This window comes from Macaca fascicularis, chromosome 3 (genome assembly GCF_037993035.2).
Source record: "Macaca fascicularis isolate 582-1 chromosome 3, T2T-MFA8v1.1".
NCBI classification, from domain to species: domain Eukaryota; kingdom Metazoa; phylum Chordata; class Mammalia; order Primates; family Cercopithecidae; genus Macaca; species Macaca fascicularis.
In genome coordinates this window covers 171,962,942-172,238,775 of record NC_088377.1, presented here as the reverse complement: position 1 = coordinate 172,238,775, position 275,834 = coordinate 171,962,942, and the positions used below count along the sequence as shown (strand labels likewise).

At 40.9% G+C, this 275,834-nt stretch overlaps 3 protein-coding genes and 2 long non-coding RNA genes across 23 annotated transcripts; 2 read left to right on the top strand and 3 right to left on the bottom strand.

Moving 5' to 3' along the window:
• The first annotated feature begins 37,199 nt into the window (after positions 1-37,199).
• Positions 37,200-53,115, top strand: TSGA13 (testis specific 13). Its single transcript, XM_074035996.1, has 7 exons — positions 37,200-37,374; positions 38,915-38,993; positions 41,580-41,651; positions 42,917-43,129; positions 49,079-49,221; positions 50,232-50,344; positions 52,857-53,115. Exons 1-7 carry the CDS (start codon positions 37,352-37,354, stop codon positions 53,024-53,026), a joined length of 813 nt encoding a protein of 270 aa, XP_073892097.1. The 5' UTR covers positions 37,200-37,351; the 3' UTR covers positions 53,027-53,115.
• Positions 53,116-53,316: 201 nt separating this feature from the next.
• COPG2 (COPI coat complex subunit gamma 2) lies at positions 53,317-214,431 on the top strand. Of its 4 annotated transcripts, none has more exons than XM_005550785.4 (25): positions 53,317-53,408; positions 54,492-54,544; positions 55,102-55,182; positions 59,893-59,964; positions 71,534-71,613; positions 107,974-108,049; positions 111,411-111,503; positions 112,838-112,924; positions 113,958-114,115; positions 152,726-152,758; positions 155,754-155,887; positions 156,790-156,857; positions 158,878-159,066; positions 166,675-166,770; positions 167,083-167,326; positions 169,366-169,441; positions 170,443-170,546; positions 171,138-171,263; positions 172,425-172,487; positions 173,247-173,386; positions 173,945-174,116; positions 212,028-212,125; positions 212,862-213,000; positions 213,295-213,393; positions 213,864-214,431. In XM_005550785.4, the coding sequence occupies exons 1-25, from the start codon at positions 53,372-53,374 to the stop codon at positions 213,992-213,994; spliced, it is 2,649 nt and encodes an 882-aa protein (XP_005550842.2). In that variant the 5' UTR covers positions 53,317-53,371; the 3' UTR covers positions 213,995-214,431. The 4 variants fall into 4 exon arrangements, with proteins under 4 accessions (XP_005550842.2, XP_005550843.2, XP_045244274.1 ...); XM_045388339.2 differs by lacking the exon at positions 53,317-53,408 and adding an exon at positions 53,632-53,833; XM_005550786.4 differs by lacking the exon at positions 152,726-152,758.
• On the bottom strand, positions 189,887-190,251 carry LOC141409930 (uncharacterized). The gene is made up of 2 exons (XR_012432856.1): positions 190,072-190,251; positions 189,887-190,041 (listed from the first exon to the last, which is right to left on the bottom strand). It is a non-coding gene; the product is annotated as an uncharacterized lncRNA (long non-coding RNA).
• On the bottom strand, positions 194,347-194,657 carry LOC141409929 (uncharacterized). Of its 2 annotated transcripts, none has more exons than XR_012432854.1 (2): positions 194,478-194,657; positions 194,347-194,432 (listed from the first exon to the last, which is right to left on the bottom strand). It is a non-coding gene; the product is annotated as an uncharacterized lncRNA (long non-coding RNA). The 2 variants fall into 2 exon arrangements; XR_012432855.1 differs by having other exon boundaries at positions 194,347-194,417.
• On the bottom strand, positions 214,377-235,035 carry MEST (mesoderm specific transcript). 15 transcript variants are annotated; one of them, XR_012432851.1, is made up of 13 exons: positions 226,310-226,450; positions 226,110-226,207; positions 225,856-226,032; positions 224,142-224,221; positions 223,283-223,360; positions 223,023-223,159; positions 222,812-222,870; positions 221,394-221,434; positions 220,154-220,277; positions 219,788-219,889; positions 217,937-218,013; positions 216,656-216,719; positions 214,377-215,717 (listed from the first exon to the last, which is right to left on the bottom strand). XR_012432851.1 is itself a non-coding variant. In XM_065542559.2 (13 exons), exons 3-13 carry the CDS (start codon positions 226,007-226,009, stop codon positions 215,600-215,602), a joined length of 981 nt encoding a protein of 326 aa, XP_065398631.1. In that variant the 5' UTR covers position 226,010; positions 226,110-226,207; positions 227,523-229,367; the 3' UTR covers positions 214,377-215,599. The 15 variants fall into 15 exon arrangements, 12 of the variants coding, with proteins under 12 accessions (XP_065398631.1, XP_073892095.1, XP_065398630.1 ...); XM_065542559.2 differs by lacking the exon at positions 226,310-226,450 and adding an exon at positions 227,523-229,367 and having other exon boundaries at positions 220,154-220,224; positions 225,856-226,010; XM_074035994.1 differs by lacking the exon at positions 226,310-226,450 and adding an exon at positions 228,870-229,093 and having other exon boundaries at positions 220,154-220,224; positions 225,856-226,010.
• Positions 235,036-275,834: the final 40,799 nt, after the last annotated feature.

Genomic DNA, 275,834 nt, shown 5'->3' with positions numbered 1-275,834 from the left:
ATTGGAGGGATAGAGTTAGGGGAGTGTCAACACAAACCACACCAGAAATGAGCCCAATCTGAATTCTCAAAGGAAAATCTCCCACACTCCACTCCAGAGTACTCTTTTTCTCTCTTATTTTTCCACCATAGCTCTTGATGATCCAGAGCTTGACCCAGAACCCTAGTTCCCCTATCAAAATATTCCAGTTTAGTAAAAGGGAAGAAAAGCAAACAGTCAAAACATACAAACATTTACGATTCAACTTGAAAGAAAAAAATGTAGCATTTTTTATTGTCTATAGCTACTTGTGTCTTATTAAGAAGCTCCCCCTCCTGTTAATGACAGGTGAAAAATTTAAACTTGTCAATTAAGGTAATTTAGTTATATTTCAGTTAGTCTTTTTCAGTTTAAAATATTCCCATTCAATTTAATTCAGTGTTTTGGGTATAAATATTCAGTCAATTCAAAGCTCAAACTCTCCCCTTCTTCCCACCGTGGTCCCTGAATACTGGGAGCTTACATATACTCAGAACAGCAGAAAGGGAAGCAGTCTCATGGCTGTGTCCTCTGCTGTTCTCTGGATCCTCACTCATTTTCTATGCTGTGTGACTGTCTTAGGGGTCTCTGGGAATATTGTGTTTGTGCCCAGTGAATTGCAACAGGTCCTGTCTGGTGTTTTTGGTGGCTTTCTGACACTCACTGCTGGAGTCTGGAGTCTGGAATCCTGCTATATCTCTTACTGGAGGTCTCTGCTGGATGTGGCTTCCTCGTCCCCAATGCAGACTTCTCCTGGACCTTGGGTTTTCTCAGCACTCCTGCATGCTCTTTCCAAGGCATAAAAAATATTCTGGTCATCCTCCATTCCACACCAAGGCCACAGGGAACTGGGGTGCAAACCCAGGTTCATCTGCCTAGATACCTCTCAACCATGTAAGGACTACCTCTTGAATGGCACTGTATTGCCCCAGTGTCACACTGAACATGGAGTAAAAGTGAAGGACAGGCCAGACGTTCCAGATTCTACCTCAACTTCTCTGGGGTTCCTGATGTCATGCCCATCTTCCCATTCTGGGCCAAGGTCCAAGGTCTGAAGGGACTGAGGGGTTCCTTCCCAGGGATCCAAGGATTGGTTAGTCTCAACCCCTCAAACCTGCCCCCTGCCCTTGGCTCTTACAACTGGAAGAGCACTTTACTTTCTCCCTCAGCAGATGGCAACTTCCCACCATCATAACTGAAGTGTGCTGTACTTTCAGATTAGAGTAAAACCTTATGTCCAAGCTACGCTCTTTGCTCTTAATATTTAAGAGGTTTTGGAATTTTGAGCTTATTTTCTCGAAAAAGCTTTCAAGACTGTTATTTAATTTTGGGCTTCGAAAGCTGAACTCAAGTCCCGTGTACCCTTGCATTCTTGCTGTAACAACCATAATGCTCTCTGGTGAAAAAGGATGCCTCTGGTTGAGAAGGGAGTCATTATACGGAAGAGAATAAGAAAAGAAATCCCATTAATATTAATATTTTCAAAACAGATTCTCTACTTCATGTCAAGTTTTAGTCTGGTTAAAGATTAAGTTCTTAGTTCTGAAAGTGGAACCCAGAGCAGAATTTTTTATTTTATTCCCCCCCCCCCTTATTGGGTCTTTATAAGAGAAGACAGTTACCAAGTATAAGTAAAACAAAAGAAAGCTTTGATCTGTCTTCTGCAGACCCCTAGAATTAGGAAAATCCCCAGGGAGATGTGGGACTACAGATACGACTCTTACAAACAGGGTATGGAACAAGTAGGTGGCAAAGAGGAGATCAGCAGCCTCTTGTCAACCCTGCTGGTCCCCAAGGAGTTCCCGGTCCACTCATCCAGTCAAGGGACAGACAGCAACTTGGTTGCTGAGTTCCAGCAGGGGTCAGCAATGGACTGGACTGAAGTGCATCCAGAGGCGGTGCTAGCTAGAGGCTTTCCTTCTGGGGTCGTGTGTAGTCATGGCTTTTATCTTTAATGAAACAAAACAAAAACAACAAAAAACACCAGGCTTTCATGGGCTAAGAAATACAATTCACAAGGATTGATTGAGCACTTAAAATATGGTAGACACTGTTGTAGGCACTTGGGACATTGAAGTGAATAAAACAAAGATCCTTGCCCTTATGATTTTATATTCCAGTAGAAAGAATATAGAAAATTAAAAAATAAATCAGCGTTGGGTAATAGAAGATATGGAATTAATGAAAAGTAGAGCAGACTGAGTGGGATCAACAGTGCTAGGTGAGAATAGAGGTTAGGGTGAGGTCATAAACAGTGTGATCTGAATAGGCTTCATTATGCAAATGAGATGTGAGCAAAGACTTGAAGAAGTTGAGGAAGTTAGCCCGCAGCTATCTGGAGGAAAAGTATTCCAGGCAGAGGGCACAGCTAAAGAAGCAACCCTAGGTGATGAGGTCAAGAAACAGTAAACGAACTAGCAGTACTGGAGCAGAGTTATGGTCAGAAGGAGGGGAGGGTGCCAGACCATGTGGGCCTCATAGGTCATTGTAATAACTTTTCCTATGGGTAAACTAGAAAGTCATTGAGGATCTTGAACAGAAACATAGTATGCTCTACCTGGCATTTCAAAAGATCATTCTGACTGCTATGTTTAATGCATTTAAGCTGGGAGATCTGTTAGGAGGTAATTTCACTATTCTAGATTAGAGATGATGGTGGCTTGGACCAGAGTGATGGTAGATTCTGATATATTTTAGAGGAAAAGCCAATAGACTTTCCTAAAGGATTGACAATGGGGAGTGAGAGAAAGAGAAGAGTCACAGTGACTCAAAAGTCTTGCCTGAGCAGCTGGGAGGATGGAGTTTCCATCAACTAAGATGAGGAAGGCTAGAAGTGGGGCAGATTTGTAGTGGAAGAAAAAGTATTCTGTTTTGGACATGTTGAGTTTGAAATAAAAATTAGACATCCCGTGGAAATTTTGATTAGGCAGTAAAATAGATACATCTGGTGTTTGGGAAAGAAGTCTGGGCTAGAGAGAAAAATTTGGGAGTTATCAGCATGTAGATGTTATTTAAAGCTGTAAGTCCAAATGAGATCAGCAAGAGGGTGTAGAGGGTGAAGGGATAAAAAGGCTAAGACTGATCCCTGGGGCACTCCAAGGGAAGCAGGAGGAACAAGCCAAGGAGGCGAAGAAGGCATAACCAGTGAGGTAGGAAGAAAGTCAACAGTGTGGTGTCTTCGAAGCCTAGAAAAGAAAGTTCACCCAAAAATGGAGTGGTCCACTTTGTGAAATGCTCGTGCTATGTCAAGTAGGATGAAGGCTGGGAATCTGACTATTGACTCTAGCCAGGAGGCAGTCATCGGCAGCCTTGATCACAGTAATTGTGGTGGAGTGGCAGGAGCTAAAACCCCAGCTGCAGTGGGTTTAAGAAATCATTAGAGGATCGGGCGCGGTGGCTCACACCTGTAATCCCAGCACTTTGGGAGGCTGAGGAGGGCAGATTACCTGAGGTCAAGAGTTCAAGACCAGCCTGGCCAACATGGTGAAACCCATTCTCTACTAAAAACACGAAGCTAGATGTGGTGGCAGGCACCTGTAATCCCAGCTATTTGGGAGGCTGAGGCAGGAGAATTGCTTGAACCCAGGAGGTGGAGGTTGCAGTGAGCTGAGATTGTGCCACTGCACTCTAGCCTAGGTGACAAGAGCGAAACTCTGGCAAAAAAAAAAAAAAAAAAAAAGCGTAAGAGGAAACAAACTGTAGACCATGAGTACAGGGCACTATTCTGAGACATTTTCCTGCAAATGGGAGCAAAGAAATAGAGAAGTTGGCAGGGAAAAACAGGGTCAAGAGAAATGATTGCTTTTATTCTCTCTTTTTTTTTTTTTTTTAAGATGGGAAGGAAAGCAGCCTGTTTATATGCTAGTAAAAATGATCCAAGAGGGAGTAAAAATTATTAATGCAAGACAAAGAGGGGGAGAATTGCAGGAACAATATCCTTAAGGCAGCAAGCGCAATGGATCTAATGCACAAGCAGAGGGATTGATTTTAGCTAGGAGCATGGACATTTCATCTGTGAAGCAGTCGGAGAGGCATAATATGAGGGTAAAGACACAGGTAAGTGAGTGGATGCAGTGATAGGAGACTGTGGAAGTTCTTTCTTGATTGCGTAATATTTCTCAGTGAATTAGAAAATAAGGTCATCAACTGAGCTTCTGAATGAGACATGACCTAATTGGGGGTTTGAGGAGAAAGGAAAATGTGTGAGTCATTTAGGAGAAGGGGAGAGTAATGAACTAGGCTATGTGTGATTCCCAGGCAGCATTAAGAACTCACTTGACGCTAGCAATTGTGAATTTAATGTGAGATTAGCCAGTCTGTGTCTGTGCCCGCTTATCAGCCTCATTTAGCTGTGTGGGTTTAGACATGCATTGGGCAGAGAAGTTGAGTTACCCAAAGTTTTAGTTTGACCAAAAAGAAGTGAGGGGGACAAGGGTATCAAAGTTATATGAATGGGAGTACTTACGCTAAGAGACCATGGGCTTTAAGCTGGATATGGAGAGGAATGAGAACAGCAAGGTTGGGAAGAATAACAGCAAATAAATTGGTACAAATGGAAGGGTCTGTGTGTTTTTTATGAAAGCCAGTTTATTGCTTAAGGAAATGGCTTAAAATGTTCTTTTTACGGCTCTAAAAAATGTTCTTTTTGTCTTTGGCACATATTTGCCCCTGTATTACGGGACGTAATTTTTGTAAATAAATATTGTATGTATTTTGAGTATAGGATGCAAAGGTTTGTTGGGTTTAGACAGTAAACTGGAAAGATAGGAGAAAGTGATCAGACAATGGGAATCATAGCACTGAGATTATGCAGGGGTTACACCTGTAAGTAATGATAAAATCTAAGCAATGGCCATGGAAGTGAATAGTTAAGGAGAAGATCCTTGTGGGAGAGGTCAAGAATTAAGAGGTCGGTCTGGCGCGGTGGCTCATGCCTGTAATCCCAGCACTTTGGGAGGCTGAGGTGGACAGATTGTGAGGTCAGGAGATTGAGACCATCCTGGCTAACATGGTGAAACCCCGTCTCTACTAAAAATACAAAAAATTAGTCAGGCGTGGTGGCATGCACCTGTAATCCCAGCTACTCGGGAGGCTGAGGCAGGAGAATCACTTGAACTTGGGAGGCGGAGGTTGCAGTGGACTGAGATCACGCTGCTGCACTCCAGCCTGGGTGACAGATCAAGACTCTGTCTCAAAAAAAAAAAAAAAAAAAAATAGAATTGAGATGTCAGGGTCATCTACGTGTATGTGACATTCACCAAGCTTAAGGCAGGGGTAGTAATGTCAAGAGTAAAAGTAAGCCAGGAGATAAAATTTTTAAGAAATATGGGGGAAGGCAGACATGGTGGCTCATGCCTATAATCCCAGAACTCTGGGAGGCTGAGGTGGCTGGATCATTGAGGTCAGGAGTTTGAGACCAGCCTGGCCAATATGGTGAAACCCCAACTCTACTAAAAACATAAAAATTAAGCTGCGTGTCATGGCACGTACCTGTAATCCCAGCTACTTAGGAGGCTGAAGCAGGAGAATCTCTTGAACCCGGGAAGTGGAGGTTGCAGTGAGCCGAGATCATGCCACTGCACTCCAGCCTGGTGAGAGCGAGACTTCATCTCAAAAAAGAAAAAAAAAAAAAAAAAAAACAAGAAAAGAAAAAGGAAAAGAAATATGGTGGAATGACCCACTGACACTCTTAAAGTAAATCACTAATTGAATCTTACAATTGAAACATACCATTTCTACCTCAGCTGTTTAACTATTGCACTGTAACAAAATAAAATATTCTTTTTTTTTTTTTTTTTGAGACAGAGTCTCGCTCTGCCGCCCAGGCTGGAGTGCAGTGGCGTGATCTTGGCTCACTGCAAGCTCCGCCTCCCGGGTTCACGCCATTCTCCTGCCTCAGCCTCCCGAGTAGCTGGGACTACAGGCGCCCGCCACCTCGCCCGGCTAGTTTTTTTGTATTTTTTAGTAGAGACGGGGTTTCACCGTGTCAGCCAGGATGGTCTCGATCTCCTGACCTCGTGATCCGCCCGTCTCGGCCTCCCAAAGTGCTGGGATTACAGGCTTGAGCCACCGCGCCCGGCCACCAAAATAAAATATTCTTACAAGATAATAGTTGCCTAAAGGGTTAGAAGCACAACAAAGAGGGATTTTCCTAGGGATCCCTATCCATTTCTCAAGGGTCTCTTCCTAAGAGGTAGACTTCTGAGAGTGGGGTTACTGCTTTATCCAGCAATGTCAAAAAGAGACACATCCTTCACCTTAATGGTATTGCTTCTTTTCCGTTTTGTTTTTTCTTCCACTAACACAATAATTCACACATTACATATATTATTCCTATAATTGCAACCACATATTATATTTATTGGCAAAAAGTCCTGTCAGGTAATATAGAAGACAAGAATTGTGCGAAAAGCAAAAAAGTAACCTTGTACTATTTCTTTGAGCAATAAATCGGCTGCCCCCAACACAACAAACATCCCATTTGCTCCAATGATTTATTTATGCCTCCGTTTACTGGAGGGAGATTCAGATTTCTTCTCTATAAAGGCCTGCTGTGTGTTACAGTGGCCCCTAAGTCACTCAGTTTCTAGTCTCAAACCCTTGATGGGCCATTCATCTTTCCCGAGAAATTTCCAGGTTGGACAGTACAAAGAAAACATCTACCAAGAATTCTGAGGTGTTAAGTTCTGATTTCCAGATCATATACACCATTCTCTTTAGATTGCTAATATCTCGTGATTTCTTTTCCCAGCACCATTTTAAAGTGTGATTGGAGCATTTTGATCTCCTTTATAACTGGAGTGACTGAGACAGGCTGGCTCTTTTACTCCATTGCGGTGACATTAATGTCCTGCCACAGGCGACCTTGACTTATTGCTTAGGATGCCCAGGACATGTATTCAACCCTGGTCACAGGCCCACTGTGATTGTGCTCACACAGCAGCCTATCCTGATGTAGTTCCTGTGGTACAAAGATGATTTTTGCTCTAAAGTCCCAGAAAATCTACCCTCCCATCTTCCCAGGTATTTGTATAGATAGAGCAAAACACTTTTCACAGATTATAGTTAGCTTAATGGGTTTTTGATCATTGACACAAGGGCATAGTGGTAATCCCAAGGCATATATATCTATTCAGATATCTCTCTCTGTCTCTCTCAATAGATAGATAGATAGATAGATAGATAGATAGATAGATAGATGATAGATAGATAGATAAATAGATAGATAGAGAGAGAGAGAGAGAGAGAGAGAGAGAGAGAGAGATAGGAAAAAATATATATATAGAGAGAGAGAGGGACAGAAAGACAGAGAGAGAGAGAGACAGAGACAGAGAGAGAAGAGAGAGTATCGCTCTGTCACCCAGGCTGGAGTGCACTGGTATAATCATGGATTCCTGCACCCTCAACCTCCTGGGCTCAAGCAGTCCTCCCGCCTCAGCCTCCAAGGGCTATTTATGAGATACCTCCTTAGTCCTCACTGTGGGTTGTGTAGATGTGCAGGATTAAAGGGCCTCAGCATCTCTCTTTATACTTTGCTGGAGACACAAGGTACAAGACACTTACTGACCTGGGAGTGGTAGGTCAACCCTCCTGATATTGCCCAGAATACTGGACTCATCGTCCTCAGTCATTCAGATTTCTGTCTCAGATCTTAATTTTATGCAGGTCCCTTTAATCCCTTGAGTATACTTAGGAAAATATGCTACATGAGAGTAAAGGAAAATCATGCCTTAGTTCCATTTAGTACCATTGGTTGGGCAGTTTGGCTCCAAGAAGCCCAGAAAACCTTATTGAAGACTTTCTCTACCTTCCTTAGTTTTGTTAAACAAATAACTGCAGGATGAGGTTGCAGTTACTATGGTCACCCAGGACAAAAGTCGTTCTCTTCTCTCTGGACCACCAAGCTACTGAGTATGTGCCCAGACTATGCTGCCCAGACTAACTGCCTCTCTGAGAGGCACCACCCTAATGCACCTCTCCCCAGGGCACTCTTAGCACAGATCACAGATCAAATTTTACTAGGAGTGGTTGCTGTAGGGGAAGGGAGAATCCAGCATCTTAGTCCCATACAGATTTTCCATGGTCCGCAACTTGGAACTTCAGGCAAATTTAAATTGGGTACTAAGGGCCAAGCATGGTGGCTCATGTCTGTAATTCCAGCACTTTGGGAGGCCAAGGTGGGTAGATCACCTGAAGTCAGGAGTTCGAGACCAGCCTGGCCAACACGGTGAAACTCTGTCTCTACTAAAAATACAAAAAAAATTAGCTGGGCACGGTAGGGCACATCAGTAGTTGCAGCTACTCAGGAGGCTGAGGCAGGAGAATCACTTGAACCTAGGAGGCAGAGGTTGCAGTGAGCCAAGATCACACCACTGCACTCCAGCCTGGGTGACAGAGAAAGACTTTGTCTCAAAAAACTTAAATTAAATTAAATTAAATTTAAAAATAAATTGGGTTCTAAGGGTAGAGACCAGCCTTGTTATCTCCCAGTTGGAAAACTGGAGTGTGATTGTTATTGTGTGCCAGCATTTTATACTTAAAACTGTTTGACCTTCATAAAAGAGAGAATGCAGTTCCCTGTCTAGGTCCTATCAGTATTTAGAGTATCCTTGGCCATCTCACACAGCCAACTTAGGATCTGGATCCTGGGTGGGGGAAGATATGAGAAGCTTCTGTCCCCCTAGTGAGAAAGATACATATATTTAAATTCTTTAATTCTGCTAAAGCACCTGTATAAGGTAAAATTGCTTTGGCGGGAAGCAACAGAAAACCGTACAGTAACTTAACAAATAGAGTTTTATTTTTATTATATAACAAGAAATTTGGAGGAAAGTGCTGCTATGATTTGTTCAGTTCACTCTACACAGACAGGGTCAGCATCTCTTAGTCTGCCATATCGCGGCCACAGAACAATAGGGCCAGCTCTAGGCATTTTACGCATGTTTAAAGCAGGAAGAAAGGTAAGATATAAGTTGAGCCACAGTGCACAAGTAATCCCAGCTACTTGGGAAGCTGGGGCGGGAGGGTCACTTGGGCCCAGGAGTTTGAGACCAGCCTGGGCAACATAGCAAGACCCCATCTCAAAAAAAAAAAAAAAAAAAGGAAAGAAAGCTGGAACCACTGGCATTCTCTCCCTTTTACTCAGAATACGAAAGCTTTCCAGAATTGTTGCCACCCATTCCAAGTGATGAGTGGCATTTTCTTTCACTTCTCAAGGGCCAGTATATGTGCCATCTCTAGCTGCAAGAAAATATGGGAAAATGCTTCAAGGACTGTTGTAATGAACTTAATCTCATTGTGGTCCATATCCTGATGCCTCCCTGTAGAAAACTGAGGTTTGCTTTGCAGAGAATAAAGGGAGGATATATATTTTGGTAGAAAATTGAGAGCATCTGCCATAGCATCCTACTGACCTTTCAGTGTCATGTGCCATCCTGAAATAGTCCTTTACTTTTAAAGCTTGGGGAGTAGACTAGTGAGTACCGGTTGGAAAACTTGAGTGTCTACCCCCCAAGCTTTAGGCTTCCATATACCACAGTAAACTACTGACCCACTGAAAAAATATGAATATATCATAAATAAGTAGGGGCAGAGATTCAGCCATTTGATTCCCCAGAATGTTTAATGAATCTATTTTTACATATTTATAATTACTCCAATTACCCTTACAAATTGAAGCCCAGGACTTACTAGAACTGGCAAATCAAACAGGTGATATGCCTGCTATTCGATTATTACAAACATTAGCATCTGGCCTCTCTTTGAAATTGCACATACCAATCATTGCTACAAATATCAAACAACATTGTCTTTTCCCTGCCCACACTCTCCTAAACAAATAAGGAACAGGAGGACAGGAAGGAAGAGAAAATACTTTCCTTATTTTTAGGGGCTTGTGAGTCTTAAATTGTAAGTAGCTGTCCCTGCTTCTGACAGCCTGTCAGTGCTGCCTTGACCTTTAGTAAGAACCTCCTGCTTTGGGGGGCCATATTTTAGACTCTTAGAGCTGAGATTTATTACTTTCTAATTGCTGATTGACACAGGATGATCTTTGACTCATTAAGGTTTGTAAGAAACATTATTTCTCTTGAAGATACTTTCTCTGTCAGAATGTGGCCAGGCGCGGTGGCTCATGCCTGTAATCCCAGCACTTTGGGAGGCCAAGACGGGTAGATCACCTGAGGTCGGGAGTTCGAGACCAGCCCGACCACCATGGAGAAACCTCGTCTCTACTAAAAATACAAAATTAGCTGGGCATAGTGGCACATGCCTGTAATCCCAGCTACTTGGGAGGGTGAGGCAGGAGAATCGCTTGAACCTGGGAGGAGGAGGTTGCGGTGAGCCGAGATCACGCCACTGCACTCCAGCCTGGGCAACAGAGCGAGACTCCATCTCAAAAAAAAGATAAATAAATAAAAACAAGGGGAAAAAGTAAAATTCTTCAGGCCAATCAATGCACCCAAAAGGTGACTAGGCATGGTGTTTTTGACAGTGACAGTTATGAACGCTCTTACCAGCAAGGTTTGGAGGTTACTTAGCTTCAGAATCTGAGGGAGCACAGTGACAGGCAGGAGTCACAAAAACATAGAGCTCAAATTCCCCCTTTGACATAGATTGATGTGCAGAAGAATGCTGGAAGAAACCAAGCCAAAAAGCGGGTAGCCAAATGGGTCTCCACTGTGTGGACAAGAGGCACCACCCAGTGGGCCAGGAAGCTGGTGTGACTGAACAAACCCTTTGACCATGAACAATGCTGAATGCTAGAGGGGTCAACAGGAAGTTCACTGGATACCCTTGCCTCTGGCCCAACGCTGAATAGAGGCAGCAGTGAAATGAAATCCTCGTTACTAGAGGGAAGGTACAGACAGCATGGCACGTAATGAAATGAGATTGCACAACTCTGATGGTATGAAGGGCAGGCACTGTCTGAGAGGGAAAATCAGTATTGAACCCAGAGAAAGAGTCTTCCAGGGACAGTATATTAGTCCCTGTTCTCCAGAGAAAAAGGAACTAATAGGAACAAATAGGGCACGTGTGTGTGTGTGTGTATGTGTGCGCGCAGAAAGAGATTTATCATAAGGAATTGGTTTACCATTATAGAAACTGACAAGCCCTAAGATCTGTGGTTGCAAGCTGAAAACCCAGGAGAGCCAATGGTGTAGTTCCAGTCTGAAGGCTGGCAGTCTTGAAACCCAAAGTCTGAGGGCTGGAACAACATGGACGTCCCAGCTTGAAAGCAGCCAGGCTGCAGGAGTTCCTTGCACTTGTAGGAGAGTCAGTTTCTTTATTCTATTCAGGCCTTCAGCTGATTGGATGAGGCCCACCCACATTGCAGAGGGCAACCTGCTTTATTCCATCTACTATTTCAAACGTTAATCACATCCAGAAACACCTTCCCATTCAAACTGAGTCAATGGAGGAGAGTTTAATAGAGGCACTATCTTCAAAGATGTGAGCAGAGATTAAGCAAGGGACAGTTCTGTATCCTAGAGAAGCTAGTAACTTGGAGTGTCATTACCATTCTTAACTTGAAGGAGAGACCTTTGTGGAGAGGGTGGCCTGACAGGTGCAATATTCCTCAGTTAAGGGATAAAGCCAACTATAGGAAGACTGCAAGGGTGGAATCAAGAAAAAAGTTACCCAGATCTCAGTCTCCTCCCTCCCACGGATCTTTTACTCTTGTTCACCATTGGCCGAACCCAATGAAAGCCAGAGAACAAGAGAGCGTTTGCTAGGTCAGACTTCAGAGGAAGAAGAGAGGAGGAGAGGAAGGTGGTAAGTGGATCTGGAGAAGTATAAGAAGACATCCAGCAAAATGTCAATAATTGTGGAAGGCTGGAGGTGAAGGAATCACAGTGGTCTTTTTTTTTTTTTTTTTAACTTGCTTTGATCACAGAACAAAACGTTTTCTATTCACTCAAAACAGGAGATGTAGACCACACGTTACAGAACCGTATGTCTAAGTTACATTCCCAAGAAGAGCAGTAACTATCATGTGGTTAGCATGCCAACAAGATCAACTTTGAAAAATATTGCCTTTTACAAATTGTAGTGCAATTGTAATGCTCCTTTGTCCTTAGTACTGAGCAAAAGCAATACATTTCCATTGTAGAACATTTATAAATATAGATAAACCAAAAGGAGAAAATAATGTGAACCCATATTCTAGCAATAATCACTGCTAATACTAGGGATGTGTTTTTAAAGTTTCTTGATCATACATTGTGTATTTGTATATTTTTGAACTTTTTATTTTGACATAATTTTAGACTGACACAGACATTGCAATAATAATACACAGGATTCCCACATACCTTTAACAGTGATTCCCAAATTTTAAGCATTTGCTGTATTTGCTTTATCCATCTCTTTCTTTCTGTATGTATGCATGTGTGTATATGTGTATATGCACAAACACAAATATAATTTATATACATAAGCATACACTTTTATTCCTGAATCATTTGAGAGTAATCAACTTTAAAATTTTAACAGAGCCAAAAAAAAGTTTTTAACAGAGGCAAGTTACAACAATATCTGTATACCATCACTATCTCCAATTGTACTGGGCAATCTTCAAAGTTAAGAGTAAGAGATTAATAGTAATAACAGAACCCTTATTAAAACATTTCTGGCTGGGTGTGGTGGCTCATGCCTATAATCCATACACTTTGGGAGGCTGAGGTAGACTGATCACTTGAGTCTAGGAGTTTAAGACCAGCCAGGGCAACACGGCAAAGCCCCATCTCTACAAAAAACTAGCCAGGCATGGTGGTGCATGCCTATATTCCCAGCTACTAGCGGGGCTGAGGTGGGACGGTCGCTTGAGCCCGGGAAGTTGAGGCTGCAGTAAGGCATGAATGTGCCACTTCCCACTGTACTCCAGCCCAGGCGACAGAGCAAGACCCTGTCTAAATAAATAAATAAATAAATAAATAAATAAATAAATAACATAAAAGAGACTTTCATCAGATCAAAATAGACTTAGCCAGAAAGAGAGCACTCACCCACAGACTTTTGTAAGTTCCCCAGAGTCTTACTGCAATCCTGAGACAGACTGATGGGTCCTGGTTGACAAATATCCAGCAATGCTCTTATTTGTGGGGATGAGATTTTCTAAACTAGGCTAGCCTGAAAGATATTGGGTAACCCTTAGTGGGCTCAGAGAGAGACCTCAGAAAGTTACCTGCAAGGCAGTGTCTGGAGGCATTGCACCAGGTCATGAACAGCAGGTTAAGGGATGCTGGATTTCAAAGATATTGTTGCTTGGCATCCCATCTAATTTAGAATGCAGGAAATCATTTTGGAGAAGTCAGTTCCAGGTGTCCAATTGTAAATGCTTGGTATAGAAGATAGAAGGAACAGGTTTGAAATTAGTCATTCTGGCCAGGGCATAAGCAACCTCCCTACAGTGAAATCACCAGGGAAAGAATAGAAATGAAGGCCTTCTGTTACCTGTCAGGTGTTGATTTAAGCAGAATAATGTGTTGGGATTGGGTTAAATAATTTTTCAGGCATTGCACATCACCTTGAGTCTTGGCATAAAATAAAGCCAGATGCTAAAGTGCCTTCCTGGATTGTTTTCCAGAGTTGGGTTTGTTCCCCAGAGGTGTGCAGTTGAGATTTTCAAGTTGTCTATGCTTCCAAAAACCAAACAGGAAAAACCCTTGACAATAAGGCTAAAGCACAACAGAATGACATTGAGCTGTGTGTCAGTAGACAGTGAGCTAAGAGATTGCAACTCAGGCTCATCAAGGAGGAGCACATGCCTATATGATCCCTGACGTGGCCATTTGGCCCTATTTATTTATTTATTTATTTATTTATTTATTTATTTAAGACAGAGTCTTGCTCTGTCACCAGGCTGGAGTGCAGTGGCACAATCTCAGTTCACTGCAACCTCCACCTCCCCGGTTCAAGTGATTCTCCTGCCTCAACCTCCCAAGTAGCTGGGACTACAGGCACTCACCATCATGCCCAGCTAGTTTTTGTATTTTTAGTAGAGGCGGGGTTTCACCGTGTTAGCCAGGATGGTCTCGAACTCCTGACTTTGTGATCCACCCGCCTCAGCCCCCCAAAATGCTGGGATTACAGGTGTAAGCCACCACACCTGGCTGGCCCTGTTTTTAAAGAGAGATTGCTTTTATTATTTTCTTATAAACTGCGACTTAACAGGTTTCAATTAATTTGGGAGACTGCCTCTTGACCAAAAAGAGAAAGACTCATTGTTAACATCGTAATTCCTGACAGAGTGATTTTCCTGAAGATTCCTACCAATGCCCTGTAAGGGATGCTGGCAGTTGGCACTCCAAGGGAAGGTCTTCTTAGCCAAAGGACAATTGGGGGACCTGCCCCTGTGCTTTGAGATCAGGAGAAAATTATGGAGAAGAAATTATGTGGCAAGGCTAACGAAGAAGAGAGACAGCCGAGATGACTCCCTCACCAAGTTCCCAGTTTCTGGGAGAAATTGTATGTGGGTTCTCCAAATGCCTGGGTACCCAAGAGTTAGCTGCAGAGGGTGAATGGCATTGGGGGCCACAGGATCTCTCTCTGTCACCCAGGATAGCTCACTGCAGCCTCAAATTCATGGGCTTAGCGATCCTCCCACCTCAGGCTCCCAAGTAGCTGGGAGTATAGGCACGCACCACCGTGCTCAGCTCATTTTTAAATTTTTTTGTAGATATGGGGTCTCACTATGTTGCCAAGACTGGTCTTGAACTCCTGGCTCAAGCTATTCCTCCAGTATGGCTTCCTAACGTGTTGGGATTACAGTTGTGAGCCATCATGCCCAGCCAGGAGTCACAGTCTTGCTGAGACTGCCATAGTGGGGCAAAGATGTATACACATAAGGGGAATGGAACATGAGGCCCTGAAATGAAAGTTAGCCAAAAGGGAGAATTGCTTGTGAGTGAGTCTACTGCAGAGCCTGTTGAAACTAGCACTTTGTCCACACCGTACCCATAGACAACGAGCCAAAGAGATGACCTTAATATCTCCATGGGCAATCCCAGAAGAAGCATTTTACCTTTGCTGTCCCTCTTCTCCACTCCATCATCAGAAGGGTATGTGCCAGAGGAGAAGAGTGAGAGCCAGACTGTAAGCCAATAAAAACTAGGGTGAATAAGGGGCTTACTGGGAGAGACTTCGAAATTACATATGAGAGGGCTGGGCACGGTTGCTCACACCTGTAATCCCAGCACTTTGGGAGGCTGGGGCGGGCGGATCACAAGGTCATGAGATCGAGACCATCCTGGCCAACATGGTGAAACCTCGTCTCTATTTTAAAACAAAAAACAAAAAACAAAAAATTAGCCGGGCATGGTGGTGGGCACCTGTAGTCCCAGCTACTTGGGAGGCTGAGACAGGAGAATGGCATGAACCCGGGAGGCAGAGCTTGCAGTGAGCCAAAATCATGCCATTGCACTGCATTCCAACCTAGGCGACAGAGCAAGACTCCATCTCGAAAAAATTTTAAAAAATTACATATGATATTTAAGTTGTGAAATTAACAGCAAGAAGTTGTAAAAACTGAAAATGACCATTCTAATAGTTGAAAGTTACTGAAAATTATTGAATTGCTAGAAAAGGGAGTTTCAAAAGAAAACAGATAATAGCAGTCACTGGGAAAAATATTTCATTTTATACCTAAGAGTTGAGATTTTTCTCTAAGATAATTACATTAGACATTTCGAAATTTATCTCTTCTCCCTCCTAAGACCCTTGGATTACGTTCATACCCCTCCCTACATTCTTGCCCAGTTAGTGCAGTAGCAACCTTACCAAGAATCAAAGGCACACCAGCCAATGTCATAAACTTGTTTCTAGCCTGTTTTCCTAGTGGCATGCAGAGCAGTGTCCAAAATGTCCAGGAGGTGGATCAGCTTCCAGTTCAATGGCACCATTGTAGACTTCCTGGTGGAGGCATTCCTTCCTTTGGTATTAAGAGCTTTAAACAGGCCAGGCATGGTGGCTCACGCCCATAATCCCAGCAGCCAAGGTGGGAGGATCACTTGAGCCCAGAAGTTTGAGAACAGACTGGGCAACATAATGAGACTCCATATCTCCAAAAATTTAAAAATTGGTTGGGCATGGTGATGCACACCTGTAGTAGTCGTAGCTACTTGGGAAGCTGAGATGGGAGGACTGCTTGAGCCCAGGAGTCTGAGGCTGCAGTGAGCTATCATTATGCCACTGCACTCTAGCCTGGGTAACAGAAGGAGACCCTATCTCTTAAATTTTTTTTTTTTAAGCTTTAAATAGGAGTGATCTGAGAATAGCACTCCAACATTTATCCTGACCCATGCCTTCTGGTTTTGTGAAAAACAGCACCATATGTAAGTTCTGCTTCAGACCACATGCCCTGCTCATCAGGATTACAATCTTGCAATCTTGCAAGTGTTGTCAGTCAGCTGTCATCAAAACTGAGTCTTCAGAAGGCCTTTTCACCCCTCTACTTCTGGATAACAGAATACATGGTAAAACCAGTAGAAGTTAAACAAGACTTTAATCCAAAATTACCATTGGAAGAAGCAATGAAAGCAACATTTGTAAGAACAGTTTTAGTTGAGTGTTAAGGATGTCAGATGGCTTGAAGTGGGCCTAAAACATGGAAGGAGAAATATTGGAGATAGCAAGTGCAGACAAACCTTTCAAGGAAGGTTGTTATAAAGGAAAGGAGAGAAAATGGTGTGCAGCTAGAAGGGGAAGTGGGTTCAAGAAAAGGCTTTTAAAGAAAGGAGAAATTTTCAAAATCTGTTTCCTAAATCTCATTGTCACCTGTCCTCTAATCTGATGCCTTGTCAGTCCCTGGTTATGTGGCCAAACCATTAGGCTCTACCTATAAATCAGTATGAATCTTCCCCTCACGTATTGTTCATAAATCAGCAAGGAGTCTTATGCCAGATCATCTCACCTTCATCAAACAGTAGACAATAAGACAACAGGCCATAATGCTTCAAGTCCTACGCCATGGGAGTATTTTCCTACTCCATTTTCTTTCATGATTATCTCTGATAGGGGTTACAATGCCACTACATTCTGTTTCTGGCCATTATGAAGAGCCATCTATAAACAAGGGTCAATTTTCCCTTCTTAGTCAACTGTTCATTGGGAATTCCTCAAGAAGAAGCAGGTGTGAGCTGAGGTAGTTTCATCAATGTGGTCAAGAAACAAACAAACAAAAAAAGTTGGTCGATTTCCTTAGTCATCAAGGAAATGCCAATAAACACAACCAGACGCTACTGCAAACTCACCAGAATAACTAACATGAATCAAGCAGAAAACACCACAATGTGGAGCAACTGGAACTCTCGTCCACAATGATGAGAGTATAAATGGTACAACCACTATGGAAGATTGTTTGGCAATATTCACTAAAGCCTAACATATACATTACCAGGAATTTCCACTCTTGGATATGTAGGCAATAGAAATGAATACATGTGTTCCCCCAAAAAAATTGAATTAGAATGTTCATAGCAACACATTCTGTAATTGTTCCAGACTAGAAACTATCTAAATGCCTAATCAACAGTAGACTGGATAAATAAGTTGTGCTATATTCTCGCAATAGAATACTCTAAAGCAATGTCAATGGAGAGCATACAACTACATACAAAATATGAATGACTTTCCCCAACATATGGTTGAGCAAAACAAACCAGACACAAATGGATACATACTTCATGACACTGTTTATATAAAATACAAAACCAGACAAAGCTAATCTATGCTGTTTTAAGTCAGGAATAGTGATTTCTCTTGGAGGTGGATAGTAGGGAAAAAAAATACATGAGCTAAGTAGAAAATTCAAGAAGTTGACAGAAGAGTGATAGAGTAAACCCAAAAAATAAGAAGGGAGAAAATAGTAAAGACAGGGTCAGAAATCAATGAGTTAGAGGACAAAACCAAAAGCTGCTTATTCAAAAGCATTAATTACATAAATCTGTGGCAAGAACAATGCAGATAAAAAGACTTGAAAGAGTCCAGTCGCGGTGGCTCACACCTGTAATCTCAGCACTTTGGGAAGCTAAGGTGGGTGGATCACCTGAGGTCAGGAGTTCGAGACCAGCCTGGCCAACATGATGAAACCCCATCTCTACTAAAAATACAAAAACTTAGCGAGGTGTGGTGGTGCACGCCTGTAATCCCAGCTACTTGGGAGACTGAGGTTGCAGTGAGCCAAGACCATGCCACTGCACTCCAGCTTGGGCAACAAAAGTGAAACTCTGCCTCAAAAAAAAAAAAAAAAAAAGACATAAAAGATACAGAACAAAAAAAGGGGAAAATGACTAGAGACATAAAAGATTTTTGATGTATTATAAATGGTTTGTGCATTTATTAATTCCTAGAAATATATAAAAGTCAATATTAGCAGCAGAAAAAATAGAAACCTTGAAGAGATGAGTAAATATTAAACACTTGAAAATGACCCTGCTTTCCCCTCTCCTCCTAAACCCACAAATCCACATGTTATTCATGGCTTATTTCTACCAAAATTTCAAAGAACAGTTAATTTCTGTCCTGCATATGAAACCTAATTTTATGAGGTCATTTTTATAAAAGGATGGGTAAAGTATAGGCTCATTTCATTTATAAACATAAATGTAAATAAAATTAAAAATAGTTCCTTGAATCTAACAGAGAAATTTAAAATAATACATCACAATCAATTAAAATTTTTCTCAGAAATTGAGATATTGAGGTATAATACAAAATCTGATATGTTGAAGTATATACAAGAAAATCCATCAACAAAATTTACCTCATGGATTGATTAAAGAAAAAAATGCAGAAAAAGAATTTACAGTAGTAGTAAGTAGTAGTAGGCAGCAAAAATATTACGCTTCAAGACTTATTTATAATTTAAAAAACCTTTCAGAAAACTAAGAATAGAAGAAAATTCTTCGACTTGATAAAGTTTTACATCAAAAACCAATGACAAACATAATTAATGGAAAAACTGTAAATCAGGAGCAAGGCAAGGATGCCCCCATCTCTGCTATTGTTTATACTCAAGGTCCTAGACAGACTTATAAGAAAAGAAAATAGATAGAAGTGGCCGAAGGGAGTGGAAGGGAAGAGATAAAAACTGTCTTTTTCTGTAGATGATATGACCATTGAACTAGAAAAACCAACAGATTCAACAAACTGTTAGAACTAAACCAATAACAACCACGTAGAAGATGTAATAAACATAAAATACTATTCACATTAGCAACAAAAACCATAAAATAGCTAGAAATAAATTTGATCCCAAATGCATACGATGTCTATGAAGAAAAATTTAAAACTTCGATAAAGGATATAAATCTAAAAAAATTTTATGCTCTTAAATGGTGCAACTTGATGGTACAAACTTATTTTGAAGAAAACTTTAATAAAGATATGAAAAAGATCTAAATAGAAAAAAATTATGCTTTTGTATGGTACAATTTTATAATAATATTTTTTCTAAATTAATGTATAATTTTAATGTAATCCAACTCAAAATTAATTACAGCTGGACCTTCAAGGAAGATGATAAACTTACTCTTTTTGGTTTGTTTTTTTCATTTTTATTAGATATTCTTGTATTTTCAATTTTTTTCCACATGTTCTAAAAACTGATGCTTAAATATGAATAAAAGTCAACTTTAAAAACATTAAACCTTAAAAAAAAAGAAGAGTATAGTGAAATTTGCCCTGCCTGATATTAACAGAATTAACATGTGATTTTAGCAGGTTTGGGCTCAAGAACTAACAGACCAGTGGAATAGAATCACTTAGAAACAACCATTTATGTATCAGAATTTAACATATGTTAAAGAAGACACGAAAAATCCACTGAGAAATTAAATATTTTTTCAGTACATAGTGTTGATGAAATTGGCTATGTGGAGCAATATTAACCAGATTATTACCTAATATCATCATTTTGTTGAGAAATGCAAACTAGATCCTTAACTAATATCAAATACAAACGGGGATTCTAGACAAGTTAAAGACTTAAATGTGAAAAAATATGTCAGTAGAAGCAAAAAACAGAGAATACTTTTATATCCTAGGAGCACAGAGAGACTTTTAAACAAGACATAAAAAACACAACCATAAGTCAAAACATTAATTAACCTATTTACATCAAAAAACTTTCCAACACCAAGGTACTACTTCACACCCATTAGGATGACTACAAGTGAAAAAAAAAAAACAAAAAACACCAGAAAATAAATGTTTGCAAGGATGTGGAGAAATTGGAACCTCATACATTGCTAGTGGGAATGTAAAATGGTTAGCCATATGATCAAGCATTTACACTCCTAGGTAAATGCTAGCAGTGTATGCCCCAAATAATAAGAACAGGCACTCAAGTAAGTACATATACACACATGTTCATAGAAGGACTATTGATAATAGTCAAAAGGTGGAAACAGTCCAAATGCCTATCAATGGAAGAGTAGATAAACAAATTGCGTTATATTCATAAACATATTTTTCAGTGATAAAAAAAAAGGATGAAGTACCGTATCTAATACATGCTATAACATGGATGAACCTCAAAAACATTATGTTGAGTGAAAGAAGCCAGACACCAAAGATCACATATTGTGTGATTCCATTTGTATGAAATATCCAGAATAGATAAATTCATAAAGATAGAACACAGATTGGTGGCTGCCTGGTACTGGGGGGTTAGAGAGAAAGGGGAGAAACTAATGCGCAAAAGGTTTTACTTTAGAGTGATGAAAATGTTTTGAAACTAGATAGAGCTGGTGGTTGCACAACGCTGCAAATGAACTAAATGTCACTGAATTTAAAATAGTTAATTTAAAAAATCTTGGTGGAGGCACACACACACACAAAAAGCTTTCTATACAGGGAAAAAATTAATGGACAGCTAATAGAATTAAAGAAAATTATTCATGCCATTTAAAGCTGACTATGAGTTGATATCTAGCACATGCAACAAAATCTTGCAAATTCACAAGAAAATGTCAGCAACTTCATTAAAATAATAAGCAAAAGATATGAACCAGCATTTAAAGAAGTAAGGAACCAAAAGTTGATAAATATGAAGAAATGTTTAAACTCATTAATAATCAAAGGAATGCAAATTGAAACAACAGTGAAATAGGAAAAAATTGGAAAATTGAATGATACTAAGTGTGGGTGGGGCAATGTGACTTAGCTCATGTTCGCCAGAAGCCAATCTTGAGACATAGATTTAATTTCAAATAAGTTATTAAGAAAGTTATCCCAGCATAAACTGGTAAGTAAGTTGGGAATGAAGGACAGAAAAATAGAAGAAACTAAAGAAAGATGTACTGTATTTCTTTTTTTGTTTTGTTTTGTTTTGTTTTTTTGAGACCGAGTCTCGCTCTGTTGCCCAGGCTGGAGTGTAGCAGCACGATCTCGGCTGACTGCAAGCTCTGCCTCCCGGGTTCATGCCATTCTCCTGCCTCAGCCTCCCGAGTAGCTGGGACTACAGGCACCCGCCACCACGCCCAGCTAATTTTTTGTATTTTTAGTAGAGACGGGGTTTCACCATGTTAGTCAGGATGATCTCGATCTCCTGACCTCATGCTCCACCCGTCTCAGCCTCCCAAAGTGCTGGAATTAAAGGCGTGAGCCACTGTGCCCAACCGATGTACTGTATTTCAGACAGTCCTAGCCTTAATCTGATCCTGTAAGGGAGTTCTGGAGAGGAAATTATGCTTCAGCCTGAACGAGTCTAAGGCAAAGGAGCTGGGCTTTCATCTTTATACTGCAGTGGCCCATTGACTAGGGATGTACTGGGGATACCTAATCTCCCAGACACTTCCTATTCTCTGGGCTAGGTGGCTCCAATAGCCCAAGAGCAATCCTTTAAAGCAGATATTTAAAAGAGGCAGCGATTGTGGAGTGCAAAATTTGGCATTTCTCAGACAAATTATATGAAACAAATATATCTTATGACCCAGCATTTTTATTTTTTGGACATATATCCCCCCAAAATATAACACGAGGTTCATAAGGAGAATATTTAGCTGTCCATAGGGCATGGCTTTTTCCACAGAACGCTGCAGGTCACTAACGTGATCCTACCTACTGAGGAGTCACATGGGCTGCTTTCATCATCTTGATCTTTTTGTGTCATTTGATCTACTGAATCATAAGAGCCAAGTGACAGAGCTGCTTGCTTACAGCCTGAACCAGCTGAAGGAACTTTTCTTGCTCTAAGTCCCACTAAATTTGTCGGGTTTTCAAAGTCACCTATTGGATTTGTCAGTGTAACACACCCAAATGTGCCATTGGTTGCCACCAAAAATTGTACATTTTTCTTACTGTTAGGCAGGCCAGTCCACTCAGGAGGAGATAACCTGTATACTCCTAAACGGGGCCCTTTAGAAGACACATTAATGTAAAAGCCCTCGTATTTTCTTCTTCCTGACATTTTGAGTTTTTTTTTTTTTTTTTTTTTTTTTTTTTTTTTTTTTTTTTTTTGAGAGGGAGTCTGGCTCTGTCGCCCAGGCTGGAGTGCAGTGGCCGGATCTCAGCTCACTGCAAGCTCCGCCTCCCGGGTTCACGCCATTCTCCTGCCTCAGCCTCCCGAGTAGCTGGGACTACAGGCGCCCGCCACCTCGCCCGGCTTTTTTTGTTGTTGTTGTTGTTGTATTTTTTAGTAGAGATGGGGTTTCACCGTGTTAGCCAGGATGGTCTTGATCTCCTGACCTTGTGATCCGCCCGTCTCGGCCTCCCAAAGTGCTGGGATTACAGGCTTGAGCCACCGCGCCCGGCCGACATTTTGAGTTTTACCAAAGTTTTTAGGCTATTCCCTGCTTTCTTAGCCCTCTCTGTAGTGGACCAGCATAATTTTCTTCGGAATGGTGAAAGAATCAAGGTTCTTGTTTCAGTCAGAGTCTAATCATAAGGGTGTAAACCACACTAGATATTTTGAAAAAAAAGGGTATTTAATAAAGGGAATTGATTATGCAGATATTGGAACACTGAACAAGCAAAAATGAGAGGTTGAGGCAACCCACAGATTAATCTCTTTAGAAGGTACCACGTTAGACCTGGGGGAACAAAATGGAAGAAGTTATTATTACCAGAACATACAGAAGAGGATACTTTACTTCTAGTGCTCAGACTGCTGAGGGACTGTAGGCTGCATCACTCAAGGGGCTATGGCCAAATGGATAAAAGTGAATGATGGACTTGGCTGCTACTAGTATCTTGATGGGGCATAGTGAGATTACTGCTGGGAATAACAAGCTGAAGGCTGGAATCAAATCATAGCTGTCTGCTGTAGCTGGAGAGTATGCAAACTCAAACTGGAAACTGAAAGACACTACTTCTTACCTCCTCCACTTTATGGTTTTTGGAAGTGCCTCCAATTGGCAGAAGCTAGCTAGCAAGGGACTCTGGAACATGAAGTTTGCAGTGTCTAGTCACAGTATCATAGTGCAGAGTATAGAAAGATAATGGGCAAATATCTGACACACTTTCAGAAAAATGATAAAGGTGTATTGTTGTCCCTGCCAGATGAAAGTGAATAGTTTCTGGTATTTTTTAATCCCAGCCAAAGTAACCCAATACCTCCTAGATTTACTTGGACATCTCCAAGCTGCTATTATTGGCCCTCTTGTTTGGTAGGAGGCTCTTGGATGTCACCTGTAACATAGAGATATGGTAGCCCAGGAGGCAAAGTAGATGGGGGTGAAGAAATTTTTTAAAGAGGAGATAAAGAATGAGAAAAACTCCTAGGGCTATCTTTTTCAGCCATTATGTGTTACTATATTTTTGATGTATCTAGGCAAATAGTACATGGCCATATTTTTAAAATCCACCCTGAGAATGTCTTTCTCATAGGTGAATTTAATCCATTTATGTTTAATGTGATTATTAATTTATTTGAACTTTTCTTTTTTACCATCTTATTTTGTGTCTTCAATTTAACATGATTTTGTTTTTGTTTTTATTCTTATTATTTTTTAACTTGTGCTATATCAGTTTTTAACATTCATTTCTATTTGTTTGAAAATTATAAATATATGTTCAGGCATCTCCCATTTAAGTCAATAATACTTTACTGAAAACCAGATGTTACATATAAAAATGCTAACTAAGGGTGCACTTCCTATAATTTTAAATGGAAATCATTATAATGGGCTACATATCAACAAAAGTCCCCCAATCAAGTTCCTAAAACATAACTTAAATGTCCATATATCATTAACAAATTTTCATGTTAGAAAGGAAAATGCTTTAGAGTTGCTTTCTGATGAAAAACAATGAATATAAATGTTAACAAACAGTTGATTTGATGCAATACTTTGGCTTCTCAATACCAGCAACATCTGAAACTCATATGACCCTTTGTCAATACTTGTGCTTTATAAAATGATTACATATGATTTCCATACTCTGCTAATTGTATTTGGAATGTAAATCAAATGATTACTTGCACATCTTTAAAATGCACATTTTTAAAGTGGTATTGAGTTTTAAGGACATGAACATAAACTCTTCTTAGACAAATAGTGGATGAAAAATATTGTATTGAGAAATATATATCTATAAAATTATTATTTTTTAAGATGGAGTCTCACTATGTCACCCAGGATGGAGTGAAGTGGCGTGATCTTGGCTCACTGCAACCTCCGTGTCCGAGGTTCAACTGATTCTCCTGCCTCACCCTCCCAAGTAGCAGGGACTACAGGCACACGCCACCGTGCCTGGCAAATTTATTTATTTATTTATTTATTTATTTATTTATTTATTTATTTATTAGTAGAGACGGGGTTTCACCATGCTGGCCAGGCTGGTCTTTAATTCCTGGCTTTAAGTAATCCACCCACCTCAGCCTTCTAACGTGCTGGGAATACAGGCATAAGCCACCACACTCAGCCTATAAAATTAGTATTTAAAGCAAGAAAGGCTGGGTGCGGTGGCTCATGCCTGTAATCCCAGCACTTTGGGAGGCCCAGGTGGTGGATCACGAGGTCAGGAGTTTGAGACCAGCCTGACCAATGTGGTGAAACCCTGTCTCTACTAAAAATACAAAAAAATTAGCTGGGTGTGGTGGCAGGCGCCTGTAATCCCAGCTACTCAGGAGACTGAGGCAAGAGAATCGCTTGAACCTGGGAAGGGGAAGTTGCAGTGAGCTGAGATCACACCACTGCACTCCAGCCTGGGCAACAGTGCAAGAATCTGTCAAAAAAAAAAAAAAGCAAGAAAACATTCACAATACTGCTTTTTTTTGAGATGGAGACTAGCTCTTGTCACTTAGGCTAGAGTGCAGTGGCACCATCTTGGCTCACTGCAACCTCCGCCTCCCAGGTTCAAGCGATTCTCCTGCCTCAGCCTTCCGAGTAGCTGAGATCACAGGTGCACGCCATCACGCCCAGCTAATTTTTGTATGTTTAGTAGAGATGGGGTTTCTCCATGTTGACCAGGCTGGTCTCAAACTCCTGATCTCAAGTGATTCACCCGCCTCAGCCTCCCAAAGTGCTGGGATTACAGGTGTGAGCCACCACATCCAGCCCAAAATGCAATTTTTATAAAGTTAATTTCGGGTGAAAATGGGAGACCTGGGTCAGAGTTTGCCTATAATGGCTTACACCTATTCTGTTGTGTTTCTGTCTGGCTCATGTTGGTGTATCGCATGTCCTTAGAGACCTAACCTTGTACATTACCTTAATGTTCTCCTCGTGGCATGTGCTAGTCATGCTTTCCCACCTACAAAAACCACATCACCTTGAAACCCACAAGAGAATACCTAGGGCCAGGCGCAGTGGCTCACGCCTGTAATCCCAGCACTTTGGGAGGCCGAGGCAGGTGGATCATGAGGTCAGGAGATGGAGGCCATCCTGGCCAACATGGTGAAACTCCATTTCTACTAAAAATACAAAAATTAGCCAGTCGTGGTGGTGTGCACCTGTAGTCCCAGCTACTCGGGAGGCTGAGGCAGGAGAATCACTTGAACCCAGGAGACAGAGGTTAAGGTGAGCCGAGATTGTACCACTGCACTCTAGCCTGGGTGACAGAGCGAGGCTCCATCTAAAAAAAAAAAAAAGAAAGAAAGAAAGAAAGAAAGAAAGAAAGAAAGAAAGAAAGAAAGAAAGAAAGAAAGAAAGAAGAAAAGAATACCTAAAGTACTCCCAAATCATGTTTCTGGCCTTCTTGTCTTAAACCTAAGTTTTCTGTAACCATCTTGGGGAGTTGTCCCTATCATCAAAGGAATGTCCCCCAATTGTTCTTGTTAAGGAATTTCTATCTGTCACCATCAGAGGGCGACTTTCAATAATTTCCTGGATCTAGGCTCCCTCTTGGGGTATAATTCCAAATTGCTCCTAATATCATTTCATTCCTCTTCCATTAAATCTCTTGGGACCCAGGAATTTTCCCAGGTCCTCCATCATTAAAAGCATGTCCCCAACCCATTTCTAGCCTCGTCCCCAAATGGCAGTTAGGTCCAGATTTAAATTAAAGGGACACCCATATTTTTCTCTTCTATGACTAGCTTTAATGTTTCATATCTCATGTCTTCCCCAATTATCAGTCTCTCTTCATTCATCTGATGATATATCCCCAGTTTGCTTTCTGTCATCTCTAAAGCTATCCTTCTCAAGTCATTGTTTTCTGTTTGTCTGAAAGATAGGTTGGCCTTGACTGCTGATCAAAGCCCTTCCACTGTTTCTGGGCCAGCCTGACTCCATAAGCAAAGGCACGGCAGATGCAGGCTCCCTAAAGTGATTTTTCAATCTTTGGGATGGGGCTGTTTTTTGTTTTGTTTTGTTTCCAGAAGAATCTTCTTTCTCTTCATCTAGGCATTGTTACATTGCTATGGTGGTAACAAGTGTGATTGGGTCATCAATAATGGACATGTCAGGGCCACATTGAGAGCACAGAGCAGAGGGTGAGCAGGTAGGGAAATGCCTCAGAGAGGCTGTGGATACACCATATAAATGATATTGGTTCAATCTGATTTTTCCTTGGATCTAGTATGTCTTCTTTCAGAACAGGATAACAAGAAAGAAAATTTGGGATGAAAATCAAGTCCCACCAACAATGACCAGAACTAATAAATCAAAACCAAAAATCTCACATACTGTACATGGAACCTTTCAGATGAATTTTCAATCACTCATTCAATCAGCAGATATTTGCTGAGTGTCTACCTTGCTTCAGTCACTGGGGGTATAGTAAGCAACCAAGGTCCTTGCCTCATGAGAGGGTACATCTCATGATGGAGATGAATAATAAATAAATATATGAGGGGTAAGTCTAAGGGCTTTAAAAACAATAAAACACAATAGGCTGGGCCTGGTGGCTCATGCCTGTAACCCCAGCACTCTGGGTGACTGAGGCAGGCAAATCACCTGAGATCAGGAGTTCAAAACCAGCCTGGCTAACATGGTGAAGCCCCATCTCTACTACAAAGACAAAAGTTAGTAGGGCATGGTGGTACACACCTGTAGTAGTCCCAGCTACTCGGGAGGCTGAGGCAGGAGGATAGCTTGAACCCAGGAGATGGAGGTTGCAGTGAGCCAAGATTAAGCCACTGCAGTCCAGCCTGGGTGACAGAGCAAGACTCCATCTCAAAAAAAAAAAAAAAAAAGCAAACTGAAAACAAAGACCATGAGGAATACTACAGATGGGCCAACTGCCTTTGTCACAGAAATGCTGACAAGAACTAGAAAACCCTAGAAAACCAGGAGGATTTTTTTATTCCTTTTACCCTCAAATCTCCCACTAGCCGTTCCTTTTGCCAGAACCTAACAGGAAGTGCATTGGCCAGAGGATGTGGGGAATGTAGTTTGCATCTCAGAGTGGAGATTAGAATGAGGGGCTTAAAGCTGAGAGACAGTAGGTGAATATCTGTCAGAGGAGGCTACTCGCAAGAAGTACAGAGTCCAACGGGCTCATCTCCACTCTGAATTCAAACCTGAATTTCTCGATTGGGCTGACATACGCAAGAAAGGAGAATGAAGAGAGTGGAGGGTGAGAGCCTGAGCAGAGGAGCAAGTCAGATCCATTTATATGAACTTTTAATATATAGAGACTTCCCCCAAAGAACCAAAGCCCAAATAGTGATAAGAATTTCCCTCTTGAGAGAAAGCAAAGAGGGAGAGTGAGACAGAAGAGATTCCTGAAGAGCTTCCTTCTCACCCCTAATCCCCACCACCCTAACTCTACTGATATGGATGTTTTTAAAGCTTTGGCCAGTATTATAATTCAGTGTATAGTCTGCTGTGGAATTTTAATATATGGGAAGATATACAGGGTAGTACAATTATGTATGATCCTGTATTGCTGTTGCTGGCTATCACACCATGTAGAGTCTGGAGTTATTTGGAAAAACTAAAAGGACCAAGAAAATTTAAAAAATGTGAGGATGATGGGTACAAAAACAATAGTTAGAAAGAATGAATAAGATCTTCTGTTTGCTAGCACAACAGGGTGACTATAGTCACTAATAATTTAAATTGTACATTTTTAAATAACTAATAATATAATTAGATTGTAACACAAAGGATAAGTGCTTGAGGGGATGGATACCCCATTCCCCGTTATGTGATTACTTACTATGCTTTGCATACCTGTATCAAAACATTTCATGTACCTGTAAATATATATGCCTACTATGTACCCACAAGAATTAAAAATAAAAAATTTAAAGAAAAAATATGCCAGGCGCGGTGGCTCATACCTGTAATCCCAGCACTTTGGGAGGCCAAGGCAGGTGGATCACGAGGTCAGGAGATTGAGACCATCCTGGCTAACACAGTGAAACCCCATCTCTACTAAAAATACAAAAAATTAGCCAGGTGTGGTGGCAGGCACCTGTAGTCCCAGCTACTCAGGAGGCTGAGGCAGGAGAATGGCGTGAACCTGGGAGGTGGAGCTTGCAGTGAGCCGAGATCGCGCCACTGCACTCCAGCCTGTGCGACAGAGTGAGACTCCGTCACACAAAAAAAATAAAAGTATGAGGCTGGGGAGAAGCTTCAAGATGCCAATAAATTAGTGCTAGATGCTGGGCTCCACCTTTTGTGGGTAGACTCAATTATGGCATTTCAATTGTGACTCAGTTGTCACATCACATGTCCCCTATCAGGGTAGAAACTTGTAATATTAGCAAAGTGCCTTCTTTGTTAGACAGAGGCATCTGAATTGATCATATCTATTTTCCTAAATCAGTCTGTCTTACAATTGAGTCCTTGATACTTGAACTTAAAAGCTAAGAATTTGCTACTTTTTTTCCATATGATTGTTGGCCGGATGAATGTTTTCTTTTGCAAAGTGTCTGTTCATGTCCTTTGTCCACCTTTTTTTTTTTTTTTTTTGAGACGGAATCTCCCTCTGTTGCTCTGTTGCCAGGCTGGAGTGCAGTGGCACCATCTCGGCTCACAACCTCCGATTCCCTGGTTCAAGAGATTCTCCTGCCTCAGCCTCCCGAGTAGCTGAGATTACAGGCACGCGCCGCATGCCCAGCTAATGGGATTGTTTGTTTATTTTCTTGTATATTTAAGTTCCTTATAGATGCTGGGTATTACACCTTTGTCAGATGCATAGTTTGCAAAAATATCTCCCATTCTGTAGGTTGTCTGTTTACTAAACTCAAAATCACTTAGCGTTAGAGAAATGCAAATTAAAACCACAATGAGATATCATCTCACACCAGTCAGAATGGTTATTACTAAAAAATCACAAAATAACAGATTCTGGCAAGAGTGTGGAGTAAAAGGAATGCTTATACACTGTTGGTGAAAGTGTAAATTAGTTCAACCATTGTGGAAGACAGTGTGGTGATTCGACAGAAATACCATCTGACCCAGCAATCCCATTACCAGGTATATACCCAAAGGAATATAAATTGTTCTATTATAAAGACACATGCACATACATGTTCATTGCAACACTATTCATAATAGCAAAGACATGGAATCAACCTAAATGCCCATCAATGATAGATTGGATAAAGAAAATGTGGTACATATACACCATGGAATATTATGTAGCCATAAAAAAGAATGGGATCATGTCCTTTGCAGGGAAATGGATGAGGCTGGAGGCCATTATCCTTAGGAAACTAACACAGAAACAGGAAACCAAAAACAGCATGTTCTCACTTATGAGTGGGAGCTAAATGATGAAAACACATGGACACACAGAGGGAAACAACACACACTGGGGCCTATCAGAGGGTGGAAGGTGGGAGAAAGGGGAAGATCAGGAAAAATAACTAATGGATACTAGGCTCAATATCTGGGTGATGAATAATCGGTACAACAAACCCCCATGACACATGTTTACCTATGTAACAAGCCTGCACATCCTGCACATGTATCCCTGAACTTAAAATAAAAGTTGAAAAAAAAAAAAAGAGGAGGAGAAGACATGGGATTTCTCTCTGCTGTCTGCAGAGAATGTCTGAATGGGGATGCTTATCCACTGCTCCTTCATATATCATCCCGCCATGTTGGAAACGTTCAGAAATTTGCCATGGTGGGCATCTTCAGTCCCAGAGTTTTTCCTGAGACAACCTTCTATCCCTTACTGTCCATCTCATATATTTAAAACCTCATTTCCCCCCCATTTTTGTTTCTCCTTTGGTCCCCATTCTCCTGACACTCCAGTGCTAAACTGAATGGAAGTACTGAGTGGAGAGACAGCCTCCAGTTTTGTAAGCAGATTTCCCCAAATTTTTAATAGGCAGATCTACAAAAAAATTTCATGGCCTTGATTCCTAATTCCCAGATTCCCAGTCTCCTGCTCTTCTCTGTATTCCTCCACTTCTGGCAGTTTCTTAGCTCCCTATTCTTGCCAGAGAAGCTATTGCTGCTGCTATGTTCTACTCCTCAAAAAATGCATTAGCTCTAAAAATCATTTTCCATTCATTCATCTCTGAATAATGCTAGCTTTGTTGAGTCTCGGTGTTGGTCAATACACGAGATGAATGAATTTATAAACTCTGGTCCTGCTTTCTGGACCAGAGTTGGAGGGCAGGTTGCTAGGCAAACCTCCATGCCCAGTGCCCAGTTTCTATCTGGATTTCACTTTTTGCTTTGCTGGGGAGATAACTTTCTCAATTCCTACTTACATATTCTCTGGTATCTGAGTCTATGTAGAACATTAAAATTACAGTTGTAACATTCACTGTGGCCAGGATGTTGATTTAGGTTGGTGCAAAAGTAATATTTGAGGTGCAAATTACGTCTCTTTCCCTTACTGGTTCTGAAGCAGTCAGTAAACACATGCAAAAATCTGGTAAGTTCAAAATGTCAGCTTTTTGCTAGAAGTTGGTTTGGAGACTGGCTGGGGCCTGAACATAAATTGGGCTTCCTAACACATCCCCCTGAACTGGAAAGATTTACCCAGCCACTGATAAATGATAGGCCTCTCCCTAAGAAAGCAAGAGCTTCATGTGTCGCCAGCAGGCTGTTTAAGAAAGAAAGAGTGGGCCAGGCCCGTAGCTCACGCCTGTAATCCCAGCACTTTGGGAGGCTGAGGCGGGCAGGTCACGAGGTCAGGAGATCGAGACCATCCTAGCTAACATGGTGAAACCCTGTATCTACTAAAAAAAAAAATACAAAAAATTAGCCAGGCATGGTAGCAGGTGCCTGTAGTCCCAGCTACTTGGGGGACTGATGCAGGAGAATGGTGTGAACCTGGGAGGCGGAGCTTGCAGTAAGCTGAGATCGCACCACTGCACTCCAGCCTGGGCGACAGAGCGAGACTTCATCAAAAAAAAAAAGAAGGAAGAAAGGAGAGAAAGAAAGAAAAAAAGAAAGGAAGGAAGGAAGGAAGGAAGGAAGGAAGGAAGGAAGGAAGGAAGGAAGGAAGGGACGAAAGAAAGAAGGAAGGAAAGGTGGCTAGGCATAGTAGCTCATGCCTATAATCCCAGCACTTTGGGAGGCTGAGAGAGGAAGATTATTTGAGGCCAGGATTTCAAGACCAGCCTGGGCAACACAGTGAGACCATGTCTCTTTTAAAAAAAAAAAACAAAAAACTGGGCACAGTGGTGCATACCTTTAGTCCCAGCTACTCAGGAGGCTGAGGTGGATGGGTTGCCTGAGTCCAGGAGTTTGAAGCTGCAGTGACCTATGATGACGCCACTGCACTTCAGCCTGGGTAACAGAATGAGATGCCGTCTCAAAATGCAAGAAAGAAAGACAGAAAGAGAGAGAGAGAGAAGAAAGAAGAAGAAAGAAGAAAGAAAGAGGAAAGAAAAGAAAGAAGGAAATAAGCAAGCTAAAAATGGGGCAAACTACCCTTGCTCAGCATTCTGTGCCCCTACCTTTTTTCATACCAATACTTCCATAAAATAGCCATTTTTATTTTATAAACAGTTAGAAATGAGAAAAGAGGACAAAACTGTTCAAAAAAACAGCTCCTCCCATCTTGTGCCCTTCCTCCTGCTCTTTGCTCCTGAGGTCACATCTCTCAGAATGCACTGTGCCACCCTAGCACCCTGTCCTCCCTGCCCAGCTGTCACTGGGGTGTGAAGTCTCCATCTGAATGTGGAAAGTTATGTAGGTGAAGGGATAAGAAGGAGCTGTTCTTAGGCTCTGTCATAGATCAACACCCAAGGAGTAGGAAGGGAGATCACCCTGAGTTTTGATCAATGCAACCCCTGTATCTCTGAAAAAAGAAGACAACCAGTGGGGATTCACATTCTCTTTTACAAGATGGTCTGTTTCTTCAAGCAAATCCTGGCATTTCTATGAACTCAAGTCTTGTGGGTTTTCTTCAGTCTAGATTTATCTGCCTTATAAATGGCAGCATTGTATTGTTTATTAAGCTTTTGGTCATTTTTACAAGTTTTAATCTTTTTCTATACCTTCACAAGTTGCTGCTTGAAGCTAAAGAGTTTGTTTCCTTTTTCATAATAGCATCCCTTCCAATGATATCATCCCACCTGTGGCCACTTCCTCCTAGTTCTCTTTCAATCTCTGGCCACTCCTTTGCCGTGTTCTTTACAAAATTCATTTATGATGCTTTTTTTCGGATGTTTGCATAGTCTGGGGCATGGTTCTATGCTTTAGTCTCTTGTTAGTCCACCATTTTTCCTACTTGATCTCATCTAGTTCAATGGCTTCAATTATCACATAATACTTGAGGCTGACTTCCAAATATATAATTCTACCCAAATGGCTTACTCTGTTCAGGCTGCTATAACAAAATACCATAAACTGGGTGGCTCATAAACAACAGGAATTTATTTCTCAAAGTTCCAGAGGCTGGGAAGTCCAAAATCAAGGTGCTGGCACATTCAGTATCTGGTGAGGGCCTGCTTTTTGCTGTGTCCTCACATGGTAGAAGGGGCAAAGATGTGCTTTTGAAACCTCTTTTATAAGTGCACTAACTGCCCCCACAAAGGCTCCACATCCTAATACTCTCATAATTAGGGACTCAGTATCAACATATGAATTTAGGGAGGCAGGGGACATAAACATTCAATCTATAGTACCAAACCTGTCTCTCCTGAGCTCCAGACCCATATTTTAAACCACTTACTAGACAATATCCTCACCTCTGCCTCATTATCAACTGACCAAAAACAAAATCATCATTTATCTCCCAAACTTGCTCCATTTCCTTTGTTCTCTAATTTAGTAACTTGCCCCTCCATTAACTCAGCTAACCAAGCTAAAAATGTGATTATATTCCTTTTCTCATATATTCAACTAGTTACCAAGTTCTGTTAATTCTACTCTCCTAACATCTTTCAGGTATCCTTTTTAAACCCTCTTCACTGCCACTACCTCGCTTTAGAGCAAGCTTGTCCAATCCATGACCCACGAGCCACATGTGGCCCAGGATGGTTTTGAATGCAGCCCAATACAAATTCAAAAACTTTCTTAAAACATTATGAGTTTTTTTTGTGATTTGTTTTAGCTCATCAGCTATTGTTTGTGTTAGAGTATTTTGTGTGTGGTCCAACATAATTCTTCCAACGTGGCCCAGGGAAGCCAAAAGATTGGATACCCTGCTTCAGAGCCCATATTAGTTTAAGTGTTTTTTTTTTTTTTTTGTCATAAACTGCAGAAATGAACCCTAAGAAAATAAAGGATTTATTTGAAAGAATATTAGGAAAGCTCACAGAACTGAAGGGAAAATTTTATAGTCATGTTTTAGGAAGGACTAGATCAGGGGCAGCTCTGGGGCCCTTAGCAGGTAGAGCTCAGAGCTCAGAGTCTTCTAGCCTGGGACACCACATGAGGTGGCTCAGGTGCAATCATCTTTCAGCTCTGTGTGTCTTTATCAAACTTTCAAATTCTTAGTATAACCTGGTTGGTCACCTTTGAATCTGTCATCCAGGGCTGGGAGATAGGAGTGAATGGCACTAATTTGTGATGGCTATGGACCCTTATAATTTCTCAACCCCTCCTCAGTACTGTCATAGACTTCTCAAGGACCTCTTTTCATCTTTCCAATGTCTAGTTCTTGTGTCTTTCCAATCTATAGTTCACATGCCACTATTTTTGTATTTCTAAAATATATATTGTTCAATAAGGAGATTATATCTCATTTAAAATCTCCTGATAGCTCTTCATTACTCAGAATAATCCACAAACTTCCTATCAGATAGTTCATTTTAGGATTTGGATCCTGTCTACCTCTCTAGTCTCACCTCTTACTACCCTTCCCCTAAATCTTATGTTCCTGGCGTACTGCAATTACAGTATTTTCAATTCCCCTAAATAAGCCAGGCTTTGTTGTATTCTTATGTTTTTGCCTGTGCTTCTCCCTCTTTCTCAAATGTCTGTTCTCTCACCACCTGGTTAATTCACACTCAATCTTCCCCAGCTCAGTTTAGGCAGTAGTTCCAAATCTCTCCCAGTCTCTTCTCAGTCTGGGTTAAGTCCCCTTCCTCATTCCTTCCATAGTACCCTAAACTTAGATCTAATTTGGCATTCCACTCTGTTGCAATCAATCGTTTCTTTTTTCTTTTTTTTTTTGAGACGGAGTCTCGCTCTGTTGCCCAGGCTGGAGTGCAGTGGCCAGATCTCAGCTCACTGCAAGCTCCGCCTCCCCGGTTTATGCCATTCTCCTGTCTCAGCCTCCCGAGTAGCTGGGACTACAGGCGCCTGCCACCTTGCTCGGCTAGTTTTTTGTATTTTTTAGTAGAGATGGGGTTTCACCATATTAGCAAGGATGGTCTCGATCTCCTGACCTCGTGATCCGCCCATTTTGGCCTCCCAAAGTGCTGGGATTACAGGCTTGAGCCACCGCGCCTGGCCTCAACCGTTTCTTTATCTCTCTTTCTGGCTAAACTGTGAGCTCCTAAAAGAGCTCAAGAATTACATCTGATTTATGTTTTGTTCTCATCACCTAGGAGAGTGTCTAATATGTCATAAATGTTCAGCAAATATATTTAAATAAGCAAATACTAGTTTTCAATGCATAAGATACAAAGCACTTGGTGGGGGGGCAAAAATATGTTTAAATTTTACATTTCCACTTTTAAGGGACTCACAGCTTAAGAGGCAGACCAGACCCACACAAAAGAAAAGTGCAAGTAGAGCTACAAGATACTATACAATGACATGCACAAAACCCAATGACTATAGTCTAGAGTTTGGGATTGCATTAATCTAGAAAATCTTCTGTTTAAAGGAGCGACCTGAGTAGTAACATAAAGAAAGAAGATGCAGGGCTTGGCGTGGTGGTTCGCACTCCAACCTGGTGACAGTGCGAGACTCCATCTCAGAAAAAAAAAAAAAAAAAAAGAAGAAGAAGAAAATTCAAATGGCTGAAGAGATTGGGGACAGCATTTTGAGTATGGGGAATAAGAAAAAATGCTCACTGTTTTTGAAGAATGCAGTGAAAACATTGGCTTAGGTAGAGGTAGATTAAGAGATGGTGAAGGGGTGTGTGTGTGTAGGGAAGTCATAAGCTGGAAAAATAAGAAATTGACAGATTTTGTTTAAGTATGCCTTTAAGTTTTGGCCTTTTCATTCTCTGTCTCCAACACAGAACACCTCAGTATTCTAGATTGCCTATTCATCACAAATTCTCTCTGTCTCCTCCAGAATCCAGAAAAGAATAATTAAGATATTTTCAAAATGGAAAGTTCCCATGCCAAAGATTTTTGCCTTCTTCACCAAACTATGATTTCCTGATGTTCTTAAAGGTAGTGTTCACCAGGTTTTTCCATTCTTATTTTGAATGTAGTTTTTGTGTTTGTGTGACTTGTTTTTCAGCCTGAGCTGCAGACTAACAACCCAGGACTTATACTGCCCAATTTGACAGCTCATTTTTATTTTAGTTTCAACATATACCTGAACTGGACTTACAATTCCAGAAAAATTAAAGGTGAGAAAAGGGTGAAAAGCTTATTAGTCTATTTCCCTAGAAGGGAACTTTAAGTGTTTAGCCCAGTCTTGTCATAAACTCTAGAAATCATCTTTAGGGTTTGTCTAGACAATCAAGTTAGACATAAACCCCTCTCTATGGGCTTTCCACTAAACCTGTGGGCTTCGTAGGAACTTGGGCTGATGTAGGTCTTTTCAAAGTTCTACTTAATTGTCAAGGCCCCTATAATGTGATTCCATTCTACCTACCTGCTTTTATTTCTTCCTACTTAACAACAACAAATAACCTTCCAATTAGACTACTTCATATACCATCCTGCGAGGTTCTGCTCAAGCTCCACATCCTTTAGGAAACATCTCCAAGGCTCATTGACCTTTCTTTTCTCTAAATGGTAGGTTCTACATTATCAGCTTGTATCTTCCATTTCTAATGGTCTATATCAAAAAGCATAGCAATCCTCCCACCCCCAATATATACACACACTTTTCCCAGGTTCTCAGGCCTAATCTATGGATGAGCATGCCTTTGTTGAGAGGAGAAGAAAATTGAAAGATGGCTGCTTCTCCACCTTTAGCCTTCTACAGACACATGTGAATTAATTTTATTCAGATCTTTTTATATTTAAATCTCATCACTATCATGGAATTAGAATGTCACCTTTAAATCATTTAGTTAATACTTTCCGTTCTGCAGATAAGGAAATTGAGACTCCAAGAGATAAAGTGACTTACCTAATATATGAGCATGTATTTGTCATTATTGCTTTACATTAGATAATCGCTTTCTCCCACCTCCCCCCATTTGTCAAATAAACTTAACTTCTAAGAGCAAGCATCACATGTCTTGTGAATTTTCTACATCTACAATAGCACATATTAGTCTTTTCTTGTTTCCCATACAGGCTCAAGAATGGGGCTGAGTACACACTGTGTGCTAAGCAAAGAATATTTGGATTGAATTGAACCCCTGCAGAACGTGGACTATTCAGAGACACTGAATTTGGCCTTGGGTGAATACCTGCCTTGGGTTGGCCAACTCGCAGTCAACAGCAATGAGCCAAAAGAGACAAACCAAGTATGTAGTCTTGTTTGCCCAACTAAGTTATAAACACCACTTTATATTAACTTATTGCATAGCCCACAGCACTTTGAATGGGGCTGGTCACAGAGTAGACTATCATTAAACATATTTTAATTGACTGGTTGTTCCTGGATCAAAAACCAGATCTTGGTCTGTACTTCATGCAACAACTAAAGGAGCTTTTATCAAAAAGAAAGCACCAGCTTGTTCCAGATGGACGCTGTTGGGCTAAAGAAGCGCTTTTCATATAGTTCTATGCCTTAAATTGGCCCTGAAGAAAAGTGTCCAAGATTCTGTGCTTCCTTTTAGGTATCAAAGAATCATTTTGAAAAGTGCTACAATAAATATTATATTGTATTACTAATTATTAGATAACAATGCAATAAGACCATTTAAAAGGGCACAAACTTTAAGATGTTAAGTTGGGATAAATTTTGGTCTCTCCATCATGGGTCACCTACTCCACTTGCGACCATTTTTAAGACCTCTGACCTGAGTTAATAGTACAACTGGTGGCCAGCAACAGATGGAAGATAGCCATCCTTGAATGGGATTTAATCATGGATTTGGGGATTATTTGTAGCATGCTATAGCCAGTTGACCTACAAACTACATAGTTTGGCTATTTCTACCTTTATTTTGGTCCTTATTCTGCTATCCTCATTTTTAAAGGAGAGAGGTCTAGTTGAGATAGTTGCATAATTCTTACTTTGAGCTAATTTAACCCCCCAATGGAACTATCTCCAAGGAAGAAGCAGGCCATTCATCTTAATCATTAACCAAATCTTACTGAGGAGTATTTTACATTATGTTCTGGCAGCAAATGGGTTTAAAAAGAATAGCGAAGAATAGAATCTGTTTCACCCTATTTTCTGCAAAGAGAATTGGTATTAGGGTGAGGGTAAAAGAGCAGAGTACAGAAATATTTGCCATTGTTGATTAGTTTTACTACTCTAGTTCTAAGAAGAGAAGTCTTCAGAGATGTGGTTAGGAAGACACGAGAGCCAGTAATCCAAGCAAGGTCAACAAGAATTGGAAACTTAGTTGTGTGATTCTATTAACTATATTCCTTCTCACAGATTCATTGGCTAATCATTGGCCAATCACTGGCAAAAATAGGGCAATTTCCATGTGGAAGAAGAATAGGCAGGTAAATATTCAAAACAGTAGGTGGTTTTTAAGGGTATTGTGAGGATCTAACTGCCCAAAATAATTTCCTTAAGCAGTCTGTTAGAGCACTTCTGTGAAAGGTCTAAAATCCTTATTTTTAGAAGAAACCAACTCAATGGATGTCATTGAGTCATCCAAAAGGTGCCACTTGTTTAACTCTCTAAACTGAAGTCTTGCTTTTCCCTAGCATGCAGGCTGGATAATGAGTCCAGTTTTTTTACTACTTAGTCAATTAGTGATGTGATCACCTAAATTGGACTTGCCTGAGTCAGGCCTCCAAACTTCGTTGAGGGAGACTGACAAGATGCAGAAGGCCAGGCCTCTGAGCCAGAAAGTGCAACCGGATGTTCTGCCTCTTTTTCAGGTTTCAAAACGGCAAATCAAAGACATCAGAAAATAGCTCAGCTAAACGTGAGAAAGGAATGGTTGTCAGTGGCAAAGAGGTAAGGAGCGTTATTAAGTGTTCAATTTTAATTTTTCTTTGGAGTTGCTTAGTGTACTTAGTAAGCTGGGTGTCACAGACTTTCCTATTGAAAAGCAAAAAGGAGTAAAAATGTATGTAGAAAACAAGGTTAACTTGTCAAATGTTATTAAAGACAAATAGAGCACAGAAAAAGAAGGAACAGGACACATCGGCAACAAATTAGGACATAAAACCCAGGAAGCAGAAACCTATCTTAGGGAGTAAGAGCGTGTCAAATCCTAACTTATGCAGACTTTAAACTACCTCTTGTAGCAAAACTCCAATGCATATCTTGGTTGTTTTCCTATGTTTACCACATTCAAGTGAATTTTCCAGGCCAACTTTTATTTAATCAGCCACAGATAGTGAAATTCAACATAACAAAACTAAAAACACATTCCAATTTGGACAATCTTGTGGGTTTAGTCAACTGCTAGAGGCTAATTTGGAACAGACATGCAATACTTCAGAAAACTTCAGGAGTAAAAACATTTTCACCAGGGACTTTCCCCCTAAAATTATTTTTAAAAACAAAACAAAAAACAAAACAAAACAAAAAAGCTATAAAGGAAAAGGTCTTCATACCTTTCTCCCAAATAAGTTTTTGCTAATTTCTATGACTCTAAATATGTCATACATTTCATAGTTGTAAAGCAGGTTTTTCATAATATATTTCTGTTTTCAACAAATGAATTTCAGTTTTCCATAAGGTGGTAAAAATTAAATAATTGAGTCTTTGGATCCATCCCACCATCTCATAGTTCATCCCACCCTCTCTAAAGGAATTTGTGGAGTGGCTTTGCTATGCTTTTTCCTGCTCCTTTTCCAACTGCCAAGAATTGCCAACTTCTGGCCTTTTCTTCCTGGAGCATAGCAGGATCTCCTCTTACCTCACAGTTCTGTCCCATTCTGACTGCTTCCCACTTCTCCATTAGCCCTCTTGCTTTATTCACTTTTCAGTGCATGTTCCCTTTCCTCTGTACACACCTTACCATACTGCCTCCTGATGGGGGAGGTATGACAATCTTTAGAAATGCTGAGCCAGGCTGGGCGTGGTGGCTCACACCTGTAATCCCAGCACTTTGGGAGGTCAAGGTAGGAGGATCACTTGAGCCCAAGAGTTAGTCAACACAGTGAGACCCCCATCTCTACAAAAAATTAAAAAATAGGCCAGGCATGGTGGCTCACGCCTGTAATCTCAGCACTTTGGGAGGCCAAGGCAGGTGGATCACTGGAGGTCAGGAGTTCGAAACCAACCTGGCCAATACAGTGAAACCCCGTCTCTACTAAAAATACAAAAATTAGCCGGGTGTGGTGGTGGGAGCCTGTAATCCCAGGTACTCAGGAGGCTGAGGCAGGAGAATTGCTTGAACCCAGGAGGCAGAGGTTGCAGTGAGCCAAGATCATGCCATTGCACTCCAGCCTGGGCAACAGAGCGAGACTCGGTCTCAAAAAAAGAAAAATAAATAAGCAAATAATAATAATAGCTAGGCATGGTGGCACGTGCCTGTAGACCCATCTATTTGGGAGGCTGAGGCGGGAGGATCACTTAAGCCCAGGCATTCAAAATTACAGTGACCTATGATTGCACCAATGCACTCCAGCCTGGGGGACAGAGTGAGACCCTGTCTTTAAAAGAAAAAACAAACAAAAAAAGAAAAGAAAAGAAAACAGAAATGCTGATCCAAACACAGGATTATGAGGCACTCTTCTTTTTTTCTGATTTCTGATTATGCCAAACCAGAAGAAGATAATTCAGAGCTTTTATCTCCTTGTATTCCTATCTCCTTGATTCATCCTTAGACAGGGCTATGCAAGAGGAGAAGCAAGAACGCTAGGTCAGCAGAAAGGGAATGGAAAAGGCTCAGCTCCTCTACTACCAGATATGACACTCAGATAATCCACTAACATCCAGGACTACCACTAGTAAAAAAAAAAAAAAAAAAAAAGCAAAGTGCTAGACAGAAGTGTTACCAAAATTCAATTACTTTTTGCAACATTTCTGAAAGAATTTCATACTGCAGAGATGTTCAAAATTGCAACATGCACTGCTCTTCCTTTTTCTGTGAGTAGGCTGGCTGCCAGCTCAGTTGGCAGAGTTGACCCAATGGCCCCCTTGCACCCATAACTTTTAAGTTAATGCCCCTTTGAAACTTGCTTTTCTCCTTAAAGATTTGTCCTCCGTGTTGATTTTCACCTCATTTCACTCCTATAGCTATGGAAAAGGCAAAAAAAAAAAAAAGAGGTGACTCCTTAGAAAGATTTGTCCCAGTCTGAACTGATGCTGCCCTACTCTACTTCCCCTCCTAACGGCTTTCCCTGACATTTCATAAGGCTGGCCCCATTTCCGCTGACAAACGTCACGGTCAGGAGGTCTTAGAATCCAGGTCTCCTTGCTGGGGCCCTTGTTCTGGAAACCTAGAGTACAAAACCTGAAGCACACTGTACTTCTCACTTAGTGTAAGTTAGAGACCAGTTCTCTAGTGAGACTAAGGTGAGGTAAGGAATGGAATACTGTTTAGGATACATGCAACTTCAAACCACTAACTTTGATTATCCTCTTTAGATTTATGATGCAGTCGGGCGATCAAAATTTGTTCTAGAAAACCTTCGGCATTACACAGTCCATCCAAATTTGGTAGGTAGGAAAAGCATTCCTCCAAGATCTCTAAGGGGAAGTTTCAGCAGTAGTGCAGATGCCCACTGCGAGTGTCCCTAATGCCTCCAAGTGTCCCCGGCTTCTGTGAGTGGGCATACTCTCAGGACAGGCAGGCAGAGCTTCATTTAGGTTACGATGCCAGAGGCAGGGCTGAGGATTGGGGTGGCAAAGTGGGAGACAAGAACTGGGAAGAAAGTAGGTCCCCACCGCTAATTTGTTTTAAGTTGAGAAAACCTATTTATGACTAGGAAAAAAAGTATTTATAATCCATTTTCTCCCTTTCACTTCCTTCCCCCCTAACCCTCTGCCTTTCTCCTATTGAGAGAAAGGCAAATTTAGTGGGAATGCCCCTTCTTCACCCATACCTTAAGTGACATGCTATCTTTTGTGGCTGCTTTTCCTTTAACATTGTGCTTGTGAGTACATGTCAATGTGGTTGGGCCTGAGAAATGTTGATGTGTGGAAGATGTAAATATGGGAAGGTGTTGCACTTGGCTGTGCCTACTCCTGAGGAATTCCTTGAGCAAGATTTGGTCCTTGGTAGCTTTCCCCCTGTACCCTAGAGAGAGTTGTAGAGACAAGGCCAATTCGGTTTAGCCATGTAGAAACTTCTCTGCTTGTCCCATTATATTGGAAGAATTAAGTTACCTGACTCCTTTTACCATGGAAACCTTTCCATCGCATTGCCCCAGCCCCTTAGTGTATTTTCAGGGGAATGCCCCAAGGAAAGAGAGGGACTGAGAACTTCAGATAGTTTCTGATAAACACATTTTAGGGCTGCGTGTGATGACTCACTCTTGTAATCTCCATACTTTGGGAGGCTGAGATGGGTGCATTGCTTGAGCCCAGGAGTTTGAAACCAGCCTGGGAAACATGGCAAAACTCCATCTCTACAAAACGAAAACAAAAACAAAAACAAACCCACAAAAATCAGCTGGACAGGGTGGCATGTGCTTGTGATCCCAGCTACTTAGGAGGCGGAGGTGGAAGAATCACTTGAGCCTGGGAGGTCTAGGTTGCAGTGAGTCATGATCATGCCACTGTGCTCCAGCCTAGGCACCAGAGTGAGACTCCGTCTCAAACAAAACAAAACAAAAACAAAAACAAAAAACCCCACAAATTTTGCAGCAAGTTTGTCCAACTTCTGTTCTTACCTCACAGAAGCTAAGTATTAGCCAACCGATTTGTTAACCTGCTCTTGGCCTAATCTCTTTTTCTTTCTGGAAACCCTTCTGTCTGTTCAGGCCCAGTACTATAAGCCTCTGAAGGCCACTGCACTGCAGAAATTCCTGGCTCAAAACAGGAAAACCACCAGCTTCATGTTAAAAGTAACAGAGTATGACCAGGATAAGACCTTACTGATTATGACCAACAACCCACCTCCCTGCTCAATCACCCATCAGGACAAGGAGAGTGCACCAAAATACTTTTCCAAGGACTTACTGCTCAAGGTCATGGTAAGCAGAAGCCTCCTGGAACCCGAAATGTGAACCCTGAAGAATTAGGAGTTAGCATTGAGAAGGAAGCTAACTTAACATGAAGAATAGTACTCAGAAAACCAACTCTTAATTTGTTTGTTTGTTTGTTTGAGATAGGGTCTCACTCTGTCACCCAGGCCGGACTGCAGTGGCAAAATCATGGCTCACTGAAACCTCGACCTCTTGGGCTCAAACAATCTTCCCATCTCAGCCTCTTGAGTAGCTGGGGCTACAGGTGTGCACCACCATGCCTGACTACATTTTTTAAAAATTGTTTTTGTAGAGATGGGGGTCTCACTATGTTGCCCAGGCTAGTCTCAAACTCATGGCCTCAAGTGATTCTCCAGCCTCGGCTTCCCAAAGTGCTGGGATTATAGGTGTGAGCCACTGCACTTGGTCTATCTCTTCCTTCTTATTCCTGATCCTATGCTTCACAAAACAGCATCTGGAGAACCTGGGATTCAGAATTCAACAAGCTTGGGTACTGAAACTTCATTGCAGGGAGAAAATGGGGTCTTCATTGGAAAGTGTTCCTCTTTGGTCAAAGATATTTAATTTGTAACTAACAAAGGGTAGACTAGCCACTGACTTTCTAGTTGAGAATAAAGTAGTAAAAGATGAGTCAGGAAATGAGGAATAAAAACGGTGATGAATATGTAAATGGGAAAGGAGTAAAGAATGATGCTTTGGTACACATTACTTTCGGGTTTCAGAGAAGGGAGTTTACCATCACAGTAGTCAAACCTTTGAAACTCCTTTATAGACTAAAGAAGCTCAAATTCCATTCAACAAGCAATTGCTAAGGATACAGTAAGCTAAAAACCAGAATATAAAGATGATTACAGGACAGTTTCTATCTTAAAGGAACTTGGAGTCTAATAGGAGAGAGATCAATAAATGAGATATGTAAAAGTAATAGAAGAATATACAAAATATGGAAGTAATGTAGAATACAGTATTTCTGTTGGGAAAAAGGGAGTGAGTAGGGAAGTGACCCATGACAAAAGAACAGGAAAATATCAAATCAGAGGAAAGTGCAAAGGCATGAAGACATGGGAAAATGAGGTGTATTCAGGAAGATGTAAGAGAGTAAATGGCAGGGCCATGTGCGGTGGCTCACACCTGTAATCCTAGCACTTTGGGAGGCCGAGGTGGGCAGATCACTTGAGATCAGGAGTTTAAGACCAGCTTGGCCAACATGGTGAAACCCCATCTCTCCTAAAAATCCAAAAATTAGCCATGTGTGGTGGTGCATGCCTGTAGTCCCAGCTGCTCAGGAGGCTGAGGGAGGAGAATCGCTTGAACCTGGGAGGTGGAGGTTGCAGTGAGCCGAGATAATGCTATTGCATTCCAGCGTGGGCGACAGGGCGAGACTCCATCTCAAACAAAAAAAAAGTAATAAAATAAAAAATTTTTAAAAACAGAGAGTAAATAGCAGGAGACAAAAAGATGTAATCAAACAAATTTGCATTTTAGGAAGACTGTTTTGGAGGTTGAAGAAAGGTGCATTAGTAATTGTGGAGGAGACAAAACCCAGAAAGATAAGTTATGATGTTACTAAAATAGTCAAAGTGAGAGATACTGAAGACTTGAACTACATCATTAGCGAGGAAGTAGAGAAAATTGAATTAAGAAATATTTAAGAATCAAAACCTGGCTGGGCACAGTGGCTCACGCCTGTAATCCCACCACTTTGGGAGGCCGAGGCGGGTGGATCACGAGGTCGGGAGATCCAGACCATCCTGGCTAACATGGTGAAACCCCGTCTCTACTAAAAATACAAAAAATTAGCTGGGCGTGGTGGCGGGCGCCTGTAGTCCCAGCTACTCGGGAGGCTGAGGCAGGAGAATCACTTGAACCCAGGAGACGGAGGTTGAGGTGAGCCGAGGTTGCACCACTGCACCCTAACCTGGGTGACAGAGCGAGGCTCCATCTCAAAAAAAAAAAAAAAAAAAAAATCAAAATCTAAAAAAGGTCTTGACGGCCTCAAGAGCGGGTCTAATCTAACAAGAATAAATTAAATAAATGAGTTAAGTGAAAGTGCAAACAAAGGATTCTAGCAGAAATTTTATGCTGGGCATAGGATTACCCAAGTGAGACCCTTATAATAAAATGTGGTGAATTTGGGGTTAGTGTTTCCATAGTTGCTAGACGGATGACAGTGAGAGATTCTCCTTCAAGTGGAAGATAAAATGCTAATATCCAATGGCACATACTAACAAAGGAGTTAATGAATTTACTGCATGTGGTCTCTTAGGTCTCAGAATTTGTGCCCTTTTAAGGTAAGCTCAGTGGTAGTTTCTCATGGCAGTGGGCGAACCATACATTGAGAAAGGGATAAATGCCAGGCCAGGATTGCCCTGCTTAATGTGCAGAAGGAAATACAAAGCTATCATGTAAACTGGGTGCAGGAAGAGCTTTCTTCCAATAGCCTGTGTACTCTGTGAACCCTCCAGCTCAGATGCGGAACCTAATCATATTGATGAGGAAATTGTGGTACCAGTTAAATTGTACTAATGGATAGAGTTAAGGCTCAAAGACCAGCACCATGGTACTTTTATGGGGCTATCTGACTGGAACAAGCCCAAGAAGATTGAAACGTCTGATATCTACCATGCCTCTTTAATATTCCTGCAGCATCCTTTCCTTCCCTTGATGGACAAATGTGATAATCTTTTGTAAACCTAGAATCATATACAAGAAAAGCATTCTTTGCTATGCCCAGGTATGCATCCAAAAAGAGAGTGAGTTCTAGTAGGCAAGTTGTGGAATGTACTAGATAGATCTATTACAGTGATTGTTATACTAACAGCCCCTTCTAAGTGAAACTGACCCTACCACAGTCTCCTGAGTAAGGGAACGTCCTAAGAAGTTCTAGTTGGTACAGTATAACCCTGTCCCCACTCCTAGCTGAGACCAGAGGAGGATATGAGACTGAGCAAAGCAAACTTCATAGGCTGGATAGTGACCTGTGATGTGGATTGGTACCCTAAAACCAAAACAAACAAAAAACACATCAAAACAAAAACCAACCAACCTACCAACACCCAGAATCCCCGAGCTAATCAGAGTCTTGTTTCCAGGCCTCTGAATTAAGAAATGAAAAGATTGAAGCAGTAGCAATGAAAGCTGAAAGGACACACAGAGTGGGACTAGAAAAGCCTCAAACTGGCCTGGCGCGGTGGCTCATACCTGTAAGCCCAGCACTTTGGGAGGCCGAGGCGGGCAGATCACGAGGTCAGGAGATTGAGACCATCCTGGCTAACATGGTGAAACACTGTCTCTACTAAAAATACAAAAAATTAGCCGGGCGTGGTGGCACATGCCTGTAGTCCTAGCTACTCGGGAGGCTAAGGCAGCGGAATTGCTTGAACCTGGGAGGTGGAGGTTGCAGTGAGCTGAGATTGCGCCACTGCAGTCCAGCCTGGGCAACAGATTCTGTCTCAAAAAAAAAAAATAGACTCAAACCATGAGGAAGAAAGGTAGTGAAAAAACCATGAAGTAGAGTATGGGAAGGCTGAAGTTATAGGGAAGTAGGAAATAGAAGTAAACAAGCAGAAGCTATAGATAGAAAAAAACCACACACACATATATATATTTATTTATGGAGTAAAGGTGAGGAGTGAACAAGGTAGAGGGAGGAGAAGGAAGAAGATGGGAAGAAAGTAGGAGAAACATGTGAGTGATGTTTGCATTAAGACAGTGGTCCTTCGCTAGTGTTATCTTGGATTCCAAATAACTTTTCAGTTACTGTTTTTCTGATATGAGGTCCAGCTCTCCTAGAGTTTTGCTCTTCTTCTGGCTGGATAGTTATCTATATCTTAGTTATTAGGCACATGTGCTCTTACGGTAAAACACCTGTTATTTAAGATAACTCAAACGGATTTCTTTCCCTTAAAATCATTAGGTTGGTGCAAAAGTAACTGCAGCTTTTGCTGTTATAATTGCAAAATTGCAATTACTTTTGCACCAACCTAATACAAGAGCTTAAAGAGAGTAAGTTCAGAATTGAAAAGACATGGTTCAGAAGCAGCAAGTGTTAAAGACAAAAAGGCTTTAAGATTCTGATAGCAAAAGCTCAATATGTTAATCAATTAGTTTGGTCATTTATTCATTCAACAAACATCTATTGAATATCTACTATGTGCCAGGTACTATTAGGGGTGCTAGGGATATATTAACGGCTAAGACTCAGTCTTTGCTCTAATGAAGCTTAATTCCAGTGACTTAGACCATAAACAAATGATCACACAGATAATGTATAATGTGCTGAATGCCATGACAAAGCAGGATAAGGAGATGGAATGTGACGGATGTGAGTGGCAATGTTAGATAGTGCAGTTAAGAAGGCTCAGCTGGGCATGGTGGCTCACCACCGCCTGTAATCCTAGCGCTTTGGGAGGCCAACGTGGGGAGATCACGAGGTCAGGAGTTCGAGACCAGCCTGGGCAACATGGTTAAACCCTGTCTCTACTAAAAATACAAAAATTAGCTGGGCGTGGTGGCATGCACCTGTAATCCTAGCTATTCGGGAGGCTGAGGCAGGAGAACCGCTAGAACCCAGGAGGCAGGGGTTGTAGTGAGCTGAGATCACGCCATTGCACTCCAGCTCTGGGTGACAGAGCAAGAGTCTGTCTCAAGAAAAAAAAAAAAAAAAAAAAGAAGGCTCTCAGAATTGATGACTTTTGGTTGTTGTTGTTGTTTTATTGAGACAGACTCTCACTCTGTTGCCCAAGCTGGAGTGCAGTGGCGTGATCTTGGCTCACTGCAACCTCCGCCTCCTGGGTTCAAGCAATTCTCTTGCCTCAGCCTCCCGAATAGCTGGGAAAACAGGCACGCGCCACCACGCCCGGCTAATTTTTTTTGTATTTTTAGTAGAGACAGTGTTTCACCATGTTGGTCAGGCTGATCTTGAACTCCTGACCTCAAATGATCCATCGCTTTGGTCTCCCAAAGTGCTGGGATTACACGTGTGAGCCACCATTCCCAGTCGACTTTTGAATAGACACTTCCACGGGGTCAGGGGATATGCCATGCAATTACTACACCTGGCATATTGTTTTCATTTCAGATTGCCGCACATCAGTTAGAATATGAATTGTAGCTTTCTCAAATGGGATTAAAAAAGAAAAAGGAACCCAACGCCATGTCATATGAAAAAAAGTTCAAGACATTGGCAATGTTTAGCCTGGAAGAGACAGAGCTTAGGAGGAATGTGATGGATTTCTTCAAAATGTTTAAGGACTCTGTGGAAGAAGGACTAGATTTGCTCCTTCTGGACTATAGGGTAAAAGTTACGGGGAGATATCAATTGGCTGATCAAAGGTGAAATCTTTTTCTTTTTTTAGGTATAGAAAGATTGATCACTTGATAGTGAGATTATGGAGGGGCTAGGAGGGTCAGGCAAACAGACTGGATGACATAAGATTCTTTCTGAAAGACTGATTCTATGACCTTTAGTAATGATATAATTATTACTTCACAACATCCCATTCCATGGCCTTCTCATTAAGGAGAATGGAATGTGGATGAGGTAGCCATCTCCAAGAAAGGAAGGTAAAGTCCCATGGATCTATTTCCCAATTTATTGCCAAATGTTTAGTTTCCCAAGGACTTCACTGGTTGAATCCTTCCCCAAAGCGGGTCACTTTCTCTGCCATTCACTTCCAAGGGCCAGCAGGCAAATTTAATCAATTACTTAGGAAACTGAACAGGCTTTGGACAAGTAATCTGTCCATGAAAAGAGTGTTTTCCCTCCCAGGGAATGGCTTCCTCTGATTCTGGTTTCTGAGTTCCCACTTGCCCCTCTGATAGGTTTTGTTCCATCATTGTAGGGGAATTGGAACTTAGTCCAGGAACTCGGTCCAAACTTAAAATCCCAAGAGACTCAGCTTACTCCCTTACTCTTCTTCCCTCGTTTCCCTACAGGAGAGTCATCATCAGCACAAACCCACTGAAGACCTCTGGCTGCCCCGCATGCCTCAGAAAAAAAAGTTAAGATCTAAGTTGAAACCAATCTTCCCTTTGACACTGTCGGACGATCCTACATCCAAGAGAGAACAATGGTTTAGGTGAAATCTTGCTTCTTCTTGTACTCACTTTCTTTCCTATCTTTTCCCTATTCCTGTTTCTGCTCTAAAAGGGAAGTCTGTGTGTCTTAGAGGTATAAAAGTCTCTGGGATTGGGGTAGGGAATGGGGTAGAAGGGGGTAGGGAATGGGGTAGAAGGGGCTTGGAATAAATTTAATGACATACTCTTTGGTTGTACAACTGCATGATAAGATACAACTTCCCCTACGTGACCCTAACCTCACTTACACTCGAATCAAAGAGAAACAGTCATGCAAAACCAAGGTTTTGCATTAGCAATGGTTTCGAGATTGAGGGGAAATATTCCAAGGTCTGTGCTTTGAAGAAACAGGAAAAAAAAAAAAAGTACCCTCAGTACAAGTTAGGCGCTATATCACAGGAACAATGTGCTATGAGAACACATTAGACAAAAGAGGTTTTATTTGAAACTACTTACAAGAGCAGCCTATGTGTAGTTTAGAGAGGAGAGAAGAGATTCTGGAGTTCCTCCAAAGGTTTATTTACAGTGCTAAGTTCAGAAGCACCCCTTGCCATGGAACAATACTCCTACTTGGCACCAATCAACAGCCTCCTATCATTGTCTTGTCTTCTCCGAGAATATAGCCAACTTTAAAGTGAAGGCCGGGCACAGTGGCTCATGCCTATAATCTCAGCACTTTGGGAGGCCAAGGTGGGCAGATCACTTGAGCTCAGAAGTTCAAGATCAGCCTGGTCAACATGGTGAAAACCGTCTCTACTAAAAATACAAAAATTAGCCAGGCGTGGTGGCAAGTGCCTGTAATCCCAGCTACTTGGGAGGCTGAGGCAGGAGAATTGCTTGAACCTGGGAGGCAGAGGTTGCAGTGAGCCAAGATCATGCCACTGCACTCCAGCTTGGGTGACAGAACAAGACTCGTGTCTCAAAGTAAATACATAAAATAAAATATAAAGTGAATGGTTCCATGAATCCGCCCGCCCTAGGATCTACTAAACAAATAACTTTCTTTGTTAAGGTTTTCCACCGACAATGATTTCAAGAGCGAAGGGAAGTATTCAAAAGTCTACGCTTTGAGGATGCAGAAAAAAACGTACCCTCAGCTCACCTTTGCTCCAGTCCATGAGAGAGGTATGAGGAAAGATGGTAAGCTTCTCTCTTCCAAAGCAAACGCTTACTGGACTGAGATGTGGGCTGGAGATACAATCCATGAGGATTATAGATGCGGCAAACTGGCTTCTCTCGTGGTAGTCCTGGAGACTATTTTTCCCTATAGCATGGAAGCTAATAACAAATAGAGGCTCAAGAGGTGCAAAGCTTCTGACCCTGTTTAAATCCTCAAATTACAAGAAAACTCTAGCAGTGTTTACTAAGCTATATCACCCAGCACTTTAAGAGTTTTTGCCACATTGATGTATTATTTGCTCTGTTAATTTACTTAGCATTTTTCTTCAAAAGGATTTTAAAAAATTCTTGTCCTAATTAATACTGTATCATTGACATCATGGTTTTGATGTACAAATTATATGTTTTTCTGAAACACTTAAGTCAAATTTATAATAATGAAATTTTAGAATGTTTATCTGTGTATCACCTAGAACCACCCAGTGGTATGCATATTATACTTTGAAGAAGAAACTGCTCTAAAAGGGCCAAAGGATAAGTCTGTGCGTCTTAGAGGTATAAAAGTCTCTGGGATTGGGGTAGGGAATGGGGTAGAAGGGGCCTGGAATAAAGTTGTATGGCAGAGGGTACAATGAGAATCCTCCTCATGTATTATCATTTATTTAACAGTATTTCTAGGGTTCCTACTAAGTGTTAGACATTTATCAAGCACCAACAATAGCACTTTCAATATGTGAAAGAGATGAAACAGATTATAAAAGGCCTTGAGAGGCTGGGGGTGTCTGTAATCCCAGCAGTTTGTGAGGCTGGGGCAGGAGGACTGCTGGAGGCCAGGGGCTTGACACTAGCCTGAGCAACATAGTGAGATCCTGTCTCTACAAAAATTAATTTTAAAAAATTAACAGGGTGTGGTGGCATGCACCTGTAGTCTGAGCTACTTGGGGGGCTGGAGGAAGGAGGATCGCTTGAGCCAAGGAGTTTAAGGTTGCAGTTAGCTGTGATTGTACCATTGCACTCCAGCCTGGGTAACAGAGTAGACCCTGTCTGAAAAACGAACAACAATAACAAAACATAAATAACAAAAATAACAATAACAAAATATCAAAAATACCACAATGCCTTAAATTTATTATTTAAATAAGGGTTTGGATTTTATTCAGTAGGCAGTTTGGACCCAATGAAGAATTTCAGGGCACTGAGTACACATTTGTGATTAGATACATAATTGGTGGGTCCTCAGACTTCACCAGCTCATGGTTTTAAGACAAGGTTCATTTCTCCTACTAGCTTTCTCTCCTCAAGCAATTTCGGAGACTCCCTAAAGTATCCTTGCCTTTCCCACAAAGCCATTGTAGTGATTGCTCAACCCCTTTGCCAGCCATCCTCAGTCCAAATAGTCCTGATACCAGAGACCTGGAGTCATATTATACCATCCCTTAACTGGCTTCTTCAGGCTTCTCTGCTCCTGCTATACCTATTTGCCACCACACCCCACCCCATTTTCACCTACTGCTGCTCTTAATTCCGTAAACACTGCACAGCTAAAACCAACCTGTGGTATTAAACAAAACTTCATAGATACACAGAAAAGCTGAAGAACAGCAGAGAATGATTTATCTTGCTTTACAAGGGGCTAGTCTTAGGGTCAGCTTCAAATGTGAACTCAGGTCCTTCTACTTCCCAGCAGGTCTCCGGGGCATTACCCATTCTTGGGAACCTCTGGGCCTATTATCTACACTGTGTCTGCCTAGGTTCCCAATACTCTTGGGCCAAGGAAGAGGAAGAGGATGTTTCCTTCCCCAAAGCCTATTTATTTTCACCTCCAGAATAAATGCGTGCAGACTTCTATTTCCTTCAAGGAAAACTCCACCTACAAAGTATAACTTGAACTTTACAAGCCATATAAAGCAAACATAGTAGTTAATAATAGTACATTTAGCCAAGCCGGAGGTAAATCTTAAATGATACCATATGTAGGATATCAACAGTTCATCTTAAATCTATATTTAAGGGAAAGAATTTCCCTAGGATGTAGAATGTAATCTAGGTTAGAATTTCTCTAATTTTGCAGGGGCACGATCCTGTTGAGTATAGACTCAATTTACATTTCTAAACAGTAATGCCACTGAAGCCAAAGGCAAAGTTTCTTAGCCACGCTCTTAGACAAGAGAACAGAAAGCCAGCATACACTCAGAAAGAGGAACATGAGTTAGGAATGAATGCACGTTAATTTAGAGAGTTTCTTAAGTGTCAATATGGTGTCAGACGGAATCACTGGAAGAAGTAGGCTTGAACAAAGAAGGCTCTAAACAGGCAGTGTGTTTTACACTGGGTTTTGATGAAATGAAGGAATCCAAAAACTATAAAATAGGTTGGGAATGGTATTACACGGTCCGAAATCTTTAAAGACCAGCCTTTAAAGGTCCCTTCAAGTGGGTCTCCTTCATATCTCACATTAAGCATCCTTCGAGTACTTCTGAAAAGCCACGTTCACCAGGGTGCCTGTGCTTTGTCGTAGCTTCCAAGAAGTCAGCGAGTGAAAGGCCGATTTCCAAGGTGATTCGGGAACCACTGACACTCGCATCGCTCCTGGAAGAGATGCCCACCAGAACCGCGCCCGGGGAGAGCGCCTTCCGCAACGGGAGGGCCCCGCAGTGGATTATCAAAAAGGCCACGGTCATCGGGTGAACACAGAACCCTCAGTCCTCCCGCCTCGCTCTCCTGAGACTGAGGGGTCCGCAGAGGTCGCCAACCAAATAAAACCACATTCCTGCTGCTGCGGGCGTGGGCTCCCGGGTCACGGGCCGGGAGGGTCTGGCCCAAGCCTCCGGCGGCTGCGGAAGCAGGAGAGGGCGTGGTTGCGTCCCCGGGGGACGAGGGAGGCCGGGGAGGGCGGGCCTTGGCCCCGAGTGACGGCGCGGCGGCCCAACCGGCGTGAGAGCGCGGGGCCGGCCTTCCTGCAGCCTCTTCCGCTCTCCGGCTGCGGCGCCTGGGACGGTTGCGGTGGGTCTGGGCGTTGGGAAGTCGTCCAAGATGATTAAAAAATTCGACAAGAAGGACGAGGAGTCTGGTACGCGCGGGGCTTCCGAGGCCCACCCTCAGCCGCGGGACGCCCCTTCCCCCGCCCGCCGCCACCTGCTTTCGGGCCGGCGGGGCTGGGGGCGTGGGCGCCGGCGTGCCAGGGGGCCGGAGCTGGAGCCGGCCCCTCCCCTCCCCTCGCGGCCGCCGGGGGCCTGCCCGTAGCCCCTCCCCCAGGCGCCGGAGCCTCCCTTCGGGCCGCGCGCTCCCGCCCCGGCGCCCGCGCGCGCCCCGCTCCTGCTGCGGCGCATCCGCTCCGAGCCGCCTCCGCCCCTTCGCGCGGGCCCCCGGCGGGGGCGAGAGCGTGCGCGCGTCTCCGCGGCCAGGGGTACTGGTAGGGTCGGACCCCGAGTGGGAGCACCCTGTTCCCGGGGCTGGGGTCGACGGCACAGGGTGTGTGTGTGGAGGAACATTCAGGTGCCTGGTACCTTATCGTTTTCCTGGGACCCCAGGCTCTGTCCGGTTCCCCGGGGGTAAGACTGTGCCTTGGGACACAGCTCGTTGAATGCTCAGGCGTCCAGAAGTGACCTGCGTTTTGATACCCGTCTTTGGTCCAGAGCAAATGGGGAAGATGCCAAGCATCCTCAAAAAGAAAAAAATCCCAGTGTTTGGTAGCATCTCCCACGGTGTGAGAGGGGGTTGGGTTAATCAACCTCCACGACCTCTTGAAGGTTTACGTCTGCGTGATTCTCTGGGAAACTTCGTTTCTGCCTCTCCTTAAGTGTTAGAAACACACAAACTAGTGCTTACCTAAGGAAATCAGAAGCACCCTACCACAATCTCATTAATCTTCGTTGTGGAAATGACACATTTGTAACATTCATGGAAAAAGAGGGCAGGGAAAGAAGACACTCATTTTGGAGAGGGTTGCTGCAAAAGAGAAGTCTCAGCTCTTCGAGTGTGGCAGTGACGGAGCCAGGATCAGAATGATTTCATTTAGTTTGTATGCATATTAGCAATGATTATCACTGTGCCATCCAAGTGTTCACTTACCAAGCATTCAGTACCCTTCTCTGGAAAATACATAAGTTTGTGTAAAACAGCTATTCAGGACATTTTTTTGTTTTATACATAGGTAGTGGCTCAAATCCTTTCCAGCATCTGGAGAAGAGTGCTGTTTTACAGGAGGTATGACTGGGAAGCATTTTGTGCCTTTTCTTTTCTATTCTGTTTTAGAGTGGTGGGCAGCGAATTCCTGGGCTACTGTGATCACAACACCCAAAATAAGGAACGTAACAGAGTTTAGGGAATATAGATTTAAGGGAAAAGGAAGAGGGGTTACTTGTCACACGAGAATTTAGAGCTTATAGAAATGCAAAGACATGAAGACTGTTACAGGTTGGGAATTTTAAATATAAGAAGGGGTGTTTAGTGCAAGGTTATTGAAATCAGTTATCTGTATTAATGTCATTGTATTAGTATGATACAGATCAGTATTGTGATCCTTATTTAACTGGTATAGCCCGTAAAGTTGAAGTAGTCAACCTAAGGGAATGAGTTAGAAATAAATAGGATGGAAAATCAGGGCCACATGTAATAATTTATCAGATGCTTTAGTAAATTGAGAACTATAGACCATGTTCTTTGGATACTGTGATTAAAAATAGTCTGTATTAAAGTTGATTTGCTATAATCTATGATAGAAAAGGTAGAAAAATAACAGTGTTTTTTATGTTTTTTCATAGGCTCGTATATTCAATGAAACTCCAATCAATCCAAGAAGATGTTTGCATATTCTTACGAAAATTCTTTACTTACTAAACCAGGTAAATTACTTTTATTTTCCTCAGATAAGTGTGTCCTGGAATACAAATACTGAAGATTCAATGAAATACTTTCTGGAAAGTGTAAATATTTATTTATTTTAAATTCACTTAATTTTAACATATATAACGTTTGGTTAACAAAATAATATGTAAGACTTGAGTATGAGGACTATGACATATATAGGTTGAGTATACCTTATTTGCAATGCTCGGAACCAGAAGTGTTTTAGATTTCAGATTTTTTTGGATTTTGGAACATTTGCAGAATACATACTGGCTGTTCCTGCTCTGAGTATCCGAAATCCAAAATGCTCCAATGAGTGTCTCCACTGAGTGTTATACTGGCACTCAAAAAGTTTCTGATTTTGGAGCATTTCAGATTTTGGATTTTGAGATTAGAGATGTTTAACCTGTACTTCTTCTTCATTCTTGAGATCCTAAGCTAGTGATGCACGTAGTAGATTCTCAATAAATCCTTTGGTTTCAGTTTAATGAGTACTAGTTAGAACATATTGTTTACATGTGTTTGGAGATCTTCATGTTTTTCTGAAAATATAGTGCAAGATCAGGCAAATTCCAGGTATTTTCTTTCTTTTGTGTGTAATCATGATGTTTTAAAGCTTTGATTTTTAATATTCAGATTTTATATTTATTATCCCTACCTCACCATTGCTATTAAAATAATTCAGGGCAGTAGCTTAACCATTTTATGTGCCTTGATGTCCTTTTCTCTACATGGGGATTATGATAATACCTGTTACAGAGTTGTAATGACTAAATGAGATCATTAGTGTAAAGCACTGAGAATAGTACTGAACACATAGTAAGCATTCAGGAATAGTTTTCCTTCCATCATTCAGCAAATATTTATTGCATAGCTGCTGTGTCCTGTGCACTGTTTTAGGTGTTGGGGATATAGCAGACAAAACCAGCAAAAAATACTTGCACTCATGAAATACAGATTCTGCCTGCTACTATTGTTATTAATTTTCTTTTTTTTTTTTTGCCCCAGACTTTAAAAAAAAAAACTCATGTAATGTCTAGGGCCTTAGAAAATATGATTTTGTTTCATGGATTCATATTCCCTCAATAACAGTGGGGAATTGGTTCCAGGACCTCCATTGGATACTAAAGTCCATAGATGCTCAAGTCCCTCATACAAATGGTGTAGTATTTGCATATAACCTACACATATCCTCCCATATATTTTAAGTCATCTCTGTGATTATAATACCTAGGTTATAATCTCTAGATTATAATACCTGGTACAATGTTAGTGCTGTGTAAATAGTTGTTGTGCTGTATTGTTTAGGGAATAATGACAAGAAGAAGACATCTGTACATGTTCAGTACAAACCCAGTTTTTTTTTTCCTTGAATTTTTTTTTTTCAGGTCTGTTATAACTTTATTGATTTTATTTTTGCTTATCTTTTTTTTATTATTATTATACTTTAAGTTCTAGGGTACATGTGCACAATGTGCAGGTTTGTTACGTATGTATACATGTGCCATGCAGGTGTACTGCACCCATTAACTCATCATTTACATTAGGTATATCTCCTAATGCTATCCCTCCCCACAATAGGACCCAGTGTGTGATATTCCCCTTCCTGTGTCCAAGTGATCTCATTGTTCAGTTCCCACCTATGAGTGAGAACATGCAGTGTTTGGTTTTCTGATCTTGCGATAGTTTGCTGAGAATGATGGTTTCCAGCTGCATCCATGTCCCTACAAAGGACAGGAACTCATCCTTTTTTATGGCTGCATAGTATTCCATGGTGTATATGTGCCACATTTTCTTAATCCAGTCTGTCACTGATGGACATTTGGGTTGATTCCAAGTCTTTGCTATTGTGAATAGTGCTGCAATAAACATACGTGTGCATGTGTCTTTGTAGTAGCATGATTTATAATCCTTTGGGTATATGCCCAGTAATGGGATAGCTGGGTCAAATGGTATTTCTAGTTCTAGACCCTTGAGGAATCGCCACACTGTTTTCCACAATGGTTCAACTAGTTTACAGTCCCACCAACAGTGTAAAAGTGTTCCCATTTCTCCACATCCTCTCCAGCACCTGTTTCCTGATTTTTTAATGATTGCCATTCTAACTGGTGTTAGATGGTATCTCATTGTGGTTTTGATTTGCATTTCTCTGATGGCGAGTGATGATGAGCATTTTTTCATGTGTCTGTTGGCTGCATAAATGTCTTCTTTTGAGAAGTGTCTGTTCATATCCTTTGCCCACTTTTTTCCTTTTCAATCTGAGGCTGGTTGAATCCACGGATTCAGAACTCATGGTTATGGAGGGCTGACTGGAGGGCTGACTATATGTGTCTATACACATATAGAGGGACACATAAAACATACATATATGCCATATACCTCAGGTGGTTTACATATGGTGCTAGGATAACCATGGTTTCCAATTTGAATTCTAAGAGAATATTTTATCTTTACTTTGTTTTGTGACTGAAGACCTCATTCAGAGATTTAATAAAGTTTTCTTGTTTACAAATGAGGACTAAACAATGAGCACATAGTTTTTTATTTTTTTTTATTTTTTTGAGATGGAGTCTCGCTCTGTCCCTGGGCTGGAGTGCAGTGGCATGATCTCAGCTCACTACAAGCTCCACCTCCCTGGTTCAAGCGATTCTCCTACTTTAGCCTCCGGAGTAGCTGGGATTACAGGCATGTGCCACCATGCCTGGCTAATTTTTGTATTTTTAGTAGAGACGGGGTTTCACCATATTGGCCAGGTGGGTCTCCAGCTCCTGACCTCAGGGGATCTGCCCACCGCAGCCTCCCAAAGTGCTGGGATTACAGATGTGAGCTACTGTGCCGGATCATCAAGCACATAGTTTTAAATAAAATGTATCTGTTCACAAACAACATAATCCCTCTGTGTTGGCATATAAGAAACATTTAAAGCATAGTCAATTGGGTTTAACTTTTCGTAGCACACATTGTGTCCAAGTTGGCTAAATCCATTGTATAAACAAAAGTTCTGAATGGTCAAAGTTGATTGAGAGTAACATATATTTTTATGTTGGCCATTACCTTTTGGATGAAGCAACTCATGTTGAAACATTTAATTATCTTGATAAGGAAATTACCAAGCACAGCATAAACACAATTAACTATATAAACAAGTTTGGGAACATACATTTTATCTTTGCCTAGTCCTTGGTAGAGCTTTATAGAAAGATACTTTTGAATTTCTGTGAGAGTTGACATATCTATGTGTTTTCTGAGTTTCACGTAAAAAAGTAGGATGTAAGGTTTTCCTATATAACTAAAAAACACACAGACTTCTGGGTATTCAGTAAATAGTTATGAAAGAGAGATAAATCTCTTGCTGATGAGCAGGCTGGATACACTAATTTTTTAAGTAAGTATAAACTTACTGTACTTTATCTTTCATCCTAAACTGTCAGTATTTTTCACCAAAATTTATTCTTATACCTATGGCAAATAGATTGAAGACTAGTTATATTTTATGTGGAATCTGAAGCTCTGAAAAGTGATTGAGTGTAACATATTATTATATAGGATTGTTTTTATTGAAGACATTAAATATTGAAATGGTAATATTTGAGGTAATCTATGATCTGAGATGTTTTGAAATACGTTATCTAACACTTTTTCATTGCTCAGAAAATGTAGTTCCCAGATCAGCAGCATTTGCATCACTTGTTAGAATCACTTGTTAGAAATGTCAAATCTCAGGCCAGGCGTGGTGGCTCACGCCTGTAATCCCAGCACTTTGGGAGGTCAAGGCGGGTGGATCACGAGGTCAGGAGTTCAAGACGAGCCTGGCCAACATGGTGAAACCCCGTCTTTACTAAAGACACAAAAAATTAATCAGGCGTGGTGGTGCACGCCTGTAATCCCAGCTAGTTGAGAGGCTGAGGCAGGAGAATCACTTGAACCGGGGAGGCAGATGTTGCAGTGAGCCAAGATTGCGCCACTGTACTCCAACCTGGGCGACAGGGTGAGACTCCATCTCAAAAAAAAAAAGAAATGCAAAATCTCAGGCTTTACCACAGAGCCACTGAATCAGAATCTGCATTTTGGCAAGATCCCAGGATGAATTGTCGTGCACATTAAAGCATTTGAAGCTCTGATCCAAAGCATGTTTTTAGGGGCTTGAGCCAATATTGAGCTACATAGCAGCCCCTTAAGCCTAGTTTTTTTATACGATGAATCTGGTTCCTGCCCTTTTGGTTGGTCCCCTTCTTGCCACTTTGCTGAGATTCCTAATAGATGGTTCCTTACATTTTAATATTTATTATGCCCCTATGACATGTTAGGCATTGTGCTGGGCATTAGATTATAGACGTGATCTCTGCTCTTAGGCAGTGTAATAATAACGTCCTATTGTGAGTGCTGTAATTTTCTGCCTCCTTGTAAACTACAGTACTTCAGGGAGATTTAAAATAGTTTCTACTAAAAGGTTAGAGACTACTATGCTAGAACTTTTAAGCGTGGTATGTGATACTGAATTATTTTAAACAAGGGGGGATAAATGACCATGTGGGTTTATAGATTGAAAGCCAGAAAAATTGCAGAGGCAAAATGTTTACAAAGAGATTCTTTTTTCTTGAGTTCTAAAGGATTTTTGCAGAAATAGAAAATCCTGTGTGTGGATGTGTACATATATATGAATACATATATTTTAAAGTTTAAAAATTGTTTTAAATTTTACTTAGGGTGAACACTTTGGAACAACGGAAGCTACTGAAGCCTTCTTTGCAATGACGCGATTGTTTCAATCTAATGATGTAAGTCTTTTTTATTTTTTTTACGATGAGAAAACTCCTTTTATTTATTTTTCCCAGGGAACTAAGAGTGTTCTAAATTAGGGAGTGTTGCTTGAAATGTTTTAAATTATTTGACTGCTTATAAAACTTATAAATGTTCATTATAAGACATGAAAATGGAAGAATTAAAGTATGCAGTTGTAAAACTCTCCCTCTCCAGATCTACTGTGAAGTCATAAAGACTGTTAATACCTAGCTTCTGGCATGACACTGTAAAGGTGGACTGATAAAGAAGTCAGTGCACATAGCTACCACATTTGTCAGTTCTTAGTCAAGTTTCTGGTGGGCCTGGGATTGCTGTTAGTCAGTGGGGCTGGCAGTTGAGAAGAAGAGATGGATGTGGAGTGGGGAAGGGGAATAAGGAATGGAATAAGGAAAAAGAAAAATGAGTGCAAACTAAACCTGCCTCTCATTACCTTAGACCACCCTGACCTTCAGAACATATGTCTGCTGCTTTTTGTCTGTCTTCTAAGTGTGGTGTACATTTTTCTTTTGCCTAGCCCTAAGGTAGAACCATACAGGAAGGTAATTCTGGAATATCTATTTTCCAGCTTTCCATTAACATAAATTGGCCAAATCTTGCAGTTTTTTGGTATGTATTGCATATCATCACACGTCACATTTTGCGTCAACCCCCAGAACCTCCTGAGATTTGAGTCTTGTTACAGATCTAAATAATGAGAGGTTTTAGGAGTAGATCTTCAGGAAGATCAGTAGTCCCCTGTAATGCAGCTGTGTCAGGGGAGGCCATTATATACTCTGTAGGCAAAGGGAGACTAATTTCCTCACATATGGGATAAAGGACTGACGCTTCTACTGGCAAAAGATGTGGCAGAATTTAGGAGTTTGGGGTACTTGGCTTCATCAGAGTCTGCCTGTGTATCCTCATTCCACTTTTCAGGGCCCCATTCCTTGCCAGTCAAGGTCCTAACTTTAACATAAGATGTCCTGCAACAGTGTGAATTGAATTTGCATTGTAACTGAGCCACTGCAGGACATGCTTTGTAGAAATCTCAGCCCTGTGGCCACATGATATAAGGCTTTCTTATGAAGGCAGTTAATAGATTTCTGGTCCCTTACCCAGATTTGAGTGGTGCATTTAAAACTCTGAGCTCATCATTTTCTTTTCTTGAGAAAAGAATTCTCCAGTGTACCTAGAAACAACTAATTAACCCATTATACAACTTATTTTTACTAAAATCTTCTATGGCATCATCTACTTAGTTACTCAAAGTTTTGTCTTCTATAGGTCCTTGTCTACAGATGATAATTTTAAATATTTTGCCACTGCATGCCATGGACTACTAGTAGCCCCTTTATCATTGGAAACTGGTCATTAATACCTTCAGTCAACTCAGAGAAGCAACTTCAGGTTCATATCTTTAAGGTCTTCTTTCCCTTTAACCACTTCCTGTACCAGAAATTCAGGGTTCAAACAGGGAAACAGAACTACTATGAGTATTGTGGAATTAGGTGTTTATTAGAGGAATTAGACTAGAAAACTAGGCAGGTTGAGCTGCTGGAGTGGGGTTCAGAGGGAGGCTGTTATACAAGTCATGGAAGGCTATTGCCTCTTTTGTGGCTCTGCTTTTGCTGCCAGGTGTCTTCCCAAGGCTGCTGTTACTCAGAGGGCTGGCAGTTGGGAAGAGAAGCTGGACATGTAGTGGAGAAAAGGAAGCAGAGTAAGAAAGAAACAGAACGAGGACAAACTTTTGAAGCCTGTAGCCCAGAGGTTTATATTAAGAAGATGTGAAATTTTTTTTGTAGGAAATGGATTAGGGAAATGTAGGATTGTTCGAAGGGACTAATAGCCTGTTGAAGTTAGTGCTCATGAATTTAAAGTATTACCAGGTAGCATGGTGAATGTTTTTCTCCAACTACAGCCTGCAGGTTAAAGTGTTGAAGGCTTAGATATAGGATTTAATCAGGATTGAAGTTTTGCCAAGTTAGTAAACAGAGGGAGAAGCAAAGAAGTTGAGTGGTTGAAACATCGACTGTGAAATCTTTGGTTAGGAGGGAAGCAAGAACGGGGCTGACAGGGACAGCAAAAAGTTGATAGGATCAGTAGATTGTAGGTCAAGAGAGAGTGAAAAAATTTTGGAGTCAGGAGTGTGAGTGCTTGGAAATGAAATTAGAAAAGGAAGCTGTTACTGTTAGAGGCTGTGGCAGTGGAATTGGGTGATCATTGTAGGGAGGATGGCATCATTGGAGAAGAGGAGGTCAAGGAATGAAGAGGTCAGAGGTTTAGAGATACCATCTGTATGGATATTAAAATCACCAATACTTATTACTGGGATTGTATTGGAGAGACAGTGAAGAAGGTACTGGTATTTTTTAAAAATAGGGGAAGTAACCTGGGTTTAATAGACAACCAGCAATGGTAGCAGGTGACATAATATAAAGGCATAAGCTTCCCCACCTGTAGGCCTCGTGGTATGAGGGTTATGGGAGAGAAAACAGCCGCTGTTTCAGAGGGTTGCCGGAGGATCCCTGGGAGAGAGCCAGATTTCAGTTAGAGAAAAAGATGGGAACATTCAGAGAAGAGTTTGAGAATATAGGGGATTTTGCTGATGAAAGTGTCAGAGAATATAATGGCGCTGATTAGAAGGATGGAAAATGGAGTGAGACGAGGTGCTATACCCGGATGCAAGGAATAAGTCTGCAGGTTATGAATAATGACCAGAATATTTTAGGCTTTTTGAAGTGACTGAGGTAAGTAGCCATGTACAGCATGATGTGATTAGTTTTAATGGTTCCTTAGGCAAAATACGGAATTGAGGGAGTGATTGTTTTGGGGCAAAGAGAGGTAGAGATTTTGCCAGAAGCATGTGGAGCTCCTTCCATTACCAGCATTCCTTTACCAGAAGGTTGGTATTCTTCTATCGTTGTTTATATTAATACATGAGGATTATGTATGTTTTTTTCTATAATCAATACTTTGCATTTTTGTGTGTCTTTAAGTATAAAAATAACATCTTCATATTATTTTGCAATGTTGTTGTTGTTGTTTTTGAGTTGTCGCCCAGGCTGAAGTGCAGTGGTGTGATTTTGGCTCACTGCAGCCTCCACCTCCTGGGTTCAAGCGATTCTCCTGCCTCAGCCTCCTGAGTAGCTGGGACTACGGGTGCGCGCCATCATGCCTGGCTAATTTTTGTATTTTTAGTAGAGACGGAGTTTCACCATGTTGGCCAGGATGGTCTCAATCTCCTGACCTCGTGATCTGCCCACCTTGGCCTCGCAAAGTACTGGGATTACGGGTGTGAGCCACCACGCCTGGCCTGCAGTGTTTATAATTAATACATTTTTAAGATTTACCTGCTTGTTACATGTAGTTCTACTTTATTTACTTTCACTACTGTATGGAATTCCAATATGTGAATATACAGTAATTCTATTCATCCATTCTCCCATTGGTAGATATAAGTTGTTCCCACATTTTACCTATTACACATGATACTGCACATAATGTTTATGTACAGAGTGAGGCTTTTTCTGGAGTAGATATCTACAAGTGGAATTTCTAGATAATGCTTGTTTTTTGACAGTCATGTCAAATTGATCTGTTAGATTAGAGGTTGTATTAAATTATACAGACACTGCTCCAAATCCTCACCATTTCTTACTGCCAGGCCCAAGTACATGCCATTTGGAAAATATGATATGGCATCTTTTTGTGGTTTTAATTTGCATTTTCATGATCATCGCTGAGGTTGAAACTCTTTTCATATGTTTAATAGTCATTTTGCTTTTGTCTCTGAATTGCCTGTTGATATTCTTTGTTTATTAAATTCTTCCCACTGACCTATAGGTTAAAGTTTTTAAAACCTTTATAGTCTTTTTAAAAATAAAATAAGCTCTATTGAATATAACTTATATACAATAAAATTCACCAATTTTAAGTGTACAGTTTAGTGAGTTTTGACCATGTATAGAGTCATGGAACCACTACTACAGTCATGATATAGAAACTTTTCACCATTCCAGAATATGTCCTTATATCCATTAGTTACTTGTTCCCTCACCCGAACTCTAGCACCTGTTCTACTTTCTGACTATGTAGTTTTGCATTTTCTAGAATTTCATTTAAATCTAATCATATAGTATATAGTCTTGTGTGATTTTTATGTCTTGTTTCTTTCACTTAGCTTATGGCTTTTGTGATCCAATTTTTTTTTTTTTTTTTTCTTTTGAGACGGAGTCTCGCTCTGTCGCCCAGGCTGGAGTGCAGTGGCGCGATCTCGGCTCACTGCAAGCTCTACCTTCCGGGTTCACGCCATTCTCCCGCCTCAGCCTCCGAGTAGCTGGGACTACAGGCGCCCGCCACCACGCCCGGCTAGTTTTTTGTATTTTTAGTAGAGACGGGGTTTCACCATGTTAGCCAGGATGGTCTCGATCTCCTGACCTCGTGATCCACCCGCCTCGGCCTCCCAAAGTGCTGGGATTACAGGCTTGAGCCACCGCGCCCGGCCTTGTGATCCAATTTCTTATATGTATCAGTACTTAGTTCCTTATTATCACTGAATAGTATTCCATTTTATGGAGATCATCTGAGTGATTTATCTGTTTGAAGTATATGGATTTTGGTTTGTTTCCAGTTTATGGCTATTGTGAATAAAGCTGCTAAAAGTATTCCAGTACAAGTCTTTGTGTGAACCTGTTTCCATTTCTCTTTGATGAATATCTAGGAGTGGCATTGTCGGATTTGCATTTCCCTAATGATGAGTATCTGAAGCATATTTTCTTTTTTTTTTTTTTTTTTTTTTGAGACAGAGTCTGGCTCTCTCAGCAGGCTGGAGTGCAGTGGCGCGATCTCGGCTCACCGCAAGCTCCGCTTCTCGGGTTCATGCCACTCTTGAGTAGCTGGGACTACGGGCGCACGCCACCACACCCAGCTAATTTTTGTATTTTTAGTAGAGACGGGGTTTCACCGTGTTGGCCAGGATGGTCTCAATATCTTGACCTCGTGATCTGCCCACCTTGGCCTCCCAAAGTGCTGGGATTGCAGATGTTAAGTCTCAGTGCCCAGCCTAAGCATATTTTCATTTACTTATTTGTCATCTGTATATCTGCTTTGATGAAGTGTCTGTTAAAATTTGGTACCATTAAAAAAATCAAGTTGTCAGCTGGGCGCGGTAGCTCACGCCTGTAATCTTAGCACTTCGGGAGGCCGAGGCGGGCAGATCATGAGGTCAGGAGTTTGAGACTAGCCTGGCCAACATAGTGAAACCTGTCTCTACTAAAAATACAAAAAATTAGCTGGGCGTGCTGGCAGCCACCTGTAATCCCAGCTCCTTGGGAGGCTGGGGCGGGAGAATCCCTTGAACACAGGAGGTAGAGGTTGCAGTGAGCTGAAATCATGCCACTGCACTCCAGTCCAGGTGACAGTGCAAGCCTCTGTCTCAAAAAAAAAAAAAAAAAAAAATCTTGTCATCTTATTGAGTTATAAGTTTCTTTATATATTCTGGATAGAAGTCCTTTATCAGATAGGTGTTTTGTAAGTATTTCCTCCCACTCTGTGGCTTGCCTTTTCATTTACTGGACTGTTATTTTTTTTTTTTAAGTATAGTTTTACATGCAGTAATATTCATCCTTTTGAGGGTATTGTTCTATGAGCTTTGACAAACACATACAGTGGTGGTATCACCACCACAATTGAGATTTAGAGCATTTCCATCTCCTTAAAAAGTTCCCTCATGTTCCCTCTTTATCATCTATTCCTCGTTGCCTCCCTCAGCCCCTGGCAATCCGTTATCTCCTTTCCGTCCTTGTAAATTTGCCTTTTCCAGGAAGTCATATGAATGATATCATATTGTATGAAGCCTTTTGTGAGTTTCTTTTCAGTTACTTAGATGATGCATATGAGATTCATCCATATTATTGTTTGTATCCGTAGTTTATTTTTATTTTGTCATCCTATTCCATTGAATGGATGTACCTGTCTTTATCTGTTTGCCAGTTGAAGGATATTTGGCTTGTTACCAGTTTTTGGAGATTATAAAGAACATTGCTATAAACATTCATGTTTTGATTTTTGTATGAACATACATTTTTATTTCTTTTGGATAAATGCCTGGGAGTGGGATTGCTGGGCCATATGTAGGTGTGGTACATTTAACTTTGTAATAAACTACCAACTCATTTTTCTAAAATGTTTGTAATCATTCCCACAGTCACTGTATGAGAGCTGCAGTTTGCTCTGCGTTCTGGCCAGCACTTTGTATTGTTGTTTTTATTTTTGTTTTTAATTTTAGCCATTCTGATAGGTGTGTAATGGTATCCCTTTGTGTCTTAAATTTGCATTTTTCTAATGGCTGATGATCTCAAACATCTTTTCATTTGTATTTTTACCTTCCGTATGTCTTCTGTTGGTGAAGGATTTGTTAATGTCTTTTGCCCATTAAAAAAACTGGATTGTTTATTTTCTTATTGAGTTTTAAGAGGTCTTTATGCATTCTGGATACAAATCCTTTATCAGATGTGTTTCACAAATATTGTCTCTCAGTATGTGGCTTATGTTTTTATTTTCTTAAAGTCTTTCAAAGGGCAGAAGTTTTAAATTTTGATAAAGTCCACTTTATCAAATTTTTTTCTGTTACGGATTGTGCTTTTTATGTCATATCATAGAAATCTTTGCTTAACCGAAGGTGACAACGATTTTCTCCTGTGCTTTTTTTCTGGATGTTTGTGGTTTTATATCAATTATCTTATGATCCATTTCATATTAATTTTTTTATATAGTATAAAGTAAAGGTTGATTTATTTTCACCTCTTTCCTCTTCCTCCATCCACTCCCTCTTCCTTTCTTCTTTCTTCATTTTCTCAACACATGGTTCTGGAACATTGCATATTCATATGGAAGGAGAAAGGGGAGGAGGGGGAGGATATGATGAAGGTGATTTTGTTTCATTGACCTATATGTCTATTCTTACTTTAGCTCTATGCTGTCTTGATTAACTATAGGTTTAAAATCTACTATAGTAAGTTTTATAGTGCATATCTTTCTATTTTTCAAAATTGTTTTGGCTCTTTTGGGCCCTTTGCATTTCCATATGGATTTTAAATATAATATCTATGTTATGTATAGATAATATAGAAATATGTAGATATATAAAAATAGACAAATTATATTATATATAATATAATCTTTTTTTTTTTTTTTTTTTTGAGACGGAGTCTCGCTCTGTCCCCAGGCTGGACTGCAGTGGCACTATCTCGGCTCACTGCAAGCTTCGCCTCCCGGGTTCATGCCATTCTCCAGCCTCAGCCTCTCGAGTAGCTGGGACTACAGGCACCCGCCAACACGCCCAGCTAATTTTTTGTATTTTTAGTAGAGACAGGGTTTCACCGTGTTAGCCAGGATGGTCTTGATCTCCTGACCTCGTAATCCACCCATATCAGCCTCCCAAAGTGCTGGGATTACAGGCGTGAGCCACTGTGCCCGGCCTAATATAATCTTTTTATATAGATATAAAAAGCCTGCTGGAACTTTGATGGGGCTTGCATTAGATCTCAAGAGCAATTTTAGGAGAATGGACATTGTAGCACTATTGAGTTTTCTTCTTCACAAACATGGTGTATATCCCTTTTTTCAAGTCTCTCTAACTTCTGCCAGCAGCATTTTACAGTTTTCAGTGTACAAGTCTTGCACATATTTTGTGAAATTTGTCCCTAAAGTAGATAGTATGTTTTGATGCTCTTGTATTTGTATTGTTTATTGGTAGTCTCTAGAAATTAAATGAACTTTTATATATTGACCTTTTTCTTGTGATCTCCTTAAATGTTTGTTAGAGTTCACTATTGAAGCTGTCTTCTTAGTGGGAAGGCTTTTCGGGGTTAATTAACTTCATTAAAAAAATGTATATATGATGCCATTCAGGTTATTTGTCTTCTGGAGTGTGCTCTGGTAGTTTGTATCTTTCAAGGAATTTCAGCTAAATTGTTGTTTGCATAAAGCTCTTCATAATATTCCTCCATTCTTTTAATGTCTTCAGAATCCTTAGTGATGTCTCTTCCTTCATTCCGATATTGGTAAATTGTATCTTCTCTCTTTTATTCCTAGGAAGCTTGTCTAGGGATTTATAAACTTTATTGATCTTGTCATAGAACCAGCTTTCTGTTTCATTGATGTTTTAAAATTATTTTTCTCTTCCAAACTAATTGTGCAAAAAGAAAAAAAAAAAAAAGCTAAAAAACCAAACCAAAAGAAGGGGAAAAAGAGAGGAAGAGAAACATAGATCAAACAGGACAAACAAATCATATAATGACCTGGTAGATATAGACCCAAATATATCATTATCCACATTAAATGTAAATGAAGAGCACAAAGATCATTTATGAAAAGTTGACTGTATATTGAGCCATAAAGCGAGACAACAAATTTCAAAAGATTGAAATCATGTAGACTGTGTTCTTTATTTACAATGGGATAGTGTTAGAAATTAATAATAAAAGAATAAATCAATCGCCGTTTATTTTGATAGTAAGAACATTTTTTTCTGTTTTGTTTATAGCCATGGTAAAGTAAATGGGCTGGATTTACCCTGCTACTATAAATACCTAGAAAATCAAACAAAATTTATGATGTAACATTTTCAGACATTGGATAATAGATATCCCAGGACTGTGATCTGAAGAAGGGAAACTAGGTCAGTCCTAGGATTGTGCTAGATCATGGCCCGGAAACAGATTACAGGCCTAGCTCTCTCTCAGAGCTGAGAAAACGAATGTAGGTTAGGAGCCAAGAAAGCTCGAGTTTGTGAAGCAGAATACCAAAGAAGCCAAAGAAGAAGGAGCAGGAGAGAAAAAGAGGGCCGGGGAGAGAAGGAAGGAGGAGAGGGAGGGATTCCATGATCTGCTGAGGACTGTCCCTTGAGTCTTTGGTTAAGTAAAAACTGATCTGTGTATGTAAAAAAGGAAACTACTGAAAGCTAAAGAAAGAATCTGAAAAACAGGGCTCCGAATAGTTTGTATTCCCACCAGTGAAAGTGGAAAGACCTTATATTGCGTAAGACATCTGGTATAGTTCTCAAAAGGAAACCATACATAAGTAATTATTACCTAAGTAATGGGAATATATTATAACCTTACACTAAAACTTTAAAAAGCCCATAAGTAAGCCTCAAAGTCGGGGGGTGGGGGGAAACAAACCACTAGTCCTGGGTAACCTTCTCTCACGACAGAATAGAGTTCAATACTATGTAAGATCATGCAACAAAATAATAAACTTCACAATGTGCAGCATCTAATAAATTATCAGATATGCAAATAAACAGGAAATATTATCTATAAACAGGTGAAAAATGGATCAGCATACACAAACCCAAAATGATAAAGGTGATGGAATGAGCAGATGATGTCATTAGAACAACTATTAACATGGTCTATATGCTTAAGAGTGTATAGAGAGGCATAACAAAAATAAAGCATAAAATAGGAGAGATACAAAGAGATCCAAATACACTTCCCAAAAATTAAAAAAAAGAAAAGAAATATATAAAATGAAAACTACACTACATGGGGTTAATAGCAAATTAGAGATGTAGGACAAACAAACAAACACACAAACAAAACCCAGGGTTATTGAAGACAGCAGTAGAAGTGGTCCAGAATAAAGCAGAGAGGAAAAAAAGACAGACTAGAAATAAGCAGAGCGTCAGCAACCTGTGAGATAATACTTTGGAAGTTTATTTTATTGTTTATACTCAAAATTGCAGTGGGTTTTTGACTTATCAAAATCGAATACTCATCTCTGTGTTTTCCCTACTCATGGGAAATTCGAGAGTCTTAGGATACTCTGATTCCTTATACATATATATCAACATATGTATGTGTGTATATGCATACACACATGCACATTTACATTCATATATTCTATGCTATCATTTTCTTATGAGTCTTGTTTGTTCATTGTGACTTACTCATGTCTTTAGCACTTTTTAAAAACTCTTCATTCCTTGCTCTATTTCTGAGTTATCTGGGATGATTTTCCTTGTAGAATGCTTGAAGAATATAACTTTGAGAATCTTATTTTCCTAGACGTTAGATACTATATCCCACAGAAGTAAGATCCTTCTGTGGCTATGAATGTTTGGTTGTGTTCATTTCTAGCATCTGTGAATTTGTCTTAATTTTATCCTTGGCTACACGTTTAAAATTTTTGTTTCTATTTTATTCAGCATTTCTGTGTATTTGTTTATGCAGTATGTTTTAGTGATTAAGAACACATTTTTTGCCAACATTTTGTATTGTTTGTCTTTTGAATTTTCACCATTTTGGTGGGTGTGAGGTAATTTCTGAAATGTGGTTTTAATTTTTCATTGGATAAGTAATTTTCATTTCCCTGATGACTAATAATGTTCAGCCCCCATTTTTTTGTGTTTTAATGAATTTTTTTTTTGTATCTCTTGTTTTCTTCTGCTTCTCACAGAACTTTTTTTTTCTTTTTTTTTTTTAATTGGGGTGGGATGTTCTTGAAACTTTGATTCTTATTTTTTGTTTTCTTCTCATAGTAGCTTTGATCTGCCCCATGTGTGTGCCCATACTGACTTTCTGTGTGTGTGTGTGTGTGTGTGTGTGTGTGTGTGTTTTGTTTGTTTGTTTGTTTTTCTGTGTTTAATCACCGCGAGGATCCTTGCTCTCCTCTCTTTCCTTAATGGGTTCAGTAGTATCAAGGTTTTCTCCATAGCTTGGCCTCTGGAGCTGCGTCTGATGTATTTGGGTTTCTCTGCTTAAAATAAATTTGAGGTTACTCAGTAAGGACAGACTAGAGGAACCTGGCGTCTGACCGCTGCCCATTTATCCGTAGTGTGTGAATAAATCAGAGATCCAGTTGTGTCGGGGAGAGTAGATGGAGCATTGTTAGCTTAGTACTTACTTGGATCCAGGTATTCATCTAGAAATCTCATTTAGGGTTCAGGAGAAAACATTGGTATACACTGAACTGAGGAAAGTGTAGAGTTTGCCCATTTAGCCCTACATATTTTTTAAAAACTTAAAAAATATGTTTTCCAGGAATAAGCCTTTAATTAACACTGTACACTGTCTCTACTGAAAATACAAAAATTAGCCAGGCGTGGTGGCAAGCACGTGTAATCCTGGCTACCTGGGAGGCTGAGGCAGGAGAATTGCTTGAACCCAGGAGGCGGAGGTTGTGGTGAGCCGAGATCGCGCCATTGCACTCCAACCTAGGCAACAGAGCGTAACTCCATCTCAAAAAAGCAAAACAAGACAAAACAAAAAACCTATGTCTTTGGACTCAAGCTATCAGAGTCTAAGTTTGTATCTCTCTGTGGAAAGATCCATATAATTGAATTTTTAAGTTTTTACCTTTTGTGTCAGTGCATCCGTTGTGTTTAGGAAATACTAGTATTCTGAATATTTTCTCACCCAGATATTAATTTTTTTTTTGGTAGATGAGACTCTTTTAAGAATATCTTTCTAAATATATATCTACTTGGGTTCCTCACTTCAAATAATTTTAAAAACCATTTCCTTATGAATAATCTGTTACCTTTTATAAATAATTTTTCAGCAAACATTGAGGAGAATGTGCTACCTTACCATCAAAGAAATGGCTACCATCTCTGAGGATGTGATAATTGTCACAAGCAGGTATGTGAATGGTCAAAATCTAGGATGAGATACTTATATATTTAGTGAAATATTTGCTGTTTGCTCTCTGTTGATTTTATTTTTTGACCATAAGCCAATAGGAATTTAAAAGAACATAATATCTTAAAGCATTCTTTTCTAAAATGAAGTTTTCATCATGTGAAAGCCATCCTTATCTGATAAAGCAAAGGAAGAAGTTACAAAAGATAATATTGATAGATTTGAGTGCATAAAAATGTTCATAAAAATAGATAAAACTGGCTGGGCGCGGTGGCTCAAGCCTGTAATCCCAGCACTTTGGGAGGCCGAGACGGGCGGATCGTGAGGTCAGGAGATCGAGACCATCCTGGCTAACACGGTGAAACCCCGTCTCTACTAAAAAATACAAAAAACTAGCCAGGCGAGGTGGCGGGCGCCTGTAGTCCCAGCTACTCAGGAGGCTGAGGCAGGAGAATGGCGTAAACCCGGAAGGCGGAGCTTGCAGTGAGCTGAGATCTGGCCATTGCACTCCAGCCTGGGCAACAGAGTGAGACTCCGTCTCAAAAAAAAAAAAAAAAAATTGATAAAACTAAAAAGTAAGTGATAACATGTACACTGAAATAAAATATTTACAACAGATACATCAAAGGCTAGCATCTGTAATATATAAAGAACTTTTAAAAAGAAACAAGTGATAATTCATCAAATAACCAATAAATATTTGATGATAATTCATCAAAAAGGATCTAAACGTCTTTAGATAGTCTCACTAGTAACCAAAAAACATAAATTAAAAATTCAAGAATGAGGTATAATAGTTTTTATTCATCAAACTGGCAAAGAAGCAAAAAGGCAGTATTCAGTACTTGTAAGGGAGACATACTCTTGTACAAAGGAGACGGAGTAATAAATTGATTCAGTTTTTCTAGAAAGCAGTTTAGCAACATTTGTTGAATAATTGAAAGGTTTTATCCCTTTGACCTAGTAAGGCCATATCTGTGGAACTATCCTTGGAAAATAATCAGACATAACACAGAAAAACTTACATATATTGATGTTTGTTGCAACACCATTTACAGTAGCAAAAAGAACAAAACAACTTATGTGTCTACCATTGATAAAATTATTTAACCATATTGTCATGTTATAAAATATTTTAAATTTTGGAGATATTTTTGAAACATCTGATATTAATAAGTTTTCATAAACTGCTAAATGGAGATTGGAGTCAATCTACGTATTCCATATAGTCTCATATTAAAGAACATTTTATGTGCCAGATGTGGTGGCTCACGCCTGTAATCCCAGCACTTTGGGAGGCTGACGCAAGTGGATCATCTGAGGTCAGGAGTTCAAGACCAACCTGGCCAACATGGTGAAACCCTATCTCTACTAAAAATACAAAAAAATTAGCCAGGCGTTGGTGGCGTGCTCCTGTAATTCTAGCTACTTGGGAGGCTGAGGCGGGAGAATCGCTGCAGCCTGAGAGGCGGAGGTTGTGATAAGCCGAGATTGTGCCACTGCACTTCAGCCTGGGTGATAGAGTGAGACTCAGTCTCAGAAAAAAAAAAAAGAACATTGTGTGTGTGTGTGTGTGTATATATATATATATATATATACACACACATAAAGTATGGATAGAAGTTACACAGACTTTGGATGGTTGGGATTGTGGCTGATATTTGTTTTCTTTAAACTTTTTATAATTTGCAAATGCCCTAGAATAAGTATATATAGTTTATAGTTCTAAGTGTATAATAAACATTATTTTTAAAGTAGTTGCCTTCTTAATTACTATAACTCATTGAAGTGAATCTGGTTTTATATAACAGAATAAATGTTTAGAGGAGGGTGCTTGTGTTTAACCTGTAGTGGTGTGGAATGTAGTTTCAATTAGGAAAACTTTCAGCTGAAAATAACAGAAAAGCAGATGTAAACAGTGACATAAACAGGATGGGAGTTTGTTTTTTCTCATATAACCGTAGGTCTAGAGGCATAGAGTGGCTGGTGTTGGCTCAGTCATTCAGCAATGTCAGGGGTAGTGTCTCTTGAATTCTTTGGACATTCTCCATTATTGCAAAATAGATGCCCAAATTACTGGCAGTATACCACATTCAAGGCTAGAGGGGTACTGGGAAGGAAGCCAGGGAAGGCCACGCCATCTGCCTCTTTTATCAGGAACGCAGTATTTTTTCCCAAGGCAATTTTTAGATTTCACTGGGCACAACTGTGTTATATGACTATCCTTAGGAAGCCAGGAAAGTATTTAGTATTTTATAGCCCAAGTATTAGGGACAGAAAAGGGAGAAGGGGTTGAAAATGGGTGTTATCTAATGGTATCTACCACAAGTAAAACAAACAAACAAACAAAAAAAACAGAAAACCTTCAGTTAGATTGCTAGATTCACGAATATTTTGAAAAATTTTAAATAAATTAGTCATTGAGAGTTTTTTGTTTGTTTCTTTTAGCTGTCAATACTTCGCTCTGAGTTTTGCTAGGCTACCTTGAATTATGGTGTATTTCTATTAATAGTTCATTTTAAGTGATCAGTAGATGTGGTAGGCAGGATAATAGTGACCCAAAGATGTCCATGTTCCAATTCCTAGGACCTGTGAATATGTACATTACATGGCAAAAGAGAATTATGATTGCTAAACAGCAGATAGGGAAATTATTCTGGATCATTCAGGTGGTCACTTTAAGGACTACACTTCTTGAAAATGAAAGTGGGATGCAGAAGAGGTGTCAGTAAGAGATGTGATGATGGAAACAAGGTCAGAGATGCAGTGTTGCTGTATTTGGAGATGGGGGAAGAGGGCCATGAGTCAAGGAATGTGGTAACTTCTAGAAACTGGAAAAAGCAAGGATTCACCCTTCTAGCCTCCGGAAAGGACTGTAGCCCTACTGATATCTTGATTTTAGCCCAGTGAGACCAGTTTTGGATTTCTAACTTACATAACTGTAAGATAAAGAAATGAATGTTGTATTTTCCTCTAAGTTTGTGGTACTTTGTTACAGCAGCAATAGACGACTAATGCAGATTTTGGTACTGGAAGTGGGGTGCTGCTGTAACAAATACCTGAAAATGTGGAAGTAGTTTTGGAACTATGCAGTGAGCACATCTGGAAGAATTTTGAGGTGCATGATAGAAAAAGCCTAGATTGCCATGACAATAAAAATATGGATGTTAATGACTCTATTAGACTTAGAAAAAAGTGAAGAGCAGGATAGAGAAAACATTTATCATCTTAGAGAATATCTAAATCATTGTGAACAGATGGTGAAAATGCATTAAAGGTGCTGGCTCAGAGGAAAATGTTGGGAATTGAAGGAAAAGGGATCCCTATTATAGTGGCAGAAAGGTCGGTAGGCTTGTGTACTGCAATTAGGTGGAAAGGAGGACTTACAAACAGTGAACTTGGATGTTTAACTGAAGAGATTTCCAAGCAAAGTGTTGAAGGTATGGCCTAGTTTCTTTTTGCCACTAATAGCAAAATTAGAAAGTAGAGACATAAATCAAGAGGAGACCTGTTAAACAAAAAGGAACCAGGACTTGATGATTTTGGAAATTCTTAGTCTACCCAAGTGGCAAAGGGTGCTAAAGTCAGGAGTTTCACTGTCAGGAAAATGTGCTCTAGAGAAAAAGCCAAAGGAGTCACTGCACAACCTTTTGCTGAAACCTCAGAAAGATCAAAAGGTCAGAGCATTCACTCACACGAAAGGCTGAAGAGATCAAGAGGTGTGACTTGTAGATTCCCTTAGCATCTAAGTAGAAGCCAGAAATAGAGATGGGATGATCTAGGCAAGATCTGTGGAGGAGCCTCTTGTCTAATGGAGTGAGTCTCTGTACTTATATAGTAGACCCACAAGGTTTTTGAGAATTCTACGTCAGCAGCAACTCAAAGGGAGAGAGAGAGAGGATGAAGTGAAAGACTCAAAGAGGAGGCAAAATTCGTCTTCATTTGTGGATGTATGGAATTAGAAAAGAAATGAGAGGATGAAGTGAAAGAAGGCTATCAGAGCCCCAAAATTCTACAGGCAGGAAACAAGCCAGTGGAACTACTCAGCTTCAAATACATGCTGGTTACTCTTTTTGAAAAAGGAAGGATGACTCTGAGGGCAAAGGGGCAGTCCTGTAGGGTGGAACTGAGAACTTTACAGAATTCTGCCCATGCGGAGACGTATTCCAGGTTGCCTAACTGGATTTCAAAATTGCTTGGGACCAATGACGTCTTCCCTTTCACTTTCTTTCATTTTGAATGGGAATATCTGTAACTATATTCTACGGCAGTCCCGTCCTTGTATGTTGGGAGCAGGGGATTTCTTTTCTAATTCCATAGGTCCAAAGATGGAGAGGAATTTTGCCTCAGGATGGATTATACCAAGAGTCTCACCCATACCAAATTTAGATTTTGATAATAAGATTGAGGTTTTTGAATCCATGAGATTTAGATGAGACTTTGGACTTTGAATTGATGCTGCAGTGTGTTGAGACTTTGGGAGGATCTTAGAAGGGGGTGAATGAATGTATTTTGCTTGTGAAATGGACACAGCCCTAATGACGCAGTGATTTTAACCCAGTGAGACTTATGTTGGACTTCTGATCTACAGAACTGAAAATAATAAATTCATGTTGTTTTAAGCTACTAATTGTGGTAATTAGTTACAGCAGGAATAGGAAACTAATGTTATAGATGACCTTTCTGTATGCATAGAAAATTTGTTGGCTTGGCAAGAAACCATGGAGATTAAAAAAACCTGAAGGCACATACTTCACAAATGAATATATGCAAATGGCCAATAAGCACAATGTTCTCAATATTATTAGTCATCAAGAACATGCAAATTAAAAATCTTAATGAGATAGGCTGGGCGCAGTGGCTCATGCGTGTAATCCCAGCACTTTGGGAGGCCAAGGTGGGCGGATCACAAGGTCAGGAGAACAAGACTATCCTGGCTAACACGGTGATACCCCATCTTACTAAAAATACAAAAAATTAACCGGGCGTGGTGGCAGGCGCCTGTAATCCCAGCTACTTGGGAGGCTGAGGCAGGAGAATCGCTTGAACCCGGGAGGCAGAGGTTGCAGGGAGCTGAGATCATACCACTGCACTCCAGCCTGGGCGACAGAGCGAGACTTCGTCTCAAAAAAAAAAAAAAAAAAAAAAAAAAATCTAATGATAGCATACCCACTAGAATGGTTAAAACAAAAAAGCTTGACAATACCAACATAAAAAAAGCCTATTCCAGTACTGAACATCTGGAACAACTGAAACTCCTATACACTGTAGATAGGAATGTAGAATGATACAACCACCTTGGAAAAGTTTTGGCAGTTTCTTATAAAGCTAATTATATACCTGCCCTGTGACCAGTAATACCCCTTCTAGGTATTTACTCAAGGAAAATGAACACATATATGGCCACAAAAAAGACTGTACAAGAATGTTGTAACAGCCTTATGAGGGTTCTTCAAAAAGTTTACGGGAAATGTGTGTTATGAAAAAATAGCCATGGAGTTTATATTAGTCCATTTTCATACTGCTATAAAGATACTACCTGAGGCCGGGCACAGTGCCTCCCACCTGTAACCCCAGCACTTTGGGAGTCCGAGGTGGGGCAGATCACTTTAGGTCAGGAGTTTGAGACTAGCCTGGCCAACATGGGGAAACCCTGTATAAAAATACAAAAATTAGCTCGGTGTGGTGGTGCACGCCTGTAGTGTCAGTTACTCAGGAGGCTGTGACAGGAGAATCGCTTGAACCTGGGAGGCAGAGATTGCAGTGAGCCAAGATCACACCACTGCACACCAGCCTGGGCGACAGAGTGATACTCCATCTTAAAAAAAAAAAAAAAAAAATATATATATATATATATAAAAAATACACACACACACACACACACACACACATATATATATAATCCGAGACTGGGTAATTTATAAAGGAAAGGAGTTTAGTTGACTCATAGTTCCCCGTGGCTGGGAAGGCCTCAGGAAACTTACAATCATGGCAGAAGGGAAAGCAGGCACATCTTACATGGCGACAAGAGAGAAGAGAGTGAAAGCACAGTGAAACTGCCATTTATAAAACTATCAGATCTCATGAGAACTCACTATTACGAAAACAGCATGGGAGAAACTGCCCCCATGATCCGATTATCTACCTCCCTCAACACGTGAGGATTACAATTCGAGATGAGATTTGGGTGGAGACAACAGAGCCAAACCATATCAGAGTTCAAAATTTTTTTGCACTAAAGTATAAACTCATGACTAACTTCTTAATAACATGTCCGAACAGTATCTAGCTTGAGACACTAATACATCTGTTTGAAAAGAATCCATTTCAGAGCAGCATCAATTCTGCTAAAATTGAAGCAAGAACAAACATTACATTTATGGTGAACTTTGGGTAGAAGAATGGTGAAATTATTGACGTGTTACAAAAAGCATGGCAATAGTGACCCAAAGAACTCAGCAGTTTACAAACGGATAAGTTGTATTGAGAAGGGATGAGACAGTGTTGACCACGAAGCCCTTCATCTTCAGCAGCAGACCATCTACATCAATTTTTGAAACTGATGATTAACAGCAGCAATAGCCAATGTATAGACACCTCATTTGGTTCAGCCTTACCAAATTCTGACTGATAAAATTAAAGTTGACAAACTATTTAATGGATGTCAAGACTATTGCATCTAGATTGGCTACAGGCAAGAGCAGAGCTTTAAGTGGAAGTTTTAAATAAGTGAGATCAAGATGATGAGGCATTTCCTTGAGGAACTGTAATAGGAGAAGAAATGTGACTAGCAGTCCAATCCTGAAGACAAAGTGTGATCAAAGCAATAGCTACCAAGAGGTGGAAGTGGTGCAGTCAAAGCAAAAGTGGACCTGTCAAAAGCAGAAGCCATGGCAATAGTTTTTGGGGATGCTTGAGGGATTTTGCTTGTTGACTTTCTGGAGGGCCAAAGAATGATAATAGCTTATTATGAGAGTATTTAGAGAAAGTCGGCCAAAGCTTTAGTAGGAAAACACTTGGGAAAGCTTCACCAGAGAGTCCTTCTCCACCACAACAATGTGTCTGTTCATTCCTCTCATCGCACAAGGGCAATTTTGCAAGAGTGTCCATAGGCATCCACCTTAGAGTTCTTATCTGGCTTCTTCTGACTTTCTTTTGCTTCCTAATCTTGAAAAAAATCTCTAAAGGTCACCCATTGTTCTTTAGTTAATAATGGAAAAAGGGTGAGTGTGGGTGTTTGTGCCTGGATGGGTGCCGGGGCTTCGCCTCCAAGGCAGATCCTCAGGGCAGTGGCTGGATCATGGCTGAGGTGATTGAGCCCCTGGAGCCTCTAGTGCCTGTGGACTTGGGAAGTCACGAGGCAGTGGTGCAGCTGGAGAAAGCCATCATCTTCGCCCATGGGCTCCACGCTGTGGACACTGACAGGTGGAGCCCATGGAGTCGGTCCTGGAGGGCAGATGTCTGTACCTGAGATCCGACAATGTAGTAGAAGGCAACTGTGCTGAAGAATTACTACAAAACTCCCATTGCGTCGTGAAGGAGTATTTTGTGGCTCCCCAGGTAATATCTCTTTGCCAAAGCTGGATGAACAAGAGGCTTTCTCACACAGCCGAGTAGCTCATTCTGGAAAGGGGGTACTCTGAATACGTGGAAGCATAATGACAACATTTTCTTACCATGAACACTAAATTTTCCTGCTTTTTCCAGTCACTTGAAAAAATGGGTGCTTAAGCATTTCTTTTTTTTTTTTTTTTTGAGATGAAGTCTCTCTTGTCCCCCAGGCTGGAGTACGATGGTGCGGTCTCGGCTCACCGCAATCTCTGCCTCCTAGGTTCAAGCGATTCTCCTGCCTCAGCCTCCCTAGTAGCTGGGATTACAGGCACCTGCCACCATGCCCGGCTAATTTTTGTATTTTTAGTAGAGAAGGGGTTTCACCATGTTGACCAGGTTGGTCTTGAACTCCCAACCTCAGGTGATCCGCCCACGTCGGCCTCCCAGAGTGCTGGGATTACAGGTGTGAGCCACTGCGCCTGGCCAGCATTTCTTAATAACAGACTCTTCTGAAGACAGAATTGGGATATATCTGGCGCCAACAAGGCAATGAGTTCCTGATGCTAACTGAAGTAAAAGGAAAGCAAAAGTCAGCTTCCAAGGAAATAGCTTCCAGGGTATTCAGTTAACAGGCCTGTTCAGTATGGAAGATACTATTTATCCCCCTTTAACTCTCACCAAAGGACTATACCAACTGCATGAAAGTGAACTTTTACATCTATGTAAATGGTAGGCAGAGCATCTTGATCACTATGTGACAACCTTGGCTATCATTTTCAGTTGCTATTTGAATTGATTTGAGTAGCCCTATCTTCACTGAACATACCTGAATTTGTTCCTAGGTACCCACTTTGTTTCTAGAAAAGGGCTAACTTTCTAGTATGGTTTGAAGAGTGTTCAAAGTAGACTAGAGCTTGGAAACTCCTAACCTAGAACCATCTGCCATCCCACAAAGTGATTATATGCAAAAGGGATACTAGTCATACCTAGTGTTTCTCTTTCTGAAAAGAGAACTTATCCTAAAAGTAGCCCTGGGCCTGGGACAGAGTAGCCCTTTCCACCCCTAAAATGATTATTAAATTGACATGAATCCAAGATCGTGGAGTTTTTTTGCTTTTTGTTTTAAAACTCAGATACCAAGGATAAATGAAACCTATTTCGGGATTCATTCTCTAATAGATTCTAAGTAATAGAATCAGAGAGAGACTTTTCCTCTAACCAGACTGCCAAAGTTGGTTTTGGCTAAGAATTTCCCAATGATCTTTGTGCTGCTGCTCGTTTCTTTTGTTTTTCTGAGACAAGGTCTCTCTCTGTCACCCAGGCTGGAGTGTAGTGCTGTGATCATAGATCACTGCAACCTCCAAACTCCTGGGCTCAAGTGATCCTCCCACCTCAGCCTCCTAAGTACCTGGGACTACAGGTGTGTGTCACCATGTCCAGTTATTTTGTGTGTGTGTGTGTGTGTGTTTAAGTAGAGGTGGGGTCTTGTTATGTTGCCTATCTGGTCTTGAACTCCTGGCCTCAAAGAATCCTCTGACATGCCTTGGCCTCCCAAAGTGCTGGGATCACAGGCGTAAGCCACGATGCCTATCTTGTTGCTCATTCTTAAAAGTCTGTGTTTGTTTTTCCTATACCCTTCTTTCATCTGCAGTGCTTCTTTTTTCTTTAAGGCAGCTTAATTTACAAGCCTGGTCTTGAATTAAAAGAGAATCCCGAACCTGCTCTTGGAGTTGAAGTTCTCAAACCAACAGCAGAGCAACTATCTTGATCCCCATACAAACAAAGTTATCTACTCCTGCTCCTTAAAAAAAAAAAAAAAAAATGTAAAAATGACTGCATTGACATGCTTACATTCCCAGCAACTTCAGTTGTTTCGGGATGGACTAAATGACTGGTATCATCACTTTAAAATGTGTCTTGAACTTGATGGAGCTATGTCGATAAATAAAATTTATAGTTTTTAAATTTTTTTATTTTATTTTTATTTTTTTTAGACGGAGTCTCACTCTGTCGTCCAGGCTGGAGTGTGGTGGTGTGATCTCACTGCAAGCTCCACCTCCTGGGTTCACGAAATCCTCCTGCCTTAGCCTCCTGAGTAGCTGGGACTACAGGCACCCGCCACTACGCCCGGTTAATTTTTTAAATTTTTTTTAGTAGAGATGGGGTTTCACCGTGTTAGCCAGGATGGTCTCGATGTCCTGACATTGTGATCCGCCCGCCTCAGCCTCCCAAAGTGCTGGGATTACAGGCGAAAGCCACCGCGCCTGGCCTATGGTTTGTTTTTGTTTTGAGATGGAGTCTCGTTCTGTCACCCAGGCTGGAGTGGAATGGTGTGCTCTTGGCTCACTGCAGCCTCCGCCTCCCAGGCTTAAGCCTCCCAAGTAGCTGGGATTGCAGCTGTGTGCCACTACGCTCAGCTAATTTTTGTATGTTTAGTAAAGATGCATTTCACCGTGTTGGCCAGGCTGGTCTCAAACTCCTGACCTCAAGTGATCTACCCACCTCAGACTCCCAAAGTGCTGGGATTACAGGCGTGAGCTACTGTGCCCAGCCATTAGGTTTATTTTTTAATTCCATTTTTCCACAAACTTTTTGAAGTCCCCTCATATTTGTGATAGCCCTAAACTGGCAACAACCCAAATGCTCATTAAAGAAGAATGAACACATTGTGGCATATTCATGCAATAAACTATTACTCAGCAATAAAGGGAAAAAATTGCTGATTCAGGCAACAACATGGATAAACTCCTAAAACATTTATGTTGGAAAGAAAACAGATACAAAAGAATATATATGCTGGATGATTCTCTTGGTGTAAACTCCAAGAACAGCCCAAACTCATCTGTGGTGATAGAAATCAGAAGTCTGTTGGGTTAGAGGAAATTGATTGGAAATGGGCATGAGGGAACTTTCTGGGGTAATGGAAATATTCAGTATTTTTGTTTTGGATGGAGGTTACATAGATGATCACAATTGCCAAAACTGATTTAACTTAATATTTAAATTGTACATTTTATTGTATAAATTACAACTCGGTTAAAAAAAAAAAGAGATTTAGTGTCTTAACTAACTAAACGTATATTGACAACCTGATTATACTGTTCTACTCATTACAAGAAGGCAAACCCTTATGTGATGGGACCCATCCAGTGAAAGTCTGTCTCTGAAGCTAGCATAGAATTCTGGAATTGAGTCCTGAGGAATGATCCATCACTCACATGAGGGAGTACTCGGGGGAGTGGGCATCAGTATGTGATAAGTTACGTCCTAGTTTCAGAAAATCAAATGAAAAATTCAAAGACCATGGTTTAGAAAGAAAGAAATGGGTTGTAGAAGCTGTTATCAGCTAGGCAGTTTTAAAATCAATTGTGGGGATAATGTGTGGATTTGGGTAGAGGGAGAAAAATACTTTGCGCCTTCTAAGGAAAGTAAATGTTAAAAGTTCATCCACTTAGTAAGAAATATACAAGCCTGAAACAGCTTTTCTATTTGAATGGTGCAGCTGTTCCTGAATAATTACTTCTGAAGATTTACTGCCAGGAGGTGGTTTAGAACAAGAGGGGAAATGAGATACTATTATGACTTAACCACCACTGTAGTGAAACTCCTCTCAAAGATTTCCAGTAAATTCTTACTTAGTTAATTTTAAAAGTTAATTTTCTGTCCACATTTTACCTGACCTCTCTCCCAGTTTTAACATGGTTAAATACTTCCTGGAGTTCTGCCATCTCTGGCTTTCAGAAACCATAGTCCTGGATTTCCTCTCCTCTTTGATTTTTCCATTTTATTCTATGATACCTCAGAAGTAAATGGCTGGTTTTCTTCTGCCTGTCATCTAAATGTTGGTATTCCCTGGGGTTCATATCAGTGCTGTAGCTCTTTCCCAGACTCATCATGCTCTTTGATACCCTTTATATTTGTACATGCTTCTCCCCGTGCCTGGAATTATTCTGTTTCCTTTTCCACATAGCTCAAATACATGTCATTATAGGTACTGACTTCCTCCTCCTTTCTTTCTTTTTTTTTTTTTTTTTTTTGAGACGGAGTCTCACTCTGTCGCCCAGGCTGGGGTGCAGTGGTGTGATCTCCACTCACTGCAAGCTCCGCCTCCTGGGTTCACGCCATTCTCCTGCCTCAGCCTCCCGTGTAGCTGGGACTACAGGCGCCCACCACCTCGCCCAGCTAATTTTTGTATTTTTAGTAGAGACGGGGTTTCACCGCATTAGTCAGGATGGTCTCGATCTCCTGACCTCGTGATCCGCCCGTCTCGGCCTCCCAAAGTGCTGGGATTACAGGTGTGAGCCACCGCGCCTGGCCTCCTCCTTCTTTCTTAACAGATTAGTCATTGTCTTCTCTGTTGTTCCTTTTTTTTTTTTTTTTAAGAGATGGGGTCTTGCTGTGTTGATTAGGTTGGTCTTGAACTCCTGACCTCAAACAGTCCTCTCATCTCAGCTCCCAAAGTGCTGAGATTATAGGGGGGAGCCACTACACCCAGCCTCACTTGTTCTTATAACACTTCTTTTTTTTTTTTTTTAACCTCTTTTCTGTTATTTTAATATATTGTACTATAATTATTTGCATAGTTTTTCTGCCCTGTGAATTATTCATTCCTTGAGAGAAAGAACCACATATAACTTTTTTCATCAATACCTGGAAAAGTGCTTTGTGTTATTAGACATGCAATAAAAGTTTGTTGCATGAGTTAAACAAAGGATAATCCATTTTCTGTCTTCAAGCAAGGGAGCTGAAATCAAAAGGTTTATTTATTTCCCTCTCTGCCTTACGAAAGCAGTCACACAGGCAGAAGTGGAGAAAGGTGGGTTAATGCGTGTTGAGAAACCTTTCAGTCTCCTACTTCCCTTCTCTTTTTCCTGCCCAGTTTGCAAGCCAACTTTCCTGATTTATTTGGATTAACACTTATTTTATTTTAAAATGAAATTGTGGCAGACTTTTCAGGAAAGATGATGAAGTGATGCCAAATCATAAAATTTCCTTCTCCAAAGCCTAATGAAATGAACAACAGTGAATAAAAGTGAAAGCCAGGAGACTTCTAATTCTAGCAGAGATAAAATAAGGCTACTGGAGCCCATCTTTCCCAGTGGTTACAAATAATAATAATGATAATAATAAATAACCCCAAACAAAAAAACAAAAACAATTACCTGAGGCCTCCAAACAGTAAATATAGTAGGTGAAATAGGGAGATAAAACAATACCTAATGAGCGACCAGTATAACAACAGTGAGTTTCATGGTTAATTTTCATCTTTATACCTTGAGTTTGACCCAAGGGCAGTCTCAATCAGGGAACTATATAGTAGGTGTGGTCAACAGAGACTCAGAAAGAAGCGCATCTCTCTGGCCTGAGCACAGTTTCCAAATAAAAAAGGTTGGTGGTGACTGCAAGCTGGAGAGCTGGGGGAAAATCCTTGTTTGTTTGTGTTTTTCTCATTTTCTTTCCTAGTCCTGTCCTGAGGTCAGCCCTAGTTGTGGGACAACTTTACTAGGATACAACAGCAATATTGTGGGCACTTAAAACCCTGAGAAGAAACTGACCACTGAGAAAAGGGACGGCTGTTAGGTGAAGAGTGGGGGAAAAGCCACATTATTTTTTTCTTTCTATCTTTTCTTGCCTCTTCATCATGAGGGTGGGCCCACTTGCATAGTACAGGGAGCTGAAACTCTGAGAGAACCCCATATTTCTGGCTGACGAGCTGGGAAAGGTGTCTTTGACAGCCAGAGGGTATGGGAGAAATGACATGAGGAGAGACATGGAGGAATGGATACCTTACCAGAGCACTACATGTATGGAATATTCCTAAAGAAGCATAGCAAAAGCTTTGAAGTATGAACTGACATTGGAACCAATATGCACAGAAGGCCAAGCAGAACTTGTAATCTGAAACTAACTGGGTTGATTCCTTGCTAAAACAAAAAAGTCAATAGTCCCCGGAGGCTTTTAATAGGATCCAGAGTCTCATGACCTAATATTCAAAATGTCCAGGATGCAATCCAAAATCAGTCAACCAGGAAAGGAAATTGGTTCCCTTGAACCAGTGTTAATCCCTACAACTACGTCATTTTGGGGTTGGTATCTATTGATTGGAAAAAACTTGGAAATTTGCAAGGGAAAAGATAATGATACCCCCAAAATGACCCAGTTGTAGGGATTCTTAAATACTTTAAAGTAGCTAGTGCAACCATGTACCATAAAGGTGGACACTCTTGAAATGAATGGGAAGAGGAATTCTCAGCAGTGAGCTATATATAAAAAACTAAATGAAAATTCTAGAAATGACAGACTATAATATGTAAAGTAAAAAAATTCATTGGCTCAGATGTGGAGGTGTGGCTAGCAAGATGGCCGAATAGGAACAGCTCTGGTCTGCAGCTCCCAGCGAGATCAATGTGGAAGGTGAGTCATTTCTGCGTTTCCAACTGAGGTACCCGGCTCATCTCACTGGGACTGGTTAGACAGCAGGTGCAGCCCCTGGAGGGCAAGTTGAAGCAGGGTGGGGCGTTGCCTCACCCGGGAAGTGCAAGGGGTTGGGGAACTCCCTCCCCTAGCCAAGGGAAGCCATAAGGGACTGTACCTTGAGGAATGGTGCACGCTAGCCCAGATACTATGCTTTGCCCATGGTCTTCAAACCTGCAGACCAGGAGATTCCCTCAGGTGCCTATGCCACCAGGGCCCTGGGTTTCAAGCACAAGACTGGGAAGCCATTTGGGCAGACACTGAGCTAGTTGCAGTTTTTTTTTTTTTCATACCTCAGTGACACCTGGAATGCCAGTGAGACAGAACTGTTGACTCTTCTGGAAAGTGGGGTGAAGCCAGGGAGCCAAGTGGTCTAGCTCAGTGGATCCCACCCCCACGGACCCCAGCAAGCTAAGATCCACTAGCTTGAAATTCTTGCTGCCAGCACAGCAGACTGAAGTCAACCTGGTACACTTGAACTTGGTGCAGGGGGAGGGACGTCTGCCATTACTGAGGCTTGAGTAGGTGGTTTGCCCCTCACAGTATAAACAAAGGCACCCAGAAGTTCAAACTGGGCAGAACCCACTGCAGCTTGGCAAAGCCTCTGTAGCCAGACTGCCTCTCTAGATTCCTTGTCTCTGGGCAGGGCATCTCTGAAAGAAAGGCAGCAGCCCCAGTTAGGGGCTTGTGGATAAAACTCCTATCTCCCTGGGACAGAGCACCTTGGGGAAGGGGCGACTGTGGACGCAGCTTCAGCACACTTGAATGTTCTTGCCTGCCAGCTCTGAAGAGAGCAGCAGATCTCCCCGAACAGCACTCAAGCTCTGCTAAGGGTCAGACTACCTCTTCAAGTGGGTCCCTGACCCTTGTGCCTCCTGACTGGGAGACATCTCTCAGCAGGGGTCAACAGACACCTCATACAGGAGAGCTCCAGCTGGCATCTGGTGGGAGCCGCTCTGGGACAAAGCTTCCAGAGGAAGGAACAGGCAGCAATCTTTGCTGTTCTCTGCAGCCTCCACTGGTGATACCCAGGCAAACAGGGTCTGGAGTGGACCTCCAGCAAACTCCAGCAGACCTGCAACAGAAGGGCCTGACTGTTAGAAGGAAAACTGACAAACAGAAAGGAATAGCATCAGCATCAACAAAAAGGATGTCTACACAGAAACCCCATCTGAAGGTCACCAGCGTCAAAGACCAAAGATAGATAAATCCACGAAGATGAGGAAAAACCAGTGCAAAAAGGCTGAAAATTCCAAAAACCAGAATGCCTCTTCTACTCCAAAGGATCATAACTCCTTGCCAGCAAGGGAACAAAACTGGACAGAGAATGAGTTTGAATTGACAGAAGTAGGCTTCACAGGGTGGGTAATAACAAACTCCTCGGAGCTAGAGGAGCATGTTCTAACCCAATGCAAGGAAGCTAAGAACATTGAGAAAAGGTTAGAGGAATTGCTAACTAGAGTAACCAGCTTAGAAAGAAAATAAATGACTTGATGGAGCTGAAAAACACAGCACAAGAACATCGTGAAGCATACACGAGTATCAATAACCAAATTGATCAAGCAGAAGAAAAGATATCAGAGATTGAATATAAATGTAATGAAATAAAGCGTGAAGATAAGATTAGAGAAAAGGAATGAAAAGGAATGAACAAAGCCTCCAAGAAATACGGGACTATGTGAAAAGACCAAACCTATGTTTGATTGGTATACCTGAAAGTAATGGGGAGAATGGAACCAAGTTGGAAAACACTCTTTAGGGTATTATCCAGGATAACTTCCCCAACCTAGCAAGGCAGGCCAACATTCAAATTCAGGAAATACAGAGGACTCCACAAAGATACTCCTTGAGAAGAGCAACGCCACAACACATAATCATCAGATTCACCAAGGTTGAAATGAAGGAAAAAATGTTAAGGGCAGCCAGAGAGAAAGGTTGGGTTACTCACAAAGGGAAGCCCATCAGACTAATAGCAGATCTCTCTGCAGAAACCCTACAAGCCAGAAGAGAGTGGGGGCCAATATTCAACATTCTTAAAAAAAAGAATTTTCAACCCAGAATTTTATTTACAGACAAACTAAGCTCCATAAGTGAAGGAGAAATAAAATCGTTTACAGAGAGGCAAATCCTGAGAGATTTTGTCATGACCAGGCCTGCCTTTCAAGAGCTCCTGAAGGGAGCACTAAGTATGGAAAGGAAAAACAAGTATCAGCCACTGCAAAAACATACCAAATGGTAACGATCATTGACAGTATGAAGAAACTGCATCAACTAATGGACAAAATAGCCAGCTAGCATCATAATGAAAGGATCAAATTCACACATAACAGTATCAACCTTAAGTGTAAACTGGCTAAATGCCCCAATTAAAAGACACAGACTGGCAAATTGGTTAAAGAGTCAAGACCCATTAGTGTACTGTATTCAGGAGACTGATCTCACATGCAGAGACACACATAGGCTCAAAATAAAGGGATGGAAGAATATTTACCAAACAAATGAAAGCAAAAAAAAAAAAAAAAAAAGCAGGGGTTGCAATCTTAGTCTCTGATAAAACAGACTTTAAACCAACAAAGATCAAAAGAGACGAAAAAGGGCATTACATAATGGTAAAGGGATCAATGCAACAAGAGCTAACTATCCTAAATATATGAAATATATATGCACCCAATGCAGGAGCACCCAGATTCATAAAGCAAGTCCTTAGAGATCTACAAAGAGACCTAGACTCTCAATAATGACTCCCACACAATAATAGTGGGAAACTTTAACACCCCACTGTCAGTATTAGATCAATGAGACAGAAAATTACCAAGGATATTCAGGACTTGAACTCAGCTCTGGACCAAGCGGACCTAATAGAAATCTACAGAACTCTCCTCCCCAAATCAACAGAATATACATTCTTCTCCACACCACATTGGACTTATTCTAAAATTGACCACATAATTGGAAGTAAAACACTCCTCAGCAAATGCAGAAGAACAGAAATCATAAGAAACAGTTGCTCAGACCACAGTGTAGTCCTGTTAGAATTCAGGATTAAGAAACTCACTCAAACCACGCAACTACATGGAAACTGACCAACCTGCCCCTGAATGACTACTGGGTAAATAAAGAAATTAAGGCAGAAATAAATAAGTTCTTTGAAACCAATCAGAACAAAGACACAGCATACCATAATCTCTGGGACACAGCTAAAGCAGTGTTTATGGGGAAATTTATAGCACTAAATGCCCATAGGAGAAAGCAGGAAAGATGTAAAATCGACACCCTACCATAACAAAAGAACTGGAGAAGCTAGAGCAAACAAATTCAAAAGCTAGCAGAAGACAAGAAATAACTGAGATCAGAGAAGAAATGAAGGCGATAGAGGCACAAAAGACTCTTCAAAAAATCAATGAATCCAGAGCTGTTTTTTTGAAAAGATTAACAAAATAGATAGACCGCTAGTCAGACTAATAAAGAAGAAAAGAGAGAAGAATCAAATAGACACAATAACAAATGATAAAAGGGATCTGACCACTGATGCCACAGAAATACAAACTACCATAACAGAATACTATGAACATCTCTATGCAAATAAACTAGAAAACCTAGAAGAAATGGTTAAATTCCTGGACACATACACCCTCCCGAAACTAAATCAGGAAGAAGTCAAATCCTGGAATAGACCAAAAACAAGTTCTGAAATTGTGGCAGTAATTAATAGCCTACCAACCAAAAAAAGCCCAGGTCCAGACGGATTCACAGCCGAATTCTACCAGAGGTACGAAAAGGAGCTGGTACCATTCCTTCTGAAACAATTCCAAACAATACAAAAAGAGAGACTCCTCCCTAGCTCATTTTATGAGGCCAACATCATCCTGATACCAAAACCTGGCAGAGACACACCAAAAAAAGAAAATTTCAGGCCAATAACTCTGATGAACATGAATGTAAAAATCCTCAATAAAATACTGGCAAACCGAATCCAGCAGCACATCAAAAAGCTTATCTACCACGATCAAGTTGGCTTCATCCCTGGAATGCAAGGCTGGTTCAGCATACACAAGTCAATAAACGTAATCTATCACATAAACAGAGCCAGTGACAAAAACCACATGATTATCTCAATAGATGCAGAAAAGGCCTTTGATAAAATTCAACACCCTTCATGCTAAAACTTTCAAAAAGCAGGTGTTGATGGAACGTATCTCAAAATAATAAGAGCTATTTATTACAAACCCACAGCCAATATCATACTGAATGGACAAAAGCTGGCAGCATTGTCTTTGAAAACAGGCACAAGAGAAGGATGCCCTCTCTCACCACTCCTATTTAACATATTATTGGAAATTCTGGCCAGGACTATCAGGCAAGAGAAAGCAATAAAGGGTATTCAGATAGGAAGAGAGGAAGTCAAATTGTCTCTGTTTGCAGATGGCATGATTGTGTATTTAGAAAACCCCATCATCTCAGCCCAAAATCTCCTTAAGCTGATAAGCAACCTCAGCAAAGTCTCAGGATGCAAAATCAGTGTGCAAAAAATCACAGGCATTCCTATATACCAATAATAGACAGAGAGCCAAATAATGAGTGAACTCGCATTCACAATTGCTGCAATTGCTACAAAGAGAATAAAATACCTAGGAATTCAACCTACAAGGGATGGGAAGGACCTCTTCAAGCAGAACTACAAACCACTACGAACCACTTCTCAAGGAAATAAGAGAGGTCACAAACAAATGGAAAAACATTCCATGTTCATGGATAAGAAGAATCAATATTGTGAAAATGGCCATACTGCCCAAAGTAATTTATAGAATCTATAGATGCTATCCCCATCAAGCTCCCATTGCCTTTCTTCACAGAATTAGAAGAAAACTACTTTAAATTTCATATGGAACCAAAAAAGATCCCACATAGCCAAGACAATCCTAAGCAAAATGAACAAAGCTGGAGGCATCACACTACCTGACTTCAAACTATACTACAAGGATACAGTAACCAAAACAGCATGGTACTGGTACCAAAAGAGATATGTAGACCAGTGGAACAGAACGGAGGCCTCAGAAATAACACTGCACATCTACAACCATCTGATCTTTGACAAACCTGACAAAAACAAGCAATAGGGAAAGGATTCCCTATTTAATAAATGATGTTGGGAAAAGTGGCTAGCTGTATGCAGAAAACTCAAACTGGACCCCTTCCTTACACCTTATACAAAAATTAACTCAAGATGGATTAAAGACTTAAACGTAAGACCGAAAACCATAAAAACCCTAGAAGAAAATCTAGGTAATACCATTCAGGACATAGGCCCGGGCAAAGACTTCATGACTAAAATACCAAAAGCAATGGCAGCAAAAGACAAAATTGACAAATAGGATCTAATTAAACTAAAGAACTTCTGCACAGCAAAAGAAACTATCATCAGAGTGAACAGGCAACCTCCAGAATGGGAGAAAAATTTTGCAGTCTATCCATCTGACAAAGGGCTAATATCTAGAATCTACAAACAACTTAAACAAATTTTCAAGGAAAAAAACCACCCCATCAAAAAGTGGGCGAAGGATATGAACAGACACTTCTCAAAAGAAGAGATTATGAAATAAAGCTCATCATCACTGGTCATTAGAGAAATGCAAATCAAAACCACAATGAGATACCATCTCACACCAGTTAGAATGGTGATCATTAAAGTCAGGAAACAACAGATGCTGGAGAGGTTGTGGAGAAATAGGAATGCTTTTACACTGTTGGTGGGAGTGTAAATTACTTCAAACATTGTGGAAGATAGTGTGGTGATTCCTCAAGGATCTAGAACCAGAAATACCATTAGACCCAGTAGTCCCACTACTGGGTATATACCCAAAGGATTGTAAATCATTCTACTATAAAGACGCATGCACACGTATGTTTATTGCAGCACTGTTCACAATAGCAAACACTTGGAACCAGCCCAAATGCCTGTAAATGATAGACTGGATACAGAGAATGTGGCACATATACACCATGGAATACTAGGCAGCCATAAAAAAGGATTAGTTCATGTCCTTTGCAGGGACATGGATGAAGCAAGTAAAGACTTGCTCTGTTGTCCAGGCTGGAGTGCAGTGGCATGACTCCTCGTGCTCAAGCAATCTTCCTACCTCAGCCTCCTGAGTAGCTACGACTACCGGCGCACACTACTATGCCTGACTAATTTTTTATTTTTGTTTTTGTAGAGAGAGGTCTCATTATGATGCTCAGGCTGGTCTTGAACTTCTGGCATCAAGTGATCCTCCTACCTTGGCCTCCCAAAGTGCTGGGATTGCTGGGATGAGCCACTGTGCCCAGCCTAAAGACTTTCTTACACAATAAAATCTGATAATTTATTGGTAGCTGTCTTACTCTGCAAGAAATGTTAAAGGATATTCTTCAGATAGAATATGATACCAAGCAGAAACTTGGAGCTACACAAAAAGAACATTGGAAACAAGCCAAGGCAAAATCACATTCACTTTTTTCTTTTTGAAAAATTATTCTGGACAATATATGTCTAAAACAAAAAATAGTAGTGTAATGTGTTTAAAGCATATGTAAAAGTAAAATATATTAGAACAATTGCACAAAGAATAGAAGGAAAGTATTGTGAATGTACCCTTGTGAGGTTCTTATTCTAGCCACGAAGTGATACTCCGTTAGTTGAAAGTAGACTGATTAAGTAAAGATATAAATTATAAACCCTGGGGCAACAACTAAAAAATAAAGAGGTATTAACAATAAGCTAGTAAAGGAAGTAAAATGGAATAATAAAAATAGTTCGTACCAAAGTTATTAAAAGAAAAAAGTGTTCAGTTAACCGAAACTCAGGCAGAAAGGGGGCGGGGGTAGAGGAGGTGGGCAGAGAAACAAAGACCAGATGGAACAAATATAAAACTAGCAAGACAACAGACTGATTTAGTAATAATAAAACTCTAGTCTCCTGCAGAACAACAACAACAAAAACAAAAAACAAACTAGCAAGACCACAGGTTTCAATCCAGTCATAATCAGTAATTAATAATGAGTTGTCTAAACACACCAGCTAAATGACAGATACTGACTTCTAGTTAGTTGAAGACGATGAAGGCTGTATACTAATCAATGACTCAAAATCTCCCTAAATGATAAGGAACAATTTTATAACTACAGTTGTTTTTAGTAAAACTACACCCTCAGAGTTATTTCAATTCAGAGAATACTCAAAAGTACAAAACCTTTTTGAGTAAAAAGAAAAACTGACAAATACCAGTGTGGTAATTCCTCATCCCTCCCCTGAACCGCACCCCCCTGCACCCCCAAAGTCTTTGGGGCAAGCATTGGCCAACCACTAAAGTTGTAGATAGGTAGAAGAGGGAGGTTAGCAACCACCAAGCGGGAACAACAACTAGAAAGATTAAAGTTGTTGCTGTGAGTAGTAACTATCTGAGGCTGGTATCATGAAGACGGTAAAAAAAATTGACCAAGGCAGGTGTAGGTAAAGAAAGACAGATTCTTTAAAAAAGTGAAAACCTGTTGCTAGGGTGCAGTGGCCCAGTCAGCAAGAGCAGAGCTGACTTCAGGGAGACAAAGGCTTGCTGGGGATTTTATAGGATGGTGCTCGTGCTGTGCTGAAGAGGGCTTTGTGCAGTACTGATAACACCAAGGTTGCAGTTAGCTAACTTGCATTTTTCTGTTAGCTGATGGTCTAGTGATAAGTTGGGCACAGGAAGATTGTGAGTTATTTGTGCAGGAGGGCTGTGTGTCCTGGACCATGAAGAAAGGCCAACTTACAGCTTATCTGCGTTCTCTTTGCTTTTCCTTGGTCCTGGCAGCCTGACTTTTCCCTGATTAGGACTCCACGGTTGTAATTCAGAAAATACTAAAAAGTTAGTGGGGAAGATAAGATCATTTACTATAAGAAACAGATTTCAAAGTATGCTTGATTTAAAGATTTAAGCACAATAGAAAAGCTTGGGCAACATGGTGAAACCCCATCTCTATTAAATAGGGAAAGTACATAAATTACATGGGCATGGTGGGTGTGCTTGTGGTCCCAGCTACTCAGGAGGTTGAGATGAGAGAATCACTTGAGCCTGGGAGGTGGAGGTTGCCGTGAGCCAGTATCATGCTACTTTACTGCACTCCAGCCTTGGCAACAGAGCGACTCTGTCTCAAAGGCTATACACACAATTTGAAGAGAAATATTCAACATAAAAGAGCAAGTATAATTTAAAAAGGCCAGCACAACATAAAGGGACAGTGTTCCAAACATACACTTCTCCAGGAGAAAAAAGGCAAAAAGGAAAAAAGTAGTGCCTTTTGGCAATCAGGTGGTCAACGGGAAAGAGGAGGAAAGGTAGACAGTCAGGGTTCTTCAAGGTCTTAAGTGTAAGAGTTAAAGAAAGAGGAAAGAAACATGAAAAGCAGCTCAACAGTCAAAGACAGGTTTATTTTGGAGAATAAACATGAGAGGGGCTTCTGGCTGATTTTGGTCAGGAGTGCTCTCTCTTACAGACTAAGTATTTATTAGCCAGGCATGGTGGCTCATGCCTGTAATCCCAGCACTTTGGGAGGCCGAGGTGGGTGGATCATGAGGTCAGGTATTCGAGACCATCCTGGCTAACAAAGTAAAACCCCGTCTCCACTAAAAATACAAAAAAAAAAAAACAAAAAAAAAAAACCAGGTGTGGTGGCAGGCGCCTGTAATCCCAGCTACTCGGGAGGCTGAGGCAGGAGAAACGGTTGAACCTGAGAGGCAGAGGTTGCAGTGAGCCAAGATTACGCCACCGCACTTCATCCAGGCTGGGTGACAGTGCGAGACTCAGTCTCAAAAAAAAAAAAAAATGAGTATTGATTTTTTTTTTTTTTTTTAGGGTGAGAGAGCTTATCACAAGCTCTGAGTTTCTTATCATAATTCTTAACACAATGTTTCTGTGTGGGGGAGAAGTTTATGGTAGAGTTGGAATGTCTCTGGTCAGAGGGGAGGTTATCTTGGGGCTGACATCTCTCAGATTAGAGGGGAGGATGTCTCGGGGCTGGCGTGTCTCTGGTCAGGGAGGGGTTTATTTTATGGTTGGAATGTTTCTGGTTGGAGGTGTCATTTGTGATTTTTGGACATGCTGACCTTAGCCGTTAGGCTGATGCCCTTTGGATTTAGGCAGTTTTTGATCAAAGTGAACTTTAAAATGGCAGTGCTTGTCCAAGATGGCGATGCTCCTGCTCTGTCACTGAGAACCACAAAATCAGAGGTTCTTGTAACCCCTTTGCTGTCAATAAAACACATACAAATCCCTCCAAAGGCCTGGATTTCCCTAGGCAAAGAAAAGTGTGCCATTAAACTAAGAAACTTGAAAATATCCAAGTATTGTAAAAGTGAACCAAAAGAAAAGTCTATAACGATTGCAGAAAACAGGGAAACAAAATTTCACAGAGGTCAGTCCTCCAACCTCCCAAACAAACATGAAGCAGAAAAAAACAGTAAGTTTTCACTCAAAACGGAAATGAATGTGCTCAAATTAGCATTTGAAGATATGAAAAGCAATCTTGAATTTCACACACACAAAAACGGAAAAATGAAAAAGAGTTCATTGAATTCAGGGAGGAAATGGAAGAAAAATAAAAAATTACCTCAGAAATGAAACATAATATGAGATGCACAAGAGAGAATAGATTCAAATGAAAATTTAATAAAGGCCACCAAAGAAAAAACAACCAAAGAGAATGAAAAGGTCCCAAAGAAAGAAGTGATGAGAGGCAGAGAGAAGTAGTGGAAGTGGAAGACGGGAAACAAAGGACTCAGAGTCTCTGAAGAAGAAAAGCAAGAGCTAATATTTAAAGCCATTATCCAGGAAAACTTTCCAGAACTAATGAGAGACCTGCTTCTATACACTGAAAGATTTCATTAGGTAACTGAGAATATTAACCTAGAATGATCAACTCTGAGACATACTGTAGTAAAACTATCAGAATTTAAAGATAAAATTATTAAGACTTTCAGGCAAAAAAAAAAAAAAAAAAAAAAAAGATCAAACAACTTACAAAGGCAGAGGATTCAAACCAGCATCAGACTTTTGAAAAATCAACATACAAAATACGGCAACAATGCAGCAGTATTTTAAAAGTAACCAGTGAGGCTGGGTGCGGTGGCTCATGCCTGTAATCCCAGCCCTTTAGGAGGCTGAGGTGGGCGGATCACAAGGTCAGGAGTTCAAGAATAGCCTGGGCAAGATGGTGAAACCCCATCTCTACTAAAAATACAAAAATTAGCCAAGCATGGTGGCAGGTGCCTATAATCCAGCTACTCAGGAGGCTGAGTCAGAGAACTGCTTGAACCCAAGAGGCAGAGGTTGCATGAGCTGAGATCACACCACTGCACTCCAGCCTGGGCGATAGAATGAGACTCCATCTCAAAAAAAAAAAAAAAAAGTACCCAATGGAAGTGTGAGTGGCTGATTTTTATCTAAGGAAGCTGTCTTTCAAATATAGGGAATTCTGCACCCATTAGCTCTTTCTGAGGAACTTTCTAGAGGATTAGCTTTATCCAGTGAAATGACATCTGGGAAAACTTTATTGAAAAGACTGATGGTAAGTATTGTAAAATATAAAAATGTTTATGTAAGAGCAAAACAGTGGAAATGTTTCTACAGTGGAGTGTGGAAGACTAATGTAAAAATGTTATACACTGACAAATAATATGATGAAAAAATGGGAGGAGAAGGGATAGGAAAAAAGTAAAATGGGAAAACCTTTTATAGTCAACAGGTGGGTGCTACAAAATACTGGGGGAAAAATCCTATTAATCCAGACGTAGTAAAATAAGTGAGAAAATGGGGGAACTAAGGTCATCAAAAAAGATTTAATCACAAAGGAATTCACTAGAAAAACACATAAATCTTCCTAACTACCAAAATTTAAAATATAAAGGCAAATAGCATGTATCTTTTGGAGACAGAAGCTGCAAATATAATATAATACATATCTTTATAGATTATTGTGATAGAGCCAAAATCAAGCATATCAGTTATAACAATAACCATGAATAGGCTTAATCCATATATTAAAAGAAAAAGTTTCAGTTTGGCTTACAAACAAAACAATACTGTATGCAAGAGACACACTTAAAGTGATACAGAGAGGCAGAAAATAAAGGGATAGACAAAATTATAACAGGAAAATGGAAACAAAAAGAAAGTAAAGTAGATGCCAGGCAAAGTGGAACTCAAGGCTAAAAGCATTAAATGTGACAAAGAAGGATACTTTGTAATGATTAAAGCCACAATCCACAGTGAAAATATATTATTCAGTATATGTGTAAGAGATAACACCACAACAACCTTTATGAAGCAAAAACCATGGAGATGTAGAGAGATATAGCTAGAAACATATGAATAATACATTTTATTAGCTCACTTTTGGTACAAGAGAGATAAAGTAGATAAATAAGTAGGGAATATGCAATCTAAATCACCTATTAATAGAGTAGATCTTTTATATATATGTCAAGTTCTTCACCTTTATAGTAGAGAATACATATTCTGAAGTACCCTGAGCACATTCAGAAAAAATCATTATTAGATGACAAAGTATCAATAACTCCCTTAAAGTAGAAATGTTACAAACCACATCTCTGATCACAGTACAATAAAACTAGAATTTGTTAACAGAAAGAAAAAGACCCTTCCATCAGAAGACTTTAAAATCTTTATTTCTGGGTGAAAGAGGAGATGCAAACTTAAATAACAGAATTTTGGGGAAAAAAGGCAAATCACTTCATAAACTACATATCAATCTATAGACTATATAGCACTGTAAGACGACTGTAGTTAACAATTATTTATTATGTATTTTCAAGTCGCTCAGAGAGGATTTTGAATGTTCCCAGTAAAAGAAATGTTAGATGTTTGAGGAGATGGATATGCTAATTACCCTGATTTGATAACTATGCATTGTATGTATCAAGACATCACTGTGTACCCCGTCAGTATATACAATTATGTGTCAATTAAAAATAAATCTATGTGGTGAATTAAAGCAGTGATCAAAGTAAAGCTCATTGCAGTGAATACCTTTTATCAATGAAAAGGAAGGAATAAAAAATGAATTAAATTCTTAGCTCAAAAAAACTAAAGAACAACAAAGTAATTCAAAAGAAAGCACATGATAGAAATTAGTATAGATAAAAACAGAAAATAATGAGGAAAAAATAGAAAAACATCTAATTATTAAATCAAAATCCTAGTTTTGAAAAAATTAACAATATAAATAAACCGTAAGCTAAGTTGATGAAAAAAAGGAGAAAGCATAAATATGCAAAATAAATGACAAGGGGGAAACAGAAGAAATGTAAAAATCAAAAAACAAATTTTTAGTCTTTGAAATAAATTTGAAACCTAGATGTAATGGATAATTTCTTAGGCAAATACAGGTTGTCAAAAATGACCCTATTTTTTTTTTTTAATGGGGAAACACTAGAGGCATTTCCACTAAGATCAGGAACCAAGGCAAGGATGTTCATTATCTTCACTGCTATTCAACGTTGTACTAGAGGTATTTAGCAATGCAGTTAGACAAGAGAAACCAAGTTGAGACATAAGAATGAGTTAACAAAGAAGTAAAGCTGTCTGTTTTTAGATGATGTGATCGAATACCTAGGAACCCCAGATAATCAGTGATAAAATGAGCTCAATAATTTAGTGGGATAGCAGGATATAAAATTCATATATAATAATCAATAGTCTTATTTCTCAAAAGAAGATATACAGATAGCCAACAAACATATGAAAAAATGCCCAACATCACTAATCATCTGGGAAAAGCAAATTAAAACCGCAATGAGATACCGCTTTATTTCTGCCAGAATGGCTGTAATTAAAAAGTCAAAAAACAATAAATGTTGGCATGAATGTGATAAAAGGGGAACACTGTTACACAGCTGATGGAAATGTAAATTAGTACAACCACTATGGAAAACAGTATTGAGATTCTTTAAAGAATTAAAAGTAGAACTGCCATTTGACCCAGCAGTCCCACTGCTGAGTATCTACCCGAAGGAAAAGAAGTCATTATATGAAAAAGACACATGCACATGCATGTTTATAGCAGCACAATTCACAGTTGCAAAGACATGGAACCAACCTAAGTGCCCATTAGTCAACAAGTGGATAAAGAAAATGTGGTGTGTATATACACCATGGAATACAGCCATAAGAAGGAACAAAAGAATGTCTTTCGCAGCAACTTGGGTGGAACTGGAGGCCATTATTCTAAGTCAAGTAACTTGAATGGAAAACCAAGTATCATATGTTTTAACTTATAAGTGGGAGTTAAGCTACATGGACACAAAGGCATAAGAATGACATAATGGACTTTGGGGACTTGGAAGAGGGGAAGGTCGGGAGTGGGTGAGGGATAAAATACTACATATTGAGTACAGTGTATACTGCTTGGGTGATGGGTGCACTTAAATCTCAGAAATCACCACTACAGTACTTATCTATGTAACCAAAAACCACTTGTACCCCAAAAACTATTGAAATAAAAAAGTTAAAAAAAATCATTAGTCTTCATAGAAACAGCACATAGAGAACATAATAGTAGATAGACAGAACCCCATTTACAACAACAAAAAGGATTAAACACTAGGAATAGATTTGACAATAAATGTACAAAACTTAGAAAAAATGTTAAGCCCCTTACTCTTGTCTGAATGTTTGTGTCCCCGCCACCCAAGTATATTTTAAATTTCTAACCCCCAAGTTCATGGTGTTGGGAAGTGGGGCCTTTGCGGGGTAATTAGATTATGAGGATGGAGCCCTTGGGATCGGGATTAGTGCCCTTATGAAAAGACTGCAGAGCACTAGCTAGTCTCTTCTACCATGTGAAGACACAGCTAGAAGAGATGCCATCTGAACCAGGAGACAGGACATTGCCAGTCACCAGATTTACCAGTATCTTGATCTGAGACTTCCTAGACTCCAGAATTGTGGAAAATAAATGTTTATAAGAAACCTAGTCTGTAATATTTTGTTATAGCAGGCCAAATAGACTAAGATACTCCTGAAAGACTCAAAGTATACTTAAACAAATGTAAAGATACCTTGTTTTTTGGAAAAAAAAATTGTTTTATTTTTCAGTTTTTTTCCTTGAAACAAGGTCTCATTATGTTGCCCAGTCTGTCCTCAAACTCCTGGGCTCAGGCAAACCTCCCATTTCAGCCTTCTGAGTAGCTGGGACTGTAAGCGTGTACCACCATGCCCAGAGTTGTTGCCTGTTTTTTAATAGACCAACTCAACGTTATAAAAATTTTACTCTTCCCTAAACTAATTTATAAATACAGTGGAATCCAATGAAAATACCAACAAATCATATTATGGAGTTAGGCAAGTTGGTACTAAAGTTCACGTGGAAAATATAATGTGAGAATAGCTGGGAAGTCACTGAGAAAGGAAAAAGCATGAGGGATGGGGATAGAGGGGAGAGGAAGCTAGCTCTACTAGTCAGTAAATCTAAGGCCTATACAATTAAAACAGTGTGGTACTGGCACATAAACAGACTAATAGACTGTGGAATAAAATTGTGTGGTGACTTTGTAATGTGGTGACCTTGGTCAGGCTGATCTACGTTTTTCAGATACATTCTGATACAGATGGAAAGTACAGAATTAGACCCAAATACATACGGAATTTAGTGTAGTGACATACTGTTTAACAAGGTGGCATTTCTAATCATTGGGGTAAACGTGTACCTTTTAATACATGATGCTGGAACAGTTAACCATTTGGAAAAAGATAAAATTAGACTCATATTTCCTGTCATACCCATGAGTAAACTCCAAATGGATAAGGCATATAAATTTTTAAAAAATAAAACCATGCATGTAATAGAAGAAAAGATGGATGTATTCCCCTTTAACCTTGGTGTAGAGAAAAGCTTTGTTAATTACGACTACAGTTTTAGAGGCAATCAAAGAAAAGGTTGATACATTTGACTCCATGAAAAAATTTTTTTAATTACCTGTCAAAATCAACATAAAATGTAAAATGAGCCAGGGGTTTGCAGTAGGTCCAGGTTGTGGTACAAACAGCTATTTTTGATTATTGTAATGGAATCCCACGTGACCTTGCCACCTATTTTATTGCAAAAGCAGTGTGGTAGTGAGCTCAGGACTACAAGATCCAACAGTTTTACTATACTATGTTCCACCTAGGAAACATATTGAGTGCTCAGCTGAGGTACTGGGTTGAGGATGGGACCCTGTGAGGTTAGGGAATTTTCCTCTGGAATGCAGCATATGCATTAGATTGATAGCCTGTGTATGGTGCTATCACCAATAAATACAATATGTAGGTCCAGAATTCAAGAGATGGAAGTAGGACTGGCCCCCTTCACTGTCACTCACAGTGACCCACTTGTAGAAACTGTGCATCTGCTATGGTTTGAATGTTTCTGTTCTGTCAAAATTCATGTTGAAACTTAATTCCTAATGCAGTAGTATTAAGAGGTAAGGCCCTCAGGAGGTGAGTATGTCATAAAGGCTCTGCCCTCATGAATGAGATTAATGCCCTTATAAGAGACTTCAGAGAGCTCCCTTCCTCCTGCCACCGGAGGATACCTAGATGGCACCATCTGTGAGGAATGGGACCTGCACCAGATACTAAATTTGCTGGCTCCTTGATCTTGAACTTCCCAGCCTCCAGAACTGTGAGCAAATACATTTCTGTTCTTTATAAATTACCCAGTTTAAGGTATTTTGTGATAACAGCTGGAATAGACTTAAGACAACATCCCATCTGTACCCCAAATGTGAATTAGAGACCCTGGTTCCAGGGGCCAGTGTTTTTCAGGGGTGAAAGGACAGAAGCATTTAACTCATTGGCTCTTGATTCCTGTTGGTTGAGGATTATCTTTAGCACAGAAACACCCACACTTCAGGATTATACATGTCTGAGTGACACGTTGGCAACCACAGGCAGCTGATACTCCCATGTCAGAGAAGTCAGGGCCACAAACTGAGCCAGTCTGCATATTTGGAATGATGATCACTGTTAGGTCACTTTGGGTTCTTCGTTCTAGTGAAGGTAAGGAAAGTGCTACTATACTTACAGAGGTCATTGACCTTGATTCTTATCAGGAGCTAGGATCATTTCTGTATAATGGTGGCAGAAAGGACTCTGTCTAGAATTCATGGTATTCACTTGAGTGTATTTTGGTGCTTGCTTGCTTGCCTCTGGGAGTGTTGGTAGGGATAGAGAACAACCAGTGGTTCAATCAGGGTACACCCAACACAGGGCTCACATCCTTTGGGATAAAGGTTTGAGTCAACTGTTGGACACGTAGCCAAAACTAGATGAAGTGCGGGCCAGTGGGGAGGGAAATGTAGAATGGGTGGTTTTAGGAAGGAGATGATGAATATCAATTATGGCCTTGGCATTAGTTGTAGCAGCAAGGATTGAACCATGTTCCACTCACCTTCCTTTATTTAGTCTTTTGTAGAAATAGTGATTGCTACCGTGTTGAAGCCTCCATGATAGATTAGACTTAATGGAGGACATGAACAAATTTGAGGGATGGAATGGGTAGCCTGTATTGGATGTCTCTTTTGAGCCACTTTGCATGGTCCCAGGCCTTATCTTTGATTCCAGCTGTGGCATGATGAGCAGTTCTTTAGGGGCTCAGCTCACTGGCATTGTTATTGCCTTACTTCAGGTATGCACTGAGTGTTTTTTTGCCTACTCGGATTCACTTCAGCTCACATGTATACTCCCCAGAAGTATGGGGGAGTTAGTACTCTGGGGTTAACATTCAGCCAGGGGCTAACAGTTAGTGGTTCTGAGATGTATTTCATAAGGCTCCTCAGAAGATTGCTCATTAAATAACCAGTTGCCAGCATCAGTGACCCACTCAAGGAAAGGTCTTTATATTGCTTTTACCTCCTTCCCTGTTCATTTCCCTGTCATTCACTTCTCCCTCTGAACACCTTCCTAAATAAACTACCTTTATGCAAGCCTTTGCTGTCAGGACAGCCAAAGCTATGACAGAGGTATAGAACATGGATTGGCAAGCTATGGTACATGGCCAAAACCATGTAAATAAAGTTATTTATTTATTTATTTTTGAGATGGAGTCTCGCTCTGTCTCCCAGGCTGGAGTGCAGTGGCATGATCTTGGCTTACTGCAACCTCCACCTCCCGGGTTCCAGTGATTCTCCTGTTTCAGCCTCCTGAGTAGACATGTGCCACCACACCCAGCTAATTTTTTGTATTTTTAGTAGAGATGTGGTTTCATTATGTTGGCCGGGCTGGTCTCGAGCTCCTGACCTTGTGATCCACCCACTTTGGCCTCCTAAAGTGCTGGGATTACAGGTGTGAGCCACCGCACCTGGCCAGTTTTTTATATTTTTAGTAGAGACGAGGTTTCACCATGTTGGCCAGGCTGGTCTTGAACTCCTGACCTCAAGTGATCCGCCTGCCTTGGCCTCCCAAAATGCTGGGATTACAGGTGTGAGCCACCATGCCCAGCTGTAAATAAAGTTTTGCTGGAACACAGCCACACTATTTCTTAATGTATTGTATATAACCGCCTTTGTGCTGCAGCTACAGAATTGAGTAGTTGTGAGGAGATCATATAACCTGTAAAGTCTAAAATATTTACAGAATAAGTGTGCCATTCCTGTGCATTGATTTCCCAGTGCTGCTAGAACAAGTTACCACAAACTTAGTAACTTAACAAATCTGGTGACTTAAAACAACACAAATTATTTTACAGTTCTGGAGACTAGAAGTCTAAAATCAGTTTTACTCGGCTGATGTCAGAGGTATAGGCAGAGCAGGTTCCTTCTGCAGGCCCTAGGGGAAAATCTGTTTTCTTGCCTTTTCTAGCTTCTGAGGCTACCTGTGTATTCCTCAAATCCTAACTCCCCCTTCCCATCATTCCAGTCTCTTGATTCATTGTGACATATGCTTCCTGTGTCAAATCTCCCTCTGCCTTGTTCTTATGGGGACACTTGTGATTACATTTAGGGCTAACCCAAATAATTCAATATAATCTCCCCATCTCAGTGTCTTTAACTTAATCACGTCTGCAAAGGACCTTTTGCCATATGAGGTACATTTACAGGTTCTAGGGAGTAGGACTTTGATGTCTTTAGGGGCCATTATTTAGCTTACCACAGGCTTCCATCTGGTCCCTAAAGATTTACATTCATCCTACATGCAAAGTGCATTCACTGTATTGCAATAATCTTCCAAAATCTAAACCCCATTGCATTAACTCTGGTCCAAGATGTCATTAAATATTATAACTCCAGAGTCCCAAATCTCATCATCTAATCATCTAACTCCAGTATAGGTGAGTTTCTGGGTATGATTCATCCCAAGACAGAATTCCTCTTTATCTATGGACCTGTGAAACTAGAAAACAAGTTATGTGCTGTGGAAATACTGTGGTGCGACAGGCCTAGAATAACAATTATATACATTCCGATTCAGAAAGGGAGACAATGGGAGGAAGGAAAGGAGTCACTAGCACCAGACAATTTTTAAATTTAATCAGGCAAACTTTTAGGTTTCAAGGGTTGGGAATAATCCCTGTGGCACCTAGCTCTACTCTGTGGGCCAGAGGGTTGTGTATGTATTGTGTATGGCTACTTTCATGTTACAGCAACCAAATCGAGTGGTTGTGGGGTGGTTATATAGCCTGCAGAGCCTGAAATATTTACTAGATTGTTCCCTGTCAGAATGTATGCTTGTTGAGGGCAGGAATCTTTGTCTCTTTTGCTTACTAAAGTATCCTAAGTGTCTGGAGCAGTGTCTGACACTTACTAGACACTCACTGAAACGCTGAACTAAAAGAAAAAAATTTAAGCAATTTAATAGAGATGAGAGGGCAAAACTTTTGACATTGCTGAAGTAGTAACCCTATTTATAGATAAATAAAACATTAAAAAAGAACTCTTAAAAACATAGCTACATATTAAAATAAATCTACATTTTAAAATAACATACTGTATTCCAACAAAAATAGTAGCAGAATGACTAACACCAGCATGCATCTTGGTTAACTTGTACTGTGGAGAGAAATAATTTTTAAGACTTCTGGCAGAAGAAGCTAGCCATTTAAAAGTGAGAAAAACTAAGTCCGACTTCAGCCATTCATGGCAGTTTTCAGTGTCAGAAAAGAATGAGGACAGTGTCTGCAAAGTTTTAAGAAACAGAACATGTGATACAAGAATAATACAGCAAAGCGAATTGTCATTCAAGTACAGGGATAACAAGCAGACTTCCACACTGTAAAGAATTCAGGGGCCATAACACCTGTGAGCTTTTCTTGAAAAATAAAATTAAGCATTAAAGTTATGTTAATCAAAGCATTAAATCAAAAGAGTGAATTCTGTAAGAGGGGCTACAGGAAATGAATTACCAGTGAGCATTGAATTTATTCAATTATAGAAGTAAGGTTAAACTACTATAGAAATTATGATTAAAGATAAAATATAAATGTTATAATCCATGATAATACAAAAAGAATAATACTAACAAAAATTTGGAGATACACGGGAGGGCAGATGAGAGAGGAGAAAGCTCATGAAAGCTTAATTTTTTTGCTTTCATAGCTTAAGTCTTTTATCTAAAGTTTTATGGCAGCAACAAAAAGAACTAGAGTGTAAGTCTTCCATATTTCAGAAAGAAAACACATTCACTTAGAAAACAAAACACACTCCTACATCTGTATTGTCTAATAAGATAGCTATTAGATACATATGGCTGTTATAGTGAACATTAATTGAACTTTTGTAAAATTAAAAATTCAGTTCACTAGCTATATTTCAAGTGCTCATTAGCCGCATGTAGCTTGTGGCTACTATATTGAATGATGTTAGAACATTTTCCATCATTGCATAAAGTTCTATTGGATAACACTGCCTTATAGGAAACAAAGAAAGTGTTAAAAATAGAGATGTAACACAAAACAAATTGACAGAATTAACACCAGACATTGACTATTAAAAGAAATACAGATTAGTTTAAAAATGAAATACAACTAACTATATGCTATATATTGTGATGTATATAAAACAAGGCAAAGCAAAATTTGAATATAAAAGGAGGGGTGAAAGCATATAAGGCAAACACTACTGAAAGGAAGCTTGAGAGAAGGTGTTAATAGTTAGAAAATGGAATTAAATACAGAAAGTTTTGAATGAGACAAGAATGAGGCACTTTATCCAAAATGAGGAGAAAGTGTCATGAATTATTTATTAATATATCACCAAAGTACATAAGCCAAAAATCACAAAAAAATGTAAATAGAAACAAAATAGTATCAGCCCTTGTTTTAAAAAGAAGGAAAAACCTAAGGGTATAAAGGATATGAATAATAAACTTGATACAGATTAATTAATACTTATGAAAACCTTATCTTTATAATAGAAAAGTCACCTTTACAGGTATTCATGGAACACTTACAAATTATTCAACATTCAACCCCTGAAAACCCGTTAATTCTAGAATGTGGAAATGTAGTCGAGACTTACTCTGTCATTACAGTGCAATCAAAAAATACATTTATTTTGAGAAGAAAATGAACAGATAGTACCCAGATATGTTAAAAATAAAAAGAAAGCCTCAACGTTTGGGCCAGTATATAAGTAAAAATTGAAATTAAAGAATATTTTTAAAATCTAATGATTAAAATCTATGATTTCAACTAAAGCTATGCTCAGAGGAAAATTCATAGCCCTTGGCACTTAAATTACTGGATGAGTGTATTGTTCAGGGCTCCCTGTTGCTAGCAATAGAATCTAGTTCATAGATACTCTTGGAAATCCGGAAAACCAAGCTTGCATCTGATAGAGCCAGAAAGAGTGCGTCAGAGAAAAATGCCCATGCTGCAAAATTTTTTTAAGTACAGGACACTTCCAAAAAAAATGTCTTTTTTTTTTTTTTTTGAGACAGGGTCTCACTCTGTTACCCAGGTTGGAGTGCAGTGGCGCCATCTCAGCTCACTGCAACATCTGCCTCCTGGGTTCAAGCAGTCCTCCCACCTCAGCCTCCCAAGTAGCTGAGACTTCAGGCACGTGCCACCATGCCAGGCGAATTTTTGTATTATTTGTAGAGACGGGGTTTTGCTATGTTTCCCAGGCTGGTCTTGCATTCCTGAGCTCAAGTGATCCTCCCTCCTTGACCTCCCAAAGTGCTGGGATTACAGACGTGAGCCACTGCACCTGGCCAAATTACTTTTCTAATTGAAAAAGAAATGAAGGACTATCAGTCAAAACTTTTTCCTCTTGGTGTGCTAATGGAGGGAGTCAGAGTTGTAGGTCATTTTGGATTATTTGAGAGGAGTTGAGGTAGTGGGGAGATTGATAGCAGTAGGATAAATGCATGGGGAATTAAAGAAGGGAGGGTAAAAGGTTAAAAACCTCTTTAAAGCATGGGCGTGGAATTTTGTAGCTCATTTCACACTTCTGCATGTTTTTGAAGCTCAGCAGAAAGGTCTGAAGCCATTGATAATTTTAGAAAGCCATGCCAAAGAGTGATACCTCTTGAGTTAATTATTTTTGTTAATTTATTTTAAAAAGTTATGTCTAGTCTGATGGGATTTTAGGATTTGGGGATATGTCAGACTAGGACTCTTTATACCATTGTCCTTTGTTTGTTTGTTTGTTTGTTTATTTATTTGAGACGGAGTCTTGCTCTGTCACCCAGGCTGGAGTGCAGTGGTGCGACCTCGGCTCACTGCAAGCTCTGCCTCCCGGGTTCACACCATTCTCCTGCCTCAGCCTCCTGAGTAGCTGGGACTGCAGGTGCCCACCACCCCGCCTGGCTAATTTTTTGTATTTTTAGTAGAGACGGGGTTTCACTGTGTTAGCCAGGATGGTCTCGATCTCCTGACCTCGTGATCCGCCTTCCTCGGCCTCCCAAAGTGCTGGGATTACAGGTGTGAGCCACTGTGCCTGGCCTGTCCTTAGTTTATTTTTTATGCCAATTACCAGTATCTAAAATTATGGGGAAGGGGTTGTTTTGTTTATGTGATTATCTTTCTTCCTCCTAGAATGTAAGTTCCATGAAGGTGAAGGACTTTTTGCCTTTTACTAATTTTGCTCATTGCTTTATTCTTGAATTAGAACAGTTTTCTATGCAGTAGTCTTAGCATATATACAAAGAATATTTATATTACATAAATATTTGTTTATGGAATATAAAATAAGTATAAATATTCCTCCATAAATTTGTTGAATCAGTAGCTGCATTAAGATAATTATGGGACAATTGGAAATTGACTAGGGGTGAACTCCACGGGAGAGATTATAATTGATCTTATGTTAACCAATTTGATTTTTCTTAGTCTGACTAAAGACATGACTGGAAAAGAAGATGTATACCGAGGCCCGGCCATCAGGGCTCTCTGCAGAATCACTGATGTAAGTTCTCTGTTTTACTGAGTTATCAAATGGAACACTATGTTTATCTGCGGGTAGCCATGTAGATTTCGTAGGATTTCCTAGGCTAACTTTGTGAATCTTCAGTATAAGAGAAACATGATCACCAGAAACACTTTTGTGACTCCAGTCTTTCTTTTTTCTTCAAATTTCTTTCCTTTAATTTATTTATGTTAGTCCATTTTCTCTCTTTATTTGCCCTCTTGAACTGTTGTAGTGAGGGTACATTGCTTGCAGGAAACAAAAACCCATTCAAATTTATCTTAAAAAGCTTTATTATAGGACACAAATCTCTCAGAAATTGAGGTGAAGCTTACAGGTAGACACCAGGGCAAGAAATTGGGCAGCTTTAAGAATTCAACAGAAGATTTTTTTTTCTTTTTCTTTTTTTGAGTTGGAGCCTCACTCTTTCACCCAGGCCAGAGTGCAGTGGCACGGTCTCGGGTCACTGCAACCTCCGCCTCCCGGGTTCAAGTGATTCTCCTGCCTCAGCCTCCTGAGTAGCTAGGATTTCAGGCACCCACCACCACACCCGACTAATTTTTTTTTTTTTTGTAGCAGTTTGAACAAACTGAAAACTGTATTCTTCTGTGTGAGCTGAACTCAAGTTTCAGAATAATCATCGCCATGTGGGAGGCTTTTTGTTAAAATGCAGAAGAAATCTCAAAATACTGTATTTATATCCACCTTCCACTGCTGCCAGTATAGTAAGCATCTCCTACACAATCAACAGTAAACAGCAAATGATGCAGTTCATAGAGTATTTTGCACTTGGGAAAAAATATGTATCTGAATTTTAAAAAGAAATGTTTAGATTTTGTATGTCTTTTTTATTATTATTAAAATACTAAGTGAAACTCCTCAGCCTGGCATCTTTTCCTCTATCTCAATAGCTTATCCCAGAGCCAGAAAAAGCCTTGAGGAGACGATGTCTTCTGGCTTCCAGATAAAACTTACCCAAATTTTTTGGCAACTCATCCCTAATGATTTTAAAATTCGAAAAGGCTTGTCTTTTTGTCTGTCCTTAAAAGCAGTATCAAGTATTATCTCCTAAGGGGGATCTAAGGAGTGGGGAAAATTTATAGTTCCTCCTCACCGCAGTACAGTTCACAACCGCTGGCCAACCCATAGGTGGCTCAGCACCTCCCTAGTCAAGATGTCCCAACTCCAGGAAAGTGCCAGCACTGGGGGTCAGCCAGTGTCATTCTTTGTATACACTCTTGGCCACCAAATAGTATTGTGAAATGCAGATCATTCAGCCGCTACCATCATCACTACTCCTACAGAGCACGAGAAAGCAATCTCCAATCTCTTTTATAAATGAACAGTCCTAACTTCTAGGCTCAGAGATGATAGATAAAACTTAGCTGTTGCAATTGTATAATTCCCTGACATGAAATTTTGTTGGATTTAATATCTACATGATATAGCCATTTAAGAGTATAACTTGAGAAAAAAGGAAAAAATCTACCTGATCAAAAAACATGTTGGGGTGACCTATAAGAATCGTAAACTTCCCCTTTAGCATCTGTATTGAAGATATAGATGAAGTACATTCATTCCATAATTACTAAGCTCCTATTATGTGCCAGGCAGTGAGCACCTGCTCATCAGCTCATTGGCAATAGCCATGCTCAAGATCCATGCTCCTCATGTAACTTTCTGATTATAATTGATCTTCCCAGATAAGATTTCCCCAACAGGAGCGATAATCCAGTTCACTTGGTGGGTATAAGTGTAAAAGAATGCACTGGCATTCTATTATGTACATAACTTCCTATGAGTTTGATTTAATGTGACAAAACGTGAATACCTTTGTGTGGAGTGACAAAATCACACTTCTAGAACTGCAAAGCCAAGAACCGTATCCATGACCTTCACGCTACACCAACTTGGAGCCATCCTCTTTGACTTCTCTCATAACTCACTTCTATTCCAAGAACAAGTCTTCCTCCTTACTTCTGGGACATTTGCTTTGGTGTTTCAAAATAATGGATAGTCAGGGACATTGGAGTTTGGATATGCCTTTATTAAGAAGTCTTCCAAGTGGGGTAAATGAAGATTTTCGTAGGGTATGGGAAGACTGCAAGGAATACTTAGGCAATATCCTCAAATCAGTCTGAGAAGAGTTTTAAAGGAATACATTTCCAGATCTCCAACTTCCCTATGAAATATTTTCTAAAACCAGGCCGACGCCAGGCTGATTTTTATATTTTTAGTAGAGACAGGGTTTCACCATGTTGGCCAGGCTATTTACTGTGGTGATCCGTCATGTACTAGACACAGGCCCTCTTGTTCCAATATTTAAGAGAGAGAATCTGATTAGCCAGCAGTAGGCCAGTAGCTTATATCTACCTGTGTCTGAGTCAGGTGTTTAATTTTGATCCAGTTCATTATATCTGGAGGGATGAGATCATGTGGTATATTTGGCTCTCTCTTTCTGGGAACTCTGAGTAGGAAGGGCAGGCCAGGCATTGCCAAGCAAATTGAATAATAGCTATATACTCATGCTTGGGTATATTTTAGGTGTGTGTTTGTAACCTTCTCAAGTTGTAAAGGTTGAGTAGGACCAAATTATATATTTGATAACTCTAGATCCTAGAAGGAGTAATAGAAATGCTGTAATATTTTTTGGTGCACTGTTGTTTTGTTGTGATTGTTTTAATTCATTTTTAGCATTAAATTGGTAGCAGCATGAGCCTTGACCATGCTAGTGCTAGCAATAAAACTCTTTTTTTCATCTGAATATTGTTCTCAGTCTTTTTACTCATCTTTATCTGCCACCATCTTCCCAGTGCTTTTTCCCAGTTAAAGTTGAAAAGAACTGTATTTCCAGAGGATGTTATATTGAGGGCTCATTATAGTAATATGCTACACATTTAGTTCTTTATGTATCTCAGATAATCAGGGATTACATTTGATTTCTAGGACTTTCTGGGATCTGTATGTAATATGTACCCTTCACATAGAGGAATCTTCATAACTTCAAAAGCAGGCTCCATCTCCATATAGGAATTTCTTTATAACTTTCCTGATGGATTCAGCGTCTACTTCTGTATTTCTTCCAAACTATGATTCTCCATTTTGGGACAGTTTATTTCATTGTTGAACAGTTATTCTTCTTTATATGTAATCTAAAATGTTCTTTCTTAAAGCTTCAACTTCGTTGTTGGGGTTCTGCGCTTTGGGATATTATTACTATATTATCATCCTTTCAGTGCATTCTAAATATTTGCACAGAAACAAATACAAGATTGGTTTTTGAAAATTATTTTGAAGCATAAGAGTGATTTTGCATAAAAATGTTTTTCCTTAACAATTTTTTCTTTTTGAATGTTATTAGGGAACAATGTTGCAAGCCATTGAAAGATACATGAAGCAGGCCATTGTGGATAAAGTTTCCAGTGTATCCAGTTCAGCACTGGTGTCTTCCTTGGTAAGTGAACAAGCAGCTTCCTAGTTCTTACGCATGGTGCAGTTTGGAGTTGCAAAAACAAGGTATCACTAGGATTCTCTCACAAATGAAACAGTTAAAAATATGTATATACCTCTATTACTTTATCCAAGTGTGTTTTATCTAGAGCAGGGGTCCCCACCCCAGGGCTTCAGACCAGTACTGGTCCGTGGCCTGTTAGAAACTGGGCTACACAGCAGGCAGTGAGTGGCAGGCAAGCGAGTATGACGGCCTGAGCTCCGCCTCCTGCCAGATCAGCAGCAGCATTAGATTCTCATAGGAGCTCGAACCCTATTGTGAGCTGCCCATGCAGAGATCTAGGTTGCTGGCCTCATATGAGAATCTAACTAATGCCTGATGATCTGAGGTGGAACAGTTTCATCCAAAAACTATCCCCCTGCCCACTATCCATGGGAAAATTGTCTTCTATAAAACCAATTCCTGGTGCCAAAAAGATTGGAGATTGATGATCTATAGGATCATTGAGCAATTAAAAACACAACATTTTCATATGTTTGAAAGGTTTTGGAAATCTAAAAGTTATGTTGTACACATAATAAAAGAGGGGTAAGTGTGGGGTATGGGACAGGGAAGAAACCTAGGGCCCTTTTCTTTCATTTAAAATCTTCTTTATGACCTGCCTTTATGACTTCTACTACTTTTCTGTTTGTCCTCTGCTTTTTCTGGTGCCCTTTGTCTACGTGTATCCTTCAATCCAAAGTTTCCTGTCCCACTTCTGAATTTCCTCCCAGGAAGTGGTCTTTTTTTAAGTAATATATTTTTCTTTCTGGTTTTCAGCAGAACACAATTTATACATTAAAACCTATCACATTGCATTTGATTAACATCACTTACATAGTGTGAATGTATAAGACATCTAAATACAAGAGTTCCTGATTCTGGAATATAATTGGCTGAGTTTTATAGCAGAGAATAATACACAAGCAGAGAACTTGTGTACTGTCTGTCTTCCAGGGGAGTTTCCCGGAAATAAAGCTTATAATGATGATGTTATTTAAGCACCTTTCTGTTGACTGTCCATCCCCATCCTGTTCTTCCTCTTTCATTACTTCCTTTTACATACCTCTCCCAGCTCACAAACATATACTCACCTTTGTAACAGGTGTGGGAAAAAATACTTCCCGTTTATCAGTTGCTCCAGGAGTAGAGACACAAAATAGACTTAGAAGAGCTACATAGTTTTCTTCCTCTTGGGAAATGTCTGTTAGTGATTTTCCAAGAAAACTAACTCATGTTTCTAAGCTTCTAGTGACATGCATTATTTATTCTCATTTTTTTTTTTTTTCTGTATTTAGCACATGATGAAGATAAGCTATGATGTGGTTAAGCGCTGGATCAATGAAGCCCAAGAAGCTGCATCAAGTGATAATATTATGGTCCAGGTACTGTCAGTGAATCACATTAGCTTATGTCTCAGGATCAGCATTCTTTAAACCTGTATTGTAGGGGCAGTTTATTCATTCCCTAGATAAACATTAACTAAAGGTAAATTAAGCAGCTACTAGTATATATTCTGAAGTAGGAGTCTCACTAATTATGATTACTGCCATTTGAATACTGCCCTTCAAGTGTTTCGTAGAAGCTCGATGACCCTGTGTAGGGATATTTGGGAAAGATTATAGATTGAGATGCTCATTTCAGTCTTTGAAAAATAATTTGTGTAAAAAGATATTCAGTTCCAAGTTCTGAGGCCTTGATTATAGACGTTAAAAAAATCATAAGGAGCAGCTTTTACTTTATGAAACTTTGAAACCATTTTGTCAAAAAGAGCTTCTTTTCATATTTATCAGGTTATTCTTTATTAAGAGGAACAAGATTAAATTCTTAACTGGAAATTGTATGTAAAGTACCCCATTTTGTTTGAGAGGGTGTTTAGGCCCTCTTGGTGTTTATAACTTCTATGGTAGCACATTTAGTTATTAGGAAACAAGAGTAGCCATTTTTCCCTTGGGAAACACTCTCGTTCTGGTGACTCTGATCATGTGGTTTTATACAAAGTGTCAAGATAATGACATTCTTGTAGCATGCTTTAGATTAATCCTTTAATTACTAAGGTGGCCACACATGATGTAAAGCCACTCGTAGAGACAGATAGCACCAGTAAAGCCCTGGGCCTGAGCACGTGTGTACTGAGGATGTGTGAGCCAGTGTTGAGCCTGCTAGAGCCATCTTCAGATTGTATGTCACCTCCTTTATACCTGCCAGTCTGAATTGACAACTTCTGGGGGGTAAATTAGAAACTCTTAATCTTTTTAGTCTTGCCTGTGTTTAGTTCAGTGTGAAAAAGATATTCGTGTACATGTGACCTGGGTATTTAAAAGAAATCTTTAATCTAGTTCCATGTGATTCTATTTTTGTGTAAATATTTTGATGTCTTTCTAATCCATGTGCTGCCTTCTTTTTCGTTTTCTTTAGTACCATGCATTGGGAGTCCTGTATCACCTTAGAAAGAATGATCGACTTGCTGTTTCCAAGATGTTGAATAAGTTTACTAAATCTGGTCTCAAGTCACAGTTTGCTTACTGCATGCTGATCCGAATTGCCAGTCGTTTACTGAAAGAAACTGAGGATGGGTAAGTGTCTTCACCTAAACCTGGGTTATTTTCCATTTGCAAAGTTAATATACCTTAGAGTTTATTTCCTTTATGAATTTTTTTTGGGCAGTGCTGACTTTACAGATGAGTTTGACGTTTTTCAATTTTTTAAAAAAATTATGGAATTTCAGATCACACTTTTTGTTTTTACCTTAATGTATACTCTTGTGTATGTACTTAATTATTAATAGCACATTAACAAACTGATATTGAACAAAAAATATATGCATTGATCCTAAGATATATAGATAATTAAATATGAAAGTTGGAAGGGACATTAAGAATTATCCTATCTATCCCTTTTATTTTTATAAAAGAGAATGTTGAAGTACTGCATGTAGTGATTTGCCCAAGATCATTCCGCAAGTCTGAGGCACATATGTTACCAAAAAAACTTTGAAGGCTAGGGAAGGGCAGGAAAGAGATCTTTTGAGGTATAGTAAGCTGGGGATGGATCTAGGGAGCAAAGAAGACCCCTTCCCCAGCCTGAAAGGCTTATGGCTGAACTCCAAAGATTTCTTATGTGGCCTGGGAAACTGAGTTGTAACACAGAGAAAGATCTCTAGAATCTGCCACTACTACTAATGTCCCGCTGAAAGGGGAAGCCTGATTTGTTCCTCAGGTCATTTGTCAATAGCAGATAACTGAACTTAATTAAAGCTGCAGCAAAGTCCTGACCCAGATCAACTATTAGCTACTAAAAATGAAAAAGGACCTGCACTTTTTGTAATGATAAGTATTATTTACATCAGTCTCTACTGCACCTTTATAAGTAGTGTCTAGCAAACAATCAAAAAACACAAAGGCAGGGACATGTAACCCATAAACAAGAGGGAAAAAAGCAGTCAGTAGAAGCTGATTTACAGATGACCCAAATACAGAAATTAGGAGGCAGTGACTTTAGAAATTATTAGGCAGTGACTTTTAAACAACTTTTGTAAAGTGAACACCAAAGGAGTTCTGTAAAGTGAACTTTTTTAACTTTAGTAAGTTATATCTTTTCGATAAAGAGTGGAAAAGATGGACAAAATGTGTAAATGGGTAAGGAATTTAATAGATAAATAGAAACTAGAAAAAAAAATCTTGAACCAAAAACTGCAATATCAAAAATAAAAATTTATTTGAAGTATAAATTTTTCAAATTTATTTGAAGTACTTGGACACAAGCAGATTGGACACAGTAGAAAAAAAATTGGAGAACTTAAAGACAAGTCAATAGAAATTGTCCAAACTGAAGCATAGGGAGAAAAATAAGAAAAGAAAATAAAAGAATAGAACATCTGAAGCCTAGGGAATATATCAAAAAGTCTAATACTTGTGTAATAAGTCTCAGAAGGAAAGGAAACAGAATGGAGCAGAATAAATCTTTGAAGAGATAATGGATGTATTAGTCCATTTTCATGCTGCTGATAAAGACATACCTGAGACTGGGCAATTTACAAAAGGAAGAAGTTTAATGGACTTACAATTCCACGTGGCTGGGGAAGCCTAACAATCATGGTGGAAGGCAAGGAGGAACAAGTCACATCTTACATGGATGGCAGCAGGCAAAGAGAGAGAGCGCTTGTGCAGGGAAACTCCCGTTTTTAAAACCATCAGATCTTATGAGACTTACTATCATGAGAACAGCACAGGAAAGACTTGCCCCTATGATTCAGTTACCTCCCACTGGGTCCCTCCCATAACACGTGGAAATTCAAGATGAGATTTGGGTGGGGACACAGCCAACCCATACCAATGGATGAGAATTTTCCAAAATGAATGAAAGGGGCTGGGTGCGGTGGCTCACAGCTGTAATCCTAGCACTTTGGGAGGCTGAGGCAGGTGGATCACTTGAGCTCAGGAGTTCGAGACAAGCCTGGGCAACATAGTGAAACCCCATCTCTACCAGAAGAAAATACAAAAATTAGCCAGGCATACTGACACAGGCCTGTGGTCTCAGCTACTCAGGAGGCTGAGGTGGGAGGATCAGTTGAGCCTGGGAGGCAGGGAGGCGGAGATTACAGTGACCTGAGATGACACCACTGCACTCCAGCCTGGATGACAGAGTGAGACGCCCATCTCAAAAAATAACAACAAACCCAAAATGAATCCAGGATGGCCAGTGACACTCAAGTAGGATAAATAAAAGCCACACCTAATCATAACCTAGTCATATACATCACAAGTAAAAAGTTGAAAACTAAAAGAGAAAGAATGAAAGAAAAGCTTGAAAGTTGCTTTTTTAAAAAAAGGCACATTAGATTCATTAGATTCAAGGAAACAAAAAATAAGAATGGTTGACTTTTCAGAAAAATAGATACCAGAGGATAATGGACATCTTAAAATTGTTGAAACAAATAACTGTCAATCTAAAGTTCTATACTCTAAAAGTATTCTTCCAAATGAAGGTGAAATTAAAACATTTTCAACCAGGAAAAAACAAAAACCTGAAAAGATTCGTGTCCACATATCTGCATCATGAAGGATGCTAAAAGAAATTTTTCCAGCTAAAAAGAAATGATAGTAGATGGATGCCTGGATCTTCAGGAGGAATGAAGAACAGGAAAAAGGGTAAATATGTAGGTAAATTAAAAGGTAAATATGTAGGTAAATTATAAATATATACAATTTTTACTAAAACCAGCAGCAAATTGTGGGCTTTATATATGTAGAAGTGAAATATATGAAAATAGTAGTATAAAGGGCATGAAGGAGAAAAATGGACATTTGTAAAGTTTTTGTATCATTCATGTAGTAGTATATTATTTGATGATACACTATGATAAGGATGAATATTATAATCTCTTGATGAATATTGTAACTAACAAAAAATCTTTGTGAAACATATGGATCTTAAATGTCAACAGGGAAGATAAAATGGAGTATTTAAAAATATTCAGTTGAGCTTCCTCCTTCCAATAATGGTGTAGCTTGGCCAGCTTAATCCTCCTGCAAATAATGATTGTCATTAGTACAAAGATATTCCTTCCCCAAACTTCTGGACAGAGTGGTCAAAACAGTTTGAGGTTGGAAGAGTAACTGAAAACTTAGAGTAGAAATCATGGAAAGGAGGGAGCCATAAAGGGAATAAGTCTCAAAATGAATTTTAAACTCTGCAAAAATCACTGGCTGACCACTGAACTACATATATACAGGAGAATACTCTAGGAGACCTGCCGGAAGCAGTAGTTGTAAGATGAAAGAACTGAATGGGGAATCCAGCTGCAACTCACTATGGAGGAAATAAAGTTTGGAGTTTGATCCCAGCCAAGCTTCTTGCTAAAGAAACTCCATAAGTTCTAGAGTCTTTACAGTATATCATTACAATGTTTAACAGATGGTAAAAGTTATCAGTACAAAGAATTTAGAAATGTGACTAGTGGCCAAGAGAAAAAGCAATCAATAGAAACTGACCCTGATGTGATCTAGACATTGGAATTAGCAGACAAAAACTTTGAAGCATCTATTATAAATTTGTCCATGACTTACTTTATTTATTTATTTATTTATTTCAAACAGAGTCTCTCACTCTGTCACGAAGCATGGAGTGCAGTGGCGTGATCCTGGCTCACTGCAACCTCTGCCTTCCACATTGAGGCAATTCTCTCACCTCAGCCTCCCAAGTAGCTAGGACTACAGGGATGCACCACCACACCTGGCTAATTTTTGTACTTTTTGTAGAGATGGGGTTTTGCTGTGTTGCCCAGGCTGATCTCAAACTCCTGAGCTCAAGCAATCCATCTGCTTCAGCCTCCCAAAGTGCTGGTATTATAGGTGTGCACCACCGCACCCAGCCTTGTCCATGACTTTAACGGAAAATAGTTATCATGATTGAACAGGGGAAATGGAAACTACAAAAAGAGCTAAGTAGAAATTCTGGAGCTTAAAAGTACTCTGTCAGGATTCAACCAGAGAAATAGAACCTGGAGGATATAAATATGTAGAGATTTATTTATTATGTAATTTGGGGACTAGCTAAGCAAATCTAAAATTCATAGGACAGGCTGTCAGAAAGGGAAGATTGCGGGGAGGCTGGAACTCAGGGGCCCAGGCTGAAGTTGCTCTCCATAGGTGAAATTTATCATTTCACATTTTACTGTAAACAGCAAGATAAAACTGGGTCATATCTTCATTTTTGGAATTTTCTTCAAGTAAATATCCAACTTCATTGTTTACAAGTTCTGCTTCACAAATAACTACAGGGCACAATTTCACTAAGCTGTCTGCCAATACATAACAACAAGGATCTACCTTACTTAAGTTTACATTAATATGTTTTTCACTTCCTTCTGAGCCCTCACTACAGCATCTTTTAAGTCCAGATTTCTGTAGGCAGTTCATAAGCCCTGACCAGCAGTGTCCTTAAAAACCAGATCTTTCTTTTCTTTTTTCTTTTCTTTTCTTTTCCTTTCTTCCTTTCTTTCTTTTCTTTCTTTCTCTTTCTTTCTTTCTTTCTTTCTTTCTTTCTTTCTTTCTTTCTTTCTTTCTTTCCTTTCTTCCTTTCCTTTCCTTTTTCCTTTCATTTCCTTTCCTTTCCTTTTTCCTTCCCTTTCCTTTCCTTTTTCTTTCCCTTCCCTTCCCTTTTTCCTTTCCTTCCCTTCCCTTCCCTTTTCCTTTCCCCTTTCCCTTCCCTTTTCTTTTCCCCTTTCCCTTCCCTTTCCTTTTCCCTTCCCTTCCCTTCCTTTTTCCCTTCCCTTTCCTTCCCTTTTTCCTTCCCTTTTCCCTTCCCTTCCCTTCCTTTTTCCCTTCCCTTTTCCCTTCCCTTCCCTTCCCTTTCTTAGATATAGTCTTGCTCTGCTGCCCAGATTGGAGTACAGTGGCACAGTCTCAGCTCACTACAACCTCTGCTTCCTGGGTTCAAGCCATTCGTATGCCTCAGCCTCCTGAATAGCTGGGACTATACACATCCCAGCACTTTGGGATGCTGAGGTGGGTGGATCACTTAAGATCAGATTTCTTATAAGTTTCTTCAAAACTAGGCTTCATCCATCATGCTCCTCAAAAATTCTTCCCAGCTTCCACCCAGTGCCTGATTCCAATCAGTTCTATGATTTGAGGTATTTGTTGCAGTAACACTTCACTTACAGGTGCCAAAATCTGTTAGTTTTTTTTATTGCTGCCATAACTAATTACCATTAAATATAATGGCTTACAACAAGATCCATTTATTATCTCATAGATCTATAGATTAGAAGTCTGATACAGGCCTCATGGGGCTAAAGTGAAGATGTTGGTGGAGTGCTGTTGCTTACTGGAGGCTTTGGGGAAGAATCCACTTCCAGTCTCATTTAAGTCGTTGGCCAAATTCATTTACTTGAGATTGTAGGTTGTAGGTCTCTGTTTCCTTGTTAGCTTTCAGCTGGAGGTTAGTCTGTGCCTCTGGAGGTTGCCTGTATTCCTTCTCATGCTTTCAGTGAGCAACTGAAGGCCTCTGTTGAGTCCCTTGCTTATTGATTCATACGTGTCAGAACCAGTAATGGTGTGTTGAGCTGCACTTTGAATCTCTCTGACTTGCCCTTCTGCCACGTTTCTTCTGCCTCCTCTTTCAGCACATCTGTTTTAAAGTGCTCATGTGATTAGATCGCACCTACCTGGGTAATTTAGGTGACAATCTTAATCGTATCAGCACAGTTCCTTTGCCATGTTGTAATGTAACATACTTATCAGTTCTAGGAATGAAGACATAAACATCTTTGGGGAGCCATGCTTCCCCAGCACGTACAATAACTGAATCGGATAATTTGCTGAATGGACTTAACAGCAGATTAGAGATGGCTGATAAGAGAGTCAAAGAGAGTGAATTTGAAGATAGAGCAATAGAAAGTAGCTAATTTGAAGAACAGAGAGAAAACTTATTAAAGAAAGTAAAGAGCCTCAAAGAACTATGGGATAAGATCAAGTGTCCTAACACATATGTAATTGGAATCCAGAAGGAAAGGTGATAGAATGGAGCAAAAAAGATATATGGAGAAATAATGTCAAAATATTTCTCATTATGGGTTTACTCTAGTAGTATAAGGTTGATCTAACAGTAAAACATAGCATAATATACCTCATTTTAAAAATACAAGAGAAGAGTCTTAATGTCTTAATGGGTGCAGAAAAAAGCAGTTGATACAATTTAATGGCAATTCATGATTGAAATCTCTGCAAACCAGCACTGGAAGGGAACATGATTATTCTGACAACAGTACAAAAAAATTCCACTAAACTTTGTACTTATTGGTGGACTATTAAAAGCTTTCCCCTTGAGAGTGTGAATGAGAGAGATAAAAATGCCTGCTATTTTTATTTTTTAAACAGTATTTTGCTAGAAGGCCTACTTTGTACAGTAAGTGAAGAAAATAAAATATCTAAAAATTTGAAAGGAGGACATAACACTATATGTGGAGACAATATGGCTGTATATTACAGGAAATGCAAAATAATCTGTACATTATCTATTAAAGTTCGTATGTAAATTTACCAGTGTTGCTGGATAAAGGGTCAATATCCAAAGTTGTTTTATTTCTTATTCCAGCAACCCATCAAAAAGATAAAATTTTGAAAAGATGGTATAATTTATAATTATATTGAAATCAAATCCTTGGGAATGTATCTACTAAAATTTGTATATATCTCTACACAGAAAATTATACAATATTATTTAAAGTATGACCTAAGTAAATGAGGTATATACCATTTATGGAATATTCAGTATTGTAAAGATACAATCTTAAATTGACCTATGGATTCCACAAACCCCTAATTACAATCCTAACTGACTTCAAATAAGTCACCAAACAGAAATGCATACATTTGTGTGTTAAAAGACATACAGCTGATCCTTGAACAACATGGGTTTGAACTGTGTAGGTCCACTTACACATGGATTTTCTTCCGCTTCTGCCACCCTTGAGACATCAAGACCCCCTCTTCCACCCCAGCCTACTCAATGTAAGATGATGAGGATGAAGACCTTTATGATGATCCACTTTCACTTAATGAGTAGTTAATATATCTTCCCTTCCTTAAGATTTTCTTAATATCTTCTTTTCAGTAGCTTACTTTATTGTGAAAATACAATATATATTACATATAACATAAAACGTGTTAATGACCTATTTTTGTTAACAAGATGATCAATAGTAGGTTATTAGTAGTGATGTTTTGGGGGAGTCAAAAGTTACATGTGAATTTGCAACTACATGGGGGTTGGCACTGTTAATCCCATGTTGTTTGAGGATCACCTGTACAAGATGCCTATAGTACTATTATTCATAATTGTCACACACACAAAATTTTTTTTTTTTTGAGACTGAGTTTTGCTCCTGTTGCCCAGGCCAGAGTGTAATGGTGCCATCTCGGCTCACTACAACTTCTGCTTCCCAGGTTCAAGTGATTCTCCGGCCTCAGCCTCCCCAGTAGCTGGGATTGCAGGCACACGCCACCACGCCCTGCTAATTTTTTGTATTTTAAGTAGAGACGGGGTGTCACCATGTTGGCCAGGCTGGTTTTGAACTCCTGACCTCAGGTGATCCACCCGCCTCAGCCTCCCAAAGTGCTGCCATTACAGGTGTGAGCCACCATGCCCAAATTGCCGCAAAATGGAAGTAGTCCAAATGTCTGTCAGTGCTAGAATCAAAAAATAAATTGTGGTATATTCATATAGTCAAATAGTATACAATAATGGAAATGAACAATTACTGTTAAATGCAATCACATAGATAAATCTCACCAAGAAGTCATACACAAATGAATACATTTTATATAGTTCCATTTATGTTAATTTTAGACTTAACTAACATAGGTACAACTAACGTATAGTATTGAAAGTTAGTATAGTGATTATCTCTGAGGTAGGAGCACATTAATTTTGTAGTAATTCATTTAACGACTTTCATACTGTCACGTCTAACACCAGATTAAAGGGATAGTAAATATTTATTATATAATTTTTGCAGATCAGGGGTTTGAGAGTGTCTTAGTTGGATGGTTCTTATTTGGGATATAAAAGTTGATAATTCTGAATTGATGTTTAAAAAAAATTTTTTTTTAATTAGTAACAAGCTCTGAAATTCCAGAGGATGACAACATGATAAATAATGGTGTAGAAGGTGGATTAGTTTATGACCATACCTCCCTAACCAACCCTGATCTCATCTGATCTTGGAAGCTAAGCAAGGTTGGGCCTGGTTAGTACTTGGGTGCGAGGCTATCTGGTAATACCGGATGCTGTAGGCTTTTTTAAAAAAAAGGGAAGTGGTTCGCTGGGTGCAGTGGCTCATGCCTGTAATCCCAGCACTTTGGGAGGCTGAGGCAGGAGGACCACTTGAGGTCAGGAGTTTGAGGCCAGCCTGGCCAACATGGTGAAACCCCTGTCTCTACTAAAAATACAAAACTTAGTTGGGTGTGATGGTGCATGCCTTTAGGCCCAGCTATTCCAGAGGCTGAGCAGGAGAACTGCTTGAACCCAGGAGGCAGAGGTTGCAGTCAGCTGAGATTGTGCCACTGCACTCCAACCTGGGCAACAGAGTGATACTCTGTTTCAGAAAAAGTGAAAAAAGGAAAATGATATTAGATGGAAGTAAAAGTATGCTGTGTGTATGTGTTGTCATCTTGTTTAGGAGGAAAATATGGTAATAATATAAAACTTTATTGTAATATTATAAATATAGCTAATATAATATTTAATTATATGAACAATGTAAATTGAATGTAAAGCTTTCAAAAATGGAGTGAGGAAAAGTTGATTGAAAATTGTTAAGGAAAAAATTGATTGAGGTAAAACCTTCAAATAGACAACAGAAAAGAAATCGGATAGAAGTAAGTGTTAATTGTATGTGTTATCTCTTGCTATGTGGTATATTGGACCCAAAATTCACAGCTTATAAGAAATATTTATTATTTCCCAGTTGCTGTGGTCAGGGATCTGAGAAAATCTGTCCAGTTTGGTTCAAGTTCCCTCCTTCATATAAGTTTATAATCAAGTTGTTGGCCAAGCCTGCAGTCACCTGGGCCTGGAAGATCCACTTAGAATTTTACTCATATAGTTGTTGACAAGCCTCAGTTTCTCCCTGGCTGTTGGCCAGATGCTTTAGTTTTTCACTTTGAGAGCCTTTCTTTCTTTCCCTTCTCTTCTCTTCTCTTCTCTTCTCTTCTCTTCTCTTCTCTTCTCTTCACTTCTATTCCCTTTTCTTTCTTTCTTTCTTTCTTTCTTTCTTTCTTTCTTTCTTTCTTTCTTTCTTTCTTTCTTTCTTTCTTTCTTTCTTTCTTTCTTTCTTTCTTTCTATTATTATACTTTAAGTTCTGGGGTACATGTGCAGAATGTGTAGAACGTGCAGTTTTGTTACATAGGTATACATGTGCCATAGTGGTTTGCTGCACCCATCAACCTGTCATCTACATTAGGTATTGCTCCTAGTGCTGTCCCTCCCCTAGCTTCCCACCCACTGACAGGCCCTGGTGTATGATGTTCCTCTCCCTGTGTCCATGGGTTCTCATTGTTCAACTCCCACTTATGAGTGAGAATGTGTGCGGTGTTTGGTTTTCTGTTCTTGCATTAGTTTGCTGAGAATGATGGTTTCCAGTTTCATCCATGTCCCTGCAAAGGACATGAACTCATCCTTTTTCATGGCTGCATGGTATTCCATGGTGTATATGTGCCACATTTTCTTTACCCAGTCTATCATTGATGGGCATTTGGGTTGGTTCCAAGTCTTTGCTATTGTGAATAGTGCCACAGTAAACATATGTGTGCATGTGTCTTTATGGTAGAATGATTTGGGTATATACCCAGTAATGGGATTGCTTGGTGAAATGGTATTTCTGGTTCTAGATTTTTGAGGAATTGTCACACTGTTTTCCACAATGGTTGAACTAATTCATACTCCCACCAACAGTGTAAAAGCATTCCTGTTTCTCCACATCCTCTCCAGCATCTGTTGTTTCCCGACTTTTTAATGATCGCCATTCTGAGTGGCGTGAGATGGTATCTCATTGTGATTTTGATTTGCATTTGTCTAATGACCAGTGATGATGAGCTTTTTTTCTGCCTGAATGTTCTCACAGCATGGCAGCTGGCTTCTCCCAAAGCGAGGGAATTGAGAGAGAGAGCAAGCCTGATATGGAAGTTGCAGTGTTTTATAACTGAATCTCAAAAGTGACAGGCCATCACCTCTCGTGTATCCTTTGGTCACACAAACTCTGGTATATATAATGTCTACACAAGGATGTGGAATTTTAGAAGTGGATATTTTGGGGGGCCATCTTGGAGGCTGGCTAGAACACAAAATATAACAGTTATCATAATGAATTAATTTATATATTAAAAGAGGCTCAGATTGGGTAAATAAAAGGAAACAAGAGACCTTTATGCCTTTACAAAAGACACTTATAAACAAAATGACAGGAAACATTTAAAATAAATACATAAAAGATATATACTAGCTATATGCTCACACACATAAAAAATGCCATGTAACAATATTAATGTAAGCCAGAATAGGAATTTTAGTGTGTAGAGCACTAAAAATGACAAAATGAGCCAGGCGTGGTGGCTCACGCCTGTAATCCTAGAACTTTGGGAGGCAAAGGTGGGTGGATTTCCTGAGTGCAGGGGTTTGAGAGCAGCCTGGGCAACATGGAAAAACTCTGTCTCTACTGAAAATACAAAAAATTAGCCAGGCGCGTGGTGGCATGTGCCTGTAGTCCCAACTACTTGGGAGGCTAAGGCACGAGAATCTCTTGAACCTGGGAGGCGGAGGTTGCAGTGAGCCAAGATTGTGCCACAACACTCCAGCCTGGGCGACAAGAGTCTCTGTCTCAAAAAATAAATAAATAAGTAAAAATGACAAAATGGAATTTTGTATTTTGACAAAAGTAATAGTCTAAAAAAAATAACAGGAATGAACTTATATACACTTAATATTAACAATATATAGTTTCAAAATATGCAAAGCAAAATCTTAATATAGGAAACTAAGTCCCCTTGATCTCTTCATGGAGACTTCAGCACAACTATCTCAGAAACTGAGAAATCAAGTATAAAAATGTAAGACTGCAACTGATTTGTATGTTACTGATAACAAAATTGACCTCCTATTTAGAACCCTGCATCTGAGAGAGAATATACAGTATTAATTCTTTCTAAAATTTTAAATTGAAAACTGTACTTAGAGAAAACTGCATAAAACATAATAGTTGTGTGACCATTATATACAGTTGCTATGAAACGCCCTTATAATGACCACATGCATTAGGAAGTAGCACATTTCTTTGTACCCCAGAAATGCTTTATGTATCCTCCTTGATCATGATTATTTACCCCCAGAGAAAATTACTATCCTAATTTCATGTCAAATTTTTACCTGGGTATGCATCCCTAAATAGTAAAGTTTAGTTTTGCCTTGTTTTGAACGTTCTGTCAATAGAATCATGTTACATTTTGTGTCTTCTTTTCTTTTTCTAGTGAAAGTATAGAGAATGTACAAACTCAAGAAAGGGGAGTATGGGCATACTCAAGAAAGAGTTCCATACAAGGGGGGTTTGGGGCTGCTGCCTTTGTGGGTTGCTTTAACTGGTTAGGGGGTAGAATATTTACGAAAATCTCTAGGAAAGGTGGAGATATCTCTGAACTGTAGTGCCACCCACTCATACCCAATGCGGGTGTTCTTGGAACTGTTATGGTGCCAGTGGGTGTGTGACTCAATATGCTAATGAGCATATAATGAGGTCCTAGGTGAAAACTAGGTCAAATCCAGTGCCATATTGGGTCTGGTTGGTCTTAGCCAGCATGGTTCACATGCTGTTTTTCAGAAACTTACCAGCCCATAGCCTCTAGCATGTGAAACTGCTGCCTGGAGTTTTCTATTCTCAGGTGACCACCCAGTATTATTCCTGTCTCATTTTATCCCTGTCAGACTTCCATCCCTTATTCTTAAGGGTTGGTTGATGAGGGAGGAGGACAGTTTTCTATATCTGCTTCCTGCTGATTTAGGGGCGTTGGCCCTGCCTGACACCAGCATGGAAACCTCTGGCTGCCTGCTCTAAGGGTCCCAAGGGTGGGTCATCAGAAGAGTCTGCATCTGAGGCAGGGATTGCTTGGAATCCTTGCATGTTATTGAAAACCCTAAATGCGACATCACACATTTGATTAATAGGCATTTGGGATCCCATAGCTAATTTCTGCGCTTTCCTCCTCATGTTCCTCCTGATGTCAGATGCTGATAGACTAATAAAGTATGTCCTTAGAAAAATTTGGCCAGCATCAATACTGGGGTCAGTGTTAGTATATATTCTTTTAGGGCCTTCACAAGCCTCCCCTGGAACACAGCAGGGTTTTCATCTTTTCTTTGAGTTCTTTGCCTTATTTTATCATAGCTCACAGGCTTAGTGGTACATTTTTTTCATTCCTTTCACTAAACAAGTCACCATGTGATTTTTTTTTTTTCTTAGATAAGTCTGGCCCTGTTGATAGTTCCAGTTAGGGCCACTGTTAGGCACAGACGTGGCCTCCATAGTATATTGTTCGGGGTCCCAAGCCGACAAGTTGTCAGTATAAGCCTGGACCTGTGCCCAAATACACTGCTTTTCCTCAGGGGTACAACACATGGACAAGGTAATATGAATATGTCCCCAAGTTAACTCAAATGAGAGTGAGAGAGGCCAAAACCCCTCCATAACTTTAGTTAGGTCCTCTGAAAATTGGCCCAACCTCTGTCTGCAGTAGGCTAGATCAGACATCGAAAAAGGTATACGTACCCAGATAGTCCCAGCACCCCCACTGGCCACCTCCCTAAGTGGACATAACTTAGAATGATCAAGAAGGTAGGAAATGTACTGTGGGCAACCCCAGCCGGGCTCTGCTCCTTCTGGAGAGAAGGGTATGAAGGTTGGTAAGGAGATGGACTAGCAGGAGTCTGAGGGTAACTGAGGGTACGTTTCCCAGAAGGGGGATCATGCAGGGTATCTGGTGTCCCGTTTGGTTCCCCTAAAGGGGTGTGAGCATAACGAAGGCAGCAATTCCTGCAAGGTTCAAGATTCTGATAAAGAGCCGTAAAGGCTTGTATTAATACTTATGCTATTTCAGTCCACTTCTGATGTTTACAAAAAAGATTTAATTCCAAGATGGTATTGCCCAGTCTCTAGCCATTGCACCCCATTTTCTAAAAGAGAGTTACCCATAGCCTTGACTGGTTCTCGGCACAACCTGAAAGAGAAAAGAACAGTATAGTTCCCTCACAGAGGGACTAGTTCCAGCATTTACAAAATGCCAGGTGAATGAGCTGGTGGTTCTAACATGGCTGCCGATGCTCTGGGCTAAGTGGTCATAAAGATGATACTGGTGGGCTGCAGGGGAGTCCCCAAATGCCAGTGGGACCTCATCCCCAGCCAGTGTCCAACTTGACACCACCTCCATTGCCAGGCGAGGGAGACAGTCATCCCTATTCCTTTGGCTGGCTGCCTTGGTGTCCAGGTGTCCCTGGAGCCCTACTGTTGCCCAGGCATCCATGCCCCCTGGGGCTTTGCTTTCAAGGTTGAGTAGGATAAGTGTGGACTTAATTTGAAAGCAGCGAGCCTGCCAAAATCCATCTGAATATTTATTACCAAGTAAAACTTGGGAGTAGAGATAATTCAGCATAGCCAATTAATAGCGACCTTGAAGGGCCCCCTTAAGAACAATAGGCCTAGAGTTGGCATTCCAGCAGACCTATTTGGCTGTGTCCAGAGTTCACTAAACTTTTGTGTGAAGTATGAGGAAGAAGCATGAGAAGAGAAAACCGCAAAAGCAGGGTTTAAAGAAAGATGGGAAAGGGAAAACAGTTCCCAACCAAGGTCAGTGTCTTAGCGCAACTGGTCCCTTGGGAGAACGGAAGACTTCCCAGGAAAAAGTCATCATGCTCCTTGGCAGCTGTCCAGCACTGGGACATGGGATTTTACCCACCCACTCTCATTAGCCTCTTGTCCAGGAGGACTGTGGCACCTCAGAGCTCAGGTGTAGGTCAGAGCCTTCCCACCTCCGTTTGTCACTGTCAGGGTGAACTGCGTTTTCCAGCGGCTGCGGCAGAGTCAGGCTGTGGGAACAAGGAAGAAAGTAGCAGTAACTCCAGAGAACAAGAAGACTCCAGTTAAGGCCCCAGTGGGTCTTACCAACTGCTGGTGGTTCTAATGTGGTTGATGATGCTCTGGGCTGGATGGCCATAAAGATGATACGGGTAGGCTGGAGGGGGGTCCCCAGATGCTGATGGGACCTCAGCCCCAGCCGGTGTCCAGACTCTTGACACCATCATGAGAAGGAATTCAAGGATGAGTCAGAAAATAGTGAAAATACAGAGATTTTATTCAAAGCAAAAAGTACACACTCAAGAAAGGGAGTGTGGGCGTACTCAAGAGAATTGCATCTTGTTTTGTTCATTTAGTATTTTCTTGTAAGATTTCACCCTTGTTTTTGCTTATAGCTTTTGTTCACTTAAATTCTATTTTATATTCCCTTGATAATTTCCCAGTTTATAACTTTTGAGATGTAACTCATAAACCATAAAACTCACCTTTTAAATGTATACAGTTAATTTTTAGTATATTCACAAAACTATGTAACCACCAGACATTTTCATCACCTCACAGAGAAAGCCCCCAATCCATTAACAGTCACTCTGCATTCTCCTTTTCCCTCTCCCGCTGGAAAATACAAATCCATTTTTTGTCTTGGATTTGCCTGTTCTGGACATCTCATATAAATGGAATCACATAATATGTGGCCTTTTGTTTCTGGCTTCTTTTATTTAGTATAATGTTTTCAAGATTCATTTATATTGTAGAAGTATCAGTACTTCTCTTTACGGTTGAATAATATTACATTGTATCAATATACCATATTTTATTTATCCATTTATCTATTGAGGGACATTTGGCTCATATCCATTTTTTCCATTTTTTGGCTATTAATGAATAATGCTGCTATAAATGGTCGTGTGATTTTTTATGTGACAATACATTTCAGTTCTTTTGGGTACATACCTAGGAGTAGAACTGCTAGATCATAATATAACTCTGTGTTTAGCTTTTTGAAGGCCTACCAAACTGTTTTTGGGCTGCACCATTTTACATTTTTATCAGCAGTGTTTGAGAGTCCAGTTTCTCCACATCCTCACCAACACTTGTCATTGTCTGTCTTTTTTATTATACCCACCCTAGTAGGTGTAAAGAGGTTGTGTGAATCTAATTGTGGGTTTTGATTTGCATTTCCCTAGTGACCAGTGATGTTGAACATCTTTTCATGTGTTTATTGCCAATCTCCGTATCTTCTTTGGAGAGATGCCTATTTAAAATCTTTGCCCATTTAAAAAATTAGGTTGTCTCATGCACACGTTATGTTTATTGTGGCACTATTCACAAGAGCAAAGACTTGGAACCAACTCAAATGTCCATCAATGATAGACTGGATTAAGAAAATGTGGCACATATATACCATGGAATACTATGCAGCCATAAAAAAGGATGAGTTCATGTCCTTTGTAGGGACATGGATGAAGCTGGAAACCATCATTCTCAGCAAACTATCACTAGGACAAAAAAACAAACACCGCATATTCCCACTCGTAGGTAGGAATTGAACACTGAGAACACTTGGACACAGGAAGGGGAACATCACACACTGGGGCCTGTCGTGGGGTGGGGGAAGGGGGAAGGGATAGCATTAGGAGACATATCTAATGTAAATGACGAGTTAATGGGTGCAGCACACCAGCATGGCACATGTATACATATGTAACAAACCTGCACATTGTGCACATGTGCCCTAGAACTTAAAGTATAATAATAAAAAAAGTGAGGAAAAAAAATTAAAAAATAAAAAATTAGGTTATCTTTTATTGTTGAGTTGTATTCTTTGTATATGTTGGATACTAAACCCTTATCAGATACATAATTTACAAATGTTTCCTCCAATTCTTTGGGTCGTCTTTTCACTTTCTTGATACAGTGTTCTTTCAAACACAGAAATTTTACATTTTGATAAAGTCTAATTTATCTATTTTTTTTTTTTTGCTTGTGCTTTTGGTATTACACCTAAGAAACCATTGCCTAATTCAAGGTCACAAAGATTTACACCTGTTTTCTTCAAAGAGTTTTGTAGTTTTACATTTTACATTTGGGTCTTTGATCCATTTTGAGATCGTTTTTGTGTATGCCGTGGGATAGGGGTTCAACTTAATTCTTTGCCGTGGCTGTCCAGTTGTCTCAGCACCATTTCATGAAAAACGATTTGTTCTCCATTGAATTGTCTTGGTGTGCTTGTCAAAGAATTGTGATTTTAATTTGCAATTTCCTAATTACTAATGAGTTTGACAACTTTTTTCTATGTTTACTATCCATTTGGATATCCTTTCTAATGAAATATCTATTTGAGTTTTACCTAGTTTTTAACTCAGTTTTCTGCTTTATTCCCACTGATTTTCTAGTTCTTTATATTTTCTAAACATGAGTCCGACGTTGATTGTATGTGTTGCAAATAGCTTTTCCTGCGCTCTAGCTTGTTTCTTCCCTTTCTTGGTGTCTTTTAATGAACAGAGCTTCGTAAGTGTAAGGTAGTCACATTTATCAGTCTTTTACTTTAGAAATAATGTGTTTGGTGTCTTGCTCAAGAAACATTTTCTTACCTCAAGTTCACAAGTATATCCTCTGTACTATTTTCCATAAGCATTATAGCTTCAACTTTCATATTTTAGGTTTGTAATCTACCTGGAATTGTTTCATTTTGTTTTTCTTTTTTGGATTTGGTATAAGGTAGCAATTTAATTTCTTTCTTTTCCATATGAATACCCAGTCATCTCAGCACCATTTGTTGAAATATGTGTCTTTACCCACTACTGTGCAATATTAGCTTTGTTATAAATCAGGTGTCTTTATATGGATTGGTCTATTTCTGGACTCATATTCACCACTGCTTTTTATTTCCATTTATGTGCCAGCAATACTCCGCCTTATTGTAATAGCTTTCTTTATGTTAGTGTAGATGTACGCTAGAGGAAATCTTCCTCTCTTACTTTTCTGTAAGAGTATTTTCCAGCTCTTGTTTTACATCATTACTTCTCTGTGTGTGTCTATATAATTTCATCAGGGATTACTTAACTTTCCCTTCAGTGAAGTTTACCTCTTCCTAGTGGATTCTCACCAAGGTCATTAATAGCAACCAAGGAGTTCCAACCTGGCCAGTCTTATTTTCCAGATATTTTATTCACTGGGACTTTAGGGCTATTTCCCAATACAGTTAGTGATCAGCCATCCTGATGACTGGGCATGCTGCCAAAATGCCAGAATGAGTCTTTCACCTCTGGTCCTTTGCTTTACAGAAAACTGCAGTAGAAACCTGACCTCATGTCCAATTTTCTGTGACAGTTATTATGTAATCAAGCACAAATGGCCAAGCGGAATTCATTCAAAGCCTACTAGAGTAATATTCAGTGGGAAAAACTTATAGAGCCTGGAGTAATACCAGATGCACTTGTCTCCCCATTGCCCATTCTTTCTGTGTTAGTGTATAGAAGTCTAATGGCATTTTCATACTGAGACAGGGCTTACATCCTTGGGCTTTATAGTTTTTAAGCTGCATTAAGTACAGAAGCTCCAGCTACTCACTGTTGTGATCAGGTGGGATACAAGAGCAGCATAATGTGGCATAGTTTTGGTGTAAGCCCAATTTTGACAACCTAGCATAAATTTTGAGGGGAAGTAGCCCTTCCCTGGTATAATCAGAGGCTGTGACCCAGATCTTACAGGTATATGACATGGCATGCCAGTAGCAGGAATCTCTGTCACCTTTCACGGTTAAGGAAGTATTTAATATCAGCCCTTCCCTTGGCATGATGAAAAGTCTGGTGTATTTGCTGTATTTTTTTAAAAAGATATCCCTTATCAAATTGTTATTTTTAATCCTAGTTTATTGATTTTTTTATGATGAATAGATTTTTTTAAATTTTATCATGCTTTTCCTGCCATTATGGAATCATAAGATTTTTCTTCTTTATTATTATAATATTGTTTAATTTTAATCTGTTGATATTATTTTCTAGTTTTGTAGTACCTTGAGAAATTTGGATTCTTACATTCATAAAAATAGGTTATAGATGGGGTAAAGGCTTAAATAAACAGAACCTCAAATTTTCATCTAGTTAAAACTAAACATAAGAAAAAAACAATATTTTGATAGGAAAAATAATAGAAAATATTGATAGTTTTTGCAACAAAAATTTAACATCTTTTATGATTAAAAAACACATACAGTTAGACAAAAATAGACTGAGAGAAAAATATTTGCAACACATATATTTACTACTCAGGGAGGACTAGTATCCAAATATATAAAGAACTGCTACAAATCAGGAGGAAAGATATCCTGATGGAAAAAATTGGGATTAACAGACAGCTCCAGATGAGGAAATGAACCTGCCAATAAACAAAAAGAAGCACCACCTCACTATTGATTAGAGAAATACAGACTAAAACAAGATGACATGATTTTTTCATCTATCAGGTTGGCAAAATTTTAAATATTTTGTAGTGTCTAATGTTGTCTAGAACATGGGTATTCTCATACCACATTGCTGAGAGTATAAATTGGTAGAAATACTTTGTAAGGTAATTTGGTAGGGTCTATTAAAAAGTAAACATGGCCAGGTGCAGTGGCACACACCTGTAGTTCCAGCTACTGGAGAGGCTGAAGTGGAAGGATTGCATGAGGCCAGGAGTTCAAAACTAGCCTGGTCAACATAGCAAGACCCTGTCTCTAAATTTTTTTTTTTTAAGTTAGCCAGGTGTGGTGGTGAGCACCTATAGTCCCAGCTACTTGGGAGTCTGAGGTGGGGTATCACTGAAGGCCTTCGAGGTTGCAGTGAGCTGTGATCACGCCTGTAAACTGCTACTGCACTCCAGCCTGGGTGACATAGTGAGACCTGACTCTTACAAAAAAGGGGGTAAACCTGTATAGTGTGTGGGATCCAGCAGTTTCTCCCCTGTGTATCTGCTGCAGAGAAGCACTTGTATACTTTCACAAGGAAATGTATACCAAGATTTCAATTCCAGTATTACTTATAATACCAAAATATTGAGAGATGTCTTTAACATCCACTGAATTAACGATTGGACAAAATAGTTGTATTATGGGATGTTATAAAATATTTAATCAGGAATTATTGTTTCATGAAAAAAATGTGAATATACAGCCAATGCCATTTCTATAAAAGAAAAAAACTGCACACTGAATATAGTTTCTCCCTGTTTGTATATGTGTGTGGCGGGGGGTAATTATTTTTTTAAAGATCGGTAAAGATAAATAACAAATTCTCATTATAGTGATTGTCTTTAGGGAGCACGGAGGAGAGGACTGCATTGGGGAGGATTGTCAAAGAGGACTGTCCCCATGTTCTAAATTTTAAAAGAGGAATTTAAATTTAAAAATGTAAAGGTGATTATTGTGCAATTAAAATTTTTATTCAAAAGCGAGTATTATGTTTTCATTTGCATTTAATGTTAACAGAATGATTTTTGTAATAACAATATCCAGTTGGATATTGGAAAGCATTTTAGGACTATAGAGAATAGAGCCGTCTGTTACTTTCTTGAATAGTGTTTTTCTTTTTTTCTTTTTTTTTTTTTTGAGATGGAGTCTCACTCTGTCGCCCAGGCTGGAGTGCAGTGGCGCTATCTTGGCCCACTGCAGCCTCTACCTCCCGGGTTCCAGCAATTCTCCTTCCTCAGCCTCCCGGAAAGCTGGGATTACAGGCATGCACCACCATGCCTGGCTAATTTTTGTATTTTCAGTAGAGACGGAGTTTCAATCGTGTTGGTTAGGCTGTCTCAAACTCCTGACCTCAGGCGATCTGCCTGCCTTGGACTCCCAAAGTGCTAGGTTTACACGCATGAGCCACCACGCCCAGCCAAATCGTATTTTTTAATATAGTAGAATTTATGGTGGGTTAATATTAAAGTATAGGAATTATATGTAATTTATAAACTGTTAAAATGCAAGAGTTTCGTGGTACTGTTAGAGTGTTGGCTAATAACTATGGTTCTAATCAATCATAGTGTGTTGATTGGAATTGAAAGAAGTTACTTTTGGTGCCACTTACAGATAGGAAGGAAAAGTTTCATATTTAGGATGCTGTAAATACTTATTTTAAAAAAAAATTTTCCATAAGTTAGCCAGGTGTGGTGGCTCACGCCTGTAATCCCAGCACTTTGGGAGGGTGAGGCGGGCAGATCACGAGGTCAGATCGAGACCATCCTGCCTTACATGGTGAAACCCAGTCTCTACTAAAAATACGAAAAATTAGCCGGGTGTGGTGGCAGGCACCTGTAGTCCCAGCTGCTCGGGAGGCTGAGGCAGGAGAATGGCATGAACCCGGGAGGCAGAGCTTGCAGTGAGCCAAGATAGCGCCACTGTACTCCAGCCTGGGTGACACAGTGAGACTCTGTCTCCAAAAAAGGGTTTTTTCCCCATAAGTTGTTGCGGTACAGGTGGTATTTGGTTACATGAATAAGTTCTTTAGTGGTGATTTGTGAGATGTTGGTGCACCCATCACCCGAGCAGTATACACTCCACCATATTTGAAGCCTTTTATCTCTTGCCCCCATCCCACCCTTCCCCCAAGTCCCCAAAGTCCATTGTATCATTCTTATGCCTTTGAGTCCTCATAGCTTAGCTCCTAATTTAAGTGAGAACATACAATGTTTGGTTTTCAATTCCTGAATTACTTCACTTAGAATAATAGTCTCCAGTCTCATCCAGGTCACTGTGAATGCTATTAATTCATTACTTTTTTATGGTTGAGTAGTATCCCATCATATAAATATACCACAGTTCCCTTACCCACTTGTTGATTGATGGGCATTTGGGTTGGTTCCATGGTTTTGCAATTGCAAATTGTGCTGCTATAAACATGCATGTGAGGCATCTTTTTCATATAATGACATATTTTCCTCTGGATAGATACTGCGTAGTGGGATTGCTGGATCAAATGGTAGTTCTACTTTTAGTTCTTTAAGGAATCTCCACATTGTTTTCTATAGTGGTTGTACCAATTTACATTCCCACCAACAGTGTAGCAGTATTCCCTGTTCACTGCATCCATGCCAACATCTACTGTTTTTTGATGTTTTTGATTATGGCCATTCTTGCAGGAGTAAGGTGGTATCACATTGTGATTTTGATTTGCATTTCCCTGATCATTAGTGATGTTGAGCATTTTTTAAATGTTTGTTGTCCATTTGTATATCTTCTTTTGAGAATTGTCTATTCAGTTCCTTAGCCCACTTTTTGATGGAATTGGTTTTTTTTTTTTTCTTACTGATTTGTTAGTTTGTTGTAGATTCTGGATATTAGTCCTTTGTCAGATGTATAGATTATGAAGATTTTCTCCCACTCTGCGGGGTTGTCTGTTTACTCTGCTGTTCCTTTTGCCATGCAAAAGCTCTTTAGTTTAAAAGTCCCAAGTATTTAATCTCTGTTTTTATTGCATTTGCTTTTAGGTTCTTGGGCATTAAATCCTTGCCTAAGCCAGTGTGTAGAAGGGTTTTTCCAATGTTATCTTCTAGAATTTTTATAGTTTCAGGTCTTAGATTTAAGTCCTTATCCATCTTGAGTTGATTTTTGTATAAGGTGAGAGATAAGGATCCAGTTTTATTCTCCTACATGTGGCTAGCCAGTTATCCCAGCAACATTAGTTGAAATGGGTGTCCTTTCTCAACTTTGTATTTTTGTTTGCTTTGTCAAAGATCAGTTGACTGTAAGTATTTGAGTGTATTTCTGGGTTCTGTATTCTGTTCCATTGGTCTATGCACCTGTTTTTATACCAGTACCATGCTGTTTGGTGACTGTGACCTTATAGTATAATTTGAAATCAGGTAATGTGATGCCTCCGGATTTGTTCTTTTTGCTTAGTCTTGCTTTGGCTATGGGCTCTTTTTTGGTTCCATATGAATTTTAGACTTGTTTTTTCTAGTTCTGTGAAGAATGATGGTGGTATTTTGATGGTTTTGATGGGGATTGCATTGAATTTGTAGATTGCTTTTGACAATATGGTCATTTTCACAGTATTGATTCTACCCATCCATGAGCATGGGATGTGTTTCCATTTGTTTGTGTCATGTGTGATTTCTTTCAGCAGTGTTTTGTAGTTTTCCATGTAGAGGTCTTTCAACTCCTTGATTAGATATATCCCTAAGTATTTTATTTTCTTTGAAGCTATTGTAAAAGGGGTTGAGTTCTTGATTTGATTCTCTGCTTGGTTGCTATTGGTGTATAGAAGAGCTACTAATTTGTGAACATTAATCTTGCATTCGGAAACTTTGCTGAATTATCAGTTCTATGAGATTTCTGGAGGAGTCTTTAGGGTTTTCAAGGTAAATTATCATATTGTCAGCAAACAGTGACAGTTTGACTTCGTCTTTATCAATTTGGATGCCCTTTATTTCTTGGGCATCCTTGTCTGATTGCTCTGGCTACAACTTCTGTGTTGAGGAGGCGTGGTGAGAGTGGGCATCGTTGTCTTGTTCCAGTTCTCAGAGGGAATGCTTTCAACTTTTCTCCGTTCAGTATTATGTTGACTGTGGGTTTGTTGTAGATGGCTTTTGTTACATTGAGGTATGTCCCTTGTATACCAATTTTGCTGAGAGTTTTAATCATAAACGGATGATGGATTTTGTCAAATGCTTTTTCTGCATCTACTGTGATGATCATGTAATTTTTGTTTTAAATTCTGTTTATGTGGTGTATCACATTTATTGACTTGTGTATGTTAAACCATCCCTGCATCCCTGGTATGAAACCCACTTGATCATGGTGGATTATCCTTTTGATATATTGTTGGATTCGGTTAGCTAGTATTTTGTTAAGGATTGTAGCATCTGTGTTCATTAAGGATATCAGTCTGTAGTTTTCTTTTTTTGTTATGTCCTTTCCTGGTTTTGGTATTAGGGCAATGCTGGCTTCATAGAATGAATTAGGGAGGGTTCCTTCTTTCTCTGTCTTGTGGAATAGTTTCAAAAGGATTAGGACCAATTCTTCTTTGAATGTCTGGTAGAATTCTTCTGTGAATCCGTCTGGTCCTGGACATTTTTTTTTTTTTTTTTAGATGGAGTCTCACTCTGTTGCCAGGCTGGAGTGCAGTGGTGCAATCTTGGCTCTCGGCAACCTCCGCCTCCCGGGGGTTCAAGTGATTCCCCTGCCTCAGCCTCCCAAGTAGCTGGGACTACAGGTGTGTGCTACCACACCTGGCTAATTTTTTGTATTTTAGTAGAGACGAGGCTTCACCATGTTGGCCAGGATGGTCTCGATCTCCTGAACTCATGATCTGCCCGCCTCAGTTTCCCAAAATGCTGGGATTACAGGCATGAGCCACTGTGCCGGACCTGGACTTTTTTTTTGTTGGTAATTTTTAAATTACCATTTCAGTCTTGCTGCTTGTTATTGGTCTATTCAGGGGATCTAATTCCTCCTGATTTAAGCTAGGAGAGTTATATTTTTCCAGGAATTTATTCATCTCTTCTAAGTTTTCTAGTTTATGTGTGTAAAGGTGTTCATTGTAACCTTGAATGATCATTTGTATTTCAGTGGTGTCAGTTGTAATATCTTCTGTTTTCTTAATGAGGTTATTTGGATTTTCTCTCTTCTTTTCTTGGTTAATCATGCTAATGGTCTGTCAATTTTATTTATCTTTTCAAAGAACCAGCTTTTTGTTTTTACTTACCTTTGGTGTTTTTTGTTTGTTTGTTTGTTTGTTTGTTTCAATTTCATTTAGTTCTGCTCTGATCTTAGTTATTTCCTTTCTTCTGCTAGGTTTGGGTTTGGTTTGTTCTTGTTTTTCTAGATCCTTGAGGTGTATCCTTAGAATGTCAGTTTGTGCTCTTTCAGTCTTTTTGATATAGGCACTTGAACTTTTTGAGCTTTTGAACTTTTGAGCTTTTGATGTAGGGCTATGAACTTTCCTCTTAGCATTGCCTTTGCTGTATTCCAGAGGTTCTGATAGGTTGTGTCATTGTTTTTCAGTTCGAAGAATTCTTTGATTTCCATCTTGATTTTGTTTTTGACCCAGTGCTTATTCCGGAGCAGGTTATTTAATTTCCATGTATTTGCATGGTTTTGAAGGTTCCTTCTGGAGTTGACTTCCAGTTTTATTTCACTGTGGTCTCAGAAAGTTCTTGATATAATATCAATTTTCTTAAATTGATTGAGGCTCGTTTTATGGCCTTGTCATATGGCCTGTCTTGGAGAAAGTTCCATATGCTGTTGAATAGAATGTGTATTCTGAGGTTGTTGGATGATATATTCTGTATATTTGTTAAGTCCATTTGTTCCAAGGTATAGTTTAAATCCATTATTTCTTTGTTAACTTTCTGTCTTGATGACCTGTCTAGTGCTGTCAGTGGAGTATTGAAGTCCTCCAGTGTTATATTGTGTTGCCGTCTATCTCATTTCTTAGGTCTAGTAATAATTGTTTTATAAATTTGAGAGCTCCAGTATTAGGTGGCTATATGTTTAGGATTGTGGTATTTTCCTGTTGGACAAGGGTTTTTACCATTATCTAATATACCTCTTTGTCTCTTTTAACTACTGTTGCTTTAAAGTTTGTCTGATGTAAGAATAGCTACCCTGCTCACTTTTGGTGTCCATTTGCATGAAATGCCTTTTTCCACCCCTTTGCTTTATGTGAGTCTTTATGTGTTAGATGAGTCTCCTGAAGGCAGCAGATAGTTGGTTGGTGAGTTGTTATCCGTTCTGCAGTTCTGTATCTTTTAAGTGGAGCATTTAGGCTATTTACATTCAATGTTAGTATTGAGATGTGAGGTACTGTTGCATTCATCATGCTATTTGTTGCCTGTGTATTTTGTTTTTTTTTTGTTTTTTTTTTTTTGTTTTTGCTTTTTAACTTGTATTTTTGTTTTATAGGTCCTGTGTGACTTATGCTTTAAAGAGGTTCTGTTTTGATGTGTTTCCAGGATTTGTTTCAAGATTTAGGGCTCTTTTTAGTAGTTCTTGTGGTGGTGGCTTGGTAATGGCAAATTCTCTCAGCATTTTTTTGTCTGAACAAGGCTGTATCTTTCCTTTATATATGATGCTTAGTTTTGCTGGATACAGAGTTCTTGGCTAGTAATTGTTTTGTTTGAGGAGACTGAAGATAGGGCCTGATCCCTTTTAGCTTGTAGGGTTTCTGCTGATAAATCTATTGTTAATCTGATAGGTTTTCCTTGATAGGTAACCTGGTGCTTCTGTCTCACAGCTCTTAAGATTCTTTCCTTTGTCTTAACTTTAGATAGCCTGATGACAGTGTGCCTAGGTGATGATCTTTTTGCAATGAATTTCCCAGGTGTTCTTTGTGCTTCTTGTATTTGGATGTCTAGGTCTCTTGCAAGGCCGGGTAAGTTTTCCTTAATTATTACCCCAAATGTGTTTTCCAAACTTCTAGATTTCTCTTCTTCCTCAGTAACATTGATTATTCTTAGGTTTGGTCGTTTAACACAATCCCAGACTTCTTGGAGTCTTTGTTCATATTTTCTTATCCTTTTTCTTTGTCTTTGTTGGATTGGGTTAATTCGAAGGCCTTGTCTTTGAGTTCTGAATTTCTTTCTTCTACTTGTTCAATTCTATTGCTGAGATTTCCAGAGCATTTTGCATTTCTATAAGTGTATCCAGTGCTTCCTGAATTTTTTATTGTTTTTTCTTTAAGCAATCTATTTACTTGAATGTTTCTCCCTTCACTTCTTGTATCATTTTTTGGATTTCCTTGCATTGGGCTTCCCCTTTCTCTTGTACCTCTCTGATTAGCTTAATAACTAACCTCCTGAATTCTTTTGCAGGTAAATCAAGGATTTCTTCTTGGCTTATATCCAGTGCTGGTGAACTAGTGTGATTTTCTGGGGGATGTTAAAGAGCCTTGTTTTGTCATATTACCAGAGTTGGATTTCTGGTTCCTTCTCATTTGGGTAGGCTCTGTCAGAGGGAAGGTCTAAGGCGGGGAAGGCTGTTGTTCTGATTCTTTTGTCTCATGGGGTGTTCCTTGAATGTAGTGCACTCCACCTTTTCCTGTGGATGTGGCTTCCTATGAGCCAAACTGCAGTAATTGTTGTCTCTCTTCTGGGTCTAGCCACCCAGCAAGTCTACCTGGCTCCAGGCTGGTACCAGGGATTGTCTGCAGAGTCCTGTGATGTGAACTCCCGATCTCAGGTGATCCGCCTGCCTCAGAACTTCCAAAGTGCTGGGATTACAGGCATGAGCCACTGCACCTGGCCTCACTTCTTTAACTTTATGCTCTTTCACTTAATATAATATTTTTGAGGTTCACTGTGTTGTAGCATGCATCAGTACTTCATTCCTTTTTGTGACTGAATACTCTTCCATGGTATGGCTAGACCAGATTTTGTTTACTTGTTCATTAATTGATAGGCATTTGGTTTTTTCCCCATTTTTATCTATTATGAATAATGCTGCTGTGAACATTCATATACAAAGCTTTATATGTACATATATTTTTCCATTCTCTTGCAAAGATTTCTATAAATAGAGTAACTGGGTCATATGATAAGTTTATGTTTAATTTTTAAAAAATTTTTTTATTATACTTTAAGTTCTAGGGTACTTTTAAAGAAATTGCCAAACTGTTTTCCAAAATAGCCATACCATTTCTATTATGTATGAGAATTTTGATTTTCTGTTTCTTCACCAACACACTTATACATTGCTGGTGTGAGTGTAAATTAGTTCAACCATTGTGGTTGAACTTACCTATGTAACATATACCATTACCTATGTAACAAACCTTTACATGTACCCCTGAACCTAAAATTAAAAGTTTTTAAAAAATCACACATGGGTGTTAGATTTTGTCAATTGATTTTTATTCATCTATGAAGATGGTTATGTGGTTTTTATCCTTTATATTATTAATGTGTGTTAGATTTTGTCAGTTGATTTTTATTCATCTATGAAGATGATTATGTGGTTTTTGTCCTTTATATTATTAATGTAGTATATAATGTGATTTTCTGATGTTAAACCACCTTTACATTCCTGTGATTAATGCCACTTAATTATGTATATAATTCTTTTTACATATTACTGGATTCAGTTTGCTGATATTTTGTTAAGAATTTTTGTTTTTGGTAGAAGGAATACTGTACTGTAGTTCTCTTGTGAAATGTTTGTCATGCTTTTTTATCTGAGTAGTACTAACTTCATAGAATTAGTTGAGTAGTAAATGTTCTTTTCCCATTTATTTTCTGAAAGAGTTTTGAAGAATTGGTATTATTATATCAAATATCTGATAGAATTAACCAGTGAGGCCATCTGGATCTGTGTTTGTTTTTTTTTGTGTGTGTGTGTGTGTTTTTTTTTTTGGAGGTATGGTTTTTAATAATTAACTCATTATAAATTATTTAGATTTTCTGTTTCTTTTTGAGTCAGTTTTAGTAGTTTGGTATTTCTAGGAATTTTTCCATTTCATGTAAGTTATCTAATTTGTTGGCATACAGTTGTTCATAATAGTTCCTCATAATTTTTTTCATTAGTGTCAGCAGTGACGTGTTCCCTTTTTCATCCCTGGTTTTGGTAATTTGTGTCTTTCCTCTTTTTTTCTTGGTTAGTTTAGATGAAGGTTTGTGAATTTTGTTGATCTTTTCAAAGAACCAACTTTGGGTGTCACTGATTTTTTTATTACTATTATTTTTCTGTATTCTAGTCAGTTAACCTGTGCTCTAATATTTATTACTTCCTTTCTTCTGCATGCTGCAGGCTTAGTTTACTCTTCCTGATTTCTTCATGTGGAAGCCTAGGTTATTGATTTGAGACCCTTTTTTGTTTTTGGTATAGGTTTCTAAAATAAAATTTTCTCCAAGCATTGCTTTAGTTGAGTCCCATACATTTTGATTTGTTGTGTTTTCATTTTCATTCAACTTCAAATATTTTCTCATTTCTTATTTGATTTCTTCTTGATCCCTGAGTTACTTGGAAGTGTGGTGTTTACCTTCCAAATATTTAAGGATTTCCCTGGTTTCTTTTCTGTCGTTCATTTATAATTTAATTCAGTTGTGATTGAAAAAACATACCTTGTATGATTTCTGTCATTTTAAATGTATTGAGATTTGTGACTTGGTATTTAATTCATTCTTGGAAATGATTAGCACTGAAAAAGAATTTGTATTTTTACAGTTACTGGGTTGAATGTTTTCTATAATCAGTTAGCTTGAGTTGGTTGATCATGTTGTTCCAGTCTTCTATATCCTTGATGGTTTTTCTGCTTAGTTGTTTTTATCAATTATTGGGTGGGACTAGACATCTACTACTACTATTTTTATTTTTATTTATTTTATTTTAACAGGCTTTTGAGGAACAGGTTCTGTTTGGTTACATGGATAAGTTCTTTAGAGGTGATTTCTGAGATTTTGGTGTACCCGTCACCCAAGTAGTGTACACTATACCCGATGTGTAATCTTTTATGCCTTACTCCCCTCCCTCACATCCCCCCAAGTCCTGAAAGTCCATTATATCATTCTTATGCTTTTGCGTGCTCATAGCTTAGCTTCCACCTTTAAGTGAGAACATGCGATGTTTGGTTTTTCTTTCCTGAGTTACTTCACTGAGAATCATGTTCTCCAGTACCATGCTATTTTGGTTACTGTAGCCTTGTAGTGTAGTTTGAAGTCAGGTAGCATGATGCCTCCAGCTTTGTTCTTTTTTGCTTATGATTGTCTTGGGGGCAATGCAGGCTCTTTTTTGGTTCCACATGAACTTTAAAGTAGTTTTTTCCAATTCTGTGAAGAAAGTCATTGATAGCTTGATGGGGATGGCATTGAATCTATAAATTACCTTGGGCATTGTGGCCATTTTCACAATATTGATTCTTCCTATCCATGAGCATGGAATGTTCTTCCATTTGTTTGTGTCCTCTTTTATGTCATTGAGCAGTGGTTTGTAGTTCTCCTTGAAGAGGTCCTTCACATCCCTTGTAAGTTGAATTCTTAGGTACTTTATTCTCTTTGAAGCAATTGTGAATGGGAGTTCACTCATGATTTGGCTCTCTGTTTGTTTTGGGGTATAGGAGTGCTTGTGATTTTTGCACATTGATTTTGTATCCTGAGACTTTGCTGAAGTTGCTTATCAGCTTAAGGAGATTTGGGGTTGAGATGATGGGGTTTTCTAAATATACAATTATGTCATCTGCAAACAGGGACAATTTGACTTCCCCTTTTCTTAATTGAATACCTTTTATTTCTTTCTCCTGCCCAATTGCCCTGGCCAGAACTTCCAACACTATGTTGAATAGGAGTGGTGAGAAAGGGCATCCCTGTCTTGTGCCAGTTTTCAAAGGGAATGCTTCCAGTTTTTGCCCTTTCAATATGATATTGGCTGTGAGTTTGTCATAAATAGCTCTTATTTTGAGATACATCCCATCAATACCTAGTTTATCGAGTTTTTAGCATGAAGGGCTGTTGAATTTTGTCAAAGGCCTTTTGTGCATCTATTGAGATAATCATGTGGTTTTTGTCTTTGGTTCCGTTTATATGATGGATCATGTTTATTGGTTTGCATATGTTGAACCAGCCTTGCATCCCAGGGATGAAGGCAACTTGATCATGATGGATAAGCTTTTTGATGTGTTGCTGGATTCGGTTTGCCGGTATTTTATTGAGGATTTTTGCATCAATGTTCATCAGGGATATTAGTCTAAAATTCTCTTTTTTTTTTTGTTGTGTCTCTACCAGGCTTTGGTATCAGGATGACGCTGGCCTCATAAAACGATTTAGGGAGGATTCCCTCTTTTTCTGTTGATTGGAATAGTTTCAGAAGGAATGGTACCAGCTCCTCTTTGTTCCTCTGTAGAATTCAGCTGTGAATCCCTCTGGTTCTGGACTTTTTTTGGTTGGTAGGCTATTAATTACTGCCTCAATTTCAGAGCCTGTTATTGGTCTATTCAGGGATTCAACTTCTTCCTGGTTTAGTCTTGGGAGGGTGTATGTGTCCAGGAATTTATCCATTTCTTCTAGATTTTCTAGTTTATTTGCATAGAGGTGTTTATAGCATGCTCTGATGGTAGTTTTTATTTCTGTGGGATCAGTGGTGATATCAGCTTTATCATTTTTTATTGCATCTATTTGATTCTTCTCTCTTTTCTTCTTTATTAGTCTTGCTAGCAGTCTATCTGTTTTGTTGATCTTTTTGAAAAACCGGCTCCTGGATACCAAAACAGATACAGACCAATGGAACAGAACAGAGCCCTCAGAATTAATATAACACATCTACAACCATCTGATCTTTGACAAACCTGACAAAAATAAGAAATGGGGAAAAGTTCCCTACTTAATAAAAGGTGCTGGGAAAACTGGCTAGCCATATGTAGAAAGCTGAAACTGGATCCCTTCCTTACACCTTATACAAAAATTAATTCAAGATGGATTAAAGACTTAAACGTTAGTCCTAAAACCGTAAAAACCTAGAAGAAAACCTAGGCAATACAATTCAGGACATAGCCATGGGCAAGGACTTCATGACTAAAACACCAAAAGCAATGGCAGCAAAAGCCAAAATTGACAAATGGGATCTAATTAAACTAAAGAGCTCCTGCAGAGCAAAAGAAACTACCATCAGAGTGAACAGGCAACCTACAGAATGGGAGAAAATTTTTGCAATCTACCCGTGTGACAAAGGGCTAATATCCAGAATCTACAAAGAACTTAAACAAATTTACAAGAAAAAACACCATCAAAAAGTGGGCAAAGGATATGAGCAGACACTTCTCAAAAGAAGATATTTATGCAACCAACAGACACATGAAAAAATGCTTATCATCACTGGCCATCAGAGAAACGCAAATCAAAACCACAGCGAGATACCATCTCACGCCATTTAGAATGGCAATCATTAAAAAGTCAGGAAACAACAGGTGCTGGAGAGGATGTAGAGAAATAGCAACACTTTTACACTGTTGATGGGACTGTAAACTAGTTCATCCATTGTGGAAGTCAGTGTGGTGATTCCTCAAGGATCTAGAACTAGAAATACCATTTGACCCAGCCATCCCATTTCTGGGTATATACCCAAAGGATAAAGACACATGCACATGTATGTTTATTGCAGCACTATTTGCAATAGCAAAGACTTGGAACCAACCCAAATGTCCGTGATTGATAGACTGGGTTAAGAAAATGTGGCACATATACACCATGGAATACTATGCAGCCATAAAAAAGGATGAGTTCATGTCCTTTGTAGGGACATGAGTGAATCTGGAAGCCATCATTCAGAGCAAACTATTGCAAGGACAGAAAACCAAACACCGCATGTTCTCACTCATAGTTGGGAATTGAACAATGAGAACACTTGGACACAGGGTGGGGAACATCACACACTGGGGCCTGACATGGGGTTGGGGGAGGGGGGAGGGATAGCATTAGGAATATATCTAATGTAAATGATGAGTTAATGGGTGCAGCACACCAACATGGCACATGTATATATGTAGCAAACCTGCACCTTGTGCACATGTACCCTAGAACTTAAAGTATAATAATTAAAAAAAGAAAGAAATTTATAACACACACACATACAAAGAATAATGGTCTCCAACTGCATCCTGGTTGCTGCAAATGCCATTATTTCTTTCCTTTTAATGGCTGAGGAGAGAGAGAGAGTGCACATTTTCTTTATTCACTATTGATTGATGGGCATTTGGGCTGGTTCCATATTTTTGCAATTGTGAATTGTGCTGCTATAAACATGCGTGTGCAAGTGCCTTTTTCATATAATGACTTTTTTTCCTCTGGGTAGATACCCAGTAGTGGGTTTGCTGGAAAATGGTAAATCTACTTTTAGTTAAGTAATCGCCACACTGTTTTCCATAGTGGTTGTACTAGTTCACATTCCCACCAGCAGTGTAGAAGTGTTCCCTTTTCACCGCATCCATGCCAACATCTATCTTTTTATTTTTAAATTATGGCCATTCTTGCAGGAGTAAGGTGGTATCACGTTGTGGTTTTAATTTGCATTTCCCTGATCATTAGTGATGTTGAGCATTTTTTTCATATGTTTGTTGGCCATTTGTATATCTTCTTTTAAGAATTGTCTATTCATGTCCTTAACCCATTTTTTTGATGGGATTGTTTGGTTTTTTTCTTGCTGATTTGTTTTAGGTTCTTGTAGGTTCTGGATATCAGTCCTTTATCAGATGCATAGTTTGCAAAGCTTTTCTCCCACTCTGTGAGTTGTCTGTTTACTATGCTGATTATTTCTTTTGCTATACAGAAGCTTTTTAGTTTAATTAAATCCCATCTATTTTATCTTTGCTTTTCTTGCATTTGCTTTTGGGTTCTTGGTCATGAAGTCTTTGCCTAAGCAAATGTGTAGAAGGGTTTTTCCAGTGTTATCTTTTAGAAATTTAATGGTTGCAGGTCTTAGATTTAAGTCTTTGATCCATCTTGAGTTGATTTTTATATAAGGTGAGAGATGAGGATCCAGTTTCATTCTCCTACGTGTGGCTAGCCAATTATCCCAGCATCATTTGTTGAATAGGGTGTCCTTTCCACACTTTATGTTTTGTTTTCTTTGTCGAAGATCAGTTGGCTGTAAATATTTGGGTTTATTTCTGGGTTCTCTATTCTTTTACATTGGTCTGTTTGCCTATTTTTGTACCAGTGCCATGCTGTTGTGGTGACTGTGGCTTTATAGTATAGTTTGAAGTCAGGTAATGTGGTGTCTCCAGATTTGTTCTTTTTGCTTAGTCTTGCTTTGGCTATGTGGGCTCTGTTTTGGTTCCATATGAATTTTAAGATATTTTTGTGTGTGGTTCTGTGAAGAATGATGGTGGTATTTTGATGGAAATTACATTGAATTTGTAGAATTGCTTTTGGCAGTGTGACCATTTTCACAATATTCTTCTCATCCATGAGCATCAGAGGTGTTTTCATTTGTTTGTGTCATGTATGATTTCTTTCAGCAGTATTTTGTAGTTTTCTTTGTAGAGGTCTTTCACCTCCTTGGTTAGGTATATTCCTAAGTATTTTATTTTATTGCAGCTGCTGTAAAAGAGGTTGAGTTCTTGATATGATTCTCTGCTTGCTCACTGTTGCTGTATAGCTGTGCTACTGATTTGTGTACATTGATTTTGTAACCTGAAAATACTGAATTCATTTATCAGATCTAGGAGCTTTCTGGATGAGTTTTTAGGGTTTTCTAGGTAGACAATCATATCATCAGTGAACAGCAACAGTTTAATTTCCTCTTTACCAATTTGGATGCCCTTTATTTCTTTCTCTTGTCTGATTGCTCTGGCTAGGACTTCCAGCACTCTGTTGAATAGAAGTGATGAAAGTGGGCATCCTTGTCTTGTTCCAGTTCTCGGGAATGCTTTCAGCTTTTTCCTATTTAGTATAATGCTGACTATGGGTTTGTCATAGATGGATTTTATTATTTTAAGGTACATCCCCTCTGTGCTGATTTTGCTAAGGGTTTTAATCATAAAGGTATGCTGGATTTTGTCGAATGCTTTTTTGGGAACCATTGAGATGATGATGTGATTTTTGTTTTTAATTCTGTTTATGTGGTATATCACATTTATAGACATGTGTATGTTAAACCATCCCTGCATCCCTGATATGAAACCCACTTGGTCATGGTGGATTATCTTTTTGATATGCTGTTGAATTTGGTTAGCTATATTTTGTTGAGGATTTTTGCGTCTGTGTTCATCAGGGATATTGGTCTGTAGTTTTCTGTTTTTGTTAAGACCTTTCCTGGTTTCGGTATTAGGGTTATACTGGCTTCTTAGAATCATTTAGGGATGATTCACTCTTTCTCTATCTTTTGGAATAGTTTCAATAGGATTGGTACCAATTATTCTTTGAATGTCTGATATAATTCAGCTGTGAGTTTATCTGGTCCTGGACTTTTTTTTATTGGCAACTTTTTTATACCATTTAATCTCGCTGCTTGTTATTGGTCTGTTCAGAGTTTCCATTTCCTCCTGGTTTAATCTAGGAGGGTTTGTATATTTCCAGGAATTTATCCATCACCTCTAGATTTTCCAGTTTGTATGTATAAAGGTGTTCATAGTAGCCTTGAATGATCTTTTGTATTTCTGTAGTATTGGTTTTAGTATCCCCCGACTCCTTTTTAATTGAGCTTACTTGGATCTTCTCTCTTCTTGGTTAATCTTGCTAATGGTCTATCAATTTTGTTTATCTTCAAAGAACTAGCTTTTTGTTTCATATCTCTTTTGTATTTTTGTTGTTGTTGTTGTTTCAGTTTCATTTAATTGTGCTCTGATCTTGGTTCTTTTCTCTTGCTGAGTTTAGGTTTGGTTTGTTCTTGTTTCTCTAGTTACTGGAGGTTTGACCTTAGATTATCTACTTGTGCTCTTTCAGACTTTTTGATGTAGGCATTTAGTAGTATGAAATTTTGTCTTTGCACCTTTTTTGCTGTATCTCAGAGGTCTGTATACACTATTATTGTTCAGTTCAAAGGGTTTTTAAATTTCCATCTTGATTTCATTGATGACCCAACAAACATTCAGGAGCAGATTATTTAATTTCCATGTATTTGCATGGTTTTCAAGGTTCCTTTTGGAGTTTATTTCCGATTTTATTCGGCTGTGGTCTGGGAGAGTACTTGGTATAATTTTGACTTTCTTAAATTTATTGAGACTTGTTTTGTGGCCTGTCATATAGTTTATCTTGGAGAATGTTCCATGTGCTAATGAATAGAATGTATATTCTGCAGTTGTTGGGTAGAATGTTCTGTAAATATCTGTTAAGTTAATTTGTTCTAGGGTGTAGTTTAAGTCAATTGTTTCTTTGTTGACTTTCTGTCTTGATGACCTGTCTAGTGCTGTCAGTGGAATATTGAAGTCCCCTACTATTATTGTGTTGCCGTCTGTCTCATTTCTTAGGTCTAGTAGTAATTGTTTTATAAATTTGGGAGCTCCAGTGTTAGGTGCATATATATTTAGGATCGTGATATTTTCCTGTTGGACTAGTGCTTTTAACATTATATAATGTCCCTCTTTGCTTTTTAAACTGTTGTTGCTTTAAAGTCCGTTTTGTCTGATATAATAGCTACTCCTGCTCACTTTTGGTGTCCGTTTGCATGGAATACCTTTTTCCACCCCTTTACCTTAAGTTTATGTGAGTCCTTATGTGTTAGGTGAGTCTCTTTAAGACAGCAGACTTGGTTGGTGGATTTTCTTTTTTTTTTTTTTTTTTGAGACAGAGTTTCACTCTTGTTGCCCAGGCCGAAGTGCAATAGCACTATCTCAGCTCACCACAACCTCCGTCTCCCGGGTTCAAGTGATTCTCCTGTGTCAGCCTCCCGAGTAGCTGGGACTACAGGCGCCCACCACCATGCCCAGCTAATTTTTGTATTTTTAGTATAGACGAGGTTTCACCATGTTGGCCAGGCTGTTCTCAAACTCCTGACCTCGTGATATGCCCACTTAGGCCTCCCAAAGTGCTGGGATTACAGGCGTGAGCCACTACACCCGGCCCTTTTACATTCAGTGTTATTACTGAGATGTGAGTGAGGTACTATTCTATTCATCATGCTAGTTGTACCTTGTTTTTTTATTTTTCATTGTGTTATTGTTTTATAGACCCTGTGAGATTTTTTTCTTTAAGGAGGTTCTATTTTGGTGTATTTCAAGGTTTTGTTTCAAGATTTAGAATTCCTTTTAGCAGTTCTTGTAGTGCTGACTTGGTAATGGTGAATTCTCTCAGCATCTGTTTGAAAAAAACTTTATCTTTCCTTCATTTATGAAGCTTAGTTTCACTGGATACAAAATTCTTCGCGATAATTATTTTGTTTAAGGAGGTTATTGATAGGACTCCAGTCCCTTCTAGTTTGTAGGGTTTCTGCTGAGAAATCTGCTGTTAATCTGGTAGGTTTTTCTTTATAGCTTACCTGATGCTTGTGCCTCACAGCTCTTAAGATTCTTTCCTTCATCTTGATTTTAAATAATGTGATGACTAAGTGCCTAGGTGATTATCTTTTTGTGATGAATTTTCCGGGTGTTCTTTGAGCTTCTTGTGTTTGGATGTCTAGGTCTCTTGCAAGGCCAGGCAAGTTTTCATTAATTATTCCTTCAAATAAGTTTTCCAAACTTTTAGATTTATCTTCTTCTTTGGGAACACCAGTTATTCTTAGGTTTGGTCATTTAGCATAATCCCAAACTTCTTGGAGGCTTTGTGCATTTGTTTTGTTGTGTGTGTGTTTTTTTTTTAATTCTTTTTTCCTTGTCCTTGTTGGATTGGGTTAATTTGAAAGTCTTGTCTTTGAGCTCTGAAGTTTTTTTCTTCTACTTGTTCGATTCTGTTATTGAAACTTTCCAGTGTATTTGTCATTTCTGTAAATGTGTCTTTCATTTCCAGAAGTTGTGAAGGGAGTGAAGAGGACTCTGTGAGGGTCCTTGGTTGTAGTTTTGTTTAGTGTCCTGGTTTTCTTGAATGCTAGTTGTACTAGCAGTAAGGTTGTCATGTGTACTGACTCTGGACCTTTGGGTAGCCAGGATGTTATAGGTGGTTGAATTAGCTGTTTTCTGTTTTCTTGGGTCATGGTTGTTCTTTTATTAGTTGCTGCAGTGGCTTGAATTGATTGGCCTCCAGCCAGGAGGTGGCGCTTTCAAGAGAGCATCAGCTGCAGTAGTATAGGGGGGATACAAGCTTGCTCTGAGGTCACTTGGATACATATTTGGGTTTCTCAAGGAATGGTTGGGGCCATAGAGCTCCCAAGAGATTATGCTTTTTGTCTTCAGCTACCAGGGCAGGTAGGGAAAGACCATCAGCAGGGGGCAGGGTTAGGCATATCTGAGCTCAGACTGTCCTTGTGTGGGGCTTGCTGCAGCTGGTGTGGGAGATGGGGTATGGTTCTCAGGCCCATGGAGTTATGTTCCCAGGGGGATTATGGTGCTTCTGCTGCAACATACAGGTTACCGTGAAAGTGGGGGAAAGCTGCCAGTGACAGGTCTAACCCAGCTACCACACAGCCAACAAGGCCAGTCTCTTTCCCACCATGCCCCACTAATACCATCGAGTTTATATCCAGGCAGCTGTGAGCAGAGTTGAGATCTTGTCCCTCAACGATTATTTTTATTTATTTATTTTGAGACAGAGTCTCGCTCTGTTGCCCAAACTGGAGTGCAGTGGTGCGATCTCAGCTCACTGCAACATCCACCTCCCAGGTTCAAGCAATTCTCCTGCCTCTGCCTCCCAAGTAGCTGGGATTACAGGCACATGCCACCATGCCTGGCTAATTTTTGTATTTTTAGTAGAGACAGGGTTTCGCCATGTTGGCCAGGCTGGTCTCGAGCACCTGACCTCAGGTGATCTGCCTGCCTTGCCTCCCAAAGTGCCAGGATTACAGTTGTGAGCCACAGCTCTCGGCCTATTATTTTTAAATTATATACTTCTCGTTCCTTTTGTCAAGTTTTGCTTTATGTATTTTGTGGTTCTATCGCATGAGTTATCATTGTTAAATCTTCCTGATGCATTCATCTCTTTAACATTGTGAAATGTCTCTCCTTGTTGCATAACATTTTTGTCTTAAACTCTTGTCTGCTATTAATATAGGTGTTCATGATCTCTTACAGTTTTGTTTGCATGGCATACATTTTCCTGTCTTTTTAATTTCATCCTATCTGTGTCTTTGAATCTAAAGTGTGTCTGTTAGACATCATGTAGTTGGATCTTGCTTTTTAAACCTGTCTAGCAGTTTGTCTTTTAGTTGGAGTATTTAGACCATTCAAATTTAACATAATTATTGTTGGGTTTACCTTTGCCATTTGGCTATTTGTTCTGTGTAAATCTCCTGTCTTTTTTGTTTCTCTCTTCTTCTTTGATTGCGTTTGAGTTAAAAAATGTTTAGTATATCATTTTAATACCTTCATCAATAATTTAACTTTTAAAAAAAGTTTTTTCATAATTTCTAGGAATGATAGTAAGCATTTTAATTTACCACAATCTACTTCAGATAATACTAACTTAATTTCAGTAAAATTTAAAATCTTTGCTCCAATATAGTTCTGTTCCTTCCCTCCTATTTGCTGTTATTGGCATGTGTGTTATCTGTGTATATGTTAAGAACTCGACAATATAGTGTTATAGTTATTGCTTTATACAATTTTATGTTCTTCAAAGTAGTTAAGAAATGAGAAAAATTGTAGAATCTTTCATACCAATTAATATATTTACACTTTCTGATGCTGTTTATTTCTCTCTGATTATTCATGTCACTGTCTACAGTCTTTCAGTCTGTTCTTCTTTTAGTATTTTTACAAAGCAAGTCTGTTAGCAATGAATTTTCTCAGCCTTTGCTTATCTGGGAATGTCATTTTTAGCTTTCATTTTTGGAGGATAGTTTTGTTGGATTATGGAATTCTTGTTTTTTCATTTTAGCACTTTGAATATGACATTTTACTGTCTCTGTCTTCCATTGTTTCAGATGAGAAATCAGCCATTAATCATACTGATTTTTTTCCCTGTACAGTGTGATAAGTAGTTTTTTTCTTGCTGCTGTCAAGATTTTACCTTGATCTTATGTTTTCTTTGTTGTTTATATATTTATTTATTATTATTTTTTCTTTCCAACTTTTATTTTAGGTTCGGGGGTGCACATGCAGGTTTGTCATACAGGTAATTTGCATGTCATGGGGGTTTGGTGTATAGATTATTTTGTCACTGAGGTGGTGAGCATAGTACCACCCAGTTGGTAGGTTTTTTATCCTCATCCTTCCCCACCCTACACCCTCAAGTGGGCTCCAGTGCCTATTGTTCCCTTCTTTGTGCCCATGTGCACTCAATGTTTAGCTCCCCTTATAAGTGAAAACATGCAGTATTTGGTTTTCTGTCCCCATGTTAATTTGCATAGGATAATGGCCTCCAGCTCCATCCATGTTGCTGCAATGGACGTAATCTCATTCTTTTTTATGGCTGCATAGTATTCCATGGTGTATATGTACTATATTTTCTTCATCCAGTCCACTGTTAATGGGTATCTAGGTTGATTCCATGTCTTTGCTATTGTGTGTAGTGGTGCAATGAACATATGAGGGCATGTGTCTTTATGGTAGAACTGTTAGTCCAAACTGTACCATTTTGTAAGCCCCCTGTCATTTCACAGACCTTGATCAAAGTGAAACATTCCTTGGGGGACTGGGCCGTGAGAAACATCCTGCCCGACTGCCTGACTTTCTTATCACATTCTGCTGGGAAAAAGTCCAAGGAACATCACTGTCTCATCCTGCCAGATCAAGGACCAAACCGCCTCATCATGGGAACATCTTATCAACATCCTCCTGGGCAGCAAGCCATATCCCTCAGACCCCTCCCTCCCAGGCCTAAAATTGCCCCAGCCTGTAAGGAGAGGTGGGCCCTGGCATTAAGTTGGTGCTCTGCCTCTGCAGATCTTATGCTGCACATAAAACCTGCATTGCTGTAGAGCTGCCAACTCTGTCTCAGTCTTTCTTTAACCCTCGCCTTCACATAAAAACCTAACAAAAGCAATTCATATTCCTTTGGGTTTGTATTTAGTAATGGGATTGCTGGATCAAATGGTAGTTCTGTTTTAAGTTCTTGAGAAATCTCCAAACTGCTTTCCACAGTGGCTGAACTAATTTGCATTCCCAACAGCAGTGTATAAGCATTCTCTTTTATCTGCAACCTCACCAGCATCTGTTATTTTTTGACTTTTTAATAATGGCTATTCTGACTGGTACGAGATGGTATCAAGCATATTAAAAAATGGTCAACATCACTAATCATTAGAGAAATGCAAATCAAAACCACAATGAGATACCATTTCACACCAGTCAGAATGACTATTTTTATGCTTTCAACAGTTTCACTCTGGTGTGTGTATATGTGAATATTTTTGTATTTATTTGGCTTGAGACTTTTTGAGCCTCTTGGGTCCATAAATTAATGGGTTTTTGTTGTTGTTGTTGTTGTTGTTGTTTTAATCAAACTTGTGAGGTTTTCAGCCATGGTTTCTTCTTATGTTCGTTTTCCCCTTTGTGTCTCTCGTTTCCTATGAAAACTCCTATCATCCAAATGTGGGTACCCTTGATCATGTTACACAGGTCTCCAAAGCACTGTACATTTTTTTTCCTTCTTTTTTTATTTTCATCAGCTGGTTTATCTCAGTAGATCTACAAGTTTTCTTATTTTTTCATCTGTCTGCACAAGTCTGCTATTGAACTTTTCTGGCGAATTTCTCATTCCAGTCATTGCACTTTCCAAATCTAGGATTTCTATTTGGTTTCTTAAACAAAAAAAAATCATTTCTGTCTCTTTATTGGTAGTCTCTCTCGTAAGACATCCTTGTTATACTTCCCTTTAATTTAAATATGATTTCCTTTAGTTTTTTGAACATATTTATATTAGCTGACTTAAAGTTGTTGCCTAGTAAGTTCAACATCTGGGCTTCCTCAGGAATAAATTCTATTGCCTACTTTTTTTTCACATAGATGGGTCATACTTAACTATTTCTTTGTGTGTCTCATAATTATTTTGTCAAAAACGTTATATTTTAAATATTATAATGTGACAACACTGGTAATCAGACTTTTCCCTTCCCCTATCCCTGGGGTTTGTTGTTGTTGTTGTTGTTTGTGAACTTCCTGGACTATTTCTGTAGTCTTTAATCTGTATCTTGTATAGACACTGAAGTGTTTGTTTGAATGTCTGAGTCACAAATAGTGATTTGACAGATTTTCTTAAATGCTTTAAACCAGCATGTCTCCCATCATTTTCCAAGGGGTGCTGTGTATGTTGGGGCATGCTTTCCATGCCCCAGCAGTTCACAGCTCTGCCTTAGCCTTCACTTCCTGCTTTGTGCAGAGTCTCAGAGTCAAGGAAAAGTTAGAGAGTGGAGCTCTGTCAGGTCTTTAGTGGGTATTTGCTTAGCCCTCCACATGCGCATGGCCTTCTATATCCCCAGTAATATTTTAGAAATTTTCAAAGCCCTCTAAGGACATCTCATTTCCCAAATTTTCCTTTTAAGTTTTTTGGCCAGTCTCTTATTTGCCTCTGCTAAAATTGCTGCTTCTGGCAGCTGCAAGATTAACCAAATACTACTGATTTTTTTGGACAAACTCCCTGGGCATAGGGCTTTTCACACTGAGTGAGCTCTTGAGTCAGGTGAAATAAAGATTAGCCTGTGAATGGGGCTTTTCTCGGGGCACCAGACAGGTCACATAGTGACAGTTCTCTGGGGATGAGGTTTTGGCCGAGAGCTGCTTTTGTAGCCAGGCTGCTGGCATTCACAGTTACTGTGGTTCTGAGGCTGCTGGTTTCCAAAGCTGCTATGGAACTGGGAAGAGGTACATGGAAATTGAGAATGAGGCAGGTTAAAACACCAGAAAGCTCAGCATTTTTACTAAGATTCAGCTACTTTTCTTAAGTAGATGTTCAGGATTGTCAAAAATCTTTGATTAAATTTTGGAGTTCTGAAAAAGTTAATTTTGACAATTTTGCCAGTTGTCTAATTGCTTTGTGGAGAAATGAATTTTTAGAAATCCCTCATCCACCGTTCCAGAAGTGCCTCTCAATCTGCCTGTGCTTTTAATCCCTATGCATATTGCCTCTCTATTTGATATCTGTGTAATGGCCTATAAATATTTATTGGCAGCCATGAAAGTCCACTGTTTGATTTCATTGAGAGTTGCTTGCGAAATAAACATGAAATGGTTATTTATGAAGCTGCTTCAGCTATCATCCATCTTCCCAACTGCACTGCAAGAGAGTTGGCACCTGCTGTTTCAGGTTTGTTTTATATTTGATGACTGGCTTTTGCTTATGTTCCTAAGTTTTTGCTTTAAGTTTCATAGGTCTGCAGAATAGGTGTTAAGACTGTTTTTTGAATGCTAGCTCTGTGTATATATAGCCTTTGCATTCTGATAGCTTATATGTAAATAGTTTATTTTAGTTGTTCCTTACTTTACTACTTCTTTTTTAAATGTTTCTGTTTATGTATATAAAACTTCTGAAAGAATTTTATTTATATGTACATAGTTTATTAATAATAATTCTTTATTGCTTTTTTTTAAAGTTTCTATTTCCTCATATGAAACTTTTGAAAACATTTTACAGTTTTCCTTGGTGTTTAAAAAGCCCATTTGTTTTCAGAACTGTCAATATTTCTACCATTTAAGTTCAAGTATTAATGGGTATGCTAATTTTTTTTAAAAAAGAGCAAACTTTGTTTCCTATTAAAGTTTTTATAAGTGACTAAAAGTGCTTTTTCTTTTTTTTTTTTTTTTGAGACGGAGTCTCGCTCTGTCGCCAGGCTGGAGTGCAGTGGTGCAATAGCTTGGCTCACTGCAAGCTCCGCCTCCTGGGTTCACTCCATTCTCCTGCCTCAGCCTCCCAAGTAGCTGGGACTACAGGAACCCCAAAAGTGCTTTTTCTATTTTGATAAATTTATATTTTTCATGTAAATTTTTTATGCTGTGATAAAATCTATGCATATTTTGAATGTGATTCATTATGTACCATATTTTCAGCTATATGGTATATGATGAGATGAGGAATATTCACAGCATATATAGGTAATATTCACTATATCTATATCTGTATTTTAGTTCTTCAACTTTTCTGTAGTTCTCCTAAGCCAGGAGTATTCACAGTATGTATATGTAATATTATATATTATTATTATTTTTTAGTTCTTCAGCTTTTCTGTAGTTCTCCTAAGCCAGCCTTGAGATATGCAGCTGTGAGGACCTTGAACAAGGTAGGTGTTTCTTTGCTAACTGTTGACTTACATCAGTATTTAATTGAGAAACATTAAATGTGAAGCATTTGATTTTCTCTCCAAGGTTAGTATATATGATTCATGGGCTTCACCTCTACAACACTTCACTTACATTTGTGGCCTTGGGAATGCCCATTTTTATTATTATTTAGCTGAAGATTATAACTCATTCCTGACTTCTAAGCATTTTATATTCAGAAGCCACACTGTGCAATATGGTGGCCATTAGCCATCAGTGGTATTTCAATTTAAATTAATTAAAATAAAATAAAAAAATCAATCCTCAGTCACATGAGTCACACTTCTTGTACTCACAGCCACATGTGGTCAGTGGCTATTGGACAGTGCAGATCTTGAACATTTCTGTCATTGAAGGAAGTGCTTTTGCACAGTGCTGGCAGTAGCCCTGTCCAGTAGAAACCCAATGTGAATCACATATATAATTTTAAATTTTATAATAACCACATTAAAGTTTTTAAGGTAAAATTAATTTTAATAGTATATTTTATCATATGTCATCTCAACATATAATAGATATTTTTACATATCTCAAGTTTTTGACATCCAGTATATTTACATTTACAGCATACTCAGTTTGGATTAGCCACCTTTCAGATGCTTAGTAGTCACATGTTGCTGTCGGCTACATTATTAGACTGTATAGATTTAGAGGATATAATACAGAAACACAGAATAAATTAAATAAACATAGAAAATGTAAATGAAAGTTAAATGTAGTAGAAGACTTGTCATAGGCAATACATAATTATAAATTAATTGTGTAAACAATTGAAGAAAAGAGAAGTTTAGAGCAGCCATGGAATAAACCTTTATAGAACAACAATTTAAATTGTTTTTAATTTATTTATTTATTTTGGAGACAGAGTCTCACTTTGTCTCCCAGGCTGGAGTGCAGAGGCGTGATCTCGGCACACTGCAACCTCCACCTCCCAGGTTCAAGCAATTCTCATGCCCCAGCCTCCCAAGTAGCAGGGATCACAGGTACCTGCCACCATGCCCAGCGAATTTTTGTATTTTTAGTAGAGTCAGGGTTTCGCCATGTTGGCCAGGCTGGTCTCAAACTCCTGACCTCAGGTCATCTGCCCACCTCGTCCTCCCAGAGTGCTGGGATTATAGGTGTGAGCCACCAGGGCCTAAATTGTTTTTAAAGAGTTGATACAGGTCCACAATCCCTCATCTCTAATCTTGGGGCCAGATGTGTCCCAGAATTAGCTTTTAGATAAATTTTAGAAAGGTTATATGGTGTTATATCTTATTTACTAACCCTAGTGGGCCTGGGGCAGCATCCCACCATTAAAACACATTAATGTTTTTGCACAAAACATATGACTATTCTTGTCAAGTGGTACAAATTAACAATTAAAGAGTTTCACATTAGTTTAGGTCATGTTTTGCTGTTAAATAAATTTTCATCCCAATGCTTTGCTTTCCAGAGTTTTTTCAGATTTTCCAAATTGTGGGTAAGGGATTCTATACCAATACTGGGATAGACAAAAAGATGGAACAACATCAACAAAAACAAGGACACAGGAGAATGGCTGACTATGTAGTAACCATAGATAATGCAGTTTGGCTGGAGTTTGCGTGTTGAAATGCAGAAGTATTTTTTAAGTGCTAAGATATTAACAGTCTTTGTCGAGCACTGTCTACTATGCTAGATCCCGTTCTCAGTGCTCCTAACATCTAATAGACATATATGAACACGTGTACTATAAGGAAATACAGGCCAATTATAATTTTTTTAAAATGGTAATGTTAGAAAGGTTATAGGAACCTAACAAAAGAGAGTACGATGCTATACTCTGGCTGTTGATCATTTATTAAAAGATATACCTTGTTAACTGGAGCCATTCTTTTTGAAACAATGACTTCTAACTTATCCTGTCCTCTTTGGATTGCCAGTTACCTCAATTAAAATTTAAGTTCTGGCCTTTATCAAAAGCAATTTGCGTAATTTTTTTTCTTGCCCTTCCACAAGGTGGCAATGAAGCACCCCTCTGCTGTTACTGCCTGCAATCTGGACTTAGAAAACTTAATCACAGACTCAAACAGAAGCATTGCTACCTTAGCCATTACTACACTCCTCAAAACAGGAAGTGAGAGCAGTGTGGACAGGCTCATGAAGCAGATATCTTCTTTTGTGTCTGAAATCTCAGATGAGTTCAAGGTAAGAGTTTAAACATGATCATGTTTTCTCCCAGTCTGTTGGCTGCCTATTTATTTTCTTAACAGTGTCATTTGAGAAGCAGTTTTAAATTTTTATGAAGTCTAATTTATCAATTTTTTTCTTTCATAGTTATTACTGTTCCCTAAGAAACCTTTATCTACTTATTTTCTCATGCTTTAGGCTAAATGCTTTATGGTTTTAGATTTTACATTTTAGGCGGTAATCCAAGTTGAATTCCTGTTTGTTTGGTAAGTTCAGTATTTTTTCCATACCGCTATCTACTGTATTCCACCATAATTTGTTGGAAAGACTTCCTTTTTTCTATTGGAGTGCTTTGGCACCTTTGTCTACAAAGCAAATACCCATATAATTTTAGGTATATTTTTGGGCTTCTTATCATGTTACTGAACCGTTTGTCAATCCAGTACCATTACCACACTAATATTGATTAATGTAGCATTATGGTACCTCTTAAATGTCAAGTAGTGTGGTCTTCCAACTTTTTCTTTTTTAATATTCTGGTTCCTTTGCATTTCCTATGAAATTTAGGACTAGTTTATCAATCTCCACTAAACAAAGCCTACTAGGATTATGACTAGGATTGTGTTGAATCTCTAAATCAATCTGGGGAGAACTGACATCTTAATTTATTATTTTTCTATTTCATGAATATGGTATATCTCTCCCTTTAGACCTTTAATTTCTCTGAGCAGTGTTTTGTAGTGTTTACTCTAGAGGTCTTGCAAGTCTCTTGTTAAATTTATATCTAAATATTTATGCTTTTGATATGTTATTAAAAATTTTTATTGTTTACTACTAATGAAAAACTTTTAAAAAATACTTTTCCATATTAACTTGGTATCCTGTAACCTTGCTGAGTACCTTTAGTGGTTCTAGTCATCATCATACACATTATTATCTATATAATCTATATAAATAATTATGCCATTTGTGAATAGAAACAGTTTTACTTCTTTATATCCAATCCAAATGCCTTTCCTTTATTTTTCTTGGCTAATTAAAAAAGTACTTCCAGAATAGGGTTGTATAGAACTGGTGAGAGTATGTCAGAGATGATAAAAAAAAAAAAATAAATTTCAGTTAAAAGAATAAAAGTAGAAACATTGTATTGCTTCATTCTTTCTTTATACTCAGTCAAGTAGTATAACTAACCCTATTTACTCTCTACTTAGTATACATCCAGACTTTCAGAAAACAAACTTTACCTGTATATTCAAGCAGACAGTTTTGTGCATCTGGTGTAGCAGTTGCTTGTTCCAGTTTTTTCAAATTGCTTTTGTAGGAGTGAGTTTTTTCCTAAAGACATATATTTTGTTATTGAGATACCTTGACTTTGATTTTGACTGCCTGTGGTAGTGGGGTCTTTGTGTGACCTCTTGAGCAGTACACAGGGTCAGTGGTATCTGATTCCTCAGTGACTTAGGGTACAGGCATTAGTTGAGGTCGTGGTGAAGTTTAGCTGGGGACCTAGAAACATAGTCTTTGGGCTCCAGTAGTGCCAGCAGTGCACCACGTGTGCCTATTTTTAGGCCCAGCTTACATTGGCTCCAGTGTTGGTGGGTACAAGAGGGCTATCCTTGGGCCTCCACATGGCTTGCTAGAAACAAATATTGAGAGCAATGAGCCCAGTGTGTGAGTGGGTTCTTCGGCCCTTGGCAGCTGGTGTGGTGTGGGCACTAGTGGTGTTGGAGCAACCCACAGGGTCACAAGCAGTCTGTGTTGGTATTGGTAGAAGCTGCAATGGGTTGGATAGGCTAGGTCCCAGTCCCACAACTGCCTGTAGCAGGGTGGTGAGTATTATGCTAAGTGTGTTTAGGAGAGCTTGTTATCCCCTGTCCCTCCCCCAGTTGGGTGACAGCTGCAGCCACATCATCATCATCTCAAACTCAGCCTGAGGGTGGGGCGTAGCCCAGCTTTAAACTCTCAAAATGATGCCAGCTGTGGGCTTGTGACTAGAAAGGGTGGGGACCCTTCAGGTGAGCAGCATGGGCAAGAAGCTGTGGGGAGTGTGGTCTGCTTGGGGCTTGGTCTCACAGCAGCCCATTGAAGAACATTGGATATTGTCATAACTATGCATGGGGGAACCTGGCTTTCCTAGTCCCTCCTTTGACCAAGTGGTGGCTGCAGCCACATCAACTTGAACTCAACCCAAGGTGGGGCACAGCCAGCATTAAACTCTCAAAATCGTGCCATGGACCAGGGAGCAGAGAGGGTGGGGTCCCTCCCAGGTATGCAGTGTGGGCAAGAAGCTGTGAGAAGTGTGGTCTGGTCACACGTCAGTCTGACAGCTCCCTGCTACAGAGCAGTGAGTATGATCCTAGATATGTATAGGATAGCCTGGTTTCCCTGCCCTCCTTGGCCAAGTAGCAGCTACAACTGCATCAGCCCTAACTCAGGTCGAGGGCAGGGTGCAGCCCAGTGTTAAACTCTCAAAATGGCACCTTGGGGCCGGGACCAGAGAGGGTGTGGCACCTCCCAGGCAACCAGTGTGGGCAAGAAGCGGTGAGGAGAGCAGTCTGCTCACATCTCAGTCTCACGGCATCCTGCTGCAGGGCAGTAGATATTGTCGTAATGATGCATAGGATAGCAGATTTATCCTAATGCATATCCTAATTTATCCTATGTGTATCCTAATGATGCATAGGATAGCATTTTTAGGATAATACCTACTGCCCTGCAGCAGAAGGCTGTGAGACTGAGATCTCCCTGTCCCTCCTTGGCCAGGCAGTGGCTGCAGCTATGCACAAGACTAATTTAAAATGTCAGGCAAAGGAGTTACAAGTTTTGGAGGCAGTCTTTGTGGTGGTGAAGAGAATGACCTTTAGAATCAAAATCCCTAGGTTTAAATCCTGATTCTACCACTTACGAGATATGTGACCTCAGGTGAGTCACATAAATTCTTACTGCCTCAGCTTCCTTAGCTGTACAATGGAGATAATAATAGTACTTACCTCATAGAGTTATTGTGAAGTATAAATGAAATAATAAAGAATTAAGAATAATATATGTGTCATTATTATTATTTTATGTATGTGTAGTATGGAAAGAACTGCTAATTCATAATTGATCTTTTAACGTCTGCACACAGAATAGTTGAATATTGACTAAGTGGGTTATTTCTTCCTTGTTTTCAGTGCAGTTATATAAATCTCTTGAAATACAGATAGATTTGTTTCAGTTTGCTTTCGGTTTTATATTTTTCCCCTTCCCATCTTTTTTCTTTTCTTTTTTTTTTTTTTTTGAGACAGGATCTCACTGTGTCACCCAGGCTGGAGTACAGTTGCATTATCATAGCTCATTGCGGCCTCAACCTCCCTGGGCTCAGGTGGTCCTCCTGCCTTAGCCTCCCAAGTAGCTGAGACTACAGGCACAAGCCACCATGCCTGACTAATTTTGCATTTTTTGTAGAGACAGGGTTTCACCATTGGGAGAAAGGTAAAAGGATTGATTGTCCAGGCTGGTCTTGAGCTCCTGAGCTCAAGCTGTTCACCTGCCTCAGCCTCCTAAAGTGCTGGGATTATAGGCATAAGCCACCATGCCCAGCTGCATTTCCCCTATTTTCTATAGGATTTTTAGTCTTTTGTTTCCTTAATTTTTTTGTATATTCAGGATATTAGCTCTTTACCTGTGAAAGATGTTACGAGTATTTTCTACTGGTTTGTCATTTAACTTTTCTTATGATGTCTTTTGTCATGCAAAAGTGTTATTTTTTTTAGGTAGTCATATTTGCCAGCCTTTTATTTTATTTGACTTTGAGTCATAATTAAAAATTTATTCCCTTCAAAGTATAGAGTAATTCACTCATGTTCTCTTCTAATACATTTATAGTTTCGTATTTTACATTTAGATCTCTGGTCCGTTGAATTTTTTTATTATATATGCTATGAACAGATTCAATCTTATCCTTTTCCATTGACTACCCAGTTAGTTGCCCCCCAAAATTTTATTTAAGGCCAGGTGTGGTGGCTCACACCTTGAATCCTAGGACTTTGGGAGGCCGAGGCAGGGGCATGCTTGAGTCCAGGAGTTCAAAACCAGCCTGGGCAACATAGTGAGACCCTGTCGCTACAAAAAAAATACAAAAATTAGTCAGACATGGTGGTGTACACCTATAATCCCAGTTACTTGGGAGGCTGAGGTGGGAGGATGGCTTGAGCCTGGGAGGTTGGGGCTGCAGTGAGCTGTGATGATGCCACTGCACTCTGTCCTGGGCAACAGAGCAAGATCTTGTGTATTAGTCTGTTGTCACACTACTATAAAGAAACACCTGAGACTGGGTAATTTATAAAGAAAAGAGGTTTAATTGGCTCACAGTTCTGCAGGCTGAACAGGAAGCATGGCAGCGTCTGCTTCTGGGGCAGCCTCAGGGAGTTTTTACTCATGGTGGAAGGCAAAACAGGAGCAGATGTCTTACAAGGCAGAAGCATGACCAAGGGGGGTGTGGAGGGGTGTCACACACTTTTAAATGACCAGATCTTACAAGAACTTACTATCACGAGAACAGCACAAGCAGGGAAATCTGCCCCCATGATCCAGTCATCTCCCACCAGGCCCCACCTCCAACATTGGCAATTACAATTCAACATGAGATTTGGGTGGGGACACAGATCCAAACCATATTACCTTAACTCAAAAAAAGTTATTTTCATTTTTTCTATAGACAATTAGGGGAAAGCTGAAAGAAAATTTTTAAGACCATCTTTGCCCCAATAATTTGAGACATCATCTTTATCATATGTACCTGAGTTTGTATGTTTATACAAACTCAAAAAAGTTGCATACGTACTTGAGTCTGTTTCTGGAGTGTCTATTCTACTTATATATTGGTCTGTTTATTCATATACCACTGCTACACTCTGTTCTAAATATAGAAGCTTCGTAGGACGCTTAGCTCTCCATCATAGTTCTTTATTTTCATTGTTTTCCTGGCTATTCTTGCATGTTTCTTTTTCTTTTTTTCTTTTTTTTTTTTTTTTTTTTTGAGATGGAGTTTCATTCTCGTTGCCCAGGCTAGAGTGCAATGGCTTGATCTTGGCTAACTGCAACCTCCCTCTCCCAGGTTTAAGCGATTCTCCTGCCTCAGCCTCCCACGTAGCTGGGATTACAGGCACCCACCACCACGCCCAGCTAATTTTTTGTATTTTTAGTGAAGACAGGGTTTCACCATGTTGTCCAGGCTGGTCTCGAGCTCCTGACCTCAGGTGATCCACCCGCCTTGGCCTCCCAAAGTGCTGGGATTACAGGCGTGAGCCACTGTGCCTAGCCACATGTTTATTTTTCTAATGAACTTTAGTATCAAGCTGTCTAGCTTCATAAAAAACCTTGTTGACATTTTCTGTTGGGATCACATTAAATTCATAAGTTAGGGGAGAACACATATCCTGATGATTTTTGAACATCCTAAGAACAAGGATGTCTTTTAATTTGTTCAAATCTGCTTTTATGCCTTTCAAAAATGTTGTTTAAAAAATATTTTTATATTAGTTTTGAATGGTTTTAAAATGCTTATTTCTAAATAACTTACCTTTTTCATTGCTATTATAAATGTTTTTTATTCCATTTTATCTTCTACCTGGCTATCATTTATGTATATAAATATTACTGGTTTTGCATGTTAATTTTATATCCTGCTACCTTGGTGAATTATTGAGTTAGTTTTATTATTCATTCTCTAGGGTTTTCATATATACCATCATGTCATCTAAAAACAAACATATTTTTGTTTGTTTTGTCTTCTGCAATTCTTGTTTCTTTGTTTTCCCTTATCTAATTGCATTGGCTAATATCTCCAGAATAATGCTAAATAATTATGGAGATAGTTTCAGGGTTCCGTATTAAGTAATATGCTGGCATTAAGATTGAAGTATATATGTTTACCTTATGGACATATCTATTCCTTTTTTTTTTCAAGAATATTTATTAGGAATGGATGTTGGATTTTATCAAAGACTTTTCAGCATTTTGGATATTATCCTCTGACTCATGAATGTGATGTTATTTTATCAATTTTCTAATGCAGAACCATCTTTACATTCTTGATAAACCCCATTTCATCACAGTGCATTATTTCTTTAATGTAGTGTTAGAATCTGTTAACTAATATATTACTTTTAGAATTTTTACATCAATATTTATAAATGATTTTAGTCTGTAATTTTTCTTTCTGTACATATATGCCATCTTTATTAGGCTTAAGTATCATTGCTTCATACAAACATTATGGAGATTTTCTTTGCTCTGAAACTGTATATATGGATTTGGGGTTATCCAATTATTGGTAGACAATTCTGAATTATTCATGCGTCTCTTTTCTGCACATCTTGCAAGTTAGGCACTAACTGCCGTCTGTTTCCTGCTATCACAGCTGTGTTCCCTTCCCATAATATAAGACATCTTCCAGCCTTAGAAGATAGAGATCGTGTCTCCCTCTAAAGGAAAGGGAAGATTTCCTTGCAGCCCCAGAAAATACTAATAGTATTTGGAGCAAAAAGCCCTCTGGAGCAAAAAGCAAACATGTTTATGGTCCAATATAATAATGTTTTTCTTCAGAAAAAAGGACAGGCATGCTTACTCCCCACTGTAAATGTTCAGATTCCATCTTTAGGGTTCTTATCCGGTAATGCAGCCTACTGCAAGACCAGGTATTATCTGGCTCTTTGCATTGCACTTTGGGAATTTTGGGGCTCAGGAAACCCACCCCAAAATGCTCATACTCTGGCTACTGCTACTGCTGTGAATAGTTAACTGTCTTTCATCGCTGAGCCAGGAGTCTCATGTTTTCTACCAGCATCCATGAAATTGTGACAGGTTAACTTGTTAGCCACAAGTAGGGTAAAATCTCACATTCTTCATGCATCTTGACACAGGTCTGTATTTTTATTTTATTTATTTTTTGAGACAGAGTCTCTCTGTGTCACCCAGGCTGGAGGGCAGTGGTGCATCTCAGCTCACTGCAACCTCCGCCTCCCAGGTTCGAGCAATTCTTATGTCTCAGCCTCCCCAGGTAGCTGGGACTTGCAGGCCCACACCACCACACCCGGCTAATATTTGTATTTTTTTAGTAGAGACAGTATTTCACCATATTGGTCAGGCTGGTCTCGAACTTCTGACCTTTGGTGATCCACCCACCTTAGCCTCCCGAAGTCCTGGGATTACAGGGCGTGAGCCACCGTGCCTGGTCTTTCAAGTTGTGGTAAAATTCCCGTAGAAAGCATTTTGTGAAGTAGTTCCTTGATAGCTTTCTCTATTTCTTCTATGGAAATCAGTCTGTTCAAGCTTTTTATCTTTATAGTTCACTTTAAAATCTTTGATGTGAGTATTTGTCTAAGGCAAAGGGAAGGGATCTCTTGAATGAACTTTATTTTTACATTGCTTTTTATTTTCCTTTGTGGTCTCCTTGGTTATCTTCCATGAAGAACAAGTATTGTCATTTTAGGCAACTACAATGTCTTCTTAGCTTGCAGTAAGTAAGTAGGAAAGTGTGTTTAGTAGCCAAAGTTATAAAGATGAATGTCTTTTCTGTGCTTGCTTTTGATAGGTGGTGGTTGTACAGTCATAAAAGTGAATATTCTTTTTGTTTTTCTACAGGTGGTGGTTGTACAGGCAATTAGTGCTCTCTGTCAGAAATACCCTCGAAAGCACAGTGTCATGATGACTTTCCTCTCCAACATGCTCCGAGATGATGTAGGTAGACTACTTTTTAATCGTAGGAAGTTGCTCTCTTAAATTCTTAGGATTGCCATGAAATACCATAGTGTTTTAAGGAGATTTCTTTATCATCTCAGTATGCCTCTCAAGTAGTACACTAAGTCTGGTTACTGTCTTATTAATAAACATGCCATTGCTTTACTTTCCCCACTTGGAGAAAAACCACTTTTTTGTTTCAAAAAGGTGGGAAATGAAATCTGAATTTTATAAGCATGAACCTTGGAGTGTAAGCATTTCTCCAAAACGTGTCCCTAGAATGAATGGCAGTTTTATCTTCTTTTTTGCCAGGGAGGCTTTGAGTACAAGCGGGCCATTGTGGACTGCATAATCAGCATTGTGGAAGAGAACCCTGAGAGTAAAGAAGCAGGCCTAGCCCACCTTTGTGAATTCATTGAGGACTGTGAACACACTGTTCTGGCTACTAAGATTCTACACTTGTTGGGCAAAGAGGGCCCTAGAACGCCTGTCCCCTCCAAATATATCCGCTTTATTTTTAATAGGGTTGTCCTGGAGAATGAGGCTGTCAGAGCTGGTGAGTCATTGGGACACTGATATTGATGATGCTGATCTTTTGAAATACTTAGGAGAGTAATAATGAAATTGAAAAATGAAGTTGCAGGATCTGTTAGATTGTGGGATTTTTAGAGCATGCTTAGGGCCCAGATATCTTTCTATGTACTCAATTTCCATCCTCATTTTTGCCTTAGATTAGAGACAAATAACCCTTCACTTTCAGTATGATAGGAATACTGTGATGGCTCATCCGTTTTTTTCAGTTATAGTCATAATTATGAATGTTTGTAGAATTTGTTTATGTGTTTCTATATGTATATTTTTAAGTGACTTTTCCTCCCTAATCTTTCTTCCCCTTAGCATATGAATAGATCCAAATCTCTCCCATTAAAGATGTAAACTCTCTATAAGCCTTTCACTAGCTACTGACTCTATACTTTCCTTCCCCTCGTAGATAAACTGGAAGTAGCCATTATTAGCTGCCTGCATGAATTCATTATCCGTTTTTCTCTTTAACTCAGTGTGATGTAGCTCTCCTTTAAAAAACCTCTGAAGTAATTTTACTGAAAATTACTTATAAACTAGTTGTAAAATCAAGTTAGATACTTTAATGTTCTTATCTTTGTTTACACTCAGTCCACTTGATGTGCTATTGACTGAACACTTGGTGAAACCCTGTAGCCTTGGTTTCCACAATAGCCTACATGTTTCCATCACTCCTCACTCTTATTTATAGAGCTCTTCTTCCCAGCCCCCTTCCTTGAAATATTAGTTCTCTCTAGGGTTTTGACTTCTCAACATCTACATTCTTCTTGGTGATCATTTTCAGAGCTCTACTGATAGGCTATGACATTCCAGTCATGTCTCTTTCCTGAACTTGTTTGTCCAAATAACTTAAAGCACTTCAAATTCAGCCTGAAATTCAAACTAACCTCACATTCATCATCCACTCAGTTATCAAGATAGAATCTTGTTCTGCTGCCTTACAGCCCCTATCTGTTCTGTAGCAAAGTGCTTTCAATTGTGTCTCTTTAATATTTCTTCGTTCTCTCTTCTGTTTTCATGGTGCTGATTGAGGCTGTCATCATTTCAGATGCCTAACTATCTGACTGCTTCTAGACTCACATATATCCAGCCTATTCTTTACACCCTGCTAAAAAAAAGGGGGGGACTTTCAAATATACATATTTATCTCATATTTAATATCCTTTAATAATGAGATTAAACCATACCCTAATTTTGTTTTATTTCCAGTCTCTCCCTTGTCTCTTCTTGCTCTCCAACATGGGTCCTATGCTCAGCCTTCCCCACCTGTCCAGTAATATACCACACTTTCTTCTCTGGGCAGTGGCCATTTGAACTTGTTATTTTCCCTGCCTCTAATCCTACTCTTATCCTGCCTTTTTCCTCTGGCTAACAGTACTTGTTCTTCAGATTTTAGCTCAAGTAATATGTGTTAGCTCCTTGTCTTAGTTTTCCACCACCAATTCTGATTTAGTTCCTTTCTGTGTATTCACATAGCATCCTGGATATATTTCTTCCATGGACTTACTATGATGTGCCATAATTCTCTCTCTACATACCTATCTTTCCCACTAGAGTATAGCTCCTTGAGATCAGGGACATGTCTTTTATCTGCCCCAGTACCTAGCACAATTCCTGACAAAAGTTTGGTGAACAATGAATCTTTGTTGAATGAGAGGAATTTTAATAATAGAACTTCTTTTTGTGCTTGGGGCTGGTTGTTTGAGATTAAAGCTTAATCACATCAGTGTGATATATAAGGGGTTGTGGTGGGGTGGAGATACAGCTCCTACAGAAAATCTATATGAATCTTTTTCCTCAATTCTTGGAAGATTTTCCTATTCAGAGCTCTCTTGGGCTTGCAGAATTCTATTTCTGCTTAACAGTATCAAAGAAATAAGATCAAGAAACAATAAAACAAGAGGGTTTATCTCCACTAAACATGGGAACACTTTTCTAATTTTTTTTCAAATGGTTATTGGTTAACTCTGAGAAACCAATATTTATGTAGCATAATTGTATGCTTCATTATAGCTGCTGTGAGTGCTTTGGCTAAATTTGGGGCTCAGAATGAGAGTCTTCTCCCAAGCATCCTTGTACTCTTACAGAGGTAAGTTAAATAATGTCTCTTTTTAAAAAAAATAAGAATTCTATATGGTTAAATAGTGAAATCCTCATTGTACCATAGAGCAGATGTACTCTAAGGCCTAAGAGTAGAGCTATTGGAGCAAGTCAGGGGCAAATGGCAGTTCCTTTCTCTTTTTAGTAATTGTGTATACCTCTCAATCAATTTGATGTGCTATTGACTGATCACTTCATCAAAGCCTCTAGCCTTGGTTTACGCAATAGCCTACATGTTTCCATCACTCCTCACTCGTATTTATAGAGCTTCTCTTCCCAGCCCCATTCCCTAAAACATTAGTTCTCCATAGGGTTTTATGTGCTAGGTACGTGTCACGTTAGACTTTGGCTTTCTCTCACTTGATTTTGAGAAAGTGACTTAAATACATATGCCTCAATTTGTACAACAGGCTTACTTAAAAAAGCTATTAGGTAATTCACTATGCAGAGTTGAAAATAATAGTTTTTCATTGTCTTCATGACTCTCTGATGAGGAAAAGACTTGCTTTAGCAAACTGTGATTGCATCTTATAATTGAAGCAGATAAATTACAAGCCAAAGGTTAGCTAGTTTACATAAATTGTCATTTGAGCAATAACAATGGCTGGATTTTGAATTTATCTTTTTAGTATCCTTGGAAAGTATAATACTCCCATTTCCTAATTACAAAAAAGTCTAAGTCTTCAACAGGGTCATGTGGTTACAGATGGAAGAAAAGACTCCAGACTGCTATTTCATGTTCTTGTGCTCCTCGTTATTTTAATGCCTACTTCTGTAGTGCTTGTGATTCACAATAACAGTATTTCTTTAGTAATTCAGAACAGTACCCAAGATTTGTGGAGACTTTAGGAGCTACTGTTGGCTATTGTTGAGCACTTTTTTAAAGATAGTATCAGATGACGACCTGAGCTGTGTCCTTTAGATTTGGTAGTAGAGCTATTGGAAGTCTTTGGGGTACTGTGACATGACTATTCTGTTTCTCCTGGACAGGTGCATGATGGATACTGATGATGAGGTACGAGACAGAGCTACCTTCTATCTGAATGTGCTGCAGCAGAGGCAGATGGCACTAAATGCCACATATATCTTTAATGGTCAGTGAAAGCCAAGGATGTCCACTTTTGTTCCTTGAATGGTGTCTAGGAAGCATATTTCATGATTTGCATATGAACTAACTTCACTAGGCAAATGCTTGGTTTTTGTCTTTGAATGCATTTCCGTTTCTAGAGAAACCTGTGTCTATCGGACAGTTTCTAATTTGGTAATGGTAATTCCTGTGCAACAATCTATAAGAATATAGATTGGGCCCTTACATTTTTTAAGAACGTTGCTCACTTATTCCTGGTTCTCCTTGAACTCCTTCTTGGATGGGTTTACCTTTTTCCTGTTTTCTTATGCTATTGTTGTTCCCATATAGCTAAGTTGCTTTCTTTTCCGGGAGGTACATACATTTTGTTGAAAATGTGTATGCTATGCTCCCATGTTTCCTTGAATGAAATAAGTCAGTTTATAAGTTTATAAGGTAATTTCAAGAATATCCTTTATTTTTATATTTAGGTTATAAAGCTTTTGGTTATATTTTTCTCTTCCTTCAGAAAGCTTTGATAAATATTACAAACCTGGGCCTATTTGGATTTGGGGATTGGCAAGAGGTTATAATGCTGAGATTTCTCTGTGTTTCACAGGTTTGACGGTCTCCGTACCAGGGATGGAAAAAGCCTTACACCAGTACACGTTGGAGCCTTCAGAAAAACCGTTTGACATGAAATCAATTCCTCTTGCTATGGCTCCTGTCTTCGAACAGAAAGCAGGTTAACTCTATTCGTTTTTCTGTGTATAAGTAGTTTTGCAAAACCAAAAAATACTATCTTACTTTCTCTAATACGCATTTAATTATCACTCTTTTTTTTTTTTTTTTTTTTTTTTTTTTTTTTGGAGATGGAGTCTCGCTCCCGTCACACGGGCTGGTGTGCAGTGACACGATCTTGGCTCACTGCAACCTCCACCTCCCAGGTTCAAGCAATTCTCCTTCCTCAGTCTTCCGAGTAGCTAGGATTACAGGCATGCCCTACTACGCCTGGCTAATTTTTCTAGTTTTAGTAGAGACTGGATTTCACCATGTTGGCTAGGCTGGTCTTGTACTCCTGACCTCAGGTGATCCACCTGCCTCAGCCTCCCACAGTGCTTGGATTACAGGCGGGGAGCCACTGTGCTCGGCCGATTGTCACCCCTTCTAAATCTTTTAGATTTAAGACCTATTTTTATTAGAGTTTTTAAAAACTCCTGGTTTTTACATAAAAGCAGTAATATGAAATATGCTCCAAGATAAAGGTTTTTTTTTTAATGCAAAGTCTTACAGTATCTGAAGTCAGTTGCCACTGTGCGTCTCACTCAGAGCAGTTAATAGTGCTGTTGCCTCCTATTTTTATTTTCCGAAGTTGATAATCTCTAAGTTAATTGATTTTGTTATTGGAGGTTCATCTTAAAAGAATTTATGGGACACAATCATAAAAAATATTCCCAAAGAATATCTAACTTTAAAACTTAAAACAAAAACAGAAGACATAAATGTTTAGTGGTTAGAACACAAAACTGGGAAGAAACAATTTTATGCTTATTTTCAACATTTTCAGTTTTTCTGTTGATATAAGTAATTTTTCCTATTTTGATCATGAGAAGATTTTTTAAATAAATTGTTTTTCCTTTTCTGAGTAATTTTTGTACATCCCAGTCCATTTAAAGCAAATTCTATATTTTTAGGGCTTACTTTATGATTCCACAACATATGTTCACTACATACATTTTAATTTGAGTGTCCCCCCATCAGAAGTGACAGATAACCTGTAAGTATGATTTAGTAATAGCTCATTATATATCTGCTAGAAATGTCTGCTCTTTTCTCTTTCTGTCTGCATTGCTAGCTTGATAGTACGGGGAGAAGTTCACTTACTTGCTCATATCTGTCTTTATAGAAATCACATTTGTGGCTACTAAGCCAGAGAAGCTGGCTCCTTCCAGGCAAGACATTTTCCAAGGTATGATGATTTGATGGTTAGACGTAATAATCTCGCCCCTTGGCATTGTAAATATAATAAAGTCCACCAGTCTTACTCAATTTGATCAGTTCTCAATATAGGAAATCTTCATGTGGCTGAACACCATAGGGTATAGTTGCTGAGGCTACCCGGAGTCCAGGAACTTTCCAGTTTGTAATTGCTAACTGGGAATGTTTTTCTTTTCTGTATCTCGTTGGTTAACAGGGAACTCATTGTAAAATAAGTATTTAGTTTCTTTTTTTTTTTCTTTTGCTTTCATTATTATATAAGCTCACTTACTTAAAAGATTATTTCACTAAAACTTGGGGACATATTAGTTGAATGTTCAACCATTAGTAAGGCTATGGAAACTAAAGTTTTTGTGTTTTTTTTTTTTTTGAGACAGAGTCTCACTCTGTCGCCCAGGCTGGAGTGCAGTGGCGCGATCTCGGCTCACTACAAGCTCTGCCTCCCAGGTTCACGCCGTTCTCCTGCCTCAGCCTCCTGAGTAGCTGGGATTACAGGCGCCCTCCACCACGCCCAGCTAATTTTTTTGTATTTTTAGTAGAGACGGGGTTTCACCATGTTAGCCAGGATAGTCTCAATCTCCTGACCTCGTGATCCGCACGCCTTGGCCTCCCAAAGTGCTGGGATTACAGGCGTGAGCCACCGCGCCCGGCCAACTAAAGCATTTTTTAAGCATCCAGAGTAAAGCCTTTCCCTGTCTTCTTCATAGCCTGTGTTCTTTTTTCTTGATAGAACAATTGGCTGCCATTCCTGAGTTTCTGAATATAGGACCCTTGTTCAAGTCTTCTGAGCCTGTTCAACTTACAGAAGCAGAGACAGAATATTTTGTTCGATGTATCAAGCACATGTTTACCAATCACATTGTGTTCCAGGTAAGAGAATGCCCTTAACTCCTGTAGGGATTTAGTATAAACTGGTATGCTTTGAGACAAATATCCTTTACCTATAATTCTAGTTTCTTTTATAGATAATTAATTTGGCAGAATTTCTGGTTTTCTTGCTTAACACCAGAGCTATAGAGATCCCTTCATGTGATGGGCAACTTTTGATGGTTCAAATCTAAAGGACATAAAACTGAAATGTGTGAAGAAGTTGGACAACATAAAGTATAACCAACTTTTTAAAATTATCATTTAACATCAGGGTAGATTAAGTGGGCTAATTCTAAGAACTTAGATTTGACAGCGATCAGACTTCTGCCATCTTGTTTGGTACAGCAGTCTCAGGAAAGAGAAAAAACTGGTGAATAATATAAACAAAAGACCTCAACAATAAGGCTCTCCCTGTTGCCAAAAGAAGAATCTTAGGAGGAGACCTACCCTGCTCTTTAGAGGTAGAAGGTATAGTGGGTTCCAGAGCTGAGTAGTGGGTTATGAGTGGGAAGGATAACTTGTTATCCTTCACAACTTTTCCATTTACTGACTTTTCAGTTTGACTGCACCAACACTCTCAATGACCAGCTGCTGGAAAAAGTGACAGTGCAGATGGAGCCATCAGATTCCTATGAAGTGCTGTGTTGTATCCCAGCCCCCAGCCTTCCTTATAACCAACCAGGAATATGTTACACTCTTGTTCGTTTGCCTGATGATGACCCTACAGCAGGTACTAACCCTTAGAAGGGAGGAGATACTTACGTGATTCACAATGCATTACCTTGAGAGCGCTTCAACTCTTCCAATGCTCAGTTTAAGAATGTGATGCTTTTCTAGAATTTAATGTAATGATAATGAGTGTGTGTGTGTATGTGTTTGTGTGTGTGTGTGAATATATATATTTATAAAATTGGTTACTGCTGCAGAAATAATTTTAAAACTAAATCTCTGAGTAAAATTTGCTAAACACTTAATCTTAAAAGAGAAACTGAGTGTGTATAGCACAAAAAGGAACTCAAGCTTTCTGTTGGAATAATGTGACCACTTGTGACAGTTCATATACCTGATGTCTCCTATGAAGAATCTTGACCCACTTGTCCTCAAAGTTTCTATCTAGTTAGATTGAACTTGGTTATGTAGTAGATGGTTGACATTTTAAAATATATCATTTTTGAAGGTCCTGTAGCATAAGGCTGGTGTCTGAGAGCATGTCTCAGCCTAGTGAGTGGCTTAGCCAACCATGTGTGTCCACATTAAGAAGGGCTTTTAATTCCCAGCTTGACCCATATGCAGTCTTTGCAGGGGGAAAAACAGCCCCTAAAAGGCAGCCAGGTAGTGTCAGTAGTAGTATTTCCTTATTTGGAGACTTGGGAAGGTCTCATGACCTATCTCTTGTGAATGTCAAGTATTTGTTCTACTTGATTCCCCCCACCGCCATTTTCCTCCTTGATTTCTTCTCATATTCATTGCACAATATTCATAACTGTTACCCAATTTTCACAGAAATAAGCACACACATCACATTTATGTTTTGAATAACTTTTACTGCTCATAAGTACAGGAAAAACAGAAGTTAAAAAATTAACAAATACTGGGGAAGTTACAGAGTTACAAGAAATCATAAAAGCACTAGTAAATAGTTATCCCTGGTCATCATTCAGTTACATTTGGGGCTTAACCTGCTTTCTTTTAGCCCCTCTCCAAACTCCCTTCTTAGATGTTGGTTCCTGGGAGCCTCTGTCCAGTCTTATCTGTGTTAGGTGATAGACCAGGCTGCTCAGACTCTAGCACGAGGTAGATTCAAGTTGGCACCACTGCTGTGTCTGAATCCCAGGTTGTTCCCTCTGGCCCTGGGTGGAACTCTACTTCTATCCTCTAGCCACCCTGGATCCATAACCCCCTGAGTAGGAAGGCACTTTCCTATCTGGCCTCCAGTATTTCTCCTTTGAGCTCAAGATTATCTGGCTTTAACCTTTAATTACCTCCTTTATCCCTTTGTGAGGTTTCTCTAGTTCCATTTCCTTATAACTTCGCTTTCTCTCCTGGTCTGTTTTTCTCTCCTGGTCTGTTTTTCTCTCCAGTTAGATTTGTCTGAAATATGTCCACGAGCCAGTAATTAAGCTGGCTCTACTCTTAAGTAAACCTAGTTTTATTTACCCTTTTCTAAACTAGTATTTGGGCCCAATCTTAATGTAGTCCTGTGGCTTCTACCATTGTCTGGAGAGATTCTGCACTTCGTCAGTTCTTTTCCAGTAGCCATCTTTCCATGTTTCAGAATTCCTCCCGCTATTCTACCTCTCACTATTCTACCTCTCACCAACATCCTGTTTTTTAAGGGATGCTATTACTTTGCCACTTACTTTCAGAGGGAAGTGAAATGCTGAACCCATTGAAGAATCAGTCCCTTGCCAATTGAGAATACTAGCTCTTCCCACTTCCCCAGGTTCATTTTGCTAACTAATAACTCAGGTGGCTCACACCCCAGGAAGTATTCTTAACAGAATCTAAGAAGTACAATTTTATAATACCAAAATACACAAAACAGCAATATAGAAATTACATATAGCATAGGAAAAAACCAACAACAACAACAGAAAACATTTCCACCAAGAGAGAAAAAGAGGAGAGGTTTTCTTGCCCCTGTTCACTAAGGATTTTTAAAACATAGATCTTACAGATTAGCCCAGAGATTTCAACATTTGGTCTGCTGGCTATGGACTCTTTTGCTTGATGGTTTGATTTTTGTTTATAAAAGTTTGGCATTTAGGGAATTGTTTAAAGTTTCGTTAGTAGTAAGTTTATATTTGACCCATCATATACCTACTTAAAAACAAACTCCTTTCTATTTAGTTTTTATCAGAATTCTCAAATTTTTAATCCATGGCCAATCTAAAGTCTATGCTATGCAATGAAAGAAGTAAAATACCAGGGCATAGATGGTAATAGGTATCTTCTACCCATTCCTTCCTTTTTGCATTTTCCCATCACAGATATTCCAAATTTTACCTATCACCTCAAGGTCTTAAACATCAATATGTCTCATTTCAGAAAAATAATGTTTTTCCTTATAATCACAGTGAAAAAACAGAAATTCTTGGTTGTTTCCTTCAACTTGAAAACAGTATAGCATAATAGAAAGAAATATGGGTTTGATAGACAGATGAGGATTTGAATTCTGGCCCTGCTACATACTGACTGTGTGATCTTGGACAAATTATTTGATCTCTTAGAACTGTTATAAGATAAAATGAAATGAAATAATAGGTAAATTGCTTCACATGGTACCAGACACATAGAACCTTTTAGTGTTTGATTCTAGAATTATCCACTTTCTTCCTTTATCTTCTCTAAAAATGAAGTCTTCTAGAGTTCAAAAGACACGTATCCTCTAATCTCTTCCAGAAAGTTGTTCCATCAGTTATCCTTTCTTTGATCGATCTTTAATCTTTTCTACTCCCCTTACTTTATAAATGTATACAAATCTACCCTATCTGAAAACATTTGCTGTAACCCAACATCAATATATTACCATAACACCTTCTTGCAAAGGTTGGGCAATTTCTTGAAAGACTAGGGACATGCTAATAATTAGTCCTACTTATTATCTTTCTTCCTCCAAGACCTTGTCCTTTACCTAAAAAGTTTTAGAAAAGCCTTTAAGGCAGCATTCCTTCTAAGCATTCATTCTCTTTCAGCAGCTCTGTTTCCCCTGAATATTTATTGCACCTGTAACAATATATATTATATACACAACATTCTACCAATTGTTCCCCATTTTGGACCTTTTTAATGCCACTACCAACTTAACTTTTTATTCCACTGCCTATTCAGAACCATTCTAATCTTTATATTGCTTTTATCAGGTTTTATTGTATCATATTTCTTATTATCTGGAACATTTCAACAAATATTAATAACTTATTTTAAAACAGTCTTTAATTCTAAGATCAGCTGTAACAGTACATGTATGTGAGTTTATTTTCTCTGATTTTCGTTGGAAATATTGCCTGCCATATAATGATTCATAATTATTTTAATTTCTCGACTTTCTGCCTACACTTCCTTAAAGTGCCATCTTAAGCTACTCTACAATCCGATGGATTTCGAGGTCTTCTCTGAATCTGTAGTCGCCCTTCCATTATTTTCTGTTCAGTATTAACCATATTAACTTGGCATTCTGTACTAAAAACACAACTTCAGTTAAGTAAGATTTGCCTCAGAGTTTTTTACTTTTAACACTTCCACTCACCCACTGGGATCCATATTAATGAGGCTCAGTGAAACTGCATTCTTCTAAGCCAAGCATTTAATCTGAATTTTAACTCAAATACTAAAAAAAAAAGCAGGATTGGTAGAACATTATGATTCAGCCACCCTTTCCCCTTCCTTTATCACTAGAATTTGTTTCAGCCTGGCTTTAAAATCAATATTCCTACAGTCTAACCCATTGAAAGACCTGCCAGGATTCTCAGTCTGAGATCTCCTTATTTACCAACTCATTTCTTTTGTACATTCCTCAAACTCACTGAAATTGCCCTAATTTCCTTTCAAGCCATCTTCCTATCCTATTTGGTATCCCTTTTCTACCCCATCATCCTCAATGTCTCTAATTTTTATTGCTGACCTTACTTAAATGATCTTATCTCTACAGAATGCAATTTAATCATGGTATACCCACTCATTTCTGCCTTTTGCCTTAGGGGAAAAACAAAACAAAACCCTGCTCTATTGGTACTGCCCAGTCTTTGTTCATCTGTCCTTTAAATTTCGATTCACAATGTGAATATGTATAAGCTTCCTCCGTGACCCACCTCCAGTGTTCAAAACATTTCCTTCCTGTTCTCTTGGTGTCCAACATACCTGCATCCTTGGCTAGTAGAACTGACTTCTGAGGATTGCTGATGAAGCTCATCCTTCAGACTCCACTTCATAAACCTATCTCTACATGGGACCGTTTATTCTCCTGACTCCAGCATTCATCACGTGTTTCACTCAAGGAGCTTTAAGGCAGCCACCAAATTCTCTAATAACAAGTTCTTTCTATGTACTTTTCCTCTTTGCCATTATTCCATACTTTGGATTAAGGGGCAACAAAACCCACCGTACCAACTCTGACATTCCTAAATCTCAAAGTGATTTAAACTGTATACTGTCCCCTTAATTTCAATATTGTTAAACAGAGTAATACTTCCTTCTCATTTTGGCTCTGCTGATTTTGTTGGAGACCACATTAAACACATAGTAACCTATGTCCAACCCCCACACTTGCAAATTTTACATTGTTAATGGTTTGCTTTCAAAATCCTGACTTAGTGATTGCCATCACTGCCTTCCATATCGGTTGGGGTTGCTTTACTGTCACCCTCTACAAAGTTTCTTCTTTGTCTGTTTTCCCATTCAATGAAGTAGTTACCATGACAGGTGAAGCGTTGTCACCCCACTTTCTTGTCGTCTAGGATTTAACTTCTATTCCCTAAAATTTTCTTACACTCAGCCATGATACTGAACATACCACTGACTTGTCCCTGAGATTTGTCAGTGCCCCCACTTTGGGAACTCTGCATTCCAACTTCCCCTATTCCATGTCAGCCCTTTTACTGATACTAAGCCCGGCAAAAATTAATAAGGTTATGTCCCCTCATCACACCTCTCCTTCATTCCTCCCTTGGCTTACCCACACCATGCTTTCTCCTCCATGACCTGTGTCAAACACTTTGCCCCTTTTGGGCAAAAAGAAGGATTCTGTACGTTCACACCCACACTCTTGCTCTTGGCATGCCTCCCTTGCTGCAACACATGCCCTGATCCTCTCGTCAAGCTCACCTCTCTAAGCTGCTGGGCTCCATAACCTGCTCCAACTCATTCTTCTTGCCCATTGGGGAACACCTCTCCTCTGTCCTGCTCTCCCATATGCTGCAAACTCACCCTCTGCTCTCGCAGCTCCCAGCTCCTGGGCCCAGGCTGATCGTATCTCCTGCTTTCCTCCTCTACTGCATAGCACGGCACTGTCCCACCTGCACCCTCCTGCGTTCTCTCAGCACCACCTGTGATTCTGCCACTGGCCTAATTCGTGTTCTCAGGTGTGTCCTCCCTTCTTGACCTGGCCCCACACACACTGCTCCACCAGACGCAGTCCTCTCTGTGTCACACGTCCTGTACTGAATCCACCTGCTCTGCTGTCCATGCTCACGTCCCAGTGACCCAGGCTCTGAGTCCTTTCCAGGGCCCCACAACCCTGACTCCCCTAAGCCTTCCTGATTCCTTTCACGTTCTTTCTTTTACATTGTGTAAAAACACTCTGGGGAGCCTCTGCCTCTGAATCTCCTACCTTCTTCCTGTCACCACAGCAGTTTTGTCTTTGTCACTCATTCATGTCTCACTCTCTGCCCATCCTCATCCCCCTGGTACAAACACACCCAGTTTCAACCTGACTCTCCTGTCCCACCCTCCTCCCCCCTCCTCCCTCCTTAGCGCCCATGTCTTCAAGATGCTCTCCTTCCACGCTGTCTCCATTCCCCTTTGCACCTTCCCTCCTTGTGACAACAGATCCCCTGCTCTCTGCTCTCACCCACACAGCCCACGTCCTCTGTGTCACTGGGCCCTTCTCTGGGCCTCACTCCTCCACCTGAGTCCTCTAGTCTGGGACCGAGGCGTTGGAAACCCCAGCTCCAGCACCACGGTCCCGGTGCCTTTTCGGCTACATCCATTTGCTCGCTGTCATCCTTGTCCTGGTCTGTTGGGAGCTGTGTTCCCACACCTGACAGTCTTGACCCTGATGCCTCCATCAGCCCTGCTGCACGTGTGTCTTCCCCTCGCATTCCACATGTCTGCCGGCTCTCCATCCTCCCGCGTCCACCAGTGATTCTCACCCGAGGATGCAGGACCCCAAGGCGGCCTATCAGAAGCATCGTTGGGGCTCGGTTTCCTCTTTTGCTGTTGTCTGTGTTCCTTTTAGAGATTGCTTTTTTTTTCCCTCTTACTTTTTCTGAGCTGAACACTGCTCACCCCTCAGATGATTGGATAGGCCTGCCTGGGGGTTCATGCCCCCAGCCTTCCCTCGGGTGGAACACACCCCCCACCCCAGATAAGAATCACTGATGTGGACGGCCACTGTGACTTCCTGGCATCACTCTCTCATTTCACACCTAGACCATTCTAATGCTTGCCGTTTAACTTCCCACTCAACACATCTCATCTTTTGCCTCCCCACCCTCATTAGGCCTGGAACTGTCTGCCTGGAACCACGTCATTCCTTCCCTATTTGCCCTTTAACACACCTCTGACCCCAAACACCAGTCTGTATTGGAAACTTGTTCTTTTAATGCTTCCCCACCCCATACTTCTTGTCCTCCCACCTGATAGAACTCTTAGGGACTGTGTCAGTATCTTCGGCCTCAACCTGTTTCTTATGGGTGCTTACTATTGTCAGTTTTCCTTAATCCCCACTCCTTTTTTCAGATCCCTTACAAGATAGGCCTACAGAAACTTCCCCCTTTGTTTCCCAAGTTCTAAGTTGTTCCCTAAAAACCAGCCATTTACCTTGACCTTTCAACCTACAAGAAACCACTTTCATTTACTTCTTTTGGTGGATTTAGACGTCTTCCCCAGCCTATATTCATCACCCGCAACATTAGATATGTAACCCACCAGCTCAGTTAAATAAGAGTTTCCTCCAACCCACAACTTGGCTCGATTCTCCCCATCTGGTTCCCTACCTCCTCTCCCACTCACACCCCACTGCTCCCAATCCTTCCCTCCTTTCCAACCCAGTCAATCCAAACCCAAATGCCATCCCAAACCCCATGCCCTGCACCCAACCCACCCTTCCCCACTGCATCCATAGCAAAGAGCCTGGCCCAGGATTCACACTTTTGCAACAAAGTTCAATGCTTTAAGAGCAGCCATTCCTTCCTGCCTGTTGCTGTCCACCCCTTTTACGCTTTCCATTCCCCAAGCTGAACCTTGAAGGCTGCTCTGAGCACTCCAAATTCCTTTGTTCCTACTCTGGGACCTCCCCTTTCACCTTGCTTCACCTGTGGCTGTCCTGCCTATGGCTGTCCTGCCTGTGACTGTCCTGCCCGGTTCCCTTCCACCATACTTTCTGCCCTCCATCCTTCCCTGGGGGCCCTCCACCCTGTCTGTCTTCTGTAGGTGACTCCCCTGTTGCACTGCCTCATTGTCCCACTTCCACATTCTTTCTTGCAGCCTTTCCCCTTGTGACATATTTCTTCTCTGCTTCCTTGGCCAAAGGAAGACATCTGCCTCTCTGTGGCCTATATTTCTCTCAATCACCGAGGACCTGTCACTTCATCAGACTCAGTCATCTCTTCTCCATAGGGATGTGCTCACTACTTTGACCTGCTTTCACCACTCAAACTCTTCCATCCTCTCTCTATCCCATCTTCTCTTCAAGAACTGTTTTCTGTGGCTCCTCCAGATCTTCCACTGATTCAGGCCAGCACCTCCCCTTAGGCTGCCTTTTCCTTCCCCTCTTCCACTCCAGCCTTGTTTCCTCTTTTCTCTTTCTGTTTCATGAAGTGAGTTCCACAAAACCCTACAGCCAGTCCCGCCACTTCCTCCTCTTCCTCCTTTCTTCATCTCCATTATTTCCATTTACCTTGGATAGGGCCCCAGTGAGCCCATGCACCCCTGCCCATCACGCCTGATCTTGCAGTACTCATTGAAGCCATCTGGATCCACCATTTTTTCTTTGCCTCTTGGCCACACTACCTTTACTATACCCTTGTTTAGAATTTAAGACCTTCTTCTTATACAAGTCCTGCCATCCATCCTGTTCTGCGTTTCCTCCTCTCTGCCCTCTAGAAAAAGTCTCCAAAAATGAAGCCCCCGTATCAGCACCCTATCCAACCTCTGGGCATATTCCCTCCCACTGTGCCCATTTACTATTAACCTAATCTCCCACTAAATCTAAGATGCTACCTGTGTTTGAAGGCTCCCCTTCCTACTTCACTGCACCTCTGTAGTAAAGTGTGGTGAGTGCATATTTTCAGTTGCAAGCTACAGCTCTATCTTCTCAGGCTCCCTTGACAACAGAAGCTCAGACTCAGTGGTCACTGGAAATTGTCTCCTGTCCATTAGTTCCCTCTAACACTTGCAAGCACCTTTCTGCCCACATACTAGACTCATGAGTCCATCCCCAAACCCCCAGCCCCCAAGGTTTACCTGCCAGTAGGTTCCATGCAGGTGCTGTCTGAATGTGCAGTGATGCCCCCTTTCCTCCATTTACCCTGAGCGACTTAGGCACTTTCCCTCTACTGTCATTTCCTAAGGATCCACTTCTGAAAAGCCTGGGATTTTGCCTCCCTACCCTAATCCTACGGGTTGGCCTTGATAAGAGGCATGATACCAACTTCTCTGAGATCTGATAAAGCCCCATTTGGGGAACTCTGATTTCCTCCTTCCCCTTTTCTGCATCAGACCCTGTATGGACACTAAGCTCCCCACAAGTTCATGATATTCTTTCCCCTCATGCACCACAAATCTCTCTTTTCCCATCAGCTTCCCTGACCCCACTCACATCACACCACCTCAAATGGCTGCCCCACTCCATTGTCTCACTTTTTCCACACAAGGTTCACATTTAATTCCTACACCACTGTTGCCTCCCACTTTCATCTTCCAGACATGCTCCACCTCCTCTTCAACATCCAGTCCTGCATGCTCTTGGCATGCCTCCCTTGCTGCAACACATGCCCTGATCCTCCCAACAAGCTCACCTCTCTAAGCTGCTGGGCTCCATAACCTGCTCCAACTCATTCTTCTTGCCCATTGGGGAACACCTCTCCTCTGTCCTGCTCTCCCATATGCTGCAAACTCACCCTCTGCTCTCGCAGCTCCCAGCTCCTGGGCCCAGGCTGATCGTATCTCCTGCTTTCCTCCTCTACTGCATAGCACGGCACTGTCCCACCTGCACCCTCCTGCGTTCTCTCAGCACCGCCTGTGATTCTGCCACTGGCCTAATTCGTGTTCTCAGGTGCATCCTCCCTTCTTGACCTGGCCCCACACACACTGCTCCACCAGACGCAGTCCTCTCTGTGTCACACGTCCTGTACTGAATCCACCTGCTCTGCTGTCCATGCTCACGTCCCAGTGGCCCAGGCTCTGAGTCCTTTCCAGGACCCCACAACCCTGACTCCCCTAAGCCTTCCTGATTCCTTTCACGTTCTTTCTTTTACATTGTGTAAAAACACTCTGGGGAGCCTCTGCCTCTGAATCTCCTACCTTCTTCCTGTCACCACAGCAGTTTTGTCTTTGTCACTCATTCATGTCTCACTCTCTGCCCATCCTCATCCCCCTGGTACAAACACACCCAGTTTCAACCTGACTCTCCTGTCCTGCCTGAGACCCGGCTCCTCCGCTCCTCCTGGGTGCTCCTGTCAGTCCCACCCTCCTCCCCCCTCCTCCCTCCTTAGCGCCCATGTCTTCAAGACGCTCTCCTTCCACGCTGTCTCCATTCCCCTTTGCACCTTCCCTCCTTGTGACAACAGATCCCCTGCTCTCTGCTCTCACCCACACAGCCCACGTCCTCTGTGTCACTGGGCCCTTCTCTGGGCCTCACTCCTCCACCTGAGTCCTCCAGTCTGGGACCGAGGCGTTGGAAACCCCAGCTCCACCACCACGGTCCCGGTGCGTTTTCAGCTACATCCATTTGCTCGCTGTCATCCTTGTCCTGGTCTGTCGGGAACTGTGTTCCCACACCTGACAGTCTTGACCCTGATGCCTCCATCAGCCCCGCCGCACATGCGTCTTCCCCTCGCACTCCACATGTCTGCCGGCTCTCCATCCTCCCGCGTCCACCAGTGATTCTCACCCGAGGATGCAGGACCCCAAGGCGGCCTATCAGAAGCATCTTTGGGGCTGGGTTTCTTCTTTTGCTGTTACCTGTGTTCCTTTTAGAGATTGCTTTTTTTTTCCCTCTTACTTTTTCTGAGCTGAACACTGCTCACCCCTCAGATGATTGGATAGGCCTGCCTGGGGGTCCATGCCCCCAGCCCTCCCTCAGGTGAAACCCACCCCCCACCCCAGATAAGAATCACTGATGTGGACGGCCACCTTGACTCCCTGGCCTTTACTTTCCCATTTCTAGCATTTAGTATTTTGGTAGTTCCAGCTACACTTCCTACTCATAAGACCAGCATTTCCCTCCCCCTGCCCAACAGTCCTGGCACTCTCCACTTGGAATCACCTCATTGTCTTCCCCATTTACCCCTTAACACACACCATGCCCAAAAGCTCAGTCTGCATGACAGAGTTGTGCTTCTGACACCTCCACACCCCACCCTTTATGCCCTAACCCATCTAATTTGACTCCCAGGCACTCAGTTAATACCTTTGGCCTCAATCTAATTTTTGTAGGCCCTTACTACTGACATTTTTCCTTTATCATCCCTCATCTTTTCAGATCACTGACAAGGTGCTCCCATAGAGACTTCCCATTTTGATGGTCATCGTTCTGTTTGTTTCCCAGAAACCAGCCCTTTACCTTAACCTTTTACCCTTCCTGAGCTACTCTGTTTTTTCTTCTTTTGCTGGACTCAGATGTCTTCTCTAGCCTGTATTCATCAACCTCAACACTCAACATGTAATTGTCCACCGGCTCAGATGAATAACATGGTGTTCTCAATGCCTACAGCTTGGCTCACTTCACCCCACCCCAACCCCTCCCCTAATCCCAGTCCCACTGCCCCTAACCCTGCCCCACCCATTGATCCCCTACCCAAACCCCACCCCAAATCCCACCCCAAACCCCATCCCCTCCACCCAGCCCACCCTTCCCCGCCGGATCCGTAGTAAAGAGCCTGGCCCAAGATTCACACCTTTGCAACAAAGTTCAATGCTTTAAGAGCAGCCATTCCTTCCTGCCCATTGCTGTCCACCCCCCTTACACTTTCCCTTCCCCATGCCGAACCTTGCAGGCTGCTCTGAGCACTCCAGATTCCTTTGTTCCTACTCTGGGACCTGCCCCTTCACCTCACTCCACCTGTGGCTGTCCTGCGTGTGGCTGTCTTGCCTGTGGCTGTCTGCCCAGCTCCCTTCCACCATGGCTGTCTGCCCTCCATCCTTCCCTGGGGGCCCCTCCACCCTGTCTTCTGTAGGTGACTCCCCTGTTGCGCTGCCTCATCGTCCCACTTCCACATTCTTGAAGCCTTTCCCGAAGCCTTTCCCGTTGTGACATATTTCTTCTCTTTTCTTCCTTGGCCAAAGGAAGACATTTGCCTCTCTCTGGCCCATATTTCTCTCAACCACCCAGGGCCTGTCACTTCATCGGACTCAGTCATCTCTTCTCCATATGGATGTGCTCACTACTTTGACCTGCTCTCCTCACCGCTCAAACTTTTCCATCCTCTCTCTATCCCACCTTCTCTTCAAGAACTGTTTTCTGTGGCTCCTCCAGATCTTCCACTGATTCAGGCCGGCGCCTTCCCTTAGGCTGCCTTTTCCTTCCCCTCTTCCACTCCAGCCTTGTTTCCTCTTTTCTCTTTCTGTTCCATGAAGTGAGTTCCACAAAACCCTACAGCCAGTCCCGCCACTTCCTCCTCTTCCTCCTTTCTTCATCTCCATTATTTCCATTTACCTTGGATAGGGCCCCAGTGAGCCCATGCACCCCTGCCCATATTGCTTGCTATTGCAGCTGTCCAGATCCACCGTTTCCTCTTTCCCTCTTGGCCACACTACCTTCACTACACCTGTGTTTCAAATGTAAGACCTCCTTCTTACACAGGTTCTGGCCTCCGTCCTGTTATACCTTTCCTCCACTCTTGCCTCCCAAGAAAGAATTACCCTTGCCTCTACCCATCTCCGCCACCCTGACTACCACTGGATTTACTCTGTATTGCTGCATCCCCATTTGCTACCGACCTACTTTTCCCACTAATCCTATGATGCTCCTCTAGGTATGAAGCCTGTGCCCCCCACCCCCATTGGAGCCTCATGACATCTGTGGATATTTTGCTTCACAAGCTGCACCTCCATATCTTTCTCCCCCTCTTGGATAGCAAAACCAAGGATTTAGTGATCACTGCAAATTGTCTTCTGTACATTGCTTAGCAGTCCCTCCTCTGCCATTCGTAAGCATCTTTCTGCCCACATACATACTGGACTCAAACCACATGAGTCCATTACCAAGTTCCTGAGTTCCCTACAAGTGGTTTCTGTGGAGGTGCTGTCTTCATGTGCAGTGATTCCTGATGCCCTCGCTGTATCCCTAGTTACTTTGGCCCTTTCCCCCATTTTCTCCTAAGGGCCTCAATTTGCAAAAATGCCCAGGCTCTTGCTTCTCCAATCTGCTCTGCTCTTACTGTCTGGCTTTAATACTGCTTATTTCAACAATTTGCACTGTGAGGTCTGGCCCAGCCCCCATTTTGGGAATTCTGTGTTCCATCTTCCTGTTTTCCATGTTGGCTCCTCTGGCAGCTCAGCTCTGCCCCACCCTCCTACAAATACATGAGGTTATTTCTCCTCTTATGCCCCTCCTGTCCCTTTCTTTTTCCATCAACATCACTGACCCATCTCACAACCCACATAGTGCCTTCTGACTCCAGACTGGATAAAGTGTGAACCCTTTCACCAGCCATCCACTGCCTTTTCTTACACTGTTGCCTTTCTGAAAGCCTCTGATTGGTCTTCAGCATCTAGTCCATGTTCCCTACCACCTCAGGGTCAGTCAATGTACTCAAGAGGCTTTTCCTTAAGGTCTGCTCCCAGCCTGACCTGCCCTCACTGCTACTGCCACTGCCAGCTTCTTTGTCCCTAACATGCTGTATTCATTCGTCTGCTGTCTGATTTGAGCTCGGATCATTCTGCCTTCTCCGTTCGGCCACTAGGGAGACACTGGTTTCCTCTCTAAATGGCATCCCCCCGACCTTCCTTCCTCTCACCTTCTCCCTCACTGATACATTGTTGCAACATTTCTGAAGTGCCAAAACCACTGCACCCTCCTTCCACTTTGTTCTCCTCCCACCTCTCCCTCATTCCTTGCTTGTCTTACCTGTACCATGGGCTTCTTCATAGACTTTGTAAAGTTCCTGGATTCCCCGTGTCTCTTCCTCCTTATTGGTCCTTGGCATAGGGCCCCCCACCCCAACCCTTGTGCCCCAACCCCTACACCTTGGAGCTTCAGGCTTCTTTCTCCTTGTGAATATTTTGCTTCACAAGCTATACCTCCATTCATTTCTGCCACTCCTGAACAGCAAAACCAAGGATTTTGATACAAATCCTCCTTTGCTGGAACACATTCCCTGATCCTCTCAACAAGCTCACCTCTCTAAGTTGGTCGGCTCCATAAGCTGCTCCAACTCATTCTTCCTGCCCATTGGGAAACAACTCTCCTCTGTCCTGCTTTTCCACGTGCTGCAAACTCACCTCTGCTCTCCCAGCTCCCAGCTCCTAGGCCCAGGTTGGTCGTTTCTCCTGCTTTCCTCCTCTACTGCATAGCACGGCACTGTCCCACCTGCACCCTCCTGCGTTCTCTCAGCACCACCTGTGATTCTCCCACTGGCCTAATTCGTGTTCTCAGGTGCATCCTCCCTTCTTGACCTGGCCCTTCACCCACTGCTCTGCCAGATGCAGTCATCTCTGCATCCCACATATTGCACCAAATTCACCTGCTCTGCTGTCCATGCTCACGTCCCAGTGGCCCAGGCTATGGGACTTTTCCAGCACCCCACAACCCTGACTCAAGAAGCCTTCCCGATTCTTTTCACACCCCTTTCTCTCACACCATGTGAAAACACTCTGGGGAGCCTCTGCCTCTGAATCCCCTAACTTCTTCCTGTCACCACAGCAGTTCTGTCGTCAGTACTCACTCTTATCTCCCCCTACTCTCCTCCCCACATGCACACAAACACACCCAGTCTCAACCTGACTCTCCTGCCCTGCCTGAGACCCAGCTCCTCCGCTCCTCCTGGGTGCTCCTGTCAGTTCCACCCTCCTCCCACCTCCTCCCTCCTTAGCACCCATGTCTTCAAGACGCTCTCCTTCCACGCTATCTCCATTCCCCTTTGCACCTTCTCTCCCCGTGACAACAGATCCCCTGCTCTCTGCTCTCACCCGCACAGCCCACGTCCTCTGAGTCACTGGGCCCTTCTCTGGGCCTCACTCCTCCACCTGAGTCCTCGAGTCTGGGACCGAGGCGTTGGAAACCCCAGCTCCACCACCATGGTCCCCGTGCCTTTTCGGCTACATCCATTTGCTCGCTGTCATCCTTGTCCTGGTCTGTCGGGAACTGTGTTCCCACACCTGACCGTCTTGACCCTGATGCCTCCATCAGCCCTGCTGCACATGCGTCTTCCCCTCGCAGTCCACATGTCTGCCGGCTCTCCATCCTCCCGCGTCCACCAGTGATTCTCACCCGAGGATGCAGGACCCCAAGGCGGCCTATCAGAAGCATCTTTTGGGCTCGGTTTCCTCTTTGCTATTGTCTGTGTTCCTTTTAGAGATTGCTTTTTTACCCCCCTTACTTTTTCTGAGCTGAACACTGCTCACCCCTCAGATGATTGGATAGGCCTGCCTGGGGGTCCATGCCCCCAGCCCTCCCTCGGGTGAAACCCACCCCCCACCCCAGATAAGAATCACTGATGTGGACGGCCACTGTGACTCCCTGGCCACCTCGACTCCCTGCAGCCACCTTGGTTCCCTGTACTTCAGTGTCTACAGTTTCAGGCCTGGAGCATTCTAGTGCTTCCCTTTAACTTCTTAATCAAAGATCTCAGCATTTCCTCCTCTGCCCCTCTCAAATAGGCCTGGCACTCTCCACGTGGAACTGCCCCATTCCCTTCCTTCCTTTCTCTCTGAAATACAACATAGGTAGAAGCCCACGCCATGTGAGAGTTGTTTCAGTGCCTCCCACCCCACCCTTCGTGCCCCTCCGTGCCACCTGATAGGACTCTCAGGTACTCTGTCCTTACCTTTGGCCTCCACCTGTTCTTCTGAGTATTGACTATTGTCCCTTTTCCTTAATCACCACTTTTATTTTAGATCTGTGGTAAGGTGCCACCCTCCAAGAGACTTCCCTTTTGATCCACGTAATCCTTTTTGTTTGTAAGAATCCAGCCCCTTACCTTGACCTTGCACCTTACCTGAGGCTACTCTCTTTTCATTTTTCCCTGGATTCAGGGTCTTCCCTAGCCTGAATTCATCACCCTCAACCCTAAACATATATAATCTATCAGTTAAATACAGTGGTGTTCTCAATGCTGGCAGCTTGGCTCAACATAGCCCACCCCCCACCCCCCACCCCCCACCCCCCACCCCCCACCCCCCCCCGATTCCCTCTCCCCATGCCCTGCCCCACTCCCACCATTCCCAACCCAGCCAACCCCCACCCAACCCCCACCCAAACCCCATCCCCACCCCAGACCCAAACCCCACCCCGAACCCCATCCCCACCACCCACCCTTCCCCGCCGGATCCGTAGTAAAGAGCCTGGCCCAAGATTCACACCTTTGCAACAAAGTTCAAGGCTTTAAGAACAGCCATTCCTTCCTGTCTATTGCTGTCCAACCCTTTTACGCTTTCCGTTCCCCATGCCGAACCTTGCAGGCTGCTCTGAGCACTCCAGATTCCTTTGTTCCTACTCTGGGACCTGCCCCTTCACCTCACTCCACCTGTGGCTGTCCTGCCTGTGGCTGTCCTGCCTGTGGCTGTCCTGCCTGTGGCTGTCCTGCCCAGCTCCCTTCCACACGCTCTCTGCCCTCCATCCTTCCCTGGGGGCCCCTCCATCCTGTCTTCTGTAGGTGACTCCCCTGTTGTGCTGCCTCATCGTCCCACATCCACATTCTTTCTTGCAGCCTTTCCCCTTGTGACACATTTCTTCTCTTTGCTTCCTTGGCCAAGGGGAGGTACCTGCCTGTCTGTGGCCCATATTTCTCTCAATCACCCAGGGCCTGTCGCTTCATCTGACTCGGTCATCTCTTCTCCATACAGATGTTTTCACTACTTTGACCTGCTCTCCTCACCGCTCAAACTTTTCCATCCTCTCTCTATCCCACCTTCTCTTCTCTTCAAGAACTATTTTCTGTTGCTCCTCCAGGTCTTCCACTGATTCAGGCCAGTGCCTTCCCTTAGTCTGCCTTTTCCTTACCCTCTTCCACTCCAGCCTTTTCTCCTCCTCTTTCTATTCCATCAAGAAGGTTCCCACAAAACTCCACAGCCAGTCCCGCCACTTCCTTCTCTTCCTCATTTCCTCACCTCCATTATTTCCATTTACCTCGGATATGGCCCCAGTGAGCTGATGCACCCCTGCCATCGTGCCTGCCCGTGTGCTACCCATCGAGCCCATCTGGATCCACCATTTCCTCTTGGCCACACTACCTTCACTACACCCATGTTTACAGTTTAAGACTTCTTCTTACACAAGTCCTGCCCTCCATCCTGTTCTACCTTTCTTCCTCTCTTACTCTCTACCTTGAGTCTTCCAAACATGAAGCCCTCATCCCAGCACCCAACACCCTGACCCTCTCCAAACTCGGCATACTCTGTCCCGCTGGGCCCATTTGCTACTGACCTAAACATCTCCCACTTAACTTTTGAAGGCCTTCCTCCTCAGCTTCACTATGAACCTCTGCGTATATTTTGCATTACAAGCTATACCTCCATCCTTTCAGCCATGCTTAAACAGCAGAAACGTGGATGCAGTGATTGTTGCAAATTGTCTCCTTCGCATTGTTTCCTAACAGCTCCTCTGGCCTTTGCAAACACACTTCTACCTACAATCTGGGATCCGTCTGCTTGAGTCCACTGTGAAGTCCCTAAGGTTACCTGTCTGTGGTTTTTACGCAGGTGCCATATTAATGTGCAGTGCTGACCACCTTCCTTTGTTTAACCAGTCACTTTGGCCCTTAACCCACTTTCTCCTAAAGGCTGCCGGAGCTATTGCTTCATTCTGCCTCTGTGGTCTGGTCTTAATACCAGGCATACCATCACCGTGTCCTGAGATGTGCCCACATCCCAGTTTGAGACTCTGAATTCTGCCTCCCCTCTATTCACTCAGCCCCTTTACCAATGTTGAGGCCCTCAAATTCATGAGATTCTCCCCTATCATGCACCTTCTGTCCTTTTTTATGTCCATCAACTCCCTGGACCCATCTTGAGTCTGACATCATGCCTTGAGGACTTGACAGCAGTTTCTGTTTTTCTAGTTAAGATGTACTGCACATCCCCCTACTGTTATTTTCCAGAGACCCTCAGCTTCATCTTCAGCTTCCACTCCATCCTCTGCCACTTCTAAGTCAATGACTGCACTCTGCAGTCATTTCCTTGATGTCAGCTCCCTTCCTGCCCTGCCCTTGCTGCCAACATTGCCATCCTTTTTATCCACAGTGTGCTGCATTGGATCCATCTGTTATCTTAAGTCACCCTTAACCATCCTACATTTTTGGTTCTACTGTGCTGGAGACAGTTGTTTCCTGTCTCAAAGTCAATCCACCTGGCCTTCCATCATTTCCTGTGCCCTTCATTGACACTGTGGTCCCCAGCTTTTCCAAGGTGCCAGCATCTTCTAATCCTCCTTGTCTATTGCCATCCTCCCACCTGCCCTTCATTCCTTGCTTGTCTTACCCACACTGTGCTTTGTCATCCATGAACTGTGTCACACACTTTGCCCCATCTGGGGTAAAGTCCCTGGATTCTCTGCATCTGCTCCCTCCCTCTTGGTGCCTGGCGTGCCTCCTTTACTGCAGTGCATCTCTCCTGCTCTCAACAAGCTCTCCTCTCGTTGCTGCTGGGCTCCATTGCCTGCTCCGACTCATTCTTCTTGCCCTTTAGGGAACACCTCTCCCCTGTCCTCCTCTCCCATGTGTTGCAGCCTCATCCCCTCATGTCCCAGCAGTGAGCCCCTGGGGCCCAGGTTGGTCGTTTCTCCTGCTTTCCTCCTCTACTGCATAGCACGGTACCGTCCCACCTGCACCCTCCTGCGTTCTCTCAGCACAATCTGTGATTCTCCCACTGGCCTAAGTCGTGTTCTCAGGTGCCTCCTCCCTTCCTGACCTGGCCCCGCACCCACTGCTCCGCCAGATGCAGTCATCTCTGCATCACACATACTACACTGAATCCACCTGCCCTGCCCAGCTATCAGCGTCCACATCCCAGTGGCCCAGGCTATGGGTACCTTCCAACACCCCACAACCCTGACTCCCCAAAACCTTCTCAGTTCCCTTTGCATCCTTTCTTTCACATTCTTGTGAAAACACTCTGGGGAACATGGGCCTGTGAATTTCCTACCCTCTTCCTGTCACCACAGCAGTTTTGTCATCAGCGCTTACTCCTGTCCCTACTCCACCTGCCCACCCTCATCCCCCCCGTCCCACTGGTACAAACGCACCCAGTCTCAACCTGACTCTCCTGCCCTGCCTGAGACCCAGCTCCTCTGCTCCTGGGTGCTCCTGTCAGTCCCAACCTCCTCCCGCCTCCTCCCTCCTTAGCGCCCATGTCTTCAAACTGCTCTCCTTCCACGCTGTCTCCATTCCCCTTTGCACCTTCCCTCCCCGTGACAACAGATTCTCTGCTCTCACCCACACAGCCCACGTCCTCTGTGTCACTGGGCCCTTCTCTGGGCCTCACTCCTCCACCTGAGTCCCCCAGTCTGGGACCGAGGCGTTGGAAACCCCAGCTCCACCACCATGGTCCCGGTGCCTTTTCGGCTACATCCATTTGCTCGCTGTCATCCTTGTCCTGGTCTGTCGGGAACTGTGTTCCCACACCTGACCGTCTTGACCCTGATGCCTCCATCAGCCCTGCGGCACATGCGTCTTCCCCTCGCGCTCCACATGTCTGCCGGCTCTCCATCCTCCCGCGTCCACCAGTGATTCTCACCCGAGGATGCAGGACCCCAAGGCGGCCTATCAGAAGCATCTTTTGGGCTCGGTTTCCTCTTTGCTATTGTCTGTGTTCCTTTTAGAGATTGCTTTTTTTTTCCCCTTACTTTTTCTGAGCTGAACACTGCTCACCCCTCAGATGATTGGATAGGCCTGCCTGGGGGTCCATGCCCCCAGCCCTCCCTCGGGTGAAACCCACCCCCCACCCCAGATAAGAATCACTGATGTGGACGGCCACTGTGACTCCCTGGCCTTTCCTCTGTCATTTCCAGCATTTATTACTTGGTAGTTTTAGTTACACTTCCTACTCAAAGACCTTAGCATTTCCCTCCCTCACCCCCACGTATGCCAGGCACTCTCTGCTTGAAATCACCTTGTTCTCCTCCCCGTCTACTCACTGAAACAAACATGTCTCAAAATCCACTCTATTTGAGAGATTTGTTCTTTAAAATCCCTACAGACACACTTGTGGCCGTACCTACCCATATGACTGTCAGGTGTTATATCAGTATCTTTGGACTCCATCCGGTCTTTCCAGGGGCTTACTGTTTGCCTGTTTCCCTAATCACTCCACCTATTTGCAGATCCTTAACAGGGTAGTCCTGCAGAGACTTCCCTCTTTGTGTCTCATGTACCTGCTTGTTTCCCAAACACCATCTCTTCACTTTGAACTTCCACCCTGTCTGAAGCTACTCTACTGAATTCAGAGGCCTTTTCCAGCCAGTATCCATCACCCCCAGTAGTCAACATGTAATAGTCCACCAGCTCACTTAAGTAAGATGGTTTTTCAAATGCTAGAGTTTGGTTTGCCTCCCCCCACCCCCATTCCCACCCCCACCCATCTCCCCACCCGCAATCCCACTGCTCCCAACCCAGCCAACCCCCACCCAACCCCCACCCAAACCCCATCCCCACCCCAGACCCAAACCCCACCCCGAACCCCATCCCCACCACCCACCCTTCCCCGCCGGATCCGTAGTAAAGAGCCTGGCCCAAGATTCACACCTTTGCAACAAAGTTCAAGGCTTTAAGAACAGCCATTCCTTCCTGTCTATTGCTGTCCAACCCTTTTACGCTTTCCGTTCCCCATGCCGAACCTTGCAGGCTGCGCTGAGCACTCCAGATTCCTTTGTTCCTACTCTGGGACCTGCCCCTTCACCTCACTCCACCTGTGGCTGTCCTGCCTGTGGCTGTCCTGCCTGTGGCTGTCCTGCCTGTGGCTGTCCTGCCTGTGGCTGTCCTGCCTGTGGCTGTCCTGCCCAGCTCCCTTCCACACGCTCTCTGCCCTCCATCCTTCCCTGGGGGCCCCTCCATCCTGTCTTCTGTAGGTGACTCCCCTGTTGTGCTGCCTCATCGTCCCACATCCACATTCTTTCTTGCAGCCTTTCCCCTTGTGACACATTTCTTCTCTTTGCTTCCTTGGCCAAGGGGAGGTACCTGCCTGTCTGTGGCCCATATTTCTCTCAATCACCCAGGGCCTGTCGCTTCATCTGACTCGGTCATCTCTTCTCCATACAGATGTTTTCACTACTTTGACCTGCTCTCCTCACCGCTCAAACTTTTCCATCCTCTCTCTTATCCCACCTTCTCTTCAAGAACTATTTTCTGTTGCTCCTCCAGGTCTTCCACTGATTCAGGCCAGCGCCTTCCCATAGGCTGCCTTATCCCTCCCCTCTTCCACTCCAGCCCTTTCTCCTCCTCTTTTTTTCTGTTCCATCAGGAAGGCTCCCACAAAACTCCACAGCCAGTCCCGCCACTTCCTTCTCTTCCTCCTTTCTCAATTCCTTTATTTCCATTTACCTCAGATGTGGCCCCAGTGAGCCGATGCATCCCTGCCCATCATATCTACCCTTTCGTTACCCGTTCAGGCTGTCCAGATCACTCATTTCTTCTTTCCCTCTTGGTTGCACTACCTTCACAACACCCACGTGTAGAATTTAAGACCTTCTTACATAGGTCCCACTCTCTGTCCTCCTCTGCTTTTCCTCGTTTCCTCTAGATGAAGTTTTCCATAAATGAAGTCCACACTCCAGCACCAAACACCCTAGCTCTCTCCAGTCCTCAGCCATACTCTGTCCTGTGTACCCATCTGATACTGATCTAAACTCCCAGTACAACTACAAGACCCACTGTGTTTGAGACTCTCCCTTGCCTACTTTATTTCATGTCTATGTACATACTTTCAGCTGTAAGCTGCACCTCTGTCCTTTTAGCCTTCCTTGACAGCAGAAGCTCAGATTCAGTGATCATTCTGAATTGCTTCCTCTGCATTGGTTCCTCACTAGTCCTCCACTATTTGCAAGCATCTTTCTACCCACACAGTAGACTCAAACCACATGAGTCCATTGCCAAGTCCCTGAGGTTACCATGCCCAGTGCCACCTTACCATGCTGTGATGCTATTTCCTTCATTTAACCAGAGTCATTTGTGCCCATCCCCCACATTCTCCTGTGGACCTGCATATTCCTGGGCTCTGGCCTCTGCTCTGATCCTACAGCCTGGCCTTGATGACAGTCATGAAACCAACTTCTCTACCATGAGATCTGTCAATGCCCCAGTTTGAGAACTCTGCATTCCCCTTCACCTTTCCACCTTGGCCCCTTGACCAGCATTCATCACCCCCACATTTGTGAGGTTGTCTCCTGTTACATGCTTCCAGTCTCTTTCTTTTCCTATTCACTTACTTGACCCAACATGCATCCCATACGCCACCTCATGTGGATGCCGCACTACCACGTCTCTCTTTTTCTCCTCAGGATTCACATTAAAACCTTGCATCACTCATCCACACATTTTCTCCCACTGTTGTCTTCCAGACACCCTCCACTTCGTCTTCGGCATCCAGTCCTTCCTTCCCTGCCCTCACTGCTGCCGCCATTGCCACAGCCTGTTTATCCCCAGCATGCTATACTGAGTCCATCTGCTGTCTGAAACCATCCTACCTTGTCTGTTCCACCATGTTGGACACAGTCCTTTCCTCTGTCCAACTCAATCCACCTGACCTTTTGTCATCTTACCACATCCTTCATTGACATGTAGTCCCCTGTGTTTCCAAGGGGACAGCACTTCTATGCCCTGCTTCTCCCGTGGCCTCCTCCCACCTGTCCTTCATTCCTTGCTTGTCTTACCCACACTATGCTTTGTCATCCATGAACTGTGTCACACACTTTGCCCCATCTGGGGTAAAGTCCCTGGATTCTCTGCATCTGCTCCCTCCTTCTTGGTGCCTGGCGTGCCTCCTTTACTGCAGTGCATCTCTCCTGCTCTCAACAAGCTCTCCTCTCGTTGCTGCTGGGCTCCATTGCCTGCTCCGACTCATTCTTCTTGCCCTTTAGGGAACACCTCTCCCCTGTCCTCCTCTCCCATGTGTTGCAGCCTCATCCCCTCATGTCCCAGCAGTGAGCCCCTGGGGCCCAGGTTGGTCGTTTCTCCTGCTTTCCTCCTCTACTGCATAGCACGGTACCGTCCCACCTGCACCCTCCTGCGTTCTCTCAGCACAATCTGTGATTCTCTCACTGGCCTAAGTCGTGTTCTCAGGTGCCTCCTCCCTTCCTGACCTGGCCCCGCACCCACTGCTCCGCCAGATGCAGTCATCTCTGCATCACACATACTGCACTGAATCCACCTGCCCTGCCCAGCTATCAGCGTCCACATCCCAGTGGCCCAGGCTATGGGTACCTTCCAACACCCCACAACCCTGACTCCCCAAAACCTTCTCAGTTCCCTTTGCATCCTTTCTTTCACATTCTTGTGAAAACACTCTGGGGAACATGGGCCTGTGAATTTCCTACCCTCTTCCTGTCACCACAGCAGTTTTGTCATCAGCGCTTACTCCTGTCCCTACTCCACCTGCCCACCCTCATCCCCCCCATCCCACTGGTACAAACGCACCCAGTCTCAACCTGACTCTCCTGCCCTGCCTGAGACCCAGCTCCTCTGCTCCTGGGTGCTCCTGTCAGTCCCAACCTCCTCCTGCCTCCTCCCTCCTTAGCACCCATGTCTTCAAACTGCTCTCCTTCCACGCTGTCTCCATTCCCCTTTGCACCTTCCCTCCCCGTGACAACAGATTCTCTGCTCTCACCCACACAGCCCATGTCCTCTGTGTCACTGGGCCCTTCTCTGGGCCTCACTTCTCCACCTGAGTCCTCGAGTCTGGGACCGAGGCGTTGGAAACCCCAGCTCCACCACCATGGTCCCGGTGCCTTTTCGGCTACATCCATTTGCTCGCTGTCATCCTTGTCCTGGTCTGTCGGGAACTGTGTTCCCACACCTGACAGTCTTAACCCTGATGCCTCCATCAGCCCCGCTGCACGTGCGTCTTCCCCTCGCACTCCACATGTCTGCCAGCTCTCCATCCTCCCGCGTCCACCAGTGATTCTCACCCGAGGATGCAGGACCCCAAGGCGGCCTATCAGAAGCATCTTTTGGGCTCGGTTTCCTCTTCTCCTATTGTCTGTGTTCCTTTTAGAGATTGCTTTTTTTTCCCCCTTACTTTTTCTGAGCTGAACACTGCTCACCCCTCAGATGATTGGATAGGCCTGCCTGGGGGTCCATGCCCCCAGCCCTCCCTCGGGTGAAACCCACCCCCCACCCCAGATAAGAATCACTGATGTGGACGGCCACCTTGACTCCCTGGCCACCTGACTCCCTGACTCCCATTTTATGCCTGGAGCCTTCTTGTGCTTGCATTTACTATTGAAGATCATTGTTTTGAAGCGCCAGAATGCCCCCTTTCTACCAGTTTTTGTTTGTTCATTTTTTTGCTACTTCTTTCATGTGCTTTTTATACTTATTACTTTGCATTTTTCATGTTTTTCGTATGCTAACTAACCTGGTAGTCTTCCCACGGAAGCACTTTCTTTTGCATACTTTCTTTTCTTCCTCTGGCATCCTTCCACCCCATTTTTCCCTCCCCTTGTTTCTCTACTCCACAGTCACCCTCTGACTCTTGAAAAGGATTTCTCTTAAAGATCTACATTGAAACTTTTACCCTTCAGTACATGAAAGCGACCTATACTCTAAACCCCCTTCATATCAGCCTGATAGCTTCCATACCCGTACAATATTTTCTGTTCTTATTTTAATATTTTCTATCCTTGAGGTTTACATACTGTGACACAGGTGGCAAGATTCCACCTTTAGGACTGCCTCCAGTTACTCCCTGCTCCTCTTATCCCCATCATGCATTCTTTTTGCTGTACTATAGTATTTTTGTTACCTTCATTCATACTGTTAATCCATGCATCTTTCCTATCTTTTCATTATTATTCAGGATGTTTTCATCTCATTTTTGGATTTTCTTAAAGACTTTCTTAGTCCTGCCTTCCTACCTGGAAGCTCATTTGGCAATCTGTTCTGCACCTCTTTTTCTCTTCTTTGACACTTTGAAGCCCCTGTGCCACCCATAATTTGTTCACCACTGTCTTTCTGGTGCAGTGAGCAGCCCTTTCTAGATGTGGATGTGCCCCCTTCAATTCCATTTCCTGGTTCCCTTTCCCGTCTCAGCTCGGTTCCTCTTTACTCATTTCTGAACTTCTTTCCTCCTTTTTGGAATCAGATTTAAGTATACTACTCAATGTACCGTGCCTCGCCACCTTTTTTTTTTTTTTTTTTTTTTTTTGCCTTTTTCTAATATTCTATTCAGATGCATATAGTTGTCTTCTGACTTGCTTCTTTTCTACCTCACCCTTTTTCCCTTCTGTATCTTTGGTCCATCTTTAATCTTATAACTTTTCTTAATGTATGCTCTTGTTCTTCTGACCTCATTGTTTCTGGGTCTCCTTATTGTGAAGTGGATTTGCCCTGTGTTTACTTAAGTTACTCTGAAATGTTGCCAAATCCATGCAGTGCTCTTTTTAGTGTCCATCAGGTGTTTTCTTCCTTATTCCATATGATACGATTATAGTAGCAAATCTTGTTTTTTAGTATGTTATCCTCGCATGACTTTTCCCATCCTAAGGTAAATTTTAAATGCCTTTTCCCTTTATTTTGTTGTTTTTCTTTTTCTGCCTTGGAAGAGCACATTGTTATCCACCCATCCACTGTGTGTCACTCCTCTGCATTCACTAAAATCTTGCTGTCAAGCACCTCCTTCTCTTCTCCATTCACTGCTCCATCCCTTTCAGAATTTCTTCTTTCCAGCATACTGTGCTGAACTGCTTTGGTTCTCTGTTTGTTCCTTGATAGGATCCCTGCCGCTTGCCTTGTTTTATGTACACTTTACTGAATGTGTCGCTAATCTTTCTGTCAATTGCACTTTTTAATGCAAATGTACTTTCCTGGACACTGTCTCTCTTATGTCCAATTTTTAGTTATTTTATCTCGTCCCTTTCTTTCTCCCTTTAAAAACAACTACACCGTCGTCTTCTTGACTCAACTTTTTAAGTAAAAGCAATTTTCATTATCCTGTGTGCTTGAATAATAATTTTTGGTAGCAAACAATTATATTGCATTATCTTAAATTTGATAAAGCTCTTATCCATCTCCCTTAAAACAACTCAACCTATTTTCTCAATCATCACTAAAACACTATGATTAAAAAAAAAAAAAATTTTAAGTATTTCTCATAATATATGCCATTTTAAAGGATAATGACCTAATTATTTAACATATCATCAGTTCATTAGCAGACATGTTTGTGTGTAGTACAAAATGGTCTCATACTATAATAAAGACTATAATTGCATTTGCCTTTCATACTGCAAGGAACAATGGAATGTTTTCAGTATAAATAACAAATGCATTACAATTTTAAATAAAATATATAAACAAGAAGTTTTTTGGAAATACTGACTTACCACCTGATGAGCTGCTTGAATTGCCCCACTCATATTATGGGGAAGATGACAGGAATACTGCACAACACATTTAACATCCTTCAGCATAGGGAATAAGCCTATCGGCACAAGAGCCACAGCAAAAATATGCCATCTCAAGCAGGCTTGGGTGCAAGCTAAAAGTTTTTGTTAGCACAAGAATGCTAACTCACTGCGCCAGATTTTCTAAGTACTTGGTGAGATGTATATATAATGTAAATCTTTTCATATTAACAAGTATTTAGGCTGTATGAACAGATAGCTGGTGATATCTGAATTCCTCATTCTGGTCTCAATAATATTTCCTGTTTCATACCTTGCATATTCCAAACCCAGACTAATTCATACTTTTTTTTTTTCTCCAACCAAGCATCTTCTCCTCTCCCTTTTCCTTTCTTCTTTTTTATATATACAAGTCTTCTCACTTGCTTCTCTTAACTTTCAGCAAATCCTAACATTATTTCTTAACTTCTTGGCCAATTTAACATCATATTTACTGCTATGTCCTTTCATAACTCCCTTTGAATATCTGCCCTGCCATATCGTAAATATTCTACAAATCATTTACCCACTGACTCTAGAATAAATGAATGCTGTATTATTCTCTGGATGTTAACCTTATCATGATTCCCAACCAGTCCTCAACCAATAACATTCATTTGTTCTGCAAAGAAAATCCCGACCTATACCTGACAATCCTCATGTTTTTAAGGTTTCCACCAATGGCTTCTTATCAGGATTTATCTTAATTCATCTCCTTCTAACCTTCCCTAGCAAGCAGTCACTTAAGAAGTAAATTTCCCACTACGACTTCAAGTGCCAGCGTATCCAACTTCTGTTCTTTTTTAGACTTCTGATCTTTTCTCATTCTGTATTTGGTTCTTCTGCGATCTGACAGTTCTGTTTCTTTAATTTATACTTGATCTGTTTTCTTGTTTTTCCACCTACTCAAAACTGCTTTCTAATTCATACAACGTCCCATTTATTGACTTGCTATCCTCTGTTTATTTTTTCTATCATGAGCTTTGGCTTAAGTATAGAGCAACAGCCATTTTTCCTATTATTATCTGTGACTATTCAAATAATGTCTTTCCATTTACAAACAACCTGAACATTTCCCTTCTACTCCTTTTCTCCTTTTTCTCTTTCTCCTTTGGCTGCAAACTCCTTACATTTTCTCCAGCATTCTTTCTTCATTCAGCTATATCATTTAGTGGATATAACCATCTCTTTTGGATGTTATGTACACTCTTGATATTCAGCACTATTTAACCATCTTCCATCTTCCTTATTTCTCACTTGGTACTTAATCTCTTCTCACCCTCCATTCAGTCTGGACGTCCTGGGATCCCTGCTCTGACCCATTTTAAGTCCATCGCATTAGTCATTCTCTAACCTCCCATTCTGTTGACTCCACCAACTGCTTCAAATCTTTTTCCAACACAGCTTTCTGGGCAGCAACGTATACTCCAATTCTTATTTGCTATGTTCTCACTCCCCTCTTTTCTCCCATGGTTGGTATCTAGCTTAACGTACAACTCCACTGAACTTGTAATTCTGATTCTTGGTGCTCCTCATCCTGGCCCTCCTTATACCCTTCCCTGTTTAACATTTTGCAAAATTGCATTGCATGCTCAGCACCCTAACCTAAACCATGCCTTCTCCTTCCTTAATTTTAGCTTCAGTTTTTCTCAAGTTTTTCCTTCTCTACTTTTTTTTTTTTTTTTTTTTTTTTTTTTTGAGACAGAGTCTTACTCTGTTGCCCAGGCTGGAGTGCAGTGGTGCCATCTTGGCTCACTGCAACCTCCACCTCTGGGGTTCAAGCAATTCTCCTGCCTCAGCCTCCCGAGTAGCTGGGATTACAGGCATGTACCACCATGCCCAGCTAATTTTTTTGTATTTTTAGTAGAGATGGGGTTTCTCCATGTTGGCCAGCTGGTCTCAAACTCCTGACCTGAGGTGATCCACCCCCCTTGGCATCCCAGAGTGTTGGGATTACAGGCATGAGCCACTGTGCCCAGGCTGCTCACTCTTTTTTTATACATATATTAATAGTTGCTCTTACAGCCAGTTCTAACATAATATTTCTTTTCTGAGCAAATCTTAACATACTTCAGCAAGTTCTTCCTAATTTCCTTTATTTGCACTGTCATATATATTAACATCAGCTTCCATCGATAATCACAGTGATGGATACACGCTTCTCTCAAGGTATACTCTTGAGGTATACTCCCTCAATGCCATCCACCTGCTCCACACCAAATACAGATCACCTTCTCACCAAATAAAGCACCCACCCATGCTTTCCAGTTGCTCTGTCAAACCAGTGTCTTTCAGGTACTGTCAGTAGCTTTGAATCAAGATTCTCCCTGATCTTCCCCCCTAACCTTTCTATCAACCAAGCCCTTTAATTAAAACTTTTCATTCCCCCAAAATTAATACACCCACTTCTTCCTATCTTGATGTTGTATTTGCTTCAGATCTTTTTTAAAGAAATATTGCACATATAGTTGAGACTTCCTCGGTATCACTCCCCAAAATCATTTACCTCTCTCCTTTCCAAGAGAAAATCACTACATGAATCTGATACTTATCCTCATGCCTATTTTCATAATTTTACTACGTATCCATAAATAATACGTAGTGCTGTGTTTGCAGTGCTGTATAAATGTATATGTATGCGTTCTTAATAGAAAAAAAAATTCCCATCAAGACTTGAAGAGCTAGTCTGTTTTCTGACTCCTGCTCGTATTCAGGCCTTCGCTGCTCTTCACCATCTACACCACTCATTGCAATCTTCAACAACACACATTTCACCCATTAGACCCCTTCTGAGATTTGACAGATTTCTCCATTACAGTTCTTATTTGTCTTTTTGCAACTTGACCACTCAGAACCCTGCTCTAATTAACAGTGCTCCCATTACTTAGATGAAAACCCCTTTCTTCTTCTTCTATTATGCTCTATCATATCTTACCCATTTTGGCTACTAGCATTAAATTATCATAGCAACAGATATAGCATTATACTCTTGAGGTTTACTTCCCTCATGATTCCCTACCAGTCCTCAAGAAATACAATTAATTTCCTCTACAGACAAACTACTCACCTACCCTCCCTAAATGGTCAATACCCATGTATTTAAAGGTTGCTAGTAGTGCCTTTTTAGGATAATACATCTTAATAAGACTCCCTTAAACTTTCTTATTAACCAAGTTTTTAACCAAAAATTTCTACCTACAGCATCAAGAGCTAATCTACTAATTCCCATTCCTGCCTGGGTCCCCGAAGCTCTGTTAGATGCACCATTCATTACCATTGGGCCTTCCCACCCAATTTGACCACTTGGGCCCATTTTGAGATCTTAGCAGTTTCCCCTTTTAAAAACACAACTGATCTGCCTAGTTGCCACTCCATCTACTCTTAACTTTTGTCTATTTTATACAATGGTCCTTTACTCAGCCAGCTCTCTCTTCCTTCTTATTCCATCGTAACCTTGGTCCAAAAATGGTTCCTTTACCCACCAGTCAATATCTGCCATTCCTCCAGTCATCCCCTCACATCCGCAGGAACTCTTCACTTTCTTCTTCCATTCCTTTCTTCCTTATTTTGCCCCAGACAATCATGCTGCTGATTCTTCTACGTCCCTCCTTCTTTCAGCTATCACCTGTGTGTCATTCTTAGGGACTCCATGGGTTCTTCTGGATACTCCCCTCCCCTTGGGCACTCGCTGCTCAGAACACTGCCCTCTGCCCTTGCCACATTCTCCATTGCATTTGCCTGTGCTTTCAGATCTGCCTACACTTTCATAGGATTCTTGCCACTGGCCTGCCCTTTATGCCCATCCCACTTAGCCTCTCTCACCTCTCACCATACTGACCAAACACATTACTTCTAACGTTTTTCCAGCAAAGCTTCCTGGACAGCAAAACCTTATACCCGTGTTCTTACTGTGCCACCTTCTTACCTTACTGTCTTCTTCTTAATACACAACTCTGACAAATTCCCAACTCTCATTTCCTAATGTTCCCATTTAGCCCTCTTTAATGCCCTTCCGTATCTGTTGTTTTTCTACACTGCATGTTCTGCCCCCTACCTCATTCACATGTCCTCTCACCCTATTTAGCATCCAGCCTCCATCTTTTGTTCTCTCCTTCTTTGCGATTTTTGCATACAAGTCTCCTCAGTTGCTTCTCTCACTTTTGGCAAGTCCTAACATTCTTAATTTTTGAGTACATCCTTAATGTCCCTCTCAGAACGTTTCTCCAAATTTCCCTTTGGAGGCTTCCCCTGTATAGCCTAACCTTTCATAGTGATGGATACATATTCTTTTTGAGGTTTCCTCCCCTCATATCCCCACTCTCTCCCTCATTCAAAACCAGTTTTCTACTCTTCAGATAAGCCTTCCCTTCCCCTTAGATAGCATCTAACCTGGCTTCTTTCTTTTCCATCATGACCTTTCGCACAAGTATGGTGCCAAATACCTCCAATTAGTATCATTGACACTTTTTTTGGTCAATACTAAGTGATGCCTTCTCGTCTGGAAGCAATTTTAACTTCACTATTGTACACCTTTTTATTTTGCCTTATTAAAACTATATTCAGCATCCCTCCTTCATTCAGAGACTCTGTGTATGTCATTTCCATAGATTCAGTACTGTCTTTTGGATAAACAGACCCCTCACACTCAACACTCACTGTTGAGACTGCACACTGGATCTGAGGTCCAAAGCTTCCTGAACAGTGACCCCTCATAACCTCAATTCTTACCTAGCCACATTCTCTCCTTCCTCTGTCTTCTTGAGTGGCTGTGACTGGATTAACGTAAAATCACTCTACCAGAGTTGCCACTCTCCCTGTCCCAGTATTCCTCATCCCGTCACGCTTCAGTGCCCTTCCTCACTAGCCCACTTACTGTGCTGCAAGTGCAGCCTCCAGCCTCATTCATTTATCCCTTCCCTTTTGTATCCTCCATCACCTCCATTCTTTCCGTCTCTCCTGTCCTTTCATTCAAATCTCTTCAGTTGCTTCTTCTAATTTTCAGCTAACCCTAACACGACAGTTGCTCGAAGAGGCTCTTTATCAGAATTGTTCCTAGCCTGCCTTGTCTAAAGCAGTGGTTCTCCAACTGCAGCTGGTTAAGACAAGCTGCAGGGCCTTACCCCATGATGTGGTTTGGATCTGTGTCCCCACTCAAATCTCATGTCGAATTGTCATCCCCAGTGTTGGAGGTAGGGCCTGGTGGGAGGTGATTGGATCATGAGGCCAGTTTCTCATAGATGGTTTAGCACCATCCCCTTGGCGCTGTTCTTGTGATAGAGTTCTCACACGATCTGATTGTTGTAAGTGTGTGGTACCTCCTCCCATCTCTGTCTTTCTCCTGTGAAGTGCTGGCTCCCCACCATTCACCTGCTGCCATGATTGTGAGTTTCCTGAGGCTTCTTAAGCCATGCTTCCTGTACAGCCTATGGAACCTTGAGCCAATCAGACAGCTTTTCTTTATAAGTTACCCAGTCCCGGGTATTTCTTTATAGCAATGTGAGAACAGATTAATGTACCCTGAGTTTCTGACTGACTAGGTCTGGGGGAGGGGAGAAGAATTCAGATTTCTAACAGATTCCTAGATAGTGCCATGTACACATTCTAAGGAGCACTGCTCTCAACTTCTCCCTCAACCAAGCCCTTTAAAAATCTTCCACTAAGGCATCAAGAGCAAGTCTACTGACTCATTCCTATTCAGGTCTTTCCTTCTCTCCCATATGCTAGTCACTGCAATCTGGCCTTATACCTACTATATTTGGCCAGTTAGGCCCATTCTGAGATCTGGCAGGATTCTCCGGGCATCTTGATGGCGCTGTGGTCTTTCTTATTACCATGCCACCTTTTCAGAATTGTTATCTAGTTTATATAATGCTCCCCTTAGCTTTAACTCCTCTTCATGTCTTCTGGCCCAAATACGGGACTATCTCGCCAGTCAGTCCTGCCATTCTTCAAATGACCGTTTCATCTGGAGGCAACTATGTTTTCTCCTATTCCTTTTTCCTCTGTTACCTGTCTTGCCCTAAAGATGTACGCTACCTTATCTTCAGCCTCCCTTCTTTTAACTGCCATCTATATTTCATTCAGATGGACTCTGTCTCCTCCTGAATGGCACTTCCTAGCCAGATTCTCTCTAGTATCTGCCTCTCATCTGTAGAAAATCTTCACATGACAGAGTAACTTCTAAGAGTAACTTTATTTAATACAGCACTTTCATGATATTCATTTGTTTTTCCCCTTTGGTGATTTGCCCTCCCTTATCTTAATTATATAGAGTATAATTTCATCTACCATCTGTACCTGGAAACAAAGAAGTTTTACCCTTTAGATGGGTTTCCAATGTAATCTCCAGCCACTCCTCTCCCAATATTAGTCATCCATTCTACAAACTACTCAAAGATCTATCCTGGTGTCTTTAAGTGCTGCCCTGTTAGGGCTCATCTTAATCCACCTCCTTCTAATCCTTCTAATTAAACTTCTCACAGAAGCTTCCCATTACTTTTCAAGCACCTCTTCTTCCCATTTTATCTACTACTTTTCAAAGTCTGCAATTAAGAGCCGACATTTGACGAAATAGACCCACATTTAAAGGGTTTACAAGATTTCCCATTCTGGGAAACACTTTTCTCATTTTACCTGTCCATGCCACTCCACCTATGCATACCTACTCTTTGTATAGTTCTCCCTTTACACAGTTTCCAGTCTCTCCTTATTTAATCTTACATTTATGGGGCTGTATCCCTGCTGTCAAAACCTGCCAATCTTCAAATGACTCTATCTCTTCTGCAGGCTCTTCCACTATTTTCCCCAGTTGACCCTAGAAAAACAACTGTTACTTAGTCACTTGTTTTTTCAGCTACAATCTTGTGTATCATTCTCATGGATTTAGTCTTTTCTTCCTCGTCACCTCCACACCACTCTGAACACTTGCACTTTCAGTTCATTCCAGACCTTCATAGGGTTCCTGCCACTGCCTATGGCTAGAATCCATCCCATTTCAACTCCTTGACCTTCCACTCTGTTGGGCACACTTGCTGCTTCCAACATCATTCAAGCAAAGATTCCCAGATGGCACTTCCTCAGGACACCAGTTCTTATTTATCTCCTTACTCTGTGCATTCTCTTTTCTTCTTAACTCATATCTCTACTGCATATGCAGCGCTGCCGTCTTCTGGTGTTCCTCATTCTGGCCCTCTTTAATGCCCTTCCCTACCCATACTTTTTTTTTGTTTTTTGTTTTGGAGACAGAATTTCACTCTTGTCACCGAGGCTGGAGTGCAGTGGCCTGATCTCGGCACACTGCAACCTCCACCTCCCGGGCTCAAGTGATTCTACTGCCTCAGCCTCCCAAGTAGCTGGGATCACAGGCACCTACCACCATGCCTGGCTACTTTTTGCATTTTTGGTAGAGACGGGGGTTCACCATGTTGGCCAGGCTGGTCTTGAACTCCTGACCTCAAATGATCCACCTGCCTCAGACCTCCAAAGTGCTAGGATTACAGGCATGAGCCACCGTGCCCAGCCCCTACCCACACTTTATATTCCATACTCCAGCCTAAATCCTACATCTTCTTGTCTTTTAGCTTCCAGCCTCCATCTTCTCTTCCCCTGTGATATTTTCATTCATGTTTCCCTAGGAAATGTCTATCACTTTTAATCAATCCTCACATAGCAGAGTAACTTACTAGGCAACTTCATTGGAACACTGTGCAGTAGTTTACAATATCTTAACTGTCAGTCATCCTTTCACTTGCCATCTCTCTTTTCTTTTTTTGAGACAGAGTCTCACTCTGTCACTCAGGTTAGAGTGCAGTGGTGTGATTTTGGCTCACTGAAACCTCCAGGATTACAGGCATGTGCCACTACGCCCGGCTAATTTTTGTATTTTTAGTAGAGACAGTGTTTCATCATCTTGGCCAGGCTGGTTTCAAACTCCTGACCTCAGGAGATCTGCCAGCCTCGGCCTCCCAAAATGCTGGAATTAGAAGCTTGAGCCACTGCACCCAGCCCTACCATCTCTCTACAGAAATAGATATAGACTTTTTTAAAAACTTCACTCTTCATAATCACCCATTCCCCATCTAGTAGCAGTAATCCATTCTCTGGACAAACTGCCTGTTCACACACTCTTAATAAATCAAGCCTAATATTTCTAAAGTTGCCATCTATAACTTTTTTTTTTTTTTTGATACAGAATTTTGCTCGTTGCCCAGGCTGGAGTGCAGTGGCGCGATCTCGGCTCACTGCAACCTCCGCCTCCTGGGTTCAAGTGATTCTCCTACCTCAGCCTCCCAAGTAGCTGGGATTACAGGCATGCGCCACCACACCTGGCTAATTTTGTATTTTTTTTTTTTTTTTAATTCAGTAGAGACAGTGTTTCACACTGTTGGCCAGGCTGGTCTTGAACTCCCAACCTCAGATGATCCACCCGCCTCAGCCTCCCAAAATGCTGGGATTACAGGCGTGAGCCACCGTACCCGGCCCATCTATAGCTTTTTATCAGCATTCACCAGTTAATAACTTTCCTGTCAAGCAAGTCCTTTAATTAGCCATTCCCTCAAAAGCTTCAAGAGCTAGTCTATTGCTTCCTCCTACTGAATTCCTTGCTCCTTACCCTTTCTGTGTATTTCCCATGCGGTCAACCATTTAGACCTAGAAAGGATACCCCATTCTAAATCTTTATTCCACACCTCCTCTGCCAGTTGGCCCTTCCTTATGTAATATTTTCTTTCTTTTGCTTTCAGTCTCTTATTTCTTACTCTCTTATGACTTTTGGCCCCGCAATGCTGTCTTACCTTCCCATTGATGTGTGTCATTCCTTAGTGACTAACTCCTTTTCATCTGAGGACAACTCTAATGTTGCTTTCCTAGTACCATTCCTCCTTCCCTTTCTGAATTTGTCCTAGAGAAAAACCCTCCCAACATTTGTACAGCATTCCCACAGACTCAACACGATTTTCCAGGTAGGTGTGTATTGCTTATTTTGACACTCACTGCCCAACTTTCCTCGATGTCCTACATGCTATACTGCACCCATTCCTTCTCAGTTCAGTCCAGACCTGCATAGCCTGCTGCAGTTAGCCTGTACAGAACCATCTCTTTTGCCCTAGTGACATACCCTTTTCTTTAATTATTTTTCTAACAAAGCTTTCTGGAAATGCCTCATAAGTGTCTCTTACTTTGTCATGGTCTCCCCTAGGTGGTTGAGACCTGGCAGCTCCCTCCCACCTTTTCCACTTTGCCCTTTGCCACACTGCGTGTTCTGTACCCTGGCCCAACTCACATATCCCTCTCCTGTCTTAGCTGCCAGCATCCATCTTTTCTATAATTCACTGGGTTCTTTTCTTTCTTTCTTTCTTTTTTTTTTTTTTTTTTGAGCCAGAGTCTCACTCTGTCGCCCAGGCTGGAGTGCAGTGGTGCGATCTCAGCTCACTGCAAGCTCCGCCTCCTGGGTTCATGCCATTCTCCTGCCTCAGCCTCCCGAGTAGCTGGGACCTGTACAGGCACCGCTGGGTTCTGGGTTCTTTTCATACAAATCTCCTTAATGGTTGACTGTCATTTTCAGTGAATCCTCACAAGACAAGCCTAATTTCAGAGACCAGTTTTAATGCAGATCTTCAGGGCATTCTTTCCTGATTCCCTTTGGTGTTTGTCTTCCTTTGTTTGTGTAACTCTTATCTTTACATTATGGCAGTGCATTCAGTATTTTCTTGCCATGGAAAGCCCCCCCCCCCCGCCCCGCCTCCTCGCCCCATTTCGTCATCCTCTGTAGCGGCTTCGATAGATTACTACCTGGACTTCCTCGGATCCCTGTAACCTCTCATTGTATCAGTCAAACCATTTAAGTAAAAAATTCCCACCAAGGTTTCAGGAACATTATCTCTACTAACATCATTCGTATTTACTTCCTTAATATCTTTCTCTGTATCAGGTCCTTACATGTAAGTGTCTTCTGTCTTTACCTCCACATAAAACCCAGCCCCTGTGCCCAGTCTGTGATCTACCCTCATACCTGATGTTGTCTCTTTATTCTTCCTCGTTTGCTGTAGCCTCTCTGCTTAATTGGAACCACACTGGGTTGCTATTAGCTATTTGCTTAATGTCTCTCCTGACTCTTCATTCTAACTTAATCATGACCTTTCCCCTACCATATCCTGTATCTCTTTCATTGTTTAAAAAAAAAATGCCTCACCTGACCTATTCTGGCCTTGTGTTAACTTTCACTTCTTTCTTTCTTTCCCCTTCTCCCTGAAGAAAATCCTGTCTTTATTAAAGCACACTTGTTCTTTCCTCAACCCCTAATAGCATTGAAATTGAGTCTGCAGACTTGATAGGTTCATTCTTGCCTGTATGGGGCAACCCACTGCCATCATCTGTTTTCAGCGGATTCTGTTGAATCCATCTGCTCTCTGAATTCAGACCCATTCTTCATAGTCCCCACTAGTGGCTTAAATTAGGCACATCTTGTCTAGCTTATCCCTAACCTTTCAATCTCTTGACTGCCTCAGCTCACCAGAGCCTGTTGGAAAATCATTTGAAATACAAGGTATTTTACAATTTATTCCGAAACAAATTCTCTTCTCAGCACCTAGGCATTAGCTTGCCTCCTACTGTTTCCAACTGCCCCATGGACTTTCTGGCCTCTTTCCTTTTGCTTGTTTGTACATCTTCCTCTGCTTGCCCAAAGCTCTTTTGCATCTTTTGAGAGCCAATTAAACTACTGTGTCGTTTAACATTTTTTACAGTTTTCCCAGGCTGTTGGTTAATCCTGCACCTTCACATGGCACTCTCTTAAAACTTAAAGGATCTATGGCACTGAGTTGTAATGTCATAGATAGATCGCACACACACAGCCTCACACACTTACTTAACTCCTAGACAGCTCCTAGAGACAGAGGTCATGTCTCAGTCATCTTTTTATCCAAGTGTCCGGCACATAAGCTTATACCTTTACATGTAATGTCAACATGTATTGACAGTCACTACATGTGTGGATGGATGAATGGATGGAATTTAAAGTCAAGACTGAGCAGATGGAAGTCTTATTACCCAACCTGTCATATATAGTCTTTATATCTGAGCCTGTTCCTTCCTCTCCTCGCCTATCCCCCAAATAACTTTTTAACTGCCCCAATATCTAATATTTTTGTACCTATAAGCTTTTTCCAGACCATAGATAAGATCCTAAATGCCTTTTCTTCATCCCTGCTTGCTAAGCCCCCTCCTTCAAACATTTCAGAAAATCCTGTCTTCTTTATAAAGACTTCACTTTCCAAAAATGTACCCCTACCTCCATTTCTTATTACTTAACACCACTTGTGTGAAAACATACAACTGCCCACTTGCTTTTCCATTTAAGACACTGACTTTACCAATAATAGAAACTCATTACTGACCTCCTCACTTTAGGCTGAAGGTTGACAGATAAAGCAAGTTCTGTCTGGTGATTTGTGGGCCCGCCATCAGTCCACAATCTAAAGATAGTATTGAGGTGCTGATGAGATTGGTCAATGTTAATCTGATGATCTGTATGCTTTTTTTACCATCTTTTTTTTTTTTTTTTTTTTTTTTCCGGTCAGGTCCTACAGCAGTGGTTCACAAAATACTATTTTTCAACATTTAGGCCTCTTTGAGATAGGCATGGCAAAAAGCCCCCAAAAGGACCTCTCTGCTGCTTTCTTCATACCAATAGAGAAACAGTTTGCCCATGTTATCATTCCTGTACTGCTGTAACCCACAGCGTGGAATAGACTTTACATTCATGCTTTGTGAGACTGCCTTTCTGACCCGCTTGCAGGCTGCTTTTGAGAACCACTACCCTAGAAAACAGGGCATGTGTGTTTAACTGGAAAATGTGGAACACAATGCTGAGTACGGGTGGCACTTCCTAAGAAATGATGGAAACTTCTCGCTTGCACTGCCCACTGATGCAGGTTTGCCTGCCTTCTCCTCCAGTTGCAGGCACCTTTAGCTGCACCATGAAGTTTACAGTCCGGGACTGTGACCCTAACACTGGAGTTCCAGATGAGGATGGGTATGATGATGAGTATGTGGTGAGTCTTCCCAGCAGAGAGACTTTCTTTGACACCTTCGCAGCACTAAGTGACTTCTGCCTTGAGAGAACATTTTTCTAGGAGCATCTGACATAAACTTATGGGATTTCTATTCTTCTGAAACAGATGACAACTTAGGAGGACCTGGACTAACCCTCCTCTGTAACTGGACAGCATCAGGCCAGAGATAATTGAGATTTACCACTTCATCATTAAAACAAACTCACCCTTTTTTTTTCTTTATAATAGGGATAATTAAGAAATGAAAATAATTACATGATTTTCATTGGGATCAGTTTTATTTAAAATGATTTGGGGTCGGGGGTTGGTTTTGTTTTTTGGTTTTTTGTTTTTGCTTCAGCAACTGTTAGTTTATAGCCAGATCATGGATTAAAAAGCCTTCACAGAATGGAGGGAAAACTTTTAAAAATATCAACCTCTTAGTGAATGATCAGAGGGTACTGTGTGCCCAGAACTCAGTGGTCAAGTGTGGGTACAACATGACTACTCTGTACCTCAGGGCTACAGATGTTGATCTGAATTTGGCTCTTGCCAGATGTTCTGTTTTCTTGCTTTCCTTTGCTAAGGGCTCCAGCATTAGATTTATCCAGACTACAGAACTTAAACTATTTTGGTGGTAGAGTTTTCTCTAGGCTCCAGAGAACTATATTAATTCCTTTATCTTTGCCCTATAACAGAAAGGACTTTTCTTTACTGACTGCTTGTTACCCACTAGCTGGAAGATCTCGAAGTGACTGTGTCTGACCACATTCAGAAAGTACTGAAGCCTAACTTTGCTGCTGCTTGGGAAGAGGTGGGAGATACCTTTGAGAAAGAGGAAACCTTTGCCCTCAGTTCTACCAAAACCCTTGAAGGTGAGACCCATTTTGCTATCAGTATATTGCCTGATAGCAATAAACACCTAATAGGTATATTTGTTACTCCAGAAGAACTCCTTGTAAAAAAAAAAAAACTTCATAAATCTCTTACTTAAAAGGCCAGCACCCTGTCTTCATCATCTAACTGATCAGCCATTTTCTAGTCCAAGTAGCCTCCCTCTACACATCACCAACAGCCCCTTCCACCCCAGCTCCCAGCATAGACTGGTGCAGAGGGAGATCCCTGTGCTTTACTTTCCTAATACTGTCTCATACATCTTCTCAACACAGAGGCTGTCAACAATATCATCACATTTCTGGGCATGCAGCCATGTGAGAGGTCCGATAAAGTACCTGAGAACAAGAATTCCCATTCGCTCTATCTGGCAGGTAAGAAGCTTCCATCAGATTTTCCTTCCATTTTCTTGCAAAGCTTAACAGGATATAGATGGGCATCTTACGCCTTGCTCTTGTCCCATCATCCCATTATATGAGCCACAACGTGAAACCCAGTCAAAATGAATAATTTGTTTTGCATGCTATTCTTAGTTATTCTTTTAAGATGTACATTTGACCTAAAACACTTAAATCTCTCCAACAGATACCAAGGCCACCACCAACATTCCTTTTGAGTACTCCAAATTGGTATTTTTGAATACCTTCTATGTATCTGGTTTCATGGGAATATAAAAAATATATATTTGGAATATATATTTGGAATTTATGCGTAGGATTCAATTTCCACAAATCTCTGGAAAACTAAACTAATAGAAAGGAGATGCAGTGAGAGCATGATAAATTTCATTATCCAGTGCTTGTTTTGGGTTCTTAATATGTTTTTCCTCACTTTTTTCTCTCAGGCATATTCAGAGGTGGCTGTGATTTATTGGTGAGGTCCAGGCTGGCCTTAGCCGATGGAGTGACCATGCAGGTGACTGTCAGAAGCAAAGAGAGAACACCTGTAGATGTTATCTTAGCTTCTGTTGGATAAAGGCTTACTGGACAAGAGGAAACTGATGTACACTTCACGGTCAGCGGGCTTTTAGGCTAGTGGCATCAGTTTCCCAGAATCACACTTTTGAAGATGACTGACTTTGGAGAAGCAAATTAAACATTTGGCCCTGAGCCAGCAGATCAAGCAGGTGTCTATCTTTGTGCATGGGTTGTTTTTTTTTTCTTTTTATTATACTTGGTCAGCTTTGGTATGATAGTGCAGCTTCAGGTGATCTTGAAAATCAAATACTATCCTATACTCCAGCTGCTTAACTTCATTTTATTCTTTAATTTAATGTGTACCTGAAAGCTCCTGGCAATGCTGGAAAATTTTTATCCCAGAGGGGTGGGGGTGAGGGGGAGGGGAAGCCAGAGTCCACTTTTGTCACAATTCATTTTTATTAATAGAAAATAAACACTTATTCCAGTTTCAAAGTTGTTATACTTGAAGTTGCTAATTTTAAAAAATGAATTTTAAATAATCACTTAATCCTGCTTTGACTAAGACAATGAAATGTGGCTTAAAAAAAAAAGTGTTCAGCACCATTTGCTCATAGGTCTTTCAGAGTTTGTTCTTAAAGTTTCTGGAACTTTCCTGTCTGTAAAGTATAGGAATGACTGAGCTACATTGGAAAGCCTCTCTGGGACAGGCAGTGGGGAGTTAAGCAGTCATCATAAAGGAATCAGTGTACATTCAGCATGGTGACTTGGACTACACAACAATCCCTTCCCCTCTACAGTAGCTCAAGAGAAACATGCTTCTAAGTACTGAGGTATGAGGAGTCTCAGACTGTTATTTGCTGTTCGAATTGGTCTTCCCAGCTAATAACAGTAAATATCTGGCACAGATGCTATTGGTCCTTAATGTCCTGTGATTTTAGGTAGTAGTTTGGATTTAGTTCAATTTATTCAGAAATCAAACATGTTTAATTAGCTTCACTATTCTGGCAGAGTAAGGGTATGCTGGTTTAGTGTCTTTATAAAATATATGTAATATATAGGTAAATCATAGTCTTAAATCAAATACCTAGAATACTATATTATTTAAACCAATATCTATTTTAACAAAACGTTTATAACTAAAAATAGATGATGAAACTAAATCCAAAGGTATGGCAAAGAGGACTCAGCTCTGTGTTGCTTAAAGAACTTTTAAAAGGCATGTGCCCATAACGTCATTCAAGGAGAGGGAAGGAGGCCCCTTCGCCTCCTCCTTACTATAGAATTCCTGTTGGGGCTGGGCCAGAAATGAGCACTTCTAAATATTTCAGAGAAATCCAAAGTGTTAAAAAGTATTTTATGCCAAAGAACGTCTTTCTGCATCAGTGAATAGTAATGCTCATCAGAATTTCCTAATAACACAAAAACAAAGCCAAGATACATTTGATCAGATGTCAAAGTAATGGGAGGTGGACTATTATGTCAACTTTAGTCAGAGCTCCTGCTGGCTTCTTCCTATACACTGTTCACCAATTTGAGTAGTGGACTTTGTGAGAGAATAATGTTTGATGGCCAGGACCTCTCTTGGGCATTTCTTCCTAAGTGGAATACACAACAGATAAGGGAGTAGGGGAGGTAATACAGGGAAGCTACTCTTTCCAGCTCAGAAGGAGTTGATGAAGCCCATATATGCATTCAAGAAGCCCATGGGATCCTCTAGCTGTGGATAGTGGCTAATGTGGTCATCCAGAATCGACACTGTGGACCGCGGCAGCGTTTTCCTAGTGGAAGAGAACAGCACGCAGGTGAACTTGAGGCTGGAGGAGGAGGGATGTAAGCCAGTGGGAAGCCCCAGTAAATGACCCTGTGGACACACTATACTGGAAGGAGCCACCAAAGAGCTTATTCACCTTCTACTCTGAAATTGTATCTTAGGCAGGTAAACTTGCCAATTCCATTTATACAAACTAGTTTTTAAATGTTCATAATCCAACAAGCAACAACTTGAAAATATAACACTTTTGCAACAATTGTCAAAGCAAGATGATTTTCAGCTCCTTAGAGAAGGATGAAGCATCAAACAAGTGGATCACACAGCAACTCACTGCCCAAGCAGAGATAACCAAGGATCTTCCCTTAATCCCAGGAGATGAGAGGGGGTATTTTATTTAAAATTATATGCAAGCTGTTTACTACTAGCTTGTATCCAGTAGGCCACAGGAAGGTATGGAACATTCTTATGTGACATAATCAATCAAGATTTCATACTCTGATACCTTCCAAGTAAGTACCTAGAGAGAATAGCAACCAATGAGAAGGCACTTTTCCACAATGAGCTCTTCTCAATCTCTCCTTGCCATCTGCTCAGCCTAAGTCAATGAAATGGCTTTACAATCGGACTAAAACAAACACTTTGTAGGATATATCCACTTTCAACCTTTGACTCACATGAGAGCTTTTTGTACACCAAGGAATATGTAGCAGTCATGACAGTGAAAACAGACTATGTATAAATCAAGAGAATGTATAACTGAATTTCTTGATATTACAATTATGTTAGAATAAGATTCCTCAACTCAATCCTTTTATTGTTTCCTGGATGAACAGCCAGTGAGGTTAGAGACAATGGCTAGAGCCAATAGCCCTCAACAGGTAATTCTGTTTACCACTGTCAGGATGAGATACTAACAAAACATAGACCTCTCTCAGGGAGACTCACCTGTACAGCTCCAAAAACTCTGGATAGGGATTTACAGGATCCAATGGCCCATAGATAAAATGAACTAGGAAAAAGAGAAAAGGAATGAAATACTTAACCGCTCTCACATCTGTTTTACTCCCACCCTAAAATTAACTCCTCTCCAAAAAGAAATGTTTTCTTCTCCCTTTTTTTATTTATAATAAGCAAGGTCTCTCTCTGTTGCTCAGGCTGGAGTGCAGTGGTGCAGTCATAGCTCACTGTAACCTCCAACTCATTGGCCCAAGCGATCCTCCCACCTCCGCGTCCTCAGTAGCTGAGACTTTATACAGGTGTGCACCACCACACTTGGCTAACTTTTAAATTTATCTGTAGAGAAAAATGTGCGCACTGTGTTGCCCAGAGTGGTGCCAAACTTCTGGGCTCAAGCAGTCCTCTCGCCTCAGCCTCCCAAAGAGCTAGGATTACAGACGTGAGCCGCCTCAGCCAGCCCAAGAAAATATTTTCTATAAATATTTTTTGTGTGTGATAGAAAACCTAGCTTGTTTTATTAGGTAACCTCTAAAGAGCAGCTAGGAATGCACCAGTTCATTCATTGGATACATCTCCTCCTATAGACAACCAACTGGTCCCTCATCCAACTCTCCTGCACCCTAGACCAAATGGAATATGCCCATCTTTCAACATTCTCTAAGTCCAGGATACTATCATTCTTTAAGTCTCTCTTCAGTTATAACAGACCTTTGACATTTGAAATCAACCGATAATTTCCTGAGCACTAATCACTATGTGTGAAACACTGTAATTTTCTTTTTAAATCTGTAAGAATGAAAAGACAAATAAGTACAAACCACCTATAGCCTCTTAATTAGTAATCCAAACAGCCTTCTGTCCGAGCAATTCAGCATGCAATGTGGCAGTCACTGACAATGCACACCACAGAAATCACTAATACCAACTACCTTTACAGTAATATCTCAGTTTTTTATATACTTCACTCTACACACAAACATCACTGTTCCAGATGGCATGAGTACAGCTGCTAGTAAAATAAAGGATACCCAGATAAATTTGAATTTCAGATGAAAAATGATTTCTTTTTGGTTTAAGTAGGTCCTAAATATTGTACAACACATACTTAAATACTAAAAAAGCATTTGTTGTTTATCTGAAATTCAAATTTAACTGGGTATCTTAACATTTTTATTTGCTAAATCTGGTAACCCTAATTGTATAAAGGAGTTGCAATCATTTTAACCCTATAGTCCTTCAGCTTCCTATCAATAATATAAAAATACTCACTGGGGATAGTTACAGAGGCAAGAGCTCCCACCCAGCGCCTTCTGAACTTCTTCCGCTGATTGATGTACTGTAAGAGACTACAGGACAGGTAAGTCAGCATGAGCAGAACAAGAAACCTTTACTGTTATAGGGATTCAAGGGCATGACAAGAGCCACAAGGAATACAAGATACAATTTCTTAATCCAGAAGCAGTTTAGCATTCCTGGAAATGTCCCACTTAATTTATCCATTTCTGTTAACCTCTAGAGTTAACCACCATGTAGCTCTAGTAGTGATTATGCCTACTATCAATATAAGAATTAGTGGTTTCGTGTATTTATTAAGCAGGGAATGACATCTAGGAAGGCTGATAGTTGGTTTGGATTTTATGTAACTAAAAAGCCCAGGTCTAAGGTTCCAATTTTGGCTTCACCACTACCTACCTCTCTGACTCAAATATATAACACAGATCTTTCAACTTGGTTTCCTCATTTGTTGGTTTGTTTGTTTTTTAAAAGACAAGGTCTCCCTATGTTACCCAGGCTGGAGTGCAGTGGTTATTCACAGGTGCAATTATAGCTCACTACAGCTATAAGTCCTGGCCTCAAGAGATCCTCCCACCTCAGCCTCCCAAGTAGCTGGGAGTACAAACATGTGCCAAAGAACCTGGCTAGCCTCCTCATTTTTAAAATAAGAGGATTGAAACACATGATCTTCTGTGTTGACATCTACTTCTTTTTTTTTTTTTTGAGATGGAGTCTCACTCTGTTTGTTGCCCAGGCTGAAATGCAGTGGCATGATCTCAGCTCACTGCAACCTCCGCTTCCTGGGCTCAAGCAATTCTTGTGCCTCAGTCTCCTGAGTAGCTGGAATTACAGACGTGCGCCACCACACCTGGCTAATTTTTGTATTTTTAGTAGAGACGGGGTTTCATCATGTTGGCCAGGCTGTTCTTGAACTCCTGACCTCAGGTGATCCGACCACCTTGGCCTCCCAAAGTGCTCAAATTACAGGTGTGAACCACTGCGCCCAGCCGACATCTACTTCAAAATTCTAAGTGTAGATGTTGATGAGCACAAGGCTTCATCTGACCACAGACAAAATGGAGAGAATTCCTCCTTCTCCAGCATAAGACACTACTGCCACATTTTAGAACTCATGTATTCTACTCATTCTGCCTGGCAACTCCAGGACAGTTATTTTTGTGAACCCTCAAATATCTCATCTTAGAAACAGTATATACTTTTTGAAAAGGAAAATATAAGATAATTTTGAAAGTCAGTCTTAATTATTCTTCAGTTTTTTAATACTAAAATGAAATGTTCAGGGATCCTATGGGGGTTAGGAGAGGGTGGTAGGATTGGCTGCCTCTAACACACAATTCCTAGCAAAGCCATCAGTAAAAACACTGGAAGCTACACTGACCCAGGTGGCTAGAAGACAGAGCCTTATCCCAAGTAGTTACAGCTATCACCACCTCTGGGTCCCCTATGAAAGCGGGTTTGGGTCTACCTTCTCATGTGAACCAAGGCATGGGAATTCTTTGTACAAGACAGAGGAGGATAAGTCTGCCCTCTCACTCCCTGTTGCTGCAGAAAGATAGGCAAAAGGTAGAGCCTTGTACCTTGAGGGAGGCACTAGGCTACTTTCACAACCATGATTCAATACTTTGAAGCATTTAATACTAACAAAAAGTCCAGTTTCACTCTATTTTCTATTTCTTTCTTCATATAGACCATGACTTTTTGGTTTGCCCCATAGGTCATCAGCCTTCCTGTGATAGGGAATAAGCCAGCAAGGAACAGAACAAGCAATCCCCACTCTCCACAAAAACGCTTCTCTGGAAACGAAAGCAAAGGGTAATTTCTTACCTGTCAATGACTAAGTTCCCGTCATTGTTGCGGATCCCTGCCCACATGTCCCACAGCTCACTCTCAGAGGGCCGAGTATACGGCCCAAAGACTGGGGTGAGACTGAAAGAGTCCAAAACGCAGGAAGATAAGTGTGAGGAGAACTCAGAATGTTCAATATGGCTGGAACCTCAGAGGCCATGCAGTCCCGGCCATCAGTCCGACCCATAGGTGATTTATGAATTCCTTCTACTTACTTCCCTGGCAAGCAGCCAACACCTTTGCTTTAAAATATCAAGCCCTAGGATTTGGCCCAGAATTGTAATGGCAGCAACTTTTCACAACATTGTTCCTAGGCCACAGTCAATATTTGACAGTGACACTTACCCTCGAGAGAACACGAAGAAGTTCATCAGTCGTGTGAGGATGGGTGACAGCACACCTCCGTCTTTGAGTAGCTGGAGGGGAATAAGTGGAAGTAAAGCTCAAGAATCCAGAGGAAGACCTTCACCTGGGCAAAGGGTTTTATATTAGGAACTAAATCTTTTTTTTTTTTTTTTTTTTGAGACGGAGTCTCACTCTGTCGCCTAGGCTGGAGTGCAGTGGCCCGATCTTGGCTCACTGCAAGCTCCGCCTCCCAGGTTCATGCCATTCTCCTGCCTCAGCCTCCTGAGTAGCTGGGACTACAGGCACCCGCCACCACGCCCGGCTAGTTTTTTGTATTTTTAGTAGAGACGGGGTTTCACCATGTTAGCCAGGATGGTCTCGATCTCCTGACCTCGTGATCCGCCCGCCTCGGCCTCCCAAAGTCCTGGGATTACAAGTGTGAGCCACCGTGCCCAGCAGGAACTAAATCTTTAGCCAAATCTCCTGCTACTGAATGGTTTGGTACTTGGCATTTTGTTTTGCCTACCCACATTCTTCTCTCAAGGAAGACAAATCTATTTCTAATTCCATCTAAGATTACTTTGCTACAATTCACTAAATCCCTAAAACTTTAACTCTGATATATTCAAGTTTAGAGTAGAATCCTAATTTCTTCAAACATCAGGTTTGGGACACAGATCTTTCCATAGCTGTTATTTCTCCAAATATTTGTTGATCTCTTATTCTTAAGATGTGTTTTGGGTTTATGTAGGGGCCACTGCCTCTGCTTTAGTTGCCTATGAAGGGAAAAACTAACTTCATTAAGATAAATTCCCGGCCGGGCGCGGTGGCTCAAGCCTGTAATCCCAGCACTTTGGGAGGCCGAGATGGGCGGATCGCAAGGTCAGGAGATCGAGACCATCCTGGCTAACCTGGTGAAACCCCGTCTCTACTAAAAAAAAATACAAAACACTAGCCGGGCGAGGTGGCGGGCGCCTGTAGTCCCAGCTACTTGGGAGGGTGAGGCAGGAGAATGGCGTGAACCCGGGAGGCGGAGCTTGCAGTGAGCTGAGATCCGGCCACTGCACTCCAGCCTGGGTGACAGAGCAAGACTCCGTCTCAAAAAAAAAAAAAAAAGATAAATTCCCAAGGAAGAGTATTGAACTACTGCCGATCACAGGAGCTACGGCCCTTAAAGGTCCCAGCATTATCTACGTCAGTGCAAATCCTCAAACTAAAGTCTGTTAGTGAAGTAGCCAACCTTTTGGAGAAGGAGTGGACGGTGAGTCTCAGGAAAGATACCTGTAGGAGAAGAGACTTATCTTAGTCATTTACCTACAGCTTTAATTTTTTTTTTTTTTTTTAATAGAGACGGGGTCTCACTGGTCTCAAGCTCAAGCAACCTCTTGCCTCAGTCTCCCAAAGTGCTGGGATTACAGGTGTAAGCCACCTCGCCCAGCCTACCTACATTAAGGTCAAAGGCAAGCCCGTTATCAGAAACTACCCACCCTATTCACCATCACCTCTGCAGCCTTTACTACCAAAACAATTACAAATAAAAATTTAATACTGTCATCTAATTACATCTCCAGGAATTATATGTTTAACTGGTCACAATAAATCCCACTGGAATTACTTTTCCCATCTTAAAGATTGTGAAACGGGGAGAAAATATATGGTCATCCAAAATGCTGATAACCAGGCTCTGACTCCCCTTAGCATTTCCGCCATCACTCAGAACACAAGGGTTAATGATTTGGGCTGCAAGAATAAAACAAGAAGTTTTTAAATAAGTATAGGTCCTTTAAAAAACCTAGAGTTTTTCTTTTCCATTTCTCTTCAGAGTCAGTGGAAGAAAGCCATGAGCATAAGTGATAAAGGGAGAGACAGATTTCTCTCCCAGTCTGCTCTTAAGGCATTCAGGAGACATTTGGGTATTCATGGACTTGCAAGCTGGCTGCCCAGAAGGTCTAATCAGGGGTTCGGTATTTTCTAACTGAAACTTGGCAGTGCCAGTTAGGAGTTGGGGAGGCTCATACAGTGAAGTCCTCACTTAACATCAGGATAGGTTCTTAGAAACTTCGGCTTTAAGCAAAATGAGGTACGGCAGGTCCTTGAATAACATCCTTTCTTTAAAACACTGATGAGAAAAAAAATTGGTTCCATTATAACATTTTATTTAAAGTCACAGTTTCCAAGAACCCATTGATGACATTAAGTAAGGATTTTCTACACTAACACCGTAGTAGGATTAGAAACACTTGTGGCTTTTTTCTGTACCTTCAATCCTATACTCTCATAACCTATTGCAGTTGTCACAGATACGGCAGACAGCCTTTACCCTCCCCACTCCTGATACAGCTGTTCCTAGGTCCTCCACTAGATCCTGCTATCTAATGCATTGAAAAAGCACATATGACTATAATGCAGCATTTTACTGACTGTGTAAGTAAAGTCACTATCCTTTGTAATGCTGTTTATTTAAAAACATTCTGAGAAAGGGTCCGTAAATCCTGTCAGGCCACCAAAGGAGTTGATGGCACAGAAAAGGTAGAGATCTCATAGTTTTAATTATGTCTACTTGCAATATTATCAGATTACCATTTAGGTGCCGCTGTGGTATCTAACGATGGCCCTTCTAGACTACACCCACTTTCTACCTACCGCCAAGACATTTACCTCCATTTGACAGACAGAGACTCTTTATGGTAAGCCGACCAGATCGATTCTGCTTGTACCTAGAAGGGAGATGAGGAAACACACATGTAGCTGAGCAGACTTAAACCAGTGCACCTCTGAAGACAACTCCCAAGAGAGAAAAAGGATGCAAAGAGTCCAGAAACGATGTGCTCTCCTAGCATTATAAGCTGAAGTTTGAAGCTCCACTGACCTGTAGAGAAGCTCCTGAGCAACCGTATCTCCATAGTCATGAGAAAGAAGGTTGATCCTGCGGTTCTGGAGCCCCAGATGCCGCAAAAGTGCTTCCACGATGCTGGCCTGCTCAAATATGGAATAGTGATGTGGTCTCTGAGGAAAGGAAAGCCCACATACACAGGATGAAGTCGTGAGGACAGCTCTCTGCCAGCCGAACCCTCACAGTCTATGTCCGTCCCGACACCCCATCACCAGCCCCAGATAGGTGCCGCTTACCGGTTTGTCACTGAAGCCAAAGCCTAAGAAATCAAGGGCAATCACCCGATGAAACCTCAAGGTCAGACCTTCCCAAATCTACAAAAAAGAAAGGATGATTTGGGCTTTCTGCTCTTGCCCCTCCCTTTCACCAGACTGAACACAGGAGCTGCAGCCCTCTCTTGGCTTAACAGACTTCCATAAAGAGAAAACCCCATGAAACCACCACAGGTCCCACAGATGATCCTCTTGGAAAATGCTTTATTCCTGCTAATTAATCCCTGTTGAGGGAGGATAACTTGGCAGTGATTCCTTCCAGAGTGCCAAGGAGTTTATCATTCCCTTTCAGTATATAAGAAACAGTTCAACATTTAATATTTTTTAGAAGCAATTCAAATGTGCAAGAGCCTTCTAGTGCTGACAACAAAATCCTTTTATTTTAATTTTCATTATTTTAATAAAATTTTAAATTTTTATTTTAATTTTTATTTTAAAAAATTATTTTTTAAAAATAAATAAAAGGTTATTTTAATTTTTATTTAAAAAAAATTTTTTTTTGAGACAAGAGTCTCGCTGTGTCACCCAGGCTGAAGTGCAGTGGTGCGATCTCGGCTCACTGCAACCTCTGCCTCCCGGGTTCAAGCGATTCTCCTGCCTCAGCCTCTCGAGTAGCTGAGATTACAGGCTTGTGCCACCATGCCTGGCTAATTTTTATATTTTTAGTAGAGATGGAGTTTCGCCATGTTGGCCTGGCTGGTCTCAAACTCCTGACCTCAGGTCATCTTCCCACCTCAGCCTCCCAAAGTGCTAGGATTTGAGCCACTGCGCCCGGCCAAGGCTTTTTAAGACATAGTAGGACCTAGAAGTCTGACTTCATTACCTTGTACCAATCGTAGCTGGATGTTGGAAAACCGTGTAAAAGCACAACAATCTCTGGACTTCCAACCACACCCACAGAGTCTAGGAAGAAGGAAAGTACAATCAATCAGGCCAAATCCCTATAAAAATAACCTCGAAGATGTTAAAATCTAAGTAATCTGATACAAAAGACAAGAAACTGACCAAATTGACATTAAAATGACACAATTCTTTTTAAAATGTAAGCTTACTGCGTTAGGTGAGAACAGGCCTTTTCTCCTTTTGATCTGTATATTAAAACACTGTAAAAATCATGCTATGTGAAAATACTTGAAGGCACCTGTTTACTCAACCTAGGTGTTTTTTTAAAAAGCATATCCCCATTTCTCCTTTTGTTTTGTAATATGCACATTTTTTCACGGTGAAAAGTAAAATTTCACAGTTAAAAGCATATGATCCCAACACAAAAACTACAAATTATTTGTACTTTATCATGAATGGCCTCACAGAAATTCTCTAAGAGATAGCAACTATTCCCAAAGAACACCTTTAGCTTATCCTGTTTGCTCAGCACTTTTCATTCAGCAGGAGACCCAATCTAACATCAAAAACATAATAAAACTATTACAAAATCCTGTCAACTACAAAAAGGGCTTAATCAACATAAACATGAACTTTTTAAATGCATATGACAATACGGAAGCATTCAGCATCATCTAAATTAGGTAAACATTTAGACAATATTAACCTTGCTAATAGTATTGGATTAAAACTGGTATATTCATATACTGCCAGTGACATGAAACTTCGGTAATAAGGTTTTCAAAAATAATTTAGAAGCAGTTAAAAATTGTATATACTTTAGCCTAAGAGTTTTTTTCTTGAGAATCTGTGCAAATAAAATCATTCCATTTATACAAGTAGTATAGTTTGAAAATGTTAGGAAAAAATAAACTGTACAGACATGAAGCTTTTCCTTCAACATTAGTTTTTTAAAACAGTAAAACTGGAAATAACCCAACCCAACATAATGAAAATTGTATACTTACTTAATTGAATATAGCAAATGAGAGGAGGTCAGGAGCAATAATGAAAAACGGTTTATGACAAACATTTTTCGTTATTGCTCTTGACCCCCGCTCAAAATAAATCATTTCCAATCTGTTTCTCAGGTTCTTCACCTATAAAATGAGGTTAATGGCACCTATCTCCAAATGCTGTTATAAAGATTAAACAATGAAGGCTGAAAATATAATTCAGTGCCTGACATATGGTAATTACTTGATAAGTAGTGGTCATAATAATCATCACTAGCAAATTAATTTATATAATGGTATTAAGACTTAAATCACAGTTACACTACAAATAATCTACAGAAAACGGTAAAATGAAATCAGGGATGGTGAGGAGAGAACCAATGGTGGTTATGTCTATTAATATTTTATATATTACCTGACACTAAGGTTGCCCAATTAAAAAAAAAATATATCAGAATACATATCAAGCTACAAAGAAAACTTATACTAAAAGGTAAGGTCTGCAGGTTGGAATCTCAGTCCCAACCCCCATTCTCCCAGCAGTTTTCTGCGCTTCTCTGCAACCTCACTACACAGAAAGAGAGAGATACTCTCCTCCATCATTAAGGAGCAACAAGAGACCAGCAGACACAAAATAAATACCTCAGCTGGGACTTACATGACCGATACACGCAGGTGTTCCAATAGTCCACTTCTTACCTTGGTAGAAGATACGCAGTCCCTTGTAAGTGAAAAACTTGCCTGAAGACTTCCATGAGTGAAGGGCAGGGGAGAGCTGAGGGGGTGGGATGTGCAGGTACGCAGCAAGCAGGGGCACGGCCAACAGCCCCACCTGGACCCACCACTCCCTCATCCTGTAGGAAAAGCAGAGACCCACTGTAAGCAGTCAGGTAACGTTGTACACTCATCTACAAACCAAAACCTGGTAAGATGGCATGGGAGACTGCTATTACCAGCAATGATTACGTTGCCCTTCACATAGGCACAAAGCTGACCAAGACTATAATCGAACCTCTGTCTGCCATAGCACTCGCCGTATTTGTTCATCATTCTAATTTTAAGGAAAAAAAATACATTATTTCAACATACAATCTTCTGCCTCTGCTCCCCAACTTTAACCCCTTAGCCCCTACCCTTGTGGTCTTCCCAATACCTGCTGAAGAGGACTTTATATAAATAAAAGGGAGATGACTTAAATCCTGGACACTCTTTCATTGACTTTTATCAAGGCTTCCTAGGAAAAAAATAACTTCTTATTTACTCCAAAAGCTCTACCATCTACCCACTAGCCCCCACGAGTAAAATGTTCAAAATATATATATGTGCTTTATCATGTCTTAAAAAGAGTGTGTGTGTAGTAACTTGTCACATGTCCTCAAGCAGAGAGTTGCTCCTGATTTTTAATGCATACTTATCAGCCCTCCTGCCTAAATGAAGCCCCATTTAGTACTCGTTTCTGGGTTTGGGCTGAGAAACTGCTCAGGGTAAACAGTCTGAAAGTAAGATAGCTGCGCTGGGTATTCCAACATAAGCAGCTTTGTTATGACCCTGAATATCTAATCTCTTGAGAGGTCAGGGCAGTAGATTATATTTCTGCTTTTCTTAGCAGACTCTTGAAGTTTCCATTTAATTTTCTAAGACGCTCCCCCACCCCCAGATAAGGCATAACTCATACCCAGCATGTGAGAATTGATTTTGTCTTTGGAAAAAGAGCACTGGTTGGTACACCCAACTGTCCCATGCCCAGGACTTCAAAGGCACAAGTCAGTTTATCCACATTGACAAGGAGTGCCAAACAGGAATTATAAACAGTTCTGTTTCAAGTCTATGACTTCTGATGGTCAACAGATCAAGAATTGTCAGTAGAATGGAAGTTCTCTCAAAACAGCCAGAATGGAAATAATACCCTCCAAAACTAAAATTAGAGTTGTCATAGAGCTAAAATAAATAAATTGCTAAAGCCCTGGGGGAAATGGCTTTCTGTTTATACACACATTCTTCCCTATTACCTGTAATCTACACGTTCACTAACTTCCTCAACTTACAAGATACTCCCCCCCCCCCACAAAATCCCCGATAGTTTTAGAGATAGAGATAGCTAGCTAAACTCTAAAACCAAACCTGTGGTTTTACAGTGGTAAAATAACCATGTTTCTTAAAGAATCTCAGCTCCCCAGCCTAATTTTTAGGCATTATTAGGGCAGTCATTTCCTTTTTTCTCCAAAGTACCTGTCCGTAAGACGGATAGAACCATTTGGTCCTACTTGTCAAGGTAATACTAGAAATGGTTCAAAAAAAAGTGCCAGAACATGATAGTTATATCTCAGTTTTCACCCCACAACAATAGCAGGCTATATCCCAAATACCTCCTTGAAAGGTCAGATGACAAAAAGCATTAAGTTTTGATGATCAGTTGCCCAGCGCTATCTGTCCTTTACTTCAATGCATACATTTTCATGTGCGGATTTCATTACTCCTTTCCCCCAGTGCTTCTCATCGCGCTCCTCCATGGGGTTCCAGCAGCTGAATCTCTGCAGTGACTCAGCAGAGAGCCCCGGGAGGGGCGGCCAGAGCGGCAAATGGGGAGGCTTCCCCGCTGGCGCTTAGGGAAAATGGGGGTTAAAAATCGAGGCGATCGACCAACATACTCCACTCCTGGACACCCCCCTCCACACCCTCCTCCTCTTACTCCAAGAAAGCAAAGCGGCAACCTTTCAAGGAGCCGTTTCTTGTCTCATTACCTCAGTAAAAATGCCCCCATGACCTTTTAGGATTTTTAGAAGTGAAGCAGCCTAGCAGTCAGTAGGCGAAATGGGTTAAGCAAACATTTTTTGGCCAAAATCCCAATTATTTGATGAGCCATGAGCAGAGAAAATAAGCAAACTCCAGTAACAAACTTTCCAGAAATTTCTGGGCCTTGATTTCTTCATCTGGTAAACAGAAAAACACACTCCCGTAATAATATCACCCAACCTGCTGCCCACCTGATGGCGTCGCCGCAAAATGAATGAACCACTTTATAAACCCGCGAAACTAAGGCGAACAATCGCTGCGCAACATGACCGTTTGGTCACATCGCCGTTCTCACTCGCGCTTGTTACTGAAATCTGAAAAATACTTAAGTAGTCACTCTGCGGTGACTCCCGCCACCGTGGTACCTGGGTCTCGAAATCCTAAGGTGCACCGCGGCGATCTCGGCACTGCAATTATCTTGTTTTTGAAATTCTAAGGTGCGCCACAGAGATACTGGGGTTCTAAAAACTCTAAATCGCACCAGGACGATGCTAGGGTCTATCCTTTAGGTCGCACCACGGCAATAGCGGGGCTAAAAATCCTACATCGCACCAGGGCTCTTTGGGGGTCTAGAAATCCTAAATCGCGCCACGGTAATGGCGGGGTCTAAAAATCCTACATCGCACCAGGGCTTTGCCGGGATCTATAAATCCTAAATCGCGCCACGGCAAAGGCGGAGTCTAAGAATCCTGAATCGCACCAGAGGGAAGCCAGAGTCCAAATATCCTAAATCAAATCAGGGCGATGCTAGGGTTTAGAAATCCTAAATCATGCTGCAACAATGAGTATAAAAATCCTAAATCGCGCCAGGGTGATGCCAGGATCTAAAAATCCCAATTCGTATCAGGGTGAGACCAGGGTCATTATGGATCCCAAGTCATATCAAGATAACGCTGGGGTCCAGAAATCCTAAATCTCACCAAGGCAATCCCGGGGTCTAGAAATCCTAACCCAAAGAGGTCCCGCGCTCTGAACATTCCATTACGTGCAGGAGTGACACCCCCTCCTCAAGTAGGCAGAGCGGGCGCGGAATGCGTGCCGCCTGTCGGTAGAGTTTTCGCCCGAAGGCAGCCCCGGCTCGAGCACGGGCAAGCAGTCCGCCACTCGCCCGCGCCCTAGTCCCAGGGCGGCCAGCCACACCCCCTCGTTCCCGCCGCACACCCACCTGCGGAGGCGATCTCGGCGCACCATGGCCGCGTTATCCCATGCCGCCCGCCGCAGCGTTGCAGAGCACCGGGCGCCGCGGAGCCCGCAGCTGTGCAGGGCCAGCCGGCAGCAGGGGCGCAGCCCGCAGCCCACAGCAGCGCAGGGCGGCGCCGCGCCCGGCAGCTACAGCCACTCTGGCGTGCGCTGCGGCACTGCGCTTGCGAGGCGCAGCTGCCGCAGAGGAGGTGCCGTGGTGTGCTGGTTGCCGCGGCAGCGCGGAGCGAGTGGGCATCGACTTTTAGAGCCCACCCGCGCCCCGCCCCTAGCCCGCCCATCGCCGCAGAACCCCTACCGCCTGCTCCCCCGCTCGCCGCAGAGCCCCTCCCAGCCACTCTGCCACTGCCACGGCCACAGAGATGGGGTGCCCCTCTAACAGTGGCTCCTTTAGGGAGCACCTTCAGGGGTGTCGAGCCCCCTCCCCAAGACCCCGCTACTCCCTCGTGAACCCCCAACCCTGAGCCCGAGATTCTGCTGCAGAAACCCTCCCCTGACGAGTTAAGGCCACGGGCAAAAACAGCAGACCCCTGAGAGCCCCAACACTTTCCTTAGACCACCCACAAACCCCACAGGCCGCCCACAAGCCCCACAGGAGGATGGCCGCTCGACCTAAGGGGCAGCAGGGCTCGGGGGTGCCGGCCGTGGCGCTTGCTCCCGTCCCTCGTACTGAACCGTGAGAGGTGGCAAGCCACGAGGGCCCTACGCGCCCTAAGTCCCTAACTCCCGGTAACCACCAAGGGCACGAGCAAGCGGCTAGGGAGCGACAAGCTCTGCTGGACCCACCACCAAGCTAGTAAACAGATTCATGGTATGGCCACTATGGCCAAAGTTGCACAAAGTCCGGTTTCTGCCACTCCAGCCACCGCCACCGCGCGGGGCAGGTTTCCTTTACAGCAGCGCGACGTGGTCGGCATGCCAGACTCCCGGCCACAGCAGCGCCCTCACAGCCCCGCTCCCTGCATGAGCCAGTCCGCGCTGCACAGAAGAGTGGGCACAATTAGGAGAGCAAAGCCCCCTTTATTTACGTAATATAGAATCACAGTGCAAGGGCTCAGTGGCACAAGAAAGAGGGAGGAATTTTTCTAACCATAATCCTTTAAAAGGCATCCCTTACGCCTTTGAAAAGTGTAGAGTATCACGAAGTGTCTGTGTTCATTTTCTGACCATAAACTGAAATACTGGCGAACGCACGCGGGGCGCAAGCTGGTGAGCGGGGCGGCCGGCCGGCCGGCCGGTGCCCGCTGCATCCAGAGGGGGCGCTGCAGGCCTCCCTTCGGTCGCGCACGGCCCAGGCCCTCCGCGACTCTGTAACTCTGCACCCGAAAGGTTCGGCGCTGGCCCGCAGGGCCTCCAACCCGTGACCGAGGGCGACCCACGGACACTGAGGAAACTACCGCCTATAAGCCTGTCATCAGAACCTGTGGCACAACACAGGTACACTTCTGCAGGGGTCTGGTTGCCCCCAGTAAACGCACTCATGAAACAAAAGCTGATTTAGCACCTACAGCGCGCTAAGAACCGGGGATGCGAAATAAATGAGAAATAGCCCCGGCCCGAGAGCAAGACGCAGGCCATCTGGAGGGGCAGACAGACAAGAACTGCCACTTTTTAAAATTTTCCTTGTAATTTCCTAGTGACGTTTGTGGCAGTTGACCCACTCCTTCCTAACATGTAAGGCCCTCAGAGGCCGAGCCCAAGTATTATTCGCCTTTTGTATCCCCAGAGCCCGCCACGGTGCTGGCCCCTAATAAATCCTGCTTGAATAAGTACAAGAATTTGAGGGCGCACAGGGGAGGAAGTAATTAAGGGGAGGGGGGAAGGGTGGTCTTGAATGATGAATAGACATTTACCAGAGAGACAAAGAACATTCCAGCCGGAGGGGACGGCTTTCGCAAAGCACTGGAGGCTCAGGGCCGCGCGTTTGCGGAAAACGGGAAGTCCTTTGAGCCGGGGCACCAACAGGCAAAAAATTAGGCTAGCAAGAGAATTTCATCGTAGGGAATTAGGAATTTGTTCTAGAGAAAATGAGAAGCCACAGATGGATTTAAACTCTTTATGGCCTTAATTGGTTACTTAACAAAATTTAAATTAGTCTCTTTACAAGTCAAAGATTACCTATTTTAATTATCCCTACCTTTTAAAGACTGAATTACTCTTCAAAATCTAAATCGGTTCTTCCAACAAGGTAAAGGCTTTCCTATTTTAATAATAACAATAACAAAAGCCTTTGCGTTATATATTTTTCATACTTATTGTTAATGGAATCTTTGAGTTCTACAAACAATTCCACACTTTCATTCTCACCAGGCCAGAAACACCAGCACCCAAGATGAAGGCAATTTTCTGTTTATGGACTGAGTGCCCCACAAAGGATCTTATTCTGAAGGCCATGGAACATATCTACCCACATGGCTCAAGTGGACAGCCTGGAGGAGAAACAGTTTAAAGGCCCTGGGGGAAGCGGGGAGCACCAGGGAGAGCTCCCCAAGACAACAGGAATTCCAAGTCTGACACTCGGGAGAAATCCTCCCTTCAGACATTATTGATGTCTGGCCGAGTAATTAGGAAAAACTTCTTTGAAGGAGGGATTGAGGTTGAGATGGGCATGGAACCCAGATCTTAGGCAGAGAAAGCATATTCCTGTTTGGAAGAACCCTGAGTACAGAAGTCAGCTCAAAGATATCAGCTTGGCCCAACCAGGAATTTGCTGTCGGAAGTCTGAGAGAGAAAAAGCTGGCCATAATCCCCCAGGAGCCAAAGAGTTAACGAATCTTCTAAATGTGCCTGATTTACTTCCAGAAAGGAGCTTCCTCCACAGGGGAAGAATTTGACCCAAGGTATAAAACACTCAGAGCCCTGAGAAAACACACAGCCACACATAAATTCAAAGCCTGCTCTGGCTTGCTCGAAGTTGCACCCTTTCAGTTCCTCCAGGCTGATGCTATCCTGGGCCGTGCAGGGTATCTCATGCAGTAGTCTTCCCTCAGCCAGTGGCTTATCACACATTCTTGTCACATTCCAGTCTAACACAGTTCCGCCTCACAATAAGACCTCAGATTTGTGCAAAAATTCATGTAGAAAGCTCTGCGTTTATTATCTCGCTGATTCACAACAGTGGTATGGGATCTGCAGGGACGGTACCACAGATTCAATAACCGTATTTTTCTAACCCCAGTTTGAGAACCATAATGTGACAAGTGCAGGATATTTATGGAGACAACAAGACACAACTGGGACTGCCACTTTCAAGAGCCATCATTGTAGATTCAAATCAACTAAAACACTTCATAATGGGAGAAACTTGGTTGAACAGAGGAGCACGAAGGGGTTTTGGTTGAGAAATTTACCAAATCAGTAGGACAGGACCCTAAAAAAGGCTACTGTGACTGTAGACTGAGGGGAAGTACCAAAAATAAGCTAATCCTACTCTATTCTGCTAGTTAGAATTCACAGAAAGCATTTTATTCTGTTCTACAGAGCAGATAGATATTGAAACACAGAGACGAATAGGAATGTGTTCAGAGAAGATCAACTAAATGAATTGCAAATTGAAGGTGTAACAGCTCTTGTATTTTAAGCTCCTACCATGAGTATGGATCTTCACCCAACATATCCCTGATCCTCACAGTAGCCTGGCTAGACAAGTATTTTCACTCACAGATTTCAGAGAAAGATACGGCAGCTCGGAACGCTGAGTGTTAGGATGTGAAGGGGCTGGGAATTGAACGCAGATGTGCCTGGCTCCAAAGCTGGCCTTCTTTCCACTACTCCACACTGCCTCCCTGTTTGAAATAGCTGGGCATATTTAGTTTGAAGAAAAGAAGCCTTGTGGAGTAAGTAGAAGAAGGAAATGTGTTAGCGGTCCTCAAATATTTGTGGAAGCAGCATTAGACATTTTATTCTGTATGGCTCCAATGAGTGCAAATTGTAGAGAAACAGATGTCGATTCAACATAAAGAATTTTCCAACAGTAGGGGCTGTCTAGAGGGACTGGGTGGCTCGGCCATTCGGGGATGGGACAAATTCCCTGTCTACTGGCGGCTGGGTAACCCTGTGGCAGGTATGCAAGCTCTGCATATAAGACTGAATGAATGATTTGCAAGGTCTTTTCCCATCTGATGTAAAATAAGGCTCCAAGATGAACTGGAACTTGGCCAAGGTGATCCTCTACTGAGGGGACAAATCCACAACTCAGTCTTCCCTAGTTATGTCCCTCAGCCCAGAACCCTTGGTATGACATGCTGCTTCATACTGAGGGCAAAACAAATCGAAGACATTATCATCAATAAAATCACATCAACCTCGCTCTCAACCAAATTAACCAACATGGCCGGGCACAGTGGCTCACACCTGTAATCCCAGCACTTTGAGAGGCTGAAGCAGGTGGATCACTTCAGATCAGGAGTTTGAGACCAGCCTGGCCAACATGGTGAAACCCCATCTCTACCAAAAATACAAAAATTAGCCATGTGTGGTGGTGTGTGCCTGTAGTCCCAGCTACTTGGGAGGCTGAGGCAGGAGAATGGCTTGAGCCCTTGCAGTGAGATGAGATGCCGCCACTGCACTCCAGCCTGGGTGACAGAGCGAGACTTCATCTCAAAAACAAAACAAAACAAAAGCAAATTAACCAATATATCCCTGAAGCGACTGGTGTCTTCCTCTTCAGGCCCAATTTTGAGTAAAAGTCTTTGGCTGTAAAAAGCTCAAAAGATGAGTGGTAGACGAAGGAAGCAGTGGAACTGAATAACCTCTTACCCAAATAAGATGACCCTAAATGACAGATGGTTGTTTCTCCAGGTGACAGCGGGCACCCCTAAACTATCTTCACACACCCTCTGCATTACTCCACATCCCATTATCCCACAGCTGGTACTGCTTCACCAGGTACTCCTACCCCACTATCCCGCACCTAGAGGGCATTTTATCCACTCAAACAGATAAACAGGCTGAAGGATTCTAATTAAGTAATAGAATCTTGCATTTTTATAGCTCTTTACCCTTTCACAGATATTATCTCATTTGTCCCTCACCACAGTCCCCTAAGGAAAATAGCTACTTTCTTTCAGGCAGGCAATTTCCTAGCTGCCTGGGGAGGCAAGGGCTCCAGCACAAGCACAGTCGGTCTTTCTCGCTTTTTTTTTTTTTTTTTTTTTCTGTTACTACTTTCCCACCTTAGATTATGCCTCCAGCCAGAATTAGTCAACCAGGAGCAGGTGCTTCCGTTTTCTTCGATTGCTCTCCTCACCTCACCGGCTGTCCCCCTCCCCGAACCAGGCCTCCAGCCGCGCCACCACTGCCGCTCTCCGCCCTGGTGACCCCAGCGCCTGGATCTGCACCTGCAGCTCCGACCCCGAACGACCGCGCCCTCTACCACTCGGTCACACCCGTGTGCCTGCGACCTTCCCTACCTCCAAGGCTGGTTGTCCCCCAAGTGGGAAGGCGCAGCCTCCCAAGAAATCGCCCAGGAGGGCGGGTGGAGCCAGCTAATTAATGACTAAGCGGGGGTCAAGCCTCGGCGAGGGTTGTGTGACTTTTGTGTTCTCTACGGCCCCGAGGTGCTGGGAGACGACGACCGAGGCTCTCGCCCACGTGGTCCTCTTGTGGGCCGGCGGCGGCGCACCTAGTGCGGGGACCCACGCGCCCCGGGAGCCCTCCCCTCGTCAGCACAGCCTCACGCCTCCTGGGCCACGCGCACTTACCTGCCCCCCAGGACTGGTGTGGCCCACGCACACAAGCCACACCCACCAAGGAGCGCTAGTCCCACTCCTGAAGCGGGCTGCTAGGGTGCATGGGGAGATCACTCCTTCCCCGCCCGCCTCTTACCTGATTCAGGTAAGACCTGGGCTACATGACTCCATGTTTGGGAGAACCCGTTGCGCATGCGCTTCCTGAGGCCAGAGGTTCTCGGCCTTCACCCTGTCCCCAGGGAGGACCCGACCACGAATACGCCGCGAATACGCGGCTCGGGGCTAGAGCGTCGCCAGGTCCGCGCACCAGCCCATCGCCCCCGAGCCCAGCATGTGCTGCCGCCTTCTCCCTGCCAGGCGTCAGCGCCACCTACCGCAAAGGGTATGAAATGGCAGGCCGTGGCTTCGACAATAGCCTAAGGCGTTGGATAAAGAGAGTAAAATTGTATTCGGCCTATTACTTTTACATAATAAAAGTGAAGGCCAAAGAAGTGACATTTTGCTAGTTATTAACTACGTAGAGATCTTTGGCGAGCCTTCTGTATTTCAGCCATGCCCCTGATTTCGTAATTACCCTGAAGATGCACAAGTCTCCATCGCCAGCCCTCCCTCTACCCGGTGCTCTAGAGCCTTATATTTGCCTGCTTTCTCCTGTTCACATGGCGAACATAGACATCTCATACTCAACAAGAGCTAGGTGAAATTCACTACCCTTTCTCTACTTCCTCTTTCCCACACTACAAACTGACCCCTGTCCTAAGAACTGATGCTTCCTTCTCTAGTCTGTATCTTGGTTAATGCACTTCCATCCACCCCTGTCTCCCACACACTGTCACCAACCCCTGTGGAACAGTGGAATGAGGCCAAGGGGTCGGGCACCTTTGGATACAGATCTCAACAAGTTCCCTCCTCCCCATCCCTTTCATCTTACCTCCCGAGGGTCTCTTGAATTCCTCTTGCTCCCCTCCATTCCTAATGCCATTTGCTCTTGCTCGGGGCATTATTTCTCACCTGGACTACTGCCTCCTAATTGGCTTCCAAGTCTCCACCATCACACCCTTCTGGTCCATCATTCACACCCCTGCCAAAGTGATTTTTCCAAAATGCAAATCTGATCACATCTCTCTTCTAAAACTCTTTACTGACACCCTATTGCTGGTGCTAAATCCAAGCTCTTTAGCTCCGCATGCAAAACACTTCAAAATCTGGTCCTTGCCTTGACTTCCTCTAGAATCTTCTATCTTACCACCCCCATCTTACCCACCCCCACCAAAACCTCATGATCTGACCAAACATTACTAATTATAGTTACTCCCAAAACACCATGTGGTTTCCTTTCTCCGTGCCTTTACACATGTTCTCCACGACCAGCTATGTCCTGTCCCACTTTGGCTACCTAAAAAATTCCTGTTCATTCTTCAAAAATCAACGTAATTTTCACATCCTCTTGCAAGCCTTCCATGAAACTTTCCTATGGAAATGATCCCTCCCTCCTCTGTGCCATCTCTGTCCCTCAGTTGCCTTATCACATTGTTTTGTGATGATGTTTGCAGACCTGTCTTGCCTCTCCTACCACAGAGCTGAGCTTCTTGAGGACAAGGACAGCATTTTATTCATTTCTATGTCCCTTTTGCCAACCCAACATTTTAATTTTCTTTTTATAGACAAGAGATCTCACCCTGTCTCCCAGGTTAGAGAGCAGTGGTACGATCACAGCTTGCTGCAGCCTCAAACTCCTGAACTCAAGAAATCCTCCTGCTTCAGCCTCTCGAATAGCTGGTATTACAGGCATGCACCATCACGCCCAGCTCAACTCAACATTTTATAACAATGATGATAAGAATGAATAACAGCAAACATTTGTTAATCGCTTTGTGCCAGATGCTGTGCTGAATTTCTCATATGTACATTTTTAACTTCTGATGATTACCCTATGAAGAACTATTATTATCCTAATTTTACTAACGAGAAAACAGGCTTTGAAAGATTAAGGAGCTTGCCCATGGTCGCAGAGCTGGTAAATTGTGGAATCAAGATTTAAATCCAGATCTATCTGCTCATGTTTATCTATTCATCAGCTTGGTAGAATTAAAATATTTGAAAAACCACTAGTCATTTTTTAAAGTATTAATGCTTACAGAGTTAATTTATCTTTTAAAGGGAAAACACATAGCTATTCTACTCTAGTGGATGGAAATAGAGTGTTCTAATTTAAACTAATGGTATAGAAAGCCAAATAAATACTCTTGATGTCAGGCTAACTGAGAAAATGATCATATCTTATCCCATATAATCTGTTCTTATTATATGAATGTTATGAGTATTTTTGCTTAGGGATTGATATATTACAAACCAGTAATAGTAGATTTTTCTTTAAAACTCCTTTTGAAGAAGAGAGATCTAAATTGAAAGACACCATAGAATGTTTAATGAGTTGTGAGAGATGAAGATACCAAGATATTGTGAGGGACGTGTGAGGTCTACATGAGTTAACATGTGTAAAGCACTTGGTGGAGTGCCTGGCACACAGGAAGCACTGTATTATTGCTGCCACTGTTCTTAAGAACTTCAAGTAGCTCGCAATCCAGTGGTAGAGATAAACACATAAGCTGACAACAAGCAATGTGATAAATAATGTAATTCAGCTATGATCAAAATTCTGTGGGCGTTCCAAGGGGACAGGGTCTGCCAGGGAATAGGGAGGTGTCAGGAAAACAAAATGGCACCCAGAGATCCCACAACTGCGGAGTGAGCATGTTGCTAGAACCAGAGCAACACAACCTAACTTTTTCAGAAACACTTTATTTGTCGGCAAATCTTTTCCTACTAAAGGCTTTACTTCTGAGAATCCACAATGTTTAAAGTTTCCACAGTTTCAAGCACTCCTTTGCCTCTGGTGGTTGGGAGAACAGGGTCACTGGGCAGAAGAGCAAGGCTTTCACCAAGATGATATGAGAATGGGGAACAGGGGGAAGAGGTCTCTGAAGCTTATGAAGATGTGACCCAGTACTCAAAGGAAGTTCTGGCCTCACCTAGAAGTCCAACTAGGGTGTTCAGACTCCAGGAGGGGAAGACACATTCCCATCCCCCAGGCTTCAGTCCCTTTCTAGCAGAGGAGAAACTGTGGAGCACAGACTTGGTGATGTGTACATTGAGCAAGAGGGAAGGGGTAGGCGGTGGAGCTGTGGCCCAACTTGGCGGGCACAGCCCAAAAAAGCCCACCTTTTTCCTCCAAACCCGTGCCAGGTGTCTAGCACACTAACTCAGTGTTTCCTATGCCAAATGACATGGAAGGCTGCTTAAAAGTCTACATTCTTTACTACAGGCCATTAACTTTATGTAGGCAAAACGTATTTATGTTCCTCTGGTTCTTCAATAAGCAGAGTGAAGAAACTTTCTGTGAGTAGTTCACTCTGGACCGGTGAAATGAGGGCAGCTATTCTGATGTGAATAACTAATAAAACATATACAGAGAAAAAAAGTTCAAAATTAAACAGAGGAACACTGTTAGTAGAATTAAATAGATATAACTTTTTGGGAAGGCATTTTGGCAATATTTATCAAACTTGACCCAGCTATTCCACTGTTTCACATTTATCCTATATGTATATTCCCTAACACATGTCTAAGAGCAAACAATGCTGTATTATTTGAAAAAAAAAGATTCAAACTGGAAACAACCTAAATGTCCTCTACAGGGTGCTAGTTATGAGGTTGTCTAACGTGTAAAGCTTCCCAATGTTACATGAAAAAGCAAAGTTCAAAATAGTATGCATATTGTAATCCTAGTTGTCTAACATATATGTACCATGTATCTAAACAGCTATAGTTACATTTATAATATTGATATAGTTGTATATGTATTAGAAATGCCGGCAAGATCTAGGTGGGGCAAATTGGCAGCGCAGGAACAAATTTAATCTGCAGGAAGATTTTTTATTGGTGGTTGTTTTTTCACTTAAATTTGGAATGCCTTTAGGAGAGGCTCCCATACAGTTCCTATTTATTCCTCAATGTATTCCCTGTTATCTTACACTCTCTGCTTCCCTCAGTTGCTTCTGGCCCTCAGAGGCAAATGAGGAAAGAAATAATAGTGGTAGGGGCGGCTGAAGGGATGCTTTAGTCTTTCCTTTCCGTTTCAACATTGTAAGCAAACATTACTTCATAACTTAAGGGAGGGTAGACTAGGAACTGCCATCATTTCACATCCATGAGAAGAAGGAATAGAGGAAAATAAGGATCCTGGAAGAAGAGGCACTGATTGGGAAGTGATCGCTACAGTCTAGATAAGGAGCAAGGAGAGTTCGAACTAGCCAGTGACAGCAAGGATAAATTGTGAAACCCAGGTTTAAAACCTCTTTCTGAATCCCTTCTTGGCCACTGCAGTTAAAGGAATGCACAGGCTCCCTCATCCCTTCTTTCTCCACCATGAAAAATTGCAGCCTGTGGTTGATCACGTGGGCTGCTGGGCAGAACTTGATCACACGGGCTGTTGCGCTGTATGAGAGTCTAACTCTGCCCGTAGCACACCCAGAGAGTCTCATTCTCCTGTCCCTGCAAGTTAAGTTCTCACTCTTCACAGTGCTGGCACCAGCTGTGTAGGAAGCAGGAGCTGTCAGCACCAAAGGTACTATGGAAATCAAACCCAAATGTCCTGGAGCCAAGGTCTACCAGAGAGTCTTGTCCTGGCCCATGTTGTCTACAACATAGGATCAGTGGTTTCCCCAGTTAACATCAAGATAATATTAAAAACTCTACAGTCTACAAAGTAAAGATTTACCTTAAAAGAACAAGGAACACTTCCAAGTGAAACATTCTTTTGTTTTTGGCAGCAGCTAAAAGTCAGACTGGTGCAAGAGTCCTGGAGGCCATATTTTATCTATGTTATTTACTGAAAATTCTTCAGTTGAATGAAATTAATTAATTAATTATTTTTTGAGACGGAGTCTCGCTCTGTCGCCCAGGCTGGAGTGCAGTGGCGCGATCTCGGCTCACTGCAACCTCTGCCTCCTAGGTTCACGCCATTCTCCTGCCTCAGCCTCCTGAGTAGCTGGGACTACAGGCGCCTGCCACCATGCCCAGCTAATTTTTTGTATTTTTACTAGAGACGGGGTTTCACTGTGTTAGCCCGTATGGTCTTGATTTCCTGACCTCATGATCCACCCGCCTTGGCCTCCCAAAGTGCTGGGATTACAGGCGTGAGCCACCGCGCCTGGCCAAAATTATTTATTTAAAAAGATTTCACTGAATTTAGGCTGGTATTTCAGAGACTTTATCCTCTGTGGTCTAAGCAGTGGGGAATGGAATACAGTAGTAAAGTGGGGAGATTGAACCATGAATAAAGTCAGATCCATGAATTACTCCTCTCTTTGGCCTGTTCATTTCTCAAAAATAAGAAAGGAACAAAACCCAGAATTTGTAAAACCACAGATGGGGTGGTTTCCCATCTGTAACCCACCTACCCCCATTTCCACTATCTCCATCCTACAACACTCTGCTTATCATAGTTGTTCAAGCACTTTAAGGCAAATCCACTGAGCTCACACAAGCATCCCAAATGTTCACCAACTGATGAAGGGATAAAAATAAAATGTGGTATATCTGTACAATTGAATATTATTAATCAATAAAAGGGATTGAAGGACTAATCAATGCTACAACATGGATGAACCTTGAAAAGTAAAAGAAGCCAGTCACAGAAGAACATATATTGTATGATTCCATTTATATAAAATGTCCAGAATAGGCAAATCTATAAAGACAGAAAGTAGATTAGTGGTTGCCTAGGGCTGGAGGGGGTAGCAGTGAAGATGAGTGATTGCTAATGGGTACAGGGTTTCCTAGGGAGGTGATGAAAATATTCTAAAATTGATAGTCATGATGGTTACACAACTGTAAATAAACAAAAAGCCATAGAATTGTATACTTTAGGTGAGTTATATGGCACGTAAATTATATCTCAATAAAGTTGTTATTAAAAAATAAAGAAAAGATGTATGCCAAGAAAATATTAATTTAAAAAGCTGAAGTAGCATAATTTTGATGCCACTTCAACAATGATACATTCCTTCTTCTAAAAAATGTTTAGAACAAAGATTGTATCATGATTAAAGAAAGACTTTACAATGGAAAAAGGATCAATTTATCAAAACAATAAAACAATAACAACCCTAAAAGCATATGCATATGATAATAAAGCTTCAAAATAGCTGAAGCAAAAACTAATGGAAATTTGAGGAGAAGTAGACATATCCACAATTATAACTGTGGATAAATACTCCTTTCTCAATAACATAAAGAGGAAGTAGAGAGAAAATCAGTGTATAGTATGTTTGAGCAACATAATAATCAACTGGAACTAATTGCCATAAAGAAAACTTCACACAACAAAAGTAGAACACATTCTTTTCAACTACACATGAAATATTCACCAAGATAGATCACATTATGAACCATAAAATAGGTCTCAACAAATTTTGAATTCATATGACATAAGTTCTCTAACCACAGTAGAATTAAATTATAAATCAGTAACAGAAAAATACATGGAAATCCTCAAATATTTGAAAATTAAACAATAGACTTATATGGGTGGGCATGGTGGCCTGTACCTATAATCCCAGCACTTTGCGAAGCCAAGGTGGGTGGATCACTTGGGTCCAGGAGTTTGAGACCAGCCTGGGCAACATGGCAAGACCTCATCTCTACAAAAAATAAACAAAAAAATAGCCAGTCATGGTGGCACATGCCTGTAGTTCCAGCTACTCAGGTAGCTGAGGTGGGAGAATCGTTTGAGCCTGGGAGGTGAAGGCTGAAGTAAGCTGTGATCGCACCACTGCACTCCGGTCTGGGTGACAGAGTGAGACCCTGTTTAAAAAAAAACAAAAGAAAAAAAAATCTGCAAGCCTAGATAACTTTACTTGGTAGCTCTTTCAAACATTTCAGGAAAAAATGATCCCAATTTTTCATAAAATCTTCTAGAAATAGAAGAAGGGGACATTTCCCAACTTATGAGGCCAGCATTATTCATTTGCCAAAAGCAGACAAAGGCATTACAAGAAGAAAAAAACTACACACTAGTATCATCATGAACACAGATTCAGGAATTCTCAGCAAATTTGTGGCAAGTTGAATCTAGCAATATATAAATGGATGACATATTATAAATAAATGGTGTTCATCCCAGGGATCATGAAATTGTTTTAACATTCAAAAATCAATTAATATAGCTCACCACATTAACAGACTGAAAAAGAAAAGCAATCTCAATAGATTCAGGAAAACATTTGGCAAAATTCAAACTCCATTCTTGATCAAAACTCTCAGGTGATGGGTATACAAAAACCCCAGACTTCACCCCTACACAATATATTCATGGAAGAACACTGCACTTTACCCCCTTTATTTATAAAATTTTTTAAATTTTTTTTAAAGTCTCAGCAAACTAAAAATAGAAGAAACCTTCCTTAACCTGATAAAGGACATGTATTAAAAACTTACAACTAACATTATTCTTGATACCTTCTCCCCTAACACAGAGAACATGGCAAGAGTTGAATCTGAATAGAATCTTCACAATTCTGTTAAGCATTGTATTGGAGGCCCTAGCCAATGGAATAGTGCAATACAAAGAAATAAAAGGCATACGCACTGGAAAGAAAGAAGTAAAACTCCTCCCACTTACATACGACAAGATTGCATATGTTGAAAATCCTAAGGAACTTACAAAAAAGCCACCAGAACCAATAAGTGAGTGGCAAGATTGTAGAACACAAGGTTAATATACAAAATCAATTTTATCTCTATTTACTAACAATGAATAATTAGAAATTGTATTTTAAACAATATCATTTACAATAACATCAAAAAATATGCAATGCTTATAGAAAAATTAAATAAAATGTTACAAGATCTGTACACTGAGAACATTACTGAGAAAAATCTGGATGATCTAAATAAGTGAAGAGTTATACCATGTTCATGGATTGGAAAGCTCAATACTGTTAAAATATCAGTTCTCTCCAAATTGATCTGTAGATTCAACATAATCACAAAGAAAATCTGGGCAGGCTTTTTTTGTAGAAAATAACAAGCTGATTCTATAGTTTATGTGAAAATGCAAATGAGTAGGTAGGACTACAGGCTCATACCACCATGCCCAGATAATTCTGGACTGACTCTTAATGGCCTTGCTTGGACATATGCCCTTCCCTGAACACTGGGACTCTAATGACCAGGCCTGGGTCACAGGAACCATCTGTGGAGCTGAGTAGAAACAGGGTGGTATCAGCCCCACATTGAATAGTGGTTTCCAAAAAGAGAGAGGAAAAAAGAAGAAGAAGAAGAAAAGAGGCCCTGATAGAATAAAGGCACTGACAAGCAAACGCAGCTGATGACTATTACAATGTACTACTTTGGGAATCAGGAAAAAAATATTATTTTGTTTTTAATCTTTAGAATAACTGAGCCCAAGGCAACATGCTTTGGTGCTCTTTTAACAGAGCATAACATAAAGGAAGAGAGATGCATTCCTTGGTCTACATATCAGTGTCCTCTGAGATGGACTGGAGAAGAGCTAAGAAGATGCCACCCAAGAGCTAAGAAGAGCTACAAAGATGCCACTCTTTCCTTGCCAAAACAGAACATAACCTGTAGAATGAGGTAGAGGTGAAATTGGGCTTGGAGGGGATTGGTGAAGTCCCTTAAAAGAAATGGCATAGGAAGTTGGCTAAAGATGAGGAAAGGATTTCTGACTGCAGGAGTCAGACTGCAGGATGGAACCATTCTGGGGCATGACGTTGGCTGAAACTCTTGTGGGGTCACTTTGTGCACCATGAATACTTGAGCTCCTGGATGGACATACTGCGTTTCTGAAGTGGCAGACTAATTTTGCCTGATGGTAAATAATTTTAAACATTTTAATGTCAATAAAAAAGGAATCTATTATGAAGTAGAATGCAAACACTGAATGCATTTTTAAGACAAAATACACATTTCTTGCTTGCAATGATCCCTTCAGACTGCTTTCATTTTCTCCTTTGTGTGTTTTCAGTCTTCTCAGCTGTTAGGAATACTTTGGTGGAAAAAATTTGAGAAATGCCTCTTAAAAAATAACCACTGGGATCAGGGATGTTCTTGAGATTTTTACAGTGTCCAGACACTTTGCCAGAAAAGGAAACCAGGCAACTATTCAGAATGGAACGGTTTGGGATTCTGAGGACAAGGCTAACACCTGGTGGGGTTGGCAGAACTGATGTAAGCCTATGCATGAGGGACTGAGGTTTGGGGGCCGCTCACGCAAACCCTAACAGCAGCTGTGTTCCCAGGGAACATCTCACGTGCAGAGTATGGGATCCTGCCCTGGCTTGAGGTCTGGACTAGCATCCCTTGGTAGGAGTAGGAATCTAGTGTTCTTGGAGAGGCAGATTCATTTCTGGGGTCAGGGGAAGTTCATCTTAAAACCAGCTCTAGTGAGCCAGCTTTTAGTGTTAGAATTGGTGGAAGGGAGAGATAAAACCCACAGGTTTCGAGTTCACAGGTATAATAAAACACAAGAGCTCAAGAAAGGGCCATAAAAATAAAAAGACATTTTAACACCAGAAAAGCGAGAAGGACAAAATAGAAATGACAACCCTTCCCCAGGTGCCAGTGAAAAAGTTCATTCACTGGCACCTGGCCTTATTTTTTTTCCTTTCATTACCGGCCAGAAAAAAACTTCCTCACAGACTACATCATCCGAGGGACCAGGAACCACTGAAGAACAGGCTGGGTGCTCCTCTCATGCATTCTAGGATGATATGAAAATTACCCCAGGATGACTCCATTCAAACATGGGCTGAAAGAACGGTTTCTGGCCATCAGCACGAAACCTGCAGCCTGACCACAAGAGGTCCAAAGACACTCCCATGTCTGTCTCTCCTGTTTGGGGCCCTCTAGAAATTTTAATCAATAAGTCTTGATTATCATAGTGGTTTTTAAAGCACAGAAAATGAGGCAGGTGGAGTGAAGTGGGAAAATTAAATTGGCAATATAGCTTCTTCGACTGAAGTGGTTGAAAAAATTAAATAATTACAATGCCAAAGGCAAAGAAAAAAAAAAAAGACAATCAGCCTGCACCTGGAGCATTAGGTTCTGAAAATCCAATTTGCACATAAAGAGTCGAAGGGTCTTTGCTGAGGGGGCAGGGGCTGAGGACTCGCTAGCAAGCAGAGGACCGTTGCCCTGGAGACAGTCTTAGCTTGGAAATGGCAAATAGGAAAATTACAAGGGCTTAAGGGAGAAAGAGGGAAAAAAAGGCACTACTTAGAATGGTTGAAATCTTAGAAACCAGACGAGACTACATGAAAGCAATGTACTTAAAAGGACAAATACAGATTTTACTGCTTTAATAAATGAAGATAGGAATGAGGAGGCTATTTTAGTTATTATTTGCTGGTTAAAATGGGTGATCAGGCACTTAAGGGCTTTAACGGAAGACAGAAGGGAAATTTGCTAGGAGCAGAAACCGAAACACACTTGCCTGTTTCCTCACCTCTACCCAAGAGGGTACTATTGAAATGCACCTTCAGACAGCCACTGATAGAGAAATAAGGGTAAATATTATTTCACAGAGCATCCTCCTTAGTGCCTCTGACAATAACCTGAGGTGGCAGATGCAAGATGGGGGAAGTCTGGAGCTATTAGTGCAAAATGCACCGATATTAATTGGCCAGTTCCAAGGCAAGGCAATGATTGAGGGGTAATGGCTTGGGAAACTATGGCTAAGAGGTTTCAGGGTAAAGACTTTGCAAGAGTTCATCTGGACACCACCCCCTGCAAGGTGGTTAAGGGTTTTGGTACTGAATTTGGATCCCCAAAAAGCCAGAGCTAGAGAAGGGACTCCTGCCTGGGTGACATGGAGCATAAAGAGCCAGCAAGATAGGGTCAAAAGACTCAGAGATAAGAGAAAACCAAGGAGGGCCGGGTGTGGTGGCTCACGCCTATAATCCCAGCACTTCGGGAGGCTGAGGCGGGCAGATTACTTGAGATCAAGACTTTGAGACAGCCTGGCTAACATTTTGAAACCCTGTCTCTATGAAAATTTCAAAAATTAGCCGGGTTTGGTGGTGCATGCCTATAATCCCAGCTAATTGGGAAGCTGAAGCAGGAGAATTGCTTCAACCTGGGAGGCAGAGGCTGCAGTAAGCCAAGATCACGCCACTGCACTCCAGCCTGGGCGACTCTGTCTCAAAAAAAAAAAATAAAGAGAAAACCAAGGAGAACCAAGCCCAAGAGGATGAACACAAAGAACAAACGTGAAGCTAAAAACAGTAGCCAACAACAAAGGAAAAATAAATGGGATCATTGGATAATACATGGAGACAGGCCCTGGACAACTGCTGACTATGGACCAACACAGGGGTTCCCAGTCAGCAGTGCAGGCCTCTGACCTGCAGCATTGGCATCACCTGAGGATTTGGTCATTTGCAAATACTCCATCTTCCCGAATCAGCAACTCTGGGGATGGAGCAATTTGTGTCTCAACAAGCCCTCAAAGTGATCCCTATGCACACTACAGTTTGAGAACCACCCCAAAAAAGCATCCCTGACGTGCTTCTCATGGCCACTGAGTAGAAGCTTGCTGGGGAGCAGGGCTCCCTTGAAACCACTGAGTCAGCCTAGACAGGTAGACAAATGGCAAGACTCACTCAAGGGGAGACACAAGAAACCAAGTCTGGGTTTCATGGAGGCGTTGGACTGATGGTGGGAGAGATTTTAAGCAAGATTGCCCAGCCCATAGAAGAGAGGTAGACAGGACTGGTTTAAGTAATAAGGCTCTGGGAAGAATCAGAATTCACTGATAATCTCTTCCCTATAGGAAAGCTAGTTCTGGAAAACTACAAGTTTGTAAATGGAAGAATTAGCAAACTTGAGAACAGAAAACAAACAAATGTGACCTTATGATCTTAATATCGAGCATGTCTACAGATCAGAAGGCCCCCAGAAAATGGAAAAGGAACATTTTCAGCTTGGAGAGATCAGATAGTAAAGCAACAAGAAGCTTCAGACATCGGGAACCAAAAACATGCAGACATAGCTGGATGGGGTCAGGGCACTAATGGAGAAGATTGCAAATGACCGTAATTTGCAGAACTGTGAAGCCATAAATTGCTCTGGGAGAGCTGCCTGCTATGAGTACAGCACTCTCCGCTCTCAAGATGAAGCAGCTGAAAGCTGTGGAATTGGTTAAAATGACTCCTGGAAAAAGAAAGAAAATTGTATATGAAGGCTAAGAGGTGGGGCCCAAAGCCGTGAATGTAGGCGCCTGGACCGTGATCAGAGGTGAGACTATCTTCGTGTTTCTGCAGTTCAGGGATGGAGTTTTACAGCTGAAAATTCAAGGGCATTAAAAACCAGCAAACAAACAAACTGCCAATTCTTGCCACCATTAAATTGTTAAAACTGTTATACAGAGACAGTGGAAGGACCTCAGCCTATTAGGTCAGGGACTATATACAAGATATAGAGTCTTGTATATATACAAAAGGGAACAAAAATTGTTGCTCTGGAAATGTTCTTAGCTATGGAAATGACCAAAGGCAAACTAGGGACATAACAGGGGCTTAAGAGTAAAGAGACCCAGTACCCTCTCCAAGTTCTAACACCACAAACTGTTGACACAGCAATAGGGAAAAAAGCGAATATGCATAGCCAAAATGAGGAAGGATAGAGGCACAGGAAATCCAAAAATGAGAACAAGGCAAGGAGGAGAGGCAGAGATAAATGACTGCCAGAGACCATGTCCACTTAAAGCTGTCCTCAGCCCTCTCTTCATTTTTCATTTTTGGTAAGTTTTTAACAGCTTTATTGAGCTATGACTGATGTACAATAAACCACAGATATTTAAAGTGTGTAATTTCATGAATTCTGATGTATGTGTGTACCCCTGAAATCATCACCATAATCAAGATAATAAACATAGTCGTTACCCACCCCGCAAATTTCTTCATGCTCCTTTGTAATCCATCTCTCCTCCTTTTTCACAACCTGCTATTTGCTACCCCCTTGCCAGGTAATCATAGATCTAATTTCTATCACTATAGGTTAGTTTGTCTTTTCTAGAATTTTATACAAATGGAACCACGCAGTATGTATTGTTTTGATTGGCCTCTTTGACTCAACATGATTTTGAGATCCATCATGTTGCTGTGTGTATAGATAGTTGATTATTTGTTACTGCTGCATAGTATTCCTTATATGGAATCAACTATGTAGCCATCAACTACTTATTTATTTATTTCTCTAGTGACTTACAGAAAGACATTTGGGTTGCTTCCGTTTTGGATTGTTATAAATAAAGCTATTATGAACATTTGTGTGCAAAGCTTTGTGTGGACATATTTCTCTTAGGTAAATACTGATGACATACTTTTTATTTTAGTTTTAATTGACATTTAATAACTTTACATATTTATGGCATATATAGTGATGTTTCAATGCATATCATGTATAGTCATCTGATGAAGGTAATTAGCATATGCATCATCTGAAACATTTATCATTTCTTAATTTTGGGAACATTCAATATCCTCCTCTTAGCTATTTAATACTACATAATAGGCCAGGCGCAGTGGCCCATGCCTGTAATCCCAGCACTTTGGGAGGCCGATGCAAGAGAATGGCTTGAGACCAGGAGTTTGAGACTAGCCTGAGAAATATAGTGAGACCCCTGTTTTTACCAAAAAAAAAAAAAAATTAATTAGCCAGGTATGATGGCATGCACCTGTAGTCCTAACTATTCAGAAAGCTGAGGTGGGAGGATTGTTTGAGCCCAGGAGTTTGAGGCTGCAGTGAGCTATGATCGCACCATGCATTCCAGCCTGGGTGAAAAAGTGAGACTCTATCTCTAAAAAAAAAAAAAAAAAAAAGGGAAGGGAGGGAGGGAGGGAGGATAAAAACCAACATATTATTGTTAACTATAGTCACCTACAGTGGAATTCAACACTGGAATTTACTCTTTCTGTCTAGCTATAAATTTGTATATTCTTTAACAAATTTCTTCCTATTCCCTCCTTCCACCTGCCCTTCCCAGCCTCTAATATCCTCTGTCCTACTTTTCACTTCTGTGAGATCAACTGTTTTTTAGCTTCCACATATGAGTGAGAACATGTGGTGTTTGACTTTGTGTCTGGCTTACTTCACTTAACATAACGTCCTCCAGTTGCATCCATGTTGCCGTGAGTGACAGGATTTCATTCTCTTTATGGCTGAATAATATTCCATTGTGCATATATACCACGTTTTCTTTTCTTCCTTTTCTTTTTTAACTCCTGGCAAGCTGTGAAACTGCATTTTGTTTATCCATTCATCTATTGCTACACAACTAGGGATGATGATGTATTATGATTTGGGTTTGATTTGTTAAACTTTTGTTAAGATTGTGTCTGTTCATGAAATATATTGGAATATAGTTTTCTTTCTTATAATGCCTTTGTCCAATGCTAGTATCAAGGTAATGCTGACCTAACAAGACGAGGTGGGAAATGTTTCTTCCTCTTCCATTTTTCGGAAAAATTTGTATTGCACTGGTGTTATTACTCCCTTAAGTTTTGGTGGGATTTATTGGTGAAGTTATCTTGCCCTGAAGGGATTTGTTTTGTTGGCTAGTTAATGTTATGGGGGAAGAGGGTTTTTAGTCTATAAATCCAATGACTTTAATACATATAGGACAATTCAGGTAAGCGATTTCTTCTTGAGTGAGATGGTGGTTTGTATCATTGTCAAATTTATTGGCATGCATTTTTTCATAAATAGTATTATCTTTTTAATGCCTATAGGTACTGTGGTGATATCCCCATTTTATTGCCTATAATATTTATTCCTGATATTAGTAGTTTGTGCCTTCTCTCTTTTCTTCCTGATTAGTATACTACATATTATCAACTTTATTGATATTCCCAAAGAACCAGCTTTTAGCCATCTAAAAAGAATGAGCTCTTGAAATGCCTGCAGTGGCTTCCTCCTGTAATCCCAGCTACTTGGGAGGCTGAGGTGGGAGCATCACTTGGGCCCAGCAGTTCAAGGCTGCAGTGATCTATGATCAAGCTATTGTACTCCAGCCTGGGCAACAGCAATACCCTAAAAAAAAAAAAAAAAAAAAAAAAAAAAAAAAAAAAAAAAAAGTTCCAGGACCTTGGACAATTAGCTAATGTCTTATCATGAGATCATTCCAATCTAATGTCTAAAAAGACACAACTATTGGTGCAACTAAAGTATCTCAGGTTGCTAAGGAATTATGCTTGAACATAAATTCACCCTCCATCTGGATATAGGAGTCCCCAGCAGGATCGGCAGGCTGGGCTTCCTGATAACTATAAAATCCAATTTTTCATTGACAATCAAAAACCTGCTGATGTTCTTAGACCAATGCTTGAGTCAACTGTGTCCTTATATAATTTTCTAGGCAAGTTTGTGGCTCCCTGAATGCTGCCCTCTCTGTTGAAAACCAAAGATTAGCATGACTAAAAGAGAAGGAAGGGAGAAGATACCAATTGCCAATATTAGAAATAAAAGGAGAGAGATCTGACAATATTAAAAAGGATACTAAGGCAATGTTACAAACAACTCTATGTCCCCAAATTCAAAAGCTTTGATAAAGTGAACCAATTCCTTAAAAGATACAAACTACAGAAGGAATAGATAAGAATAGTTCTGATAGCCCTATATTTATTAAAGAAATCAAATTTGTAGTTAAAAACTTTCTCAAAAAACTCATGGCAAGATGTTTTTACTGTGAATTCTACTAAATATTTAAGGAAAAACATCACTAACTCTACACATTCTCTTCCACAAAATAGAAAAGGACAGACCACTTCCTGACTTATTTTATGAGGTCAGCACTACCCTAAATACAAAAATCAGACAACAGAAAACTACAGACTAATATAACGCATAGACACAAAAATCCTTAACCAAATATTAGCACACTTAATTCACCAATACATAAAAAGGACAATACATATGACAAAGTGGGGTTCATATTAGGAATATGTCTATAACAACATTCAAAAATCAATCAATGTAATTCACCATATTAATAGACTAAAGTGAGAAAAACTATATGACCAAATCAGTAGATACAGAAAAAAGCTTCTGATAAAATTTAACATCAATTTATGGTCAAAATTTTTGGCAAACTAGAAATAGAAGAGAATTTCTTTAACCTAATAAATGGTATCTACAAAAAAAAAAAAAAAAGAAAGAAAGAAAACCCTATTACTAACATCATAATTAATGGTGAGAGATTGAATGCTTTTCCTCTAAGGTCCAGAAAAAGGCAACAATGTCCTCTTTACCATTCCAATTAAACGTTATACTTGAAGTCCTAGTAGTGCAATCAGGTAAGAAAAATAAATAAAAGGTTTGTAGATTAGAATAAATGAAGGTAACTTTCTTTAATCACATGCAATATGATTGCTTATGTAGAAAATCCCAAAGAATCTACACTAACAAATATCTTGGAAGTAATTAACGAGTTTAGCAAGGTTGCAGGATACCAGGTTAACATACAAAATTGTATTCCTATATGCAAGCGATGACCAACTGGAACCTGAAACAAAGAAACAAAAACAACAACCAAACGCCCTTTCCAATAGCACCTCTTGCACTGCAAAAGAAAGAAAAAAAGACTTAGGTATAAATCTAACAACATATGTCCAAGATCTGTACTTGGAAATCTAAAAAAAAATTGATGAAAGCAATAAAAGATCTAAATAAATGGAAAGATATATCATGCTTGTGGGCTGGAAGACTCATATTTTGTTAAGATGTCAGTTCTACCAAATATGATCTATAGATTTAATGCAATACCAATCAAAATCTCAGACAACTTTTTTTTTTTTTTTTTTTTTTGAGACAATCTATCACCCAGGCTGGATGCAGTGGCACGATCTAGGCTTACTGCAACCTCTGCCTCCCAAGTACAAGCAATTTTCCTCCCTCAGCCTCCCGAGTAGCTGGGATTACAGGTGCATACCACCACGCCTAGATAACTTTTTCTATTTTTAGTAGAGACAGGATTTCACCATGTTAGCCAGGCTGACCTCAAGTGATCTGCCCACCTCATTCTCCCAAAGTGCTGGGATTACAGGTATGAGCCGCCATACCCAGCCCCCATCAACTTTTTTGTAGACATTTCCACGCTTATTCTAAAATTCACAAGGAAAGGCAAAGGAATTAGAATTGCCAAATAATTCTGATAAAGAACATTACCTGATTTCAAGATATACTATTACTATAACACTACAGTAATCATGACAGTGATTATTGATCAAGCAGGATGTCGGGGGAATCCCAGGATAGAATGTAAACTATGACAAATAAATCTAACTTTATTTTGTAATAAAGTTATAACCACACTTAAGGGTGTGGAAGAAAAGGAACTGAACTAAGTAACTTTAGAAAATGCATTTTAAGCGGAAGCTTTAAGGTTAAAGGCAAAAGAAATTGTATATCAACACTGTATTCTAGTTGGTAAATTTGCTTCTCATTGGAGTACAGGTGAACAATTCTGAAATTGCTTTACATGTATATGGGAGATGAGCAATTAAGTAAGTGAAGGGTAAGTGGTGGGAGCTAGGTTCTCACTGTTGGGGAGGAAAATGACAGCAAAGCAAGAAAAATAATCTTTGAGTTATTATACTTACATATATTACCTAGCTCTGTCTGCTGAGAGGAGGGAAATGACATCCTGGTAGTAATGAACAAAACCAGTGCCCAGATTTCGGGTTCTGCCAAAATCTAGGACAATTTGAACAACGAAATAAATAACAGTATTGGATTATAATCCAAATTACAAAGTAAATGTACATAAGTCCCTACTGATATAAATAAGTGATTGAATAAACAATTTAATAAGTAAATAAATAAAAGCGAGGAGACAAATCTTTACATAAGAACCAAGTAATATATGTAGATACTCTCCACTCTAGCAGGTAGAATTTAATTCCTTCTTCCTTTACTTAGTGATTCACTTCTAAAGAATAAAGTGTGGAAAGGAAGAAATATTAACTACACCATGAAGAAACTTGGCAAATCCTACTTTAACCAAATGGTCAAAGTTAATGTCACCAGTGACGTCCTATAGCCATGATGTACCCCTTATATGATGTAATGAGAAGGGCATTTTACCTCTGTGGTCTTCCTTCTAAAACCCCATACCCCTAATCTAATCATGAGAACAATATTAAAAAAAACCCAAATTGAAGAATGTTTTGTAAAATACCTGACCAGAACTCTTCAAAACTGTCAAGGTCATACAAAGACCTTATTTGTAAAAAACCTTACATGCAGAGACCTTTACTTACTTGTAAAGTATCATACATCAAAGAAGACAAAGGATACATGATTTAAAAAAGAAAAAAAAAAAGCAATGTGACCCTGGATAGGATCTGGGAACAGAAAGAAAACATTAATGGAAAAACTGCTGAAACCCAAATAAAATCTGAAGTTCAGTTAATAGAAATGTACCAGTGTAGGTTTCTTAGTTTTGACAAACGTCCCATGGTAATGTAAGATGTTAATAATAGGAAAAATGCCGGGCACACTGGCTCACACCTAGTAATCCCAGCACTTTGAGAAGCCGAGGCGGGCAGATCACCTGAGGTCAGGAGTTCAAGACCAGCCTGGCCAACATGGCAAAACCCCGTCTCTACTAAAAATACAAAAATTAGCTGGGCACAACGGCGCGTGACTCTAATCCCAGCTACTCAGGAGGCTGAGGCAAGAGAATCACTTGAACCCGGGAGGCAGAGGTTGTGGTTAGTGAAGATGGCCCTACTGCACTCTAGCCTGGGCGACAGAGCGAGACTCCATCTCAAAAGATAAATAAATAAATAATAGGGAAAATGAAGGACTTATGAGAATTCTGTTATCTTTGCAACTTTTCTGTAAATCTAAATTTATTTCAAAATTAAACGTGTTTTTTAAAAAAAATAAAGGTGATATGAAGACATTTTCAGGCCAGGTGCACTGGCTCACATGTGTGACCCCAGCACTTTGAGAGGCCAACGCGGGCAGATCACTTGAGCTCAGGAGTTCAAGACCAGCCTGGGCAACATGGTGAAACCCCGTTTCTACCAAAAATACCCCCCAAAAATTAGCCAGGCATGGTGGCATGCACTTGTAGTCCCAGCTGCTTAGGGGAAGAGGATTGCTTGAGCCCGGGAGGTGGAGGCTACAGTGAGCCATGTTCATGCTACTGCACTCCAGCCTGGGTGACAAAGCAAGACCCTGTCTGAGAAAAAAAAAAAAAAAAAAAGACTTTCGGATAAACACAAAACTGAAATCATTTGTGTCTAGCACTATTATACTATAAGAAATGTTAATGAGGCCAGGTGCGGTGGCTCACAACTGTAATCCCAGCACTTTGGGAGGCCGAGGCGGGTGGATCACGAGGTCAGGAGATGGAGACCATCCTGGCTAACACAGTGAAACCCTGTCTCTACTAAAAATACAAAAAATTAGCCAGTGTGGTGGCGGGCGCCTGTAGTCCCAGCTGCTCGGGAGGCTGAGGCAAGAGAATGGCATGAACCCCGGAGTTGGAACTTGGCAGTGAGCCGAGATCGTGCCACTGCACTCCAGCCTGGGTGACAGAGCGAGACTCCATCTCAAAAAAATAAATAAATAAAAATAAAAGAAGAAATTTTAATGAAATTTTTCAGTCTGAAGGAAAACGATACCTGAAGGAAAATCATTCCTTCTTGAAGAAAGGAAACTTAGATTTCCACCCCTCTACACACACAAATCAGAAATGGTAAATATGTGGGTTAAAATAAATAAAATTTTCTCATTTTTGTAATCCCTTTAAAGTATAATTGTTTAAATACAAATAATAACAATGCATTTTGGGATTTAATATGTAGAAGAAAAATGTCTGGCAAGAGCACAAAGGTCAGGAGGGGAATATAGACAGATACAGTTGCATACTTAATGGGATAGAATATGATTTATATCACGGTGTAATAAGGTAGAGATGAATATTATTATACATAGAACAACCACAGAAAAATCAAAGAGTCATAGCTAGTAATGCAATAGAGGAGATAAAATGAAACACTAAAAAATAAGCAATTAAAACAAAAGAGGGTGAAAAAGGAGAAAAAGAAGAAAAATAAGATGAACAAATAGAAAAGTAATAGCAAAGTGGTAGACACAAGCTAAACCATATATGTAATTAAATATAAAGGAATAAAAATATTCAATTAGAAAGCAGAAATTATCAGAGTGAATAAAAATACCAGACCCAACTCTGTGATGGCTACAAGAAACACACTTGACGTAGACAGAAAGAGAGTAAAATAAAAAGATGGAAAGAGAAATAATATGCAAAAGCTAATTATAAGAAATCTAGAGTGACTATATATCAAATTAAGTATACTTCAGAATGAGGAGTATTGATAGAGATATTGCTGCATAACAAATTACCAAAGCCTAGCAGCTTAAAACAATCGCATGTATTAATTTGTAGTTTTGTATATTACAAGTCCAGTATGGCACGTATCAGCCAGGTTGAATTCTCACCTGGAAGTTCTGGGGGAACATCTGCTTCCAAGTTAGCTCTTGTTCTTGAAAGAATTCAATTCCTTGTGGTAGTATGACTGAGTTCCTCTCTCTCTCTCTCTCTCTCTCTCTCTTTTTTTTTTTTTTTTTTTTTTTTTTTGAACAGGGTCTCACTCCTGTTGCCCAGGCTAGAGCACAGGGATGCAATCATGGCTCACTGCAGCCTCGACTTCCTGGGCTCAGGTGATTCTCCTGCCTCAGCCTCTTGAGTAGCTCCAACTACAGGCATACGCCACCATGCCTGGCTAATTTTTTGTACTTTTAGTAGAGACGGGGTTTTGCCATGTTGCTCAGGCTGGTCTCAAACTCCTGGGGTAACGCAGTCTGCCTGCCTCGGCCTTCCAAAGTGCTGGGATTACAGGCATGAGCCACTGCACCCAGCCAAGTACCTCATTTCTTTGCTGGCTGTCAGGGAGGAGTAGCTCTCAGTTCCTAGAGGCTACCAACAATCCTCCACATGTGGTCCCCTCCATCTTCAAGCCATCAACAGGGCATTGAATCCTCAAGCTCCAAATTTGTGACTCGTCTTCTGTGACCAGCTCCAGAAAACTCTCTGCTTTCATATACTTAGGACGGACCTACCCAGATAATTATTTATTTATTTATTTATTTATTTATTTATTTATGTGGGACGGAGTCTCACTCTGTCACAAAGGCTGGAGTGCAGTGGTGCGATCTCAGCTCACTGCAAGCTCTGCCTCCCAGGTTCACGCCATTCTCCTGCCTCAGCCTCCCGAGTAGCTGGGATTACAGGCATACACCAGCATGCCCAGCTAATTTTTTGTATTTTTAGTAGAGATGGGGTTTCACCGTGTTAGCCAGGATGGTCTCAATCTTCTGACCTCGTGATCTGCCCACCTCGGCCTCCCAAAGAGCTGGGATTACAGGCGTGAGCCACTGTGCCCAGCCAATTATCTCAATCTTAAGATCACTAGTGCCCATAAAACGTAACCTAATCCTGGAAGTAAACTCCATCATACTGAAAGTCCTGGGGATTATTCAGTTCATGTACCCTCGAGAGGAAGGACATTTTGTGGGTCATCCTAGAATTCATCCTGCTGAAAGGACATTTCATAATGATAAAATAATCAGTTCATCTAGACACAGCAAAACTGAATGTATTTGCACCTCATAACAGAGCTTCAAGATATATGAAGCAAATACTAATAGAACTAAAAGAATTAGAGAAATTCACAATTATAGTTGGAGATCTCAGCCTTTCTCAGGAATTAATAGAACATATAGACAGAAAATTAGTTAAGATATAAAATACTTGAACAACACTATTAACCAAATTGACCTAATTGACCTTTGTAGAACATATTCCCAATTACTCTAGAATGCCTCTTTTTTTTTTCAAGTTCACATGGTACATTCACCACTACAAACTGTATGTTGGGCCACAGAACAAGTTTTGATAAATGTCAAAGGATGGAAATCATACAGAGTGTATTCTGTGACCACGAAGACATTAAAATAGAACTCATAAAACTCTTATTATAGCAATTCTGCATGGCATAGAGACACTCCAATTTTATTCTGTGGTATGATCAAATAAATATGAATTACTCACATAGGAGTAGAAGTCCCAAAGTGAGTGGTGGAGAGGATGGCTCTCTCTGAGACAAAGTCCAGAATACAGACAGAGTGAATAGCAAACGTGTAACGGTTTATAAGATTTAAAGAGGTTCCACCTAACATGAAATTTCAAAGAGGCAGCAAGAGGGCACATGTGCTTATTGGACCTGAGGGTGAGTGAGATTTATCAGGGTACTGCAGGAGGCAATAAACACAGGCAGGAACTAAGACTTGAAACTATCTAGCACTGAATCAAATGCCAACGAGAGTTCAAGTTTCTTTTGTATAATCTTCATAACACCATATAAAAGGAAATTAAACCACAAACTTATAAACAATTCAGGATCAAGGATAAAATCATGAGGACAATGAAAACATATTTTGAATTAAATGACAAGGAAAATACAATACTGCATATTAAAATTTCTGGGATGCAGCCAAGGTGGTGCTCATAGGGAAGCTTACACCTCATCCAGAGGAAGATCTGAAATCATTAACCTAAGCTTCCACCTTCAAAAACTGGAGAGAGAAGGGCAAATAAGCTCATAATCCATAAAAGTAAAAAAACAACAAAGAGCAGAAATTAACAAAGGAGAAAAGAAACAGATAATGAAAACAATAAACAAAGTAAAAAGATACTTCATTGAAAGCATCAAAAAACCCAACAAACCCTTAGCTAGATTGATTAAGGGATAAAGAACACATATCACTAATAACTGGAGTGAAGAATAGTTACCACAACAGATCCCACAGACATTAAAAGGATAATAAAATGACATTATAAGGCCAGGCACGGTGGCTCACGTCTATAATCCCAGCACTTTGGGAGGCTGAAGCAGGCAGATCACTTGAGGCCAGGAGTTCAAGACCAGCCTGGCCAACATAGAGAAACCCCATCTCTACTAAAAATACAAAAATTAGCTGGGTGTAGTGGCATGTGCCTGTAATCCCAGCTACTTGGGAGGCTGAGGTGGGAGAATTGCTTGAACCCAGGAGGCGGAGGTTGCAGTGAGCTGAGATCATGCCACTGCACTCCAGCCTGGTGACAGAGTGAGATGCTGTCTTAAAAAAAAAAAAAAAAGACATTATGAATAATTTTATGCTGGTAAATTTGAAAACCTAGATAAAATGGAGAAAGTCCTTGAAAAATACAACTTATAATAACTGATACCCCAAAAAAGCAAGTATTCACAACATGTATCAAACAAACGACTTGTATTCAGAATATATGTGGAACTCTTAAACCTCATGAATTAAAAAAACAAACTGCCCAATTAAAAATGGCCAAAGGATTTGAAGAGATCTTCACAAAATAGGATACATAGCCAACAAATACACAAAAAGATGTGCAATATCATAAGTCATCAGAGAAATGCAAACTGAAGCCACAATGATTTACTACTACGCACCCACTAGAATGACTACAATTTTTAAAAGTGAGAATACTGAGTGTTGGAGAAGATGTTGAGAAACTGCGGCTCTCATATATTGTGGATGGGAATATAAAAATAGTACAGCCACTTTAGAAAACAGTTTGGCAATTTCTTACAAAGTTAAATGTATACTTACCATATAACCCAACAGTTCTATTCCTATTTACACTAGAGAAATAAAAACATATGTCCACATAAAGACTTGTACATATATATTCATAGTAGCTTTATTAATAGCTAAAATCTGAAGTCAGCCCAATGGTTAATTAATAGGTAACAGATACACAGATTGTAGTATGTCCACACTTAGCAATAAAAAGTAACTAAGTACTAATACCTACAACATGGATAAGTCTTAAAAACAGTATGATGAACCATAATAACCATAGCATATGATTTCATATAAATGAAATTCTAGAAAATACAAGTCTAATCCACAGTGACATAAGCAGATCAGTGGTAGCCTAGGACCAGGGTAATGTATATTGCCTGGACCAGAGCCTAGGGGAACTTATAAGGATGACAGAATTGATTGTAGTTGTGGTTACATGGGTATATACATTTATCAATATTCATTGGACGGTATGCTTAAAATGGGTACAATTTAAGGGTGTAAATTCTCAATAAAGTCAAGTGTCAACAATCTTTCTATAAGAGAAACTCCGGACAAGAGAGAGGTTTCCCTGATTTCTAGTAAATATTCAAGGAAAAAATAATACCAAACTTACACAAATAGTTTCGGAAAACATTCATTTTATGAGACCAACAATACGGTGATACTGAAACCAAAAACATGACAAGAAAATAAAACTCCAGGCCAGTATCACTTACGAACATACATACATAAACATAGACAAAATATTAATAAATTGAATGTGGCAATAAATAAAACTGACCAAGTGGGATGATCCCAAAAATGGAAGATTGGCTTAACATTTTAAAGTCAATTGATGTAATTCAATACATCAATGAAATAAGAGAAAAAAACATAAATGAGGCAGACAATTTTGTAGATACTCTGAAAAGACCTTTTAAACAAGTCTCCCTCCAGGTGAATCTAGTTCAGTATAGGCTTATGATGAGCTTGACCCTACCTACTGATTTGCCCCACACCTAATCACAGCTTTTTTTTGAAAGAGCTGTGCACTCATCAACAAAATTCCTGCCTGTCATTGGCCTATGCCTGCATAATTGCATGTGAGGGTGAGAACAGGCATTCACAGGAAAACGTCACCATTGCTTCCTGACTACTTTGTTGAAACATTCCTTTCATCGAAAGGGTTTACATTGCTATGATGATCACACCGGATTCTGGGATTTGTTGTGTTTTATTTTCTCAGTAAGCAACATCTACATATTTGCCCCACAGGTGGAGAATGCTTACCTGGTGTTCCTCTCCTCCAAAAACTTAAGGAAAGCTAGGAAATATGCTTCCTGTCTTCAGCCTACCCAAAAGAATTCAAAGAAGGCTCTTGATCATGCCAAACCTTGCATTTAACAGTCACCCTGAATCATTAGAACCTCATCTTCCTAATCTCTAGGTAGCAAGACTTACCTGTTTGTCTCTTTCTGATCACTCACCTAAATCCTTGAAGTCGATGACTCTTTTCCCCTGAACCTCCAAAGCAGTTTCAGCCAAGATGCAGACACCAGGAAGACCATCACAGAGCATCTTCTTCAACCAGAGAAATCAGTACCACACATTCCAAGTCATATCTTGGCCCAAGGAGCCCAGAAAGGGATTGTCATGTGGCTGCTCTTACCAATGATAAATGGAAAATATCTGCAAGAGCCTGGAGGTGGGCCTTAATTCCTTTGCTAGCCAGAGCAGGTGGGAAGAGGATCTAGTGATTGCCTTATAGTAGCACAGGAAGTATCAGCTTGAACTAAGAACTCCCCTGAGACAAGAATCCAAGCGACACCTGAGACACTGATGCGGGAAACCTCTATGCATTTGTTGGGGAGCCATGCTCAGTCCTTTCAACTGTCATCCCTACGTCCACTCCTAATCCTAGACTGGCTCCCCAAGTTTTCTATTCTTGCAGTAGTTCCTGAGTCATCTGCTGCTGCTATCAATAACTAAGGTGGCCATAACATTCATCGTCCAAATTGGGACCCTTTTGAGAGTGCAAAGTGGATACTTTTAATTATTACACTGTGACAGCAGGTATAAATTGGGATTGTCCCAATTTATAGCAAGAATAGTAGACTAAGGAACTCAAAATCTTCTCCTCCATGAAAGCAATGGGAAAACTGGCAAAAATGGTCAGGATCAACCCTTTCAGAACTCTGGAAATTAACCAAAGGCTTACAGCATTCAGAGAGCATTTATTCAAGAAAAACACCTAAGGCCAGAAGAGCAGTGGCTCCAAGGCAGGAAGATTGCTTGAGGCCAGGAATTTGAGGCCATCCTGGGCAACACAGTAAGACCCTGTCTCTACAAAAAAAAGAAAAGATTAAAAATTAGCTGGGCATGGTGGTGCATGCCTGTAGTTCCAGCTACATGGGAGGCTGAGGTGGGAGGACGGCTTGGGCCCAGGAGTTCAAGGCTGCAGTGAGCTATAATTGCATCACTATACTCCAGACTGGTGGTAGAACAAGACCCCATCTCTTTAAAAAAAGAAAAACAGCTGAATCTCAGTAAAAACAATGAGTTTTGTGACAATTTAACTTCCCCATTCTCATGCTCAGCTTTCTAGCTCCACAGAAGCCTTGAAAACAAAGAGCCCACAATTGCAGTAAAAAGCAGCAGACTGGCCGGGCGCAGTGGCTCAAGCCTGTAATCCCAGCACTTTGGGAGGCCGAGACGGGCGGATCACGAGGTCAGGAGATCGAGATCATCCTGGCTAACCCAGTGAAACCCCATCTCTACTAAAAAAATACAAAAAACTAACCGGGCGAGGTGGCGGCGCCTGTAGTCCCAGCTACTCGGGAGGCTGAGGCAGGAGAACGGCGTAAACCCGGGAGGCGGAGCTTGCAGTGAGCTGAGATCTGGCCACTGCACTCCAGCCTGGGCGACAGAGCCAGACTCCGTCTCAAAAAAAAAAAAAGAAAAAAAAAAAAAAAAAAAAAACAGCAGCAGGCCGGCAGCCACCAGAGAGGGCAGAGTCCTGTGACCTCCCACCCCTTTGAAGGAGCTGGAGCTCCCTCAAAGCCTCATTCATAAGAAATTGTCATTATTTTACCTATCTGGTGTTTCCTGGGAACCCTACTTGCAAGGCTGGCTTTATTTGATTAGAGTTCATCAGTGCAAAAAAACCTTTTCCCTGGGATGTTTGTCAGAAACAATTAAAGGGAATTGTTTAACTTCATGGCTGCTTGAGTTCATGAATAACAGTCGGAGCAAATAATAGACCAACCAAAAAGCAAATAATAGACCAACCAAAAAGCTTAATAGAAAAATCTGGGAATGGAATGTCCACAGGAACTTTTAAAAAATCTGCATATTCCTTAAACTCTAGGAGTCTACATGCATACCTAGGGCATATTTGCACCCAGGGCCGTGCAAAGACCATAAGAGCTTACTTCTAGACTTGTACAGTGAAAACTATAGAACATTGTTGAATAAGTGAAAGAAGACCTAAATAAATGGGAAGATATATAGTTCATGGGTCGGAAGATTTATTATGGTTAAGATGGCAACACTGCAGATTGAGCTACAGAATCAATGCAATCCTTATCAAAATCCCAAATGCCTTTTTGGGTTTTTTTTGGGCACAAATTGACAAGCTGATTCTAAAATTCAAATGGAAATGGTAGGGGCACAGAAGAGCCCAACAACCTTGGAAAATAATAAAGTTGAAAGACTCACACTTCCACTTTCCAATTTCGAAACTTACTAAAGCTACAATACATGGGGAGTATGTTCCCAGCCCCCCAGTGGATACTGAAACATATATATAGAGAGACATACACATATATATGCACACACACACTATGTTTTTTTCTGTGCATGCAGACCTACGATAAAGTTTAATTTGTGAATTAGGTGAAATAAGCAATTAACAACAATAACCAATAAAATAGAACAATTATCACAATAAACTGTAATAAAAGTTATGTGAATGTGTGCTCTCATGCTCTCAAAATTTCCTAATATTTTAGACCACGGTTGACTGTGGGTAACTGAAACCATGAATGGAAAGTGAAACCTTGAATAAGGGAGGACTACTATATTCAAGACTGTATGATGCTGCCAGAAGGGTAGACATACAGATAAATGGAATAGACTTGAGAGTTCAGAAATAAACCCATACATTCATGGTCAACTGATTTTTGACAAGGGTGCCAAGACAATTCCGTAGGGAGAAAATAGTCCTTTCAACTAATGTTTCTGAGTCAAGCAGTTACCTCCATACAAAAGAAAGAAGTTGGGCTCCTACCTCATACTAAATACAAAAATTAACTCAAAGTGGATCAAAGACCTAACTGTAAGAGCTAAAACTATAAAACTCTTAGAATAAAATATAGGGGTAAATCTTTATAAATTTAGGTTAAGCATTGTTTCTTAGATATGACACAAGAAACAAAAGAAACCAAGCAAATATAGATAAAGTGGACTTCATCAAAATTAAAAACTCTTGTGCTTCAAAGGACATGATCCAGAAAGTGAGAAAATGACCCACAAAATGGGAGAAAATATTTGCAAATCACATATCTGATAAGAGTCTAGTGTCCAGAAAATATATAAGAATTATTTTAGCTTAACAATTAGAAAACAAGAATGAATTAATTTTAATGTTGGCAAAGGACTTGAATAAACATTTCTTCAAGGCTGGGCTCAGTGGCTTATGCTTATAACCCCAGCACTTTGGAAGGCTGAGAAGGCAAGATCACTTGAGCCCAGCAGTTTGAGACCAGCCTGGGCAACATAGCAGGACTCCATCTCTACAAAAAAATTTTTAATTAGCCAGGTGTAGTGGTATGTGCCTTTAGTTCCAGCTACTTGGGAGGCTGAGGTTAGAGAATTGCTTGAGCCTGAGAAGTGGAGGCTACAATGAGCCATGATCATGCCACTGCACTCCAACCTGGGCAACAGAGCAAGACCCTATCCAAAACAAAATAAAACAAACAAAAAATTTTTTCAAAGATATAAAAATGACCAACAAGTAACTGAAAAGATGCTCAACATCATTAGCCATCAGGTAAGGAAACCCAAAACCACAATAAGATACCACTTCATACACAGTAAGGTGGTTATTATTGTTTTTTGAGATGGAGTCTCACTCTGTCACCCAGGCTGGAGTGCAATGGTGCGATCTCAGCTCACCGCAACCTCTGCCTCCCAAGTTCAAGTGATTCTCCTGCCTCAGCCTCCCAAGTACCTGGGATTACAGGTATGCACCACTGGGTGCGGCTAAATTTTTTGTATTTTTAGTAGAAATGGGGTATCACCATGTTGGCCAGGCTGGCCTTGAACTCCTGACCTCAAGTGATCCAGCCACCTCTGCCTCCCAAAGTGCTGGGATTACAGGCATGAGCCACTGCACCTGGCCAGGATGGCGATTACTTTTTAAATGGACGATAGCAAGTGTTGGAGAGGATAGGAGAAATTGGAACCCTCATACATTGCTGGTGGAAATGTAAACTGGTGTAGCTGCTTTGGAAAATAGTTGGGCTTTTCTTTTTCTTTTCTTTTCTTTTTTTTTTTTTTTTGAGACAGGATCTCGCTCTGTCACCCAGGCCAGAGTGTGGTGGCATAGTCACAGCTCACTGCAGCTTCAATCTCCTGGGTTCAAGTGATTCTCCCACCTCGACCTCCTGGGTAGCTGGGACCACAGACATGCGCCACCACACCTGGCTAATTTTTTATATCTTTTATAGATATAGGGTCTTGCCATGTTACCCAGGGTTGTCTGGAACTCCTGGGCTCAAGAAATCCTCCTGCCTCAGCCTCCCAAAAGTGCTAGGATTACAGGCATGAGCCATCGTGCCCAGCCTTGCAGTTTGGCTTTTCCTCAGAAAGTTAAACATAAAGTTACCATGTGACAAAAATTCCACTCCTAGGCATATACCCAAGATAATTGAAAACATATGTTCACACAAAACCTGTAAATAGATGTTCATAGCAGCATTATTCAAAATAGTCAAAAGGTCAAACCCCTGGGCGCGGTGGCTCACGCCTGTAATCCCAGCACTTTGGGAGGTGGAGACGGGCAGATCACTTGAAGTCAGGAGTTCAAGACCAGCCTGACCAACATGGTGAAACCCTGTCTCTACTAAAAATACAAAATTAGCTGGGCATGGTGGCTGGTGCATGCCTGTAATCCCAGCTACTTGGGAGGCTGAGGCAGGAGTATCGCTTGAATCCAGGAGGCAGAGGTTGCAGTGAGCCAAGACTGCGCCATTGCACTACATTCTGGGCAACAAGAGCCAAACTCTATCTAAAAAAAAAAAAAAGAAGGTCTAATCAACCCAGTGTTCATCAGCTAATAAATGGATCAACAAAATTTGGTATATCCATACAATGGGATATTATTCAACCACAAAAAGGAATGAGGTAATCATACATACCATAACATGGATGAACTTTAAAAACATTATATTAAATGAAAGAAGCCAGCTACAAAAGGCCACATTATATTATATGTATATTATATATAATATATAAATTATATGACATATAATATATAAATTATATGATTCCATGTACATACACTGTCCATAATAGGTAAATCCATAGAGACAAAGTAAATTACTGCTTCCCGGGGTGGAGAAAGGGGACATGGAGTACTAATGTATATGTGGCTTCTTTTTGGGGTGATAAAAATAATTTAGAATTATATAGTGGAGATGGTGCCACAATCTTGCAAAATATGGTATGTAAATATATGGTATGTATGGGTGAGTTTATAGTATGTAAATTGTATCTCAATGAAAAAGGGAATATACAATTGCTAAGCCCCACATTAATATCTTTTTGCCTCTTTCTTTATGTTTATATGTAATGTTTTAACCAAATGACATATTACTAAATATACTCTTTGGAACCTTCAGTTGCCTTTCTATTTCTGTAAGTTTCCATTTCAACTAACCCTCAATCATATTCAAATTTCTCCATTTGCTTAAAAATTTTTCTTTACAGTTAGTTTGCCCTAATGGATGGCCAATCTAGGACCATGTTTTGCATCTTGTTTTGATGTCCCTTTAAACTCTTTGAACCTAGCACAGTACATTTTCCATGAGTTTGGCCTGCTGAAGAGGCCAGGTTAGTTACCCTGCAGAATGTCCTTCTGATTTTTCCAATTGCTTCTTCATGATGCCATTCAGCTTGTTCCTCCATCTCTTGTTTTCATATAAAAGTTATATATGAACTGTATATTTCAGTTCAATGCATTTTGCTAGAACATACCATAAATTGTATTACATGCTCCATCAAGTTACATCAGGGGACACATAATATCTAGCTGACTATCTGATATGGTTTGGCTGTGTCCTCACCCAAATCTCATCTTGAATTATAACTCCCACAATTCCCACATGCTGTGGAAGGGACCCAGTGGGAGGTCATTGAATCATGGGGGCGGATCTTTCCCATGCTGTTCTAGTGAAAGTGAGTAAGTCTCAAAAGATCTGATGGCTTTATAAGGTGGAGTTGCCCTGTACAAGCTTTCTGTCTCTTTGCCTGTTGCCGTCCATGTAAGATGTGATTTGTTCCTCCTTGCCTTCTGCCATGATTGTGAGACTTCCCCAGCCACGTGGAACTGTAAGTCCGTCAAACCTCTTTCTTTTGTAATTTGCCCAGTCTTGGGTACGTCTTTATCAGCAGCATGAAAATGGACTAATACACTATCCATTAGTAACACTAAGATTGAGTCCCCAGACATGAGGATGCTGACAGCCTGACCCCTTCATTATACGTTTTTTCCTCCTTGCCGCTGAGAAACTGTCTGGGATGTGTTTGTTTGGTACTATACAAGTATCTAGCTCCCCAACATTTTTTTTTAACATCAATTGAAGCTTTTTGCCTGAATCGGTCATTTTATTTGGGCTTCCAAAATTTTGCTTTTCTTATTTTATAATTCCTTCTGCATTTATTTGATGGCATTCTTCTGACAGAGTTTTTCCTCATCAACTGGGGACTATTTGCTTACCCTGAAATCAGTTCCTTCTAGAAAGGAAGAATAAATGCTTAATTTCCTCCAGTTAACTACAAATTTTCAGGGTTTTTTTCTTTTCTTAGAATAGGGTTCACCAACCCCATCTTCCTTCTCTCTACTTTCTACGGATCTTCCTTTCAACCTGAAAATGTATACAAGACCTCTCTCTAGTCCAGCAACAATCCATTTGACATTTCCTCTCAGTAAGTCCATTAACTTAGCTCCTAAACTTTTCCAGAACTCAAAGCAGCCAATCAAGATAAAGCACCCCAGAATAGCCACAGCACTACCAGAACATTGGTGGAGGCCTGAGGACCAACAGAAATTATCCAAGTATCCATCCCAACAGGACTAACTCAACCAGGGTAGAGGTTGGCCATCTCCTTCTCCTTCCTCCATTCCACTTGTGCCTGAGTCCTTGACAGGGTGAACCCCAGCCAGACTCATCTCAGCATCAGCTGTGTTCTCTGGAAGTGTTTTTTCCTAATCCCTGACCTTTGAAAATTATTGCTAAGGTGCATGAATGTATTAGCAGGGAACCACGGCACAGGAAGATGAGAACTGTATCATGATAAAGAAAATGTAGTACATATACACCCTGAATACTACACAGCCATAAAAAAAAAAGAATGAAATCTTGTCCTTTGCAGCAACATAGATGCAGCTGGGGGGCCGTTATCCTAAGCGAATTAACACAGAAACAGAAAATCAAATACTGCATGTCCCCACTTATAAGTGGGAGTTAAACAATGGGTACACACAGACATAAAGATGGAAACAATAGACACCAAGGACTCTAAAAGGAAGGAGGGAAGGAGGGGGCAATGTTTGAAAAACTATCTATTGGGTACTATGTTCACCATTTGGATGACAATTTCCATGGAAGCTCAAATCTCTACATCACACAATATATCAATATAACAAACCTGCACGTGTACCCCCTGCATCTTAAAAACAAAACACTGTATCATGAGCAGAGACCAGGCTTCTGAAGAAGAGGAAAAACCCTGCGGGAAGGTCCTGCCCATCAGCACTGACTGTGGGTCCAAAGCCCTTTACCTCTATGAGGAAGAGGTAAGCCCAAAGCAAGATGGGTTTATACCTGGAGGAGCTGTGGCTGACTTCTCATACTTTGTCCTCAGCCCACACTGGCTGGGTAAGGGTGCAAACAAAGAGGAGCAGGACCTTGCTAGCAGTCCTAGCAAGAGCTGGAAGAAGGAGCACCTCTGCAGACCCTGGGGTGTGTAAACTGACTGATATAGAAACCAGAACACCAGTGCAATCGTATACAAAGAGAACGCTCCTTGCCAAATGGACCAGATGTTCATGTTGACTGGTCAGCGCATTCTCTCCTGTTGGAAAATCTACATGGGAAGCCAAATTATAATCAGGAGGTTGTTTGTGAGCATGAAATCAGAACAAAGGGAGGGAATTGGATGAGCTCTGTGGCATCCATAGGGATATAGGGTGGACTGCATACTTGTGCCTAACGGTCAAAAAACAACTCTTTCCCTTGACAGGGCTGGAGACATCATGACAAATGTTTGTTCCTTGGCTCCACTTTTCAGCACTCCCTATAGACCACCCCCCTTCTGCTCGCATATTCTTTCTTCAGCTGTTAAGGCCATTGATTAGGTTACAGCTTTCTTTCACATTCCGTCATGCTTTGATTAGATTTCCAGGCACTGTTGCATCCTGTTTCTTAGGATGATATTTGCAGACATTTATTCACATCCATTGTGTGTGGATTTCACCAGTTTAACAATCAAAAGATACTATTTATCAGATTGGGAGATACTTCACCACTATGCCCTGTATACTGATTCACTAGACAGTAGAAAAAAAAAGATGGTGAATGACCGTATGCTAAAGGAGGAGGCTTCCTTGTCCTGGTCTTCCATGTCCCTTCACGAGCATTGTCCCATAATTATATTAATTTGACAACTATCGATTGAGTGCCTGCCATATGCCAGACACCATACGAGGTACTAGGAATATAAAGAATGAGACATGATATCCCTGCCTTCAAGGAGCTGATAGGCTAGTGAAGAAGGCAGACAAGAAAGTTGCCTATCACAATACAGCATGGCAGCCCACAGATGCATTTAAAAAGAGCACCTCCCAAAGTCTGGGATGAGGGTTGGTGGTAGCCCAGGAAGCCTTCCAGAAGGAGGTGATTTCCGTCTTTATCCTGAAGCACAGTAGAAGGTAACCAGATGAAGAGTGGGATAACTTATCAAACAGAAGGACAAGCAGGCACAAAGACTCGGGGCAGAGACAACACGGCACATTTGAAGAGCTGTCCTTAGAATGGCAAGAATTCTTGGTATGGTAAGAGACTGAGAGGAAACAATTGGCAGAGGACAGGATTTCAAAGGCCTCTTTGTGGAGGTTCACTGCAGGGTTCTAAAGCCTACTCTGAAATTAATATAGCCGTTATAGCTTTGGTTGTGTTCTGTCTGTTTTTATTGTAGTAAAACGTACATAACATGAAGTTTACCATTTTAAACATTTAGATCTGCAATTCAGTGGCATTAAGTACATTCATAATATTGCATAACCACCTATTTCCAAAACTTTAACTCTGTAACTTTAAAACAGAAACTCTGTAACTTTGTTTTTTGTCTTTGTTGTTGTTGTTGTTTCTAAGTTTTTGTTTTTTGAGAGGGAGCCTTGCTCTGTCGCCCAGGCTGGAGTGCAGTAGCACGATCTCGGCTCACTGCAACCTCTGCCTCCCAGGTTCAAGCGATTTTCTCGCCTCAGCCTCCCAAGTAGCTGGGATTACAGGCACCCACCACCTCGCCTGGCTAATTTTTGTATTTTCAGTAGAGACAGCGTTTCAGCGTGTTGCCAGGCTGGTCTCAAACTCCTGACCTCAGGTGATTCACCCGCCTCAGCCTCCCAAAGTGCTGGGATTACAGACATGAACCACCCCACCTGACTGAAACTCTGTAACTTTAAAGCAATAACTGCCCACTCTCCCCTCTGGTAACTTCTACTCTACTTTCTATCTTTGAATGACTGCCTATTCTAGATACCTCGCATAAGTAAAATCACACATTTTCCCTTTTCTGTTTGGCTTACGTCATGTAGCATGTTTTTAAGGTTCATGCATGTTATAGCATGTTTCAGAGCTTCATTCCTTTTTATGTCTGAATAATATTCATTATACATATATACTATATTTTGCTTATCCATTCATCAGTTGATAGACACTTGGGTTGGTTCTACCTTTAACTATTGTGAATAATGCTGCTATGAACATTGGTACACGAGTTTCTGTTTGAGTCTGTTTTCAATTATTTTGAGTATATACCATCGAGAAGTGAAATTGCTGGGTCAGCTAGTAATTCTATATTTAAGTTTCTGAGGAACCACCAAACTGTTTTCCATAGCAGCCCACCATTTTATATTCCCACCAGCAATGCACAAGGCTTCCAACTTCTCCACATTCTAACCAACCCTGGTTTTCTTTTTCTTTCTCTTTCTTTCTTTCTTTCTTTCTTTCTTTCTTTCTTTCTTTCTTTCTTTCTTTCTTTCTTTCTTTCTTTCTTTCTTTCTTTCTTCTCTTTCTTTCTTTCTCTTTCTTTCTTTCTCTCTTTCTCTCTCTTTCTTTTCTTTTCTTTTAAATAATAACCATCCTACTGGATATGAAGCGGTACTTCATTGTGGTTTTCATTTGCATTTCTTTTTTTCTTTTTATTTTTTTCTGAGACGGAGTCTCCCTCTTGTCGCCCAGGCTGGGGTGCAATGGAGGCTTACTGCAACCTCCGCCTCCCAGATTTAAGTGACTCTCCTGACTCAGCCTCACAAGTAGCAGGGATTACAGACACCCGCCACCACTCCAGGCCAATTTGTGTATTTTTAGTAGCAACGGGGTTTCGCCATGTTGGCCAGGCTGGTCTTGAACTCCTGACCTCAGGTGATCCACCCGCCTTGGCCTCCCAAAGTGCTGGGATTACAGGTGTGAGCCATTGTGCCCGGCCTCATTTGCATTTCTCGAATAACTGTGATGAATATCTTTTCATGTGCTTATCGGTCATATTTATATCTTCTGTGGAGACATGTCTATTCAAGTCCTTTGCTGATTTCTTATTTGGGTTTTGTTCTTGTTGAGTTTTAGAAGTTCTTTATATATTCTGGATATTAATCACTTATCAGATAAATGATTTGCAAATATTTTATCATATTCTGTGGGTTCTCTTTCCACTCTCTTGAAGGCGTTCTTCAAAGCATAAGCATTTTAAATTTTTATTATGTCCCATTCATCTATTTTTTTCTTTCTTGCCTGTGTTTCTGATGTCATATTTAAGAATTCATTGCAAAATTCAATGTCGTAAAGATTTCTCCTTATGTTTTCTAGTTTTAGTTCTTACATTTAGGTTTTTGATCCATTGTGAGTTAATTTTTTTTTTGAGATGGAGTCTCACTCTGTTGCCCAGGCTGGAGTGCAATGGTGTGATCTAGGCTCACTGTAACCTCTACCTCCCAGGTTCAAGAGATTATCCTGCCTCAGCCTCCTGAGTAGCTGGGATTACAGGCATGCGCCACACTCCTGGTTAATTTTTTTGTATTTTTAGTAGAGACAGGGTTTCACCATGTTGGTCAGGCTGGTCTCGTACTCCTGACCTCGTTATTGGCCTGCCTCGGCCTCCCAAAGTGCTGGGATTACAGGCGTGAGCCACTGTGCCCGCCCACGAGTTAATTTTTATACATGGTATAAGGTAGCATCCAACTTCATTCTTTTGCATGTGGATATCTAGTTTTCCCAGAACTGTTTGTTGAACAGAATGTCTTTTTCCCAGTCCAACTTTCTTTCCATTAGTGTTTTTGGTGGTAAGCTTTTTTCCACCTATTTACTTTTTTCCTCCCAGAGACAGGGTCTTGCTCTGTTGCCCAGGCTGGACTGCAGTGGTACAATCATACCTCACTGGAGCTTTGAACTCCTGCACTCAAGTGATTCTCCCACTTCAGCCTCTGGAGTAGCTAGAACTACAGGTGTGCACCACCACACCCAGCTGATTTTATTTATTTTTTTTTACTTTTATTTTCATAGAGATGAGGTCTTACTTTGTTGCCTAGGGTGGCTTGAACTCCTGGTCTTAAGCAGTCCTCCCTTCTTGACTTCCCAAAGTGCTGAGATTACAGGTATGAACTACCATGCCCGGCCTCTTCTATTTATTTTTAACCAATCTGTAATTTTTTTTTGAAAGTGTCTTTCTTATTTTATTTTGTTTTATTTTTTGTAGGCATGAGGTCTTGCTATGTTGCCTAGGCTGACTCTAACCTCTGGCCTCAAGTGATCCTCCTGCCTCAGCCTACCAACGTGCTGCGCTTATAGGCGTGAGTGACTGCACCTGGCCTAAAAGTATATTTCTTGTACATAGCATATAGTTGCTTTTTTGTCCAATCTGATAATTTTTGCCTTTTAATTGAGGTATTTATACCAGAGATCCACAAACTTTTTCTATAAAGGAACAGATAGTAAATATTTTAGGCTTTGTAAGTTTTCCAGTCTCTATTTTAACTTCTTAACTCTGTCACTGTAGTGAAAGAGGAAGCCATAGACATCCTCAAATTAATGAGTGTGACTGTGTTCCAATAAAACTTTTCATTTTCTTTCTTTCTTTCTTTCTTTCTCTGTCTCTCTCTCTCTCTCTCTCTCTCTCTTCTTTTTTTTGAGATGCAGTTTTAGTCTGTCACCCAGGCTGGAGCACAGTGATATGATCTCGGCTCACTGCAGCCTTGACCTTCTGGGCTCAAGCAGATACTCCCACCTCAGCCTCCCAAGTAGTTGGCGCTACAAGTATACGCCACCACACTTGCTTAATTTAAAATTTTTTTCTGTAAAGACAAGGTCTCCCTATGTTGCTCAGGAGGATCTCGAACTTCTGGGCTGCCTTGAACTCCCAAGATGCTGGGATTACAGGCACAACCACAGCTGGCCAATAAAACTTTTCTTGTACAAACAGGTAGCAGGCTAGATTTTAGCTGAGGGCCATACTGTATCTACCCCTGGTTTAGACCATTTATATTTATTTTAATTAGTGATATGGTTGGGTCTTGCTATTCATTTTCTATTTGTCCCATTTAAACTCTTTTTTATTTTGGCTCTACCTTCTTTAGAATAACAGTATTTTTTAATTAATCTTTTTAATCCACTATTGGCTTATTCATTATGCCTTTTTTTTTTTAAGACAGAGTCTTGCTCTGTTGCTCAGGCTGGAGTTCAGTGGCGTGACCTCAGCTTACTGCAACCTCCACCTCCTGGGTTCAAGTGATTCTCCTGCCTCAGCCTCCTGAGTAGCTGGGACTATAGGGGCCCACCACCACATCTGGCTAATTTTTTATATTTTTAGTAGAGACGGGGTTTTACCATGTTGGCCAGGCTGGTCTTGAGCTCCTGACCTCAAGTGATCTACCCACCTCTGCCTCCCAAAGTGCAGGGATTACAGGCATAAGCCACCCTGCCCGGCCAAAGTATGCCTCTTTTTAAAGAACTGGTTGCTCTAGGGTTTATAATATGTATACTGAACTTATTAGAGTCTACCTTGAAATAAATACTACTTCATGTATAGCCGAAGAATGTCCCAACAGTACACTGCCAATTCCTCTCCCAACCTTTGTGTTATTGTAGTCATGTATTTTAATTCTATGTGCTATAAATCCCATAATACATTTACTAAGTACTATTCTACTTAGTAAATTTTCTTTTAAAGAGAATAAAAACTTAATTGTCTTTTAAATTTATACTACTTTTTATTATTTTCATTACTCTTCATTTCTTTGTTTTTTGTTTTGTTTTGTTTTTTGAGACGGAGTCTTGCTTGGTCACCCAGGCTGGAGTGCAGTAGCGCAATCTCAGCTCACTGCAACCTCCACCTCCCAGATTCAAGCAATTCTCCTGTCTCAGTCTCCAGAGTAGCTGAGATTACAGGCATGCAGCACCACACCTGGCTAATTTTTTAATTTTTAGTAGAGATGGGCTTTCACCATGTTGGCCAGGCTGGTCTTGAACTCCTGACCTCAGGCGATCTGCCTGCCTTGGCCTTGCAGATTGCTGGAATTACAGGCATGAGCCACTGTGCCCAAGCCATTTCTTCACGTATACCAAAATTTCCACTAGTATCATACTCTTTCCGCCAAAGAACTTCCTTTGTTTTTGTTTTGTTTTGTTTTTGAGACAGGGTCTCATTCTGCTGCTGAGGCTGGAGTGCAGTGGCTCGATCTCGGCTCACTGCAACATACACCTCTGGGGCTCAAGCAATCCTCCCACCTCTCAGCCTCCCAAGTAGCTGAGACTACAGGTGCATGCCACCCCACCTTATTAATTTTTGTAATTTTTTTGTAGAGATAGGGTTTCACCATGTTGCCCAGTCTAAGAACTTCCTTTAACATTTTGTGTAATACAAGTCTATTGGCAATGAATTCTCTAATTTTTATTTTAAAAATTTATTTCATCCTCATTTTTAAAAGACATTTGCCTTGGGTATAGAATTAAAGGTTGACTCTTTTTCTTCTTTCTGCACTTAAACATGTCCCTCCATTGTTTTATGTTTTGTACAACTATGGTCAAGAAGTTCGCTGTAATTTTATCTTTGTTCTTCTGTATATACTTTTTTTCTCTGGCTGCCATTGAGATTTTTTCTGTATCTTGGGTTTTTGTCATTGTGACTATAATGAGTATATAGATAAATTTTATTTTGATTTTGTTCAGTTCAATTGTATTTATGCTGTTGAGTTTCTTGGATCTGTAGTTCTTTATCATTCATCAATTTTAGAAAATTCTTGGCCATTACATCTTTAAATATTTCCTCTTCCCTATTGTCTCTCTATCCTCTCCTTCATATTGCTCTCCAGTTTTTAAATGATGAGTTCTGTACCTTCCTTCTCAACTTTTTCCTCTTTGAGTTTCCTTTGTGATCATTTCTATCATACTATCTTCAAGTTCATTGATTTCTTCATCAGCTATGTCCAGCCTGCTGATGATCCTATTACAAGGATTCTTCATTTTTGATGTTGTGTTTTTTTATTTCTCACATTTTCTTTTTTTATAGTTTCTATCTATTCTCCAAATTACCTATATGTTCCTATGTATCTTCTATTCTGCTAGATCTTTTAATATATTAGTGATAGTTATTTTAAAATCCCTGTCTTATGTATCCTTATTCCTGAACCTGGTTCTGTTGAGCCTGGTCCTATTGATTGTTTTATCTCTTGACAATAAGCTTTCTCTCTCTCTCTCTCTCTCTCTCTCTCTGTGTGTGTGTGTGTGTGTGTGTCTTGTTTTTATTTTCTTTTTTTGTACTATAATTTGTTATTGAATGCTGGACATCATGTATACAAGCCATGAGAGATGAGGTAAATATTTATACCTGGAAATGGCCATGCTCTTTCTTTTGTTAAGTTAGTATTGTAGAGGGTTGAGTTAATCTAGTTAGCAGTTGAGCTGGTTTGAGTTATGTTTTTGCTATCACTAACCTCAGTGCACCAGAAAGTGCCACTGTCTTGTGCTTAGTGTGGTGAATGGAGGGTTTCTCTCAGTATTCCTGTTCTGTCATCAGCTTTCAGCAGTACCTGCATACCTGTACTGTTGAGCAGGGATTTCTCTCCATAGTATTGCCTCCCCTTCAGCAATAGACTGTTGTTGCTTGCTATTTGTTACTAGGGTTGTTGCTCAGCCAGGTGGTGATTCTTGATTCTCCAAGTCCAGTCTTAGTCTTAGGCAAGGCCTATGCACCTGGGCTTGGGGGATGGGACCTCCTCAAATTCCTGTCCTCCTCCCCTCACCTGCCCCACGGTAGCCAAACTCTGCCGTGTATCTTCGGTGGGCTTGGGCAGAAGACTTTTACCTGTATCTCTCCCATGGGTAGTCTATCTCTACTTTATATTGGTTCAGGTTCTTGGACCCAAGAGGTTTTTGTGACCCTCCCAAACACACCCTAGAAGCAAATAGCTTTTACTTCTGCCCTCCCACTGAAGCATTAGATATTTACTGATATCATGAGAGCACAAAGGATGAATTCTTTTCCTTTCCCAGATGTACACATGTTTATCTTCTACCCCTCCCCTGGTCATCCTGGTAGTCTGCTGCCCCTCCCCTAAAGCCCTTTAATAGAAGAAGGGTCATAGAATATGGGTGGTGGTTTGTGACTGTCTTCAGAAGCAGCAGCAAGTCATGTCCTGCAAATGTACACCACCAAGGAGGACTCTCTCTGGTCTCCTATCTTGCCCCCATCTTTCTTTTGAGCACTCAGTGGATACTGTTGGAGTAGACATTGCAACAA

Coding starts and splice junctions, on each gene's coding strand:
- TSGA13 (XM_074035996.1), top strand. CDS start 37,352: ATGAGCCAAAAGAGACAAACCAA. Junction 37,375..38,914: donor AGCCAAAAGAGACAAACCAA/GTATGTAGTCTT, acceptor CCTCTTTTTCAG/GTTTCAAAACGGCAAATCAA. Junction 49,222..50,231: donor AAGAGAGAACAATGGTTTAG/GTGAAATCTTGC, acceptor TTCTTTGTTAAG/GTTTTCCACCGACAATGATT.
- COPG2 (XM_005550785.4), top strand. CDS start 53,372: ATGATTAAAAAATTCGACAAGAAGGACGAGGAGTCTG. Junction 54,545..55,101: donor AGAGTGCTGTTTTACAGGAG/GTATGACTGGGA, acceptor GTTTTTTCATAG/GCTCGTATATTCAATGAAAC. Junction 170,547..171,137: donor TGCCACATATATCTTTAATG/GTCAGTGAAAGC, acceptor TGTGTTTCACAG/GTTTGACGGTCTCCGTACCA.
- MEST (XM_065542556.2), bottom strand. CDS start 226,371: ATGAAAGAGTGTCCAGGATTTAAGTCATCTCCCTTTTATTTATATAAA. Junction 223,361..224,141: donor CCAGCTACGATTGGTACAAG/GTAATGAAGTCA, acceptor TCTTTTTTGTAG/ATTTGGGAAGGTCTGACCTT. Junction 219,890..220,153: donor TTCTTCGTGTTCTCTCGAGG/GTAAGTGTCACT, acceptor GGACTCTTTCAG/TCTCACCCCAGTCTTTGGGC.